The following is a 263,489-nucleotide window of genomic DNA, read 5'->3' on the forward strand; positions in this document are numbered from 1 at the left end:
TTATGAATCATAATTTATATGACTTTTAAAATATTTATTGTAAAAGTTAACAAGTTTATTATTTAGTATCACATTTTCAACATCTACATCAATAATTAATTAATGCATTACCAGACATATTAATTAAGGAGGTCTCCTACAATAAAGGTTAGTAGTTCAAGTAGTTAGATCCTATCAAACCACAAGATTAGACCAATCGTAGTCAAGTCAGGTATAAATAACTTCAAGCCTATCAGAGAAATTATTTAACAACTTAATTTGATTTCTCAGGTTTTGCCACTTAAAATAGAAAGTCTAGTACTACTTGGTGTTGAGCCTGGAGAGACTTGTAGAAAGAATACTTGGATAATTACTTAAAGAGGTAAGTCAAAGATTACTTAGGTTTGAGTTAGAAGAAGCTTGGTAAAAGAATACTTATAACTTTGTAAAAGTTACTAGAACTTAATCTAGTTTGATTGAGAACTTGATGTAGTCTCAGTGGTTGAGACGAACCGGTATAAAAATATTTGGTGCTCCATTTGACTTTTCTTCAGTGCTTCTTTTGTAAAACTTCCTCTTCATTGCACAAAAGTACGAGTTCTTTATACACACAATTCAACCTCTCCTTCTAGTGTATGTCTTTTCTCCATATAGGTCATAAAATCTTTTGTCTCATCTCAATAATGACATGTCAGCACTTCCAACACTAAGCGTGAGTTTTAACGCTTAACGTGAGATAAGGATCAACCAACACAAAGTCCCTAGGATTGTGGCGCTAAGTGAGGAACTCAAATTCTCCTCTAGAAGGCTAACGTTGAGTGAGTAACTAGGCTCAGCGTGGAACTTGAAATTTCTCAAATGATTCTCTGTCAGGCTGAGGCTAAGCACGAGACTGAGATTGAGTGTTGAGACTTAGCCAAAAGTTTCTTCTCTCTTGAATCTTCACCAATTATCACTTGTTTTTCTGAATGTTTTCCAACCTTTTTCTCAACTACAAAATAACAACAAAAAGTTTGTAAGTTACCTAGTAATGTGAGTTAAAGGCTAAAGTTAACTTTCTCTAAATTTAAGTTAAATCTTAGACAAATCAAGGTCTCAAGTCAAGAAAAATTAGATAAGTGCTTTAAAATGTACCGCAAAATAAAAGAAATTATAGCACTTATCAGTTAGCCATCATTATTAGGATGAGATCTTGTTTTGTGAGAAGAGAAAGAGAAAAACCTTATATTTTGTATAAGATTTGAAACTAATTAAGAGCTATACTCAACTTTATAGCTTGTTTCCATGAACAAGGTCATGGTAAAATTGAAGAGAATGATAAAGATAGCTTTTATAACATTCCACACTAATAAATGGTAAGGGTAGTGAAAATTTTTTGGTACTTTACCCCTAACTAAGTAAAATATGAAAAATTCATTTCTTCTTTGATTTTTTTGAATGCAGAACATTAAAATAGAAGTGTATGACTAAGCTAAAATATAACAAGTTGAAATGAAAAATTTTCAACTTCACATATACACAAAGGAGAAAAACTAATATGATATATTTGATTTATGAACTTAATTTTGTGCACGTTAAAAGTGTTACAATAAGTGTTTAAATACTAAAACTAATTAACTCCTAATTGAGTAAAATAAATAAAAAATTATGACTAAGCTAATAAGTAAAGATTTTTTACCTACAACTACATTTTGCTTTTTTTGACATAAAAAATCTTTAATCAAACTTATAAGTAAAACAAAAAACTGTAAAAACTCGAAAATATTTAATTATGATAGTGGAAAAATCTTAACTATCAATAGTTTTGACATTCCCGATGAATACTTCAAACCTCCTTGTCTCTTGTCTAGATCCAAACTGACTTGCCAAAATGAAGCCTGAAATGTAAAGGTAATCAAGTTCCTCTTGTGAAAGTTTGAATTTTGTTTCTACTGATGAAATCATTCCCTCCACTTTGATCTTAAAAGAATAAAAAGCTTTTTGTGAATTAATGATTCCCTTTCTTCCAATTCATTTTTGTTTTGAGCATTGATATCAAGATGAGAGAAAAGAGTGTACTGTAATTGAATTCACTGCCTATACAGTATACACACTACAGTCTCCCAGGCCAGAGACCATTAACTTTTTTGTTTCCTGCAACAAATATTCAAGAAAACGGTAAATCTTTTAATGTGTAGTAATAAATTATTTATAACAAGTAATAATTAAAGGCAAGAAATCATTTTTCAATTGTGTCAGCATACCTAGGTGACATGCCCAATAAGAGCTATAAACAGAAGTAGGATGGGATCATCCTGTCAATTTGAACAAGGCTCAGGGTCAAAGAAAATATTATAACAACAAAAGCAAATTCAATAATTCACATATTTTCTTTTGAATTAATGATAGTCAATTGATTGTATTCCCACTCCAAGAGTCTAGGAAGTGACATGCTCAATATTTTCCTAAAGTCAAAGAAATAGAACACATAATTAAGTTCATTAAAATCTGTTAGGATCACTCAAAAATTGTATAGCTCAAAAATAGTGGGTCGCTCGAATGTATGGATTGACAAAGCATCTCTCTAGGAAGAACATCAGAAATTTCTAAAGAGACACATTCTCGATAGTAACTCGAAAATGTAAAAAGTTATTACTAGAAGGACATAACGGCTAAAGCATACCAAGTTGGTTATTAAAAAAGTCGGGTCGAGAAAAAAGGAAAATGGGACGAGCGGTTACCAGAGGTTACATTCTAAAACCACCCATTAAGCATAGTGGATGACGGTTATCTTCCCATAACGCATACTATAACGCACCTGCATCAAATTAACCGCCTTCATTCCGGTTCTATAAATACAGAGAAATATGTACCTTTAAGAGGTCGGAAACTTCATACTTGAAACCCTTTCTCGAGCACTCTCCGCCTGCGCATATGGCTTTCGTGCAAAGAATCATTTTTGGGTATGACAATTTCTCGGCCACTTTTATTTTCTCTTTTTAGGATTAGGAGTAGTCTAGTTGTCTTTTCTTCTTTTAATCATGTAGTCAGATAGCTTTACAATTGAAATTGTAACTCTATAAAGTGATGTGAACATGATTTGTATTGCAAATATTTATATCGTTCATTCAGTTTATTTGAGAATTTATATGCATGAACATTATTGCTTGTTAATTATTGATGAATATCTAGAAACAAGTAATTATTAAATCTTTCTACTCCATCTCTTATTCTTCGTAAAATTATAATACCTAAATTGAAACGAATCACGTGCTAGTTCGAATATAAAGAACCTAAAAACGATTTTCCCCGTAAACAAATTGGCACGCCCGGTGGGACACGTTTAAATCCCAAACATAATTGGACTAGTTTTAGGTATGCATGTTGCATGAGACTTAGGAGTGGAAGAACCATGTCTACATCTAATAATCAGAGAGAAACAAACAATAATAACCACGTAGATGTAGAACAAGCAAACCTCAACCCTGATAATGTGACTAACGTGACCAGGGGGCAGCATCTTCCCCTGTGCTACTCGAAAATGTAGCTAGGCAAACTAATGTGAATCAGGAACTAGCAAATGTCACTCGAGAATATCCATGGGGTATGCCGCCAAATTGGCGAACTACCCAATCCATACATGTTGAAATGCCAGGACTGTACTTAGGACCAAATCCACAAATACACGTATCCCCACAGGGATATAATCCCGGACCAAATGGTTTGGGTTTTGTTATGCAAGACTCATATCAACACGTAGGGACAAGTTAGGAAGGCTCCCTGATTCGACAGGGTAGTTACGTACCTACTGGTATTAGTAATCAAGCCATGATGGCTCTTCGACAACAGATGGACCATAGTAATCATGACATGGTCAATTTGTTGTCAACCCAAATGCATAATATAATGACTCCTCTGTATGAATTGATAAATAAAATAGGAGATAAATTGGGTGATGGACCACCTTCGAGAGCCATGAGTGCAAATCTGAATGAGATGGAAAATCTAGGTGAGAATGGAATTTTTCATCAGAATGTAATTCGACCTAATAGGAATCCCAATGATAATTTAGATCAAATGGTAGAGAGGATATTAAACAGGCATGGATTCGATGTAGGTCAAAATGAACGTCCTTATTTTGTGTCAACCTTTCTAGATCACGTGACTCAAGTAGAATTGCCTAAGGGAACCAAAGTCCCAAAATTTTCAAAATTTGAAGGAGAGTTAAATGAGTCTACAGTCGAACATATAGCTAGGTATCTAGTCGAATGTGGGGATTTAGCGAACAATGAATATTTAAAGATGAAGTATTTTCCAAGTTCGCTGACTAAGCACGCTTTTATATGGTTCACAACCTTGCCCCCTAATTCGATAAACACTTGGGTTCAATTAGAAGGTAGTTTTCATGAACATTTCTTCAGAGAAGAAACGCAAGTTAGTATAGTTGATCTAATGAACGTTAAGAGACAAAGCCATGAAACGTTAGATGACTATTTAAATAGGTTCAGGCAATTGAAATCTCGATGTTACACTAGTATACCTGAACATGAATTGGTTAGGATTGCAGCAACAGGGTTAGATTTCTCGATACGTAAAAAATTGGTAAATGAACAATTAAGAGATATGGCTCAGTTAGCAGAAAAGGTAAGAAGGATCGAAAAAATTAAGTTAGAAAAGGAAAGATTAAGAAAGTTTGATAGGTTTGTTCGGAAAGAGAAAGTAGCCTATTTAGAAAATCCCGAGATGAGTGAGGATAGTAATTATGAAATTTCGAGTGAGGATTTTGAAGTTAACTTAGCGGAGTTGCGTCCTGGGCCTACTTATCAATGTTAAATGTTAAAACCAGGGGACAATATAGAAGGGAACTCGACTAGGAGATACAGTTTTGATGTGACGAAGGCAGATAAGATATTTGATATCTTATTAAAAGATAAACAAATTGTACTCCCAGAAAATCATAAAATTCCGCCATTTGAACAAAGAAAAGGGAAGAAATTTTGTAAATATCATAATATGTATGGTCATTGGACTAACAATTGTGTGCGTTTCAAGGATATGATCGAAAAAGCGATTACTGATGGTCGCCTTGCTTTTGAGGAAAAGGACATGAAAGTTGACACTGATCCATTTGCTGCTCACACTGGATATGTGGAAATGAGGCAAGTACATATGCCTCAGTATAATGCTCCTTTGGGGAAGATGGAAATGTATAATTCATCAAAATTCGGCAATACCTATGTGCCAAATGCAAATGTTCCTATAGGCAAATGGAATGCCCCACCAAGGCCAATGGTTGGTGGAATGGGTCAAGGCAAGCAAGTGATGAATTATGCTGGACATCCAGTGCAAGGAACTCTTGAAAAACTCTCGAATGTATCTGCAGGTCCTGGTAGACTCTCGACAGGCAGTTATGGGCGTGGTTTTCGACAACCATTTAACAATCTGACCAAAACCCAATGGCGAAGGCAACAAAGAATGAGGAAGGATACTTTCGAGGGTGTCAGAGGAAACCGCTTCTCGATCCCAGTTCCACAAAAGGGTGAATCGTCTCGGAAATTCATAGAGGACGATGAGGATATGATAACTGATTGTTTCGAGAGCGGCTTCGATGATTCTCTGGAGGATATCTGCGGGATAGTCTTAATTTTACCTTCTGAGTATGCTGGGGCTATGGAATCGGTTAATGAACAGGAGGATATTCATCGAGAGGATTTTTTCGATGATCCAAACTATGAGTCTAAGATTGTATGGGTAAACCAGATTTCGAGAGTGATTCCCAAATTTAATTCAGCTGTATTTGATTCTCCTACTAAATAGATGAAAGGTCATCTTAAGCCTTTGTTATTGACTTTGATGATTGAAGGCCATGAGGTGAATAAGGTTTTAGTTGATAGAGGTGTAGTTGTGAATATCTTTCCTAGGACAATGCTGAAGAGGTTTGGGAAGTCCATGGCTAATTTGAAGCCCCATAATATATTGATCTCGGACTATGCAGGAAAGTCTTCACACCCTGAGGGTATGATTTTGCTCGATGTTCAGATTGGAAGCGTGAAGAGAACTACTATATTTATAGTAACTCCATCCAAGGTAAATTTTAACGTATTGCTAGGTCAAGAATGGATCCATGGGGTAGGAGATGTCCCTTCCATAGTGCATCAAAAGATTTTCTTTTGGAACGATGATGAAGGGTTGGAAGTCCTCGAGGCTGATCAGAAAACATATGAGGTAGGTATGTACTTTGCTGATCAACAATTAACAGCATTTGCAAAGACCAAGCCTTTTGATGCCTATAATGCTGGAGTGATGGATGACGAAGAGGGAGTTAAAAAGACTTTTTGCTGGGATGTGAAGAAAGGTTTCGTGATTTGAGCCGAAAAAGATTCGGCTCCAATTGAAGAATGAAGGATGAAGATCCTTATTCGAGCTTCTTAGCTCGAATATCGGCCTACATGGCCGATCGAACGACCAATATGGCCGAGGAAAGTCAAGATAGGGAGGTACATTTGAATGAAGTTGAGATTGATAAAAATAGCACGGCCACTTTGGCCGAAGAAAAACAAAAAACAAAGAAAAAGGGTATAAATTTCGAGGTCGAAAAGAAAGAAGAAAAACCAAAAAGAAAGGAAAGGGACATGGACTTCGAAGTCGAAAAAATGATGAAAAAGAAAAAACAGAGGAAAGCCGAAGGGACCAGGTCGTCTCGAAAGAAAAAGAAAAGGAAAAAATAGAAATTAAAACGAACCAGGAGGTCGAAAAGTTAAAAGAAGGCAAAGAGCAAGAGCCAGAACTCAAGTTAGATTGTATTTTCGATGATTCACCGTTGGGCTTCGAAAGAGCAACCAAGGAAGAACATAAATTAGAATATCAAGATCCACTCGAAGAAATTAACTTGGGAACTGTCAAAAACAGAAAAGTAACTTATATTAGCAAGCTCTTGCAAGGAGAATTAAAGGATGAATTAATTCGAGTACTGCATAATTATAAAGATTTCTTTGCATGGGATTATGATGAAATGCCGGGATTAGATCGAGGATTGGTGGAACATAGGTTACCCATGATTCCCGGAAAGAAACCTGTCAATCAAAGCCCTCGAAGGTTCGCTCCTGAAGTAATCGAAAAAATAAAGGAAGAAATTGAGAGGTTATTGAAAGCAAAGTTCATTAGAACTTCAAGATATGCTGAGTGGATATCGAATGTCGTGCCCGTTATAAAGAAGAATGGAAAACTCAAGGTATGCATTGATTTTCGAGATCTCAACACAGCAACCCCCAAAGATGAGTATCCTATGCCCATCACTGAAACTATGATAGACGCTGCTGCAGGTAATGAAATTATGAGTTTACTCGATGGTTATTCGGGATATAACCAAATTTATATTGCAGCCAATGATGTATCGTAAACGGCTTTTTGATGTCCAGGTGCGTTAGGCGTCTATGAATGGGTGATGATGCCATTTGGATTAAAGAACATAGGTGCCACTTATCAAAGGGCAATGAATTTAATATTCCATGATTTAATTGGTAAGTTTGTACAAGTTTATATTGACGACATAATTGTTGGGTCGAAACAAAAAGAGGATCACTTATACCATTTAAAATTATCTTTCGAGAGAATGAGAAAACATGGTTTAAAAATGAATCCACTAAAATGTGCTTTTGGTGTTACAACAGGAGAGTTCCTGGGATTTGTCATACACCAGAAAGGGATCGAAGTGGATAGGAACAAGACTAAAGCTATCATGGAGACTAAACCTCCATCGAACAAAAAAGAACTTCAATCTCTCTTAGGTAAAGTAAATTTTCTGAGAAGATTTATATCGAATTTATCTGGTAAAACTAAAGTGTTTTCTCCTCTTTTACGTATGAAAAATGAACAAGAATTTCAATGGAATGAAGAACACCAGAAGGCGTTCGAGGAAATCAAAAAGTATTTGGCTCATCCTCCAGTGCTTGCACCACTCTCTAAAGGGAAGCAACTGAAGTTGTACATTTCAGCTAGCGATTCTACTATTGCGGGCATGCTGGCGCAAGATGATGATAATGACATCAAGAGAGTCATTTATTATTTAAGTCGAATGTTAGTAGGAGCAGAAACTAGATATACTCCTTTAGAGAAATTATGTTTAAGTCTTTATGTTGCTTGTACAAAGTTGAAATATTATATTAGGCCTTGTGATGTTGTAATATTTTGTCGAAGTAATGTGATTAAGTATATGTTGTGTAAACCTGTTTTACATTCTCGAGTTGGCAAATGGGCACTTGCGTTAACTGAATATTCATTAACTTTCGAACCATTAAAAGCAACTAAAGGACAAGTAATTGCAGATTTCCTTGCGGACCACTCGAAAGGAACTAAAGAAGTTACTTACTTAACCACTAAGACTTGGGAATTATTTTTCGATGGTTCGAAACATGAATTGGGTACTGGGATAGGGTTATTGATTATCTCGCCTGAAGGGATTCCTACTAAATTATCATTCCAAACAAATAGAGGATTCTCGAATAAAGAAACTGAATATCAAGCACTCATTACAGGACTCGAAATCCTTAAAGAGTTAGGCGCTAAGAATGTGGTAATTCGAGGAGATTCACAACTCGTTATTAAACAACTAACTCAGGAATATAAGTGTTTGAATGAAAAATTAGTCGAATTCAAATCTCGAGCTGTATAGTTGTTAAACGCATTCAATGAGGTTGAATTACAACATGTTTCTCGACATGCGAATACTATCACAAATGAATTGGCCTAGATGGCATCAGGGTATAAAGTGAGCAAGGAATGTCTTAAGTCTTTGATTCATATAGAAAATGAAGTGATAGGCTATCTAGAGACTCTAAGTGTTAGTTCCTCGAGTCAACAAGATTGTAGAAGCAAATTTGTCGAATACTTACAAAATCCCAATTTGAAAGTCGAAAGAAAAATTAAACTCCAAGCCCTCAATTATGTCTTGCTAAATAATGAATTATACAAAAGAGGTTTCGATGGAGTTTTGTTCAAATGTCTTGGGAGTCACGAAAGTTATATAGCTATGGCAGAAATACATGAAGGCATCTGTGGAGCACATCAAGCAGGTGAAAAGATGAAATGGGTTTTGTCGAGAAAAGGTTTTTATTGGCCAACTATGATTAAGGATTGTATCGAATTCGCAAAGAGTTGTGAGGAATGTCAAAAACATGGACCAATACAAAAGGTACCTGCAAGTGAATTACATTCAATTATTAAGTCTTGGCCATTTCGAGGTTGGGCCATTGACATTATAGGGCAAATTCATCCACCCTCCTCAAAAAATCATAAATATATATTGGTTGCTCACTACAAGAAAAATGTAAATTTCTGACGGAAAATCTCTGACGGATATGGATCCGTCAGAAATTTCTGACGAAAATATAAATCTGTTAGAAACTTTCGACAGAATATTCCATCAAAAATTTTCTGTCGAAAATTTCCGATTGAAATATAAATTCGTCAGAAATTTCTGACAGAAAGTTTTTGACGAAAAATTCTGTTAGAAATTTCTGACGGAAAAATAAATCCGTCAAAAATTTCTTACAGAATATTTTCGACAGAATATTTCGTCGAAAATTTCTGACGTATTTATATTTCTGTCAGAAATTTCCGACGGAAATATAAATCCGTCTGAAATTTCTTATTTTTATTATTTTTAATTCTTATTTTTAATTCTTATTTTAATTTCTTATTTTTAATTTATTATTTTTAATTTCTTATATATATTTGTAGTTTAAAAATTTTATATATAACTTTTAAAGGTATAAATATATATTATAATTATTTATTACAAGTTTTTTATATCTACGATTAGTATTAAAGATGAAAATAAATTAGCTCACTATATTTTATTATAATTTAGTTGGTTTGAACCTAACTTTCTTTAAAAATATATATCTTAAGTATGACTTATTTATCTATCATAGACATTTTTTAAATGTTTGGGTAGAACTACAATCATAAAGACTTATTTTATAATAATTTAACACTATTAAAAATAAAAATAAAAATGTTAAATTTTATAAAAATAAATTTTAATTTATTTATGATATAAATATGTTTTTAATATCTAATATATATTTTTAGATGATAATTTATTTTAAAATATCTTATAATAACAATTCTAAATGGAACATAAATCTTCTGATTTTTCTTATTTTGATTTTTTTAATCAATGTATACAATTTTACTATTTTGATTTTTTCAATCAACGTATACAATAAATAAAAAACACAAAAGATAAACATGCATGCTACAAATTTTATTTTATCAAAAAATTATTTATTTTAATATATTACGTTATATATGTAAATATTAAGATACACACACACACACACATATATATATATATATATATATACATATATATATATATTATAATTAAACTTTTTAAAAAAATTAATTCATTATTAAGAAATTTTTGTTATCACATGAGAATTAATTTCTTTAAAAAATTTGACAGATATCAAATAAATAAACATTTTTTCTAAATCTATATATTTATTTATTAGAATATAATTATTATTTTTAAAATATATTATTGTTTAGATAAAAAATTATTTATATGTCAAATAGTAGTGGGGGCAAGTGCCCCACTATTCCAAACGTGCATCTGTCCCTATATATATATGTATATATATATATATATATATATATATATATATATATATATAATATAGGGGGTTATAATTATATCGGTGTAACTTTTACTAAGTATTATGTTGCTCAATAACTTTATATTAAATGTGAATTTTGTAAATCCAACCGTTAAACTGAAAGTTCATATCACTTTATACGTGTATATCAAATTTTGTTAAAATTGAACAACAACTGGAAGGTAATCAAAGTGTTCATATTTTAGTGTATTTTGAAATGAATATATTACATCAATTTTGTTTTATAAAAATGAAGTATCAAATCACTTTGGATTAATATAAAGTTTTGTATATATAATCTATAAGAGATATGAACTTTCAATCTAACAGTTGGATTTACCAAATTCACATTTAATATAAAGTTATTAAACGGTGTAATACTTAGTAAAAGTCACATTTAGTATATATATATATATATTTGACAATGTTGTCTTCAAAATCTAAATCTAATTCAGAAGGATTCCTTTTTGTACACTTTAAAAAAAAAAAAGAGTTTTATAAAACCAGATTCATTGGACAGAAATTAATTTAATATTAATTTATAGTATCTTATGGAACCAAATGAGGGTAATGATACTGGATAATTATACAACATGAGTAATTTCCTTCGCTCCCTTTCTAGGCGTCTCACTGTCAAAGCCTCTTCTTCCTCTTCTTCGTCTTCCAAAAATCTGCTCACTGAGCGAAACCAATCCATGGAGGAAATTCCTCCTAAAAACAACATCTTCGAAGAAGTCTGCTTTGAAGATATCAACCAAACCATTGACAATTGGGAAATTCCCAAAATACCCCAGGATGAGTTATATATTCCTGATGAAAAACATGTTCGTAGTTCTGATTACATTATCAAGACTGCTGAAAACAATATACCATTGGACCCCCAAGCTGGTGAAGAGTTTCATCTCCTTACTAAACAATCTGTAGCAGAACATTCTAGGAAGTACAAGTACCTTCATATAGGATGTGTCCAGGTTGCTGTTAAGCCCTTAATCAGGGAAGGTCTTAATGCATCAATCCTTATGTGTCTTAGAGACATTAGACACAATGACTTCCATGATTCCCTTATAGGAACAGTCGAAACAAGTTTAGGACATGGTCTTGTTTATTTCAATTGTTTTCCAAATAAAACTATGAGTCTTTTAGACAGAAATGTTTTAGATTCATTGTTTTTAAATATCAGACTGCATGGGTTAAACATGAAAGAAGGTTCTATCCCTGCAGCCCTCCTATATAGGATCCAATACAAGGTCATGAACACTTGTAACTCAAGGGTTCTCCTTAAAACAAATGATAGGGAAACCACCTTGTTTGTCACAAACATGACAAAAGCCAATGTTGCTGTTCCCAAACTCATAAAGTGGGATGAAGTAGAACTTCCTACAGCTTGGCAATTAGAAAGAGCAACACCTACCCTGCCCAGACAAGCCCCTGAATTCCAAGAAATTAGGCAGTCTGAAGCTGGTAAGGTAGAAATTATTTTTGATAGGAGAAACTCTTTCTCCTCAAGAACCGAAGCTACTAGATCTAAATACACTTCTGCCAGAAGATCCTTCTCGGTGGCATCACAATCTAGTACAACCAATATTCCTAGGATAATTATTCCTAAAACAAATCTTCAAGGAATAGAAACCAATTCAACCATTCCAAGAGCCGTTTACCAAACAAATGATGAGGATGACCAAAAGTCCATCCAATCCCCAACCTATTCTTCCCTTAACGATCATTATGATACAATCTGAATTCCAAATTGACAAGGAGGCCCTCCGAAAAGACTTTGCCTCGGAGGAAAGTCAACCTCAAAGATCTTGGTTTTTGAGAAATTACCAAGGTCCAAAAAGATTAGAAATTCAGGAGATTTATTATAATTTCTTGAATCATGTTAAATTCAATATCCCTTTTCTTGATTGGTTTCATGCTTATACCATCAAGAAAAATATAGATTATCCTTTTAAAGATGACCTTATAGGAAACAATTCCACAAATGTCATTTGGCATCTCAAGGATGGAGAGAAGGTCCAGTCTGAACTTCCTCCTAAAACTCAATACCAACTTCCCCAAATTAGGGATGACAAGAACAACCTTGTGCTTGCTGCACCCTTCAAAACCAAGGATGTGGATGAAAATTTGACTTCTAAAGACATTAAAAGTCTTATGGAACAAGTAAATTACACAAACAAGTATCTCCAGGTTTTAGGTGACAAATTAGCTACCCCTAAATCTGAATCAAGCCAATCATTAGCTAACCAAGCCTCAAGTTCCAAGCACTTAGAAAAACCCCTGTTTCAACCATTCAAGCTTAGCCAAAGAGCTAAAAAAAATTTGCACAAAGCTAAGGCAAAATCCAATATGGATTCTGATGCTAGTGAATTATTAAGTAAAATTAATAATTTACTTAAAGCAACTACTATCCCTGAGTTCCCCCAAGGTACTGAATAAGCCTCTTCTAAACCTAAAATAAGGATGCCAGCAAGAACTATAGGTGTTTTAAACCAAGGATCAGATCACGATTTTGATTCCAGTAATCCTCAATCCATTCAGATTAATCCTATTATGACCACCTCCAGGAACCAATGGAAAGGTCTAACCAAACCCTATCCCTCTACAGCCTTAGATTTGGCCATAGAAGATAAGGACCTCAATAATAGTAGTTTTAATGCCAAAAATGTTTATGAATGGAATATTGATGGTAAATCTGAGTACAACATCATGCATATGTTACAACATATGACCATGGTGTGTACTGCTTATCAAAAAGCCCATGAGAGTTCTTGGAAGCTATAGCAAACATTATAGTTTCAGGATTTACAGGGCAACTTAAAGGTTGGTGGGATCATTATCTCACTGAGGCACAAAAGTTAGGAATTTTTTCAGCTGTTAAGATTGATGACAGTGGTGAGCCATTCTTCAATAATGGTGAGACCATTCCAGATGCTGTCAATACCTTGATTTTTACTATAGCCCAACATTTCATAGGAGATCCATCTTTATGGAAAGATAGATCTGTTGAACTATTGTCCAACCTCGAGTGTAAAACCTTAGGTGATTTTAAATGGTATAAAGATACATTCCTCACTAGGGTTTTTACCAGAGAAGATAATCAACAACCATTCTGGAAAGAAAAATTTTTAGCCGGTCTTCCAAGATCCTTAGGAGACAAGGTTAGGGATAAAATTAGGTCTTTAACACCTGATAACATTATTCCCTATGACCATCTGAGTTATTTAATCTCCTTCATACAAAAAATAGCCTTGGAAATTTGTCAAAATGATAAGCTTCAGAGGCAATTGGCAAAAGAAAAAACCCAAAATAGGAGAGAATTAGGCACTTTCTGTGAACAATTTGGTTTACCAGGGTGTTCTAAACAAAAACCCAGAAAGAGTGTTAGGCAGGATCAACCTAGCAACACCCACTACAAACAAAAACGACGTTTTAGGTATCCTAAAAGGAGAAATCAGACATTTAGGGAACCTAAAAGAGAAACTAAACCCTCACTAGGAAAGAAGAAAGCCATAATTTGTTACAATTGCAAAAAACCTGGTCATATCAGTAAATACTGTAGACTCAGAAGGAAAATTAGAAATCTTAATTTAGAACCAGAATTAGAAGAACAAATTAGCAGTCTTCTTGTCCAAACTTCAGAAGAAGAGTCTACAGAATACTATTCTGATGAAGATATTCATAACATTCAGCAAAATGATGATGTCTCATCATCTGATAGTAGTGAAAGCCCAACTATAAATGTTTTAACAAAAGAACAAGATCTTTTGTTTGAAGCAATCAATTCTATTCCTGACCCGGAAGAAAAAAGAAATTTTCTGGAAAAACTCAAGCAGACTTTAGAAACAAAACCCAGAAATTCTGTCATAACCAATAAGTATGACTTAAATCCTATCCTCAAGAAGTTAGAAAAAACTTCTACCAAACCTGTTACTATCCAAGACCTCCAAGCTGAGATTAACAATCTTAAAAGGGAAATTAGGAGTATTAAGGATCAGCAGGTCCTTCATCAAAATATTCTTTCCCAATTACAAGATGATTCTGACCAAGAAAACACTCCTTCTGGTCAAGGATTAGAGCATAATGAAGTTGATTGGAGTGATTTCTTAGGTCTTATAAACCGATTAACCATTCAGAAATTCTTCATTAATATCAAGATTATTGTTGAAGATTTTATTCTAGAAACAATAGCTCTTTTTGTTACTGGAGCAGACTCCAATTGTATCTTAGAAGGGCTCATTCCAACCAAATATTTTGAGAAAACCTCTGAAAAGCTTAGCACTGCTAATGGATCTAAATTACAGATTAGATACAAGCTTTCAAAAGCCGCCATAGAAAACCAAGGCCAACAAATTGAAACCTCCTTTTTATTGGTCAAAGACCTTAGAAATGAGGTTATTCTGGGAACTCCTTTCATTAGGGCTTTATTTCCCTTAGAGATTACTGATGAAGGTATAACCTCTCACAAAGGTGATAAATCTATTATCATTAGATTTATTAAGAAACCCATTAGTAAAACTATCAATTTGATAGAACAAAAATCCAACCAGATCAATTATCTGAAGGAAGAAATTTCCTTTAAGACTATTGAGCGACAACTTGAGCAAACTCATATCCAAGACAAGATCAAAGATCTTTTGCTCACAATCCAAAACTCTATTTGTTATGACCTTCCTCATGCTTTTTGGGATAGAAAGCAACATGTCGTTAGTCTTCCTTATGAAAAAGATTTCAAAGAAAGTCAAATCCCAACCATAGCCAGACCCATTGAAATGAATGAGCAATTACTCCAATATTGTCAACAGGAGATCAAGGACCTCTTGAACAAAAACCTCATCAGACCTAGTAAAAGCCCTTGGTCTTGTGCAGCTTTTTATGTCAATAAACAAGCTGAAATTGAACGAGGAACTCCTAGATTGGTCATAAACTACAAACCTCTCAACCAAGCGCTTCAATGGATTAGATATCCTATTCCAAACAAAAAAGATCTTCTCAACCGTCTTCATTCTGCCAAAATCTTTTCAAAATTTGATATGAAATCTGGATATTGGCATATTCAGATACAAGAAAAAGAGAGGTACAAAAATGCCTTCACAGTTCCCTTTGGTCAATATGAATGAAATGTTATCCCATTCGGATTAAAAAATGCTCCTTCAGAATTTCAAAAGATTATGAATGACATTTTTAATCCTTATACAAGCTTTGCCATTGTCTATATTGATGATGTCTTAATTTTTTCCCAATCTATTGATCAACATTTCAAACATGTAAACATCTTTGTTGGAACTATTAGGCAAAATGGCTTGGCAGTCTCAAGCTAAAAAATTAGCCTTTTCCAAACAAAGATCCGGTTTTTGGGTCACATTATCCATCAGGGAAAAATTACTCCTATCAGTAGATCCATAGAATTTGCTGATAAATTCCCTAACAAAATTACTGATAAAACTCAACTCCAAAGATTTCTAGGATGTTTGAATTATGTGGGAGATTTCATTCCCAATTTAAACAATATTATCAAACCTCTACATGATAGATTAAAGAAAAATCCCCCTCCTTGGAGTAAAGATCATACTACTTTAGTCAAACATGTCAAACATTTGGTAAAAACCTTCCTTGTCTTTCCCTACCTATTCCTCAAGCCTTTAAGGTAGTAGAAACAGATGCTTCTGACCTTGGTTATGGAGGAATTCTTAAGCAAAAATTTGGAGAAGTAGAGCATATAGTTGCCTATACCTCCAAACATTGGAATCCTGCACAGCAGAATTATTCAACCGTTAAAAAGGAAGTTTTAGCAATTGTTTTGTGTGTTTCAAAATTTCAATCTGATCTTTTAAATCAAAAGTTTTTAATTAGGGTTGATTGCAAATCAGCCAAAGAAATTTTGCAAAAAGATGTTAAAAATCTTGCATCAAAACAAATCTTTGCCAAATGGCAAGCAATTTTAAGTGTTTTTGATTTTGACATTGAGTATCTCAAAGGCACTTCTAACTCTCTACCTGACTATTTAACTCGTGAATATTTACAGAGTACAACAAATGCCTAAAAAGGCAATTTTGGCCTCAGCCAGAGGTCGAGGTAGAGGAAAGCAGACAGCCTCTCCCAGGAGGGAACAACCTATGGAACCATCATCTCCGGTTCTCAATCTTTTACAGTCACTAACTCAACCAAACCAAGTTGCCGAGTCATCTACTCAGCATACCAATCAACCAGTTCTCAAACTTTTAAAGTCACTGACTCAACCAACCCAAGTTGCCGAGTCATCTACTCATCACACCAATCAACCACAAAAACAAACTAAGCTAGACTATGCTATACCAATTTCAATCTCAACCCTCATGAGTCTTCAAAACCAAAGTCTTACCTCAATCCCAAATAAGACTTGGGCTGACATCATGTTAGAAGAAGAAGATGAAAAAGAATCAAAGGCTTTGGATCTCGTTATTGGAAAAATTCCAGAAAAACAGATCTAGTCCACCTCCCAAAATCAAATTGCAACCCAAACCAAATCTCAAAAAGCTCAATCTCATTATATTCCCAAGAATAAATTTTGGGTTATCACTCAAATGGAGCCTGAATTTTGGGATAAAAACCCAAACAAAATTTCACAAAAAAATTTTCCTGAGGGCTTTCATTTTAAACCTCTAGCCCTCAACAAAACAAGAAAGTTTTATGAGTTCATCCTGGTTGATACAGATTCTGTAGCAATCAAGCATTATAAGGATCCCAAAGATCCTTCTAACGTAACTCATACAACCTTCCAAATTTTAAAGTTTTAACACCAAGCCAGTTTGGCCAAAACCCGAGTACTACTGGGAAATTTTTAATGCTTTTTGACCCCATTGGGTATAATTACTGGGATTATATTGATGCCTGGAATAAAACATTCTGGTATCAAAATAAGACCAACCGCCATTAGTGGCTGATTTATTTCAAACGAAATGTCCAATATAAGTTCCCCAGTTGGTGGGACTTCTTTGGTCCAATTGAAGAAATCCTTCCAGCACCAGTAGATGAAGGGTTTAAGATCTTCAAATCCATGTATGATAACCAAAATACATGGATCCCAGCAGATCTTCAATTCTTTTCAAGATTCTCACTATCATGGATACATTCATGGCAGTAGAAATTTGGAAAAGCACAACATCCATTGCAACCTCATCCATTGCAAAGAAATTCTTATGTCAAATGGTGGAATTTATTTGATGCAAGTAAGGCAAACCCACTAGAAGTGAAAAAATGGTTTGTCTCTAATACAAAGTATTTAAAAATGGCTGACCCAGAAACATCATTGTTTCTCAATCAAAAGGCAATAATTACAGCGTCATTAGCGGATGCAAAAACAAAAGAAAGTTTTGCCAAAAATCTTGAAGACATTTTAACTCTTCTAAAAAATGAAGGCGAAACTTCAAAATCCTCTTTACCTAGCTCACCAGAATCTACAGCGTCTCTAGATGAGTTTTATCAAAATGAAGATGACTGCTTTGGTATCAACCTAGCAGAAATTTAACAATTATCAATTTGTTTAACTATTAATCATGATATTTTTATTTAATGGTGGGCATATTCACATTATGTTTTGTGAATACCCTGCACCGCATATCATCATAGCAATTTATCGGTATCATTCCAGCCCAGCAATGTATATCGATATCTACCCAATCTGAAGAGATCAACAGTTCCAGTCAAGATACCGGCACTGTAGCAGATAAACAGTTCTAGTCAGGATACCGACACTGTAGTAAACAGTACCAGTCAAGTTTACTTGTTCTGTAGAAACAGTGAATTTTTAGTCTTTAAAAGGAGGCCTCGACCATGTTGTGAGGTACCCTTTCATTTACAACATCTTAGAGAGAGATTAGAGAGAGAAGCTCTAAGATATTTCTTTGTAAGCTTTTCAGTTATAAAATCTTTCTTTCTTCATCTGCTTTCTTTGCTTTTAATTTATTTTCTTGCATCATTTTGTGAAAACCTGGGATTTGTAAGCCTGATTCGTCAGGTGTTCCCTTGATACCTAGTATTGTGCGAACTACCACCGTGTAAATCTGGTTCATTGTTGCATCTTTCCTCTTTCCCCTTTACCCTCCTAGATCCACTTCGGGACATCTGGTATATATATATATATATATATATATATATATATATATATATATATATATATATATATATGAGGGGGGTTATAAATACATTTTTGAATTTTATATGTTTGATTTAAGATAACTTACAAAATAACTCTTGGTAAAGTTATTCCGCTCAATAACTCATGGTGTGTGTTGAATTTCATCGATCCAATTAATTGCTAAATTAAAAGTTATTAAATTTTACTAATAATTAATATAAAAAAATTAATTAGTTTTGGAATAAATTATTTGCTAATTAACAATATAATTGAAACATTAATTATTTTAAATTATTTAACTAAAATCTTATTGACAATTTACTATATGATCTTAATATTTTTGTATAACTAATATCTGGTCCTAAATTTGATATGAGAATATTATATATAATTAGATAAGATTTTAAGTTAGTATTTTATTATTAGTTGATAATTAAAAAAAAACAAGGATAAATACATTTTTTGAATTTTATATGTTTGATTTAAGGTAAATAAATATATTAAATTAATTAATAATTTATTTAAAATATTAAAATTTAATTTATAAGTATGTAATAAATAAATATTTATAATTTTATAAATTATATTATCATTATAAATTATAAAATTAAATAATTTAAATTATAATTTTAAATAGAAATAAGTAAATGTTAATTATAAAAGTAAGTACATATAAAAAAAGAATAATTAAATATATTATTATTATTATTATTATTATTCGTAATATAAAATTATTATATATTATTATTATAGTACAAATATGAGATTGTATATTTGAGGATGACTTAAATGAATTAATTTATACAAATTATACTGACAACATACAGATACATTTCGGTAGCTTACTCATCAGAACTTCACAGTTAAGCGTGCTTGACCTGGAGTAGTACTGGGATGGGTGACCTTCTGGGAAGTATCCCAAAAATTGCACAAGTAAGGATAAAATACGCTAAACAGTTAAATATCGTGAAATAAAATCCTTAAGAGGTCAAATATGAGGGTTGTTACATTAATAAATTTATTAAAATTAAAAAAAAAATTATAATTTTTGACGAAAAATTCCGTCAGAAAACAAAAAAATCCGTCGGAAATCTGTCGGAAAACAAAAAAATCCGTCGGAAATTTACCTATTTCCGTCGGAAATCAACATTTTTCTTGTAGTGGCTATTGATTATTTCACAAAATGGGTTGAAGCTATTCCTTTGAAAGAGGTCGAGCAAAAGGACATAATTGATTTTGTCGAGGATCATATCATTACAAGGTTTGGAATTCCCCAAACAATTACTACTGATCAAGGCACAGTGTTTACAGGTCGAAAAGTTGCTCAATATGCTGAATCGCAGGGAATTAAGTTAATAACTTCAACACCATATTACGCACAAGAAAATGGACAAGTAGAAGCTGCTAACAAACTTATTATCAGTTTGATTAAGAAGCATATTTCGAGCAAGCCTCGAAATTGGCATGAAACACTTGTTCAAATTTTATGGGCGTATAGGAATTCCCCTAGAGATGCCACGAAGACTACCCCTTATAAACTGGTGTATGGGCATGACGCCGTTCTTCCTTTAGATATTAATTTACAATCAATTCACATACAAAAACAGAATGATTTGCCTACTAAGGATTATTGGAATTTAATGTATGATGAATTAATATCTTTAGACGAAGAAAGGTTAATAGCATTGCAGAATCTTGTTCAACAAAAACAAAGGGTTGAGAAAACGTATAATAAGAGAATCAAAACACGTCATTTTTGAGTTGGAGACGTGGTGTTAAAAGTGATCCTTCCCATAGATCAAAAATCTCGACATTTGGGGAAGTGGTCTTATAACTGGGAAGGCCCCTTTATAATTGAACAAGTATATTCCAAAAACATTTACGTAATTAAAGAAAGGGATTCGAATGTGATCAAGGTAATAAATAGAAAATATTTAAAATCCTTTCATAGCAGAGAATATTAAAATATTTGTTCGATACAAGCCAAAGACAAATCTAAAAGAAAAATCAGTGTCGAAAATCTAATTATTACAAAACTTGGACTTGAAGTCTTTGAAAGCCTTATAAGCGTCATCCAAGCTTTGCCTTTGAGCAACACACTGACCCTCCAGATGCTTCTTGTGCTCCAAAGTTTTGGCTAGTCTCGAAGAGATAACTTTGCCTTCTTCTTTTAAACTCTTCTGACATTGCACAACGTCTTGACTTTGAGTCTTCAAGGTGGCCTATTTCGAGCGAAGAGTATTCAACTCCTGCTGCAAAGCTTCAATGGACGCTGTGTAATCTGCTTCCTCTTGTTGTAACTTCTTTAAAACAGGAATCATCTCCTCAGTAGCTTTTCGAATGGAGATAAGATCTTCACGGAGCTTCTCGAGTTTAGCATGATCTCCCTCGCTCTCAACTTCGATCTGAGCCACTTCCTGGAAAGTGGTAGACCACTTCGATCGAAGATCTGAGACAAGAGTAAAAGACTGGGTAAACTCTTTTAGCTCGGTATGGATTGCAGGAGGAAGGTCAGAGAAGGCAAGCAGGTCTTCGACCATCTGTTCTACTTAGATTTGGAAGGCTGGGTCGAGTAGGGCTTGATCCAAGTCATCTACGTAGGCCTTCAATCTGAAAGACTCGAGCACAGGCTGGAAGGATGGGATTGTCTCAGACACTTGTTCAATTTTCTCTTTCTCTTTTCTGACCTAGATGGACCACTTGTCTAGTTGTCGAGGACATCGAAAATATTATTGATATCCTCGTCCTCTTCATTGAAGAAGCTCATCAAGTCCAAGTCAGTAGAAGGGATCAAAGAAAGTCCTTGTATAGAAGATTCGACGCCACCTTGGGTCGAAGGAGAAGTAGTGAAAGGCCTGAGAGATTCAGTCGAACCTATTATAGACAAAAACAACGTGTAAGACAGATATTTCGTTAAGACTCACGAAATAATAAAAGTTTGAAAGATAAACGAAATATACCCTTGTTTGGACTCAAGGGATGTTGCAGCTCGAAAGAAGCTTCACCTTGAGCAGACTGTTGGAGGGTCTCCACATTTGCCAAAGGTTCAGATTGGAGAACCTTGTCCTCCTCGACCTGAGGAGGGATCTCTATCGAGGCCACGACTGAAGCAATCTCAGCAACATTTAATTGAGGCGTGGCCAGCTGCGAACAAGTGATGAGATTAGAAAGATATTATAAAGAAAGACTAAAAGAAAGGTGTGAAAAAGAGCAGACCTGTTGAGATACCCCGATAATGGGAGGAATATCTCTCGACATTTCCCGAGAAGAGTCAATCTGGATGACTTCAACATCCTATGATGAGCAAATATCTTAGAAGAGTCAAAGCAATGAGAAAATTTAATCGAAATTAAAAACAAGAATACCTTGGGCACTGATTTCATGGCATCTTTAAGAAGCTTCTCAGTAGGAGGTTTCTGGGTTTTCTTGGGAAGAGAAACCACCAACTTCCCCTTCCCTTTATCAGGTTTTTTCGTGGCCGAGACCTAAAGTTGGAAGAATAATCTTTTTAGTCAAGACTCGAAATAGAGAGTAACAAGGTATATTAAGGCAAACAGTGTACTTACAGTTTTGGTGTTGCCCGAGTCCACTTTTTGTTTTTTTAGAGGTTTCAATACTCTGAAATATAAGAACCAGAAAAGATAAAGTGAAATAAACAAATCGAGAAAGATGTTTGAAAGGTTAGCTCGAAAAGAAGTGTACCTTGGTGCGTAAAGAAACCTTGTCGGAAGCGGTCTTTCTTTTTCGACCTTTAAGTGATGATACTTTCGCATCATCACCATCATCACTCTCCCAATCGGGAGTTTGTTCAATGTGTTGTGGAACATGCTGAGGTATGGCATCTGTATAACATAACATTGAAAGGAGATGAGATAAGTACAATGAAGAATTCGAGAAATTTTCTTGGTTATAGTCATTTACCAGGGGGAAGATTAGTGTTATCGACCCAACATAGTGGCCACCATCTTCTTCGAGGAAAATCGTACAGGGAACATTTCGCGTAAATAACTTGATTCTTTTCAGGGACTGCTTTACGCTCGAGGTAAAGTGGGTCAAGTGTTTTTACCCAAGGAGGGTAAGAAAAATATTTAGCTAAGCCAAAAAGAGCATTTGGAAGAGGGGGTATATTTTTAGGACAAAATTTTTTGAAATCAGTTTTTCCTCGAGGGTTAATTAGCTTTTTCGAGTGGATGTTCCTTTGTACCATTTTAGATAAAGACACAGATTCGTCGAAGATGGTTCGACCAATATTATCGGGCCGATAACAAACTTTAAAAAACTGCTCGAATTGATAAATAAGAATTCGGTTCTTAAAAGTACCTGATTATTTGGGACCCTGCGAAGAAGAAAGAGGAGAATTGATCAGCTTCTTCAAAAAATCATCGAAGGTAAGAAGTTTATCTACATAATACTGATACCACCATCGAAGACAGAATTTGGAAACTAAGAAAGAAGGAGAGAAATGACACGGGGTGAGTTTAAGTTCTTTGTCAGGTCGCAAAATAAACTTCAAAACCTCTTCATAATTCCCCGTTTCGACACAGATGTCAGCGTAAATACTCTCTTTTCGTCGAAGGGGAAGAGGCTTCATTTGACAGAGACCAAATTGGAGGGCAAACAGTTGAGGCTGGTAAGGGTAGATCCTGACATCTTTTTGTCTCATACCCGAGATGATTACATCCCAAGATAGAAATCCAAACCAGATTTCAGTCGAATCTAAAGTGATATTTCCAACTTGGTTAATTTGTCGAAGCCAGGATGGGCCTACTAAAGTGGGTCGAATGAAAGGAGCCAAATCCTCATTAAAGTTTGTAAAGCTGAGAATAGCGTCAATATATGTTGCAAAATTATCGATAGAGCGCTTTCGAGGGGTCAAGGTTGTCAAACGGGCACCCTCAAGTTCACAAGACGGAGTAAAGGTCGAAACAAGAGAAAGCTTCTTCTCGAAGATGGAATTGAGCCATAGTTGAAGTAACCATAGTGGGCCAGAAAGATTCCGAGGTCTAGATTCGCGAAATAGGCTTTCTAAAGCTTCATCGAGACAAGTATATAAAGAGGCCAACAAAAGCTTGCTTAAACAGATTTTCTTTTTTAAATGTAAGGCCTGGGCTAGAGTATAATAATATTTTGGCACTTGAAGAGAGGGGGTACAAAAAACGCAAGCAGATAACCAGTACATTAAAAAAGCAATATGTTCAGAAGTCGAAACAGGAGTCCCAGTTTGCCCCACATGAGCGGTAATGAAAGCTAGATAGGTTTTTTTGTCCCAGGTGATGGAAAGCTCCTTGATCGAAATTTCTTCCTCGAGAATATCAGGATAAAACCTATCTCCTAGAAGGGCTAAGCCGATTATTGCTGCAATATCCAACAGGGTAGGTCAAACGAATCCACAAGGGAACTCAAAGGCTCGCGTCTCTCTATTCCCAAAGAAAATTGCAGAAAGGAGCATTTGGGGGTCGAACAAATGCAAATCAAATTTTGCAAGTTGAATAAATTCAAATATACCAGTTTCGACCCAGGAAGAACTCATTGCATTCTCTACACGAAGTAACCATTGTAAATACCTATCTTTGATAGGGGAATAGCCCTAAAAATCTTAGTAGTATCTCTAAGTAAAGAAAGATCTATTTTGGACGAATGAATGAAGGGTAAGGTAGAAGAATCTTCAAGCAATAGTGTATTCCCAAATGTTTTCTTGTTTTGACCAGCAAAAGGCCCTAAGAAAGCATGCAGATTACCATTCTCAAGAGAGAAGGGAAGCAGTACCTGAGATTGGAAGATTTTTAAGCTTGCTTCTTCCATGCCCGGAATAGGAACGAAGGTGTCATTCCCATCTTTAACAGTGCATACTTGAGCATTAGCCATTAACAAGGGCGTAGTTTGAGAAGAAGTTGCAGTGGCTGCCGTAGGAGATGGTACATAAGCCATAGTTGGGGAGGATGCAGCATTCATGGTTGGAGAGGATGCAGAGGCCAAGACAGGAGAAGTTATTGACGCCATGACAGCGGAGGTGGATGCAGCAGAAGAAGCCATTGATGAATAAAAGCAAAGAACGCCGGAATGAATGAGAGATCGTCGGAAGAAAAACCAAGAACCGGAGCAAAGAAACTTGGGCGCGAAGGAAGAGAATGGTAAAAGCGGATTTCACTTTAGGGTAAAATGAGTTTTAATGGGCCTTAGGTGAAATAAGCCCATGAATTAATTCAAATTTTAAATATAGGTGATAAAAATGGCCGCCAAAAATTCTGCATTGATAAGACTTGGGAAACGCAGGCACGCGCCGTAAAGATAATTAATGTCCCATCAAACGGTCATAATATCTATCATATTAAATGAATCATCATGAGTAGGTTTTCATCGAAGGAAAATTTCAAGAAGTAAACGAGAAATACTTTCGATAGGAATTCAGCTCTCCATCTCGGTAGATCTATCGAGACTGAATTCCTAGGCGGGCATTTGTTAGGATCACTCGAAAATTGTATAGCTCGAAAATAGTGGGTCGCTCGAATGTATGGATTGACAAAGCATCTCTCTAGGAAGAACATCAGGAATTTCTAAAGAGACACATTCTCGATAGTAACTCGAAAATGTAAAAGAATCATTTTTGGGTATGACCATTTCTCGGCCACTTTTATTTTCTCTTTTTAGGATTAGGAGTAGTCTAGTTGTCTTTTCTTCTTTTAATCACGTAGTCAGATAGCTTTACAAATGAAATTGTAACTCTATAAAGTGATGTGAACATGATTTGTATTGCAAATATTTATATCGTTCATTCAGTTTATTTGAGAATTTATATGCATGAACATTATTGCTTGTTAATTATTGATGAATATCTGGAAACAAGTAATTATTAAATCTTTCTACTCCATCTCTTATTCTTCGTAAAATTCTAATACCTAAATTGAAACGAATCACGTGCTAGTTCGAATATAAAAAACCCACAAACGATTTCCCCCGTAAACAAAAGCATAAAGAATTGAAGCTTACACTCCATTGCTTGAGATACTAGGTTATAATTGTTAAATTGGTTGAAGAATCTATGGTGTCAATAGTAGAATCTAGGTCACACTAGTGGAAAATCAGTCGTTTACGTCAGCGTTTTCTCATTAGTTATAAAAATACCCAACGTAAAAAATATATGGTGGCATTTTTTAAATTAATCTAAACTTTTTTATGTCGGACCAAAGGGGGTCCGACGTAAAAACTAAAATCTATGTCGGATATGAAGTATCGTCCGACGTAGATTTCAATTTTACATCGGACCCCTTTTGGCCTGACGTAAAAAAGTTGTTTTATTCCCCTAGCACCTTCATCTTTTTCGTGCACGTAAGTGTTTTTCCATTGTTTTCCTCTAGGGTTTTTCTCTAGCGATTTCTGGCAATGGTGGTGTGATTTTTGTCAGGTCTTTGGGTGTTTTTCGCTCACGGTGAGCAGTGACAACAACGGTGAGCGGCGACGACAACAGCAGCGAAACTCATTTTTGATTCTGAACCTATCTTTCCAATTGGGTTGAATCATTTAGGCGTTTTCATGGATTGAAGTTAGTGTTTTCATGTGTGTATTGATCTTTCTGTGTAAAAATGTTGTTTTATTCCTGCACACGAGTGTCTTGACAATGCTTTCCTCTCCAGCGATTTTCGGCCACAATGGTGCGAGACCTTTGGACGTTTTTCCATTCACAATGCACGACAGCAAGACCCATTCTTTATTTTGGACCTATCTCTCCGATTGGATTGAAGCATTTGGGTATTTTTTGGACGTGTTCACAGATTGACAAGGTTATTTTGTTTTGGTCTGTCAACCATTTCTCATCGGTGATAAAAACATCCAACGTAAATTTACGTCTCCTGCATTGACGTCAGACTTTTTCTAATGTAAAAAGTCCAAAATAACAGACATAAAATGTCTCTTTTGTACTAGTGTCAATTTTATATGAATCTTATTCATAGAATAAGTAGTTGACTAGATAGTTATTACCAATTCTAGCTAGCCATAAGGCCTATATGCTCAAGGAGTTGTCGGTGCTTGCTTCAGGAAACCATGGATCAATCTTTGCTATTGTGAACACTACGACTATGAGAATGTGAAATGTGATGAAATGAGATAAGACATGAAATTCCGTTACAAGTAAAGTGATGAGTCTATGAGTTTGTGAATGCATGACATGCATCATGATTTATATGCATTTATATGACGAGGTATGATATGGCGTACATCGTTACGGAAAACCCTCCAAGTGTGAAACATCTTGGAGGAGTCCTAGGGGATAGTGTTGTTTGGAAGGCCCAGTTCTGCCCGTTTGTGTGCATGGGACGTATCTTGCGCGACTTTGCTATCCTCGATGAGACCCTAGCAGTACATCCTTCTAGTTGAGAGTGCACGATTGAGCCGGCATGTACTCATAGACTACTCTAGGTATGTTGCTTTGGTAGCATACCACGTGATATGTGATTATGAGACACGTGACTGTCGCCACATGCATGCATTTATGAGTCGAGTCTAGGACATCATTGCATGATGAATGACCGTGCATGATGAATAACCGTGCATGTGTTACTGTTGTATGTATAATTTGAATTTTGCACCTGATTAATATGTAGCTATGGATGTGCTTGTTATGATTTGTGTGTTGCCTAACTGTTATTTGTACACTTGAAACCGAATGAGATGTTTCTCAATCCCTTGTTCTTTGTATTTGTTTAAATTGTGTTGCAGGTGATCATCAACATGAGGATGTTGGTGATGAGACTTAGGTTTCAGTTGGGCATGCTCTAATAGGATACGCAACATTGGGCATAGCTAAGCTTAGTTTAGGATTTCATTATTGTTATTTTGTTTTAGAAAAAAATTCATGTTTCATTTTTCTATAAATTCCGCATTTGACCATGCTTTAAATTTACGAATGTGAATTCTCTACTCTTATGTTAATGGAACTATTGTTTTAATTCTAAAGATTTTATTTAACCCAAGAATATGTTTTTATAATTATTGTATATCGATGTTAGGATAAAAGATGTCACACGATTCGAGAAGAGAAGAAAAAAGAAGGTGTAAAAAAACGAAAAATTACACGATATAAAGGAAGATCAATTAACTTACCATTAAAAAGTTTTCTTTGAAAAATAAAAAATAAAGTTAATAGAGTGATTTTTCAAGTCTTTGAACAACTAAAAAATCATTCAGCACAATTTTATAATTAAGTTAATTTAAAATTTTATTATTTTTCTGAATTCATTCATTATTTGAAGAATATTATTGTGATTACTAAAATTAGTTTATGAAAATAAAAATATTTAATTAAACACCTGTATTTTAAAGCATAAAAAATATATCTGGATAAAACTGTTTTGCTGAAACGAAATTCAAATTTAAAAATTAAAAATTAAAAGCAAAACCCTTTATTTTAAAAAAAATAATAAAACATTTATTATTTCTTAAAAAATATTATTTTTTACGTATAAAAGAATAATTAAATAAATATACTACATTGATAGTGTGAATTAATAGATTTTATTTTGATTTTGATTTAAAAAAAATTCAATTAATATTTGTGGCGGTAATTACTAATTATTGATAGGTCGAAAAGAAATAAATTCCCGCGTTCGAATCCCTATAAACGTAAGAAGGTGAAGAAGGCAAAGTCACCACACTGTCTCTATTGTTTGCTATTGTACACGATGAAGACACTACTGAATGGCGGAAAGCAGCCCGAGTCATTGCAAAAGAGAAAGATGAGCCTCAATCTAGTCTCTATCATCGTTGATCGTTTTCTCCTCGATAACAACTTTTCCCTCACGCGTTCCACCTTTCTTAACGAGGCTTCCTCTCTTATTGCCAACCAAGAGGTATGCTACCTTCTTTTTCATTTTTTCTTATTAGAATTGCTCCAATGATTTTGTCATTCTAATTCTTATCAATCAACAAAAAAGAGCTATCAGCAATATTCAAATTTTAATTCTAATTTTACTATTTTTTAGGTGTCAAAGAGTTTGCTGAGTTTGGAAAATATGCTGGATGAGTATATATGCTTGAAGGGAGAGAAGGCGTCGCTGCATCAAGAAAGGGTTTCGCTGAATCAAGAGAAAATCAGGATTCAGATGCTGTTGGGAGACATGCAAAATGCTGTCAACACATTCAATACTTTTCGGAGGCCACCCCCACCCAATGTTGCAGACATGAATGCAAATCCTGCAATGCTTCCTCAATCCAGAGTTTCTCCTTCCGGTACATGTTTTTCCTCTTATGCTTGAAAAATCGGTCGTTGCTGCCTTTTCTGTTTTAATTTTTCGTTTCAATGTGGTAGGCAGTCTTATTTGCTGATTTTGATTATTAAAACTGCAATAGCTATTTAAAACTTTTCAAGTTGTGGTACGATTAATTCAAATTGAGTTGTGGTATTAGTTTGTGCATGCATTGTCATCATTTAAGTCGGTGATAATTGCATGAAAGGGTTTTTGCCATGTAGTTGTAGTTTCAAACAGGAATTTAAAACATTTACAAGTTTGATGAAATAAATATTTTGCCTATTTTAAGAACAAAGATTAGGTACGATGTGGGATTTTTGTTATGTGTTATTCGTAAATGATTAGTGGTGAGGTATCCTCACCTTATAAGTATTGCTAATTTAAAAAAGTAGAGAGCAATCTCCCCTTACAAGTTTTGTTATAAGTTTTGTAAGGTAAGGCTTGTTCACCTTAAATTATTTTGATTAGTTGATTTGGAATTTTCAATACTATGCGAAAAGAGTTGGATGCTTCATGTTTGAAATCTGTATAGTTAGATATAATCTATGTTTCTAGTGTTGATTTTTGGGTAGTTTCAATAAATCAGTCTTTGCCTAATATTCTGTTTTGCTAATAGAATTGAATGACTCACTTGAATGTTTGAATTTTCCCAAGAGAAGTCCTATATTTGGGAATTCTGATTGATAAAGTTAGGAGTGTAATCGTTAAATTGTGTTTCCTTAGTCACTGTTTACTGTTGTATTTTTGGATGTGTAAGCTAAGTTTATCAATTAATGGTTGAGTTAATCCTAATTTATTTAAGTCACAATTTGGAAATAAGTTTCAATTAAATTGAATGGTGTTCAACTTTTTAGGTTGTCTTAATGATGTGTTGACATTGCTTTGCTTTCTTAGGTGTTGCTCCTGTTATTACTACTCCTCTACCTCCGCAAAACATGTCTCATATACAGTCACTGCCTATGCGTATGAATACCAATGTGGAAGCAGGAAACTTGTCTGCACCCATGATTAGTGCATCTGACAGAAAGAGAAGAGATAGTCAAGCAATGGATGTTCCTACAGTTTCAAAGAAGCGTCGTGGTAGACCACCTGGTAGAAAAAATAATGTTCAAGGTATTTTTGTCCCCTAGCTGATAAATCTATCAAGTATATGCTAAGCTTTCATAATGTCATTAATTACATTTTTACTCTATCTATTCTCAGGTCAAAACATACTGCCATCGTCAAATAATACAGTCAATGACCAAGTAATTTCTACACCTTGTTCTGCAACTCAATCATCGGCTTGGAACTGTGCACTTGGTGGATCACAGGCTCAAGGATCTAATGCAGTCAATAACCAAGTAGTTATTACGCCTTGTTCTGCAACTCAATCATCGGCTGAGAACTGTGCACTTGGTGGATCACAAGTTCAAAGATCTAGTGTTGTTAAAAGCTTTTTCAATCCTCTTCCATTTCCTACTCCAACCAATTCTCCAGTTTTAAATACACCTTGCAAAACAAATCCCTCTCACAATAATACATGTGTATCCCCTCTCGAGATTTCTCCGATTACGACATGCAATGGGAAGACTGCAGAACAATTGACTTGTTTAGGGAGAAGTCAATGCATTTCTCCAATCAATGTTGATTTGGACCAGACAAGTGAGAAGGATCTCGTAAGTAGCAGGTTGGATACTTCTAATATGCATGAGAGCTTAGACAAATCATTGCCTGATGATGATGATGATGTTGCATACAACTTTGACATGGGAGACATATCTTCACACAATTCTTGGGATTTTGATATGGACAAGTTTGACAAGGAAGACTTATCTGAATGCTGTGAAATCGAATGTGGAGCCTTCATTTCATGATGACACTGTCTGAACTCTGAAATGGAAACATGGATTTTTTTTTTTTAATATTTTTTTAGCTTTGTATTCATTATTCGGTGATAAAACCCACATAGGAATTTGGAACTGATGCTGCGAGTGCAACATTGGCTATATCTTATTTGATCTTATATCACCTTATTGTTTAGTTTGGTCTAGTGAAAAACTTGGGCCTTTTGATGCTAACTTTACTGTATGTGTACATTAGAGTGTTGAAGGATGTCCTGCTTTTTATTAGAGCTGTCAAAACGGGCTACCCGGCCCGGCCCGGCCCGGCCCACCACGGGTTGGCCATTTGGTGGGCCAACTCAACCCGGCTCACTTATCAGTGAGCTCAAAAAAATCGAGTCCAGCCCGGCCCACCACGGGTTGGTGGGTTAAACGGGTTAGCTCACCTTTAAAAAAAAATAATTTTTTTTTCATTTTTTTTTATTAATATACAACTAAAGCCCAAAAATTTAAACTTATTTTTAAAAATATGAGATTCTTAATTAAGACATCCATAAATGAATCATTCATCTCAAACATTAAATGATAATTTTAAATACAATCAAATCAAATCTAAATAATCTCAAATAGATAAATATAATTCATAATCATCTTAAACTTCAAATATAATCCAAAATCATCTTAAACTTCAAATACAATCCAAAATCATAAAAATTACAAATCACAATCTAACATTAAATTATTATTGTCTCATGTTGGACTGCACCATGACCCAATAATTATTGTATTTTTTCAAAAAAAAAATTTAATCACGGGTTGGTGGGCCAGCCCGGCTCACCACGGGTTCAACCCGGGTGAGCCGGGTTGTTAGTGAGCTGGGTTCAAATTTGACCCGCATTGAAAATTTCAAATTTTTTTTAACCCAACCTGGCTCGAACCCGTGGTGAGCTGGGTTGGCTCACCGGGCCAAGCCCATTTTGACAGCTCTACTTTTTATTCTCGTGTTAAACTTACATTGGTTATTTTTTTTTAAAAAAAGATCATTCTCATATTCTTGTTCATTATTTTCTGGATTACTGAGTAGCATGTGCAGGTTAAGGATTATGAGAGTCAAGTGCAGCTCTACGTTTGTTTATTACAAGAGTATATAAGATAAAACCACTTTTTTAATGGGAGTTGGATGGAATAACTCAGTTGGTTAGAGCGTGATATCGATAATCACAATGTTGGAGGCTCAAGGCTTCCTTTTAATTTTTTATTCATAGTCGTTTAAGATTTTGTACGGGACTTTAGAAAATAATTGATATTTTATTTTTTAAAAATATTTATTACTTACTTTCCTATTCTACCATCTATTTTTTTATAGTATATTTCATTGGAAACATATTGCTCTTTTAAATGTAACATTAACTTTTCATAAGTAGTTAGAGAAAAAATAGGTAGACATTAGAAATAAATAGACACATTATTCAGTAAACATACATTAATTATCAAGGGTAAAAATGAGAAAAAAAATTAATAAGTGATTGATTTTAGTAAAATGACAATGAAAAAAAATGACAAATTCGGACAAAATGTCCATGAATAAAAAATGAATTTGGATTCTCTCTTGCAATTTTTTCTCTCCAACTGCTCTCCTGCAGCATTAATAGCCATTAGATATATCTGATGACTCAAATTTAATCATTTAAGAAATTACATTAATTATAAGATAATATTTGAGTCATTAGATATATCCCATGGCTATTAATGTTGTAGGAGAGAGGTTGGAGAGAGAAAATTGTAGGAAAGGATCCAAATTCATAAAAAACGGAGTGAGTATCTTTTTATTTTTCTATCATTATTTTTTTCTTTGTTCATTGTATTAGCGTATAAAAAGTACTATATGTCTCTGTAAAACTTTTTAAAATAACAAATAATAAAAATTATTTAATATTAAATGGTTAACAAATAATATGAATTATCATCTCAATAATGACATGTCAGCACTTCCAACACTAAGCGTGAGTTTTAACGCTTAACGTGAGATAAGGATCAACCAACACAAAGTCCCTAGGATTGTGGCGCTAAGTGAGGAACTCAAATTCTCCTCTAGAAGGCTAACGTTGAGTGAGTAACTAGGCTCAGCGTGGAACTTGAAATTTCTCAAATGATTCTCTGTCAGGCTGAGGCTAAGCACGAGACTGAGATTGAGTGTTGAGACTTAGCCAAAAGTTTCTTCTCTCTTGAATCTTCACCAATTATCACTTGTTTTTCTGAATGTTTTCCAACCTTTTTCTCAACTACAAAATAACAACAAAAAGTTTGTAAGTTACCTAGTAATGTGAGTTAAAGACTAAAGTTAACTTTCTCTAAATTTAAGTTAAATCTTAGACAAATCAAGGTCTCAAGTCAAGAAAAATTAGATAAGTGTTTTAAAATGTACTGCAAAATAAAAGAAATTATAGCACTTATCAGTTAGCCATCATTATTAGGATGAGATCTTGTTTTGTGAGAAGAGAAAGAGAAAAACCTTATATTTTGTATAAGATTTGAAACTAATTAAGATCTATACTCAACTTTATAGCTTGTTTCCATGAACAAGGTCATGGTAAAATTGAAGAGAATGATAAATGGTAAGGGTAGTGAAATTTTTTTGGTACTTTACCCCTAACTAAGTAAAATATGAAAAATTCATTTCTTCTTTGATTTTTTTGAATGCAGAACATTAAAATAGAAGTGTATGAGTAAGCTAAAATATAACAAGTTGAAATGAAAAATTTGCAACTTCACATATACACAAAGGAGAAAAACTATAATATGATATATTTGATTTATGAACTTAATTTTGTGCACGTTAAAAGTGTTACAATAAGTGTTTAAATACTAAAACTAATTAACTCCTAATTGAGTAAAATAAATAAAAAATTATGACTAAGCTAATAAGTAAAGATTTTTTACCTACAACTACATTTTTCTTTTTTTGACATAAAAAATCTTTAATCAAACTTATAAGTAAAACAAAAAACTGTAAAAACTCGAAAATATTTAATTATGATAGTGGAAAAATCTTAACTATCAATAGTTTTGACATTCCCGATGAATACTTCAAACCTCCTTGTCTCTTGTCTAGATCCAAACTGACTTTCCAAAATGAAGCCTGAAATGTAAAGGTAATCAAGTTCCTCTTGTGAAAGTTTGAATTTTGTTTCTACTGATGAAATCATTCCCTCCACTTTGATCTTAAAAGAATAAAAAGCTTTTTGTGAATTAATGATTCCCTTTCTTCCAATTCATTTTTGTTTTGAGCATTGATATCAAGATGAGAGAAAAGAGTGTACTGTAATTGAATTCACTGCCTATACAGTATACACACTACAGTCTCCCAGGCCAGAGACCATTAACTTTTTTGTTTCCTGCAACAAATATTCAAGAAAACGGTAAATCTTTTAATGTGTAGTAATAAATTATTTATAACAAGTAATAATTAAAGGCAAGAAATCATTTTTCAATTGTGTCAGCATACCTAGGTGACATGCCCAATAAGAGCTATAAACAGAAGTAGGGAAAGTCAGCCAGAAGGACTCCTAGAAGACCATAGGATGACTATCTTTAGGTTTAGAGGTCTTAGAGTAGCCAAAAATAAGAAAGTGGGAGGTTTGGAGCTCAATACAGCCTCCTTGGAGTTCAGTACGGCCGTACTGCACATTTTGAACTACAATACGGTCGCACTGAACTCAATACGGCCGTATTGAAGTTTCTGAACTTCAATACGGCTGCATTGAATTTAATACGGCTGCACTGAACTTCAATACGGCTGCATTGAATTCAATACGGTTGCACTGAACTTCAATACGGCTGCACTGAACTTCAATACGGCCGTATTGAGGTTTTTGAACTTCAATACGGCCGTATTGAATTCAATACGGCCGTATTGTAGTTCAAAACTTCAATACGGACCGTATTGACCCCCACAGACCGTATTGAGCCTCATCCCTATAAAAATGACATCAATGGGACGTCATTCTACACTTGGACACGGAGTTTTAACCCTCTTCTTGAGTATTCTGGGTTTTTTTGAGCAGTGCTCTGCCTAGAAATCACTCGGAGAGTTGATCCGACGAAGTTCTTGAGTCACGAGCCATTTGCTTGAGTCTCGAACCTAGTCGAAGGGAAATCCTCCGGATTTCCATAGTTAAAATTTTATAGGAGGGAGCGAGCGGTCTTGTAGAGGGAGGGAACGCCAAAACGCTTCCCAATTTCTGTCAAGATATATAAGAAAGCACGCTTCAAAGGTTTATATCTTTAAAGTCCCTTCTTTTACCGCTTTCTGTGTGTACATATTTAAACTGTCATCATGTAGATAGTTAATTTATAATTGCTTAGAATAAATAGGGGTAATTTAGTAATTTTGCACTATTATTTTTAAATAATCTGTCATAGGGAACCCGAAAGGGGCGCTGTGGGGTGCTAACACCTTCCCCACGCGTAACCGACTCCCTTACCCGACTCTGGTTGTCATGGCCGAAGTCGATTTTTGAATCGATTGCCTTAAACTTCTTTTTCCAATGTTTTGAGTAAAACATTGGTGGCGACTCCACGAACCCTTCCTTTTTATGAAAACCGCTAATCCATGGAGGGTCCCGCTTGGGATTAACATGGATTGGTGAGCCTTTTAATAAAATTGCTCGTTTGACAAGGTCTCAGTTTGAGAATAAGTCATTCTAGCAATCCATATTTTTAAACAAATAAAAGAGTCCAACCATCCATCGCGAATGCCGAAAGCCCGTTTCGGGCCGGTGGCGACAGATGGCGACTCCACTGGGGAAGCCTCGAGAGTCAGTCCCATTTAGTGACAGATTATTTTTAACAAATAATAGTTAAAATTACTTCATTACCCCTTGCTTGTATGATAACATATTTATCTATTTGGCTTTAATAACTGTTGTATGTTTAAATTCTCGCAATTGTTTGAAATACAAACTGCACACAAACCTTTGCACACAACAGTTCCCTCTATACCCGGGGGCATGAGTGGTAAGCTATAGGGAGTGGATGTTAGTACGGCCGGTTGTCGAATGGGTCTATAGGTGCCCGTAGACCGTTGTCGGAAAGCATCACTCAAGGTGATAACCATGAACTCGAGTCCGACAGTGCGTTGGAGCTTTCCATCGGCTTACGACGAGAGGAATTGGGTCCCTATAATGGGGGCACCTTGGGGGCCTCAGACCGGTGAGAACAGTTAGAACCACCTTGAATATGCACTTTTCTGCAGGATACCCCTACCTCGTGATTCGCTCGTGACTGTTCGTGGATGAGTGAATTGTTTGTGCATTGTTTATGTGACATTGTTTGAGCATACATTGCATTTCTTTAAACATACAACATTCCTATTCTTTTAAAAAAATAAAAATAAATAGGAATAAGAATCTTCCATTACATGGTGTTAACATCTACCTTCATCACATTCATATAGGTAGTTTCCCTTTTCACCCAAAAATACAAAAAATAATAAATACAAAATACCCAAAAGGAAAATAAAGAAAAATATTATTTATCCAAACCAAGCAATATCATGCATCATCTTAGGGACATCCTAAAAACATGATAATGCTTAGTTGAATAAACACAATGCATGCATATTCAACGTCATCATCTCATATCATGCATTCTTATCAAAGATCATGGAGGGATCTAGGTTTACATTTCATACATCCCTCCTAGTAAATCATTAATAAACATTAATAAAAAGAAAGAATTAATCGATGCGTATGTTCAAAGAATGGATCGCACGCCGTTCGTTATCAAGTGTAAGCCAACAACCATGCCAAGCGAGCGCACATCAACTCCGTTGTTGGTAATCAAGACGAGTAAAGGGGAAGGTCCAACGCCGTTAAGGATCATCGCTCCAAGGCCTTTTCCCTACGAATCAAATAAGGCTGTGCCATGGATATACGACATCCATTCTTCTGCCGACAGCGATATTTCCAACATCGCTGGACTTGGGGGCATGACTAGGAGTGGCAGGATCTACACTCCCGAAGATCTTCATAATAAAGCCCCCAAGAATAAAGAAAAAGAAGAAAAGAAAACCAAGGAAAAAGAATCCGAGGAGGAGACAGACGAGCTGTTAAAGTTTATCCGATAGAGCGAGTACTCCATCGTGGATCAACTTCATAGGACGCCAGCAAAGATTACGCTGTTGTCGTTGATCCTAAGCTCCGAACCGCATCGGCAAGCTCTGTTGAAAGTTTTGAACGAGGCATATGTGTCGCATACCATCTCCCAAGACAAGTTTGAGGGGATTGTTAGTCACATCACGGCTAATGATCACCTCACTTTCACCGATGAAGAGATCCCCGCTGAGGGACCGAACCACAACAAGCCCTTGCACATCTCTGTAAAGTGCAAGGAGTATCACATCGCTAAAGTCTTGGTAGACAATGGATCTTCCTTGAATGTGATGCCAAAAAGAACGCTCGAGCAAGTGGCAATCAAGGGAATCCAAATGCGCCCGAGCAACATGATCGTTCGAGCTTTCGACGGTTCTAAAAGAGAAGTGGTGGGAGAAGTCAATCTCCCAATCCAAATTGGACCCACCATCTTCAACGTCGAATTTCAAGTGATGGACATTACTCCCGCATACAGCTGTCTCCTCGGCCGACCTTGGATTCATGATGCGAAAGCTGTACCCTCTACGCTCCACCAGAAAGTCAAATTCATAGTGGATGACAAACTGGTGACCGTACAAGCTGAAGATGACATACTCATCAGCAAGCCATCCACCATACCTTACGTGGATGCAGCAGAGGAAGCTTTAGAAACCGCCTTCCAAGCATTGGAGATCGCCAATGTTGAAACATTTCCCCGAGAAATGAAGAAGGTAGCCCATATGCTCACCAAGAATGGATACTTGCCGGGACAAGGACTTGGCAAGGATTCCCAAGGAATTCCCGAGCTACCTATTATCAAGGATAATCCGGGGAAACAAGGGTTAGGATACAACCCCAACAAAGATCAAAGAACGAAGAGGAATCAAGATCCTTCTCGACGTTCTTTAAGCCAGATCTTTAGGAAGGCCGGTTCACAAGCGTCAAGGCCGGTCGTCGTCATCAAGTGCTCTTCTCCTTCCAATAGGGATGTGTAAACCTGATGACTATTAGAGATTACTCCTCGGGGACAGCCCGACCCCCGAGCCTCGATAGGGCACATGTTTTCCATTATGATTATAATAAAATCATTCTTTATTAATTCTTTATTGCTTCTTTTCTTGCTTGCAATAAAATTCTAGACCGCATTATTTAACCCTGTTTGAATAAACATAAATGAGGTTAAAATCGTCTTAATAAAAATAAACCCGCATCTTTTTTATGTGGAAGTGTGTGACAACTTGGAGCACCTCTCCTTGGCCTCAATAAGTACCGTCATGGATAAAAAGAAATCCATTCAGGACAAAAATCCTAAAAAACAAAAAGCTCGGCAGGAAACCCAAAAAGGGGGCTGCGCAAAAATAAGAGCAAAAGACCCGCTAGGAATCCCACGAAAGGGTGACCTAGGCAAAAGTTAGGGTTGCAAAAATAAACAAAAACAAAAGTCCACTAAAACGCCACAAAAGGGTGTTTTAGGCAAAAATAAGGACAATCAAAAAACAGAATAAATCCATGATGGTACCACCAACTGAATTCAACAAAGGGGCTCAAGAAAAGCTATCCAAGTTGTCAAATCACAAATGTTAATAACCAAGACGTGCTTAACTTCATAAGTGTTTAATCAAACAAGCCTAAACACTTAAGCCTACCATTGGCCAAGCCATTCTTACAAAATCCATTTTTCAAAAATAAATAATCCCCTCTAAAACACAAACTTTCGAAAAAAAAATATATATCCTTTCCTTCTTTTCTCTCTTGTCCCAAACGATTTTTGAATAATCTAGTGGAAACATGGAGATATAGTAGTCAATAGGAGGGTTGACACATCTTCTAAAGGAAAGGAAAATCATTTGGTTGATGACACCAAATCTCAATATAACATGCATCATTCCTCGGTTACAGAAATCGGCAGCACACAGCCCGTCTAGAGGAATGGCAAAAATCCAAACAGAGAAACGCATCGGTTAATTCTTTTGAAAAGTGAATCAAATAGAATTAGGTGCATCATACTGCATACATGCATACAGATGATAGGTGTAATGGAAGATCACTTATTCTCTGTTTATTGAAAAAAAACAAAAAAATATAAACTTCAGAAAAAACAATGCGCCCGTATCATGTTCAGTACACCCGTACTAAAAACAGGGTTATGAACAAATTTTCAACTCAGTACGGGCATACTGAAATAGATATGGCCGTATTGGCCACAAAGAAATATTCAAAGACCTCATCATGAGGCAGTCGCATAAAATAGAAAAAATAGAAAAATTGCTTGTGTATGACAGCAGCAAACAAAATGCAGAAATTCAGAAAATCAATAAAACGTACAGAATAATTGAGCCTGGAGAGGCTTGCCGAAATAATACTCTCTCAGAATAACTGAGCCTGGAGAGGCTCGCCGAAATAATACTCTCTCAGAATAACTGAGCCTGGAGAGGCTCGCCGAAATAATACTCTCTCAGAATAATTGAGCCTGGAGAGGCTCGCCGAAATAATACTCTCTCAGAATAACTGAGCCTGAAGAGGCTTGCCAAAATAATACTCCTCAGAGACATTTCTGTACAGAAAAAGCCAAAACCAACAAAAAGGCAAAAATACAGAAAAGCCAAAATCAACAAAAAATACAGAAAAAGCCGAAATCAACAAAAAAGGCAAAAACACAGAAAAAGCCAAAATCAACAAAAAAGGCAAAAACACAGAAAAAGCCAAAATCAACAAAAAGGCAAAATACAGAAAATCTAACAAATTATACAGAATAACTGAGCCTGGAGAGGCTTGCCAAAATAATACTCTCCAAAAGACGTCTCAGCTCGCATTCTCGGGCTGAACAAAAAACCAATTCATCATACAGAATAATTGAGCCTGGAGAGGCTCGCCGAAATAATACTCCCTCATCAGAATAATTGAGCCTGGAGAGGCTTGCCGAAATAATACTCCTTCAGAATAACTGAGCCTGGAGAGGCTTGCTGAAATAATACTCTCTTAGAATAATTGAGCCTGGAGAGGCTTGCCGAAACAATACTCCCTCTTAAAATAATTGAGCCTGGAGAGGCTTGCTGAAATAATACTCCCCAACTGTACAGAATAAATGAGCCTGGAGAGGCTCGCCGAAATAATACTCCCAGAGATATCTCAGCTTCCACTCACGGGCCAAATTCCCCAGTGAAAGCTATCAAACCAAGATCAGCAAAATTCCCCAAGGGAGGCTTGATCATCTAAACAGAATATCCAAGTCGAAAGGACTTAAACTTCCTCAATGGAAGGTAGCTTTCCAACTCAAGAGATGAGTGAAGCTAAGCCTGAAGAGGCTTTCTAAATAATACTCTGGGATAAATAAACTTTAAATCCCCACTCGCCTACTCAGAGGCACCCCTTCAAAAAAGAAATTATAAAGATCAATAAATCATTCCCCAAGCGGAATCTGGCACTCAGCCGAACACCGAACATCAAGATAATTCGCCTACTCAGAGGCACTTCTTCAAAAAGAGAAAATCAAAAGATCAATAATCATTCCCCAAGTGGAATCCGGCTCTTAGCCAAACATCAAGCGTCAAGATGATCTGCCTAACAGAAGAGGCTAATCACAATCAACGACAAAATCCCCCAGCGGATAACAGCCTACACAGAGGCAACAAAACCAGAAAAACAAAAAGAGTCGCCCGAATAAGGATAACCGGGATACTCCACAACGTCAAAGGACGTCAGCCAATCATAAGGCATCGCTCACATCAGAAAGAGCATCTTCGTGTCTACACCCCAAGGAAACAGAAATTCCCCATGGGTACCAACTATGCAAATGCAAGTTGGGGCACAAGAACCTATGAGTAACTGCACATCCCCTAGACGGATCCCTGCGTTATCCAGCCCTCAGCGGCACCAAAATCAAAAAACAAATCGTCAAAGCAGCATCGTGGACTGTGGAGACAAAACCATCACAGATCCCTGGAGAGGGCAAACTCACATTGCCAATGTCGTCAAGAACACGGAGGTAGACCCTGGGGAGGGCAAACCGCAGACCCTGGAGAGGGCAAACTCAACTGCCTAGGTTGTCAGAAACACCAAAGCAAAGCCTGGAGAGGCGGTACTCACAACTTCCAGCTCGGGCGTCGAGTGAAGTTGAGCCTGGAGAGGCGGTACTCACAGCTTCCAGCTTGGGCGGCAAGCGAAGCTAACCCTGGAGAGGGCAAACTCAACTGCCTAGGATGTCAGAAGCACCGAAGCAGAGCCTGGAGAGGCGGTACTCACAGTTTCCAGCTTGGGCGGCAAGCGAAGCTAACCCTGGAGAGGGCAAACTCAACTGCCTAGGATGTCAGAAGCACCGAAGCAGAGCCTGGAGAGGCGGTACTCACAGCTTCCAGCTTGGGCGGCAAGCGAAGCTAAGCCTGGAGAGGCGGTACTCACAACTTCCAGCTCGGGCGTCGAGTGAAGTTGAGCCTGGAGAGGCGGTACTCACGCTACCAGAGTGTTCAGAAGCACGGAGGTATGCAGCTTCCGGCTCGGGCGACGAGCGAAGCAAAACCTGGAGAGGCTACTCAGCAAATTTTCCACCGGAAGACACTACAAGTCGGAAGGATGGCCTTATTCCCCGGACAATTGGGTCAACTCCTTTACTTATCAACCGGTACACTAAAAGGCCGTTTGACTAAGTAAAGGGGGGGCAGCTGTAGACCCCTAAAATTGTCCGGGTCGGAAATAAGACTCGAAGACTCTCAAAGATCGAAGGAAAGTCAGCCAGAAGGACTCCTAGAAGACCATAGGATGACTATCTTTAGGTTTAGAGGTCTTAGAGTAGCCAAAAATAAGAAAGTGGGAGGTTTGGAGCTCAATACGGCCTCCTTGGAGTTCAGTACGGCCGTACTGCACATTTTGAACTACAATACGGTCGCACTGAACTCAATACGGCCGTATTGAAGTTTCTGAACTTCAATACGGCTGCATTGAATTTAATACGGCTGCACTGAACTTCAATACGGCTGCATTGAATTCAATACGGTTGCACTGAACTTCAATACGGCTGCACTGAACTTCAATACGGCCGTATTGAGGTTTTTGAACTTCAATACGGCCGTATTGAATTCAATACGGCCGTATTGTAGTTCAAAACTTCAATACGGACCGTATTGACCCCCACAGACCGTATTGAGCCTCATCCCTATAAAAATGACATCAATGGGACGTCATTCTACACTTGGACACGGAGTTTTAACCCTCTTCTTGAGTATTCTGGGTTTTTTTGAGCAGTGCTCTGCCTAGAAATCACTCGGAGAGTTGATCCGACGAAGTTCTTGAGTCACGAGCCATTTGCTTGAGTCTCGAACCTAGTCGAAGGGAAATCCTCCGGATTTCCATAGTTAAAATTTTATAGGAGGGAGCGAGCGGTCTTGTAGAGGGAGGGAACGCCAAAACGCTTCCCAATTTCTGTCAAGATATATAAGAAAGCACGCTTCAAAGGTTTATATCTTTAAAGTCCCTTCTTTTACCGCTTTCTGTGTGTACATATTTAAACTGTCATCATGTAGATAGTTAATTTATAATTGCTTAGAATAAATAGGGGTAATTTAGTAATTTTGCACTATTATTTTTAAATAATCTGTCATAGGGAACCCGAAAGGGGCGCTGTGGGGTGCTAACACCTTCCCCACGCGTAACCGACTCCCTTACCCGACTCTGGTTGTCATGGCCGAAGTCGATTTTTGAATCGATTGCCTTAAACTTCTTTTTCCAATGTTTTGAGTAAAACATTGGTGGCGACTCCACGAACCCTTCCTTTTTATGAAAACCGCTAATCCATGGAGGGTCCCGCTTGGGATTAACATGGATTGGTGAGCCTTTTAATAAAATTGCTCGTTTGACAAGGTCTCAGTTTGAGAATAAGTCATTCTAGCAATCCATATTTTTAAACAAATAAAAGAGTCCAACCATCCATCGCGAATGCCGAAAGCCCGTTTCGGGCCGGTGGCGACAGATGGCGACTCCACTGGGGAAGCCTCGAGAATCAGTCCCATTTAGTGACAGATTATTTTTAACAAATAATAGTTAAAATTACTTCATTACCCCTTGCTTGTATGATAACATATTTATCTATTTGGCTTTAATAACTGTTGTATGTTTAAATTCTCGCAATTGTTTGAAATACAAACTGCACACAAACCTTTGCACACAACAGTTCCCTCTATACCCGGGGGCATGAGTGGTAAGCTATAGGGAGTGGATGTTAGTACGGCCGGTTGTCGAATGGGTCTATAGGTGCCCGTAGACCGTTGTCGGAAAGCATCACTCAAGGTGATAACCATGAACTCGAGTCCGACAGTGCGTTGGAGCTTTCCATCGGCTTACGAAGAGAGGAATTGGGTCCCTATAATGGGGGCACCTTGGGGGCCTCAGACCGGTGAGAACAGTTAGAACCACCTTGAATATGCACTTTTCTGCAGGATACCCCTACCTCGTGATTCGCTCGTGACTGTTCGTGGATGAGTGAATTGTTTGTGCATTGTTTATGTGACATTGTTTGAGCATACATTGCATTTCTTTAAACATACAACATTCCTATTCTTTTAAAAAAATAAAAATAAATAGGAATAAGAATCTTCCATTACATGGTGTTAACATCTACCTTCATCACATTCATATAGGTAGTTTCCCTTTTCACCCAAAAATACAAAAAATAATAAATACAAAATACCCAAAAGGAAAATAAAGAAAAATATTATTTATCCAAACCAAGCAATATCATGCATCATCTTAGGGACATCCTAAAAACATGATAATGCTTAGTTGAATAAACACAATGCATGCATATTCAACGTCATCATCTCATATCATGCATTCTTATCAAAGATCATGGAGGGATCTAGGTTTACATTTCATACATCCCTCCTAGTAAATCATTAATAAACATTAATAAAAAGAAAGAATTAATCGATGCGTATGTTCAAAGAATGGATCGCACGCCGTTCGTTATCAAGTGTAAGCCAACAACCATGCCAAGCGAGCGCACATCAACTCCGTTGTTGGTAATCAAGACGAGTAAAGGGGAAGGTCCAACGCCGTTAAGGATCATCGCTCCAAGGCCTTTTCCCTACGAATCAAATAAGGCTGTGCCATGGATATACGACATCCATTCTTCTGCCGACAGCGATATTTCCAACATCGCTGGACTTGGGGGCATGACTAGGAGTGGCAGGATCTACACTCCCGAAGATCTTCATAATAAAGCCCCCAAGAATAAAGAAAAAGAAGAAAAGAAAACCAAGGAAAAAGAATCCGAGGAGGAGACAGACGAGCTGTTAAAGTTTATCCGATATAGCGAGTACTCCATCGTGGATCAACTTCATAGGACGCCAGCAAAGATTACGCTGTTGTCGTTGATCCTAAGCTCCGAACCGCATCGGCAAGCTCTGTTGAAAGTTTTGAACGAGGCATATGTGTCGCATACCATCTCCCAAGACAAGTTTGAGGGGATTGTTAGTCACATCACGGCTAATGATCACCTCACTTTCACCGATGAAGAGATCCCCGCTGAGGGACCGAACCACAACAAGCCCTTGCACATCTCTGTAAAGTGCAAGGAGTATCACATCGCTAAAGTCTTGGTAGACAATGGATCTTCCTTGAATGTGATGCCAAAAAGAACGCTCGAGCAAGTGGCAATCAAGGGAATCCAAATGCGCCCGAGCAACATGATCGTTCGAGCTTTCGACGGTTCTAAAAGAGAAGTGGTGGGAGAAGTCAATCTCCCAATCCAAATTGGACCCACCATCTTCAACGTCGAATTTCAAGTGATGGACATTACTCCCGCATACAGCTGTCTCCTCGGCCGACCTTGGATTCATGATGCGAAAGCTGTACCCTCTACGCTCCACCAGAAAGTCAAATTCATAGTGGATGACAAACTGGTGACCGTACAAGCTGAAGATGACATACTCATCAGCAAGCCATCCACCATACCTTACGTGGATGCAGCAGAGGAAGCTTTAGAAACCGCCTTCCAAGCATTGGAGATCGCCAATGTTGAAACATTTCCCCGAGAAATGAAGAAGGTAGCCCATATGCTCACCAAGAATGGATACTTGCCGGGACAAGGACTTGGCAAGGATTCCCAAGGAATTCCCGAGCTACCTATTATCAAGGATAATCCGGGGAAACAAGGGTTAGGATACAACCCCAACAAAGATCAAAGAACGAAGAGGAATCAAGATCCTTCTCGACGTTCTTTAAGCCAGATCTTTAGGAAGGCCGGTTCACAAGCGTCAAGGCCGGTCGTCGTCATCAAGTGCTCTTCTCCTTCCAATAGGGATGTGTAAACCTGATGACTATTAGAGATTACTCCTCGGGGACAGCCCGACCCCCGAGCCTCGATAGGGCACATGTTTTCCATTATGATTATAATAAAATCATTCTTTATTAATTCTTTATTGCTTCTTTTCTTGCTTGCAATAAAATTCTAGACCGCATTATTTAACCCTGTTTGAATAAACATAAATGAGGTTAAAATCGTCTTAATAAAACTAAACCCGCATCTTTTTTATGTGGAAGTGTGTGACAACTTGGAGCACCTCTCCTTGGCCTCAATAAGTACCGTCATGGATAAAAAGAAATCCATTCAGGACAAAAATCCTAAAAAACAAAAAGCTCGGCAGGAAACCCAAAAAGGGGGCTGCGCAAAAATAAGAGCAAAAGACCCGCTAGGAATCCCACGAAAGGGTGACCTAGGCAAAAGTTAGGGTTGCAAAAATAAACAAAAACAAAAGTCCACTAAAACGCCACAAAAGGGTGTTTTAGGCAAAAATAAGGACAATCAAAAAACAGAATAAATCCATGATGGTACCACCAACTGAATTCAACAAAGGGGCTCAAGAAAAGCTATCCAAGTTGTCAAATCACAAATGTTAATAACCAAGACGTGCTTAACTTCATAAGTGTTTAATCAAACAAGCCTAAACACTTAAGCCTACCATTGGCCAAGCCATTCTTACAAAATCCATTTTTCAAAAATAAATAATCCCCTCTAAAACACAAACTTTCGAAAAAAAAATATATATCCTTTCCTTCTTTTCTCTCTTGTCCCAAACGATTTTTGAATAATCTAGTGGAAACATGGAGATATAGTAGTCAATAGGAGGGTTGACACATCTTCTAAAGGAAAGGAAAATCATTTGGTTGATGACACCAAATCTCAATATAACATGCATCATTCCTCGGTTACAGAAATCGGCAGCACACAGCCCGTCTAGAGGAATGGCAAAAATCCAAACAGAGAAACGCATCGGTTAATTCTTTTGAAAAGTGAATCAAATAGAATTAGGTGCATCATACTGCATACATGCATACAGATGATAGGTGTAATGGAAGATCACTTATTCTCTGTTTATTGAAAAAAAACAAAAAAATATAAACTTCAGAAAAAACAATGCGCCCGTATCATGTTCAGTACACCCGTACTAAAAACAGGGTTATGAACAAATTTTCAACTCAGTACGGGCATACTGAAATAGATATGGCCGTATTGGCCACAAAGAAATATTCAAAGACCTCATCATGAGGCAGTCGCATAAAATAGAAAAAATAGAAAAATTGCTTGTGTATGACAGCAGCAAACAAAATGCAGAAATTCAGAAAATCAATAAAACGTACAGAATAATTGAGCCTGGAGAGGCTTGCCGAAATAATACTCTCTCAGAATAACTAAGCCTGGAGAGGCTCGCCGAAATAATACTCTCTCAGAATAACTGAGCCTGGAGAGGCTCGCCGAAAAAATACTCTCTCAGAATAATTGAGCCTGGAGAGGCTCGCCGAAATAATACTCTCTCAGAATAACTGAGCCTGAAGAGGCTTGCCAAAATAATACTCCTCAGAGACATTTCTGTACAGAAAAAGCCAAAACCAACAAAAAGGCAAAAATACAGAAAAGCCAAAATCAACAAAAAATACAGAAAAAGCCGAAATCAACAAAAAAGGCAAAAACACAGAAAAAGCCAAAATCAACAAAAAAGGCAAAAACACAGAAAAAGCCAAAATCAACAAAAAGGCAAAATACAGAAAATCTAACAAATTATACAGAATAACTGAGCCTGGAGAGGCTTGCCAAAATAATACTCTCCAAAAGACGTCTCAGCTCGCATTCTCGGGCTGAACAAAAAACCAATTCATCATACAGAATAATTGAGCCTGGAGAGGCTCGCCGAAATAATACTCCCTCATCAGAATAATTGAGCCTGGAGAGGCTTGCCGAAATAATACTCCTTCAGAATAACTGAGCCTGGAGAGGCTTGCTGAAATAATACTCTCTTAGAATAATTGAGCCTGGAGAGGCTTGCCGAAACAATACTCCCTCTTAAAATAATTGAGCCTGGAGAGGCTTGCTGAAATAATACTCCCCAACTGTACAGAATAAATGAGCCTGGAGAGGCTCGCCGAAATAATACTCCCAGAGATATCTCAGCTTCCACTCACGGGCCAAATTCCCCAGTGAAAGCTATCAAACCAAGATCAGCAAAATTCCCCAAGGGAGGCTTGATCATCTAAACAGAATATCCAAGTCGAAAGGACTTAAACTTCCTCAATGGAAGGTAGCTTTCCAACTCAAGAGATGAGTGAAGCTAAGCCTGAAGAGGCTTTCTAAATAATACTCTGGGATAAATAAACTTTAAATCCCCACTCGCCTACTCAGAGGCACCCCTTCAAAAAAGAAATTATAAAGATCAATAAATCATTCCCCAAGCGGAATCTGGCACTCAGCCGAACACCGAACATCAAGATAATTCGCCTACTCAGAGGCACTTCTTCAAAAAGAGAAAATCAAAAGATCAATAATCATTCCCCAAGTGGAATCCGGCTCTTAGCCAAACATCAAGCGTCAAGATGATCTGCCTAACAGAAGAGGCTAATCACAATCAACGACAAAATCCCCCAGCGGATAACAGCCTACACAGAGGCAACAAAACCAGAAAAACAAAAAGAGTCGCCCGAATAAGGATAACCGGGATACTCCACAACGTCAAAGGACGTCAGCCAATCATAAGGCATCGCTCACATCAGAAAGAGCATCTTCGTGTCTACACCCCAAGGAAACAGAAATTCCCCATGGGTACCAACTATGCAAATGCAAGTTGGGGCACAAGAACCTATGAGTAACTGCACATCCCCTAGACGGATCCCTGCGTTATCCAGCCCTCAGCGGCACCAAAATCAAAAAACAAATCGTCAAAGCAGCATCGTGGACTGTGGAGACAAAACCATCACAGATCCCTGGAGAGGGCAAACTCACATTGCCAATGTCGTCAAGAACACGGAGGTAGACCCTGGGGAGGGCAAACCGCAGACCCTGGAGAGGGCAAACTCAACTGCCTAGGTTGTCAGAAACACCAAAGCAAAGCCTGGAGAGGCGGTACTCACAACTTCCAGCTCGGGCGTCGAGTGAAGTTGAGCCTGGAGAGGCGGTACTCACAGCTTCCAGCTTGGGCGGCAAGCGAAGCTAACCCTGGAGAGGGCAAACTCAACTGCCTAGGATGTCAGAAGCACCGAAGCAGAGCCTGGAGAGGCGGTACTCACAGTTTCCAGCTTGGGCGGCAAGCGAAGCTAACCCTGGAGAGGGCAAACTCAACTGCCTAGGATGTCAGAAGCACCGAAGCAGAGCCTGGAGAGGCGGTACTCACAGCTTCCAGCTTGGGCGGCAAGCGAAGCTAAGCCTGGAGAGGCGGTACTCACAACTTCCAGCTCGGGCGTCGAGTGAAGTTGAGCCTGGAGAGGCGGTACTCACGCTACCAGAGTGTTCAGAAGCACGGAGGTATGCAGCTTCCGGCTCGGGCGACGAGCGAAGCAAAACCTGGAGAGGCTACTCAGCAAATTTTCCACCGGAAGACACTACAAGTCGGAAGGATGGCCTTATTCCCCGGACAATTGGGTCAACTCCTTTACTTATCAACCGGTACACTAAAAGGCCGTTTGACTAAGTAAAGGGGGGGCAGCTGTAGACCCCTAAAATTGTCCGGGTCGGAAATAAGACTCGAAGACTCTCAAAGATCGAAGGAAAGTCAGCCAGAAGGACTCCTAGAAGACCATAGGATGACTATCTTTAGGTTTAGAGGTCTTAGAGTAGCCAAAAATAAGAAAGTGGGAGGTTTGGAGCTCAATACGGCCTCCTTGGAGTTCAGTACGGCCGTACTGCACATTTTGAACTACAATACGGTCGCACTGAACTCAATACGGCCGTATTGAAGTTTCTGAACTTCAATACGGCTGCATTGAATTTAATACGGCTGCACTGAACTTCAATACGGCTGCATTGAATTCAATACGGTTGCACTGAACTTCAATACGGCTGCACTGAACTTCAATACGGCCGTATTGAGGTTTTTGAACTTCAATACGGCCGTATTGAATTCAATACGGCCGTATTGTAGTTCAAAACTTCAATACGGACCGTATTGACCCCCACAGACCGTATTGAGCCTCATCCCTATAAAAATGACATCAATGGGACGTCATTCTACACTTGGACACGGAGTTTTAACCCTCTTCTTGAGTATTCTGGGTTTTTTTGAGCAGTGCTCTGCCTAGAAATCACTCGGAGAGTTGATCCGACGAAGTTCTTGAGTCACGAGCCATTTGCTTGAGTCTCGAACCTAGTCGAAGGGAAATCCTCCGGATTTCCATAGTTAAAATTTTATAGGAGGGAGCGAGCGGTCTTGTAGAGGGAGGGAACGCCAAAACGCTTCCCAATTTCTGTCAAGATATATAAGAAAGCACGCTTCAAAGGTTTATATCTTTAAAGTCCCTTCTTTTACCGCTTTCTGTGTGTACATATTTAAACTGTCATCATGTAGATAGTTAATTTATAATTGCTTAGAATAAATAGGGGTAATTTAGTAATTTTGCACTATTATTTTTAAATAATCTGTCATAGGGAACCCGAAAGGGGCGCTGTGGGGTGCTAACACCTTCCCCACGCGTAACCGACTCCCTTACCCGACTCTGGTTGTCATGGCCGAAGTCGATTTTTGAATCGATTGCCTTAAACTTCTTTTTCCAATGTTTTGAGTAAAACATTGGTGGCGACTCCACGAACCCTTCCTTTTTATGAAAACCGCTAATCCATGGAGGGTCCCGCTTGGGATTAACATGGATTGGTGAGCCTTTTAATAAAATTGCTCGTTTGACAAGGTCTCAGTTTGAGAATAAGTCATTCTAGCAATCCATATTTTTAAACAAATAAAAGAGTCCAACCATCCATCGCGAATGCCGAAAGCCCGTTTCGGGCCGGTGGCGACAATAACGGCTAAAGCATACCAAGTTGGTTATTAAAAAAGCCGGGTTGAGAAAAAAGGAAAATGGGACGAGCGGTTACCAGAGGTTACATTCTAAAACCACCCATTAAGCATAGTGGATGACGGTTATCTTCCCATAACGCATACTATAACGCACCTGCATCAAATTAACCGCCTTCATTCCGGTTCTATAAATACAGAGAAATATGTACCTTTAAGAGGTCGGAAACTTCATACTTGAAACCCTTTCTCGAGCACTCTCCGCCTGCGCATATGGCTTTCGTGCAAAGAATCATTTTTGGGTATGACCATTTCTCGGCCACTTTTATTTTCTCTTTTTAGGATTAGGAGTAGTCTAGTTGTCTTTTCTTCTTTTAATCATGTAGTCAGATAGCTTTACAATTGAAATTGTAACTCTATAAAGTGATGTGAACATGATTTGTATTGCAAATATTTATATCGTTCATTTAGTTTATTTGAGAATTTATATGCATGAACATTATTGCTTGTTAATTATTGATGAATATCTGGAAACAAGTAATTATTAAATCTTTCTACTCCATCTCTTATTCTTCGTAAAATTATAATACCTAAATTGAAACGAATCACGTGCTAGTTCGAATATAAAGAACCTAAAAACGATTTCCCCCGGAAACAAATTGGAACGCCCGGTGGGACACGTTTAAATCCCAAACATAATTGGACTAGTTTTAGGTATGCATGTTGCATGAGACTTAGGAGTGGAAGAACCATGTCTACATCTAATAATCAGAGAGAAACAAACAATAATAACCACGTAGATGTAGAACAAGCAAACCTCAACCCTGATAATGTGACTAACGTGACCAGGGGGGCAGCATCTTCCCCTGTGCTACTCGAAAATGTAGCTAGGCAAACTAATGTGAATCAGGAACTAGCAAATGTCACTCGAGAATATCCATGGGGTATGCCGCCAAATTGGCGAACTACCCAATCCATACATGTTGAAATGCCAGGACTGTACTTAGGACCAAATCCATAAATACACGTATCCCCATAGGGATATAATCCCGGACCAAATGGTTTGGGTTTTGTTATGCAAGACCCATATCAACACGTAGGGACAAGTCAGGAAGGCTCCCTGATTCGACAGGGTAGTTACGTACCTACTGGTATTAGTAATCAAGCCATGATGGCTCTTCGACAACAGATGGACCATAGTAATCATGACATGGTCAATTTGTTGTCAACCCAAATGCATAATATAATGACTCCTCTGTATGAATTGATAAATAAAATAGGAGATAAATTGGGTGATGGACCACCTTCGAGAGCCATGAGTGCAAATCTGAATGAGATGGAAAATCTAGGTGAGAATGGAATTTTTCATCAGAATGTAATTCGACCTAATAGGAATCCCAATGATAATTTAGATCAAATGGTAGAGAGGATATTAAACAGGCATGGATTCGATGTAGGTCAAAATGAACGTATTTATTTTGTGTCAGCCTTTCTAGATCACGTGACTCAAGTAGAATTGCCTAAGGGAACCAAAGTCCCAAAATTTTCAAAATTTGAAGGAGAGTTAAATGAGTCTACAGTCGAACATATAGCTAGGTATCTAGTCGAATGTGGGGATTTAGCGAACAATGAATATTTAAAGATGAAGTATTTTCCAAGTTCGCTGACTAAGCACGCTTTTATATGGTTCACAACCTTGCCCCCTAATTCGATAAACACTTGGGTTCAATTAGAAGGTAGTTTTCATGAACATTTCTTCAGAGAAGAAACGCAAGTTAGTATAGTTGATCTAATGAACGTTAAGAGACAAAGCCATGAAACGTTAGATGACTATTTAAATAGGTTCAGGCAATTGAAATCTCGATGTTACACTAGTATACCTGAACATGAATTGGTTAGGATTGCAGCAACAGGGTTAGATTTCTCGATACGTAAAAAATTGGTAAATGAACAATTAAGAGATATGGCTCAGTTAGCAGAAAAGGTAAGAAGGATCGAACAAATTAAGTTAGAAAAGGAAAGATTAAGAAAGTTTGATAGGTTTGTTCGGAAAGAGAAAGTAGCCTATTTAGAAAATGCCGAGATGAGTGAGGATAGTAATTATGAAATTTCGAGTGAGGATTTTGAAGTTAACTTAGCGGAGTTGCGTCCTGGGCCTACTTATCAATGTTAAATGTTAAAAACAGGGGACAATATAGAAGGGAACTCGACTAGGAGATACAGTTTTGATGTGACGAAGGCAGATAAGATATTTGATATCTTATTAAAAGATAAACAAATTGTACTCCCAGAAAATCATAAAATTCCGCCATTTGAACAAAGAAAAGGGAAGAAATTTTGTAAATATCATAATATGTATGGTCATTGGACTAACAATTGTGTGCGTTTCAAGGATATGATCGAAAAAGCGATTACTGATGGTCGCCTTGCTTTTGAGGAAAAGGACATGAAAGTTGACACTGATCCATTTGCTGCTCACACTGGATATGTGGAAATGAGGCAAGTACATATGCCTCAGTATAATGCTCCTATGGGGAAGATGGAAATGTATAATTCATCAAAATTCGGCAATACCTATGTGCCAAATGCAAATGTTCCTATAGGCAAATGGAATGCCCCACCAAGGCCAATGGTTGGTGGAATGGGTCAAGGCAAGCAAGTGATGAATTATGCTGGACATCCAATGCAAGGAACTCCTGAAAAACTCTCGAATGTATCTGCAGGTCCTGGTAGACTCTCGACAGGCAGTTATGGGCGTGGTTTTCGACAACCATTTAACAATCTGACCATCCCAATGGCAAAGGCAACAAAGAATGAGGAAGGCTACTTTCGAGGGTGTCAGAGGAAACCGCTTCTCGATCCCAGTTCCACAAAAGGGTGAATCGTCTCAGAAATTCATAGAGGACGATGAGGATATGATAACTGATTGTTTCGAGAGCGGCTTCGATGATTCTCTGGAGGATATCTGCGGGATAGTCTTAATTTTACCTTCTGAGTATGCTGGGGCTATGGAATCGGTTAATGAACAGGAGGATATTCATCGAGAGGATTTTTTCGATGATCCAAACTATGAGTCTAAGATTGTATGGGTAAACCAGATTTCGAGAGTGATTCCCAAATTTAATTCAGCTGTATTTGATTCTCCTACTAAATAGATGAAAGGTCATCTTAAGCCTTTGTTATTGACTTTGATGATTGAAGGCCACGAGGTGAATAAGGTTTTAGTTGATGGAGGTGCAGCTGTGAATATCTTTCCTAGGACAATGCTGAAGAGGTTTGGGAAGTCCATGGCTAATTTGAAGCCCCATAATATATTGATCTCGGACTATGCAGGAAAGTCTTCACACCCTGAGGGTATGATTCTGCTCGATGTTCAGATTGGAAGCATGAAGAGAACTACTATATTTATAGTAACTCCATCCAAGGCAAATTTTAACGTATTGCTAGGTCAAGAATGGATCCATGGGGTAGGAGATGTCCCTTCCATAGTGCATCAAAAGATTTTCTTTTGGAACGATGATGAAGGGTTGGAAGTCCTCGAGGCTGATCAGAAAACATATGAGGTAGGTATGTACTTTGCTGATCAACAATTAACAGCATTTGCAAAGACCAAGCCTTTTGATGCCTATAATGCTGGAGTGATGGATGACGAAGAGGGAGTTAAAAAGACTTTTTGCTGGGATGTGAAGAAAGGTTTCGTGATTTGAGCCGAAAAAGATTCGGCTCCAATTGAAGAATGAAGGATGAAGATCCTTATTCGAGCTTCTTAGCTCGAATATCGGCCTACATGGCCGATCGAACGGCCAATATGGCCGAGGAAAGTCAAGATAGGGAGGTACATTTGAATGAAGTTGAGATTGATAAAAATAGCACGGCCACTTTGGCCGAAGAAAAACAAAAAACAAAGAATGAGGGTATAGATTTCGAGGTCGAAAAGAAAGAAGAAAAACCAAAAAGAAAGGAAAGGGACATGGACTTCGAAGTCGAAAAGAATGAAGAAAAAGAAAAAACAGAGGAAAGCCGAAGGGACCAGGTCGTCTCGAAAGAAATAGAAAAGGAAAAAATAGAAATTAAAACGAACCAGGAGGTCGAAAAGTTAAAAGAAGGCAAAGAGCAAGAGCCAGAACTCAAGTTAGATTGTATTTTCGATGATTCACCGTTGGGCTTCGAAAGAGCAACCAAGGAAGAACATAAATTAGAATCTCAAGATCCACTCGAAGAAATTAACTTGGGAACTGTCAAAAATAGAAAAGTAACTTATATTAGCAAGCTCTTTCAAGAAGAATTAAAGGATGAATTAATTCGAGTACTGCATAATTATAAAGATTTCTTTGCATGGGATTATGATGAAATGCCGGGATTAGATCGAGGATTGGTGGAACATAGGTTACCCATGATTCCCGGAAAGAAACCTGTCAAGCAAAGCCCTCGAAGGTTCGCTCTTGAAGTAATCGAAAAAATAAAGGAAGAAATTGAGAGGTTATTGAAAGCAAAGTTCATTAGAACTTCAAGATATGCTGAGTGGATATCGAATGTCGTGCCCGTTATAAAGAAGAATGGAAAACTCAAGGTACGCATTGATTTTCGAGATCTCAACACAGCAACCCCCAAAGATGAGTATCCTATGCCCATCGCTGAAACTATGATAGACGCTGCTGCAGGTAATGAAATTATGAGTTTACTCGATGGTTATTCGGGATATAACCAAATTTATATTGCAGCCAATGATGTATCGTAAACGGCTTTTTGATGTCCAGGTGCGTTAGGCGTCTATGAATGGGTGATGATGCCATTTGGATTAAAGAACATAGGTGCCACTTATCAAAGGGCAATGAATTTAATATTCCATGATTTAATTGGTAAGTTTGTATAAGTTTATATTGACGACATAATTGTTGGGTCGAAACAAAAGGAGGATCACTTATACCATTTAAAATTATCTTTCGAGAGAATGAGAAAACATGGTTTAAAAATGAATCCACTAAAATGTGCTTTTGGTGTTACAGCAGGAGAGTTCCTGGGATTTGTCATACACCAGAAAGGGATCGAAGTGGATAGGAACAAGACTAAAGCTATCATGGAGAGTAAACCTCCATCGAACAAAAAAGAACTTCAATCTCTCTTAGGTAAAGTAAATTTTCTGAGAAGATTTATATCGAATTTATCTGGTAAAACTAAAGTGTTTTCTCCTCTTTTACGTATGAAAAAGGAACAAGAATTTCAATGGAATGAAGAACACCAGAAGGCGTTAGAGGAAATCAAAAAGTATTTGGCTCATCCTCCAGTGCTTGCACCACTCTCTAAAGGGAAGCAACTGAAGTTGTACATTTCAGCTAGCGATTCTACTATTGCGGGCATGCTGGCGCAAGATGATGATAATGGCATCAAGAGAGTCATTTATTATTTAAGTCGAATGTTAGTAGGAGCAGAAACTAGATATACTCCTTTAGAGAAATTATGTTTAAGTCTTTATGTTGCTTGTACAAAGTTGAAATATTATATTAGGCCTTGTGATGTTGTAATATTTTGTCGAAGTAATGTGATTAAGTATATGTTGTGTAAACCTGTTTTACATTCTCGAGTTGGCAAATGGGCACTTGCGTTAACTGAATATTCATTAACTTTCGAACCATTAAAAGCAACTAAAGGACAAGTAATTGCAGATTTCCTTGCGGACCACTCGAAAGGAACTAAAGAAGTTACTTACTTAACCACTAAGACTTGGGAATTATTTTTCGATGGTTCGAAACATGAATTAGGTACTGGGATAGGGTTATTGATTATCTCGCCTGAAGGGATTCCTACTAAATTATCATTCCAAACAAATAGGGGATTCTCGAATAAAGAAACTGAATATCAAGCACTCATTACAGGACTCGAAATCCTTAAAGAGTTAGGCGCTAAGAATATGGTAATTCGAGGAGATTCACAACTCGTTATCAAACAACTAACTCAGGAATATAAGTGTTTGAATGAAAAATTAGTCGAATTCAAATCTCGAGCTGTACAGTTGTTAAACGCATTCAATGAGGTTGAATTACAACATGTTTCTCGACATGCGAATACCATCACAAATGAATTGGCCTAGATGGCATCAGGGTATAAAGTGAGCAAGGAATGTCTTAAGTCTTTGATTCATATAGAAAATGAAGTGATAGGCTATCTAGAGACTCTAAGTGTTAGTTCCTCGAGTCAACAAGATTGGAGAAGCAAATTGGTCGAATACTTACAAAATCCCAATTTGAAAGTCGAAAGAAAAATTAAACTCCAAGCCCTCAATTATGTCTTGCTAAATAATGAATTATACAAAAGAGGTTTTGATGGAGTTTTATTCAAATGTCTTGGGAGTCACGAAAGTTATATAGCTATGGCAGAAATACATGAAGGCATCTGTGGAGCACATCAAGCAGGTGAAAAGATGAAATGGGTTTTGTCGAGAAAAGGTTTTTATTGGCCAACTATGATTAAGGATTGTATCGAATTCGCAAAGAGTTGTGAGGAATGTCAAAAACATGGACCAATACAAAAGGTACCTGCAAGTGAATTACATTCGATTATTAAGCCTTGGCCATTTCGAGGTTGGGCCATTGACATTATAAGGCAAATACATCCACCCTCCTCAAAAAATCATAAATATATATTGGTTGCTCACTACAAGAAAAATGTAAATTTCTGACAGAAAATCTCTGATGGAAAATCTCTGACGGATATGGATCCGTCAAAAATTTCTGACGAAAATATAAATCTGTTAGAAATTTTCGACAGAATATTCCATCGAAAATTTTCTGTCAGAAATTTCTGATGGAAATATAAATTCGTCAGAAATTTCTGACAGAAAGTTTTTGACGGAAAATTCTGTTAGAAATTTCTGACGGAAAAATAAATCCGTCAAAAAATTCTGACAGAATATTTTTGACAGAATATTTCGTCGAAAATTTCTGACGTATTTATATTTCTGTCAGAAATTTCCGACAGAAATATAAATCCGTCTGAAATTTCTTATTTTTATTATTTTTAATTCTTATTTTTAAATCTTATTTTAATTTCTTATTTTTAATTTATTGTTTTTAATTTCTTATATATATTTGTAGTTTAAAAATTTTATATATAACTTTTAAAGGTATAAATATATATTATAATTATTTATTACAAGTTTTTTATATCTACGATTAGTATTAAAGAAGAAAATAAATTAGCTCACTATATTTTATTATAATTTAGTTGGTTTGAACCTAACTTTCTTTAAAAATATATATCTTAAGTATGACTTATTTATCTATCATAGACACTTTTTAAATGTTTGGGTAGAACTACAATCATAAAGACTTATTTTATAATAATTTAACACTATTAAAAATAAAAATAAATATGTTAAATTTTATAAAAATAAATTTTAATTTATTTATGATATAAATATGTTTTTAATATCTAATATATATTTTTAGATGATAATTTATTTTAAAATATATCTTATAATAACAATTCTAAATGGAACATAAATCTTCTGATTTTTCTTATTTTGATTTTTTTATTCAATGTATACAATTTTACTATTTTGATTTTTTCAATCAACGTATACAATAAATAAAAAACACAAAAGATAAACATGTATGCTACAAATTTTATTTTATCAAAAAATTATTTATTTTAATATATTACGTTATATATGTAAATATTAAGATACACACACACACACACACATATATATATATATACATATATATATTATAATTAAACTTTTTAAAAAAATTAATTCATTATTAAGAAATTTTTGTTATCACATGAGAATTAATTTCTTTCAAAAAATTGACAGATATCAAATAAATAAACATTTTTTCTAAATCTATATATTTATTTATTAGAATATAATTATTATTTTTTAAAATATATTATGTGCCCCACTATTCCAAACGTGCATCTGTCCCTATATATATATATATGTATATATATATATATATATATAATATAGGGGGTTATAATTATATCGGTGTAACTTTTACTAAGTATTATGTTGCTCAATAACTTTATATTAAATGTGAATTTTGTAAATCCAACCGTTAAACTGAAAGTTCATATCACTTTATATGTGTATATCAAATTTTGTTAAAATTGAACAACAACTGGAAGGTAATCAAAGTGTTCATATTTTAGTGTATTTTGAAATGAATATATTACATCAATTTTGTTTTATAAAAATGAAGTATCAAATCACTTTGGATTAATATAAAGTTTTGTATATATAATCTATAAGAGATATGAACTTTCAATCTAACAGTTGGATTTACCAAATTCACATTTAATATAAAGTTATTGAACGGTGTAATACTTAGTAAAATTCACATTTAGTATATATATATATATATATATATATTTGACAATGTTGTCTTCAAAATCTAAATCTAATTCAGAAGGATTCCTTTTTGTACACTTAAAAAAAAAAAGAGTTTTATAAAACCAGATTCATTGGACAGAAATTAATTTAATATTAATTTATAGTATCTTATGGAACCAAATGAGGGTAATGATACTGGATAATTATACAACATGAGTAATTTCCTTCGCTCCCTTTCTAGGCGTCTCACTGTCAAAGCCTCTTCTTCCTCTTCTTCGTCTTCCAAAAATCTGCTCACTGAGCAAAACCAATCCATGGAGGAAATTCCTCCTAAAAACAACATCTTCGAAGAAGTCTGCTTTGAAGATATCAACCAAGCCATTGACAATTGGGAAATTCCCAAAATACCCCAGGATGAGTTATATATTCCTGATGAAAAACATGTTCGTAGTTCTGATTACATTATCAAGACTGCTGAAAATAATATACCATTGGACCCCCAAGCTGGTGAAGAGTTTCATCTCCTTACTAAACAATCTGTAGCAGAACATTCTAGGAAGTACAAGTACCTTCATATAGGATGTGTCCAGGTTGCTGTTAAGCCCTTAATCAGGGAAGGTCTTAATGCATCAATCCTTATGTGTCTTAGAGACATTAGACACAATGACTTCCATGATTCCCTTATAGGAACAGTCGAAACAAGTTTAGGACATGGTCTTGTTTATTTCAATTGTTTTCCAAATAAAACTATGAGTCTTTTAGACAGAAATGTTTTAGATTCATTGTTTTTAAATATCAGACTGCATGGGTTAAACATGAAAGAAGGTTCTATCCCTGCAGCCCTCCTATATAAGATCCAATACAAGGTCATGAACACTTGTAACTCAAGGGTTCTCCTTAAAACAAATGATAGGGAAACCACCTTGTTTGTCACAAACATGACAAAAGCCAATGTTGCTGTTCCCAAACTCATAAAGTGGGATGAAGTAGAACTTCCTACAGCTTGGCAATTAGAAAGAGCAACACCTACCCTGCCCAGACAAGCCCCTGAATTCCAAGAAATTAGGCAGTCTGAAGCTGGTAAGGTAGAAATTATTTTTGATAGGAGAAATTCTTTCTCCTCAAGAACCGAAGCTACTAGATCTAAATACACTTCTGCCAGAAGATCCTTCTCGGTGGCATCACAATCTAGTACAACCAATATTCCTAGGATAATTATTCCTAAAACAAATCTTCAAGGAATAGAAACCAATTCAACCATTCCAAGAGCCGTTTACCAAACAAATGATGAGGATGACCAAAAGTCCATCCAATCCCCAACCTATTCTTCCCTTAACGATCATTATGATACAATCTGAATTCCAAATTGACAAGGAGGCCCTCGGAAAAGACTTTGCCTCTGAGGAAAGTCAACCTCAAAGATCTTGGTTTTTGAGAAATTACCAAGGTCCAAAAAGATTAGAAATTCAGGAGATTTATTATAATTTCTTGAATCATGTTAAATTCAATATCCCTTTTCTTGATTGGTTTCATGCTTATACCATCAAGAAAAATATAGATTATCCTTTTAAAGATGACCTTATAGGAAACAATTCCACAAATGTCATTTGGCATCTCAAGGATGGAGAGAAGGTCCAGTCTGAACTTCCTCCTAAAACTCAATACCAACTTCCCCAAATTAGGGATGACAAGAACAACCTTGTGCTTGCTGCACCCTTCAAAACCAAGGATGTGGATGAAAATTTGACTTCTAAAGACATTAAAAGTCTTATGGAACAAGTAAATTACACAAACAAGTATCTCCAGGTTTTAGGTGACAAATTAGCTACCCCTAAATCTGAATCAAGCCAATCATTAGCTAACCAAGCCTCAAGTTCCAAGCACTTAGAAAAACCCCTGTTTCAACCATTCAAGCTTAGCCAAAGAGCTAAAAAAAATTTGCACAAAGCTAAGGCAAAATCCAATATGGATTCTGATGCTAGTGAATTATTAAGTAAAATTAATAATTTACTTAAAGCAACTACTATCCCTGAGTCCCCCTAAGGTACTGAAGAAGCCTCTTCTAGACCTAAAATAAGGATGCCAGCAAGAACTATAGGTGTTTTAAACCAAGGATCAGATCACGATTTTGATTCCAGTAATCCTCAATCCATTCAGATTAATCCTATTATGACCACCTCCAGGAACCAATGGAAAGGTCTAACCAAACCCTATCCCTCTACAGCCTTAGATTTGGCCATAGAAGATAAGGACCTCAATAATAGTAGTTTTAATGCCAAAAATGTTTATGAATGGAATATTGATGGTAAATCTGAGTACAACATCATGCATATGTTACAACATATGACCATGGTGTGTACTGCTTATCAAAATGCCCATGAGAGTTCTGAGGAAGCTATAGCAAACATTATAGTTTCAGGATTTACAGGGCAACTTAAAGGTTGGTGGGATCATTATCTCATTGAGGCACAAAAGTTATAAATTTTTTCAGCTGTTAAGATTGATGACAGTGGTGAGCCATTCTTCAATAATGGTGAGACCATTCCAGATGCTGTCAATACCTTGATTTTTACTATAGCCCAACATTTCATAGGAGATCCATCTTTATGGAAAGATAGATCTGTTGAACTATTGTCCAACCTCAAGTGTAAAACCTTAGGTGATTTTAAATGGTATAAAGATACATTCCTCACTAGGGTTTTTACCAGAGAAGATAGTCAACAACCATTCTGGAAAGAAAATTTTTTAGCCGGTCTTCCAAGATCCTTAGGAGACAAGGTTAGGGATAAAATTAGGTCTTTAACACCTGATAACATTATTCCCTATGACCATCTGAGTTATGGCCAATTAATCTCCTTCATACAAAAAATAGCCTTGGAAATTTGTCAAAATGATAAGCTTCAGAGGCAATTGGCAAAAGAAAAAACCCAAAATAGGAGAGAATTAGGCACTTTCTGTGAACAATTTGGTTTACCAGGGTGTTCTAAACAAAAACCCAGAAAGAGTGTTAGGCAGGATCAACCTAGCAACACCCACTACAAACAAAAACGACGTTTTAGGTATCCTAAAAGGAGAAATCAGACATTTAGGGAACCTAAAACAGAAACTAAACCCTCACCAGGAAAAAAGAAAGCCATAATTTGTTACAATTGCAAAAAACCTGGTCATATCAGTAAATACTGTAGACTCAGAAGGAAAATTAGAAATCTTAATTTAGAACCAGAATTAGAAGAACAAATTAGCAGTCTTCTTGTCCAAACTTCAGAAGAAGAGTCTACAGAATACTATTCTGATGAAGATATTCATAACATTCAGCAAGATGATGATGTCTCATCATCTGATAGTAGTGAAAGCCCAACTATAAATGTTTTAACAAAAGAACAAGATCTTTTGTTTGAAGCAATCAATTCTATTCCTGACCCGGAAGAAAAAAGAAATTTTCTGGAAAAACTCAAGCAGACTTTAGAAACAAAACCCAGAAATTCTGTCATAACCAATAAGTATGACTTAAATCCTATCCTCAAGAAGTTAGAAAAAACTTCTACCAAACCTGTTACTATCCAAGACCTCCAAGCTGAGATTAACAATCTTAAAAGGGAAATTAGGAGTATTAAGGATCAGCAGGTCCTTCATCAAAATATTCTTTCCCAATTACAAGATGATTCTGACCAAGAAAACCCTCCTTCTGGTCAAGGATTAGAGCATAATGAAGTTGATTGGAGTGATTTCTTAGGTCTTATAAACCGATTAACCATTCAGAAATTCTTCATTAATATCAAGATTATTGTTGAAGATTTTATTCTAGAAACAATATCTCTTTTTGTTACTGGAGCAGACTCCAGTTGTATCTTAGAAGGGCTCATTCCAACCAAATATTTTGAGAAAACCTCTGAAAAGCTTAGCACTGCTAATGGATCTAAATTACAGATTAGATACAAGCTTTCAAAAGCCGCCATAGAAAACCAAGGCCAACAAATTGAAACCTTCTTTTTATTGGTCAAAGACCTTAGAAATGAGGTTATTCTAGGAACTCCTTTCATTAGGGCTTTATTTCCCTTAGAGATTACTGATGAAGGTATAACCTCTCACAAAGGTGATAAATCTATTATCTTTAGATTTATCAAGAAACCCATTAGTAAAACTATCAATTTGATAGAACAAAAATCCAACCAGATCAATTATCTGAAGGAAGAAATTTCCTTTAAGACTATTGAGCGACAACTTGAGCAAACTCATATCCAAGACAAGATCAAAGATCTTTTGCTCACAATCCAGAACTCTATTTGTTATGACCTTCCTCATGCTTTTTGGGATAGAAAGCAACATGTCGTTAGTCTTCCTTATGAAAAAGATTTCAAAGAAAGTCAAATCCCAACCAAAGCCAGACCCATTCAAATGAATGAGCAATTACTCCAATATTGTCAATAGGAGATCAAGGACCTCTTGAACAAAAACCTCATCAGACCTAGTAAAAGCCCTTGGTCTTGTGCAGCTTTTTATGTCAATAAACAAGCTGAAATTGAACGAGGAACTCCTAGATTGTTCATAAACTACAAACCTCTCAACCAAGCGCTTCAATGGATTAGATATCCTATTCCAAACAAAAAAGATCTTCTCAACCGTCTTCATTCTGCCAAAATCTTTTCAAAATTTGATATGAAATCTGGATATTGGCATATTCAGATACAAGAAAAAGAGAGGTACAAAACTGCCTTCACAGTTCCCTTTGGTCAATATGAATGAAATGTTATCCCATTCGGATTAAAAAATGCTCCTTCAGAATTTCAAAAGATTATGAATGACATTTTTAATCCTTATACAAGCTTTGCCATTGTCTATATTGATGATGTCTTAATTTTTCCCAATCTATTGATCAACATTTCAAACATGTAAACATCTTTGTTAGAACTATTAGGAAAAATGGCTTGGCAGTCTCAAGCTAAAAAATTAGCCTTTTCCAAAAAAAGATCCAGTTTTTGGGTCACATTATCCATCAGGGAAAAATTACTCCTATCAGTAGATCCATAGAATTTGCTGATAAATTCCCTAACAAAATTACTGATAAAACTCAACTCCAAAGATTTCTAGGATGTTTGAATTATGTGGGAGATTTCATTCCCAATTTAAACAATATTATCAAACCTCTGCATGATAGATTAAAGAAAAATCCCCCTCCTTGGAGTAAAGATCATACTACTTTAGTCAAACATGTCAAACAATTGGTTAAAAACCTTCCTTGTCTTTCCCTACCTATTCCTCAAGCCTTTAAGGTAGTAGAAACAGATGCTTCTGACCTTGGTTATGGAGGAATTCTTAAGCAAAAATTTGGAGAAGTAGAGCATATAGTTGCCTATACCTCCAAACATTGGAATCCTGTACAGCAGAACTATTCAACCGTTAAAAAGGAAGTTTTAGCAATTGTTTTGTGTGTTTCAAATTTTCAATCTGATCTTTTAAATCAAAAGTTTTTAATTAGGGTTGATTGCAAATCAGCCAAAGAAATTTTGCAAAAAGATGTTAAAAATCTTGCATCAAAACAAATCTTTGCCAGATGGCAAGCAATTTTAAGTGTTTTTGATTTTGACATTGAGTATCTCAAAGGCACTTCTAACTCTCTACCTGACTATTTAACTCGTGAATATTTACAGAGTACAACAAATGCCTAAAAAGGCAATTTTGGCCTCAGCCAGAGGTCGAGGTAGAGGAAAGCAGACAGCCTCTCCCAGGAGGGAACAACCTATGAAACCATCATCTCCGGTTCTCAAACTTTTAGAGTCACTAACTCAACCAAACCATGCCGAGTCATCTACTCAGCATACCAATCAACCAGTTCTCAAACTTTTAAAGTCACTGACTCAACCAACCCAAGTTGCCGAGTCATCTACTCAGCACACCAATCAACCACAATAACAAACTAAGCTAGACTATGCTATACCAATTTCAATCTCAACCCTCATGAGTCTTCAAAACCAAAGTCTTACCTCAATCCCAAATAAGACTTGGGCTGACATCATGTTAGAAGAAGAAGATGAAAAAGAATCAAAGGCTTTGGATCTCGTTATTGGAAAAATTCCAGAAAAACAGATCTAGTCCACCTCCCAAAATCAAATTGCAACCCAAACCAAATCTCAAAAAGCTCATAATCTCATTATATTCCGAAGAATAAATTTTGGGTTATCACTCAAATGGAGCCTGAATTTTGGGATAAAAACCCAAACAAAATTTCACAAAAAAATTTTCCTGAGGGCTTTCATTTTAAACCTCTAGCCCTCAACAAAACAAGAAAGTTTTATGAGTTCATCCTGGTTGATACAGATTCTGTAGCAATCAAGCATTATAAGGATCCCAAAGATCCTTCTAACGTAACTCATGCAACCTTCCAAATTTTAAAGTTTTAACACCAAGTCAGTTTGGCCAAAACCCGAGTACTACTCAGAAATTTTTAATGCTTTTTGACCCCATTGGGTATAATTACTGGGATTATATTGATGCCTGGAATAAAACATTCTGGTATCAAAATAAGACCAACCGCCATTAGTGGCTGATTTATTTCAAACGAAATGTCCAATATAAGTTCCCTAGTTGGTTTCTCCAATGGTGGGACTTCTTTGGTCCAATTGAAGAAATCCTTCCAGCACCAGTAGATGAAGGGTTTAAGATCTTCAAATCCATGTATGATAACCAAAATACATGGATCCCAGCAGATCTTCAATTCTTTTCAAGATTCTCACTATCATGGATACATTCATGGCAGTACAAATTTGGAAAAGCACAACATCCATTGCAACCTCATCCATTGCAAAGAAATTCTTATGTCAAATGGTGGAATTTATTTGATGCAAGTAAGGCAAACCCACAAGAAGTGAAAAAATGGTTTGTCTCTAATACAAAGTATTTAAAAATGGCTGACCCAGAAACATCATTGTTTCTCAATCAAAAGGCAAGAATTACAGCGTCATTAGCGGATGCAAAAACAAAAGAAAGTTTTGCCAAAAATCTTGAAGACATTTTAACTCTTCTCAAAAATGAAGGCGAAACTTCAAAATCCTCTTTACCTAGCTCATCAGAATCTACAGCGTCTCTAGATGAGTTTTATCAAAATGAAGATGACTGCTTTGGTATCAACCTAGCAGAAATTTAACAATTATCAATTTGTTTAACTATTAATCATGATATTTTTATTTAATGGTGGGCATATTCACATTATGTTTTGTGAATACCCTGCACCGCATATCATCATAGCAATTTATCGGTATCATTCCAGCCCAGCAATGTATATCGATATCTACCCAATCTGAAGAGATCAACAGTTCCAGTCAAGATACCGGCACTGTAGCAGATAAACAGTTCTAGTCAGGATACCGACACTGTAGTAAATAGTACCAGTCAAGTTTACTTGTTCTGTAGAAACAGTGAATTTTTAGTCTTTAAAAGGAGGCCTCGACCATGTTGTGAGGTACCCTTTCATTTACAACATCTTAGAGAGAGATTAGAGAGAGAAGCTCTAAGATATTTCTTTGTAAGCTTTTCAGTTATAAAATCTTTCTTTCTTCATCTGCTTTCTTTGCTTTTAATTTATTTTCTTGCATCATTTTGTGAAAACCTGGGATTTGTAAGCCTGATTCGTCAGGTGTTCCCTTGATACCTAGTATTGTGCGGACTACCACCGTGTAAATCTGGTTCATTGTTGCATCTTTCCTCTTTCCCCTTTACCCTCCTAGATCCACTTCGGGACATCTGGTATATATATATATATATATATATATATATATATATATATATATATATATATATATATATATATATATATATATATATATATATATATATGAGGGGGGTTATAAATACATTTTTGAATTTTATATGTTTGATTTTAGATAACTTACAAAATAACTCTTGGTAAAGTTATTCCACTCAATAACTCATGGTGTGTGTTGAATTTCATCGATCCAATTAATTGCTAAATTAAAAGTTATTAAATTTTACTAATAATTAATATAAAAAAATTAATTAGTTTTGGAATAAATTATTTGCTAATTAACAATATAATTGAAACATTAATTATTTTAAATTATTTAACTAAAATCTTATTGACAATTTACTATATGATCTTAATATTTTTGTATAACTAATATCTGGTCCTAAATTTGATATGAGAATATTATATATAATTAGATAAGATTTTAAGTTAGTATTTTATTATTAGTTGATAATTAAAAAAAACAAGGATAAATACATTTTTTGAATTTTATATGTTTGATTTAAGGTAAATAAATATATTAAATTAATTAATAATTTATTTAAAATATTAAAATTTAATTTATAAGTATGTAATAAATAAATATTTATAATTTTATAAATTATATTATCATTATAAATTATAAAATTAAATAATTTAAATTATAATTTTAAATAGAAATAAGTGGATGTTAATTATAAAAGTAAGTACATATAAAAAAAAAGAATAATTAAATATATTATTATTATTATTATTATTATTATTCGTAATATAAAATTATTATATATTATTATTATAGTACAAATATGAGATTGTATATTTGAGGATGACTTAAATGAATTAATTTATACAAATTATACTGACAACATACATATACATTTCGGTAGCTTACTCATCAGAACTTCACAGTTAAGCGTGCTTGACCTGGAGTAGTACTGGGATGGGTGACCTTCTGGGAAGTATCCCAGAAATTGCACAAGTAAGGATAAAATACGCTAAACAGTTAAATATCGTGAAATAAAATCCTTAAGAGGTCAAATATGAGGGTTGTTACATTAATAAATTTATTAAAATTAAAAAAAAAATTTATAATTTTTGACGGAAAATTCTGTCGGAAAACAAAAAAATCTGTCAGAAATCTGTCGGAAAACAAAAAAATCCGTTGGAAATTTACCTATTTCCGTCGGAAATCAGCATTTTTCTTGTAGTGGCTATTGATTATTTCACAAAATGGGTTGAAGCTATTCCTTTGAAAGAGGTCGAGCAAAAGGACATAATTGATTTTGTCGAGGATCATATCATTACAAGGTTTGGAATTCCCCAAACAATTACTACTGATCAAGGCACAGTGTTTACAGGTCGAAAAGTTGCTCAATATGCTGAATCGCAGGGAATTAAGTTAATAACTTCAACACCATATTACGCACAAGAAAATGGACAAGTAGAAGCTGCTAACAAACTTATTATCAGTTTGATTAAGAAGCATATTTCGAGCAAGCCTCGAAATTGGCATGAAACACTTGTTCAAATTTTATGGGCGTATAGGAATTCCCCTAGAGATGCCACGAAGACTACCCCTTATAAACTGGTGTATGGGCATGACGCCGTTCTTCCTTTAGATATTAATTTACAATCAATTCACATACAAAAACAGAATGATTTGCCTACTGAGGATTATTGGAATTTAATGTATGATGAATTAATATCTTTAGACGAAGAAAGGTTAATAGCATTGCAGAATCTTGTTCAACAAAAACAAAGGGTTGAGAAAACGTATAATAAGAGAATCAAAACACGTCATTTTCGAGTTGGAGACGTGGTGTTAAAAGTGATCCTTCCCATAGATCAAAAATCTCGACATTTGGGGAAGTGGTCTTATAACTGGGAAGGCCCCTTTATAATTGAACAAGTATATTCCAAAAACATTTACGTAATTAAAGAAAGGGATTCGAATGTGATCAAGGTAATAAATGGAAAATATTTAAAATCCTTTCATAGCAGAGAATATTAAAATATTTGTTCGATACAAGCCAAAGACAAATCTAAAAGAAAAATCAGTGTCGAAAATCTAATTATTACAAAACTTGGACTTGAAGTCTTTGAAAGCCTTATAAGCGTCATCCAAGCTTTGCCTTTGAGAAACACACTGACCCTCCAGATGCTTCTTGTGCTCCAAAGTTTTGGCTAGTCTCGAAGAGATAACTTTGCCTTCTTCTTTTAAACTCTTCTGACATTGCACAACGTCTTGACTCATGAGTCTTCAAGGTGGCCTATTTCGAGCGAAGAGTATTCAACTCCTGCTGCAAAGCTTCAATGGACGCTGTGCAATCTGCTTCCTCTTGTTGTAACTTCTTTAAAACAAGAATCATCTCCTCAGTAGCTTTTCGAATGGAGATAAGATCTTCACGGAGCTTCTCGAGTTTAGCATGATCTCCCTCGCTCTCAACTTCGATCTGAGCCACTTCCTGGAAAGTGGTAGACCACTTCGATTGAAGATCTGAGACAAGAGTAAAAGACTGGGTAAACTCTTTTAGCTCGGTATGGATTGCAGGAGGAAGGTCAGAGAAGGCAAGCAGGTCTTCGACCATCTATTCTACTTAGATTTGGAAGGCTGGTTCGAGTAGGGCTTGATCCAAGTCATCTACGTAGGCCTTCAATCTGAAAGACTCGAGCATGGGCTGGAAGGATGGGATTGTCTCAGACACTTGTTCAATTTTCTCTTTCTCTTTTCTGACCTAGATGGACCACTTGTCCAGTTGTCGAGGACATCGAAAATATTATAGATATCCTCGTCCTCTTCATTGAAGAAGCTCATCAAGTCCAAGTCAGTAGAAGGGATCGAAGAAAGTCCTTGTATAGAAGATTCGACGCCACCTTGGGTCGAAGGAGAAGTAGTGAAAGGCCTGAGAGATTCAGTCGAACCTATTATAGACAAAAACAACGTGTAAGACAGATATTTTGTTAAGACTCACGAAATAATAAAAGTTTGAAAGATAAACGAAATATACCCTTGTTTGGACTCAAGGGATGTTGCAGCTCGAAAGAAGCTTCACCTTGAGCAGACTGTTGGAGGGTCTCCACATTTGCCAAAGGTTCAGATTGGAGAACCTTGTACTCCTCGACCTAAGGAGGGATCTCTATCGAGGCCACGACTGAAGCAATCTCAGCAACATTTAATTGAGGCGTGGCCAGCTGCGAACAAGTGATGAGATTAGAAAGATATTATAAAGAAAGACTAAAAGAAAGGTGTGAAAAAGAGCAGACCTGTTGAGATACCCCGGTAATGGGAGGAATATCTCTCGACATTTCCCGAGAAGAGTCAATCTGGATGACTTCGACATCCTATGATGAGCAAATATCTTAGAAGAGTCAAAGCAATGAGAAAATTTAATCGAAATTAAAAACAAGAATACCTTGGGCACTGATTTCATGGCATCTTTAAGAAGCTTCTCAGTAGGAGGTTTCTGGGTTTTCTTGGGAAGAGAAACCACTAACTTCCCCTTCCCTTTATCAGGTTTTTTCGTGGCCGAGACCTAAAGTTGGAAGAATAATCTTTTTAGTCAAGACTCGAAATAGAGAGTAACAAGGTATATTAAGGCAAACAGTGTACTTACAGTTTTTGTGTTGCCCGAGTCCACTTTTTGTTTTTTTAGAGGTTTCAATACTCTGAAATATAAGAACCAGAAAAGATAAAGTGAAATAAACAAATCGAGAAAGATGTTTGAAAGGTTAGCTCGAAAAGAAGTGTACCTTGGTGCGTAAAGAAACCTTGTCGGAAGCGGTCTTTCTTTTTCGACCTTTAAGTGATGATACTTTCGCATCGTCACCATCATCACTCTCCCAATCGGGAGTTTGTTCAATGTGTTGTGGAACATGCTGAGGTATGGCATTTGTATAACATAACATTGAAAGGAGATGAGATAAGTACAATGAAGAATTCGAGAAATTTTCTTGGTTATAGTCATTTACCAGGGGGAAGATTAGTGTTATCGACCCAACATAGTGGCCACCATCTTCTTCGAGGAAAATCGTACAGGGAACATTTCGCGTAAATAACTCGATTCTTTTCAGGGACTGCTTTACGCTCGAGGTAAAGTGGGTCAAGTGTTTTTACCCAAGGAGGGTAAGAAAAATATTTAGCTAAGCCAAAAAGAGCATTTGGAAGAGGGGGTATATTTTTAGGACAAAATTTTTTGAAATCAGTTTTTCCTCGAGGGTTAATTACCTTTTTCGAGTGGATGTTCCTTTGTACCATTTTAGATAAAGACACAGATGCGTCGAAGATGGTTCGACCAATATTATCGGGCCGATAACAAACTTTAAAAAACTGCTCGAATTGATAAATAAGAATTCGGTTCTTAAAAGTACTTGATTATTTGGGACCCTGCGAAGAAGAAAGAGGAGAATTGATCAGCTTCTTCAAAAAATCATCGAAGGTAAGAAGTTTATCTACATAATACTGATACCACCATCGAAGACAGAATTTGGAAACTAAGAAAGAAGGAGAGAAATGACACGGGGTGAGTTTAAGTTCTTTGTCAGGTCGCAGAATAAACTTCAAAACCTCTTCATAATTCCCCGTTTCGACATAGATGTCAGCGTAAATACTCTCTTTTCGTCGAAGGGGAAGAGGCTTCATTTGATAGAGACCAAATTGGCGGGCAAATAGTTGAGGCTGGTAAGGGTAGATCCTGACATATTTTTGTCTCATACCCGAGATGATTACATCCCAAGATAGAAACCCAAACCAGATTTCAGTCGAATCTAAAGTGATATTTCCAACTTGGTTAATTTGTCGAAGCCAGGATGGGCCTACTAAAGTGGGTCGAATGAAAGGAGCCAAATCCTCATTAAAGTTTGTAAAGCTGAGAATAGCGTCAATATATGTTGCAAAATTATCGATAGAGCGCTTTCGAGGGGTCAAGGTATTCAAACGGGCACCCTCAAGTTCACAAGATGGAGTAAAGGTCGAAACAAGAGAAAGCTTCTTCTCGAAGATGGAATTGAGCCATAGTTGAAGTAACCATAGTGGGCCAGAAAGATTCCGAGGTCTAGATTCGCGAAATAGGCTTTCTAAAGCTTCATCGAGACAGGTATATAAAGAGGCCAACAAAAGCTTGCTTAAACAGATTTTCTTTTTTAAATGTAAGGCCTGGGCTAGAGTATAATAATATTTTGGCACTTGAAGAGAGGGGGTACAAAAAACGCAAGCAGATAACCAGTACATTAAAAAAGCAATATGTTCAGAAGTCGAAACAGGAGTCCCAGTTTGCCCCACATGAGCGGTAATGAAAGCTAGATAGGTTTTTTTGTCCCAGGTGATGGAAAGCTCCTTGATCGAAATTTCTTCCTCGAAAATATCAGGATAAAACCTATCTCCTAGAGGGGCTAAGCTGATTATTGCTGCAATATCCAACAGGGTAGGTCAAACGAATCCACAAGGGAACTCAAAGGCTCGCGTCTCTCTATTCCCAAAGAAAATTGCAGAAAGGAGCATTTGGGGGTCGAACAAATGCAAATCAAATTTTGCAAGTTGAATAAATTCAAATATACCAGTTTCGACCCAGGAAGAACTCATTGCATTCTCTACACGAAGTAACCATTGTAAATACCTATCTTTGATAGGGGAATAGCCCTAAAAATCTTAGTAGTATCTCTAAGTAAAGAAAGATCTATTTTGGACGAATGAATGAAGGGTAAGGTAGAAGAATCTTCAAGCAATAGTGTATTCCCAAATGTTTTCTTGTTTTGACCAGCAAAAGGCCCTAAGAAAGCATGCAGATTACCATTCTCAAGAGAGAAGGGTAGCAGTACCTGAGATTGGAAGATTTTTAAGCTTGCTTCTTCCATGCCTGGAATAGGAACGAAGGTGTCATTCCCATCTTTAACAGTGCATACTTGAGCATTAGCCATTAACAAGGGCGTAGTTTGAGAAGAAGTTGCAGTGGCTGCCGTAGGAGATGGTACATAAGCCATAGTTGGGGAGGATGCAGCAGTCATGGTTGGAGAGGATGCAGAGGCCAAGACAGGAGAAGTTATTGACGCCACGACAGCGGAGGTGGATGCAGCAGAAGAAGCCATTAATGAATAAAAGCAAAGAACGCCGGAATGAATGAGAGATCGCCGGAAGAAAAACCAAGAACCGGAGCAAAGAAACTTGGGCGCGAAGGAAGAGAATGGTAAAAGCGGATTTCACTTTAGGGTAAAATGAGTTTTAATGGGCCTTAGGTGAAATAAGCCCATGAATTAATTCAAATTTTAAATATAGGTGATAAAAATGGCCGCCAAAAATTTTGCATTGATAAGACTTGGGAAACGCAGGCACGCGCCGTAAAGTTAATTAATGTCCCATCAAACGGTCATAACATCTATCATATTAAATGAATCATCATGAGTAGGTTTTCATCGAAGGAAAATTTCAAGAAGTAAACGAGAAATACTTTCGATAGGAATTCAGCTCTCCATCTCGGTAGATCTATCGAGACTGAATTCCTAGGGGGGCATTTGTTAGGATCACTCGAAAATTGTATAGCTCGAAAATAGTGGGTCGCTCGAATGTATGGATTGACAAAGCATCTCTCTAGGAAGAACATCAGGAATTTCTAAAGAGACACATTCTCGATAGTAACTCGAAAATGTAAAAAGTTATTACTAGAAGGACATAACGGTTAAAGCATATACCAAGTTGGTTATTAAAAAAGCTGGGTCGAGAAAAAAGGAAAATAGGACGAGCGGTTACCAGAGGTTACATTCTAAAACCACCCATTAAGCATAGTGGATGACGGTTATCTTCCCATAACGCATCCTATAACGCACCTGCATCAAACTAACCGCCTTCATTCCAGTTCTATAAATACAGAAAAATATGTACCTTTAAGAGGTCGGAAACTTCATACTTGAAACCCTTTCTCGAGCACTCTCCACCTGTGCATATGGCTTTCATGCAAAGAATCATTTTTGGGTATGACCATTTCTCGGCCACTTTTATTTTCTCTTTTTAGGATTAGGAGTAGTCTAGTTGTCTTTTCTTCTTTTAATCACGTAGTCAGATAGCTTTACAAATGAAATTGTAACTCTATAAAGTGATGTGAACATGATTTGTATTGCAAATATTTATATCGTTCATTCAGTTTATTTGAGAATTTATATGCATGAACATTATTGCTTGTTAATTATTGATGAATATCTGGAAACAAGTAATTATTAAATCTTTCTACTCCATCTCTTATTCTTCGTAAAATTCTAATACCTAAATTGAAACGAATCACGTGCTAGTTCGAATATAAAAAACCCACAAACGATTTCCCCCGTAAACAAAAGCATAAAGAATTGAAGCTTACACTCCATTGCTTGAGATACTAGGTTATAATTGTTAAATTGGTTGAAGAATCTATGGTGTCAATAGTAGAATCTAGGTCACACTAGTGGAAAATCAGTCGTTTACGTCAGCGTTTTCTCATTAGTTATAAAAATACCCAACGTAAAAAATATATGGTGGCATTTTTTAAATTAATCTAAACTTTTTTATGTCGGACCAAAGGGGGTCCGACGTAAAAACTAAAATCTATGTCGGATATGAAGTATCGTCCGACGTAGATTTCAATTTTACATCGGACCCCTTTAGGCCTGAAGTAAAAAAAGTTGTTTTATTCCCCTAGCACCTTCATCTTTTTCGTGCACGTAAGTGTTTTTCCATTGTTTTCCTCTAGGGTTTTTCTCTAGCGATTTCTGGCAATGGTGGTGTGATTTTTGTCAGGTCTTTGGGTGTTTTTCGCTCACGGTGAGCAGTGACAACAACGGTGAGCGGCGACGACAACGGCAACGAAACTCATTTTTGATTCTGAACCTATCTTTCCAATTGGGTTGAATCATTTAGGCGTTTTCATGGATTGAAGTTAGTGTTTTCATGTGTGTATTGATCTTTCTGTGTAAAATTGTTGTTTTATTCCTGCACACGAGTGTCTTGACAATGCTTTCCTCTCCAGCGATTTTCGGCAACAATGGTGCGAGACCTTTGGACGTTTTTCCATTCACAATGCACGACAACAAGACCCATTCTTTATTTTGGACCTATCTCTCAGATTGGATTGAAGCATTTGGGTATTTTTTGGACGTGTTCACAGATTGACAAGGTTATTTTGTTTTGGTCTGTCAACCATTTCTCATCGGTTATAAAAACATCCAACGTAAATTTACGTCTCCTGCATTGACGTCAGACTTTTTCTAATGTAAAAAGTCCAAAATAATAGACATAAAATGTCTCTTTTGTACTAGTGTAAATTTTATATGAATCTTATTCATAGAATAAGTAGTTGACTAGATAGTTATTACCAATTCTAGCTAGCCATAAGGCCTATATGCTCAAGGAGTTGTCGGTGCTTGCTTCAGGAAACCATGGATCAATCTTTGCTATTGTGAACACTACGACTATGAGAATGTGAAATGTGATGAAATGAGATAAGACATGAAATTCCGTTACAAGTAAAGTGATGAGTCTATGAGTTTGTGAATGCATGACATGCATCATGATTTATATGCATTTATATGACGAGGTATGATATGGAGTACATCGTTACGGAAAACCCTCCAAGTGTGAAACATCTTGGAGGAGTCCTAGGGGATAGTGTGGTTTGGAAGGCCCAGTTCTACCCGTTTGTGTGCATGGGACGTATCTTGCGCGACTTTGCTATCCTCGATGAGACCCTAGCAGTACATCCTTCTAGTTGAGAGTGCACGATTGAGCCGGCATGTACTCATAGACTACTCTAGGTATGTTGCTTTGGTAGCATACCACTTGATATGTGATTATGAGACACGTGACTGTCGCCACATGCATGCATTTATGAGTCGAGTCCAGGACATCATTGCATGATGAATGACCGTGCATGATGAATGACCGTGCATGTGTTACCTTTGTATGTATAATTTGAATTTTGCACCTGATTAATATGTAGCTATGGATGTGCTTGTTATAATTTGTGTGTGTTGCCTAACTGTTATTTGTACACTTGAAACCGAATGAGATGTTTCTCAATCCCTTGTTCTTTGTATTTGTTTAAATTGTGTTGCAGGTGATCATCAACATGAAGATGTTGGTGATGAGACTTAGGCTTCAGTTGGGCATGCTCTAATAGGATACGCAACATTGGGCATAACTAAGCTTAGTTTAGGATTTCATTATTGTTATTTTGTTTTAGAAAAAAATTCATGTTTCATTTTTCTATAAATTCCGCATTTGACCATGCTTTAAGTTTACGAATGTGAATTCTCTACTCTTATGTTAATGGAACCATTGTTTTAATTCTAAAAATTTTATTTAACCCAAGAATATGTTTTTATAATTATTGTATATCGATGTTGGATAAAAGGTGTCACACGATCCCAGAAGAGAAGAAAAAAGAAGGTGTAAAAAAACGGAAAATTACACGATATAAAGGAAGATCAATTAACTTACCATTAAAAAGTTTTCTTTGAAAAATAAAAAATAAAGTTAATAGAGTGATTTTTCAAGTCTTTGAACAACTAAAAAATCATTCAGCACAATTTTATAATTAAGTTAATTTAAAATTTTATTATTTTTCTGAATTCATTCATTATTTGAAGAATATTATTGACTACACTTATAATAATTGTGATTACTAAAATTAGTTTATGAAAATAAAAATATTTAATTAAACACCTGTATTTTAAAGCATAAAAAATATATCTGGATAAAACTGTTTTGCTGAAACGAAATTCAAATTTAAAAATTAAAAATTAAAAGCAAAACCCTTTATTTTAAAAAAAATAATAAAACATTTATTATTTCTTAAAGAATATTATTTTTTACGTATAAAAGAATAATTAAATAAATATACTAAATTGATAGTGTGAATTAATAGATTTTATTTTGATTTTGATTTAAAAAAATTTCAATTAATATTTGTGGCGGTAATTACTAATTATTGATAGGTCGAAAAGAAATAAATTCCCGCGTTCGAATCCCTATAAACGTAAGAAGGTGAAGAAGGCAAAGTCATCACACTGTCTCTATTGTTTGCTATTGTACACGATGAAGACACTACTGAATGGCGGAAAGCAGCCCGAGTCATTGCAAAAGAGAAAGATGAGCCTCAATCTAGTCTCTATCATCGTTGATCGTTTTCTCCTCGATAACAACTTTTCCCTCACGCGTTCCACCTTTCTTAACGAGGCTTCCTCTCTTATTGCCAACCAAGAGGTATGCTACCTTCTTTTTCATTTTTTCTTATTAGAATTGCTCCAATGATTTTGTCATTCTAATTCTTATCAATCAACAAAAAAGAGCTATCAGCAATATTCAAATTTTAATTCTAATTTTACTATTTTTTAGGTGTCAAAGAGTTTGCTGAGTTTGGAAAATATGCTGGATGAGTATATATGCTTGAAGGGAGAGAAGGCGTCGCTGCATCAAGAAAGGGTTTCGCTGAATCAAGAGAAAATCAGGATTCAGATGCTGTTGGGAGACATGCAAAATGCTGTCAACACATTCAATACTTTTCGGAGGCCACCCCCACCCAATGTTGCAGACATGAATGCAAATCCTGCAATGCTTCCTCAATCCAGAGTTTCTCCTTCCGGTACATGTTTTTCCTCTTATGCTTGAAAAATCGGTCGTTGCTGCCTTTTCTGTTTTAATTTTTCGTTTCAATGTGGTAGGCAGTCTTATTTGCTGATTTTGATTATTAAAACTGCAATAGCTATTTAAAACTTTTCAAGTTGTGGTACGATTAATTCAAATTGAGTTGTGGTATTAGTTTGTGCATGCATTGTCATCATTTAAGTCGGTGATAATTGCATGAAAGGGTTCTTGCCATGTAGTTGTAGTTTCAAACAGGAATTTAAAACATTTACAAGTTTGATGAAATAAATATTTTGCCTATTTTAAGAACAAAGATTAGGTACGATGTGGGATTTTTGTTATGTGTTATTCGTAAATGATTAGTGGTGTGGTGAACAATCCTCACCTTATAAGTATTGCTAATTTAAAAAAGTAGAGAGCAATCTCCCCTTACAAGTTTTGTTACAAGTTTTGTAAGGTAAGGCTTGTTCACCTTAAATTATTTTGATTAGTTGATTTGGAATTTTCAATACTATGGGAAAAGAGTTGGATGCTTCATGTTTGAAATCTGTATAGTTAGATATAATCTATGTTTCTAGTGTTGATTTTTGGGTAGTTTCAATAAATCAGTCTTTGCCTAATATTCTGTTTTGCTAATAGAATTGAATGACTCACTTGAATGTTTGAATTTTCCCAAGAGAAGTCCTATATTTGGGAATTCTGATTGATAAAGTTAGGAGTGTAATCGTTAAATTGTGTTTCCTTAGTCACTGTTTACTGTTGTATTTTTGGATGTGTAAGCTAAGTTTATCAATTAATGGTTGAGTTAATCCTAATTTATTTAAGTCACAATTTGGAAATAAGTTTCAATTAAATTGAATGGTGTTCAAGTTTTTAGGTTGTCTTAATGATGTGTTGACATTGCTTTGCTTTCTTAGGTGTTGCTCCTGTTATTACTACTCCTCTACCTCCGCAAAACATGTCTCATATACAGTCACTGCCTATGCGTATGAATACCAATGTGGAAGCAGGAAACTTGTCTGCACCCATGATTAGTGCATCTGACAGAAAGAGAAGAGATAGTCAAGCAATGGATGTTCCTACAGTTTCAAAGAAGCGTCGTGGTAGACCACCTGGTAGAAAAAATAATGTTCAAGGTATTTTTGTCCCCTAGCTGATAAATCTATCAAGTATATGCTAAGCTTTCATAATGTCATTAATTACATTTTTACTCTATCTATTCTCAGGTCAAAACATACTGCCATCGTCAAATAATACAGTCAATGACCAAGTAATTTCTACACCTTGTTCTGCAACTCAATCATCGGCTTGGAACTGTGCACTTGGTGGATCACAGGCTCAAGGATCTAATGCAGTCAATAACCAAGTAGTTATTACGCCTTGTTCTGCAACTCAATCATCGGCTGAGAACTGTGCACTTGGTGGATCACAAGTTCAAAGATCTAGTGTTGTTAAAAGCTTTTTCAATCCTCTTCCATTTCCTACTCCAACCAATTCTCCAGTTTTAAATACACCTTGCAAAACAAATCCCTCTCACAATAATACATGTGTATCCCCTCTCGAGATTTCTCCGATTACGACATGCAATGGGAAGACTGCAGAACAATTGACTTGTTTAGGGAGAAGTCAATGCATTTCTCCAATCAATGTTGATTTGGACCAGACAAGTGAGAAGGATCTCGTAAGTAGCAGGTTGGATACTTCTAATATGCATGAGAGCTTAGACAAATCATTGCCTGATGATGATGATGATGTTGCATACAACTTTGACATGGGAGACATATCATCACACAATTCTTGGGATTTTGATATGGACAAGTTTGACAAGGAAGACTTATCTGAATGCTGTGAAATCGAATGTGGAGCCTTCATTTCATGATGACACTGTCTGAACTCTGAAATGGAAACATGGATTTTTTTTTTTAATATTTTTTTAGCTTTGTATTCATTATTCGGTGATAAAACCCACATAGGAATTTGGAACTGATGCTGCGAGTGCAACATTGGCTATATCTTATTTGATCTTATATCACCTTATTGTTTAGTTTGGTCTAGTGAAAAACTTGGGCCTTTTGATGCTAACTTTACTGTATGTGTACATTAGAGTGTTGAAGGATGTCCTGCTTTTTATTCTCGTGTTAAACTTACATCGGTTATTTAAAAAAAAAAAAAATCATTCTCATATTCTTGTTCATTATTTCCTGGATTACTGAGTAGCATGTGCAGGTTAAGAACTATGAGAGTCAAGTGCAGCTCTACGTTTGTTTATTACAAGAGTATATAAGATAAAACCACTTTTTTAATGAGAGTTGGATGGAATAACTCAGTTGGTTAGAGCGTGATATCGATAATCACAATGTTGGAGGTTCAAGGCTTCCTTTTAATGATTTATACTTATCTTTTTATTTTTCTATTATTATTTTTTCTTCGTTCATTGTATTAGCGTATAAAAAGTATTATATGTCTCTGTAAAACTTTTTAAAATAACAAATAATAAAAATTATTTAATATTAAATGGTTAACGAAAAATATGAATTATTATGAATTAACATTTATAAAAATAAAAAAATGGGAATTATAAAAGAGTAATTAAAAAGAAAGAATTATACTAAATTGTGTACATGAAAAATCTCTCAATCTCCTTTATTATAGTAATATATATCATAAGCTTTGACAATAATTTTTTATTTATTATTTTGATGAATTCTTTTCTTCTTACTTAGCTTATAGTGAAGTAACTTTAGTTAATAACTTATTCAAGGTTTTATCCATGTATTGCTAATATTTTTATTGGTATATCTTACATAAACTTCAACAATCAAACTAATTATGAATCATAATTTATATGACTTTTAAAATATTTATTGTAAAAGTCAACAAATTTATTATTTAGTATCACATTTTCAACATCCACATCAATAATTAATTAATGCATTACCAGACATATTAATTAAGGAGGTCTCCTGCAACAAAGGTTAGTAGTTTAAGTGGTTAGATATCCTATCAAACCACAAGATTAGACCAATCGTAGTCAAGTCAGGTATAAATAACTTCAAGCCTATCAGAGAAATTATTTAACAACTTAATTTGATTTCTCAGGTTTTGCCACTTAAAATAGAAAGTCTAGTACTACTTGGTGTTGAGCCTGAAGAGACTTGTAGAAAGAATACTTGGATAATTATTTAAAGAGATAAGTCAAAGACTACTTAGGTTTGAGTTAGAAGAAGCTTGGTAAAAGAATACTTATAACTTTGTAAAAGTTACTAGAACTTAATCTAGTTGGATTGAGAACTAGATATAGTCTCAGTGGTTGAGACGAATCGGTATAAAAATATTTGGTGCTCTATTTGACTTTTCTTCAGTGCTTCTTTTGTAAAATTTCCTCTTCATTGCACAAAAGAACGAGTTTTTTATACACACAATTCAACCTCTCCTTCTAGTGTATGTCTTTTCTCCATATAGGTCATAAAACCTTTTGTCTCATCTTAATAATGACATGTCAGCACTTCCAACACTAAGCGTGAGTTTTCACGCTTATCGTGAGATAAGGATCAACCAACACAAAGTCCCTAGGATTGAGGCGCTAAGTGAGGAACTCAAATTCTCCTCTAGAAGGCTAACGTTGAGTGAGTACCTAGGCTCAGCGTGGGACTTGAAATTTCTCAAATGATTCTCTGTCAGGCTGAGGCTAAGCACGAGACTGAGATTGAGTGTTGAGACTTAGCCAAAAGTTTCTTCTCTCTTGAATCTTCACCAATTATCACTTGTTTTTCTCAATGTTTTTCAACTTTTTTCTCAACTACAAAATAACAACAAAAAGTTTGTAAGTTACCTAGTAATGTGAGTTAAAGACTAAAGTTAACTTTCTCTAAATTTAAGTTAAATCTAAGACAAATCAAGGTCTCAAGTCAAGAAAAATTGGATAAGTGCTTTAAAATGTACCGCAAGATAAAAGAAATTATAACACTTATCAGTTAGCCATCATTATTAGGATGAGATCTCTTTTGTTGTTTTGTGAGAAGAGAAAGAGAAAAGCCTTATATTTTGTAAAAGATTTGAAACTAATTAAGAGCTATACTCAACTTTATAGCTTGTTTCCATGAACAAGGTCATGGTAAAATTGAAGAGAATGATAAAGATAGCTTATATAACTTATTCCACACTTATAAATGGTAAGGGTAGTGAAAAAATTTGGTACTTTAACCCTAACTAAGTAAAATATGAAAAATTCATTTCTTCGTTGATTTTTTTGAATGCAGAACATGAAAATAGAAGTGTATGACTAAGCTAAAATATAACAAGTTGAAATGAAAAATCTGCAACTTCACATATAAAAAAGGAGAAAAACTATAATATGATATATTTGATTTATGAACTTAATTTTGTGCACGTTAAAAGTGTTACAATAAGTGTTTAAATACTAAAATTAATTAACTCCTAATTGAGTAAAATAAATAACAAATTATGACTAAGCTAATAAGTAAAGATTTTTTACCTACAACTACATTTTGCTTTTTTTGACATAAACAATCTTTAATCAAACTTATAAGTAAAATAAAAAACTGTAAAAACCCGAAAATATTTAATTATGATAGTGGAAAAATCTTAACTATCATAGTTTTGACATTCCCGATGAATACTTCAAACCTCCTTGTCTCTTGTCTAGATCCAAACTGACTTGCCAAAATGAAGCCTGAAATGTAAAGGTAATCAAGTTCCTCTTGTGAAAGTTTGAATTTTGTTTCTACTGATGAAATCATTCCCTCCATTTTGATCTTAAAGAATAAAAAGCTTTGTGAATTGATAATTCCCTTTCTTCCAATTCATTTTTGTTTTGAGCATTGATATCAAGATGAGAGAAAACAGTGTACTGTAATTGAATTCACCACCTATACAGTATACACACTACAGTCTCCCAAGCCAGAGACCATTAACTTTTTTGTTTCCTGCAAAAAATATTCAAGAAAACGGTAAATCTTTTAATGTGTAGTAATAAATAATTTATAACAAGTAATAATTAAAGGCAAGGAATCATTTTCCAATTATGTGTCAGCATACCTAGGTGACATGCCCAGTAGGAGCTGTAAACAGAAGTAGGATGGATCATCCTGTCAATTTGAACAAGGCCCAGGGTCAAAGCAAATATTATAACAACAAAAGCAAATTCAATAATTCACATATTTTCTTTTGAATTAATGATAGTCAACTGGTTGTATTCCCACGCCAAGAGTATAGAAAGTGACATGCTCAATATTTTCCTAAAGTCAAAGAAATAGAACACATAATTAAGTTCATTAAAAGCATAAAGAATTGAAGCTTACACTCCATTGCTTGAGATACTAGGTTATAATTGTTAAATGGGTTCAAGAATCTATGGTGTTAATAGGAGAATCTAGGTCAATTTTATATGAATCTTATTCATAGATTAAGTAGCTGACTAGATAGTTATTACCAATTCTAGCTGGCCATGAGGCCTATATGCTCAGGGAGTTGTCGGTGCTTGCTCCAGGCAGCCATGGTTCAATCTTTTCATTGTTCCCCTCTCTTCTTATTCGGAACATTTTGCCATCTTCAGACCTTGCCCTCGTTCCCTCCTCCTTTTGTCCAGAAATATCAGCTTTACACATAAACACATCAACTTTCAGTGTTTTGCTCAACAAGCAGTATATTACAATTTTTTACGACACAATATTATCAGAAAAAGCAAAACCTCATACGTTGTAGCAGAAAATTTGAAATGGCAAGCAGTTAAAGGGAATGCAATATTTTTTAATTATATATATACCTCGTAAATGCATCTGAAAGATCAGTATTAAGAGGCAGTCTGAGATCATCATACTATATAGTTGGCCTTGTATATGTGTCCCTCTTATTGTATCCAGTGAAATATCTTCCGATTAAAAATTCACTTATTGAGGAAGTGTCAATGTTATGTCAATTAAAAGTTCCATTTAGCTCTTGTTGAAAGTTGAATTCTGATTCATGGGTAGGTCTAGATTCTCCAAGTCAATCTACCATATCTGAAACATGAATTTCACTCTGACCTCAATCAATTGAATATATAATAGTTCATTAAACAAAATATACCTAAACACTTTCAAATACATTGAAATAAGAAGAAAGGGACACCATGAGTAATGATACGTTGAGATAGAAAAAGTATAATGACATTGATGAGTAACATTTTTTTAGGAATTGTTTCGTTGAAGTATTTATCAATATTTTCTACTTAATAGTTAATACTTGTATTGTTATTTCTTCTTTGAAGCTAAAGGACCAGGAGCAACATCCTTACCTGAATTTGTTTTAGACAATCCCATAAGTTGCCTTTGATAGTGTGTTGATTCTCTGTAGATTCAGCAACATACATAGTACATCAATTTTCATTTTGGAACCAATTTAGATTCAGCAACATATATAGGATAATATCACCAGAAAAGTGAGCCAGGAATATTGGTATCTCAATAATCTAGGATTAATTTCATAGCTATTTTCAGTTTCAGTTATTTAACAAAGAAAAAATTAAATGCAACTTCAAGTGCTATATTATGACTATTATATTAGTATTACATTGAATAATGAAATCTTTCTTTTTTATTCTTGGATTACAACTTCTTAAAAGAAAGGACTTTCTCCAATACTTATTATTAGGCACAATTTAGGAACAAATGACAGTCCTTTTTATAAGACATTTTTACAATTTATATAAAATATTAATTTTATTTTTCATTTTTTATCTCTTATTAAAGATTTTGAGTATATTTGTTTTTTATTATTGAATAATAAGAAGAGAATTTAATAAATAAATGTTCTTTCTTTTATCTCTTAAACTCTTATTACCATTTATCAATAATTATTGGAATTAGTGCATAAACTTCGATGTGTAACAATATTTTAACCTCTTCTTTAATAATTTAATAAGTAATAAAAGTAAAATTGATCCATAATTTTTTTTATAAAACTAACAAAATCAATTTAAGTAATTACTTATAATAGTCTTTATAAATATGTTAAAAGTGTCTTACAATAATGACTGAATTGAATATAAAGCACAAATTTACACAACTAACATGTTAGCCATTGCGATTATCCTTATGTAATTTTGGTTGAGAATGGTTAGACAATTTTTTTAATGTGTTTTCGATGCAAGTCATCGTGTACTATTGATTATAAGCGGATAGACTTCTTAATTGTTTAATTAGTTCAACCACAGGCTGGTTAATAAATTAGAAAAAGAAGTTCACAATCAATGTATTTTGTTATTTGTTAAGTTGTTATAATGGAAATTACATTTTGGTTTTTCACGCGAAGTTCCGAAAAAAACCAAATATTGGACACTTGATTTCACACTCGGTCAATAAAAAATATCACCTTGTGTTATACTGTTTGACAAGAACAAGGATTGTATGCTATTAATATTTAGACAACAAAGAAAATTAATTAGTTAAGTAATTGGAATACATATTATATTCAAAGATAGAAAGTATATTGTTTTCACACATATTTGCCAAAACAGAAATTATGGTTTCTTTCAAGACAACTTTATCATAATTTTAAGAGTTTAATTTATATTGTGCAATGAGATCTATCCTAAGATATCTTTACCTGGTATTCACAATAATACTAAGCAAAATCTCGGCTCTTACTATGCAAACAAACTGCAAAATAGAAATAGACCATTAGTTATTTCTGCAATATGTTTTAATTAACGATACAAAAATATTCATTGAAAAGAAATAATATACAAATGAATTTTCTATCGTTACACTTGCAAAACGAATCATATTTCAAACTAAACAACTAACCCATGACTTGTTGAATGCAATAATTAAGTTAAACATAAAAAAGGACAAAGCAGGAGAATTTGTTGGAATATAAATTGATTTTGTATGTTGGGCTTAAAAGATAAAAGCCCAATATTAGCAAAGACCCAAATAGAATTCTAGAAAATCCTATCTAAAAGATTCTAGAATGATGTACAAAATATCTATAGATGTTTATCCATAAGATGTTTCTAGATAAGTTTAGAAAAGTTTAGAATTGTAGGAATGTTTTAGAAAGTTCTAGAGAATGAATTATAGCCCTTAGATGAATGTTGTGGTGGCAAGATCCTAACCATTGGTTAAGGAGGTGCCACTAGTATAAATAGGGGATGGTTGTATCATTTGGTAGTAAGCCAAAAATGTTTAGAAGCATTCAATACAACAAGCCTTTCTTTCTCTCAAAATCTTCCAACCTCTCCCAATCTTAAACACTTCTTTCTAGCCTTTAAAGTTTCTTCCCAACAAAGTGGTATCAAGAGCCATAAGATCTTCAGAGAAATGGAAAATACTGGAGTTCCTTTTCAAGTCCCGATGCTCACCAAGAGCAACTATGACAATTGGAGCTTAAGGATGGTAGCTCTCCTTGGTGCACATGATGTCTGGGAGGTGGTCGAGAAGGGCCACACCGAACCAGAGAATGTAGAGAGTCTTTCTCAAGCTCAAAAGGATAGCTTGAGAGACTCAAGGAAGAGACATAAGAAAGCTCTCTGTCTAATCTATCAAGGATTAGATGAAGATACTTTTGAGAAGATTTCCAGAGTCAAGACAGCCAAGGAAGCATGGGAGAAGCTCAAGATCTCTTACAAGAGAGCAGATCAAGTAAAAAAGGTACGTCTTCAAACTTTGAGAGGAGAGTTTGAAGCTTTACATATGAAGGAAGGTGAACTAGTCTCCGATTACTTTTCGAGAGTTTTAAAGTTACTAATAACCTAAAAAGAAATGGTGAGAAGTTAAATGATGTAAGAATTATGGAGAAAATTCTTAGATCATTGGATCCAAAGTTCGAACATATTGTCACCATTACCGAAGAACACAAAAGACTTGGAGGCCATGTCAATAGAGCAACTTCTTGGTTCGTTGCAAGCTTATGAAGAAAAGAAAAAGAAGAAGGAAGAGATCGTGGAGCAAGTCTTCAAGGCACATGTTGATTCAAGAAAAGAAGAAAATGCACACAACCAATCAAGGCGAAGTTATAGTCAAGAACAAGGACGAGGGCGTGCATATGGACATGGACAAGGATGAAGGCCTAACAATAATAACCAGAGAGGAGAAAGCTATAACAGAGGTCGTGGGAGAGGAAATCCGAATTCAAGGTATGGCAAGTCACGAATCAAGTGTTACAATTGTAATAAGTTTGGACATTATGCTTCTAAATGTAGAGCCCCTAATAAAAATAAAGTCGAAGAGAAAGCCAATTATGCTGAAGAAAGGTGTCAAGAAGATGGTACCTTGCTATTGGCTTACAAGGGCCAAGATAAAGGCGAGGATAATCAGTGGTACCTTGACAGTGGAGCAAGTAACCATATGTGTGGGAAAAAAAGCATGTTCGTAGAGCTTGACGAATCAGTAAAGGGAAACGTGGCTTTTGGAGATGAATCAAAGGTGGCGGTGGAAGGAAAAGGTAATGTCCTCATCCGACTAAAGAATGGAGAACATCAATTTATTTCCAACGTATATTATGTGCCAAGCATGAAGAGCAACATCTTGAGCTTAGGACAACTCTTAGAGAAAGGTTATGATATTCAACTTAAGAATAATAACCTTTCTATAAGAGATAACACAAGTAGATTCATTGCAAAGGTGCCAATGACGATAATTAGAATGTTCGTTCTCAACATTCAAAGTGATGGCCCACAATGTCTCAAGATGTGCTACAAAGACCAATCATGGCTTTGGCATCTTCGATTTGGCCATCTTAATTTTAAAGGATTAGAGTTGCTCTCCAAGAAGGCAATGGTGAAAGGGCTGCCTTGTATTACTCACCCCAACCAAGTCTGTGAAGGATGTCTACTTGGAAAACAATTTCGATTGAGTTTTCCAAAGGAGTCAGACTCAAGAGCTCAAAAGCCATTAGAACTCATACACACAGATGTGTGCGGACCAATCAAGCCAAGATCACTTGGTAAAAGTAATTATTTCCTTTTCTTCATTGATGATTTTTCAAGAAAAACATGGGTATATTTCTTAAAAGAAAAATCAGAAGTATTCGAGAACTTCAAGAAGTTTAAAGACAATGTTGAGAAGGAAAATGGCCTTCTGATCAAAGCTTTGAGATCCGATCGTGGAGGAGAGTTCACATCAAAAGAGTTTCAGAAGTATTGTGAAGACAATGGAATTAGACGACAATTAACAGTGCCAAGATCGCCTCAACAAAATGGAGTAGCTGAAAGGAAGAATAGAACAATCTTGGAGATGGCAAGAAGCATGCTTAAAAGTAAAAAACTTCCAAAGGAGTTTTGGGCTGAAGCTGTTGCATGTGCAGTCTATCTAACCAACTGCTCTCCAACAAGAAGCGTTAGTGGAAAAACACCACAAGAAGCATGGAGTGGTAGAAAACCAGGTATTTCTCATCTTAGAGTCTTTGGAAGCATAGCTCATGTGCATGTGCCAGATGAGAAACGAAGTAAACTTGATGACAAAAGTGAAAAATACATCTTCATCGGTTACGACGCCAACTCAAAAGGGTACAAACTCTACAATCCTGATTCAAGGAAAACAATCATCAGTCGGAATGTAGTGTTTGATGGAGAAGGAGAATGGGATTGGTCGACAAATTGTGAGGATCATACCTTCTTCCCGTGCGTTGAAGAAGATGATGTGGAACAACAACAACAACTGCAAGAGACACCTACTACTCCACCCACTTCACCAAATACAACCCTTCAAGATTATGAAAGCTCAAGTGAAAGAATGCCACGTTTTCGAAGTCTCCAAGAAATATATGAGGCAACCGAAAATCTAGACAATGTTACCATATTCTGTCTATTTGCAGACTATGAGCCCATGAACTTCCAAGAAGCAATTGGAAAGAAGAGTTGGAGAAATGCAATGGATGAAGAGATATCGAGGCAATAAAGAAGAATGATACTTGGGAGCTAGTCTCGCTTCCAAAAGAACACACAGCAATTGGTGTCAAGTGGGTCTACAAAGCAAAGAAGGACTCCAAAGGAGAAGTTCAGAGATACAAAGCAAGATTGGTAGCAAAGGGCTACAGTCAAAGGGCTGGCATCGACTATGACGAGGTATTTGCTCTTGTTGCTCGACTAGAAACTGTTAGACTTATTATATCATTAGCAACTCAGAATAATTGGAAGATACATCAAATGGATGTCAAATCTGCCTTCTTAAATGGAGTTCTTGAAGAAGAAGTCTACATTGAGCAACCATAAGGATATGAAGTTAAAGGAGAAGAAGATAAAGTCTTGAGATTAAAGAAAGCTCTTTATGGATTGAAACAAGCTCCGAGAGCTTGGAATGTTCGGATTGACAAGTACTTCAAAGAAGTCTTTATGAAGTTGACAAGTTTGCTTGGAGTACAAAATCAAGTTTAAGAGGGGGTGTTGGAATATAAATTGATTTTGTATGTTGGGCTTAAAAGATAAAAGCCCAATATTAGCAAAGGCCCAAATAGAATTCTAGAAAATCCTATCTAAAAGATTCTAGAATGATGTACAAAATATCTATAGATGTTTATCCATAAGATGTTTCTAGATAAGTTTAGAAAAGTTTAGAATTGTAGGAATGTTTTAGAAAGTTCTAGAGAATGAATTATAGCCCTTAGATGAATGTTGTGGTGGCAAGATCCTAACCATTGGTTAAGGAGGTGCCACTAGTATAAATAGGGGATGGTTGTATCATTTGGTAGTAAACCAAAAAAGTTTAGAAGCATTCAATACAACAAGCCTTTCTTTCTCTCAAAATCTTCCAACCTCTCCCAATCTTAAACACTTCTTTCTAGCCTTTAAAGTTTCTTCCCGACAGAATTACCTGGTGATCATCCTTGGTCAATGAATCCATCTACTGTCAACTTCAATGCTAGGGATATATGGGAAATTTTAGGCCAAATTTGACTGTGCTTCATGCCTTTTTGCAGCAAAGGACAAAAAATAATTTCTAATTTTATTAGAGAGAGAGGCAACCTTTCGCCTGTCATATTCTCCAATTTTTGACATTTATAAATTCCTAGTGTTTGGAGGGATGTGAGATGGAGAAGCCCCTTGCAGTCCAACATCTCTATACTTGAGAAGTCATGTACAGACAGAGACGTAAGGGAGAGAGGCAACAAATCCTCCTTTAGGAAGGACTTTATGCCATCACACAGACCCCAGATGATGAGATCGGTAAGCATGTCCATCGATGGCCATGCTAGGCCGCTCACTAGTTTCTCACAATTGTGAATCACAACTATTCTCAAGTTAGGTGGCATACCCCCTTCAGGAAACCACTCAATTTTCGGGCAGTTCCTTATATAAATATGTTCTAACTTTGGAAGAAGAGCACTCATCTGAGTAGGCAACGACTTCAACTTGTCGCAAAATCCAACTATCAAAGAAGTCAAATTGGGCGCAGGAAATCCTTCTCTTGGGAATGAAACAAAGTTAGGGCATTGGCGAATCTCAAAATAACTTAGATTCTTAGGTGATTCTGACACTGAAACCAAGAGAGATTCCATATTTTCACACCTATCGATTATGAGTGTTTTGAGATTTGAAAAGGTAATCAATGGAAGAGATGTGAGCGAGTCACAACTATTGTATACATTTAGTGATTCTAGCAACTCGTGTTTGTGTTGGGACGGGAATTCCAATTTCTTAATATCATCGATATAAAGAGTGTTGAGCGATGCAGGTAAACGACCACCTAGAAATGATATGACCGAGGAACTATCACTTAATGTTAAAGAATGGAGAGATGTTGGTTGGACGTTAGTGATGGCCTCGATCATGGACTCCACCATTGGGCTTCCTTTTACTTTTATAGATTCCACCGAAGGAGGAAACACATCCAGCGCTACTTTATTGCTTTCAAAAATCTCTAAATTTTGCAGGACGGGAGCCCTTGGAAGAGTAGAGACAAGCTGCTCGCAATTAGAAATCCTAAGGTATTCCAGAGCAGGAAGGTGATTTGGCAAATCTCCCCGTAGTTTAGGACAACCCCAAATATTAAGCCTCCTAAGTGAAGGAAAAGCATCTGACTCAAAGAAACTCCACACTTCCCAACAAGGCATGTTATTAATTTCTAGATATTTAAGGCAGGGAAAGGATTTCACAGAACAAGAATTTCCATTCTTGTAAAAACCTGCATCAATAGTCTTCACCGAATTCAATCTTGAAATATAGAGGTTCTCGAGAGATGGTAGTTGCCCAAGCGAAGGAAGCATACAACAATTCTTACAATTTCTTAAGATTAAATTTGTCATTTTATGGAAAAAACAATTTTCCACCCAATCCGGAAATCTAGTTCCTTGATAACCACTTATTGATAGTGATTTAAGCTCTTGGTGAGGTTGTAACTTGCAGAGTACATCTGTTTCAATTTGGAACCAGCTACTATTGTCGTTACATTTAGACCACTCCAAGGATAATCTGTCAATGTACTTCTTATCCATTATCTTAGCCTCCATTGCTTCATCACTTGAGGTAACATTCTCCAAATTTCTAATCATAAGCGAACCATGAAGGTTTGAAAGTCCTCCCAATTCTTTGATCCCATTCTCTATATTCTTCCCCACAATAAAAAAATCTAATTGTTGTAAGTGGTTTAATTTTCCCATTCCTCTAGGCATTTCTTTTAAAAGAACATCATATATATCAAGATGACGCAAGTTTACAAGATTCTGCATGCCAGTGGGCAACTTAGTCAACTTGGTGCAATTATACAACTTCAAGGTTTCTAGATTGTATAAATTACACAACGACTCCGGTAGTGTAGAAACACTTGTATGAGACAGATTTAAATAACGCAAATGGATCAATTTACCTATTGAATCAGGCAAAGCATCCAAACTTTGGAAGTCATGGAATGATAAAACTCTCAAGTACAAAAGTTTTGACATTATAATACATGGTGCCTTCTCATTATAGAATGGAGCAACTTCAAAATGGATGATAGACAAGAAAGTTCTCAAAAAATTTATTCCATCAAAGTTGTCCAAGACAGCAAGACTGAATTTGGTAAATGACAAATGACGAATCTTGACATCGATCTTGGTTTCTTTTCCCAATTCCTCTAATCTCAAATAAAATTCTTGTCCAAGGGATGTTGATAGATCATGCAGGAGGTCATGCATCACAAATTTACTGCCCCCAGATGAATGTTGAAAAAATGATGTTGAAACTAAATAATCAAAATACTCGCAACCAACTTCTTCTAATGATTTTCCTTTTTTTCCTGGCTTTAAAAGATCTTCAGCCATCCACAATAAGATTAATTCATTTTTCTGAAACTCATAATCCTTAGCATACAATGAACAGTAAACAAAACATCTTTTTAATTGTGGAGGGAGATAATGATAACTAATTCTCAGAGCTGGAATAATGTTACACTCAAGTTCCCAAATGTCACTGTTCAGTATATCATATTAATCCCTAACGTCATGCTTTCTTCTCAACATACCTCCAAGTGATTGTGCTAAAGGCAATCCCTTACACTTTTTAACAATATCTCTTCCAATTTTTTCTAGAGTCATTGAATTCTCAATAGGTTCTAGAGTAAAACATGCATGGTTTGCAAACACTAACCAGCAATCCTCATTCGACAATTGATTTAGATTATAAGCTTGAACAGTACATACTACAGTTGCTACACTTTCATTGCGGGTTGTAACAAGAATTTTACTTCCCTTAATTCCACGTTGAAGTGGTTTCTTAAGAAGACTCCAATTAACATAATCTTGAATCCAAACATCATCCAAAACAATCAAGAACTTTTTATCTTTCAGTTTGTCCATCAAATCAAGGTGAAATAAATTTAGATCATTGATTTTACAAGGTTGTGCAGTAACTACCCCATATATAATTTTTGTGATGTTTACGATATCAAATTCTTCAGAAACACAAACCCATGCTTTAAAATCAAATATCTCCTTCAAACTGTCGTCATTGTTAACGATAAAAAGGCATAAATTTGGGAACAAACAAAACTCTCTGTATTCTCATTTTTGTTGCAAATGAAATTACACTTATTTGTAGTTGAAAGAAAAATACAACGTTTACATTTTTAAATGCCTCTCATAATTCACACCATTAATATTATTAAAACAAAATAAAACTCCTAATTTAAGTTTCATAACAAATCTCCCCCTTAAACTTAAATGCTTTTCCCATCTCTCATTCCAATCAGCTTTTTGCAATTCTCCAGCAGTGTAGTTGGCAGTGGCTTGGTAAATATATATGCTGCTTGAACTCGGCTTCCGACATGCTCCAACTCAACTTTTCCTTGTCTGATCTGCTCTCGGATGAAATGAAATCGGACGTCGATGTGCTTGCTCCTTCCATGATTAACCGGGTTCTTTGCCAACTCGATTGCCGACTTGTTATCAACTCGGATCACAATCGCTTCATCTCGGATCACTCCCATATGCCTCAGTAAATTTGAAAGCCAAACTGCATGACATACACTCCAAGATGCCGCCACGTACTCGGCCTCTCAAGTTGACAGAGTTACAATAGGCTGCTTCTTTGACAGCCAAGTAAAAGCCGTATTCCCGAGTAGAAATACATAACCCGAAGTACTCTTCCGATCATCAACATCTCCACACCAATCACTGTCCGAGTAACCCACTAATCGGTAATCGTCCGATTTTGAATAGAAAAGACCAAGTGATAGGCTTCCTCGAACATATCTCAAAATTCTCTTCAAGGCCTTCCAGTGTGTGTAACTCGGATCCTCCATAAATTTGCTCGTTATCCCAACACTCAACATTAAGTCAGGTCTCATGCTTGTAAGATATCTCAGACTTCCAACTAAACTCCGATATCTCCCAGAATCAGCTCGATCTCCTCCATCAAACTTTGAAAGTTTTGTGCCTGGTTCCATTGGAGTTGAAACCGGGTTGCAATCTTCCATTTTAAACTTCTTTAGGATATCAAGTGCATACCTTTCTTGGGATATAAAAATCCCTTCATCCGATTGCTTCACTTCTAGGCCAAGAAAATATTTCATCAAGCTTAAGTCAGTCATCTCGAACTCTTTCTTCATTATCTCCTTGAACTCCTTGATCAGTTTAGCATTGTTTCCAGTGAATATGAGGTCGTCGACATAGAGAGCAACTACCATCATATCTTTTCCTGATTTCTTTATGTACAAGGCATGCTCATACGGACATTGTTCATACCCGTTTTTCTTGAAATACCCATCAATCCTTTCATTCCAAGCACGAGGAGCTTGCTTCAGCCCATAGAGAGCTTTTCTCAATCTCAGCACCTTCTTTTCATCTCCTCTCTTCATGTAACCAAGTGGTTGCTCTACATACACCTCCTCCTTAAGCACCCCATTCAGAAAGGCTGACTTCACATCCATCTGTAGAATTTTCCATTGTCTCTGAGCAGCTAATGAGATTAGAAGTCGGATTGACTCCATTCTCGTGACAGGAGCAAATACTTCATCATAGTCTACTCCTTCCCTTTGTTTATAGCCCTTCACAACAAGTCGGGCTTTATAGCGGTCAACCTCTCCCTCAGCATTCATCTTCTTTTTGTACACCCATTTTACTCCAATGGGCCGAGCTCCTTCAGGAAGGTTGGTCAATTCCCAAGTTTTATTACGTTCAATCGCCTCAAACTCCTCATCATAGCTGTTCTCCACTTCTCATCTTGGACAGCTTTCTCAAAACTCAAGTCTTCAGAGTCGGCAAGAAGACATACAGCATGGACTTCACTTGTAGTGTCGTAAATTTCCCTCAGGCTTCTCATCCTTGGCTGTTGTAGTTCGGATTCTTCATCTGAGAGCTCGGTCGCAGTTATTGTTGAAGGTACAACAATGTCCGAGCTGGTTTCTTCTTCGGCTGAGTTATTCCAACACCATTGCTTTGTTTCCTCCACGTGAACATCTCGGCTCACCACCACCTTTTTGTTATCAGGATCAAATAACTTGTATGCTTTGGATTTTTCATCATATCCAATAAATATATACTTCTTGCTTCGATCTTCTAACTTTGTCCTCTGCTGTCTTGGTACTTGCCCATAGGCCAAGCTACCGAACACCCTAAGATGAGAAACACTTGGCTTCATGCCACTCCAGATCTCCTGAGGTGTCTTCTCTCCTAGCTTTGCATGTGGACATCTATTTTTCACATAGACTGCACACTGCACTGCCTCTGCCCAAAACTTCTTCGGCATATTCTTCCCTTTCAACATAGATCGAACCATATCAAGAATAGTTCGGTTCTTCCGTTCCGCTACACCGTTTTGCTGCGGAGAATATGGGACAGTCAAGAAACGCTTGATCCCATGTTCCTCGCAGTATTTGTTAAACTCAACAGAAGTGAACTCGCCTCCTCGGTCAGATCGGACTGCTTTGACGAATGTACTCGTCTCTTTCTCCACCATCACTTTGAATTTCTTGAAGGTTTCAAATACTTCTAACTTTTCCTTCAAAAAATAAACCCACGTCTTTCTTGAGAAATCATCAATGAAAGAGAGGAAATACTTCTTACCACTGAATGATTCTGGAGTTATCGGCCCACACAGATCGGTATGGATCAGTCCGAGTTGCTGCTTTGCTCGGTACTCAGAACTCCTTGGAAAAGAAGTCCTCGCGTGCTTCCCGATCACACATTCTTCACAAAATTTCTTTTCAAATTCCATTTTAGGAAGTCCAAATACCATCTCCTTTTTCACCAGCTCGGTCAAACCCCTAAAGTGAAGATGACCAAACCTCAGATGCCACTTCATGGCCTCATCCTTCAAATCAAGTTGCATGCATTCATCTCGAACTATTTTCAGCTCAAGTTTGTACATGCGATTTTTCTTCATTTCTACTTGGGCAACTAGTCTCCCAAGTTTATCCTTCAGTTGTAGTTCTCGGTCCTTCATCAGAATCGAGTACCCTTTCTCCATTAACTGTCCCATGCACAATATGTTGCTTTTGAGATCAGGTACGTAGTATACATCTCTGATCTCTCTAATTTTCCCATTTCTCTGTTGATATCGGATCATTCCTCGGCCTTTGACAGCTACTTTTGAAGCATCTCCGAAAGAAACAGATCCGAACTCCTCCTTTGAAAGCATTTTGAACAAGTGCTCGTCACCACACATGTGATTGCTTGCGCCGGTGTCCAAGTACCAAACAGAGTTATCAGTACAACTCGGGTTGATCTCGGAAGAACAGCTCGGTTTGATCTCGGTTTCTGGAATAGTTGTCACCAACAACAATCCTTCATCTTCTTCCTCGGCAAGGAAGTTGGTTGGTTCCTCCTTTTTCTTCTCGGACCTATAATCTTTGGAAATATGACCCAGATTTCCACAATTGTAGCATTTTATCGAGTAACACTCCTTGGCCACATGTCCATACTTCCCACAGTTATAACATTCGATAATGTTATTTGTGTTTGATCGGCCACCCCAGGTCTGACCTCGGCCTCCCCGCGCTTGACCTCGGCCACCCTGAGTTTGACCTCGGCCACGCCAGTTCTGTTGGCCGACATACTCATTACCTCGTCCTCCTCTTCCTCGACCACCTAGGCCTCTACCTCTTCCTCGTCCTCTATTATTCTGAGCATAGAGCACCTTCTCCTCCTTTATTGTCGCCTTTGCCTGGAGAGCTTGTTCAAGGGACTCCCCCTTCTCCTTCTTATTCTTTTTCCTCTGCTCGTACGCCTCCAGGGACCCAGTAAGCTCTTCGACAGTGAGCGTTGACAAATCCTTAGACTCTTCGATTGCACACACTATATTCTCAAAGTCATCTGTTAATGACCTTAAAATCTTCTCCACAACTCGGCTTGAGGGAAGATTCTCTCCATACCTGTTTAGTTTGTTCGCCACAGTCTCCACCCGAGTAATGAACTCGGATACACCTTCTGACTCCTTCATCCTCATGTTTTCCAGTTCGCCCCTTAAGGGTTTGAAGCCGAACTTGCTTCACGCGTTCATCTCCCTTTTTTGCTTTCTCGAGTATGTCCCATGCTTCTTTTGAAGATTTAGCATTAGCTATCTTCTCAAAGCCCGACTCGTCAACAGCTCAGTACAGTAAATATAGTTCTGCCTTGTCCTTTGCTCGAACAACCTTCAATGCATTCATCTAGGCATTTGTATACCCCTCAGTGGTCACCGGTTCCTCGTACCCATTCTCAACCACATCCCAGTTGTCTTGGGAGCCGAGAAGGGCCTTCATCTGCAGCTTCCAGTTGTCGTAATTGACATCTTTAGTCAATTTGGGTAATGGAATGCCATTAGTTAAACCTGCCATCTCTCTTGAGTGTATACGCTCCACTCACACACCTCACAAGAATTTTTTCTCTTCTCTCGGGCTGGGTACACCAGGTCGGCTCAGGTCGGCTCACTCTCACCTCACGCACACAAGCTCTGATGCCAATTTGTTAACGATAAAAGGCATAAATTTGGGAGCAAACAAAACTCTCTGTATTCTCATTTTTGTTGCAAATGAAATTACACTTATTTGTAATTGAAAGAAAAACACAACGTTTACATCTTTAAATGCCTCTCATAATTCACACCATTAATATTATTAAAACAAAATAAAACTCCTAATTTAAGTTTCATAACAGTCATTGTACACCAATTGTGCCAAAGTAGTTTTTCCAACTCCACCCATGCCCACAATAGGGATGACAGACACTTCTTCTCCATCACTACTATTCTCCAACAACAACTTGATTATGGCCTCCTTGTCATCATCCCTACCATATATGTGAGATCCATCTTCAAGAGATGTTGATGGAACTTTCCATGGTACACTGTTCTCCATTGCAATCTCTTTCAGATCAAGACTCTCCTTAAGTCTTAAAACATTCTCTAATCTGACAACTATGTCTTCCAACTTAGTAATTATCTTACTGTTGGAAAAACGAGAAAAAAAGTTTGTTACCTTCTTTTGAGTGGCAGCTTTGGTAAAAACTTGATCGAGCAAGTCATCAGCCTGGTAGACAAGATCTTTGAGAGTAGTGAGCCAGTGGTTGACATTGGAGTCTGTGATTTGTTTCTTCTCAGCATCATCAAGCACAGCTCTAACCACTCTCAGAATGGTCTCTAACTATTGAAGCAACTTGTTGTGAAGCTTGTTTCCACGGATAAAGTGGACAACCTCAGGTGAAGCCAGCCTTTCAAAAACAACATCAAGGAAGGCAGAGAGGAACGCACCACCTACGACAGCTGCAGCCATGATCTCAATAACAAGTGATATTAAGAGTTAAATGAGAAAGGTAAGAAATTGGTTGCAATAAACTCGATTAGTTCTTTATAGATGCAATGATAGTTGACTTCACTAAACTCTCATTACTTTTACTCGCTCAACTCCAAGACAAAGTGTAGCGGTGGTTGGTATCACATCACACCCAATGCAGTATTGGATGCTTTTTCAAATACTCTTTCCTTTTGCAACACACAAATAAGATGTTTTCTTGATATTCGTATACTATTAATTTAAAGTAGGTTATATTTATCAAATGCTTTAATTAGTGTTAATATTTTGTTTACAAACTGTGCAAGGGGTAAATGGGTTTTGATATTTTCCATTAAGTTATTGACACGAAAGTGGGATATTTTTTCCCGTGTGATATACGTATCGTACTGTATAGTAAGGGAACATAATTGACTTCCGGTGCTAACACAGTTTGTGGGACAAGTTATAGTGACTACTGGTACTAACAATTATTTTCTTCAACTCAAATTATTTTCTTATCACCAATTATATTCTTCAACCCACCCAGAAACCTGTCAGCACAATATATATTTCCTCATTTACTAACAACCTTCCATCAACTTAAGGCATATCTAGAATTTCAACTATCACTTAGAACTAATAAATCTTGAATAGTTCAATTTAAAACTTCATCTCTTCACTACTAGAAAAATTGTATTCTAAGTCAGTTATTTTGTCATATCTACATCGGTTCTAAAACCGACTTAGATGAAGGCGACGTAGATGAATAAACATATTTACGTCGGTTATGTAAAAACCGACTTAGATGTATGTGTTCATCTAAGTCAGTTTTCATAAAACAGTCGTAGAAGTATGTGTTGATCTAAGTCAGTTTTCATAAAACAGTCGTAGATGTATGTGTTGATCTAAGTCAGTTTTCATAAAACAGTCTTAGATGTATGTGTTGATCTAAGTCAGTTTTTGACAAAAATCGACTTAGATGTATGTGTAAATCTAAGTCGGTTTTTGTCAAAAACTGACTTAGATTAACACATACATCTAAGTCAGTTTTGTTGTAGAGCCGTTGTAGATTATATTTTTTTAATCAGGTTAATTTTTAAAATAAAACTGAATAAATTATAAATATGTAAAAACTGATTCAATAAAACTAATCCAATTATCCAATGTGAGATAAGCCACATCAAAATCCAACATAAACCAAAAGAGACCAATATGAAATCCTTATCACTATAAGAATGACCCAATTACATCATTATCATTATATAATAAATAATACTAAAGAAGCCATATACTCAAGAATCAAGACAGACCTATCTGAGATCCAAAAAGAAGAGTATTTTTCTTACAAAGAGAAGAGAAGCTCAAAAAATTAGGTCATACTACATTAGACATGTACTTAGCCGCCTAATGCTAAAGCCACATTCACGTATTTCTAAAATTTACATGTAATACTAAACCTTTCAACATGATCTATTTCTAAATTTTTCTAAAATGAAATTTCCCCAATGAATCCAAATGTCTTCTAATTTGGTTTCCTCCAATGCTGTAGTATCTTCAAAAAGCTGCAACATAATACATCATATATTAGTTACATCATAATAAGCATTAAAAGAAATTAACAATATTTTTAAATGTACCTCACTCCAACCATTTGTTATACCCCCTTCAATTATTTCTGACATCCAATTCATGACATAGTATCCACATTCGTAATGTCCTTGTTGTTTATAACTCTAAAATGAAAACCAAATTGAGTAGTATATGTAATTTTTTTAATTAAGACAATATAAGACACTTGTTAGGAACATTGACTTTAATTACAAACCACTTACCATGGGATAAATCCATTCTAAGTTCTTTGATAATGTAGTAGATCTACCATTCATGACATTATACACAGCCATAACACTAAAGAAAATAAAATGAATGTAAGTTACATTATTAAAATTTTATAATAAAGAGCATAAAATTAAAACATGTGTAAAAATTAAAGTTTACCTTTTGACTAAATTTTTGACATGCATAGTGGGCTTATGATGCAAAGAACAAAACCATACAACAACATTACTTATAGGACAAAGAACCAACAACTGCCAATGATTTCTACATTAAGCCAAAATTAGTTAAACAATACATATATAATTTACATAAATTAAATGCAATAAGAAACATGCACTTACTGATCAATGTAAGGAGCTAAGTAAATTTGCCAGAGGCCTCTATACTGCTGTACTTTACTATTTAAAACCCCATTAAACCATTTTTTTCCTTGAGATAAATGTCTAACTTGTAGCAAAACAACAATACAGCTATAAATCCTCATAAGTGGGCAGAGATTAGCAAATCCTTAGATGTTCATCAGTCATCATTTTCTTGACACATGGTTTTCCTGGTAAACTGATTATTGTTATTTATTCTTTTTTCCTTTTTTTGTACTCAAAAGCTGCTCTTGTCATGTTTCCATTGTTTTTAATTTACTCCTAAAATGGGTAAGTTACACTAGGAAGTTGCTATTTATACCTGTTAAACCGAGAAAATCAACTTCTCTTATGAACTTGGGAATGAGAAGAGAGAAATTGATGGAAACAAACAATGTTGTTGAACAATTTTATTGAAGCATTGAGAATGGGGCAAAATTATCTCTACTCGGAGGGTTTCTCCTTTAGGATTTCTACCTTCTCAAAAACCAAATGCTCAATTTACAAATGGTGGCAGATATTAGTGAATTTGCATCCCTTAAGTTATCATATTTATTTATGTCATCGATTCCCTCACTCTAACTAACTAAAATTGTAATTGCAACTCTATTGAAACTACCCTTCCCCACATTCCTAACAACTTCTCTAATTCTCAACATAATATATCAGAGGAATTCATAAACTTTTTCGGTAGTAAGAACAATATATGAGGTAATCAAATGAGGGACAAAAAATATATGAGGTAATACTAGAACAGAATACAAAAAACAATTTCAAGATACATCAATATATAATAAACAAAAAAACAAATATATGAGGTAATACCAGAACGGAGCACAGTGATAAGCTGCCCTCCCTGGTTCGTTCCAGTAAACACCACAGATGGATGAAGAAATTTGTCTTACGCTCAAACAATTTCAAGATAACCTGAAAACAAAAAACAAAAAACAAAAAAGATATGAGTATATAATAAGCCAAAAAAACACTTTAGTATATAATAAATTAATGTCATGAAGAACATTAAACATGTCATTCAGCCAAAAACAATAAACCGAATACAGTAATCAAATGAGGGAGCAATGATGGTACAATGAAGCTACCAATGAAAAATGCATAAACAGAGACACCTGGTACATTGCCGCAAATCCATTTTGGAACCCTCTAATAGCAAAAGAATCGTGCGCATTTTGCCACACGCGAATAGAGCGATAAAAGAGTTTCAGGAAATAGGAAAAAGATTCACAGAAGAAAAAGAGAGAGAGACTGTTACTCGCCTGAATGAAAGGAATGAATGATCGACTTACGAAGCACGCAACAACTGGTGCAGCAATGCTCAACAGAAAAACGAATTTGAGGAGCGTGCGCCATGAAGAGATGCACCTTTTTGCAGTCGCAGGTTGCAATCTCCTCACAATCTGTTCGTGTTTTTGGAATGGAATGGAGAAACATGGTGTTTACGGTTTTAGGGCTATGGGTGGGAGATGAACCGAGAGAGAACAAAGTGAAGGGCGCGGATGTTGAGAGCGCGAATTTGAGGTTCATATCTAAGTCGGTTTTAGAGGAAAAACGACATAAATCACAAGAGTTATCCAATTCTACTACGGTTATAATGTGAACCGTCGTAAATTACGTTACCTTTATTTACAAAATTGCCACCACATCTTATTCTACATTGTTTTTTAGAAAACCGACTTAGATAAATCAATTTGTAGTAGTGCTTCTTTGTTTTGTCCATCCTGACCAAAGGTTTTTACATTTCATGTTACATTCACAAAATCACAAAAGAAAGGCCATATGTGTATGGAACATTTGTCCTGGCATGACTATAAGTTTAAAACAATACTATCATATATATATATATATATATATATATATATAAAATAAAAAATGATATAATAAAATAAAATAAGAACTATCATAATATTTATATTTGTTATCTGTTGATGATTGTGACAATAATAATAATGTCTTCTGATCACTAGGGTTAGTCTAGTAGTTGGGTAGGGAAGGGTTAGGGTAGTTAGAAGCACGATGACTTAGGTTCAATTGTCATTGCGACCATCTTTATAATCTTGTAATAAAAAAACATAATAATAATGTATTCTCATCTCATCCTTGGTGTACCTCTTCTCAAAAGCTATTCAACTTAACTAGTAATGTCTCAAAAACAGGAATTGATATTTATACCAATATTTTTTTGCCTTTTGATCATTATAAATTAGAAGAAAAATCAATATATTATTTTGGCATATAGGAATTACATGCGGCATTCCGAATCATACAGCATCTACAGTGTGTTTTCGTTCTGTTAGTGTTGGCAATCTTTAAATTGTACGTATCAAAAGAACCTTCACAATTGAAGGTTATAACCAATTGAGAGCTAAAAAATAACAACACTGCTGCCACTAATGTAATGTGTAAAACATTTTCAATTAAGTAATTTATTCCCAAATAAATACACTATATTCAAATACATTCATAGTGTGAATTAATAGGTTTTATTTTAATTTTGATTTTAAAAATTTTAATTGATATTTGAGACAGTAATTACTATTTATTGACTTATCTTGCTAATGATCTTCGTAGTTTGAAATGAAATAAACTCTCACGTTTCAGTCTCTATAAAAGTAAGAAACTAAAGTAAAGACAAAGTCACTACACATCATAATTCTTGTCCTTATTCACTACTAGATTTTAATCTTTTAGCAACATTTTCTTGTTTACATTTGTTAAAATGTTACTATATATTAAACAAATGTTATTTTGTAACACTTTTTGAAAAATGTTATTATAGATAGAGTAACATATTTTATTTCAATATTATTCTTTCTAATTGTTTTCAAAATCAAAGTCCCATATCAAGTAAAAAAAAAATTACATAAGTTATTTTGCAACATTTTTTTGAAAAATGTTACCATAATTGCTTCTAAATTCGAAGTCCCACATCGAGTAAAAAAAATTATTTCTCTTATATCTAATTGTAACCCATAATTAAAGTCTCACATCGAATAGATTAATGACTTATAAAGAGTATATATACCCACATAGTTATATTTATGATAAATGAAATTTGATATTCTATATATAATTAGTGGTGACTAACTAAAAATGTTTTTCCCTAAAAACTTAAGAAACTCTTAGAAGTTTAGGAGACATAAAAATATAATAATTAATAGTAATATTTAAATTAAAATTAATTATTATTTTATAAGATTAACAAAATATTGGCAACATCATTAAAATGTTACAAAAAATTATTAAAATGTTACAAAAATATTACTTTGGTAACATTTTAAAAAATGTTACCTAATTATGCAAAAATATTATTAAAAGTCTTTAGCAACATGGACTATATACAACATTTGATAATATGTTGCTAAAACAAATTAGCAACATTTATACATAATTAAGTAACATTTTTCAAATGTTGCTAAATACTATTTGTGTTGTAGTGATTCTTTGTTATTATTCACAATGAGGAGGCTACTCAATGCCAGAAAGTTTGAGTCTTTAAAGGAAGTTTTTAAGGTTTGATCTATTAAAGAAATATTCAAATACATAATTTCATTCTTAACATCATAAATTTTTTTAAGGTTTGATCTATTAAGGAAATATTAAAATACATAATTTCATTTTTAACATCATAAATGATATAGAGTAGATATTACTAGTCTATGAGACAATATGTTTCATCTGGTTTTATTACAGCTAGCGCCTTACACTTCCTCTAATAAAATAAATACATTTTCTCTTAAAAAAAACTTTTTGTTCCTAGTAAGTCCGCTGTCATCGTTAAGGTCACCACATCCAAGGTATTGTCCGTTTTGGTAATCATTAGGCTTTCACGGCTTTGTCCTTTAAAAGGCACGTCGGTAGGTTAAGGAGGGAGGGTGTTTATAAACTATCTTAGCCTTGACTCCTAAGCGATGTGAGACTTTTAGGCATACCGGAACATTTTTTATTTATTATTATTAAAATATAAAAGCTTCAACTATTCAAGATTGTCTTTTAATTTAGCAAAAGTTATAGAAATTAAAAGATATAAGGAAAACAAAATTAGAAAAGATAAAAGAAACTTCTTTTCTAAACTCATTTATTTTTTTTTAAGAATATTATTGACTATACCCATAATAATTGTGATTACCAAAATTAATTTATAATCAACATTTAGAGCTTTATAATCAACACAGCAACACCAATTGTAATCTATAGTAACTAGTCCATGATCCTTAAGCCATTGGACGACATCCTCAAGACGATCAATTGTGATTTTTCTGGTATTGTGTCTAGTCATGGCGAAAGGGTAAGCCGCACTAGTTGGTAGGATACTAATAGCTAGTCTAATGCTAAAGGAGGAATATTTTTGCTAATTCTCTACCATTTTCATTCATTTCTGCATTATTTATACAAAATGTTGTTGGCAATCCTTGGCTCAACGCAATTTAGGGAAAAGGAATCTAATAGAATGAAAATAATGCATGTGACAATTACAACCAAATAATATCATAATAGTATCTTATCCTTCCTTAGTGACTATACCAATTACACAAAGTGAGGAAGGTATGTGAGCCTCTTGATTCTCCTCTTGGGCCTAGTAACTTGGTGTGGATTGTTATCGGAATCCTACATCTATTATGTTAGATTTATTATTTCCACAATTCTAGCTTCTTGCAAGTCGGTCTTATCACCATGTCCCTATCATCCTAGGAATTAAGTTTTTTCCTTCTTCCATAATGAAATTAGAAATTTTCTTCTTAAAGTGCTTTGAGATTAGTTGTCTGTCATGGACCCTTAACTGCATAGAGCTTTTAAAATTAGTTCTCTAAAGTCATTTTTTTTATATGATGTTTCTTCATTATCCTCATAATCACTATCTTCTTTCTCTATAATTGTTTCATCCTAGTCCATTTCTTGGTTTCACATTCGCTTTTCAAGTTTTATTGGATCCAACTCTCTATTTTTCCAAATCTAAGAAGCTTATACAATAATTGTTGTTCTCCTATAAAATTTAGAGCTATTAATGACAATAAAAATATATGTGATTTATATAGAGGATAAATAGTTTGTTGTCTCCATAACAGGACAAAGGACAATGAAATATTATCACAATGTATTTGGAAAGGGAGACATATCTCACTACAAAAAATATGCAATTTAGCGACCACCAAAATCAGTCACTAAATTGCAAAAATCGGTCGCTAAATAGCTTAGCGACCGAATTTAATCAGTCGCTAAAATCCTGGTCGCTAAGCTATTTAGCGACTGAAAAATTTTCGGTCCCTATTCGACCAAATTAGTGACCGAATAAATCGGTCGCTAAATATTTATTTTTTATTTTATTAAATTTTATAGACATCGCAAATTTGGTTGCTATAAACTACTCATATTTGGCCCCTTAAGGATTTTATTTCACAATACTTAAGTTTTTAGCATGTTTTGTCCTTAATTACACAATTTTTGGAAACTTCCGAGAAGGTCACCCATCCCTATATTACTCCAAGTCAAGTACGTTTAACTGTGAAGTTCTTATAAGATAAGCTACCGAAAAGCAAATGCATGTTATTAGTATAAGTCGTACAAATTAATTCATTTAAATCATTCTCAACTATCCAATCTCATACTTATATTATTTTTGGATCCTTATCATTTTGGTTTATCCGGACCGTTATAAATATATAATAATATATATAATAATTATATTACTAATAATTAATTATATTATATTTAGTTAATCTTTATTTATATATATACTTACTTTTATAATTAACAATCTACTTATTTCTATTTAAAATTAATTTTATGATACAATTTAAATTATTTATTATAAATTTAAAAATTTAAGTAATAATTTATATATTTTAAAATGAGAAGAGTTATAATAACACTGGTATAACTTTTACTAAGTATTACACCGCTCAATAAATTTATATTAAATGTGAATTTTGTAAATTCAACCTAATAGATTGAAAGTTCTTTTCACTTTATTGTTTATATCAATTTTTGTTAAAATTAAATAACAACTTAAAAGTAATCAAAGTGCTCATATTTTATTTGAAATGTATATATTACGTCAATTTTGTTTTACAAGAATGAAGTATCAAATCATCTTGAATTCATATAAGATTCTATATATATGATCTACGAGTAAAAAACTTTTAATCTAACGGTTGAATTTATAAAATTCACATTTAATATAAAGTTATTGAGCGGTGTAATACTTAGTAAAAGTTACACTGATGTTATTATAACCCTTCTCTTTTAAAATATTATTTTTATAAATTAAATTTAACATTTTAAATAAATTATTAAGTAACTTAATATATTTATTCATCTTAAATCTAAGATATAAAATTCAAAAAATGTATTTATCCTTATTTTATTTTCTAATTATCAACCATTAATAAAATACTAATTTAAAATTTAAATATAAAAATTTATTTAAAAATAAAGTTATCATAAGTTAGAAATATATATTATAAATATGGATCAAAATAAATAAGAAATTTTAAAATTCATATACTCTAATTAAAAAACTGCCTAAAAATCCAATCGTAAAAAAAAATCTCTAAATATTTTTTCACATAAATAACTATTGGTATTAATTATGTAGGAGTGCATATAAATATTTTTTTAATATAAATTAATGTCTTGCTCTTACAAAAAAAAGAAAATGGGATTGATACTCAACAACAATATTATCATCACTTTTAAGCAATTTATAATTTTTTTAAGTTTTACTTATTGACCGAATAGAATTTCGTCACTAATTTTAACTAATATTTAGCGATCGAATAGAATTTCGTTGTTAATTTTAACTAATATTTAGCGATTGAATTTAATTTTGTCACTAAAAAAATCAACATTTCTGATTTAGAGACCGAATTTGATTCTGTCACTAATTTTAACTAATATTTAGCGACCCAATTTAATTCCGTCGCTAAAAAAATCAAAATTTCTGATTTAGCGACCGAATTAAATTCCATCGCTAAATATTAGTTATATTTAGCGACCGAATTCAATTCGGTCGCTAAATTTGACTAATATGTAGCGACCGAATTCAATTCCGTCGCTAATTTTAACTAATATTTAGTGATCGAATTCATTTCCGTCGCTAAAAAATCAAAATTTCTAATTTAGCGACCGAATTCAATTCCGTCGCTAATTTTAACTAATACTTAGCGACCGGATTTAATTTCGTCGCTAAATTTTAACTACTATTTAGTGACCAAATTCAATTTCATCCCTAATTTTAACTACTACTTAGTGACCGAACTAAATTCCGTCGCTAAAAAAATCAAATTTTATAATTTAGCGATCGAAATAGTGACCGAATTTAATTCCTTCGCTAATTTTAACTACTAAATTCGGTCGGTAAAAAAAATCAAAATTTATAATTTAACTAACAAAATAGCGACCGAATTCAATTCTGTCGCTAAATTTAACTACTATTTAGCTACCGAATTCAATTTTTTCGCTAATTTGAACTAATATTTAGCAACCGAATTAAATTGCGTCGCTAAAAAAAATAAAATTTATAATTTAGTAACCAAAATAGAGACCGAATTTAATTTCATCGCTAAAAAAATAAAAATTTATAATTTAGTGACCAAAATAGCGACTAAATTTAATTCCGTCACTAAAAAATCAAAACTTCTTATTTAGCGACCGAAATAGCGACCGATTTTCTAGCAACGACTTATTTTGGTCGCTAAATCGGTTGCTATTTTGATTTTTCATAATTGGTCGCTAAATCAGTCGCTAAATAGCGACTGATAAATTTCGGTCGCTAATTTCGGTCGCTATTTTGCAATTTTCTAGTAGTGGATCTCTAGAAAATTAGAGATAGGTGGAGAATGATATTTTAATTCAAAAAAGAGATAAAATAAATAAATAACCAATTTCTATTTGTTATCATTAAAATATGAAAGTTTGAGAGATTTAAGATTGTCTTTTAAATTTAACAAAAGTTATAGTAACTAAAAGATATAAGGCAAGAAAACTAGAGAAATAAGAGAAAAGATGAATTTGATTGATCCGAGAAGAGAAGAAAAAAAAGTATAGAAAAACGGAAGATTACACGATACAAACGAAGATCAATTCACTTGCCATTGAAAAGTTTTCTTTGAAAAATAAAAAATAAAGTTAATAGAGTGATTTTTCAAGTCTTTGAACTACTAGAAAATCATTCATCACAATTTTATAATTAAGTTATTTAAAATTTTATTCTTAATAGATAACATTTATTTTTTTGAATTCATTCATTATAAGAAGAATATTATTGACTATACTTGTAATTGTGATTACCAAAATTAGTTAATGAAAATAAAAATATTTAACTATAAACCTATATTTTAAAGCATAAAAAAATATAACTGGATAAAAATGTTTAGCTGAAACGAAATTCAAATTTAAAAATTTAAAATTATAAACAAAACCCTTTATTTTAAAAAAGTTAATAAAACAATTATTATTTCTTAAAACGGTGAGCGGTGACTTATACTGTGAATATACTGTGAATTAATAGACTTTATTTTGATTTTGATTTTATCTGTTAGAAAAACGGTGAGCGGTGACGACAACGACAGCGAAACCCATTTTTGATTTTGAACCTATCTCTCCAATTGGGTTGAATCATTTAGGCGTTTTCATGGATTGAAGTTAGTGTTTTCATGTGTGTATTGATCTTTCTATGTAAAAATGTTGTTTTATTCCTGCACACGAGTGTCTTGACATTGCTTTCCTCTGCAGCGATTTTTGGCGACAACGGTGCGAGACCTTTGGACGTCTTTCCGTTCACGATGCATGACAGCAAGACCCATTCTTTATTTTGGACCTATCTCTTCGATTGGACTGAAACATTTGGATATTTTTTGGACGTGTTCATGGATTGACAAGGTTATTTTTTTTGGTCTGTCAACCATTTCTCATTGGTTATAAAAACACCAATGTAAATTTACGTCTCCTGCATTGACGTCAGACTTTTTCTAATGTAAAAAGTCCAAAATAACAGACATAAAATGTCTCTTTTGTACTAGTGTCAATTTTATATGAATCTTATTCATAGAATAAGTAGCTGATTAGATAGTTATTACCAATTCTATAGCTGGCCATAAGGCCTATATGCTTAGGGATTTTTCGGTGCTTGCTCCAGGCAGCCATGGATCAATCTTTGCTATTGTGAACACTACGACTATGAGAATGTGAAATGTGATGAAATGAGATAAGACATGAAATTTCGTGACAAGTAAAGTGATGAGTCCATGAGTTTGTGAATGTGTGACATGCATCAAGATTTATATGCATTATATGACGAGGTATGATATGGAGTACATCGTTAGGAAAAACCCTCCAAGTGTGAAACATCTTGGAGGAGTCCTAGGGGATAGTGTGGTTTGGAAGGCCTAGTTCTGCCAGTTTGTGTGCATGGGACGTATCTTACGCGGTTTTGCTATCCCCGATGAGACCCTAGCAATACATCCTTCTAGTTAAGAGTGCACGATTGAGCTGGCATGTACTCGTAGACTACTCTAGGTATGTTGCTTTGGTAGCATACCACGTGATATGTGATTATGAGACACGTGACTGTCGCCACATGCATGCATTTATGAGTTGAGTCCATGACATCATTGCATGATGAATGAGTGTGCATGTGTTACCATTGTATGTATAATTTGAATTTTGCACTTGATTAATGTGTAGTTATGGATGTGCTTGTTATGATTTGTGTGTGTTGCCTAACTGTTATTTGTACACCTGAAACTGAGTGAGATGTTTCTCAATCCCTTGTTCTTTGTATGTGTTTAAATTGTGTTGCAGGTGATCATCAGCATGAGGATGTTGGTGATGAGGCTTAAGCTTCAGTTGGACATGCTCTAATAGGATTCGTGACATTGGGACATAGCTAAGCTTAGTTTAAGATTTCATTATTGTTATTTTGTTTTAGAAAAAAAACTCATGTTTCATTTTTCTATAAATTCCGCATTTGACCATGCTTTAAGTTTACGAATGTGAATTCTTTACTTTTATGTTAATGGAACCATTGTTTTAATTCTAAAGATTTTATTTAATCCAAGAATATGTTTTTATAATTATTGTATATCTATGTTGGGATAGAAAGTGTCACACAATCCCAGAAGAGAAGAAAAAAGAAGGTGTAGAAAAACGGAAAATTACACGATACAAAGGAAGATCAATTAACTTACCATTAACTTACCATTGAAAAGTTTTCTTTGAAAAATAAAAAATAAAGATAATAGAGTGATTTTTCAAGTCTTTGAACAACTAAAAAATCATTCATCACAATTTTATAATTAAGTTAATTTAAAATTTTATTATTTTTCTGAATTCATTCATTATTTGAAGAATATTATTGACTATACTTATAATAATTATGATTACCAAAATTAATTTATGAAAATAAAAATACTTAATTAAACACCTGTATTTTAAAACAAAAAAAATATAACTGGATGAAAATGTTTAGCTGAAACGAAATTCAAATTTAAAAATTTAAAATTAAAAACAAAACCCTTTATTTAAAAAAATAATAAAACATTTATTATTTCTAAAAAAATATTATTTTTTACGGATAAAAGAATAATTAAATAAATATACTACATTGATAGTGCGAATTAATAGATTTTATTTTGATTTTGATTTTAAAAAAAATTCAATTAATATTTGTGGCGGTAAATACTAATTATTGATAGCTCGAAAAGAAATAAATTTCCCGCATTCGAATCCCTGTAAACGTAAGAAGGTGAAGAAGGCAAAGTCACCACACTGTCTCTATTGTTTGCTATTGTACACGATGAAGACACTACTGAATGGCGGAAAGCAGCCCGAGTCATTGCAAAAGAGAAAGATGAGCCTCAATCTAGTCTCTATCATCGTTGATCGTTTTCTCCTCGATAACAACTTTTCCCTCACGCGTTCCACCTTTCTTAACGAGGCTTCCTCTCTTATTGCCAACCAAGAGGTATGCTACCTTCTTTTTCATTTTTTCTTATTAGAATTGCTTCAATGCTTTCCTCATTCTAATTCTTATCAATCAACAAAAAAGAACTATCAGCAATATTCAAATTTTAATTTTAATTTTACTATTTTTTTAGGTGTCAAAGAGTTTGCTGAGTTTGGAAAATATGCTGGATGAGTATATATGCTTGAAGGGAGAGAAGGCGTCGCTGCATCAAGAAAGGGTTTCGCTGAATCAAGAGAAAATCAGGATTCAGATGCTGTTGCGAGACATGCAAAATGCTGTCAACACATTCAATACTTTTCGGAGGCCACCCCCACCCAATGTTGCAGAGATGAACGCAAATCCTGCAATGCTTCCTCAATCCAGAGTTTCTCCTTCGGGTACATGTTTTTCCTCTTATGCTTGAAATTTTTTTTTTTTCAATGTGGTAGGCAGCCTTATTTGTTGATTTTGATTATTAAAACTGCAACAGCTATTTAAAGCTTTTCAAGTTGTGGCGCGATTAATTCAAATTGAGTTTGAGTTGTGGTATTAGATTGTGAATGCATTGTCATCATTTAAGACGGTGATAATTGCATGAAAGGGTTCCTGCCATGTAGTTGTAGTTTCAAACCGCAATTTAAAACATTTACAAGTTTGATGAAATAAATATTTTGCCTATTAATTTTAAGGACAAAGATTAGGTACGATGTGGGGTTTTTGTTATGTGTTATTCGTAAATGATTAATCCTCACCTTATAAGTATTGCTAATTTAAAAAAGTAGAGAGCAATCTCCCCTTACAAGTTTTGTAAGGTAAGGCTTGTTCACCTTAAATTATTTTGATTAGTTGATTTGGAATTTTCAATACTATGCGAAAAGAGTTGGATGCTTCATGTTTGAAATCTGTATAGTTAGATATAATCTATGTTTCTAGTGTTGATTTTTGGGTAGTTTCAATAAATCAGTCTTTGCCTAATATTCTGTTTTGCTAATAGAATTGAATGAGTCACTTGAATGTTTGAATTTTCCCAAGAGAAGTCCTATATTTGGGAATTCTGATTGATAAAGTTAGGAGTGTAATCGTTAAATTGTGTTTCCTTAGTCACTGTTTACTGTTGTATTTTTGGATGTGTAAGCTAAGTTTATCAATTAATGGTTGAGATAATCCTAATGTATTTAAGTCACAATTTGGAAATAAGTTTCAATTAAATTGAATGGTGTTCAACTTTTTAGGTTGTCTTAATGATGTGTTGACATTGCTTTGCTTTCTTAGGTGTTGCTCCTGTTATTACTACTCCTCTACCTCCGCAAAACATGTCTCATATACAGTCACTGCCTATGCGTATGAATACCAATGTGGAAGCAGGAAACTTGTCTGCACCCATGATTAGTGCATCTGACAGAAAGAGAAGAGATAGTCAAGCAATGGATGTTCCTACAGTTTCAAAGAAGCGTCGTGGTAGAGATAGTCAAGCAATTGGATGTTCCCCTAGCTGATAAATCTATCAAGTATATGCTAAGCTTTCATAATGTCATTAATTACATTTTTACTCTATCTATTCTCAGGTCTAAACATACTGCCATCGTCAAATAATACAGTCAATGACCAAGTAATTTCTACACCTTGTTCTGCAACTCAATCATCCGCTTGGAAATGTGCACTTGGTAGATCACAGGCTCAAGGATCTAATGCAGTCAATAACCCAAGTAGTTGTTACGCCTTGTTCTGCAACTCAATCATCGGCTGAGAACTGTGCACTTGGTGGATCACAAGTTCAAAGATCTAGTGTTGTTAAAAGCTTATTCAATCCTCTTTCATTTCCTACTCCAACCAATTCTCCAGTTTTAAATACACCTTGCAAAACAAATCCCTCTCACAATGATACATGTGTATCCCCTCTCGAGATTTCTCCGATAACGACATGCAATTGGAAGACTGCAGAACAATTGACTTGTTTAGGGAGAAGTCAATGCATTTCTCCAATCAATGTTGATTTGGACCAGACATGTGAGAAGGATCTCGTAAGTAGCAGGTTGGATACTTCTAATATGCATGAGAGCTTAGACAAATCATTGCCTGATGATGATGATGTTGCATACAACTTTGACATGGGAGACATATCATCACACAATTCTTGGGATTTTGATATGCTCAAGTTTGACAAGGAAGACTTATCTGAATTCTGCGAATTCGAATGTGGAGCCTTCATTTCATGATGACACTGTCTGAACTCTGAAATGGAAACATGGATTCTTCTCTTTTTTTTAGCTTTGTATTCATTATTCGGTGATAAATTCCACATAGGAATTTGGAAATGATGCTGCGAGTGCAACATTGGCTATATCTTATTTGATCTTATATCACCTTATTGTTTAGTTTGGTCTAGTGAAAAACTTGACCTTTTGAAGCTAACTTTACTGTATGTGTACATTAGAGTGTTGAAGGATGTCCTGCTTTTTATTCTCGTGTTAAACTTACATCGGTTATTTTTTTTAAAAAAAAAGATCATTCTCATATTCTTGTTCATTATTTCCTGGATTACTGAGTAGCATGTGCAGGTTAAGGATTATGAGAGTCAAGTGCAGCTCTACGTTTGTTTATTACAAGAGTATATAAGATAAAACCACTTTTTTAATGGGAGTTGAATGGAATAACTCAGTTGGTTAGAGCGTGATATCGATAATTACAATGTTGGAGGTTCAAGGCTTCTTTTTAATGATTTATACTTATGTTTTTATTTTTCTATTATTATTTTTTTCTTTGTTCATTGTATTAGAGAATTAAAAAGTACTATATGTTTCGGTAAAACTTTTTAAAATAACAAATAATAAAAATTATTTAATATTAAATGGTTAACGAAAAATATGAATTATTATGAATTGACATTTATAAAAATAAAAAATGGGAGTTATAAAAGAGTAATTAAAAAGAAAGAATTAGACTAAAAATGTGTACAAAAATCTCAATCTCCTTTATTATAGTAATATATATCATAAGCTTTGACAAGAATTTTTTATTTATTATTTTGATGAATTCTTTTCTTCTTAGTTAGCTTATAGTGAAGTAACTTTAGTTAATAACTTATTCAAAGTTTTATCCATGTATTGCTAATATTTTTATTGGTATATCTTACATAAAATTCAACAATCAAACTAATTATGAATCATAATTTATATGACTTTTAAAATATTTATTGTAAAAGTCAACAAATTTATTATTTAGTATCACATTTTCAACATCCACATCAATAATTAATTAATGCATTACCAGATATATTAATTAAGGAGGTTTCCTACAACAAAGGTTAGTATTTTAAGTGGTTAGATCCTATCAAACCACAAGATTAGACCAATCGTAGTCAAGTCAGGTATAAATAACTTCAGGCCTATCAGAGAAACTATTTAACAACTTAATTTGATTTCTCAGGTTTTGCCACTTAAAATAGAAAGTCTAGTACTACTTGGTGTTGAGCCTGGAGAGACTTGTAGAAAGAATGCTTGGATAATTACTTAAAGAGGTAAGTCAAAGACTACTTAGGTTTGAGTTAGAAGAAGCTTGGTAAAAGAATACTTATAACTTTGTAAAAGTTACTAGAACTCAATTTAGTTGGATTGAGAACTAGATGTAGTCTTAGTGGTTGAGACAAATCGGTATAAAAATATTTGGTGCTCCATTTGACTTTTCTTCAGTGTTTCGTTTGTAAAATTTCCTCTTCATTGCACAAAAGTACAAGTTTTTTATACACACAATTCAACCTCTCCTTCTAGTGTATGTCTCTTCTCCATATAGGTCATAAAACCTTTTGTCTCATCTCAATAATGACATGTCAGCACTTCCAACACTAAGCGTGAGTTTTCACATCGTGAGATAAGGATCAACCAACACAAAGTCTCTAGGATTGTGGCGCTAAGTGAGGAACTCAAATTCCCCTCTAGAAGGCTAACGTTGAGTGAGTACCTAGGCTCAACGTGGGACTTGAAATTTCTCAAATGATTCTCTATCAGGCTAAGGCTAAGCACGAGACTGAGATTAAGTGTTGAGACTTAGCCAAAAGTTTCTTCTCTCTTGAATCTTCACCAATTATCACTTGTTTTTCTCAATGTTTTCCAACCTTTTTCACAACTACAAAATAACAACAAAAAGTTTGTAAGTTACCTAGTAATGTGAGTTAAAGACTAAAGTTAACTTTCTCTTAATTTAAGTTAAATCTTAGACAAATCAAAGGGTTCAAGAATCTATGGTGTCAATAGTAGAATCTAGGTCACACTAGTGGAAAATCACTCGTTTACATCATCTTTTTCTTATCAGTTATAAAAATATCCAACGTAAAAAATACACGATGCCATTTTTTAAATTAATCTAAACTTTTTTACGTTGGACCAAAGGGGGTTTGACGTAAAAACTAAAATCTATGTCGGATATGAAGTATAGTCCGACGTAGATTTCAATTTTACATCGGACCCCTTTTGGCCTGACGTAAAAAAGTTGTTTTATTTCCCTAGCACCTTCATCTTTTTCATGCACGTAAGTGTTTTTCCACTACAAAAAAATGAGTAAATAATGGCGTTTTTTTATTGTTTATAATGGCGGTTTGAACCGCCATTATTCACATAAATGGCAGTTGCCCAAGTCGCCATAATTCTTTCCGCCACAATGTATAAAATGGCGGGTATCAATCAACCGTCAAATTAACTGCCACAATTGTATGAACTAACAATTTTTTCTCTCTATATATATTGCAATGTAAGCTAAAATCAACTAGAATCATATTTAAATATAGCCTTCAAAGTCATCATTTTTAAATAATGATATATTTTGATTCATAATTTCTCAATTAAAATGTTTAAACAAATTCAATTAATAATTAAATTTTTTTTTTGTAAAAGTAAATGTTACTTTAATTTGCAATTAAAATATATGTTCTACTTTAAAATTTAAAATGGCAAGAAATCAAAATAGTAGAATTACTTCAAACATAGTATCCTCTTACAAAATCTAAGTAGTTTATGTACTCCAAAGACTTCAAATAACAAGAAATCAAAATATAGTAACTCCAAAATCCAAAAGTGAAGCTACTCATATGCTTAACTAGGGGTATTTTGACCACTCTCTAAATCTACATTTCTTCCTCCTGATGATCTTTTCATGATACTAGGTGCTGCAGTTCCAGTTCCACTTCCAACATCTGCTGCCTAGAATAAATAAGAAACATTTATTAAATTAATAACAAAGGCCTTGTAAATTACTTAACTTATTAACCATCATTTTCAAGCAGTAAAACACAATAAAAGAAGATAATATACTAGAATCAACTATTTATATCATGATATACGTGGTGCATAGAAGCGCAAAATAAGGCAACCATGTCTTTAGGAATGTTGCCTCCTTCCTTCAATGCAATGTATGAAAGAAGTGTTTGCACTTGAGATTTAACGGTAGCAAGTTCAGTTGCCATATTCACAAACTTTTCTTCCATGTTTGATGTGCTTGCACTAGATGAACCAACATTGATACCACTTAGTCTTGTGGTGGAATTCTTAAAAGCAATTGTAGGACAAGCGCCCAATCCTAATCCTCGAACACGTCCAGGATGTTCTTTACCAAATATAACACCAATTGCATCATTTGGAGAAATTTCAGATATATTTTTTGGATTTTGACTTAGAATTTCATCAATTTTATCCTACATGAAAGTGAGATATTTATAAAATATAACACAAGTTTTGAACCAGTAATATGTATAAAATACAATGCACAAATTGTGTAAACTAAATGGAGAAAAATGCATACAAATGTATATTAGTTTCCATAGTAAGAATGATAACCAATCAATAGCCCATAAATTGCTCTATAGAAATTTAGAAGTTGAATTCGCAAACAATCTATAAGATAATAAATAGATCAATTCACAAACAATTCAGAATTTGGAAGCTAAATTTACAAACTCCACCAAATTGAATTCTCAAACAAACTAATAAATAACTCTCTAGAAATTAGGATCTTCCACTTTGTAGAAAATTTCGCACAAAATAGAATTCCCATGCAAACTATTAAATAGCTCTCTAGAAAGTAGGACCTACCACTTCGTAAAAACTCTTGCATAAAATAGAATTCCCAAGCAAACTAATAAATAGCTCTCTAAAAATTATGATTTATCTCTTTATAGTTAACCAACTTGCATATTTATTTTATATGCACATATATAGTTGTTTTACAGGTAATTAAGTTACAAAATATCCAAAACAGCAACAAACATAAAATTTATGCCAAATTTCATGTTACTATGGAAATAATTTAAAAACAATATCAATTTTATAAATATTAACAATTGTAGGAGGTATAAAGCACAAAAAATATTTTTGATTCATATAATGAGAAATGAAAGTAGAAATTTACCCCTATTTCCATAGCCTCTTCATTAACATAGCTACCATTTTTACTCTTATGAATTTTCCACATTTCCCCTCGACCAACAGTTCTACCCGTCTCAATTCTCTAAGAAATTTATGAAGATAATATAAGTAAAAAAATCAATATAAAATCATACTTCATGTAAACAATGAAACGAGAAAGGTCAATGTCAAACTACCAAATTATCCCTTCTTCTTGACAAAGCCATGGCACCACCAGTGTGAGGACTAGTTTGTTTTTTCCTAATCTATCGATTTCTATTACAAAGCTCCTACAAGTGAAAGTAGAGGCAGTTACTAATATTTAATTACAAGCTACATGTAAATATACTAATATGTATAAAATATTTACCATTGTAGAAGGTTTTAGGCGATAGTCAACAAATGAAGCCCATTGATCCATGCTAAGATCCTCTGGCACATTCTTGATAAGGTCATTTCTACTTAAAAGTGGGTCATAAAGTTCATTCCAAAGCTTAATTCTATGCTCCCTCCATTGTTTAGCAATTTTAAACATAACATCTCTTTTTGCCATTTCTTCATTTACCTTGAAACAAAATCGAGACTTCAAATAACACAATGTTAGTTCGCAAGTAAACCAGATGCCTCTCCAACAGGATGAAATCTTTCATCAAAATCCACCACAATATGCAATCCATTAGGCAAGTTATGAACATCCTTAGCCTTCACGTTAAGTTTCTTAGTTACCCCATGGTCATCTAAAAAGGATATTTTGTTAAATAACAGTTAATGATATTAAATGTAAAGGAAAACAAAATCATGAAATAACATAATGTAGGTCTATACATTATACCTATAGCATCTACAAACCAAAAATGGTTAGAGTGTCGTCCAACTTTACGTCGTGATGTTTCAGTTTCAGCTTGAGTACTTTGTTGTTGTGTAGTTTCCTCATGTGTAGTTTGTTGTTGTGCACTTTCTTGTTGTGCACTTTTGTTGTGCCCTTTCTTTGTGCAAATCCATTATCAACTGCTGGCAGCTCAATATGTTGCTGGTTAGATATCTGTAGATGTACAACTTGTTGTTGATTAGGTATTTGGGAAGATGTAGCCTATGACAATTCAATTTTAAACTATATTAGTCAAAACATTGAGACTAACATGAGAAGTAAAACAAACTAATAAATCAATGTTGAAAACTTAACATGTGTAGAATGTACTGGAGTAAAAGCTGGAACATTAGGAGTCAAATTAGGTTGAGGTGAATCATTAGGCAGTAAATGATTACCCGCTGATGTATTTGAACAAGATGACTCATGTTGGGAGGTTTCACAAACTTATTTGAGCAAGTTCCTAAATCTCTTTGGCTTAGGCATATCTACACATATAAATCATAAAATTAAATTAAATTATTTGAATTATAATAATAAAATTAAACACATCTACTATAACATTTTATTGATAGTTAAAATACACGCATATTACCAAATTATAACCTAAAGTCATACCATTAAAAAATTATTACTCAGTCATTGAGTCATTTTCTTCAACTTCATCATTAGGATTTTCCTCACTTAATAATTCATCATCTCCATCCTCCCTTAACAATTGTAGTTCATCAGAGTCCCAAAAAAATTGATCGAAGTCTTGTTGTGGACATGGTTCAACTTCACAAACTTCAGTATCTCCTTCTCCTCCCATATCATACAAGTCTCTCGGTTTCAAATGGACAACAACTGTCCAATCTTTATTCACCTCATCGTTCACATAATAGACCATTTCAGCTTTAGAAGCTTCAATGAATGGATCATGTTCTTCAGGATCACCGGTGTGAATCAATCGTGAAAAATTAATAGAAGCGAAACCCCAGGCATCCTTTTTAAACCCCCTATCTTTTGTAGTATCAGCCCATTTACATTTGAAAAGTGTAACCTTAAAATGATGACCATAATAGTTAAGCTCAATGATATCTTCTAATTTTTCATAATATGCCAAATCCGCTTCTCTCATATTTCCATCAAGACTACTAGCAACACAAGACACTACAAAAAATGTGCGATTTGTGGCGGTTAAAAACCGCCACAAATTGCATTATTGGCGTCACTAGTAACTGCTGGATCTACGGTTGCCAAAAACCGTTTGTGGCGGATATTTTGTAAACGTTGGTTTTGAGCGCCAGAAAATTCAATTACCTTGTGGCGGTTTAAAACTGCCAGAAAATGCATTTTAACGTTACTTGTTTTACAGTTTCTGGCGGTTTAAGACCGCTACAAAATTCATATAAATTTTGCTTGATTCAACATTTTTGGGGGTTTTAAACCCCCAGAATTTTTTTTTTTTACTTATTTACACTTTGACAGTTTTAAATCGTCAAAAAAATGCATTTGGGAACTATATATTGTCCCGATAAAGTACTTGACAAGACCGATCAAATTTATCACCTATTGACATTCAAAACAAGTTTTAACTTGGAACATGAGTTCAGAGTATTATACCTCTGCCATACAAATGCGTGCACCTTATAATCACTATAAAATGAAAGTTTTAGTACCTAGCATCTATTACTTCAAGCAATTTGCTTTGATACTTGTTTCCAAGAACCTACATAATGTTTGTAAAGAATCATCAAACAACTTCAGTCCATACTATAGAAGATGTCAAGTCCTAAATCTTCAGCCATAGCTACCACAGCAATTCCAAGCACTGCAGGACATGGTGAGTCTCACCTTTATCAAGATGTTGTGAACAATGATCCAAGAGATTTTGAACCTGCAAGGAAGAATATCAATAATTATAAACATAAAAAGCTGCATAATAAATAATATACATAGATGAATGTAGCAGAGGTTTCTTTAAAAAGAAGCTTCATAAATACTTTGAGAACATTTCCAGTTCCAACATAGGCACATGATAGTAGTGCCATGTCATACAATAACAACACCAAAATATGAATCACTTACCCACTGCACATATTCCATTGGTACGGAAGATTGGTACGATTTTCATGCAGAGCCTTCTGAACCTCAGGGAGGTTGAAATAAAAACTTCTTTCATAATCCATGCAGACATCTACACCTATGCTTATTTTCGTAGCCTGCATTATAGTAACCAAATTAATTAGTTTATAATTTTATTAAAAAAACATTTTAAAATATTCATAGAACAGAAATGAAAGGGGCATAGTACCATCTTTTTCAATCTTAGTTCTTGTTCAACTATGGATGGATAACAAACATCCAGAATCACATCATAGTTGTTTATATAATCGCCAACAATTTTTTCTGCTTTGTTTAATGCTTTGTTGCATGATTTAGACACATTATGTTGTGTACTTGAAAAAACATAATCATCAAAATCGCAATCATTCGTAATGGCAAGGCCAACTTCATCGGAAATCATTCCATGTGACCAGAAGTATTCATAAGTTGCTTGTGCATCACGATCAAGTTTTCAGAAGTGGGTTTCCAATCTAACAAATGAAAGCCAAGGAAAAATACCTTTCAAATTGAAATATTAGCGGTACGATAACAGAGACTAGTCTAAAAGCAACGCAAAAATAAATGAGTAAAATAATGCCAAAAAGATATCACATGAAAGGGATCTTACAGCAACTCCTTTAATATTGAATTTGAAACCAGCTGAATTAGCATTGTGGTCCAAAATAGCATTAGCTAACTGTGGTATATAATGTCCTGTACAACATTTAAATGTTAGTAATAAAAAAAAATATATTATCATTATAATTTGATAAAAACACTTTTCCAAAAGGAAAAGAAAAGTAAAGTAAACTGGGGCAATAATTTCATAGCATGTCCCTTGCTAAGAATGATGATGCAAGTTATCTGCATGTGCATAAAATAATAGAATAAAAGCTTTGATCTTAACTAAATAACGTCAGCTTATATTATATAGAATATTTTGGAACTCGAGACCAAGTTTTGGGAATTTCAATTCAACAAATAAAATCATTAAAATTGGGATAAGATCATTATTTTTTTGACCTGCATAGCTTTCTCCAGTAAGAAACAGCTCCCTTGATCTGTAGGAAGGAAACTTCTCGTACCATTTCAGCATGAATAGAAGCATATCATTGGCTGCCAAAAAGATATTTCTTTTTCCTACAGCATAACAGAAAAAAGAAATTATTGTAATATAGGCGTCATTCAAGGTTTAGGCATTATATGCAAACAGATATTCGAGGTACCCACTAAGCAAGAGTTTCAATTCCAACAAAACTCAAATATTGCTTAATAAAAAATCAAGTCCTTAGTACCATGTATTTACCGAATATCATGTGATACCAATAAATTGAGATTCCTTCAATCAAATTAACAAAGGAAAGAATGAAAGGGAAACCTTCTTGAAGTTGAATTGGTTTACAACAACAATCACAATAACCCAAAACCATTATGTGAAGTTGGAAACAGGGATCAATTGATGCCAATGTGTACATCAAAATGATACTGAAAATAGAATCCAACAAGTAGTAGTCCCTTTGGTTTTGTTTGAGTTAGTTTCTGTAACATATATGCCAATGAGCTTCTTTAATGTTTATTTTTCCAAGTAGCCTAGATACTTGGTATAGCTAGTTCTTTAATTGTTTCCATCAGCTGCTATCTTATCCAATCTATTCCTAATATATTTGATTTGACGAGCCATCTTAAAACGTAAAAGAAGAGAATTAGAGGAAGAAAAGAAGTGGCCTACATTCATTCTGGTGTTGCCTAAAGCTTTGACAACTTGCTTTCTTAAGTTTTGGCACTGAAATCCATCCAATATATCTTCAGCATCTAAGCATACGTTTTGAATCTGCCTGAGCCATTCACGCAACCCATGCTTCTGCTCCCTCTTCTCCTTAGCATCCAACAACACACCTTTCACAATTGACAAGGTGTCTTTGATCCCTTGCACATCCTCATACACATGATAGGCACGAGAAGAATATATAAAACATAAGAAAATTATTATATTTGGTACGTACTATTGTTTTAACTGCTCAACAAAAATTGTTCAATCATAAAAACAAATGATAAAACTCCATCTTCAAAATTGTTCAAGTTAAAATCCCCTGCACAAAAGGAGAAAATTGTCAAAAACTACTATATAGCTGAGAAATATAGTAGCAACTTATACTTTTGCAATAAGATTATAACAAAATATCATTTGCAAGGAGATTTGGTAATTTGATTACTACAATAAATTAAGTGTAGAGTTATACATGCTTCTAAGAATTCTAAGAATTTTCTCCAATAACGATATTATTTATATATTAGAATTTTCTCCAATAATGATATTATTTATATAGACAAAAAAGAAGGTATATAATTAAAGTCCATTTCCAGGTATAGAAGTAACTAAGTCCAGCCCACATAATCAATGCAAAGCACCTGCAAATCCAATAGGAAATGATTGAAAATGAAGTATCAATGTGTTGCACGAGATGTGGAAATATTATTGCATAAAAAAAAACTATCTAAAGCATCTGATGCCAGTATGAAAATAGTCATGAATGAATGTACTTGATACTTATAAGTGGATATTCATATAGAAGTGGATATTCTTATCCAATCTTCTTTCTTTCTTTCATGCAGCTCCAAAAGCTTCACGAACATTCAAATTTGTTCTCCGCATAACACTAAACACCTCCAAAGCATCACACAACAAATCATTCTCCGCATAAACAGAAACCAACGAGTTCCACGAAATTTCAAAAAGCAAATAACATTGTAATTTCAAATCAAAACGTTAAAAAATAAATAACGAACATTCATATTCCCTTACCTCAAATTTGTAATCTTTGAAAAATTTGTTCCACCTAGAACCTCTGAACAAAAAAATTATAATGAAATATTATACAAAGCAAAAATAGGGAATCAAAATGGATATGAATCGAAAACTCACCTTAAATGGAAGCAATCGATCGAAGAACAGCGTGGAGAAGAGAAAGCTTAAAAAGCTCTTGCGAAATCACTAACCCCAAATTGAACACTTAGTGAAATGTTTTCATCGCAAATTGGCTCACGAACGACTGTGTTGACCGTGAAATGAAGCTGAAGGTCTGATGGAAAAAGAAATTTGAGAGTGAAGCAGAAGGTTTAACGGAAGAAGAAGAAGCGGAGGTTTGACTGGCGAAGCAGAGCACGCGTTGAAGTGAAGCAGAGTACTAAGATATTTTTTTATTTTGCATTTATATTCTTTAACTCTTTTTTATTTTTATTCTATTAATTCTTTTAATGAGAATAAAAGTATATTTTAGTTAATTTGTATACGTGGTGTCAAGAGTTGAAAATGTATTTAAATATTGTGGCGGTTTAAATTCGCCAAAAATTGTGGCGGTTAAAATAACCGCTAGAATTATAACATTTTGTAGTGGTTTATTAAAACTGCCGAAAAAAAACCGCAACTAATTAACTAATTTTTTGTAATGAGATGTTGAAGAAGTTAGAAAAACTCCACTATTTTGAGTTTTCAACCCATGTTCTCGAGTTACAGTTTGAAATTTGAACCCATTAACATTAAAGGCTGAAAATCTTCTAGCATGTGGTGTTAGACCTTGAGTTAGATACTTGAGATCACTCAACACTGTATTTGAAATGTTTGGATTCATAATCTAAAATAATAGTGAACAAAAGTGTTAATTATATTTTACATCATTTTACAAACTCTGATTAAAAATTTAGCAACACAATTTTTTTTACATATTCTACCTACCCTTCGAGGAAACCAATTAATGAAGTCCCTATTAACCATCTTTTCCATCTTTGTAGTTGTAATCAGTTTTTTAAAACCCGGACCGACCTGGCCGATCGGACCGGTTGGACCGGGAACCGGCGGTCCAGCTGGTCCGAATCTGAAGTTGGATCGGTTATGCAGTCGACCCGTTTCAAACTGGATTGAACCGGTCAATTTTCTGGTTCAACCGGTGAACCGGTGGGTCAAACCGGTTCAACCACTTTTTTTTTTTTATAAATTTTTTTAAGGGACCATAAATCACAAAAATAATAATGAAAATTGAATCTCTTAATGAAAAAGCAAGGAGTCTTATTAAATATAACAATGACTACTTGTTCTAATATATTTGTTTGCAATATATACAACTTAAATAACTTTTATAGTATATTATTAATATTAAATTATATATTTAATAATTCAATATCTATGTAAATATTACATATATTATTTTGTGATATTAATTGCAAGCATATTATATATGTACATATTATTTATATTTTTAATTTGTATTAATATATTGTTTAACATGTAATTTTTTTATGTATTTTTTTACAAAATAAAAAAAAATTTTTAAATAAGATAGAAAAATTTAAATTTAAAATAAGATATGAATTTATTAAAATTTATAAGTATAAATATATTTAATATGAATATTTTTTAATAAAAATAAATAAAAATCGAGTCATGCGGTTCAACCAGTGACCCACCGGTTCAACCTTTAACCCACTGACCCAATACCTTAACCGGTTCGATGCCCGGTCCGGTTTTTAAAACTATGGTTGTAATCCTTCTCCCTCTAGATCTTCTTTTCAAGTGGTCTTTAAATTCACTATAAAATATTCAACAATAATATAATATTTTTAATTCCATATATAGTTTGCTGAAGTGTAATATCATTTATAGTTTATGTAAATACTCACTCAATGTAAGGCTTAACTTGAGGACAATTTAATAACACATATCGATGGGCTTGAAATTTCTCCATGGTTGACAACTCAAATGTTGAAAAAGCACTTGCTACTTTACCAATTGGTGGAAACAAGGTAGACAAATTTGAAGAATATCTATTATTAGGAAAATCATCAACGCGTCCAGGCCTATTGATTCGTGTCTCAACCCCTTCCATATATTGAGAGCAAAAGGTAAGAACCTCTTTAGCTAGGTAGCCTTCAGCAATAGAACCTTCTGGTTGTGCCTTATTTCTTACATAGGATTTAAAGTGACCCAAATGCCTAGCATATGGTTTCACAATTAGTAAATTTGATCAATAACACTTTTCCCTAGGATAGAAAACTATGAAATAAGACATTTACCGCTCAATAGGATACATCCAACGATAATGTACTGGGCCTCCAAGTTCTGCTTCACCAGCTAGGTGACAAGTTAGATGAACCATGATTGTAAAGAAGGAAGGGGGGAATAACATTTCCATGTGACAAAGGGTTTGAACAATGCGAGACTGAAGTTGATCAAGATCCAAAAAGCTTAAACTTTTGGCACACAATTGTTAAAAAAAGGAACATAACTCTATTAGCACTGCAGCCACATTGTCTGGTAAAACATTACGTACGGCAAGAGGTAGTAATTGCTCCATTAGAATATGACAATCATGACTTTTTAGGCCAAATATCTTTCCATTTTTTAAGTCAATACACCTTGTAATGTTACTTGAGTACCCATCTAGAACTCTAACATTTTTCAAAGTTTTCAAAATGTTTTTTTTTCTTTGCTTTTGACAGTGAGAACAAAGATGGAGGAAATCTTCCATTAGAATCTGGCCAAAGGTCTTTCCTTATACCCATTTCTTTAAGATCCTTCCGTGCTTTAAGATTATCTTTTGATTTCTTAGAGTCATTAAGCAAAGTGTACACCACATTATCACATACATTTTTTTCAATGTGCATTACATCTAGACAATGGCGCAACAAGTTGGTTTCCCAATAAGGAGGATTAAAAAAAATGCTTTTCTTCCTCCATAGTTCTGGTCCAATAGATTCAACAACTTTCTTTCCTCGAGTTCTTTTACCTATTTCATTAGACTCTAATGGTTTCCCAAATGTAACATTAATTTCTTCAACTTGTTTAAATATGTCTGACCCTGACAAAGTTATCGGTGGATCCCTTTGCTCAATTCTCCCATTAAAATGCGATCGACTCAATCTGAATTTATGCCCTATTTCTAAAAAACAACGGTGTGCCATAAAACTGATTTTTTCCATTATATAGCCAACAAGAGTCTGTGTCAAAGTTACATGTTGGGCAAGCAAGACTAGTGTGCGTGTTCCACCCAGATAAGGTACCAAGCCCTGGAAAATCACTAATTGTCCACATCAAAGTTGCTCGCATTCTAAACATTTCATTTTTTGAAGAATCAAATGTTTGCACTCCATCAAACCATAACTTTTTCAACTCTTTGATGAGTGGTTGTAAGTATACATCTATGTCATTTCCAGGCATTTGTTTTCCAGGAATGATCATAGAGAGGATTAACGAGGTTTGCTTCATACACTCCCAAGGAGGGCGATTATATGGGATAAGGACTACTGGCCAAATACTATGGCTTGTACTCATGGCTCCAAAAGGGTTGAAACCATCACTAGTTAAGCCAAGTCGTACCTTCCGAGGATCAATAGAAAATTCTGGATGAAGTAGGTCAAATGTTTTCCAAGCCTCAAATTCTCCTCTAGAAGGCTAACGTTGAGTGAGTACCTAGGCTCAGCGTGGGACTTGAAATTTCTCAAATGATTCTTTATCAGGCTGAGGCTAAGCACTAGACTAAGATTGAGTGTTGAGACTTAGCCAAAAGTTTCTTCTCTCTTGAATCTTCACCAATTATCACTTGTTTTTCTCAATGTTATCCAACCTTTTTCTCAACTACAAAATAACAACAAAAAGTTTGTAAGTTACCAAGTAATGTGAGTTAAAGACTAAAGTTAACTTTCTCTAAATTTAAGTTAAATCTTAGACAAATCAAGGTCTCAAGTCAAGAAAAATTAGATAAGTGCTTTAAAATGTATCGCAAGATATAAGAAATTATAGCACTTATCAGTTAGCCATCATTATTAGGATGAGATCTCTTTTGTTGTTTTGTGAGAAGAGAAAGAGAAAAATATTATATTTTGTATAAGATTTGAAACTAATTAAGAGCTATACTCAACTTTATAACTTGTTTCCATGAACAAGGTCATTGTAAAATTGAAGAGAATGATAAAGATAGCTTATATAACTTATGCCACACTAATAAATGCTAAGGGTAATGAAAAAATTTGGTACTGTACCCCTAACTAAGTAAAATATGAAAAATTCATTTCTTCTTTGATTTTTTTGAATGCAGAACATGAAAATAGAATTGTGTGACTAAGCTAAAATATAACAAGTTGAAATGAAAAATCTGCAACTTCACATATACAAAAAGGAAAAAAAATAATATGATATAATTGATTTATGAACTTAATTTTGTGAACGTTAAAAGTGTTACAATAAGTGTTTAAATACTAAAACTAATTAACTCCTAATTGAGTAAAATAAATAAAAAATTATGACTAAGCTAATAAGTAAAGATTTTTTACCTACAGCTACATTTTGCTTTTTTGACATAAACAATCTTTAATCAAACTTATAAGTAAAACAAAAAATTGTAAAAACTCGAAAATATTTAATTATGATAGTGAAAAAATCTTAACTATCAATAGTTTTGACATTCTCGATAAATACTTCAAAACTCCTTGTCTCTTGTCTAGATCCAAACTAACTTGCCAAAATGAAGCCTGAAATGTAAAGGTAATCAAGTTCCTCTTGTGAAAGTTTGAATTTTGTTTCTACTGATGAAATCATTCCCTCCACTTTGATCTTAAAAGAATAAAAAGCTTTGTGAATTGATGATTCCCTTTCTTCCAATTTATTTTTGTTTTGAGCATTGATATCAAGATGAGAGAAAACAGTGTACTGTAATTGAATTCACTGCCTAAACAGTATACACACTACAGTCTCCCAAGCCAGAGACCATTAACTTTTTTGTTTCTTGCAACAAATATTCAAGAAAACGGTAAATCTTTTAATGTGCAGTAATAAATTATTTATAACAAGTAATAATTAAAGGCAAGGAATCAGTTTCAATTGTGTCAGCATACCTAGGTGACATGCCCAATAAGAGCTATAAACAGAAGTAGGATGTGATCATCATGTCAATTTCAACACGGCTCGGGGTCAAAGCAAATATTATAACAACAAAAGCAAATTCAACAATTCACATATTTTCTTTTGAATTAATGATAGTCAATTGGTTGTATTCCCACGCCAAGAGTCTAGAAAGTGACATGCTCAATATTTTCCTAAAGTCAAAGAAATAGAACACATGGTTAAGTTCATTAGAAGCATAAAGAATTGAAGCTTACACTCCATTGCTTGAGATACTAGGTTATAATTGTTAAATGGGTTCAAGAATCTATGGTGTCAATAATAGAATCTGGGTCCCACTAGTGGAAAATCATTTGTTTACGTCAGCGTTTGCTCATCAGTTATAAAAATACCCAACGTAAAAAATACACAGTGACATTTTTTAAATTAATCTAAATTTTTTTACATCGGACCCCTTTTGGCTTGACGTAAAAAAGTTGTTTTATTTCCCTAGCACCTTCATCTTTTTCGTGCACGTAAGTGTTTTTCCATTGTTTTCCTCTAGGGTTTTTCTCTAGCGATTTCTGGCAATGGTGGTGCGATTTTTGTCGGGTCTTTGGGTGTTTTTCGCTCACGGTGAGCGGTGACAACAATGTGAGCAGCGACGATAACAGTAGCGAAACCCATTTTTGATTTTGAACCTATCTCTCCAATTGGGTTGAATCATTTAGGCGTTTTCATGGATTGAAGTTAGTGTTTTCATGTGTGTATTGATCTTTCTGTGTAAAAATGTTGTTTTATTCCTGCACACGAGTGTCTTGACACTGCTTTCCTCTCCAGCGATTTTCGGCGACAACTGTGCGAGACCTTTGGACGTTTTTCCATTCACGATGCACGACAGCAAGACCCATTCTTTATTTTGGACCTATCTCTCCGATTAGATTGAAGCATTTGGGTATTTTTTGGACGTGTTCATGGATTGACAAGGTTTTTTTTTTTTTTGGTTTGTCAACCATTTCTCATCGATTATAAAAACACCCAACGTAAATTTACGTCTCCTGCATTGATGTCGGACTTTTTCTAATGTTAAAAGTCCAAAATAACAGACATAAAATGTCTTTTAGTGTCAATTTTATATGAATCTTATTCATAGAATAAGTAGCTGTCTAGATAGTTATTACCAATTCTAGTTGGCCATAAGGCCTATATGCTCAGGGAGTTGTCGGTGTTGCTCTAGGCAACCATGGATCAATCTTTGCTATTGTGAACACTACGACTATGAGAATGTGAAATGTGATGAAATGAGATAAGACATGAAATTTCGTGACAAGTAAAGTGATGAGTTCATGAGTTTGTGAATGTGTGACATGCATCATGATTTATATGCATTTATATGACGAAGTATGATATGGAGTACATCGTTAGGGAAAACCCTCCAACTGTGAAACATCTTGGAGGAGTCCTAGGGGATAGTGTGGTTTGGAAGGCCCAGTTCTGCTCGTTTGTGTGCATGGGACGTATCTTGCACGGCTTTGCTATCCCCGATAAGACCCTAGTAGTACATCCTTCTAGTTGAGAGTGCACGATTGAGCCGACATGTATTCCTAGACTACTTTAGGTATGTTGCTTTGGTAGCATACCACGTGATATGTGATTATGAGACACGTGACTGTTGCTAGATGCATGCATTTATGAGTCGAGTCCATGACATCATTGCATGATGAATGACCGTGCATGTGTTATCGTTGTATGTATAATTTGAATTTTGCACCTGATTAATGTGTAGCTATGGATGTGCTTGTTATGATTTGTGTGTGTGTTGGCTAACTGTTATTTGTACACCTGAAACTGAGTGAGATATTTCTCAATCCCTTGTTCTTTGTATGTGTTTAAATTGTGTTGCAGGTGATCATCAGCATGAGGATATTGGTGATGAGGCTTAGGCTTCAGTTGGGCATGCTCTAATAGGATACGTGACATTGGGGCATAACTAAACTTAGTTTAGGATTTCATTATTGTTATTTTGTTTTAGAAAAAAACTCATGTTTCATTTTTCTATAAATTCTGCATTTGTACATGCTTTAAGTTTACGAATGTGAATTCTCTACTCTTATGTTAATGGAACCATTGTTTTAAATCAAAAGATTTTATTTAATCCAAGAATATGTTTTTATAATTATTGTATATCTATGTTGGGATAGAAGGTGTCACACGATCCCAGAAGAGAAGAAAAAAGAAGGTGTAGAAAAAGGGAAGATTACATGATACAAAGGAAGATCAATTAACTTACCATTGAAAAGTTTTCTTTGAAAAATAAAAAATAAAGTTAATAGAGTGATTTTTCAAGTCTTTGAACAACTAAAAAATCATTCATCACAATTTTATAATTAAGTTAATTTAAAATTTTATTATTTTTCTGAATTCATTCATTATTTGAAGAATATTATTGACTATACTTATAATAATTATGATTACCAAAATTAATTTATGAAAATAAAAATACTTAATTAAACACCTGTATTTTAAAAAAAAAAAAATATAACTGGATGAAAATGTTTAGCTGAAACGAAATTCAAATTTAAAAATTTAAAATTAAAAACAAAACCCTTTATTTAAAAAAATAATAAAACATTTATTATTTCTAAAAAAAATATTATTTTTTACGGATAAAAGAATAATTAAATAAATATACTACATTGATAGTGCGAATTAATAGATTTTATTTTGATTTTGATTTTAAAAAAAATTCAATTAATATTTGTGGCGGTAAATACTAATTATTGATAGCTCGAAAAGAAATAAATTTCCCGCATTCGAATCCCTGTAAACATAAGAAGGTGAAGAAGGCAAAGTCACCACACTGTCTCTATTGTTTGCTATTGTACACGATGAAGACACTACTGAATGGCGGAAAGCAGCCCGAGTCATTGCAAAAGAGAAAGATGAGCCTCAATCTAGTCTCTATCATCGTTGATCGTTTTCTCCTCGATAACAACTTTTCCCTCACGCGTTCCACCTTTCTTAACGAGGCTTCCTCTCTTATTGCCAACCAAGAGGTATGCTACCTTCTTTTTCATTTTTTCTTATTAGAATTGCTCCAATGATTTTGTCATTCTAATTCTTATCAATCAACAAAAAAGAGCTATCAGCAATATTCAAATTTTAATTCTAATTTTACTATTTTTTAGGTGTCAAAGAGTTTGCTGAGTTTGGAAAATATGCTGGATGAGTATATATGCTTGAAGGGAGAGAAGGCGTCGCTGCATCAAGAAAGGGTTTCGCTGAATCAAGAGAAAATCAGGATTCAGATGCTGTTGGGAGACATGCAAAATGCTGTCAACACATTCAATACTTTTCGGAGGCCACCCCCACCCAATGTTGCAGACATGAATGCAAATCCTGCAATGCTTCCTCAATCCAGAGTTTCTCCTTCGGGTACATGCTTTTCCTCTTATGCTTGAAAAATTGGTCGTTGCTGCCTTTTCTCTTTTAATTTTTCGTTTCAATGTGGTAGGCAGTCTTATTTGCTGATTTTGATTATTAAAACTGCAATAGCTATTTAAAACTTTTCAAGTTGTGGTACGATTAATTCAAATTGTGTTGTAGTATTAGTTTTTGCATGAATTGTCATCATTTAAGTCGGTGATAATTGCATGAAAGGGTTCTTGCCATGTAGTTGTAGTTTCAAACCGGAATTTAAAACATTTACAAGTTTGATGAAATAAATATCTTGCCTATTTTAAGAACAAAGATTAGGTACGATGTGGGGTTTTTGTTATGTGTTAGTCGTAAATGATTAGTGGTGAGGTGAACAATCTTCACCTTATAAGTATTGCTAATTTAAAAAAGTAGAGAGCAATCTCCCCTTACAAAACACCTTACAAGTTTTGTAAGGTGAGGCTTGTTCACTTTAAATTATTTTGATTAGTTGATTTGGAATTTTCAATACTAAGCGAAAAGAGTTAGATGCTTCATGTTTGAAATCTGTATAGTTAGATATAATCTATGTTTCTAGTGATCAAATAAATTATCATGAGTCAGTGATCAAATAAATTATCACATAGACTTTGTTAATCACTCATCTGCTCTTGAAAGCAAAAAGAGTTAAAAGGATGACTTAAAAATTGGGCAATTGCTTAATATGATATCAGAGTTTGGAAAATATGCTGGATGAGTATATATGCTTGAAGGGAGAGAAGGCGTCGCTGCATCAAGAAAGGGTTTCGCTGAATCAAGAGAAAATCAGGATTCAGATGCTGTTGCGAGACATGCAAAATGCTGTCAACACATTCAATACTTTTCGGAGGCCACCCCCACCCAATGTTGCAGAGATGAACGCAAATCCTGCAATGCTTCCTCAATCCAGAGTTTCTCCTTCGTGTACATGTTTTTCCTCTTATGCTTGAAATTTTTTTTTCTCAATGTGGTAGGCAGCCTTATTTGTTGATTTTGATTATTAAAACTGCAACAGCTATTTAAAGCTTTTCAAGTTGTGGCGCGATTAATTCAAATTGAGTTTGAGTTGTGGTATTAGATTGTGAATGCATTGTCATCATTTAAGACGGTGATAATTGCATGAAAGGGTTCCTGCCATGTAGTTGTAGTTTCAAACCGCAATTTAAAACATTTACAAGTTTGATGAAATAAATATTTTGCCTATTTTAAGGACAAAGATTAGGTACGATGTGGGGTTTTTGTTATGTGTTATTCGTAAATGATTAGTGGGGTTTTTGTTATGTGTTATTCGTAAATGATTAATCCTCACCTTATAAGTATTGCTAATTTAAAAAAGTAGAGAGCAATCTCCCCTTACAAGTTTTGTAAGGTAAGGCTTGTTCACCTTAAATTATTTTGATTAGTTGATTTGGAATTTTCAATACTATGCGAAAAGAGTTGGATGCTTCATGTTTGAAATCTGTATAGTTAGATATAATCTATGTTTCTAGTGTTGATTTTTGGGTAGTTTCAATAAATCAGTCTTTGCCTAATATTCTGTTTTGCTAATAGAATTGAATGACTCACTTGAATGTTTGAATTTTCCCAAGAGAAGTCCTATATTTGGGAATTCTGATTGATAAAGTTAGGAGTGTAATCGTTAAATTGTGTTTCCTTAGTCACTGTTTACTGTTGTATTTTTGGATGTGTAAGCTAAGTTTATCAATTAATGGTTGAGTTAATCCTAATGTATTTAAGTCACAATTTGGAAATAAGTTTCAATTAAATTGAATGGTGTTCAAGTTTTTAGGTTGTCTTAATGATGTGTTGACATTGCTTTGCTTTCTTAGGTGTTGCTCCTGTTATTACTACTCCTCTACCTCCGCAAAACATGTCTCATATACAGTCACTGCCTATGCGTATGAATACCAATGTGGAAGCAGGAAACTTCTCTGCACCCATGATTAGTGCATCTGACAGAAAGAGAAGAGATAGTCAAGCAATGGATGTTCCTACAGTTTCAAAGAAGCGTCGTGGTAGACCACCTGGTAGAAAAAATAATGTTCAAGGTATTTTTGTCCCCTAACTGATAAATCTATCAAGTATATGCTAAGCTTTCATAATGTCATTAATTACATTTTTACTCTATCTATTCTCAGGTCTAAACATACTGCCATCGTCAAATAATACAGTCAATGACCAAGTAATTTCTACACCTTGTTCTGCAACTCAATCATCCGCTTGGAATTGTGCACTTGGTGGATCACAGGCTCAAGGATCTAATGCAGTCAATAACCAAGTAGTTATTACGCCTTGTTCTGCAACTCAATCATCGGCTGAGAACTGTGCACTTGGTGGATCACAAGTTCAAAGATCTAGTGTTGTTAAAAGCTTATTCAATCCTCTTCCATTTCCTACTCCAACCAATTCTCCAGTTTTAAATACACCTTGCAAAACAAATCCCTCTCACAATGATACATGTGTATCCCCTCTCGAGATTTCTCCGATTACGACATGCAATGGGAAGACTGCAGAACAATTGACTTGTTTAGGGAGAAGTCAATGCATTTCTCCAATCAATGTTGATTTGGACCAGACATGTGAGAAGGATCTCGTAAGTAGCAGGTTGGATACTTCTAATATGCATGAGAGCTTAGACAAATCATTGCCTGATGATGATGATGTTGCATACAACTTTGACATGGGAGACATATCATCACACAATTCTTGGGATTTTGATATGCTCAAGTTTGACAAGGAAGACTTATCTGAATTCTGCGAATTCGAATATGAAGCCATCATTTCATGATGACACTGTCTGAACTCTGAAATGGAAACATGTATTCTTCTCTTTTTTTAGCTTTGTATTCATTATTCGGTTATAAAACCCACATAGGAATTTGGAAATGATGTGCAACATTGGCTATATCTTATTTGATCTTATATCACCTTGTTGTTTAGTTTGGTCTAGTGAAAAACTTGGGCCTTTTGAAGCTAACTTTACTGTATATGTACATTAGAGTGTTGAAGGATGTCCTGCTTTTTATTCTCGTGTTAAACTTACATCGGTTATTTTTTTTTTAAAAAAAAGATCATTCTCGTATTCTTGTTCATTATTTCCTGGATTACTGAGTAGCATGTGCAGGTTAAGTATTATGAGAGTCAAGTGCAGCTCTACGTTTGTTTATTACATGACTATATAAGATAAAACAACTTTTTTAATGGGAGTTGGATGGAATAACTCAGTTGGTTAGAGCGTGATATCGATAATTACAATGTTGGAGGTTCAAGGCTTCTTTTTAATGATTTATACTTATGTTTTTATTTTTCTATTATTATTTTTTTCTTTGTTCATTGTTTAGCATATAAAAAGTACTATATGTCTCGGTAAAACTTTTTAAAATAACAAATAATAAAAATTATTTAATATTAAATGGTTAACAAAAAATATGAATTATTATGAATTGACATTTATAAAAATAAAAAAAATGGGAGTTATAAAAGAGTAATTAAAAAGAAAGAATTAGACTAAAAATGTGTACACGAAAAATCTCAATCTCCTTTATTATAGTAATATATATCATAAGCTTTGACAAGAATTTTTTATTTATTATTTTGATGAATTCTTTTCTTCTTAGTTAGCTTATAGTGAAGTAACTTTAGTTAATAACTTATTCAAGGTTTTATCCATGTATTGCTAATATTTTTATTGGTATATCTTACATAAAATTCAACAATCAAACTAATTATGAATCATAATTTATATGACTTTTAAAATATTTAATGTAAAAGTCAACAAATTTATTATTTAGTATCACATTTTCAACATCCACATCAATAATTAATTAATGCATTACCAGACATATTAATTAAGGAGGTCTCCTACAACAAAAGTTAGTAGTTTAAGTGGTTAGATCCTATCAAACCACAAGATTAGACCAATCGTAGTCAAGTCAGGTATAAATAACTTCAGGCCTATCAGAGAAACTATTTAACAACTTAATTTGATTTCTCAGGTTTTTCCACTTAAAATAGAAAGTCTAGTACTACTTGGTGTTGAGCCTGGAGAGACTTGTAGAAAGAATGCTTGGATAATTACTTAAAGAGGTAAGTCAAAGACTACTTAGGTTTGAGTTAGAAGAAGCTTGGTAAAAGAATACTTATAACTTTGTAAAAGTTACTAGAACTCAATCTAGTTGGATTGAGAACTAGATGTAGTCTCAGTGGTTGAGACAAATCGGTATAAAAATATTTGGTGCTCCATTTGACTTTTCTTCAGTGCTTCTTTTGTAAAATTTCCTCTTCATTGCACAAAAGTACGAGTTTTTTATACACACAATTCAAGCTCTCCTTCTAGTGTATGTCTTTTCTCCATATAGGTCATAAAACCTTTTGTCTCATCTCAATAATGACATGTCAGCACTTCCAACACTAAGCGTGAGTTTTCACGCTTATCGTGAGATAAGGATCAACCAACACAAAGTCCCTAGGATTGTGGCGCTAAGTGAGGAACTCAAATTCTCCTCTAAAAGGCTAACGTTGAGTGAGTACCTAGGCTCAACGTGGGACTTGAAATTTCTCAAATGATTCTCTATCAGGCTAAGGCTAAGCACGAGACTAAGATTGAGTGTTGAGACTTAGCCAAAAGTTTCTTCTCTCTTGAATCTTCACCAATTATCACTTGTTTTCCTCAATGTTTTCCAACCTTTTTCACAACTACAAAATAACAACAAAAAGTTTGTAAGTTACCTAGTAATGTGAGTTAAAGACTAAAGTTAACTTTCTCTTAATTTAAGTTAAATCTTAGACAAATCAAAGGGTTCAAGAATCTATGGTGTCAATAGTAGAATCTAGGTCACACTAGTGGAAAATCACTCGTTTACATCATCTTTTTCTTATCAGTTATAAAAATATCCAACGTAAAAAATACACGATGGCATTTTTTAAATTAATCTAAACTTTTTTACGTTGGACCAAAGGGGGTTTGACGTAAAAACTAAAATCTATGTCGGATATGAAGTATAGTCCGACGTAGATTTCAATTTTACATCGGACCCCTTTTGGCTTGATGTAAAAAGGTTGTTTTATTTCCCTAGCACCTTCATCTTTTTCATGCACGTAAGTGTTTTTCCACTACAAAAAAATGAGTAAATAATGGCGTTTTTTTTATTGTTTATAATGGCGGTTTGAACCCCCATTATTCACATAAATGGCAGTTGTCCAAGTCGCCACAATTCTTTCCGCCACAATGTATAAAACGGCAAGTATCAGTCAACCGTCAAATTAGCCGCCATTTTATACATATTAAAAAATGGCGGTGTATCTTGATAAAATATGACAGTTAAAAGTGCCATAATTTTTATTTAAAATAATGTTATTATGTAAATAATGGCATTTATAACCGCCATTATTTTTTGTAAATAATGGCATCTTTAAACGTCACAATTTTCTAAAATAGTTGATTTTTATATTTAATATGTTGCAGTTTTAACTGCCACAATTGTATGAACGAACAATTTTCTCTCTCTATATATATTGCATTGTAAGCTAAAATCAACTAGAATCATATTTAAATATAGCCTTCAAAGTCATCATTTTTAAATAATGATATATTTTAATTCATAGTTTCTCAATTAAAATGTTTAAACAAATTCAATTAATAATTAATTTTTTTTTTGTAAAAGTAAATGTTACTTTAATTTGTAATTAAAATATATGTTCTACTTTAAAATTTAAAATGGCAAGAAATCAAAATAGTAGAATTACTTCAAACATAGTATCCTCTTACAAAATCTAAGTAGTTTAAGTACTCCAAAGACTTCAAATAACAAGAAATCAAAATATAGTAACTCCAAAATCCATAAGTGAAGCTATTCATATGCTTAACTAGGGGTATTTTGACCACTCTCTAAATCTACATTACTTCCTCCTGATGATCTTTTCATGATACTAGGTGATGCAGTTCCAGTTCCACTTCCAACATCTGCTGCCTAGAATAAATAAGAAACATTTATTAAATTAATAACAAAGGCCTTGTAAATTAGTTAACTTATTAACCATCATTTTCAAGCAGTAAAACACAATAAAAGAAGATAATATAATAGAAGCAACTATTTATATGATGATATACGTGATGCATAGAAGCGCAAAATAAGGCAACCATGTCTTCAGGAATGTTGCCTCCTTCCTTCAATGCAATGTATGAAAGAAGTGTTTGCACTTGAGATTTAACGGTAGCAAGTTCAGTTGCCATATTCACAAAATTTTCTTCCATGTTTGATGTGCTTGCACTAGATGAACCAACATTGATACCACTTAGTCTTGTGGTGGAATTCTTAAAAGCAATTGTAGGACAAGCGCCCAATCCTAATCCTCGAACACGTCCAGGATGTTCTTTACCAAATATAACACCAATTGCATCATTTGGAGAAATTTCAGATATATTTTCTGGATTTTGACTTAGAATTTCATCAATTTTCTCCTACATGAAAGTGAGATATTTATAAAATATAACACAAGTTTTGAAGCAGTAATATGTATAAAATACAATGCACAAATTGTGTAAACTAAATGGAGAAAAATGCATACAAATGTAAATTAGTTTCCATAGTAAGAATGATAACCAATCAATAGCCCATAAATTGCTCTATAGAAATTTAGAAGTTGAATTCGCAAACAATCTATAAGATAATAAATAGATCAATTCACAAACAATTCAGAATTTGGAAGCTAAATTTACAAACTCCACCAAACTGAATTCTCAAACAAACTAATAAATAACTCTCTAGAAATTAGGATCTTCCACTTTGTAAAAAATTTCGCACAAAATAGAATTCCCATGCAAACTATTAAATAGCTCTCTAGAAAGTAGGACCTACCACTTCGTAAAAACTCTTGCATAAAATAGAATTCCCAAGCAAACTAATAAATAGCTCTCTAAAAATTATGATTTATCTCTTTATAGTTAACCAACTTGCATATTTATTTTATATGCACATATATAGTTGTTCTACAGGTAATTAAGTTACAAAATATCCAAAATAGCAACAAACATAAAATTTATGCCAAATTTCATGTTACTATGGAAATAATTTAAAAACAATATCAATTTTATAAATATTAACAATTGTAGGAGGTATAAAGCACAACAAATATTTTTGATTCATATAATGAGAAATGAAAGTAGAAATTTACCCCTATTTCCATAGCCTCTTCATTAACATAGCTACCATTTTTTCTCTTATGAATTTTCCACATTTCCCCTCGACCAACAGTTCTACCCGTCTGAATTCTCTAAGAAATTTATGAAGATAATATAAGTAAAAAAATCAATATAAAATCATACTTCATGTAAACAATGAAACGAGAAAGGTCAATGTCAAACTACCAAATTATCCCTTCTTCTTGACAAAGCCATGGCACCACCAGTGTGAGGAATAGTTTGTTTTTTTCCTAATCTCTCGATTTCTATTACAAAGCTCCTACAAGTGAAAGTAGAGGCAGTTACTAATATTTAATTACAAGCTACATGTAAATATACTGATATGTATAAAATGTTTACCATTGTAGAAGGTTTTAGGCGATAGTCAACAAATGAAGCCCATTGATCCATGCTAAGACCCTCTGGCACATTCTTGATAAGGTCATTTCTACTTAAAAGTGGGTCATAAAGTTCATTCCAAAGCTTAATTCTATGCTCCCTCCATTGATTAGCAATTTTAAACATAACATCTCTTTTTGCCATTTCTTCATTTACCTTGAAACAAAATCGAGACTTCAAATAACACAATGTTAGTTCGCAAGTAAACCAGATGCCTCTCCAACAGGCTGAAATCTTTCATCAAAATCCACCACAATATGCAATCCATTAGGCAAGTTACGAACATCCTTAACCTTCACGTTAAGTTTCTTAGTTACCCCATGGTCATCTAAAAAGGATATTTTGTTAAATAACAGTCAATGATAATAAATGTAAAGGAAAACAAAATCATGAAATAACATAATGTAGGTCTATACATTATACCTATAGCATCTACAAACCAAAAATGGTTAGAGTGTCGTCCAACTTTACATCGTGATGTTTCAGTTTCAGCTTGAGTACTTTGTTGTTGTGTAGTTTCCTCATGTGTAGTTTGCTGTTCTGCACTTTTGTTGTGCCCTTTCTTGTGCAAATCCATTATCAACTGCTGGCAGCTCAATATGTTGCTGGTTAGATATCTGTAGATGTACAACTTGTTGTTGATTAGGTATTTGGGAAGATGTAGCCTATGGCAATTCAATTTTAAACTATATTAGTCAAAACATTGAGACTAACATGAGAAGTAAAACAAACTAATAAATCAATGTTGAAAACTTAACATGTGTAGAACGTACTGGAGTAAAAGCTGGAGCATTAGGAGTCAAATTAGGTTGAGGTGAATCATTAGGCAGTAAATGATTACCCACTGATGTATTTGAACAAGATGACTCATGTTGGGAGGTTTCACAAACTGATTTGAGCAAGTTCCTAAATCTCTTTGGCTTAGGCATATCTACACATATAAATCATAAAATTAAATTAAATTATTTGAATTATAATAATAAAATTAAACACATCTACTATAACATTTTATTGATAGTTAAAATACACCCATATTACCAAATTATAACCTAAAGTCATACCATTAAAAAATTATTACTCAGTCATTGAGTCATTTTTCTTCAACTTCATCATTAGGATTTTCCTCACTTAATAATTCATCATCTCCATCCTCCCTTAACAATTGTAGTTCATCAGAGTCCCTAAAAAATTGATCGAAGTCTTGTTGTGGACATGGTTCAACTTCACAAACTTCAGTATCTCCTTCTCCTCCCATATCATACAAGTCTCTTGGTTTCAAATGGACAGCAACTGTCCAATCTTTATTCACCTCATCGTTCACATAATAGACCATTTCATCTTGAGAAGCTTCAATGAATGGATCATGTTCTTCAGGATCACCGATGTGAATCAATCGTGAAAAATTAATAGAAGCGAAACCCCAGGCATCCTTTTTAAACCCCCTATCTTTTGTAGTATCAACCCATTTACATTTGAAAAGTGTAACCTTAAAATGACCATAATAGTTAAGCTCAATGATATCTTCTAATTTTCCATAATATGCCAAATCCGCTTCTCTCATATTTCCATCAAGACTACTAGCAACACAAGATGTTGAAGAAGTTAGAAAAACTCCACTATTTTGAGTTTTCAACCCATGTTCTCGAGTTACAGTTTGAAATTTGAACCTATTAACATTAAAGGCTGAAAATCTTCTAGCATGTGGTGTTGGACCTTGAGCTAGATACTTGAGATCACTCAACATTGTATTTGAAATGTCTGGATTCATAATCTAAAATAATAGTGAACAAAAGTGTTAATTTATTTTACATCATTTTACAAACTCTGATTAAAAATTTAGCAACACAATTTTTTTTACATATTCTACCTACCCTTCGAGGAAACCAATTAATGAAGTCCCTATTAACCATCTTTTCCATCTCTGTAGTTGTAATCCTTCTCCCTCTAGATCTTTTTTTCAAGTGGTCTTTAAATTCACTATAAAATATTCAACAATAATATAATATTTTTAATTCCATATATAGTTTGCTGAAGTGTAATATCATTTATAGTTTATGTAAATACTCACTCAATGTAAGGCTTAACTTGAGGAAAATTTAATAACACATATCGATGGGCTTGAAATTTCTCCATGGTTGACAACTCAAATGTTGAAAAAGCACTTGCTACTTTACCAATTGGTGGAAACAAGGTAGACAAATTTGAAGAATATCTATCATTAGGAAAATCATCAACGCGTCTTGGCCTATTGATTCGTGTCTCAACCCCTTCCATATATTGAGAGCAAAAGGTAAGAACCTCTTTAGCTAGGTAGCCTTCAGCAATAGAACCTTCTGGTTGTGCCTTATTTCTTACATAGGATTTTAAGTGACCCAAATGCCTAACATATGGTTTCACAATTTGTAAATTTGATCAATAACACTTTTCCCTAGGATAGAAAACTATGAAATAAGACATTTACCGCTCAATAGGATACATCCAACGATAATGTACTGGGCCTTCAAGTTTTGCTTCACTAGCTAGGTGACAAGTTAGATGAACCATGATTGTAAAGAAGGAAGGGGGGAATAACATTTCCATGTGACAAAGGGTTTGAACAATGCGAGACTGAAGTTGACCAAGATCCAAAAAGCTTAACATTTTGGCACACAATTGTTAAAAAAAGGAACATAACTCTATTAGCACTGCAGCCAAATTGTCTGGTAAAACATTACGTATGGCAAGAGGTAGTAATTGCCATTAGAATATGACAATCATGACTTTTTAGGCCAGATATCTTTCCATTTTTTAAGTCAATACACCTTGTAATGTTACTTGAGTACCCATCTGGAACTCTAACATTTTTCAAAGTTTGCAAAAAGATTTTTTTCTTTGCTTTTGACAGTGAGAACAAAGATGGAGGAAATCTTCCATTAGAATCTGGCCAAAGGTCTTTCCTTATACCCATTTCTTTAAGATCCTTCTGTGCTTTAAGATTATCTTTTGATTTCTTAGAGTCATTAAGCAAAGTGTACACCACATTATCACATACATTTTTTTCAATGTGCATTACATCTAGACAATGGCGCAACAAGTTGGTTTCCCAATAAGGAAGATTAAAAAAAATGTTTTTCTTCCTCCATTGTTCTGGTCCAATAGATTCAACAACTTTCTTTCCTCGAGTTCTTTTACCTATTTCATTAGACTCTAATGGTTTCCCAAATGTAATATTAATTTCTTCAATTTGTTTAAATATGTTTGACCCTGACAAAGTTATCGGTGGATCCCTTTGCTCAATTCTCCCATTAAAATGCGATCGACTCAATCTGAATTTATGCCCTATTTCTAAAAAACAACGGTGTGCCATAAAACTAATTTTTTTAGTGGCCCGGAACGGGCCATTCCAAAATTGAAATGGGTCGTTCCCAAAGTCCAGATCGGGCCGTTCTGGAATTGGAACGGGCCGTTCTGAGACTCCTAAAAGGCCTAAAAATGTTAGGTTGGAACAGGCCGTTCTAGACCAGAACGGGCCGTTCCAAACCAATCAAAGGGGGCTTAAATTTGTACTCCAGAACGGGCCATTCTGAAATCAGAATGGGCCGTTTTGGTCCCCGGAACGGGCCGTTCTGATTTCAGAACGGGCTGTTCTAGGGTGCAAATATACTGCACAACGTTCGGACAACAGTTTAGGGACCCAAAAATTTCGTCCAAAGCTCCTTAGAGCTCGAAATTTCTCTCTTTTTCTCTTTTTTTCTCTCTCTTGTATTTCTTGAGATTTTGTGAGGCATTGTAGTGTGAAAGGTTGCCACAAAGCACCTATATTTTCCATATTTGAAGATCTAACAAAGCTTGCTACGAGGTATTTCATTTAATCTTCTTCTCTTTCTTTTACTTATTTTTTGTCATCACAAACGCAATCATGTAGATATTTTAGGGTTAGTTGTATAATTTAATTTTTCAATATGTAAATAAATATTAATAAAGGGGATTTAATATTTAATTTATTAATTCTTATCATGTTAACTTCATCATAGGGTACCGATTGAGAGTGTTGTAGGGGTGCTTAATACCTTCCTTACACGTAACCGACCCCCGAACCCAATTTTGGTTATCAAGGCCATTATTGGATCTTAAAAAACCTTTTCTTTTTCCAATGTTTTGTGTAAAATATTGGTGGCGACTCCATGAACCTATTTTCAAAACCATTAATTAAGGATTAGTCTAGTATCCGGACATTCCTTAATTAATAAGACTTTTAAAAGGATGTGTAAACCATAGGTCGCGAGTTCGAAAATTTTCGGGTTGCGACAGATGGCGACTTCACTAGGGACGTTTTAAGAGGGTCAAGCCCAATAAATGATGAAGTTAGTAAAATAGGAATAATAATTTAAATATTTTTCCCCTTTATTTTGTTTGTTTTGCTTGCATATCTGTTTGCTTGTTTAAATTCTGCACCTGTTTGAATTAAATTGTACACAATCCTTTGCACACAATAGTTCCCCCTACACCCGGGGGCATGATGGTATTAAACATAGGGAGCGGTTGACGTACGACCGGCCCAAGTTTGGCCTTAGAGCCTGCGAGCCTTGTCGGAAATCACACTTAAGGTGATAACCGGTTACTCTAGCCCGAAATACTGCGACAGACCTTATAGTATGCCAGGTGACGGCGATAGAGATACTGGGTCCCTATAATGGGGGCACCTTGGGGGCCTTGAGAACCAGTGAGATTAGAACCGTCTTATACAATGCACTTTTCTTACAGAGACCACAGACCAAGGATTTGAATACGATCGTGTGTGTATATTGATTAAGCATGTGTGTGTGCATTTGTTTGTATTATTTCTTATAATAAGAGTGGATTGAAATTTTAAAATAAGCAAACAGATAATAAAAAAAATATAATAAAAAAATAATAATAATAGTAAAATTTTATACCCCTTTGTACATTCTTAGGTCATCATTCCATTTACATCATATAGATAGTTTTCTTTTAAAAAAATGAATAAAAGAAATCTCATCTTTACCATGCATCATTTCTTTTAGATAATAGAAACATGATAAAGATTAAGCAAAACAAATGACATACATTCTAGATTAGCTCATTATTTTCATTCATTTTATTTTATTAGCTAAGGAGGATTAGGTTGCAGTACGTATAGAAAGTTAAGAAAAGTGAATGCTCTAATATGCGACAGTATCTGGGCTTTAAAGAAAAGCCCAAATTAATTATAAAAAAAAACAAAATACTATGGTTGGGCTATTGCTTTGATATAAAATCTAATACAGATTCTCGCTCAATACTGTTAAAATCTATTTGAGCATTCACAAATAAACAAATCAATGAGACTGATATTTATTATTCTTAACTTTCTCTACGTGTTTGCATTACATTCATTTAGAACATACCCCTCCTTATAAAAGAATAAATGAGAATAAAAAAGGAAATTGATCTATGTGTGTTAGTCGAAAATAATGGAAAACAAGCCATATGCATAAAAAGTTTTCAAGATGCCAACTCTTACCCCAAGAGGATAAAGTTGTGTCGTGCAACCGTGAAATCCAAGCGGAATAGGAGAAATGACTAGGAATGGATGGATCCACACTCCTAACGAGTTGCAAGCTAATAAGAGAATCTGAGGAGGACGAATCCCTCAAACACTAAGGCAAAGTGAATAGAGCTTTCTCGAAAGGTGATTTCAACAAGTGAGAAACATTGCTTGTTAAGAAGTTGCTAGAATGAAAACCCGCAAAGAGCATTCTAGACAAAAAAAATTATTAAAGTAAAATAGAAAAAATAAAAAATTGAGAAGCAATGTTTGTTCGAGCTGAAAATTGAGAGACAGCTTGAAGGTTCCTCTTGAGAAGCAAGACTCCATGAAAAACTCTATCATCGCTTCTACCCATTCCTACATCTCAGGAAAGATACAGGTTGAGAACACCTTCATGAGAGAAGAATCCAAAGGCCCTCCTCCCTCTACACGAAATCTTCTGAAGCGCCACATCCAAGCAAGTGGAGGACTAGCTCTACAGTTAGATGACCTAGGCCTCTCTAAGGGGCAACCTCTTTCTTTCTCTTTGTGTACGAATCACGAACTTGGGGCATGCTCGGGCCCTCAAGCTACATTAAATGGGCACGTGTAAATTGAAAATTTATTTTAATGCCATACACTTTTCTACTTCATTTCTCTTCTCCCTTTTATCTACTCTAAGCCTCGTCAACAAACCTTAAATGAACAAGTACATTTGAAATAAGGACGTCATCAGAAACAATGGTTTAATATGCAATAAAAACACATAAAGATCAATCAAATTGGGCATGACTTGTGGATAAAAGTCCAAATAAAATCAGCACAAGGGGCATCCCCCTTAAATGAAGGAATGAAAGATGATCACAAATGCTGCAAAGACAAAAGCCTGGCAGGAAACCCACTAAGGGGGCTGCGCAAAAATTAGGGTAAGGTCCGCTAGGAGACTCACAAACAAAAAGAGTAGCTTAGGCAAAAGGGAGGATCAAAAGAAAATGTCCGCTAGGGAACACATCTCATGTAACCTAGGCAAAAGTTAGCACAAAGCAGCATCACGAGTTGAAAACCGAAAGGCGGCTCGGGAAGATCATTTAATCAATATGCAATCCCAAGTCATCGCTTAACTTTGAAGGAAATAATAAGCCAACATGGAAAATGATTTCCTCACTTTGAATGTGCTTGTTCATCAGCCTAAACCACTAGCCTACCTCGACCAGCCATTCTTCTAAAATAATTTTTGAAAAAAATAAATCCTTTCTAACAAAACTTCTGCAAAAAAAAATACATGTATATATCCTCTTCCTCTCTTTCCTCTTGACCTATATGGCATTAAGATAAATTTGAGAGATACACGGAGTATGCATAGTGAATACTCACAAGGAAAAGATGGAGGTTTCCTAGAACAGAGTCTAGGTACACCTGATCTAAGGGCTAACATATCACATCTGGTACAAGCGAGAGGGCTGAACTACACAAACCTCAAGTTCAAGAAGCAACAATGAATTCGACAGGGCTAAAGGCTAACAGTCCATGTCATTGATCAATGCACATAGATTAATTTCTTGAAAGTAAAAATAAATTTTCATTTTAAGCATTAGCATAGAAGCATCATTGCATAACATGCATATGACACAAGCGTACACAAAAGGGTATAAGTTTATTTAAAATAAAAAAAAATCCAATCCATTTCTGCTTTGCATTTTCTTTTGCATTCTTGCATTCTTTGTGTGTGTCTATCCATCACTTGTTGGAGGAATCAAGAGGTCGAAACACTCGTAAAAAAAGATCAACAGCTAGACAGTACCTTAAGAGCCAAGATCATCTCAAAAAAAAAAAAAAACCTAGCCCCAACAAGGGCATTCCATACAAGTGGTTTCATATAGCCACCAAGAAAAGAAAGACACATCAATAGCAAGATGGGATAGAACCGGAAGAGGAAGAATAATCAAGCCTATAAGCATGAAGAGGCCATCGTGCCTTATTCCTCAACTAAATGAAGGATGATCCAAAAAATGCCAAGACAAGGAATGACTTCCTAACCAAAGCCAGGAGTGGCTTCCAAAATAATACTCATCAATAAAGATTCAAAAAATAACATCACCATGTGATCCCTCCACCAATGATGACAATAAAAGATAAAAACAGAAGAAGGCAAGCTTCATACATGTTGAAAAAAACCGAAACATTTAGAAAAATAGCAGAAAAAGGCAAACTTCAAACATGAAAGAGTCGAAGCTAAACAAAAATGAATTTCAAAAAAAAAATCTATCACAAGTAGCGCTTGGAGAGGCATGACAATACTCACGTGGCAGGGGCAACACTGGAATCCCTGCCAACCATCCACTTCTCTGCCCACCAACACAAGGGCACAACAAACATCTCCTGCCCATCTACCTAGGGGCAGTCTTTCATTCCACAACCATCCATCAACAATCAAACAATCAGTCATCGAAAAATCTCAACATATGCCTTGAGAGGCATCACAATACTCACGTGGCAGGGGCAACACTGGAATTCCTACCAGCCATCAACTTCTTTGCCCACAATCATAAGGGCACCACCTACCAGCAATCCTCGTCTTCATCAGACGTCCTCCCAAAGAAAAGGGGGAATCACATCATCATCATCAATAGGTAGCCTGGAGAGGCTAGGCATAATAATACTCGACATTTACTCCTTTGCCCACAATCACAAGGGCACCACCTACTAGCAATCCTCGTCTTCATCAGACGTCTTCCCATAAAAAAGGGACAATCACATCATCACCACCAGCAGGCGACCTGGAGAGGTCAGCATAATAATACTCACCATCAGCAGGCGGCCTGGAGAGGCCGGCACAATAATACTCACCATCAGCAGATGACCTGGAGAGGTCGCCATAATAATACTCACAATATCAGCAGGCGGCCTGGAGAGGCCGGCACAACAATACTCAAAACATCAGCAGGCCGCCTGGAGAGGCTGGCACAACAATACTCAAAACATCAGCAGGCGGCTTGGAGAGGTCGGCACAACAATACTCACAATATCAGCAAGCGACCTGCAGAGGCTACGAAAATACTACGGCCTGCAGAGGCTACGAAAATACTACGGCCTGCAGAGGCTACGAAAATACTACAGCCTGCAGAGGCTACGAAAATACTACGGCCTGTAGAGGCTACGAATATACTACGGCCTGCAGAGGCTACAAAAATACTACGTCCTGTAGAGGCTACGAAAATACTACAATAACAAAGAGGGTTACCTACCTTTAGAATGGGTCGGCTGAAGCCCCAAATATCAGTCCAGCCTGGAGAGGCTGAGCTCAGAATATACTCTCTCTTCAACAAGATCCAAATTTTCACCTCACTATCACAAGAGAAACAATGGAGCTTCTACTCGAAGACTGAAGATTAGGTGTACAGTTTGTCAACCTTATTACCCAATAGAGTACGCAATCAATGCTCAACTGCTCTAAAGGGTGAGCATACGAGCAAATACACTTGTCCAAGGGAAGCAACGTAGAAACATCAACACAGAGACGAGAAGAAGACCCGGACGAAATGTCTACGTCTTTACTTGTCTTTGGAAAAGCAAAACAACTATTCCAAAGGACAAGTAAAGAGGGGCAGCTGTAGACACCAAATTTCGTCCGGGGGCATACAATCAGCAAAATAGGACATCAGAGGGCCCAAATCAATATTTTTTAGTAGCCCGGAATGGGCCGTTCCAAAATCGGAACGGGCCGTTCTAGAATTGGAACGGGCCGTTCTGAGACTCCTAAAAGGCCTAAAAATGTTAGGTTGGAACAGGCCGTTCTAGACCAGAACGGGTCGTTCCAAACCAATCAAAGCGGGCTTAAATTTGTACCCCAGAACGGGCCGTTCTGAAATCAGAACGGGCCATTCTGGTCCCCGGAACGGGCCGTTCTGATTTTAGAACGGGCCGTTCTAGGGTGCAAATATACTGCACAACGTTCGGATCCGGAACGGGCCGTTCCGAATCTAGAACGGGCCGTTCTGGCCCACATCTAATGCCTATAAATAGAAAATCTTGGCCAACAGTTTAGGGACCCAAAAATTTCGTCCAAAGCTCCTTAGAGTTCGAAATTTCTCTCTTATTGTCTTTTTTTCTCTCTCTTGTATTTCTTGAGATTTTGTGAGGCATTGTAGTGTGAAAGGTTGCCACAAAGCACCTATATTTTCCATATTTGAAGATCTAACAAAGCTTGCTACGAGGTATTTCATTTAATCTTCTTCTCTTTCTTTTACTTCTTATTTTTTGTCATCACAAACGCAATCATGTAGATATTTTAGGGTTAGTTGTATAATTTAATTTTTCAATATGTAAATAAATATTAATAAAGGGGATTTAATATTTAATTTATTAATTCTTATCATGTTAACTTCATCATAGGGTACCGATTGAGGGCGCTGTAGGGGTGCTTAATACCTTCCTTACACGTAACTGACCCCCGAACCCAATTTTAGTTATCAAGGCCATTATTGGATCTTAAAACACCTTTTCTTTTTCCAATGTTTTTAGTAAAATATTTGTGGCGACTCCATGAACCTATTTTCAAAATCATTAATTAAGGATTAGTCTGGTATCCGGACATTCCTTAATTAATGAGACTTTTAAAAGGATGTCTAAACGATAGGTCGCGAGATCGAAAATTTTCGGGTTGCGACAGATCTTTGCATGTTGCTTCTTCTTTTTATCCTTCCACTTAGAAGTCTTGCATCTTTTACATTCTTCTAAGCCCTCATTCTCGTCACCCCAATAGAACATACAATCCTCTGGGCATGCTGGTATCTTGGTATAATTAAGACCAAGTTTGTTGATGATTTTCTTGGCCTCATAGAATGAGTTAGGAAACTTAGCATTCTCAAAAGCATCTTTTAACAATTCGAGAATCATAGTCATTCCTTTGTCACTCATTTTGCACATACACTTTATGTGATACAATTTTAGTATGAAGGACAACTTTGAATACTTTGTACAACCTTCATATAGTTGTTGGTTATTATCTTTCAACAATGCATCAAACTCTACATTATTAACATCACTTGCCATATGATGTTGTTCACCATTATCCTCAAAAGATCCATCAAGATTATTGGCATCGTGCGTCATAAACCCAAATGCATCGTTGAGCATGTTATCCATTGGATTTTGAGGTTGCAAAGTTTCTTCTATTACATGTGTGTTCTTAGAGGTCGTAGACTCACTTATACTTGGTCGTTCACCATGTAAATACCACACTTTGTAATTTTCAGGGAAAGGCTGACATGTTAGGTGTTCTAGAACTATATCCCTTGTTTGCCATTTCTTGAAACCACACTTTGAACATGGACACTTAATGACATAACCATTAGCATGTTCAATAGCAAAATCCAAAAAATTGTCTAACCCATTTAGATATTCAATTGTATTTCGTGGTTTAGTAATCCAAGACTTATTGGCATGGCTACAAAACAAAATACAATATTATATTAAAGTCAATGATTGTTAAAAATTAAATTTTCATCTTAATTAAATATATTCTTATGTTGGAACCGAATCTATCAATGAGCCCTTAACTTTATGTATTTGCACTCTACAATAATTATAGTTGAACTTTGAAATCTAATTGAGCAAATACAATTAGAAGAGTCCAAATAAAAAATTAAAAGATGATTTTCTCATTCTTTTTGCTTGGTTGTCAAATAATATACTACAGTTTTTTAGTGCCTTCAATTTAAGAGAGATATAAAAACAAGACTACAAAATGAAATTAATACCTGCTAAAAATTAAATATATTTGAAGATTAATAAATATTTTAAAAAAATTTCTCTTTAAAAATACCTGCTAAAAATTTCTGTTTTTAAGTAAATAATTAACCTTTTTAAATATTTTATAACAATACACACATATATGTATATAATATCGAATAATTTTACTAATAGATTAGCAATAAATGATATAATAAAAATTTATGTATGATAATTTAAATTTAAAATATTTTTTAAAACAATAAAACTAAAGCAAATGTCTCGTTCACCTTACCATAAACACAACTTGATTATTATAGTTTACTAAAAATTGAATCAAGAAAATAATGTTGATTTAGTGTATGAATGATTAATATGTTAACAACAAAAATTGTGAAGGAACTTGACAACTTCTATTTTCCTTGTGGGTCATTTATATTTTCCCTCGAGTCTCACTATGCAGCAAAGTAGATGGAAAACTAATACTAATCTTTGAAACTAATTAAATTAGAAAGGAAGACAAATTCATTTATAATTCACTTAAAAAAATAATCTTGAATATGACAGATTTTTTAGAATTGAAGCTCACCTTCACAACAGTAAAATAGGTGATTCAAATGGTGTGTAAATCATGTAGTGGACACCTTCCTGTAATAAAAAGTCTATACATTATAACATAGTAAATCTTAGTTTTCATGATTCTATTTAATCATATTATTTTGTTCTAATCATACTATTGCCAAATCCTTATCAAAATGAATCAAAAAACACATAGCCCGCCGTTGCACATTAATAAATTAGAAAAGTCTTCAAATATAAACTTCAACTAAGTGCCCTGTGACAATAGTTATTATACATTTATTTTATGAAATAGTAAAAAAAAAAACACCAAATTTACTAAGAACTATTACAACTTCAAAACAAAACAACATCAAGTCTAAGTATTATCTATGTTGGACCTCAACGAAAGTAAACAATACTAAGCTCTAAAAGAAATTAAAAACATAAAAAAAAAAAAAAAAACACCAGAAACCTTCATAATATGCACACTCAAAGGTTAAAGGGTGGGATAAAATTGAATTAACAGGACATGAACCTAACTGTCAGATTAAGCTCCATTGAAATTTTAAAAACAAAGCCACATATCTCATCTTTATCAATTTTACATATGATTTTTGTTCAATGGAATAACCAAATGAACACTAAATAGAAATCATATTAAATTAACATCTAATATACAAATCCACATAAGCCATCTTCAATACCAAACATTTTAAGTCTCTACAACAGCTATGCATGTTCAAAAAATTGATTCAGAATAAGCCCTTGTTTATGAATTCGGTTGGCTTACATTCTAGCATTCAAATACCATATTAATTTCTCATAAATAAATTATTCCTTGAACCTCTTCATCCATCCAGGAAAAAATTATTTAATAAAGTCTCATGAAGCATGAGTGTAAAAATGCATACAAATTATTCTATTTATTTTTACAAAGACTTGTTGGCAAAGGCTTTAACACACGCCTCTGTTTCTAATGTTAACATATATCCTCTCTGTCCCCTTATGCCTAAAGCCACGCTAATTTCTTTAACCCAAAAGCAAAATCAATCTCAATAGGAAACTTGTGCTTCTACATGTTTCGTTTTTCTAAAATTATTTTTTTCCTTCAGATTTTTCTAAAATTAATTAAACGTTTAACAAAACAAACTATTAATATAACTCATTAATTTTTTACGAACACTCTTTGGTCGCACGCCAGTGGGTGGCATCACTGGCTACTCAAGCACTAGCTGCACGACCACAAATTTCCGGCGAGTGTTCATCATTGGCTACGCAAATAGCTCAAGGCATATATGCTAGTAATGAGCATAAGCACATATACGTAGCTACCCAAAGAACCTTTTTTCTTCGATTCAAAAATTAAAAAGAGAGAGCAAATAATGAATGTTAATTGAAAACTTACATGTACTCAGGTGTGTTACGTGAGAGCAAGGTAATAAAGCTTGAGACCCTATGGTGGTGAATGCGAAGGAGAACGGTGAAATGGTGAAAAAAAACTTAAGAGGGGAAATTTTCTGAAGTGAAAATGTTTTAGGGTTACAAAGTGAAAGGGGGAACTAAAATAAACAAGAGGGAGGTAAAAAAAATGTATAAATTAATATTATGAAATTATAAATAAAATGTAAATTAAAAAATGGCAGTTAAAAGTGTCACTTTAGAATTATAAGCAACTTGAAAAATGGCAATTTTAAATGTCACAATCTACATGCATATTACGACGCTGCTAAAAATGCCATAATACAAGTTAAATTATTTGTACACCTGAAATCGAGTGAGATGTTTCTCAATCCCTTGTTCTTTGTATGTGTTTAAATTATGTTGCAGGTGATCATCAACATGAGGATGTTGGTGATGAGGCTTAGACTTCAGTTGGGCATACTCTAATAGGATATGTGACATTGGGGCATAGCTAAGCTTAGTTTAGGATTTCATTATTGTTATTTTGTTTTAGAAAAAAACTCATGTTTCATTTTTCTATAAATTCCGCATTTGGCCATGTTTTAAGTTTACGAATGTGAATTCTCTACTCTTATGTTAATGGAACCATTGTTTTAATTCTAAAGATTTTATTTAACCCAAGAATATGCTTTTATAATTATTGTATATCTATGTTAGGATAAAAGGTGTCACACGATCCTAGAACAGAAGAAAAATAAGGTGTAGAAAAACAGAAAATTACACGATCCAAAGGAAGATCAATTAACTTACCATTGAAAAGTTTTCTTTGAAAAATAAAAAATAAAGTTAATAGAGTGATTTTTCAAGTCTTTGAACTACTAGAAAATCATTCATCACAATTTTATAATTAAGTTAATTTAAAATTTTATTCTTAATTGATAACATTTATTTTTCTGAATTCATTCATTAGTTGAAGAATATTATCACCATACTTATAATAATTGTGATTACTAAAATTAGTTTATGAAAATAAAAATACTTAATTAAACACCTATATTTTAAAGCATAAAAACAAAACTCTATATTTTAAAAGAATTATAAGCAGCTTGAAAAATGGCAATTTTAAATGCTACAATCTACATGCATATTACGACGCTACTAAAAATGCCATAATACAAGTTAAATAATGGCGGTTTAATTAAACCGCGACTTTAAAACTACCATTTTCTACACATTTTTTTGTAGTGCATGATGAATGACCGTGCATGTGTTTCTGTTGTATGTATAGGATACGTGACATTGGGGCATAGCTAAGCTTAGTTTAGGATTTCATTATTGTTATTTTGTTTTAGAAAAAAACTCATGTTTCATTTTTCTATAAATTCCGCATTTGGCCATGTTTTAAGTTTACGAATGTGAATTCTCTACTCTTATGTTAATGGAACCATTGTTTTAATTCTAAAGATTTTATTTAACCCAAGAATATGCTTTTATAATTATTGTATATCTATGTTAGGATAAAAGGTGTCACACGATCCTAGAACAGAAGAAAAATAAGGTGTAGAAAAACAGAAAATTACACGATCCAAAGGAAGATCAATTAACTTACCATTGAAAAGTTTTCTTTGAAAAATAAAAAATAAAGTTAATAGAGTGATTTTTCAAGTCTTTGAACTACTAGAAAATCATTCATCACAATTTTATAATTAAGTTAATTTAAAATTTTATTCTTAATTGATAACATTTATTTTTCTGAATTCATTCATTAGTTGAAGAATATTATCACCATACTTATAATAATTGTGATTACTAAAATTAGTTTATGAAAATAAAAATACTTAATTAAACACCTATATTTTAAAGCATAAAAACAAAACTCTATATTTTAAAAGAATTATAAGCAGCTTGAAAAATGGCAATTTTAAATGCTACAATCTACATGCATATTACGACGCTACTAAAAATGCCATAATACAAGTTAAATAATGGCGGTTTAATTAAACCGCGACTTTAAAACTACCATTTTCTACACATTTTTTTGTAGTGCATGATGAATGACCGTGCATGTGTTTCTGTTGTATGTATAGGATACGTGACATTGGGGCATAGCTAAGCTTAGTTTAGGATTTCATTATTGTTATTTTGTTTTAGAAAAAAACTCATGTTTCATTTTTCTATAAATTTCGCATTTGACCATGCTTTAAGTTTACGAATATGAATTCTTTACTCTTATGTTAATGGAACCATTGTTTTAATTCTAAAGATTTTATTTAATCCAAGAATATGTTTTTATAATTATTGTATATCTATGTTGGGATAGAAGGTGTCACACGATCCCAGAAGAGAAGAAAAAAGGTGTAGAAAAAGGGAAAATTACACGATACAAAGGAAGATCAATTAACTTACCATTAACTTACCATTGAAAAGTTTTCTTTGAAAAATAAAAAATAAAGTTAATAGAGTGATTTTTCAAGTCTTTGAACAACTAAAAAATCATTCATCACAATTTTATAATTAAGTTAATTTAAAAATTTATTATTTTCTGAATTCATTCATTATTTGAAGAATATTATTGACTATATACTTATAATAATTATGATTACCAAAATTAATTTATGAAAATAAAAATACTTAATTAAACACCTGTATTTTAAAACATAAAAAATATAACTGGATGAAAATGTTTATCTGAAACGAAATTCAAATTTAAAAATTTAAAATTAAAAACAAAACCCTTTATTTAAAAAAATAATAAAACATTTATTATTTCTTAAAAAAATATTATTTTTTACGGATAAAAGAATAATTAAATAAATATACTACATTGATAGTGCGAATTAATAGATTTTATTTTGATTTTGATTTTAAAATAATTCAATTAATATTTGTGGCGGTAATTACTAATTATTGATAGCTCGAAAAGAAATAAATTTCCCGCATTCGAATCCCTGTAAACGTAAGAAGGTGAAGAAGGCAAAGTCACCACACTGTCTCTATTGTTTGCTATTGTACACGATGAAGACACTACTGAATGGCGGAAAGCAGCCCGAGTCATTGCAAAAGAGAAAGATGAGCCTCAATCTAGTCTCTATCATCGTTGATCGTTTTCTCCTCGATAACAACTTTTCCCTCACGCGTTCCACCTTTCTTAACGAGGCTTCCTCTCTTATTGCCAACCAAGAGGTATGCTACCTTCTTTTTCATTTTTTCTTATTAGAATTGCTTCAATGCTTTCCTCATTCTAATTCTTATCAATCAACAAAAAAGAACTATCAGCAATATTCAAATTTTAATTTTAATTTTACTATTTTTTTAGGTGTCAAAGAGTTTGCTGAGTTTGGAAAATATGCTGGATGAGTATATATGCTTGAAGGGAGAGAAGGCGTCGCTGCATCAAGAAAGGGTTTCGCTGAATCAAGAGAAAATCAGGATTCAGATGCTGTTGCGAGACATGCAAAATGCTGTCAACACATTCAATACTTTTCGGAGGCCACCCCCACCCAATGTTGCAGAGATGAACGCAAATCCTGCAATGCTTCCTCAATCCAGAGTTTCTCCTTCGGGTACATGTTTTTCCTCTTATGCTTGAAATTTTTTTTTTTTCAATGTGGTAGGCAGCCTTATTTGTTGATTTTGATTATTAAAACTGCAACAGCTATTTAAAGCTTTTCAAGTTGTGGCGCGATTAATTCAAATTGAGTTTGAGTTGTGGTATTAGATTGTGAATGCATTGTCATCATTTAAGACGGTGATAATTGCATGAAAGGGTTCCTGCCATGTAGTTGTAGTTTCAAACCGCAATTTAAAACATTTACAAGTTTGATGAAATAAATATTTTGCCTATTAATTTTAAGGACAAAGATTAGGTACGATGTGGGGTTTTTGTTATGTGTTATTCGTAAATGATTAATCCTCACCTTATAAGTATTGCTAATTTAAAAAAGTAGAGAGCAATCTCCCCTTACAAGTTTTGTAAGGTAAGGCTTGTTCACCTTAAATTATTTTGATTAGTTGATTTGGAATTTTCAATACTATGCGAAAAGAGTTGGATGCTTCATGTTTGAAATCTGTATAGTTAGATATAATCTATGTTTCTAGTGTTGATTTTTGGGTAGTTTCAATAAATCAGTCTTTGCCTAATATTCTGTTTTGCTAATAGAATGAATGAGTCACTTGAATGTTTGAATTTTCCCAAGAGAAGTCCTATATTTGGGAATTCTGATTGATAAAGTTAGGAGTGTAATCGTTAAATTGTGTTTCCTTAGTCACTGTTTACTGTTGTATTTTTGGATGTGTAAGCTAAGTTTATCAATTAATGGTTGAGATAATCCTAATGTATTTAAGTCACAATTTGGAAATAAGTTTCAATTAAATTGAATGGTGTTCAACTTTTTAGGTTGTCTTAATGATGTGTTGACATTGCTTTGCTTTCTTAGGTGTTGCTCCTGTTATTACTACTCCTCTACCTCCGCAAAACATGTCTCATATACAGTCACTGCCTATGCGTATGAATACCAATGTGGAAGCAGGAAACTTGTCTGCACCCATGATTAGTGCATCTGACAGAAAGAGAAGAGATAGTCAAGCAATGGATGTTCCTACAGTTTCAAAGAAGCGTCGTGGTAGAGATAGTCAAGCAATTGGATGTTCCCCTAGCTGATAAATCTATCAAGTATATGCTAAGCTTTCATAATGTCATTAATTACATTTTTACTCTATCTATTCTCAGGTCTAAACATACTGCCATCGTCAAATAATACAGTCAATGACCAAGTAATTTCTACACCTTGTTCTGCAACTCAATCATCCGCTTGGAAATGTGCACTTGGTAGATCACAGGCTCAAGGATCTAATGCAGTCAATAACCCAAGTAGTTGTTACGCCTTGTTCTGCAACTCAATCATCGGCTGAGAACTGTGCACTTGGTGGATCACAAGTTCAAAGATCTAGTGTTGTTAAAAGCTTATTCAATCCTCTTCCATTTCCTACTCCAACCAATTCTCCAGTTTTAAATACACCTTGCAAAACAAATCCCTCTCACAATGATACATGTGTATCCCCTCTCGAGATTTCTCCGATAACGACATGCAATTGGAAGACTGCAGAACAATTGACTTGTTTAGGGAGAAGTCAATGCATTTCTCCAATCAATGTTGATTTGGACCAGACATGTGAGAAGGATCTCGTAAGTAGCAGGTTGGATACTTCTAATATGCATGAGAGCTTAGACAAATCATTGCCTGATGATGATGATGTTGCATACAACTTTGACATGGGAGACATATCATCACACAATTCTTGGGATTTTGATATGCTCAAGTTTGACAAGGAAGACTTATCTGAATTCTGCGAATTCGAATGTGGAGCCTTCATTTCATGATGACACTGTCTGAACTCTGAAATGGAAACATGGATTCTTCTCTTTTTTTTAGCTTTGTATTCATTATTCGGTGATAAATTCCACATAGGAATTTGGAAATGATGCTGCGAGTGCAACATTGGCTATATCTTATTTGATCTTATATCACCTTATTGTTTAGTTTGGTCTAGTGAAAAACTTGACCTTTTGAAGCTAACTTTACTGTATGTGTACATTAGAGTGTTGAAGGATGTCCTGCTTTTTATTCTCGTGTTAAACTTACATCGGTTATTTTTTTTAAAAAAAAAGATCATTCTCATATTCTTGTTCATTATTTCCTGGATTACTGAGTAGCATGTGCAGGTTAAGGATTATGAGAGTCAAGTGCAGCTCTACGTTTGTTTATTACAAGAGTATATAAGATAAAACCACTTTTTTAATGGGAGTTGAATGGAATAACTCAGTTGGTTAGAGCGTGATATCGATAATTACAATGTTGGAGGTTCAAGGCTTCTTTTTAATGATTTATACTTATGTTTTTATTTTTCTATTATTATTTTTTTCTTTGTTCATTGTATTAGAGAATTAAAAAGTACTATATGTTTCGGTAAAACTTTTTAAAATAACAAATAATAAAAATTATTTAATATTAAATGGTTAACGAAAAATATGAATTATTATGAATTGACATTTATAAAAATAAAAAATGGGAGTTATAAAAGAGTAATTAAAAAGAAAGAATTAGACTAAAAATGTGTACAAAAATCTCAATCTCCTTTATTATAGTAATATATATCATAAGCTTTGACAAGAATTTTTTATTTATTATTTTGATGAATTCTTTTCTTCTTAGTTAGCTTATAGTGAAGTAACTTTAGTTAATAACTTATTCAAAGTTTTATCCATGTATTGCTAATATTTTTATTGGTATATCTTACATAAAATTCAACAATCAAACTAATTATGAATCATAATTTATATGACTTTTAAAATATTTATTGTAAAAGTCAACAAATTTATTATTTAGTATCACATTTTCAACATCCACATCAATAATTAATTAATGCATTACCAGATATATTAATTAAGGAGGTTTCCTACAACAAAGGTTAGTATTTTAAGTGGTTAGATCCTATCAAACCACAAGATTAGACCAATCGTAGTCAAGTCAGGTATAAATAACTTCAGGCCTATCAGAGAAACTATTTAACAACTTAATTTGATTTCTCAGGTTTTGTCACTTAAAATAGAAAGTCTAGTACTACTTGGTGTTGAGCCTGGAGAGACTTGTAGAAAGAATGCTTGGATAATTACTTAAAGAGGTAAGTCAAAGACTACTTAGGTTTGAGTTAGAAGAAGCTTGGTAAAAGAATACTTATAACTTTGTAAAAGTTACTAGAACTCAATTTAGTTGGATTGAGAACTAGATGTAGTCTTAGTGGTTGAGACAAATCGGTATAAAAATATTTGGTGCTCCATTTGACTTTTCTTCAGTGTTTCGTTTGTAAAATTTCCTCTTCATTGCACAAAAGTACAAGTTTTTTATACACACAATTCAACCTCTCCTTCTAGTGTATGTCTCTTCTCCATATAGGTCATAAAACCTTTTGTCTCATCTCAATAATGACATGTCAGCACTTCCAACACTAAGCGTGAGTTTTCACATCGTGAGATAAGGATCAACCAACACAAAGTCTCTAGGATTGTGGCGCTAAGTGAGGAACTCAAATTCCCCTCTAGAAGGCTAACGTTGAGTGAGTACCTAGGCTCAACGTGGGACTTGAAATTTCTCAAATGATTCTCTATCAGGCTAAGGCTAAGCACGAGACTGAGATTAAGTGTTGAGACTTAGCCAAAAGTTTCTTCTCTCTTGAATCTTCACCAATTATCACTTGTTTTTCTCAATGTTTTCCAACCTTTTTCACAACTACAAAATAACAACAAAAAGTTTGTAAGTTACCTAGTAATGTGAGTTAAAGACTAAAGTTAACTTTCTCTTAATTTAAGTTAAATCTTAGACAAATCAAAGGGTTCAAGAATCTATGGTGTCAATAGTAGAATCTAGGTCACACTAGTGGAAAATCACTCGTTTACATCATCTTTTTCTTATCAGTTATAAAAATATCCAACGTAAAAAATACACGATGCCATTTTTTAAATTAATCTAAACTTTTTTACGTTGGACCAAAGGGGGTTTGACGTAAAAACTAAAATCTATGTCGGATATGAAGTATAGTCCGACGTAGATTTCAATTTTACATCGGACCCCTTTTGGCCTGACGTAAAAAAGTTGTTTTATTTCCCTAGCACCTTCATCTTTTTCATGCACGTAAGTGTTTTTCCACTACAAAAAAATGAGTAAATAATGGCGTTTTTTTATTGTTTATAATGGCGGTTTGAACCGCCATTATTCACATAAATGGCAGTTGCCCAAGTCGCCATAATTCTTTCCGCCACAATGTATAAAATGGCGGGTATCAATCAACCGTCAAATTAACTGCCACAATTGTATGAACTAACAATTTTTTCTCTCTATATATATTGCAATGTAAGCTAAAATCAACTAGAATCATATTTAAATATAGCCTTCAAAGTCATCATTTTTAAATAATGATATATTTTGATTCATAATTTCTCAATTAAAATGTTTAAACAAATTCAATTAATAATTAAATTTTTTTTTTGTAAAAGTAAATGTTACTTTAATTTGCAATTAAAATATATGTTCTACTTTAAAATTTAAAATGGCAAGAAATCAAAATAGTAGAATTACTTCAAACATAGTATCCTCTTACAAAATCTAAGTAGTTTATGTACTCCAAAGACTTCAAATAACAAGAAATCAAAATATAGTAACTCCAAAATCCAAAAGTGAAGCTACTCATATGCTTAACTAGGGGTATTTTGACCACTCTCTAAATCTACATTTCTTCCTCCTGATGATCTTTTCATGATACTAGGTGCTGCAGTTCCAGTTCCACTTCCAACATCTGCTGCCTAGAATAAATAAGAAACATTTATTAAATTAATAACAAAGGCCTTGTAAATTACTTAACTTATTAACCATCATTTTCAAGCAGTAAAACACAATAAAAGAAGATAATATACTAGAATCAACTATTTATATCATGATATACGTGGTGCATAGAAGCGCAAAATAAGGCAACCATGTCTTTAGGAATGTTGCCTCCTTCCTTCAATGCAATGTATGAAAGAAGTGTTTGCACTTGAGATTTAACGGTAGCAAGTTCAGTTGCCATATTCACAAACTTTTCTTCCATGTTTGATGTGCTTGCACTAGATGAACCAACATTGATACCACTTAGTCTTGTGGTGGAATTCTTAAAAGCAATTGTAGGACAAGCGCCCAATCCTAATCCTCGAACACGTCCAGGATGTTCTTTACCAAATATAACACCAATTGCATCATTTGGAGAAATTTCAGATATATTTTTTGGATTTTGACTTAGAATTTCATCAATTTTATCCTACATGAAAGTGAGATATTTATAAAATATAACACAAGTTTTGAACCAGTAATATGTATAAAATACAATGCACAAATTGTGTAAACTAAATGGAGAAAAATGCATACAAATGTATATTAGTTTCCATAGTAAGAATGATAACCAATCAATAGCCCATAAATTGCTCTATAGAAATTTAGAAGTTGAATTCGCAAACAATCTATAAGATAATAAATAGATCAATTCACAAACAATTCAGAATTTGGAAGCTAAATTTACAAACTCCACCAAATTGAATTCTCAAACAAACTAATAAATAACTCTCTAGAAATTAGGATCTTCCACTTTGTAGAAAATTTCGCACAAAATAGAATTCCCATGCAAACTATTAAATAGCTCTCTAGAAAGTAGGACCTACCACTTCGTAAAAACTCTTGCATAAAATAGAATTCCCAAGCAAACTAATAAATAGCTCTCTAAAAATTATGATTTATCTCTTTATAGTTAACCAACTTGCATATTTATTTTATATGCACATATATAGTTGTTTTACAGGTAATTAAGTTACAAAATATCCAAAACAGCAACAAACATAAAATTTATGCCAAATTTCATGTTACTATGGAAATAATTTAAAAACAATATCAATTTTATAAATATTAACAATTGTAGGAGGTATAAAGCACAAAAAATATTTTTGATTCATATAATGAGAAATGAAAGTAGAAATTTACCCCTATTTCCATAGCCTCTTCATTAACATAGCTACCATTTTTACTCTTATGAATTTTCCACATTTCCCCTCGACCAACAGTTCTACCCGTCTCAATTCTCTAAGAAATTTATGAAGATAATATAAGTAAAAAAATCAATATAAAATCATACTTCATGTAAACAATGAAACGAGAAAGGTCAATGTCAAACTACCAAATTATCCCTTCTTCTTGACAAAGCCATGGCACCACCAGTGTGAGGACTAGTTTGTTTTTTCCTAATCTATCGATTTCTATTACAAAGCTCCTACAAGTGAAAGTAGAGGCAGTTACTAATATTTAATTACAAGCTACATGTAAATATACTAATATGTATAAAATATTTACCATTGTAGAAGGTTTTAGGCGATAGTCAACAAATGAAGCCCATTGATCCATGCTAAGATCCTCTGGCACATTCTTGATAAGGTCATTTCTACTTAAAAGTGGGTCATAAAGTTCATTCCAAAGCTTAATTCTATGCTCCCTCCATTGTTTAGCAATTTTAAACATAACATCTCTTTTTGCCATTTCTTCATTTACCTTGAAACAAAATCGAGACTTCAAATAACACAATGTTAGTTCGCAAGTAAACCAGATGCCTCTCCAACAGGATGAAATCTTTCATCAAAATCCACCACAATATGCAATCCATTAGGCAAGTTATGAACATCCTTAGCCTTCACGTTAAGTTTCTTAGTTACCCCATGGTCATCTAAAAAGGATATTTTGTTAAATAACAGTCAATGATATTAAATGTAAAGGAAAACAAAATCATGAAATAACATAATGTAGGTCTATACATTATACCTATAGCATCTACAAACCAAAAATGGTTAGAGTGTCGTCCAACTTTACGTCGTGATGTTTCAGTTTCAGCTTGAGTACTTTGTTGTTGTGTAGTTTCCTCATGTGTAGTTTGTTGTTGTGCACTTTCTTGTTGTGCACTTTTGTTGTGCCCTTTCTTTGTGCAAATCCATTATCAACTGCTGGCAGCTCAATATGTTGCTGGTTAGATATCTGTAGATGTACAACTTGTTGTTGATTAGGTATTTGGGAAGATGTAGCCTATGACAATTCAATTTTAAACTATATTAGTCAAAACATTGAGACTAACATGAGAAGTAAAACAAACTAATAAATCAATGTTGAAAACTTAACATGTGTAGAATGTACTGGAGTAAAAGCTGGAACATTAGGAGTCAAATTAGGTTGAGGTGAATCATTAGGCAGTAAATGATTACCCGCTGATGTATTTGAACAAGATGACTCATGTTGGGAGGTTTCACAAACTTATTTGAGCAAGTTCCTAAATCTCTTTGGCTTAGGCATATCTACACATATAAATCATAAAATTAAATTAAATTATTTGAATTATAATAATAAAATTAAACACATCTACTATAACATTTTATTGATAGTTAAAATACACGCATATTACCAAATTATAACCTAAAGTCATACCATTAAAAAATTATTACTCAGTCATTGAGTCATTTTCTTCAACTTCATCATTAGGATTTTCCTCACTTAATAATTCATCATCTCCATCCTCCCTTAACAATTGTAGTTCATCAGAGTCCCAAAAAAATTGATCGAAGTCTTGTTGTGGACATGGTTCAACTTCACAAACTTCAGTATCTCCTTCTCCTCCCATATCATACAAGTCTCTCGGTTTCAAATGGACAACAACTGTCCAATCTTTATTCACCTCATCGTTCACATAATAGACCATTTCAGCTTTAGAAGCTTCAATGAATGGATCATGTTCTTCAGGATCACCGGTGTGAATCAATCGTGAAAAATTAATAGAAGCGAAACCCCAGGCATCCTTTTTAAACCCCCTATCTTTTGTAGTATCAGCCCATTTACATTTGAAAAGTGTAACCTTAAAATGATGACCATAATAGTTAAGCTCAATGATATCTTCTAATTTTTCATAATATGCCAAATCCGCTTCTCTCATATTTCCATCAAGACTACTAGCAACACAAGACACTACAAAAAATGTGCGATTTGTGGCGGTTAAAAACCGCCACAAATTGCATTATTGGCGTCACTAGTAACTGCTGGATCTACGGTTGCCAAAAACCGTTTGTGGCGGATATTTTGTAAACGTTGGTTTTGAGCGCCAGAAAATTCAATTACCTTGTGGCGGTTTAAAACTGCCAGAAAATGCATTTTAACGTTACTTGTTTTACAGTTTCTGGCGGTTTAAGACCGCTACAAAATTCATATAAATTTTGCTTGATTCAACATTTTTGGGGGTTTTAAACCCCCAGAATTTTTTTTTTTTACTTATTTACACTTTGACAGTTTTAAATCGTCAAAAAAATGCATTTGGGAACTATATATTGTCCCGATAAAGTACTTGACAAGACCGATCAAATTTATCACCTATTGACATTCAAAACAAGTTTTAACTTGGAACATGAGTTCAGAGTATTATACCTCTGCCATACAAATGCGTGCACCTTATAATCACTATAAAATGAAAGTTTTAGTACCTAGCATCTATTACTTCAAGCAATTTGCTTTGATACTTGTTTCCAAGAACCTACATAATGTTTGTAAAGAATCATCAAACAACTTCAGTCCATACTATAGAAGATGTCAAGTCCTAAATCTTCAGCCATAGCTACCACAGCAATTCCAAGCACTGCAGGACATGGTGAGTCTCACCTTTATCAAGATGTTGTGAACAATGATCCAAGAGATTTTGAACCTGCAAGGAAGAATATCAATAATTATAAACATAAAAAGCTGCATAATAAATAATATACATAGATGAATGTAGCAGAGGTTTCTTTAAAAAGAAGCTTCATAAATACTTTGAGAACATTTCCAGTTCCAACATAGGCACATGATAGTAGTGCCATGTCATACAATAACAACACCAAAATATGAATCACTTACCCACTGCACATATTCCATTGGTACGGAAGATTGGTACGATTTTCATGCAGAGCCTTCTGAACCTCAGGGAGGTTGAAATAAAAACTTCTTTCATAATCCATGCAGACATCTACACCTATGCTTATTTTCGTAGCCTGCATTATAGTAACCAAATTAATTAGTTTATAATTTTATTAAAAAAACATTTTAAAATATTCATAGAACAGAAATGAAAGGGGCATAGTACCATCTTTTTCAATCTTAGTTCTTGTTCAACTATGGATGGATAACAAACATCCAGAATCACATCATAGTTGTTTATATAATCGCCAACAATTTTTTCTGCTTTGTTTAATGCTTTGTTGCATGATTTAGACACATTATGTTGTGTACTTGAAAAAACATAATCATCAAAATCGCAATCATTCGTAATGGCAAGGCCAACTTCATCGGAAATCATTCCATGTGACCAGAAGTATTCATAAGTTGCTTGTGCATCACGATCAAGTTTTCAGAAGTGGGTTTCCAATCTAACAAATGAAAGCCAAGGAAAAATACCTTTCAAATTGAAATATTAGCGGTACGATAACAGAGACTAGTCTAAAAGCAACGCAAAAATAAATGAGTAAAATAATGCCAAAAAGATATCACATGAAAGGGATCTTACAGCAACTCCTTTAATATTGAATTTGAAACCAGCTGAATTAGCATTGTGGTCCAAAATAGCATTAGCTAACTGTGGTATATAATGTCCTGTACAACATTTAAATGTTAGTAATAAAAAAAAATATATTATCATTATAATTTGATAAAAACACTTTTCCAAAAGGAAAAGAAAAGTAAAGTAAACTGGGGCAATAATTTCATAGCATGTCCCTTGCTAAGAATGATGATGCAAGTTATCTGCATGTGCATAAAATAATAGAATAAAAGCTTTGATCTTAACTAAATAACGTCAGCTTATATTATATAGAATATTTTGGAACTCGAGACCAAGTTTTGGGAATTTCAATTCAACAAATAAAATCATTAAAATTGGGATAAGATCATTATTTTTTTGACCTGCATAGCTTTCTCCAGTAAGAAACAGCTCCCTTGATCTGTAGGAAGGAAACTTCTCGTACCATTTCAGCATGAATAGAAGCATATCATTGGCTGCCAAAAAGATATTTCTTTTTCCTACAGCATAACAGAAAAAAGAAATTATTGTAATATAGGCGTCATTCAAGGTTTAGGCATTATATGCAAACAGATATTCGAGGTACCCACTAAGCAAGAGTTTCAATTCCAACAAAACTCAAATATTGCTTAATAAAAAATCAAGTCCTTAGTACCATGTATTTACCGAATATCATGTGATACCAATAAATTGAGATTCCTTCAATCAAATTAACAAAGGAAAGAATGAAAGGGAAACCTTCTTGAAGTTGAATTGGTTTACAACAACAATCACAATAACCCAAAACCATTATGTGAAGTTGGAAACAGGGATCAATTGATGCCAATGTGTACATCAAAATGATACTGAAAATAGAATCCAACAAGTAGTAGTCCCTTTGGTTTTGTTTGAGTTAGTTTCTGTAACATATATGCCAATGAGCTTCTTTAATGTTTATTTTTCCAAGTAGCCTAGATACTTGGTATAGCTAGTTCTTTAATTGTTTCCATCAGCTGCTATCTTATCCAATCTATTCCTAATATATTTGATTTGACGAGCCATCTTAAAACGTAAAAGAAGAGAATTAGAGGAAGAAAAGAAGTGGCCTACATTCATTCTGGTGTTGCCTAAAGCTTTGACAACTTGCTTTCTTAAGTTTTGGCACTGAAATCCATCCAATATATCTTCAGCATCTAAGCATACGTTTTGAATCTGCCTGAGCCATTCACGCAACCCATGCTTCTGCTCCCTCTTCTCCTTAGCATCCAACAACACACCTTTCACAATTGACAAGGTGTCTTTGATCCCTTGCACATCCTCATACACATGATAGGCACGAGAAGAATATATAAAACATAAGAAAATTATTATATTTGGTACGTACTATTGTTTTAACTGCTCAACAAAAATTGTTCAATCATAAAAACAAATGATAAAACTCCATCTTCAAAATTGTTCAAGTTAAAATCCCCTGCACAAAAGGAGAAAATTGTCAAAAACTACTATATAGCTGAGAAATATAGTAGCAACTTATACTTTTGCAATAAGATTATAACAAAATATCATTTGCAAGGAGATTTGGTAATTTGATTACTACAATAAATTAAGTGTAGAGTTATACATGCTTCTAAGAATTCTAAGAATTTTCTCCAATAACGATATTATTTATATATTAGAATTTTCTCCAATAATGATATTATTTATATAGACAAAAAAGAAGGTATATAATTAAAGTCCATTTCCAGGTATAGAAGTAACTAAGTCCAGCCCACATAATCAATGCAAAGCACCTGCAAATCCAATAGGAAATGATTGAAAATGAAGTATCAATGTGTTGCACGAGATGTGGAAATATTATTGCATAAAAAAAAACTATCTAAAGCATCTGATGCCAGTATGAAAATAGTCATGAATGAATGTACTTGATACTTATAAGTGGATATTCATATAGAAGTGGATATTCTTATCCAATCTTCTTTCTTTCTTTCATGCAGCTCCAAAAGCTTCACGAACATTCAAATTTGTTCTCCGCATAACACTAAACACCTCCAAAGCATCACACAACAAATCATTCTCCGCATAAACAGAAACCAACGAGTTCCACGAAATTTCAAAAAGCAAATAACATTGTAATTTCAAATCAAAACGTTAAAAAATAAATAACGAACATTCATATTCCCTTACCTCAAATTTGTAATCTTTGAAAAATTTGTTCCACCTAGAACCTCTGAACAAAAAAATTATAATGAAATATTATACAAAGCAAAAATAGGGAATCAAAATGGATATGAATCGAAAACTCACCTTAAATGGAAGCAATCGATCGAAGAACAGCGTGGAGAAGAGAAAGCTTAAAAAGCTCTTGCGAAATCACTAACCCCAAATTGAACACTTAGTGAAATGTTTTCATCGCAAATTGGCTCACGAACGACTGTGTTGACCGTGAAATGAAGCTGAAGGTCTGATGGAAAAAGAAATTTGAGAGTGAAGCAGAAGGTTTAACGGAAGAAGAAGAAGCGGAGGTTTGACTGGCGAAGCAGAGCACGCGTTGAAGTGAAGCAGAGTACTAAGATATTTTTTTATTTTGCATTTATATTCTTTAACTCTTTTTTATTTTTATTCTATTAATTCTTTTAATGAGAATAAAAGTATATTTTAGTTAATTTGTATACGTGGTGTCAAGAGTTGAAAATGTATTTAAATATTGTGGCGGTTTAAATTCGCCAAAAATTGTGGCGGTTAAAATAACCGCTAGAATTATAACATTTTGTAGTGGTTTATTAAAACTGCCGAAAAAAAACCGCAACTAATTAACTAATTTTTTGTAATGAGATGTTGAAGAAGTTAGAAAAACTCCACTATTTTGAGTTTTCAACCCATGTTCTCGAGTTACAGTTTGAAATTTGAACCCATTAACATTAAAGGCTGAAAATCTTCTAGCATGTGGTGTTAGACCTTGAGTTAGATACTTGAGATCACTCAACACTGTATTTGAAATGTTTGGATTCATAATCTAAAATAATAGTGAACAAAAGTGTTAATTATATTTTACATCATTTTACAAACTCTGATTAAAAATTTAGCAACACAATTTTTTTTACATATTCTACCTACCCTTCGAGGAAACCAATTAATGAAGTCCCTATTAACCATCTTTTCCATCTTTGTAGTTGTAATCAGTTTTTTAAAACCCGGACCGACCTGGCCGATCGGACCGGTTGGACCGGGAACCGGCGGTCCAGCTGGTCCGAATCTGAAGTTGGATCGGTTATGCAGTCGACCCGTTTCAAACTGGATTGAACCGGTCAATTTTCTGGTTCAACCGGTGAACCGGTGGGTCAAACCGGTTCAACCACTTTTTTTTTTTTATAAATTTTTTTAAGGGACCATAAATCACAAAAATAATAATGAAAATTGAATCTCTTAATGAAAAAGCAAGGAGTCTTATTAAATATAACAATGACTACTTGTTCTAATATATTTGTTTGCAATATATACAACTTAAATAACTTTTATAGTATATTATTAATATTAAATTATATATTTAATAATTCAATATCTATGTAAATATTACATATATTATTTTGTGATATTAATTGCAAGCATATTATATATGTACATATTATTTATATTTTTAATTTGTATTAATATATTGTTTAACATGTAATTTTTTTATGTATTTTTTTACAAAATAAAAAAAAATTTTTAAATAAGATAGAAAAATTTAAATTTAAAATAAGATATGAATTTATTAAAATTTATAAGTATAAATATATTTAATATGAATATTTTTTAATAAAAATAAATAAAAATCGAGTCATGCGGTTCAACCAGTGACCCACCGGTTCAACCTTTAACCCACTGACCCAATACCTTAACCGGTTCGATGCCCGGTCCGGTTTTTAAAACTATGGTTGTAATCCTTCTCCCTCTAGATCTTCTTTTCAAGTGGTCTTTAAATTCACTATAAAATATTCAACAATAATATAATATTTTTAATTCCATATATAGTTTGCTGAAGTGTAATATCATTTATAGTTTATGTAAATACTCACTCAATGTAAGGCTTAACTTGAGGACAATTTAATAACACATATCGATGGGCTTGAAATTTCTCCATGGTTGACAACTCAAATGTTGAAAAAGCACTTGCTACTTTACCAATTGGTGGAAACAAGGTAGACAAATTTGAAGAATATCTATTATTAGGAAAATCATCAACGCGTCCAGGCCTATTGATTCGTGTCTCAACCCCTTCCATATATTGAGAGCAAAAGGTAAGAACCTCTTTAGCTAGGTAGCCTTCAGCAATAGAACCTTCTGGTTGTGCCTTATTTCTTACATAGGATTTAAAGTGACCCAAATGCCTAGCATATGGTTTCACAATTAGTAAATTTGATCAATAACACTTTTCCCTAGGATAGAAAACTATGAAATAAGACATTTACCGCTCAATAGGATACATCCAACGATAATGTACTGGGCCTCCAAGTTCTGCTTCACCAGCTAGGTGACAAGTTAGATGAACCATGATTGTAAAGAAGGAAGGGGGGAATAACATTTCCATGTGACAAAGGGTTTGAACAATGCGAGACTGAAGTTGATCAAGATCCAAAAAGCTTAAACTTTTGGCACACAATTGTTAAAAAAAGGAACATAACTCTATTAGCACTGCAGCCACATTGTCTGGTAAAACATTACGTACGGCAAGAGGTAGTAATTGCTCCATTAGAATATGACAATCATGACTTTTTAGGCCAAATATCTTTCCATTTTTTAAGTCAATACACCTTGTAATGTTACTTGAGTACCCATCTAGAACTCTAACATTTTTCAAAGTTTTCAAAATGTTTTTTTTTCTTTGCTTTTGACAGTGAGAACAAAGATGGAGGAAATCTTCCATTAGAATCTGGCCAAAGGTCTTTCCTTATACCCATTTCTTTAAGATCCTTCCGTGCTTTAAGATTATCTTTTGATTTCTTAGAGTCATTAAGCAAAGTGTACACCACATTATCACATACATTTTTTTCAATGTGCATTACATCTAGACAATGGCGCAACAAGTTGGTTTCCCAATAAGGAGGATTAAAAAAAATGCTTTTCTTCCTCCATAGTTCTGGTCCAATAGATTCAACAACTTTCTTTCCTCGAGTTCTTTTACCTATTTCATTAGACTCTAATGGTTTCCCAAATGTAACATTAATTTCTTCAACTTGTTTAAATATGTCTGACCCTGACAAAGTTATCGGTGGATCCCTTTGCTCAATTCTCCCATTAAAATGCGATCGACTCAATCTGAATTTATGCCCTATTTCTAAAAAACAACGGTGTGCCATAAAACTGATTTTTTCCATTATATAGCCAACAAGAGTCTGTGTCAAAGTTACATGTTGGGCAAGCAAGACTAGTGTGCGTGTTCCACCCAGATAAGGTACCAAGCCCTGGAAAATCACTAATTGTCCACATCAAAGTTGCTCGCATTCTAAACATTTCATTTTTTGAAGAATCAAATGTTTGCACTCCATCAAACCATAACTTTTTCAACTCTTTGATGAGTGGTTGTAAGTATACATCTATGTCATTTCCAGGCATTTGTTTTCCAGGAATGATCATAGAGAGGATTAACGAGGTTTGCTTCATACACTCCCAAGGAGGGCGATTATATGGGATAAGGACTACTGGCCAAATACTATGGCTTGTACTCATGGCTCCAAAAGGGTTGAAACCATCACTAGTTAAGCCAAGTCGTACCTTCCGAGGATCAATAGAAAATTCTGGATGAAGTAGGTCAAATGTTTTCCAAGCCTCAAATTCTCCTCTAGAAGGCTAACGTTGAGTGAGTACCTAGGCTCAGCGTGGGACTTGAAATTTCTCAAATGATTCTTTATCAGGCTGAGGCTAAGCACTAGACTAAGATTGAGTGTTGAGACTTAGCCAAAAGTTTCTTCTCTCTTGAATCTTCACCAATTATCACTTGTTTTTCTCAATGTTATCCAACCTTTTTCTCAACTACAAAATAACAACAAAAAGTTTGTAAGTTACCAAGTAATGTGAGTTAAAGACTAAAGTTAACTTTCTCTATATTTAAGTTAAATCTTAGACAAATCAAGGTCTCAAGTCAAGAAAAATTAGATAAGTGCTTTAAAATGTATCGCAAGATATAAGAAATTATAGCACTTATCAGTTAGCCATCATTATTAGGATGAGATCTCTTTTGTTGTTTTGTGAGAAGAGAAAGAGAAAAATATTATATTTTGTATAAGATTTGAAACTAATTAAGAGCTATACTCAACTTTATAACTTGTTTCCATGAACAAGGTCATTGTAAAATTGAAGAGAATGATAAAGATAGCTTATATAACTTATGCCACACTAATAAATGCTAAGGGTAATGAAAAAATTTGGTACTTTACCCCTAACTAAGTAAAATATGAAAAATTCATTTCTTCTTTGATTTTTTTGAATGCAGAACATGAAAATAGAATTGTGTGACTAAGCTAAAATATAACAAGTTGAAATGAAAAATCTGCAACTTCACATATACAAAAAGGAAAAAAAATAATATGATATAATTGATTTATGAACTTAATTTTGTGAACGTTAAAAGTGTTACAATAAGTGTTTAAATACTAAAACTAATTAACTCCTAATTGAGTAAAATAAATAAAAAATTATGACTAAGCTAATAAGTAAAGATTTTTTACCTACAGCTACATTTTGCTTTTTTTGACATAAACAATCTTTAATCAAACTTATAAGTAAAACAAAAAATTGTAAAAACTCGAAAATATTTAATTATGATAGTGAAAAAATCTTAACTATCAATAGTTTTGACATTCTCGATAAATACTTCAAAACTCCTTGTCTCTTGTCTAGATCCAAACTAACTTGCCAAAATGAAGCCTGAAATGTAAAGGTAATCAAGTTCCTCTTGTGAAAGTTTGAATTTTGTTTCTACTGATGAAATCATTCCCTCCACTTTGATCTTAAAAGAATAAAAAGCTTTGTGAATTGATGATTCCCTTTCTTCCAATTTATTTTTGTTTTGAGCATTGATATCAAGATGAGAGAAAACAGTGTACTGTAATTGAATTCACTGCCTAAACAGTATACACACTACAGTCTCCCAAGCCAGAGACCATTAACTTTTTTGTTTCTTGCAACAAATATTCAAGAAAACGGTAAATCTTTTAATGTGCAGTAATAAATTATTTATAACAAGTAATAATTAAAGGCAAGGAATCAGTTTCAATTGTGTCAGCATACCTAGGTGACATGCCCAATAAGAGCTATAAACAGAAGTAGGATGTGATCATCATGTCAATTTCAACACGGCTCGGGGTCAAAGCAAATATTATAACAACAAAAGCAAATTCAACAATTCACATATTTTCTTTTGAATTAATGATAGTCAATTGGTTGTATTCCCACGCCAAGAGTCTAGAAAGTGACATGCTCAATATTTTCCTAAAGTCAAAGAAATAGAACACATGGTTAAGTTCATTAGAAGCATAAAGAATTGAAGCTTACACTCCATTGCTTGAGATACTAGGTTATAATTGTTAAATGGGTTCAAGAATCTATGGTGTCAATAATAGAATCTGGGTCCCACTAGTGGAAAATCATTTGTTTACGTCAGCGTTTGCTCATCAGTTATAAAAATACCTAACGTAAAAAATACACAGTGACATTTTTTAAATTAATCTAAATTTTTTTACATCGGACCCCTTTTGGCTTGACGTAAAAAAGTTGTTTTATTTCCCTAGCACCTTCATCTTTTTCGTGCACGTAAGTGTTTTTCCATTGTTTTCCTCTAGGGTTTTTCTCTAGCGATTTCTGGCAATGGTGGTGCGATTTTTGTCGGGTCTTTGGGTGTTTTTCGCTCACGGTGAGCGGTGACAACAATGTGAGCAGCGACGATAACAGTAGCGAAACCCATTTTTGATTTTGAACCTATCTCTCCAATTGGGTTGAATCATTTAGGCGTTTTCATGGATTGAAGTTAGTGTTTTCATGTGTGTATTGATCTTTCTGTGTAAAAATGTTGTTTTATTCCTGCACACGAGTGTCTTGACACTGCTTTCCTCTCCAGCGATTTTCGGCGACAACTGTGCGAGACCTTTGGACGTTTTTCCATTCACGATGCACGACAGCAAGACCCATTCTTTATTTTGGACCTATCTCTCCGATTAGATTGAAGCATTTGGGTATTTTTTGGACGTGTTCATGGATTGACAAGGTTTTTTTTTTTTTTGGTTTGTCAACCATTTCTCATCGATTATAAAAACACCCAACGTAAATTTACGTCTCCTGCATTGATGTCGGACTTTTTCTAATGTTAAAAGTCCAAAATAACAGACATAAAATGTCTTTTAGTGTCAATTTTATATGAATCTTATTCATAGAATAAGTAGCTGTCTAGATAGTTATTACCAATTCTAGTTGGCCATAAGGCCTATATGCTCAGGGAGTTGTCGGTGTTGCTCTAGGCAACCATGGATCAATCTTTGCTATTGTGAACACTACGACTATGAGAATGTGAAATGTGATGAAATGAGATAAGACATGAAATTTCGTGACAAGTAAAGTGATGAGTTCATGAGTTTGTGAATGTGTGACATGCATCATGATTTATATGCATTTATATGACGAAGTATGATATGGAGTACATCGTTAGGGAAAACCCTCCAACTGTGAAACATCTTGGAGGAGTCCTAGGGGATAGTGTGGTTTGGAAGGCCCAGTTCTGCTCGTTTGTGTGCATGGGACGTATCTTGCACGGCTTTGCTATCCCCGATAAGACCCTAGTAGTACATCCTTCTAGTTGAGAGTGCACGATTGAGCCGACATGTATTCCTAGACTACTTTAGGTATGTTGCTTTGGTAGCATACCACGTGATATGTGATTATGAGACACGTGACTGTTGCTAGATGCATGCATTTATGAGTCGAGTCCATGACATCATTGCATGATGAATGACCGTGCATGTGTTATCGTTGTATGTATAATTTGAATTTTGCACCTGATTAATGTGTAGCTATGGATGTGCTTGTTATGATTTGTGTGTGTGTTGGCTAACTGTTATTTGTACACCTGAAACTGAGTGAGATATTTCTCAATCCCTTGTTCTTTGTATGTGTTTAAATTGTGTTGCAGGTGATCATCAGCATGAGGATATTGGTGATGAGGCTTAGGCTTCAGTTGGGCATGCTCTAATAGGATACGTGACATTGGGGCATAACTAAACTTAGTTTAGGATTTCATTATTGTTATTTTGTTTTAGAAAAAAACTCATGTTTCATTTTTCTATAAATTCTGCATTTGTACATGCTTTAAGTTTACGAATGTGAATTCTCTACTCTTATGTTAATGGAACCATTGTTTTAAATCTAAAGATTTTATTTAATCCAAGAATATGTTTTTATAATTATTGTATATCTATGTTGGGATAGAAGGTGTCACACGATCCCAGAAGAGAAGAAAAAAGAAGGTGTAGAAAAAGGGAAAATTACACGATACAAAGGAAGATCAATTAACTTACCATTGAAAAGTTTTCTTTGAAAAATAAAAAATAAAGTTAATAGAGTGATTTTTCAAGTCTTTGAACAACTAAAAAATCATTCATCACAATTTTATAATTAAGTTAATTTAAAATTTTATTATTTTTCTGAATTCATTCATTATTTGAAGAATATTATTGACTATACTTATAATAATTATGATTACCAAAATTAATTTATGAAAATAAAAATACTTAATTAAACACCTGTATTTTAAAAAAAAAAAATATAACTGGATGAAAATGTTTAGCTGAAACGAAATTCAAATTTAAAAATTTAAAATTAAAAACAAAACCCTTTATTTAAAAAAATAATAAAACATTTATTATTTCTAAAAAAAATATTATTTTTTACGGATAAAAGAATAATTAAATAAATATACTACATTGATAGTGCGAATTAATAGATTTTATTTTGATTTTGATTTTAAAAAAAATTCAATTAATATTTGTGGCGGTAAATACTAATTATTGATAGCTCGAAAAGAAATAAATTTCCCGCATTCGAATCCCTGTAAACATAAGAAGGTGAAGAAGGCAAAGTCACCACACTGTCTCTATTGTTTGCTATTGTACACGATGAAGACACTACTGAATGCCGGAAAGCAGCCCGAGTCATTGCAAAAGAGAAAGATGAGCCTCAATCTAGTCTCTATCATCGTTGATCGTTTTCTCCTCGATAACAACTTTTCCCTCACGCGTTCCACCTTTCTTAACGAGGCTTCCTCTCTTATTGCCAACCAAGAGGTATGCTACCTTCTTTTTCATTTTTTCTTATTAGAATTGCTTCAATGCTTTCCTCATTCTAATTCTTATCAATCAACAAAAAAGAGCTATCAGCAATATTCAAATTTTAATTTTAATTTTTCTATTTTTTTAGGTGTCAAAGAGTTTGCTGAGTTTGGAAAATATGCTGGATGAGTATATATGCTTGAAGGGAGAGAAGGCGTCGCTGCATCAAGAAAGGGTTTCGCTGAATCAAGAGAAAATCAGGATTCAGATGCTGTTGCGAGACATGCAAAATGCTGTCAACACATTCAATACTTTTCGGAGGCCACCCCCACCCAATGTTGCAGAGATGAACGCAAATCCTGCAATGCTTCCTCAATCCAGAGTTTCTCCTTCGTGTACATGTTTTTCCTCTTATGCTTGAAATTTTTTTTTCTCAATGTGGTAGGCAGCCTTATTTGTTGATTTTGATTATTAAAACTGCAACAGCTATTTAAAGCTTTTCAAGTTGTGGCGCGATTAATTCAAATTGAGTTTGAGTTGTGGTATTAGATTGTGAATGCATTGTCATCATTTAAGACGGTGATAATTGCATGAAAGGGTTCCTGCCATGTAGTTGTAGTTTCAAACCGCAATTTAAAACATTTACAAGTTTGATGAAATAAATATTTTGCCTATTTTAAGGACAAAGATTAGGTACGATGTGGGGTTTTTGTTATGTGTTATTCGTAAATGATTAGTGGGGTTTTTGTTATGTGTTATTCGTAAATGATTAATCCTCACCTTATAAGTATTGCTAATTTAAAAAAGTAGAGAGCAATCTCCCCTTACAAGTTTTGTAAGGTAAGGCTTGTTCACCTTAAATTATTTTGATTAGTTGATTTGGAATTTTCAATACTATGCGAAAAGAGTTGGATGCTTCATGTTTGAAATCTGTATAGTTAGATATAATCTATGTTTCTAGTGTTGATTTTTGGGTAGTTTCAATAAATCAGTCTTTGCCTAATATTCTGTTTTGCTAATAGAATTGAATGACTCACTTGAATGTTTGAATTTTCCCAAGAGAAGTCCTATATTTGGGAATTCTGATTGATAAAGTTAGGAGTGTAATCGTTAAATTGTGTTTCCTTAGTCACTGTTTACTGTTGTATTTTTGGATGTGTAAGCTAAGTTTATCAATTAATGGTTGAGTTAATCCTAATGTATTTAAGTCACAATTTGGAAATAAGTTTCAATTAAATTGAATGGTGTTCAAGTTTTTAGGTTGTCTTAATGATGTGTTGACATTGCTTTGCTTTCTTAGGTGTTGCTCCTGTTATTACTACTCCTCTACCTCCGCAAAACATGTCTCATATACAGTCACTGCCTATGCGTATGAATACCAATGTGGAAGCAGGAAACTTGTCTGCACCCATGATTAGTGCATCTGACAGAAAGAGAAGAGATAGTCAAGCAATGGATGTTCCTACAGTTTCAAAGAAGCGTCGTGGTAGACCACCTGGTAGAAAAAATAATGTTCAAGGTATTTTTGTCCCCTAACTGATAAATCTATCAAGTATATGCTAAGCTTTCATAATGTCATTAATTACATTTTTACTCTATCTATTCTCAGGTCTAAACATACTGCCATCGTCAAATAATACAGTCAATGACCAAGTAATTTCTACACCTTGTTCTGCAACTCAATCATCCGCTTGGAATTGTGCACTTGGTGGATCACAGGCTCAAGGATCTAATGCAGTCAATAACCAAGTAGTTGTTACGCCTTGTTCTGCAACTCAATCATCGGCTGAGAACTGTGCACTTGGTGGATCACAAGTTCAAAGATCTAGTGTTGTTAAAAGCTTATTCAATCCTCTTCCATTTCCTACTCCAACCAATTCTCCAGTTTTAAATACACCTTGCAAAACAAATCCCTCTCACAATGATACATGTGTATCCCCTCTCGAGATTTCTCCGATTACGACATGCAATGGGAAGACTGCAGAACAATTGACTTGTTTAGGGAGAAGTCAATGCATTTCTCCAATCAATGTTGATTTGGACCAGACATGTGAGAAGGATCTCGTAAGTAGCAGGTTGGATACTTCTAATATGCATGAGAGCTTAGACAAATCATTGCCTGATGATGATGATGTTGCATACAACTTTGACATGGGAGACATATCATCACACAATTCTTGGGATTTTGATATGCTCAAGTTTGACAAGGAAGACTTATCTGAATTCTGCGAATTCGAATATGAAGCCATCATTTCATGATGACACTGTCTGAACTCTGAAATGGAAACATGTATTCTTCTCTTTTTTTAGCTTTGTATTCATTATTCGGTTATAAAACCCACATAGGAATTTGGAAATGATGTGCAACATTGGCTATATCTTATTTGATCTTATATCACCTTGTTGTTTAGTTTGGTCTAGTGAAAAACTTGGGCCTTTTGAAGCTAACTTTACTGTATATGTACATTAGAGTGTTGAAGGATGTCCTGCTTTTTATTCTCGTGTTAAACTTACATCGGTTATTTTTTTTTTAAAAAAAAGATCATTCTCGTATTCTTGTTCATTATTTCCTGGATTACTGAGTAGCATGTGCAGGTTAAGTATTATGAGAGTCAAGTGCAGCTCTACGTTTGTTTATTACATGACTATATAAGATAAAACAACTTTTTTAATGGGAGTTGGATGGAATAACTCAGTTGGTTAGAGCGTGATATCGATAATTACAATGTTGGAGGTTCAAGGCTTCTTTTTAATGATTTATACTTATGTTTTTATTTTTCTATTATTATTTTTTTCTTTGTTCATTGTTTAGCATATAAAAAGTACTATATGTCTCGGTAAAACTTTTTAAAATAACAAATAATAAAAATTATTTAATATTAAATGGTTAACAAAAAATATGAATTATTATGAATTGACATTTATAAAAATAAAAAAAATGGGAGTTATAAAAGAGTAATTAAAAAGAAAGAATTAGACTAAAAATGTGTACACGAAAAATCTCAATCTCCTTTATTATAGTAATATATATCATAAGCTTTGACAAGAATTTTTTATTTATTATTTTGATGAATTCTTTTCTTCTTAGTTAGCTTATAGTGAAGTAACTTTAGTTAATAACTTATTCAAGGTTTTATCCATGTATTGCTAATATTTTTATTGGTATATCTTACATAAAATTCAACAATCAAACTAATTATGAATCATAATTTATATGACTTTTAAAATATTTAATGTAAAAGTCAACAAATTTATTATTTAGTATCACATTTTCAACATCCACATCAATAATTAATTAATGCATTACCAGACATATTAATTAAGGAGGTCTCCTACAACAAAAGTTAGTAGTTTAAGTGGTTAGATCCTATCAAACCACAAGATTAGACCAATCGTAGTCAAGTCAGGTATAAATAACTTCAGGCCTATCAGAGAAACTATTTAACAACTTAATTTGATTTCTCAGGTTTTTCCACTTAAAATAGAAAGTCTAGTACTACTTGGTGTTGAGCCTGGAGAGACTTGTAGAAAGAATGCTTGGATAATTACTTAAAGAGGTAAGTCAAAGACTACTTAGGTTTGAGTTAGAAGAAGCTTGGTAAAAGAATACTTATAACTTTGTAAAAGTTACTAGAACTCAATCTAGTTGGATTGAGAACTAGATGTAGTCTCAGTGGTTGAGACAAATCGGTATAAAAATATTTGGTGCTCCATTTGACTTTTCTTCAGTGCTTCTTTTGTAAAATTTCCTCTTCATTGCACAAAAGTACGAGTTTTTTATACACACAATTCAAGCTCTCCTTCTAGTGTATGTCTTTTCTCCATATAGGTCATAAAACCTTTTGTCTCATCTCAATAATGACATGTCAGCACTTCCAACACTAAGCGTGAGTTTTCACGCTTATCGTGAGATAAGGATCAACCAACACAAAGTCCCTAGGATTGTGGCGCTAAGTGAGGAACTCAAATTCTCCTCTAAAAGGCTAACGTTGAGTGAGTACCTAGGCTCAACGTGGGACTTGAAATTTCTCAAATGATTCTCTATCAGGCTAAGGCTAAGCACGAGACTAAGATTGAGTGTTGAGACTTAGCCAAAAGTTTCTTCTCTCTTGAATCTTCACCAATTATCACTTGTTTTCCTCAATGTTTTCCAACCTTTTTCACAACTACAAAATAACAACAAAAAGTTTGTAAGTTACCTAGTAATGTGAGTTAAAGACTAAAGTTAACTTTCTCTTAATTTAAGTTAAATCTTAGACAAATCAAAGGGTTCAAGAATCTATGGTGTCAATAGTAGAATCTAGGTCACACTAGTGGAAAATCACTCGTTTACATCATCTTTTTCTTATCAGTTATAAAAATATCCAACGTAAAAAATACACGATGGCATTTTTTAAATTAATCTAAACTTTTTTACGTTGGACCAAAGGGGGTTTGACGTAAAAACTAAAATCTATGTCGGATATGAAGTATAGTCCGACGTAGATTTCAATTTTACATCGGACCCCTTTTGGCTTGATGTAAAAAGGTTGTTTTATTTCCCTAGCACCTTCATCTTTTTCATGCACGTAAGTGTTTTTCCACTACAAAAAAATGAGTAAATAATGGCGTTTTTTTTATTGTTTATAATGGCGGTTTGAACCCCCATTATTCACATAAATGGCAGTTGTCCAAGTCGCCACAATTCTTTCCGCCACAATGTATAAAACGGCAAGTATCAGTCAACCGTCAAATTAGCCGCCATTTTATACATGTTAAAAAATGGCGGTGTATCTTGATAAAATATGACAGTTAAAAGTGCCATAATTTTTATTTAAAATAATGTTATTATGTAAATAATGGCATTTATAACCGCCATTATTTTTTGTAAATAATGGCATCTTTAAACGTCACAATTTTCTAAAATAGTTGATTTTTATATTTAATATGTTGCAGTTTTAACTGCCACAATTGTATGAACGAACAATTTTCTCTCTCTATATATATTGCATTGTAAGCTAAAATCAACTAGAATCATATTTAAATATAGCCTTCAAAGTCATCATTTTTAAATAATGATATATTTTAATTCATAGTTTCTCAATTAAAATGTTTAAACAAATTCAATTAATAATTAATTTTTTTTTTGTAAAAGTAAATGTTACTTTAATTTGTAATTAAAATATATGTTCTACTTTAAAATTTAAAATGGCAAGAAATCAAAATAGTAGAATTACTTCAAACATAGTATCCTCTTACAAAATCTAAGTAGTTTAAGTACTCCAAAGACTTCAAATAACAAGAAATCAAAATATAGTAACTCCAAAATCCATAAGTGAAGCTATTCATATGCTTAACTAGGGGTATTTTGACCACTCTCTAAATCTACATTACTTCCTCCTGATGATCTTTTCATGATACTAGGTGATGCAGTTCCAGTTCCACTTCCAACATCTGCTGCCTAGAATAAATAAGAAACATTTATTAAATTAATAACAAAGGCCTTGTAAATTAGTTAACTTATTAACCATCATTTTCAAGCAGTAAAACACAATAAAAGAAGATAATATAATAGAAGCAACTATTTATATGATGATATACGTGATGCATAGAAGCGCAAAATAAGGCAACCATGTCTTCAGGAATGTTGCCTCCTTCCTTCAATGCAATGTATGAAAGAAGTGTTTGCACTTGAGATTTAACGGTAGCAAGTTCAGTTGCCATATTCACAAAATTTTCTTCCATGTTTGATGTGCTTGCACTAGATGAACCAACATTGATACCACTTAGTCTTGTGGTGGAATTCTTAAAAGCAATTGTAGGACAAGCGCCCAATCCTAATCCTCGAACACGTCCAGGATGTTCTTTACCAAATATAACACCAATTGCATCATTTGGAGAAATTTCAGATATATTTTCTGGATTTTGACTTAGAATTTCATCAATTTTCTCCTACATGAAAGTGAGATATTTATAAAATATAACACAAGTTTTGAACCAGTAATATGTATAAAATACAATGCACAAATTGTGTAAACTAAATGGAGAAAAATGCATACAAATGTAAATTAGTTTCCATAGTAAGAATGATAACCAATCAATAGCCCATAAATTGCTCTATAGAAATTTAGAAGTTGAATTCGCAAACAATCTATAAGATAATAAATAGATCAATTCACAAACAATTCAGAATTTGGAAGCTAAATTTACAAACTCCACCAAACTGAATTCTCAAACAAACTAATAAATAACTCTCTAGAAATTAGGATCTTCCACTTTGTAAAAAATTTCGCACAAAATAGAATTCCCATGCAAACTATTAAATAGCTCTCTAGAAAGTAGGACCTACCACTTCGTAAAAACTCTTGCATAAAATAGAATTCCCAAGCAAACTAATAAATAGCTCTCTAAAAATTATGATTTATCTCTTTATAGTTAACCAACTTGCATATTTATTTTATATGCACATATATAGTTGTTCTACAGGTAATTAAGTTACAAAATATCCAAAATAGCAACAAACATAAAATTTATGCCAAATTTCATGTTACTATGGAAATAATTTAAAAACAATATCAATTTTATAAATATTAACAATTGTAGGAGGTATAAAGCACAACAAATATTTTTGATTCATATAATGAGAAATGAAAGTAGAAATTTACCCCTATTTCCATAGCCTCTTCATTAACATAGCTACCATTTTTTCTCTTATGAATTTTCCACATTTCCCCTCGACCAACAGTTCTACCCGTCTGAATTCTCTAAGAAATTTATGAAGATAATATAAGTAAAAAAATCAATATAAAATCATACTTCATGTAAACAATGAAACGAGAAAGGTCAATGTCAAACTACCAAATTATCCCTTCTTCTTGACAAAGCCATGGCACCACCAGTGTGAGGAATAGTTTGTTTTTTTCCTAATCTCTCGATTTCTATTACAAAGCTCCTACAAGTGAAAGTAGAGGCAGTTACTAATATTTAATTACAAGCTACATGTAAATATACTGATATGTATAAAATGTTTACCATTGTAGAAGGTTTTAGGCGATAGTCAACAAATGAAGCCCATTGATCCATGCTAAGACCCTCTGGCACATTCTTGATAAGGTCATTTCTACTTAAAAGTGGGTCATAAAGTTCATTCCAAAGCTTAATTCTATGCTCCCTCCATTGATTAGCAATTTTAAACATAACATCTCTTTTTGCCATTTCTTCATTTACCTTGAAACAAAATCGAGACTTCAAATAACACAATGTTAGTTCGCAAGTAAACCAGATGCCTCTCCAACAGGCTGAAATCTTTCATCAAAATCCACCACAATATGCAATCCATTAGGCAAGTTACGAACATCCTTAACCTTCACGTTAAGTTTCTTAGTTACCCCATGGTCATCTAAAAAGGATATTTTGTTAAATAACAGTCAATGATAATAAATGTAAAGGAAAACAAAATCATGAAATAACATAATGTAGGTCTATACATTATACCTATAGCATCTACAAACCAAAAATGGTTAGAGTGTCGTCCAACTTTACATCGTGATGTTTCAGTTTCAGCTTGAGTACTTTGTTGTTGTGTAGTTTCCTCATGTGTAGTTTGCTGTTCTGCACTTTTGTTGTGCCCTTTCTTGTGCAAATCCATTATCAACTGCTGGCAGCTCAATATGTTGCTGGTTAGATATCTGTAGATGTACAACTTGTTGTTGATTAGGTATTTGGGAAGATGTAGCCTATGGCAATTCAATTTTAAACTATATTAGTCAAAACATTGAGACTAACATGAGAAGTAAAACAAACTAATAAATCAATGTTGAAAACTTAACATGTGTAGAACGTACTGGAGTAAAAGCTGGAGCATTAGGAGTCAAATTAGGTTGAGGTGAATCATTAGGCAGTAAATGATTACCCACTGATGTATTTGAACAAGATGACTCATGTTGGGAGGTTTCACAAACTGATTTGAGCAAGTTCCTAAATCTCTTTGGCTTAGGCATATCTACACATATAAATCATAAAATTAAATTAAATTATTTGAATTATAATAATAAAATTAAACACATCTACTATAACATTTTATTGATAGTTAAAATACACGCATATTACCAAATTATAACCTAAAGTCGTACCATTAAAAAATTATTACTCAGTCATTGAGTCATTTTTCTTCAACTTCATCATTAGGATTTTCCTCACTTAATAATTCATCATCTCCATCCTCCCTTAACAATTGTAGTTCATCAGAGTCCCTAAAAAATTGATCGAAGTCTTGTTGTGGACATGGTTCAACTTCACAAACTTCAGTATCTCCTTCTCCTCCCATATCATACAAGTCTCTTGGTTTCAAATGGACAGCAACTGTCCAATCTTTATTCACCTCATCGTTCACATAATAGACCATTTCATCTTGAGAAGCTTCAATGAATGGATCATGTTCTTCAGGATCACCGATGTGAATCAATCGTGAAAAATTAATAGAAGCGAAACCCCAGGCATCCTTTTTAAACCCCCTATCTTTTGTAGTATCAACCCATTTACATTTGAAAAGTGTAACCTTAAAATGACCATAATAGTTAAGCTCAATGATATCTTCTAATTTTCCATAATATGCCAAATCCGCTTCTCTCATATTTCCATCAAGACTACTAGCAACACAAGATGTTGAAGAAGTTAGAAAAACTCCACTATTTTGAGTTTTCAACCCATGTTCTCGAGTTACAGTTTGAAATTTGAACCTATTAACATTAAAGGCTGAAAATCTTCTAGCATGTGGTGTTGGACCTTGAGCTAGATACTTGAGATCACTCAACATTGTATTTGAAATGTCTGGATTCATAATCTAAAATAATAGTGAACAAAAGTGTTAATTTATTTTACATCATTTTACAAACTCTGATTAAAAATTTAGCAACACAATTTTTTTTACATATTCTACCTACCCTTCGAGGAAACCAATTAATGAAGTCCCTATTAACCATCTTTTCCATCTCTGTAGTTGTAATCCTTCTCCCTCTAGATCTTTTTTTCAAGTGGTCTTTAAATTCACTATAAAATATTCAACAATAATATAATATTTTTAATTCCATATATAGTTTGCTGAAGTGTAATATCATTTATAGTTTATGTAAATACTCACTCAATGTAAGGCTTAACTTGAGGAAAATTTAATAACACATATCGATGGGCTTGAAATTTCTCCATGGTTGACAACTCAAATGTTGAAAAAGCACTTGCTACTTTACCAATTGGTGGAAACAAGGTAGACAAATTTGAAGAATATCTATCATTAGGAAAATCATCAACGCGTCTTGGCCTATTGATTCGTGTCTCAACCCCTTCCATATATTGAGAGCAAAAGGTAAGAACCTCTTTAGCTAGGTAGCCTTCAGCAATAGAACCTTCTGGTTGTGCCTTATTTCTTACATAGGATTTTAAGTGACCCAAATGCCTAACATATGGTTTCACAATTTGTAAATTTGATCAATAACACTTTTCCCTAGGATAGAAAACTATGAAATAAGACATTTACCGCTCAATAGGATACATCCAACGATAATGTACTGGGCCTTCAAGTTTTGCTTCACTAGCTAGGTGACAAGTTAGATGAACCATGATTGTAAAGAAGGAAGGGGGGAATAACATTTCCATGTGACAAAGGGTTTGAACAATGCGAGACTGAAGTTGACCAAGATCCAAAAAGCTTAACATTTTGGCACACAATTGTTAAAAAAAGGAACATAACTCTATTAGCACTGCAGCCAAATTGTCTGGTAAAACATTACGTATGGCAAGAGGTAGTAATTGCCATTAGAATATGACAATCATGACTTTTTAGGCCAGATATCTTTCCATTTTTTAAGTCAATACACCTTGTAATGTTACTTGAGTACCCATCTGGAACTCTAACATTTTTCAAAGTTTGCAAAAAGATTTTTTTCTTTGCTTTTGACAGTGAGAACAAAGATGGAGGAAATCTTCCATTAGAATCTGGCCAAAGGTCTTTCCTTATACCCATTTCTTTAAGATCCTTCTGTGCTTTAAGATTATCTTTTGATTTCTTAGAGTCATTAAGCAAAGTGTACACCACATTATCACATACATTTTTTTCAATGTGCATTACATCTAGACAATGGCGCAACAAGTTGGTTTCCCAATAAGGAAGATTAAAAAAAATGTTTTTCTTCCTCCATTGTTCTGGTCCAATAGATTCAACAACTTTCTTTCCTCGAGTTCTTTTACCTATTTCATTAGACTCTAATGGTTTCCCAAATGTAATATTAATTTCTTCAATTTGTTTAAATATGTTTGACCCTGACAAAGTTATCGGTGGATCCCTTTGCTCAATTCTCCCATTAAAATGCGATCGACTCAATCTGAATTTATGCCCTATTTCTAAAAAACAACGGTGTGCCATAAAACTAATTTTTTTAGTGGCCCGGAACGGGCCATTCCAAAATTGAAATGGGCCGTTCCCAAAGTCCAGATCGGGCCGTTCTGGAATTGGAACGGGCCGTTCTGAGACTCCTAAAAGGCCTAAAAATGTTAGGTTGGAACAGGCCGTTCTAGACCAGAACGGGCCGTTCCAAACCAATCAAAGGGGGCTTAAATTTGTACACCAGAACGGGCCATTCTGAAATCAGAATGGGCCGTTTTGGTCCCCGGAACGGGCCGTTCTGATTTCGGAACGGGCTGTTCTAGGGTGCAAATATACTGCACAACGTTCGGACAACAGTTTAGGGACCCAAAAATTTCGTCCAAAGCTCCTTAGAGCTCGAAATTTCTCTCTTTTTCTCTTTTTTTCTCTCTCTTGTATTTCTTGAGATTTTGTGAGGCATTGTAGTGTGAAAGGTTGCCACAAAGCACCTATATTTTCCATATTTGAAGATCTAACAAAGCTTGCTACGAGGTATTTCATTTAATCTTCTTCTCTTTCTTTTACTTATTTTTTGTCATCACAAACGCAATCATGTAGATATTTTAGGGTTAGTTGTATAATTTAATTTTTCAATATGTAAATAAATATTAATAAAGGGGATTTAATATTTAATTTATTAATTCTTATCATGTTAACTTCATCATAGGGTACCGATTGAGAGTGTTGTAGGGGTGCTTAATACCTTCCTTACACGTAACCGACCCCCGAACCCAATTTTGGTTATCAAGGCCATTATTGGATCTTAAAAAACCTTTTCTTTTTCCAATGTTTTGTGTAAAATATTGGTGGCGACTCCATGAACCTATTTTCAAAACCATTAATTAAGGATTAGTCTAGTATCCGGACATTCCTTAATTAATAAGACTTTTAAAAGGATGTGTAAACCATAGGTCGCGAGTTCGAAAATTTTCGGGTTGCGACAGATGGCGACTTCACTAGGGACGTTTTAAGAGGGTCAAGCCCAATAAATGATGAAGTTAGTAAAATAGGAATAATAATTTAAATATTTTTCCCCTTTATTTTGTTTGTTTTGCTTGCATATCTGTTTGCTTGTTTAAATTCTGCACCTGTTTGAATTAAATTGTACACAATCCTTTGCACACAATAGTTCCCCCTACACCCGGGGGCATGATGGTATTAAACATAGGGAGCGGTTGACGTACGACCGGCCCAAGTTTGGCCTTAGAGCCTGCGAGCCTTATCGGAAATCACACTTAAGGTGATAACCGGTTACTCTAGCCCGAAATACTGCGACAGACCTTATAGTATGCCAGGTGACGGCGATAGAGATACTGGGTCCCTATAATGGGGGCACCTTGGGGGCCTTGAGAACCAGTGAGATTAGAACCGTCTTATACAATGCACTTTTCTTACAGGGACCACAGACCAAGGATTTGAATACGATCGTGTGTGTATATTGATTAAGCATGTGTGTGTGCATTTGTTTGTATTATTTCTTATAATAAGAGTGGATTGAAATTTTAAAATAAGCAAACAGATAATAAAAAAAATATAATAAAAAAATAATAATAATAGTAAAATTTTATACCCCTTTGTACATTCTTAGGTCATCATTCCATTTACATCATATAGATAGTTTTCTTTTAAAAAAATGAATAAAAGAAATCTCATCTTTACCATGCATCATTTCTTTTAGATAATAGAAACATGATAAAGATTAAGCAAAACAAATGACATACATTCTAGATTAGCTCATTATTTTCATTCATTTTATTTTATTAGCTAAGGAGGATTAGGTTGCAGTACGTATAGAAAGTTAAGAAAAGTGAATGCTCTAATATGCGACAGTATCTGGGCTTTAAAGAAAAGCCCAAATTAATTATAAAAAAAAACAAAATACTATGGTTGGGCTATTGCTTTGATATAAAATCTAATACAGATTCTTGCTCAATACTGTTAAAATCTATTTGAGCATTCACAAATAAACAAATCAATGAGACTGATATTTATTATTCTTAACTTTCTCTACGTGTTTGCATTACATTCATTTAGAACATACCCCTCCTTATAAAAGAATAAATGAGAATAAAAAAGGAAATTGATCTATGTGTGTTAGTCGAAAATAATGGAAAACAAGCCATATGCATAAAAAGTTTTCAAGATGCCAACTCTTACCCCAAGAGGATAAAGTTGTGTCGTGCAACCGTGAAATCCAAGCGGAATAGGAGAAATGACTAGGAATGGATGGATCCACACTCCTAACGAGTTGCAAGCTAATAAGAGAATCTGAGGAGGACGAATCCCTCAAACACTAAGGCAAAGTGAATAGAGCTTTCTCGAAAGGTGATTTCAACAAGTGAGAAACATTGCTTGTTAAGAAGTTGCTAGAATGAAAACCCGCAAAGAGCATTCTAGACAAAAAAAATTATTAAAGTAAAATAGAAAAAATAAAAAATTGAGAAGCAATGTTTGTTCGAGCTGAAAATTGAGAGACAGCTTGAAGGTTCCTCTTGAGAAGCAAGACTCCATGAAAAACTCTATCATCGCTTCTACCCATTCCTACATCTCAGGAAAGATACAGGTTGAGAACACCTTCATGAGAGAAGAATCCAAAGGCCCTCCTCCCTCTACACGAAATCTTCTGAAGCGCCACATCCAAGCAAGTGGAGGACTAGCTCTACAGTTAGATGACCTAGGCCTCTCTAAGGGGCAACCTCTTTCTTTCTCTTTGTGTACGAATCACGAACTTGGGGCATGCTCGGGCCCTCAAGCTACATTAAATGGGCACGTGTAAATTGAAAATTTATTTTAATGCCATACACTTTTCTACTTCATTTCTCTTCTCCCTTTTATCTACTCTAAGCCTCGTCAACAAACCTTAAATGAACAAGTACATTTGAAATAAGGACGTCATCAGAAACAATGGTTTAATATGCAATAAAAACACATAAAGATCAATCAAATTGGGCATGACTTGTGGATAAAAGTCCAAATAAAATCAGCACAAGGGGCATCCCCCTTAAATGAAGGAATGAAAGATGATCACAAATGCTGCAAAGACAAAAGCCTGGCAGGAAACCCACTAAGGGGGCTGCGCAAAAATTAGGGTAAGGTCCGCTAGGAGACTCACAAACAAAAAGAGTAGCTTAGGCAAAAGGGAGGATCAAAAGAAAATGTCCGCTAGGGAACACATCTCATGTAACCTAGGCAAAAGTTAGCACAAAGCAGCATCACGAGTTGAAAACCGAAAGGCGGCTCGGGAAGATCATTTAATCAATATGCAATCCCAAGTCATCGCTTAACTTTGAAGGAAATAATAAGCCAACATGGAAAATGATTTCCTCACTTTGAATGTGCTTGTTCATCAGCCTAAACCACTAGCCTACCTCGACCAGCCATTCTTCTAAAATAATTTTTGAAAAAAATAAATCCTTTCTAACAAAACTTCTGCAAAAAAAAATACATGTATATATCCTCTTCCTCTCTTTCCTCTTGACCTATATGGCATTAAGATAAATTTGAGAGATACACGGAGTATGCATAGTGAATACTCACAAGGAAAAGATGGAGGTTTCCTAGAACAGAGTCTAGGTACACCTGATCTAAGGGCTAACATATCACATCTGGTACAAGCGAGAGGGCTGAACTACACAAACCTCAAGTTCAAGAAGCAACAATGAATTCGACAGGGCTAAAGGCTAACAGTCCATGTCATTGATCAATGCACATAGATTAATTTCTTGAAAGTAAAAATAAATTTTCATTTTAAGCATTAGCATAGAAGCATCATTGCATAACATGCATATGACACAAGCGTACACAAAAGGGTATAAGTTTATTTAAAATAAAAAAAAATCCAATCCATTTCTGCTTTGCATTTTCTTTTGCATTCTTGCATTCTTTGTGTGTGTCTATCCATCACTTGTTGGAGGAATCAAGAGGTCGAAACACTCGTAAAAAAAGATCAACAGCTAGACAGTACCTTAAGAGCCAAGATCATGTCAAAAAAAAAAAAAAAAACCTAGCCCCAACAAGGGCATTCCATACAAGTGGTTTCATATAGCCACCAAGAAAAGAAAGACACATCAATAGCAAGATGGGATAGAACCGGAAGAGGAAGAATAATCAAGCCTATAAGCATGAAGAGGCCATCGTGCCTTATTCCTCAACTAAATGAAGGATGATCCAAAAAATGCCAAGACAAGGAATGACTTCCTAACCAAAGCCAGGAGTGGCTTCCAAAATAATACTCATCAATAAAGATTCAAAAAATAACATCACCATGTGATCCCTCCACCAATGATGACAATAAAAGATAAAAACAGAAGAAGGCAAGCTTCATACATGTTGAAAAAAACCGAAACATTTAGAAAAATAGCAGAAAAAGGCAAACTTCAAACATGAAAGAGTCGAAGCTAAACAAAAATGAATTTCAAAAAAAAAAATCTATCACAAGTAGCGCTTGGAGAGGCATGACAATACTCACGTGGCAGGGGCAACACTGGAATCCCTGCCAACCATCCACTTCTCTGCCCACCAACACAAGGGCACAACAAACATCTCCTGCCCATCTACCTAGGGGCAGTCTTTCATTCCACAACCATCCATCAACAATCAAACAATCAGTCATCGAAAAATCTCAACATATGCCTTGAGAGGCATCACAATACTCACGTGGCAGGGGCAACACTGGAATTCCTACCAGCCATCAACTTCTTTGCCCACAATCATAAGGGCACCACCTACCAGCAATCCTCGTCTTCATCAGACGTCCTCCCAAAGAAAAGGGGGAATCACATCATCATCATCAATAGGTAGCCTGGAGAGGCTAGGCATAATAATACTCGACATTTACTCCTTTGCCCACAATCACAAGGGCACCACCTACTAGCAATCCTCGTCTTCATCAGACGTCTTCCCATAAAAAAGGGACAATCACATCATCACCACCAGCAGGCGACCTGGAGAGGTCAGCATAATAATACTCACCATCAGCAGGCGGCCTGGAGAGGCCGGCACAATAATACTCACCATCAGCAGATGACCTGGAGAGGTCGCCATAATAATACTCACAATATCAGCAGGCGGCCTGGAGAGGCCGGCACAACAATACTCAAAACATCAGCAGGCCGCCTGGAGAGGCTGGCACAACAATACTCAAAACATCAGCAGGCGGCTTGGAGAGGTCGGCACAACAATACTCACAATATCAGCAAGCGACCTGCAGAGGCTATGAAAATACTACGGCCTGCAGAGGCTACGAAAATACTACGGCCTGCAGAGGCTACGAAAATACTACAGCCTGCAGAGGCTACGAAAATACTACGGCCTGTAGAGGCTACGAATATACTACGGCCTGCAGAGGCTACAAAAATACTACGTCCTGTAGAGGCTACGAAAATACTACAATAACAAAGAGGGTTACCTACCTTTAGAATGGGTCGGCTGAAGCCCCAAATATCAGTCCAGCCTGGAGAGGCTGAGCTCAGAATATACTCTCTCTTCAACAAGATCCAAATTTTCACCTCACTATCACAAGAGAAACAATGGAGCTTCTACTCGAAGACTGAAGATTAGGTGTACAGTTTGTCAACCTTATTACCCAATAGAGTACGCAATCAATGCTCAACTGCTCTAAAGGGTGAGCATACGAGCAAATACACTTGTCCAAGGGAAGCAACGTAGAAACATCAACACAGAGACGAGAAGAAGACCCGGACGAAATGTCTACGTCTTTACTTGTCTTTGGAAAAGCAAAACAACTATTCCAAAGGACAAGTAAAGAGGGGCAGCTGTAGACACCAAATTTCGTGCGGGGGCATACAATCAGCAAAATAGGACATCAGAGGGCCCAAATCAATATTTTTTAGTAGCCCGGAATGGGCCGTTCCAAAATCGGAACGGGCCGTTCTAGAATTGGAACGGGCCGTTCTGAGACTCCTAAAAGGCCTAAAAATGTTAGGTTGGAACAGGCCGTTCTAGACCAGAACGGGTCGTTCCAAACCAATCAAAGCGGGCTTAAATTTGTACCCCAGAACGGGCCGTTCTGAAATCAGAACGGGCCATTCTGGTCCCCGGAACGGGCCGTTCTGATTTTAGAACGGGCCGTTCTAGGGTGCAAATATACTGCACAACGTTCGGATCCGGAACGGGCCGTTCCGAATCTAGAACGGGCCGTTCTGGCCCACATCTAATGCCTATAAATAGAAAATCTTGGCCAACAGTTTAGGGACCCAAAAATTTCGTCCAAAGCTCCTTAGAGTTCGAAATTTCTCTCTTATTGTCTTTTTTTCTCTCTCTTGTATTTCTTGAGATTTTGTGAGGCATTGTAGTGTGAAAGGTTGCCACAAAGCACCTATATTTTCCATATTTGAAGATCTAACAAAGCTTGCTACGAGGTATTTCATTTAATCTTCTTCTCTTTCTTTTACTTCTTATTTTTTGTCATCACAAACGCAATCATGTAGATATTTTAGGGTTAGTTGTATAATTTAATTTTTCAATATGTAAATAAATATTAATAAAGGGGATTTAATATTTAATTTATTAATTCTTATCATGTTAACTTCATCATAGGGTACCGATTGAGGGCGCTGTAGGGGTGCTTAATACCTTCCTTACACGTAACTGACCCCCGAACCCAATTTTGGTTATCAAGGCCATTATTGGATCTTAAAACACCTTTTCTTTTTCCAATGTTTTTAGTAAAATATTTGTGGCGACTCCATGAACCTATTTTCAAAATCATTAATTAAGGATTAGTCTGGTATCCGGACATTCCTTAATTAATGAGACTTTTAAAAGGATGTCTAAACGATAGGTCGCGAGATCGAAAATTTTCGGGTTGCGACAGATCTTTGCATGTTGCTTCTTCTTTTTATCCTTCCACTTAGAAGTCTTGCATCTTTTACATTCTTCTAAGCCCTCATTCTCGTCACCCCAATAGAACATACAATCCTCTGGGCATGCTGGTATCTTGGTATAATTAAGACCAAGTTTGTTGATGATTTTCTTGGCCTCATAGAATGAGTTAGGAAACTTAGCATTCTCAAAAGCATCTTTTAACAATTCGAGAATCATAGTCATTCCTTTGTCACTCATTTTGCACATACACTTTATGTGATACAATTTTAGTATGAAGGACAACTTTGAATACTTTGTACAACCTTCATATAGTTGTTGGTTATTATCTTTCAACAATGCATCAAACTCTACATTATTAACATCACTTGCCATATGATGTTGTTCACCATTATCCTCAAAAGATCCATCAAGATTATTGGCATCGTGCGTCATAAACCCAAATGCATCGTTGAGCATGTTATCCATTGGATTTTGAGGTTGCAAAGTTTCTTCTATTACATGTGTGTTCTTAGAGGTCGTAGACTCACTTATACTTGGTCGTTCACCATGTAAATACCACACTTTGTAATTTTCAGGGAAAGGCTGACATGTTAGGTGTTCTAGAACTATATCCCTTGTTTGCCATTTCTTGAAACCACACTTTGAACATGGACACTTAATGACATAACCATTAGCATGTTCAATAGCAAAATCCAAAAAATTGTCTAACCCATTTAGATATTCAATTGTATTTCGTGGTTTAGTAATCCAAGACTTATTGGCATGGCTACAAAACAAAATACAATATTATATTAAAGTCAATGATTGTTAAAAATTAAATTTTCATCTTAATTAAATATATTCTTATGTTGGAACCGAATCTATCAATGAGCCCTTAACTTTATGTATTTGCACTCTACAATAATTATAGTTGAACTTTGAAATCTAATTGAGCAAATACAATTAGAAGAGTCCAAATAAAAAATTAAAAGATGATTTTCTCATTCTTTTTGCTTGGTTGTCAAATAATATACTACAGTTTTTTAGTGCCTTCAATTTAAGAGAGATATAAAAACAAGACTACAAAATGAAATTAATACCTGCTAAAAATTAAATATATTTGAAGATTAATAAATATTTTAAAAAAATTTCTCTTTAAAAATACCTGCTAAAAATTTCTGTTTTTAAGTAAATAATTAACCTTTTTAAATATTTTATAACAATACACACATATATGTATATAATATCGAATAATTTTACTAATAGATTAGCAATAAATGATATAATAAAAATTTATGTATGATAATTTAAATTTAAAATATTTTTTAAAACAATAAAACTAAAGCAAATGTCTCGTTCACCTTACCATAAACACAACTTGATTATTATAGTTTACTAAAAATTGAATCAAGAAAATAATGTTGATTTAGTGTATGAATGATTAATATGTTAACAACAAAAATTGTGAAGGAACTTGACAACTTCTATTTTCCTTGTGGGTCATTTATATTTTCCCTCGAGTCTCACTATGCAGCAAAGTAGATGGAAAACTAATACTAATCTTTGAAACTAATTAAATTAGAAAGGAAGACAAATTCATTTATAATTCACTTAAAAAAATAATCTTGAATATGACAGATTTTTTAGAATTGAAGCTCACCTTCACAACAGTAAAATAGGTGATTCAAATGGTGTGTAAATCATGTAGTGGACACCTTCCTGTAATAAAAAGTCTATACATTATAACATAGTAAATCTTAGTTTTCATGATTCTATTTAATCATATTATTTTGTTCTAATCATACTATTGCCAAATCCTTATCAAAATGAATCAAAAAACACATAGCCCGCCGTTGCACATTAATAAATTAGAAAAGTCTTCAAATATAAACTTCAACTAAGTGCCCTGTGACAATAGTTATTATACATTTATTTTATGAAATAGTAAAAAAAAAAACACCAAATTTACTAAGAACTATTACAACTTCAAAACAAAACAACATCAAGTCTAAGTATTATCTATGTTGGACCTCAACGAAAGTAAACAATACTAAGCTCTAAAAGAAATTAAAAACATAAAAAAAAAAAAAAAAAACACCAGAAACCTTCATAATATGCACACTCAAAGGTTAAAGGGTGGGATAAAATTGAATTAACAGGACATGAACCTAACTGTCAGATTAAGCTCCATTGAAATTTTAAAAACAAAGCCACATATCTCATCTTTATCAATTTTACATATGATTTTTGTTCAATGGAATAACCAAATGAACACTAAATAGAAATCATATTAAATTAACATCTAATATACAAATCCACATAAGCCATCTTCAATACCAAACATTTTAAGTCTCTACAACAGCTATGCATGTTCAAAAAATTGATTCAGAATAAGCCCTTGTTTATGAATTCGGTTGGCTTACATTCTAGCATTCAAATACCATATTAATTTCTCATAAATAAATTATTCCTTGAACCTCTTCATCCATCCAGGAAAAAATTATTTAATAAAGTCTCATGAAGCATGAGTGTAAAAATGCATACAAATTATTCTATTTATTTTTACAAAGACTTGTTGGCAAAGGCTTTAACACACGCCTCTGTTTCTAATGTTAACATATATCCTCTCTGTCCCCTTATGCCTAAAGCCACGCTAATTTCTTTAACCCAAAAGCAAAATCAATCTCAATAGGAAACTTGTGCTTCTACATGTTTCGTTTTTCTAAAATTATTTTTTTCCTTCAGATTTTTCTAAAATTAATTAAACGTTTAACAAAACAAACTATTAATATAACTCATTAATTTTTTACGAACACTCTTTGGTCGCACGCCAGTGGGTGGCATCACTGGCTACTCAAGCACTAGCTGCACGACCACAAATTTCCGGCGAGTGTTCATCATTGGCTACGCAAATAGCCCAAGGCATATATGCTAGTAATGAGCATAAGCACATATACGTAGCTACCCAAAGAACCTTTTTTCTTCGATTCAAAAATTAAAAAGAGAGAGCAAATAATGAATGTTAATTGAAAACTTACATGTACTCAGGTGTGTTACGTGAGAGCAAGGTAATAAAGCTTGAGACCCTATGGTGGTGAATGCGAAGGAGAACGGTGAAATGGTGAAAAAAAACTTAAGAGGGGAAATTTTCTGAAGTGAAAATGTTTTAGGGTTACAAAGTGAAAGGGGGAACTAAAATAAACAAGAGGGAGGTAAAAAAAATGTATAAATTAATATTATGAAATTATAAATAAAATGTAAATTAAAAAATGGCAGTTAAAAGTGTCACTTTAGAATTATAAGCAACTTGAAAAATGGCAATTTTAAATGTCACAATCTACATGCATATTACGACGCTGCTAAAAATGCCATAATACAAGTTAAATTATTTGTACACCTGAAATCGAGTGAGATGTTTCTCAATCCCTTGTTCTTTGTATGTGTTTAAATTATGTTGCAGGTGATCATCAACATGAGGATGTTGGTGATGAGGCTTAGACTTCAGTTGGGCATGCTCTAATAGGATATGTGACATTGGGGCATAGCTAAGCTTAGTTTAGGATTTCATTATTGTTATTTTGTTTTAGAAAAAAACTCATGTTTCATTTTTCTATAAATTCCGCATTTGGCCATGTTTTAAGTTTACGAATGTGAATTCTCTACTCTTATGTTAATGGAACCATTGTTTTAATTCTAAAGATTTTATTTAACCCAAGAATATGCTTTTATAATTATTGTATATCTATGTTAGGATAAAAGGTGTCACACGATCCTAGAACAGAAGAAAAATAAGGTGTAGAAAAACAGAAAATTACACGATCCAAAGGAAGATCAATTAACTTACCATTGAAAAGTTTTCTTTGAAAAATAAAAAATAAAGTTAATAGAGTGATTTTTCAAGTCTTTGAACTACTAGAAAATCATTCATCACAATTTTATAATTAAGTTAATTTAAAATTTTATTCTTAATTGATAACATTTATTTTTCTGAATTCATTCATTAGTTGAAGAATATTATCACCATACTTATAATAATTGTGATTACTAAAATTAGTTTATGAAAATAAAAATACTTAATTAAACACCTATATTTTAAAGCATAAAAACAAAACTCTATATTTTAAAAGAATTATAAGCAGCTTGAAAAATGGCAATTTTAAATGCTACAATCTACATGCATATTACGACGCTACTAAAAATGCCATAATACAAGTTAAATAATGGCGGTTTAATTAAACCGCGACTTTAAAACTACCATTTTCTACACATTTTTTTGTAGTGCATGATGAATGACCGTGCATGTGTTTCTGTTGTATGTATAGGATACGTGACATTGGGGCATAGCTAAGCTTAGTTTAGGATTTCATTATTGTTATTTTGTTTTAGAAAAAAACTCATGTTTCATTTTTCTATAAATTCTGCATTTGGCCATGTTTTAAGTTTACGAATGTGAATTCTCTACTCTTATGTTAATGGAACCATTGTTTTAATTCTAAAGATTTTATTTAACCCAAGAATATGCTTTTATAATTATTGTATATCTATGTTAGGATAAAAGGTGTCACACGATCCTAGAACAGAAGAAAAATAAGGTGTAGAAAAACAGAAAATTACACGATCCAAAGGAAGATCAATTAACTTACCATTGAAAAGTTTTCTTTGAAAAATAAAAAATAAAGTTAATAGAGTGATTTTTCAAGTCTTTGAACTACTAGAAAATCATTCATCACAATTTTATAATTAAGTTAATTTAAAATTTTATTCTTAATTGATAACATTTATTTTTCTGAATTCATTCATTAGTTGAAGAATATTATCACCATACTTATAATAATTGTGATTACTAAAATTAGTTTATGAAAATAAAAATACTTAATTAAACACCTATATTTTAAAGCATAAAAACAAAACTCTATATTTTAAAAGAATTATAAGCAGCTTGAAAAATGGCAATTTTAAATGCTACAATCTACATGCATATTACGACGCTACTAAAAATGCCATAATACAAGTTAAATAATGGCGGTTTAATTAAACCGCGACTTTAAAACTACCATTTTCTACACATTTTTTTTGTAGTGCATGATGAATGACCGTGCATGTGTTTCTGTTGTATGTATAGGATACGTGACATTGGGGCATAGCTAAGCTTAGTTTAGGATTTCATTATTGTTATTTTGTTTTAGAAAAAAACTCATGTTTCATTTTTCTATAAATTTCGCATTTGACCATGCTTTAAGTTTACGAATATGAATTCTTTACTCTTATGTTAATGGAACCATTGTTTTAATTCTAAAGATTTTATTTAATCCAAGAATATGTTTTTATAATTATTGTATATCTATGTTGGGATAGAAGGTGTCACACGATCCCAGAAGAGAAGAAAAAAGGTGTAGAAAAAGGGAAAATTACACGATACAAAGGAAGATCAATTAACTTACCATTAACTTACCATTGAAAAGTTTTCTTTGAAAAATAAAAAATAAAGTTAATAGAGTGATTTTTCAAGTCTTTGAACAACTAAAAAATCATTCATCACAATTTTATAATTAAGTTAATTTAAAAATTTATTATTTTCTGAATTCATTCATTATTTGAAGAATATTATTGACTATATACTTATAATAATTATGATTACCAAAATTAATTTATGAAAATAAAAATACTTAATTAAACACCTGTATTTTAAAACATAAAAAATATAACTGGATGAAAATGTTTATCTGAAACGAAATTCAAATTTAAAAATTTAAAATTAAAAACAAAACCCTTTATTTAAAAAAATAATAAAACATTTATTATTTCTTAAAAAAATATTATTTTTTACGGATAAAAGAATAATTAAATAAATATACTACATTGATAGTGCGAATTAATAGATTTTATTTTGATTTTGATTTTAAAATAATTCAATTAATATTTGTGGCGGTAATTACTAATTATTGATAGCTCGAAAAGAAATAAATTTCCCGCATTCGAATCCCTGTAAACGTAAGAAGGTGAAGAAGGCAAAGTCACCACACTGTCTCTATTGTTTGCTATTGTACACGATGAAGACACTACTGAATGGCGGAAAGCAGCCCGAGTCATTGCAAAAGAGAAAGATGAGCCTCAATCTAGTCTCTATCATCGTTGATCGTTTTCTCCTCGATAACAACTTTTCCCTCACGCGTTCCACCTTTCTTAACGAGGCTTCCTCTCTTATTGCCAACCAAGAGGTATGCTACCTTCTTTTTCATTTTTTCTTATTAGAATTGCTTCAATGCTTTCCTCATTCTAATTCTTATCAATCAACAAAAAAGAACTATCAGCAATATTCAAATTTTAATTTTAATTTTACTATTTTTTTAGGTGTCAAAGAGTTTGCTGAGTTTGGAAAATATGCTGGATGAGTATATATGCTTGAAGGGAGAGAAGGCGTCGCTGCATCAAGAAAGGGTTTCGCTGAATCAAGAGAAAATCAGGATTCAGATGCTGTTGCGAGACATGCAAAATGCTGTCAACACATTCAATACTTTTCGGAGGCCACCCCCACCCAATGTTGCAGAGATGAACGCAAATCCTGCAATGCTTCCTCAATCCAGAGTTTCTCCTTCGGGTACATGTTTTTCCTCTTATGCTTGAAATTTTTTTTTTTTCAATGTGGTAGGCAGCCTTATTTGTTGATTTTGATTATTAAAACTGCAACAGCTATTTAAAGCTTTTCAAGTTGTGGCGCGATTAATTCAAATTGAGTTTGAGTTGTGGTATTAGATTGTGAATGCATTGTCATCATTTAAGACGGTGATAATTGCATGAAAGGGTTCCTGCCATGTAGTTGTAGTTTCAAACCGCAATTTAAAACATTTACAAGTTTGATGAAATAAATATTTTGCCTATTAATTTTAAGGACAAAGATTAGGTACGATGTGGGGTTTTTGTTATGTGTTATTCGTAAATGATTAATCCTCACCTTATAAGTATTGCTAATTTAAAAAAGTGGAGAGCAATCTCCCCTTACAAGTTTTGTAAGGTAAGGCTTGTTCACCTTAAATTATTTTGATTAATTGATTTGGAATTTTCAATACTATGCGAAAAGAGTTGGATGCTTCATGTTTGAAATCTGTATAGTTAGATATAATCTATGTTTCTAGTGTTGATTTTTGGGTAGTTTCAATAAATCAGTCTTTGCCTAATATTCTGTTTTGCTAATAGAATTGAATGACTCACTTGAATGTTTGAATTTTCCCAAGAGAAGTCCTATATTTGGGAATTCTGATTGATAAAGTTAGGAGTGTAATCATTAAATTGTGTTTCCTTAGTCACTGTTTACTGTTGTATTTTTGGATGTGTAAGCTAAGTTTATCAATTAATGGTTGAGTTAATCCTAATGTATTTAAGTCACAATTTGGAAATAAGTTTCAATTAAATTGAATGGTGTTCAAGTTTTTAGGTTGTCTTAATGATGTGTTGACATTGCTTTGCTTTCTTAGGTGTTGCTCCTGTTATTACTACTCCTCTACCTCCGCAAAACATGTCTCATATACAGTCACTGCCTATGCGTATGAATACCAATGTGGAAGCAGGAAACTTCTCTGCACCCATGATTAGTGCATCTGACAGAAAGAGAAGAGATAGTCAAGCAATGGATGTTCCTACAGTTTCAAAGAAGCGTCGTGGTAGACCACCTGGTAGAAAAAATAATGTTCAAGGTATTTTTGTCCCCTAGCTGATAAATCTATCAAGTATATGCTAAGCTTTCATAATGTCATTCATTACATTTTTACTCTATCTATTCTCAGGTCTAAACATACTGCCATCGTCAAATAATACAGTCAATGACCAAGTAATTTTTACACCTTGTTCTGCAACTCAATCATCCGCTTGGAATTGTGCACTTGGTGGATCACAGGCTCAAGGATCTAATGCAGTCAATAACCAAGTAGTTGTTACGCCTTGTTCTGCAACTCAATCATCGGCTGAGAACTGTGCACTTGGTGGATCACAAGTTCAAAGATCTAGTGTTGTTAAAAGCTTATTCAATCCTCTTCCATTTCCTACTCCAACCAATTCTCCAGTTTTAAATACACCTTGCAAAACAAATCCCTCTCACAATGATACATGTGTATCCCCTCTCGAGATTTCCCCGATTACGACATGCAATGGGAAGACTGCAGAACAATTGACTTGTTTAGGGAGAACTCAATGCATTTCTCCAATCAATGTTGATTTGGACCAGACATGTGAGAAGGATCTCGTAAGTAGCAGGTTGGATACTTCTAATATGCATGAGAGCTTAGACAAATCATTGCCTGATGATGATGATGTTGCATACAACTTTGACATGGGAGACATATCATCACACAATTCTTGGGATTTTGATATGCTCAAGTTTGACAAGGAAGACTTATCTGAATTCTGCGAATTCGAATGTGAAGCCTTCATTTCATGATGACACTGTCTGAACTCTGAAATGGAAACATGTATTCTTCTCTTTTTTTAGCTTTGTATTCATTATTCGGTGATAAAACCCACATAGGAATTTGGAAATGATGCTGCGAGTGCAACATTGGCTATATCTTATTTGATCTTATATCACCTTGTTGTTTAGTTTGGTCTGGTGAAAAACTTGGGCCTTTTGAAGCTAACTTTACTGTATGTGTACATTAGAGTGTTTAAGGATGTCCTGCTTTTTATTCTCGTGTTAAACTTACATCGGTTATTTTTTTTAAAAAAAAAAGATCATTCTCATATTCTTGTTCATTATTTCCTGGATTACTGAGTAGCATGTGCAGGTTAAGGATTATGAGAGTCAAGTGCAGCTCTACGTTTGTTTATTACAAGAGTATATAAGATAAAACCACTTTTTTAATGGGAGTTGGATGGAATAACTCAGTTGGTTAGAGCGTGATATCGATAATTACAATGTTGGAGGTTCAAGGCTTCTTTTTAATGATTTATACTTATGTTTTTATTTTTCTATTATTATTTTTTTCTTTGTTCATTGTATTAGCATATAAAAAGTACTATATGTCTCGGTAAAACTTTTTAAAATAACAAATAATAAAAAATATTTAATATTAAATGGTTAACGAAAAATATGAATTATTATCTATTGACATTTATAAAAAATGGGAGTTATAAAAGAGTAATTAAAAAGAAAGAATTAGACAAAAAATGTGTACACGAAAAATCTCAATCTCCTTTATTATAGTAATATATATCATAAGCTTTGACAATAATTTTTTATTTATTATTTTGATGAATTCTTTTCTTCTTAGTTAGCTTATAGTGAAGTAACTTTAGTTAATAACTTATTCAAGGTTTTATCCATGTATTGCTAATATTTTTATTGGTATATCTTACATAAAATTCAACAATCAAACTAATTATGAATCATAATTTATATGACTTTTAAAATATTTATTGTAAAAGTCAACAAATTTATTATTTAGTATCACATTTTCAACATCCACATCAATAATTAATTAATGCATTACCAGACATATTAATTAAGGAGGTCTCCTACAATAAAGGTTAGTAGTTTAAGTGGTTAGATCCTATCAAACCACAAGATTAGACCAATCGTAGTCAAGTCAGGTATAAATAACTTCAGGCCTATCAGAGAAACTATTTAACAACTTAATTTGATTTCTCAGGTTTTTCCACTTAAAATAGAAAGTCTAGTACTACTTGGTGTTGAGCCTGGAGAGACTTGTAGAAAGAATGCTTGGATAATTACTTAAAGAGGTAAGTCAAAGACTACTTAGGTTTGAGTTAGAAGAAGCTTGGTAAAAGAATACTTATAACTTTGTAAAAGTTACTAGAACTCAATCTAGTTGGATTGAGAACTAGATGTAGTCTCAGTGGTTGAGACAAATCGGTATAAAAATATTTGGTGCTCCATTTGACTTTTCTTCAGTGCTTCTTTTGTAAAATTTCCTCTTCATTGCACAAAAGTACGAGTTTTTTATACACACAATTCAACCTCTCCTTCTAGTGTATTTCTTTTCTCCATATAGGTCATAAAACCTTTTGTCTCATCTCAATAATGACATGTCAGCACTTCCAACACTAAGCGTGAGTTTTCACGCTTATCGTGAGATAAGGATCAACCAACACAAAGTCCCTAGGATTGTGGCGCTGAGTGAGGAACTCAAATTCTCCTCTAGAAGGCTAACGTTGAGTGAGTACCTAGGCTCGACGTGGGACTTGAAATTTCTCAAATGATTCTCTATCAGGCTAAGGCTAAGCACGAGACTGAGATTGAGTGTTGAGACTTAGCCAAAAGTTTCTTCTCTCTTGAATCTTCACCAATTATCACTTGTTTTTCTCAATGTTTTCCAACCTTTTTCACAACTAAAAAATAACAATAAAAAGTTTGTAAGTTACCTAGTAATGTGAGTTAAAGACTAAAGTTAACTTTCTCTTAATTTAAGTTAAATCTTAGACAAATCAAAGGGTTCAAGAATCTATGGTGTCAATAGTAGAATCTAGGTCACACTAGTGGAAAATCACTCGTTTACATCATCTTTTTCTTATCAGTTATAAAAATATCCAACGTAAAAAATACACGATGGCATTTTTTAAATTAATCCAAACTTTTTTACGTTGGACCAAAGGGGGTTTGACGTAATAACTAAAATCTATGTCGGATATGAAGTATAGTCCGACGTAGATTTCAATTTTACATCGGACCCCTTTTGCCTTGATGTAAAAAGGTTGTTTTATTTCCCTAGCACCTTCATCTTTTTCATGCACATAAGTGTTTTTCCACTACAAAAAAATGAGTAAATAATGGCATTTTTTTTATTGTTTATAATGGCGGTTTGAACCGCCATTATTCACATAAAAGGCAGTTGCCCAAGTCGCCACAATTCTTTCCACCACAATGTATAAAATGGCGGGTAACAGTCAACCGTCAAATTAGCCGCCATTTTATACATATTAAAAAATGGTGGTGTATCTTGATAAAATATGACAGTTAAAAGTGCCATAATTTTTATTTAAAATAATGTTATTATGTAAATAATGGCATTTATAACCACCATTATTTTTTGTAAATAATGGCATCTTTAAAACTTCACAATTTTCGAAAATAGTTGATTTTTATATTTAATATGTTGCAGTTTTAACTGCCACAATTGTATGAACGAACAATTTTCTCTCTCTATATATATTGCAATGTAAGCTAAAATCAACTAGAATCATATTTAAATATAGCCTTCAAAGTCATCATTTTTAAATAATGATATATTTTGATTCATAGTTTCTCAATTAAAATGTTTAAACAAATTCAATTAATAATTAATTTTTTTTTTTTTTGTAAAAGTAAATGTTACTTTAATTTGTAATTAAAATATATGTTCTACTTTAAAATTTAAAATGGCAAGAAATCAAAATAGTAGAATTACTTCAAACATAGTATCCTCTTACAAAATCTAAGTAGTTTAAGTACTCCAAAGACTTCAAATAACAAGAAATCAAAATATAGTAACTCCAAAATCCATAAGTGAAGCTATTCATATGCTTAACTAGGGGTATTTTGACCACTCTCTAAATCTACATTACTTCCTCCTGATGATCTTTTCATGATACTAGGTGATGCAGTTCCAGTTCCACTTCCAACATCTGCTGCCTAGAATAAATAAGAAACATTTATTAAATTAATAACAAAGGCCTTGTAAATTAGTTAACTTATTAACCATCATTTTCAAGCAGTAAAACACAATAAAAGAAGATAATATAATAGAAGCAACTATTTATATGATGATATACGTGAGGCAACCATGTCTTCAGGAATGTTGCCTCCTTCCTTCAATGCAATGTATGAAAGAAGTGTTTGCACTTGAGATTTAACAGTAGCAAGTTCAGTTGCCATATTCACAAAATTTTCTTCCATGTTTGATGTGCTTGCACTAGATGAACCAACATTGATACCACTTAGTCTTGTGGTGGAATTCTTAAAAGCAATTGTAGGACAAGCGCCCAATCCTAATCCTCGAACACGTCCAGGATGTTCTTTACCAAATATAACACCAATTGCATCATTTGGAGAAATTTCAGATATATTTTCTAGATTTTGACTTAGAATTTCATCAATTTTCTCCTACATGAAAGTGAGATATTTATAAAATATAACACAAGTTTTGAACCAGTAATATGTATAAAATACAATGCACAAATTGTGTAAACTAAATGGAGAAAAATGCATACAAATGTAAATTAGTTTCCATAGTAAGAATGATAACCAATCAATAGCCCATAAATTGCTCTATAGAAATTTAGAAGTTGAATTCGCAAACAATCTATAAGATAATAAATACATCAATTCACAAACAATTCAGAATTTGGAAGCTAAATTTACAAACTCCACCAAACTGAATTCTCAAACAAACTAATAAATAACTCTCTAGAAATTAGGATCTTCCACTTTGTAGAAAATTTCGCACAAAATAGAATTCCCATGCAAACTATTAAATAGCTCTCTAGAAAGTAGGACCTACCACTTCGTAAAAACTCTTGCATAAAATAGAATTCCCAAGCAAACTAATAAATAGCTCTCTAAAAATTATGATTTATCTCTTTATAGTTAACCAACTTGCATATTTATTTTATATGCACATATATAGTTGTTCTACAGGTAATTAAGTTACAAAATATCCAAAATAGCAACAAACATAAAATTTATGCCAAATTTCATGTTACTATGGAAATAATTTAAAAACAATATCAATTTTATAAATATTAACAATTGTAGGAGGCATAAAGCACAACAAATATTTTTGATTCATATAATGAGAAATGAAAGTAGAAATTTACCCCTATTTCCATAGCCTCTTCATTAACATAGCTACCATTTTTTCTCTTATGAATTTTCCACATTTCCCCTCGACCAACAGTTCTACCCGTCTCAATTCTCTAAGAAATTTATGAAGATAATATAAGTAAAAAAATCAATATAAAATCATACTTCATGTAAACAATGAAACGAGAAAGGTCAATGTCAAACTACCAAATTATCCCTTCTTCTTGACAAAGCCATGGCACCACCAGTGTGAGGAATAGTTTGTTTTTTTCCTAATCTCTCGATTTCTATTACAAAGCTCCTACAAGTGAAAGTAGAGGCAGTTACTAATATTTAATTACAAGCTACATGTAAATATACTGATATGTATAAAATGTTTACCATTGTAGAAGGTTTTAGGCGATAGTCAACAAATGAAGCCCATTAATCCATGCTAAGACCCTCTGGCACATTCTTAATAAGGTCATTTCTACTTAAAAGTGGGTCATAAAGTTCATTCCAAAGCTTAATTCTATGCTCCCTCCATTGATTAGCAATTTTAAACATAACATCTCTTTTTGCCATTTCTTCATTTACCTTGAAACAAAATCGAGACTTCAAATAACACAATGTTAGTTCGCAAGTAAACCAGATGCCTCTCCAACAGGCTGAAATCTTTCATCAAAATCCACCACAATATGCAATCCATTAGGCAAGTTACGAACATCCTTAACCTTCACGTTAAGTTTCTTAGTTACCCCATGGTCATCTAAAAAGGATATTTTGTTAAATAACAGTCAATGATAATAAATGTAAAGGAAAACAAAATCATGAAATAACATAATGTAGGTCTATACATTATACCTATAGCATCTACAAACCAAAAATGGTTAGAGTGTCGTCCAACTTTACATCGTGATGTTTCAGTTTCAGCTTGAGTACTTTGTTGTTGTGTAGTTTCCTCATGTGTAGTTTGTTGTGCCCTTTCTTGTGCAAATCCATTATCAACTGCTGGCAACTCAATATGTTGCTGGTTAGATATCTGTAGATGTACAACTTGTTGATTAGGTATTTGGGAAGATGTAGCCTATGGCAATTCAATTTTAAACTATATTAGTCAAAACATTGAGACTAACATGAGAAGTAAAATAAACTAATAAATCAATGTTGAAAACTTAACATGTGTAGAACGTACTGGAGTAAAAGCTGGAGCATTAGGAGTCAAATTAGGTTGAGGTGAATCATTAGGCAGTAAATGATTACCCACTGATGTATCTGAACAAGATGACTCATGTTGGGAGGTTTCACAAACTGATTTGAGCAAGTTCCTAAATCTCTTTGGCTTAGGCATATCTACACATATAAATCATAAAATTAAATTAAATTATTTGAATTATAATAATAAAATTAAACACATCTACTATAACATTTTATTGATAGTTAAAATACACGCATATTACCAAATTATAACCTAAAGTCATACCATTAAAAAATTATTACTCAGTCATTAAGTCATTTTCTTCAACTTCATCATTAGGATTTTCCTCACTTAATAATTCATCATCTCCATCCTCCCTTAACAATTGTAGTTCATCAGAGTCCCTAAAAAATTGATCGAAGTCTTGTTGTGGACATGGTTCAACTTCACAAACTTCAGTATCTCCTTCTCCTCCCATATCATACAAGTCTCTTGGTTTCAAATGGACAGCAACTGTCCAATCTTTATTCACCTCATCGTTCACATAATAGACCATTTCATCTTGAGAAGCTTCAATGAATGGATCATGTTCTTCAGGATCACCGATGTGAATCAATCGTGAAAAATTAATAGAAGCGAAACCCCAGGCATCCTTTTTAAACCCCCTATCTTTTGTAGTATCAGCCCATTTACATTTGAAAAGTGTAACCTTAAAATGACCATAATAGTTAAGCTCAATGATATCTTCTAATTTTCCATAATATGCCAAATCCGCTTCTCTCATATTTCCATCAAGACTACTAGCAACACAAGATGTTGAAGAAGTTAGAAAAAATCCACTATTTTGAGTTTTCACTAGTACACAAAGGGTGTTTTACGTCGTGTATTTTGACCCTTTTACGTCGGAAAAGGGTCCAACGTTAATACGGGAGTCGTAAATTTACGTCGCCACTGGAAGACGACGTAAATTTACGTCGGGAAATTTTGCAGACCGACGTAAAAAGGGGCAAAATCATAACACAAATTTACGTCGGACGTGGCCTTGTCCGACGTAAATTTACGTCGGTCATTGCAAGGCCCGACGTAAATTTACGTCGAACAACGCCATGTCTGACGTAAATTGTGGCAGTTTTTTTTTTAAAAACGTTTGTAAATTGATATACCCAACACCTGCATATAAATATAATCCAGAATACCAAATCTAAACCAGGCAGTCCAGAATAGAAATTCAAATTGTATTTCAAAATTGAATGACAAAAAGAAAATAATATATAAATCTTAAAAAACATAAATTATGACAATGTAAATCCTATTATCCTAAAAAAGCTATAAAACATGTTTGTCAATGCTATCTAAATAACTAACTATCAAACTATAAACATAATATCTAACTAACTAAACTTAGAAAAAAAGTTGCCCATTGTTCTCTTATCTTGAGCATCTCATCTTCGGGCAATGGAGATGGATCTTGAAAGACCTGAAAGGGTAATTTAAGTGTCATTAATATGCAATGTTAATTATTCTAAAGGTAAATATAGTTAAATAAATTTTGATATGAATTACCTGCGCCCAAGAATCAATAATACCCGCAGAAACTATGGCTTTCATCCAATACATGATGTAATAGCCACATTCAAACGAGTCTTGTTGCTTATTACACTAAAATGAGAAACAAATAACTATTAATTCCAAAGTCAATAAATTTAAATATTATTGACTGTATGAATTAATTTGCTAACCTTAGGGTATATGAAATGCAATGACTTTGATGATCTGGCTCTTCCACTTAATATATTAGCTCCAGACACGATTCTAATTAATTGAAATAAAAATAAATGTTAGCCAATATATATAATTAAAGTGTTAAAACATAATGAAAAAATTTAGTTACCCATGTAATTGGCTTTTAATTTCCTGGCTTGGTTTTCGATGAAGTGAACAAAACTACACCACGGTATATTCCTTAGGAATGATTACCATTAACTGCCAATGAGACCTACATTGTATGACAAACAAATTAGTTAAAAAATTACCATGATTAAAAAATCAATTAAAAAACTAACCCGTCAATGTATGGAGCCATGTATATATGTCTTCTTGAGTCACTCATCCATGTTTGCATATATTGTTGGATCTGGACCTGAGTGTTTCCTGATTTTTGGATGGATTGAGGCTCAATAAATCCATATACTTCTGCTTGTGCTTGCTCCACACTCAATTTGTCCATGTACCTAACACAAATAATTATTATAAGTTAAATGTAATTATTGTAAATTTAGACTCATAAAAGAAAATATGACTTACATGGCCCACAACTGTATGACAGATATATTTAACATGGAGTTTCCCCCAACAATCTCTAATGCATCAGGCAGAGATATGTATAGTGGAACATCAGAGCTATCAACTCCAAAAACTCTAATGTCCCACTGCAATTGAATTGGTTGCTTATTTAATCGTGGTAATTTGATTAGAAGCTTAGATATGAGATCATCCTCAGCTTCTGCGATATTAGCATCATGAACATGAGGTTCTCTCATGACCTCCTTACCACGATCGATAAAATCCTAAAGAAATAATCAAAATTAGTTAAACAATAATAGAATTATAAGAATCTAAAAGAGCAATAATATAATTACCTTTGCCCGTGCTGAAAGCGGCATGACCAAACATTTTGGCCAAGCTAAGAATGTGCCGGTTGCCTGCCCCACTAGTTGAACCTCTGTATTGGGCAAAGGCACTGGAGCAGCAGCATCTTGAACTTGGTCAACCACAACCCGTGTCCAGTCTGGCTGTAGAGGGACACCATGGATGGTTGAGCCACCCTCAAATACTCGGCCAATAGCCACTAACTGTGGGGGGTCATCCTCAACATATAACTCGCACTGGTTTGGTACATCAGTGTGAGCATGTTCCCCTGAGAAATTTGGAGCAGCACAACTCCCTTTAGTGCTGACTCGAACACCATCATGAGCAACTACAGTCTGTTGCTGAGAACGAGCCAAAAGTTCAAACTTCTCTTCAAACTGTTTTTCAATATTCTTCAGTTTCTCTTCAAACTGCATCTCCAATCTCTGCTCCAATTTCTGTATAACCTCTTGACTACAAGAGTCCACAGTTCTCCTCGATGATCGGCCACCAAAGAAATCTCAGTGGCTCCAAGAACCACCAACACCACGCACACGACCTCCGTGCTCTGGCTTTCCTATGGCCGTTGTGAGGATATCATTCCGACCATCGGAAACAAATGAGCCCTGGGTGCTCTGCTCAACTAAATCCTCCTGCAACAATAAGGAAGATTAAAAAATCTTATGAATTAAATGAGTTGAAATGAAGAGTCTTAATTTGTATATTTTTACTTACTATTTTATTAGCAACGACCCTTGCAGACTCAGAAGTCATTTGCCCATCTGGTTTTGTCCGGGCTGCTATCCACATCTCATGGCGGGGAGGTGACTCCACACGGTCAGCATCCTCAACCCCTGCTGCCTGTGCCCTAGCCTTCTTCATTTGCTTTTTTTTTCTTTCATATCCCCCTCTTGACAATAGATGGGGTGCATCATTCTTGGCTTGTCGTTCTTGGGCAGCTATTCTTTTAGCCTGCAATATTACAAAAAAAAAATGAGATAAATTAAAATATACCTTAAGTATTTGTGTCAATGTAAAAGTTATCAATAACTAACCTGCCACGAAGGGTCCAATCGAGTGGCACAAAATTGCATCCACTCCTCATCAGTGATCTGGTACTTTAGACAGGGAGTCTCATTTTGGCGCTCTCCAAATACATACTCCCGTGTCAAGAAAGTCTTGAAGTCTCTCCACCTGCTGGCAAGGGCAGATAACATCTTCCTCCTCATGCCCTCAGTGTTGGGAATGTCAAAATTTTGCTATGAAAATAACAACAAATAATAAATAATGTATTTAAGTTATATAATATTGAAAGGATGTGAAAGTATATACTTGAATATCCTGCCACATGAGGTTCTTGTCAACCTCTTGAACGTCATCCCATGATGGAATGATAATAGAAACATGTCGTCGAGCTAGGACTCCCAAATTGCTCTTAAACTTGGCAGCATTTGGGCCTGATGCCTTGCCAGAACGAGGATCCACCTCAACCGGTGTCCTCTCCTTGGCAATGCGCCCAGCTGTCAACCCAGACAATCGAGTGACAGATCTACCTTCCCTCCTTCCACTGCCAGACCCAGAATCCTCCATAATCCTGAAAAAATTAAACTGTCATTATTAAAACAATGAATTAATTGAATAGACAAATAAAGTAAAAAAGATAATAACAATATAGCAACAAAATAACTAATAAAAAAACAAATAATACATAAACAGAAACCTATTAGGTTGGAATGTTTTCCCATATTCCTTCAGCATGATCACTTCGAATAGCATGTATTTCGTCCACTTCATTGTCCGCAATAGGACCAAATGATCTGCTTGAAAAAGACGGTGTCTCATGCATATCTAGAGACTCATCTTCGTGAGTTCCATGCATGGTTCTTCCTTCGAGGACCACTGACCATTTCTCATTACATGGATCCTTTATATAAAAAATTTGTCTTGCTTGATATGCCATAATAAAAGGTTCATCCTTATAGCCGACCTTATTCAAATCAACCAAAGTAAACCCTAAATCATCTGTCCGCACACCTGTATTGCCATCAACCCATTTACACTTGAACACAGGCACTCTAAACGTAACATAATCAATTTCCCATATGTCTTCTATGACTCCGAAATAACTCATGGATGCTGTAATGGGATTTTTATCTTTTGAACTAGCAAAGTGCACAGCCTCAGCCTGAATTGTAACCCCACTATTTTGTACTCTACTTTTGTCATCTTCTGTTTTTGTATAGAAACAATATTTGTTAATGTCATACCCACCAAATGTAATGACATCATTGTTAGGCCCACGCGCGAGTCTCAAAAGTGTATCAGAAGCATTAACCTCACCATAAACCTTTTTCTTAAACCAAGCTAAAAAACTCTTGTTATGTTCATTCAATACCCATTTCTCAGTCATCCGAGGGTGTGCTATCTTGATTTCATCTATGTGTTCTGATATGTAAGGAATTACTTCATCAGTGTTGTTCAATATGTACAAATGTGCTTGGTCAACTTCTGTTCGACTCACAGTTCTAATCTTTAAACTTCGACTACCCTTACCAAATTGTTTCCCATCATGTCGAGTCTTGGGAATTCCTATTGGTTCTGATTTCGACATGTACCCTGAACAAAACTCAATGGCTTCTTCTGCAATGTACCTCTCCACAATAGAGGCTTCTGGGCGGTATTGATTCTTGACATATCCTTTTAAGATCTTCATATATCTCTCAACAGGGTACATCCATCTAAGATAAACCGGGCCACACAATCGAATCTCCCTAACCAAATGAACTATCAAATGCACCATGATATCAAAAAATGAAGGTGGAAAATACATTTCCAATTGACACAAGATTGTGATTGCTTCATTTTCTAACTCATCTAACTTTATAGGGTCAATTACTTTGTTGCAAATGGCATTGAAGAATAAACACAATCGAGTAATAGCAACTCTAACAGAAGATGGTAAAATGTTACGAATAGCCACAGGCAAAAGTTGTTGCATTAACACATGACAATCGTGAGACTTTAAACCAATCAACTTCAAATCTTGCATAGACACCAGACTCTTAACATTTGAGGAGTACCCTTGTGGAACTTTCACACTGCTTAAGCACTCACAAAAGCTTTTTTTTTCTTTCTTTGATAGAGTATGACAAGCTGGAGGCAAGTAAGTGCGTATTCCAATAGACTGAGGATGCAACTCATAACGTATACCCATGTCCACCAAATCTTGTCGTGCTTTCACTCCATCTTTAGTCTTTCCTTTGAAGTTTAGCAATGTCCCAATTACACTATCACAAACATTTTTCTCCACATGCATCACATCTATGCAGTGTCTAACATCTAACTTGCACCAGTAAGGAAGATTAAAGAATATTGATCGTTTCTTCCAGATATTTCTCTCAGTTGACTTCTTTTGCGTCTTTCCGAACACAATGTTAATGTTCTTCACCCGTTGATATACTTCTTCACCATTGCGCGGTGTCGAGGCAATTTCATCCTCTTGACTTCCATTGAATGCTTTCTTCAATCTACGGTATGGATGACTACGAACAAGAAACTTACGATGCCTAGTGTACGCAGTCTTTTGCCCATGTTTCAATTGGGTATAACTTGTGTTTTCTTCACATATAGGACATGCATAATGACCCTTCACACTATACCCACTCAGGTTACCATATGCTGGAAAATCATTTATTGTGCAAAATAACATTGCACGCATGGTAAATTTTTCTTCACGATATGCATCAAACACCTCCACTCCTGTGTCCCATAACATTTTCAAGTCATCAATCAATGGACTAAGATACACATCTATGTCATTTCCTGGTTGTCGGGGACCTGATATCATCATAGACAACATAATATATTTTCTCTTCATGCATAGCCAAGGAGGCAAATTATAAATGACCAACAAAACTGGCCATGAACTGTGTTTACTACTTAAGTTCCCATAAGGATTCATGCCATCTGTAGCTAAACCAATTCTCAAGTTTCTTGACTCTGCACCAAATTCTGGAAATGTTTCATCAATCCTCTTCCATTGCGGAGAATCAGCTGGATGTCGAAGAAAGTTGTCATATTTTCTACCATTTTCATGCCATGTGAGGTTTTTTGCATCTTCTTTAATGGCAAACAATCTTTTAAACCTAGGTATTATTGGCAAATACCATAAGACCTTAGCAGGGGGACCCTCTATTTCTTCCTCACCATTACTTCCATCAGTTTTCTTTTTGAACCGCGACAATCCACATATGGGACACACTTTCAGTGTAGCAAAATCATTTGTATATGTCGCCACCGGCCCAAACGGGCCTCGGCGGTCGCGAAGACGGTCGAGCTCGCTTTTATTTTAGTTTTGAAAATGTATTGGATTATTAGAACGACTTGTTCTCAAACTGAGGCCTTGTCGATCTTATCCAATTTATTTATTAAATGTCTCACCAATCCATGTTAATCCCAAGCGGGACCCTCCATGGATTAGTGGTTTTCATAAAAAGGAAGGGTTCGTGGAGTCGCCATCAATGTTTTACTCAAAACATTGGAAAAAGGGATAAGGCAATTGATTTTATAAATCAACTTTGGCCACTACAACCAGAGTTGGGTAAGGGAGTCGGTTACGCGTGGGGAAGGTGTTAGCACCCCACAGCGCCCCTTTCGGGTTCCCTATGACAGATTATTTCTAAAATAACAGTGTAAAATTACTAAATTACCCCTATTTATTCTAAGCAATTATAAATTAACTATCTACATGATGACAGTTTAAATATGCACACAGAAAGCAGTAAAAGGAAGGACTTTAAGAAGAAACCTTTGAAGCGTGCTTTTATATATTTCGTAAGACTGGGAAGCTTTTTGGCGTTCCCTCGCTCTACAAGCCCGCTCGCTCCCTCTTATAAAATTTTGACTTCGGAAATCCGGAGGATTTCCCTTCGACTAGGTTCGATCCTCAAGCAAAATGGCTTGGGGCTCAAGAACTTCGTCGGATCAACTCTCCGAGTGATTCTAGGGCAGAACACTGCTCAAAAACCCCAGAATACTCAAGGAGAGGGTTGAAACTATGTTCAAAAGTGTGGAATGACGTCCAATCGACGTCATATTTATAGGGAATAGGCGCAATACGGGCTACAGAATCAATACGGCCGTATTGAAATTTTTGAACTTCAATACGGCCGTATTGAGTTCAATACGGCCGTATTGAAGCTCAGAAATTTCAATACGGCCGTATTGAGTTCACTGCGGCTGTATTGAAGCTTCAATACGGCCGTATTGATTTCAGTACGGCCGTATTGAAGTTTCAGAAACTTCAATACGCCGTATTGAGTTCACTGCGGCCATATTGAAGCTTCAATACGGCCGTATTAAGTTTAGTACGGCCGTATTGGGCTTCATTCCCTCCACTTCCTTATTTTAAGCTATTCTAAGACCTCTAGACCTACAGAGAACCCTCCTAGGGCCTTCCAGGAGTCCTTCTGGCTGATCTTCCTTCAGTCTTCGAGAGTCTTCAAGCTTTATTTCCGACCCGGACAATTTTAGGGGTCTACAGCTGCCCCCCCTTTACTTAGTCAAACGGTCTTTTTGGTGTATCGATTGACAAGTAAAGGAGTTGACCCAATTGTCCGGGTAATACGCTAACCTTCTGACTTGTAGTGTCTTCCGGTGGAAAATTGTTGAGTAGCCTCTCCAGGTTGAGTATTAGTCGTCGCCTCTCCAGGCTCATGCATACCTCGGTGCTCTCGACAACTGGGCAGCTGAGTATTGCCTCTCCAGGCTTGTGCATACCTCGGTGCTTTCGACACCTGGGTAGCTGAGTATTGCCTCTCAGGCTTGTGCATACCTCGGTGCTCTCGACAACTGGGTAGCAGAGTATTGCCTCTCAGGCTTGTGTATACCTCGGTGCTCTCGACAACTGGGTATCTGAGTATTGCCTCTCAGGCTTGTGCATACCTCGGTGCTCTCGACAACTGGGTAGCTGGGTATTGCCTCTCAGGCTTGTGCATACCTCGGTGCTCTCGACAACTGGGTAGCTGAGTATTGCCTCTCCAGGCTTGTGCATACCTCGGTGCTCTCGACAACTGGGTAGCAGAGTATTGCCTCTCAGGCTTGTGTATACCTCGGTGCTCTCGACAACTGGGTATCTGAGTATTGCCTCTCAGGCTTGTGCATACCTCGGTGCTCTCGACAACTGGGTAGCTGAGTATTGCCTCTCCAGGCTTTGAGATGATTTTGTCTCCACAGTCCACGATGCTGCTTCGACGTTTTTTCTGATTTTGTGCCGCTGAGGGCTGGATAACGCAGGGATCCGTCTAGGGGATGTGCAGTCATTCATAGGTTCCTGTGCCCCAACTTGCATTGCATTGTTGGTACCCATTGAGGAATTTCTGTTTCCTTGGGGTGTAGACACAGATGCTCTTCTTGAATTGAGCGATGCCTTATGTTTGGCTGACGTCCTTTGACGTTGGTGGAGTATCCCGGTTATCTTTATTCGGGTATCTCTTTTGGGTTTTCTGATTTTTGTCGCCTCTGTGTAGGCTGTTATCCGCTGGGGATTCTGTCGTTGATTTTGATTAGCCTCTTCTGTTAGGCGTATCAGCTTGACGTTCAATGATTGGCTAAAAAGCCAAATTCCGCTTGGGGAATTGTTATTGATTTTTTTTCTTTTTTTTTGGGTCTTCCTTTTTGGAGGAGTGCCTCTTGTGTAGGCGACTGGGGATTTGAAGTTCAGTGTTCGGCTGAGTGCCAGATTCCGCTTGGGGAATACTTATTGATATTTTTGATTTTTCTCTTTTTGCAGGGATGCCTCTGAGTAGGCGATTGGGGAATGAGGGATCTTATGTATCCCAGAGTATTATTTAGGAAGCCTCTGCAGGCTTAGCCTCACTCAACACTTGAGTTGGAGAGCTATCTTCACTGAGGAAGTTTAAGTCCTTTGACTTGGATATTCTGCTTGGGAGATCGTACTTCCATTGGGAATTTTGTCGATCTTGCTTTGATAGCTCTCGCTGGGGATTTGTTCCATGAGCTTGAGTTGAGGTTTCTCTGGGGAGTATTATTTCTGCGAGCCTCTCCAGGCTCATTTATTCTGTACAGTTGGGGGAGTATTATTTCTGCAAGCCTCTCCAGGCTTAGTTATTCTGAAAGAGTATTATTTCGGCAAGCTCTCCAGGCTCAATTATTCTGTATGAGTATTGTTTCGGCAAGCCTCTCCAGGCTCAGTTATTCTGTATGATGCGGAGTTTTTGTCTTTTTTGTCGACTTTTGACTTTTTCTGTATTTTTTGCCTTTTCTGTTGACTGCTGTCATACACAAGCAATTTTCTATTTTTTTCTATTTTATGCAATTGCCTCATGATAAGGTCTTTGAATGTGCAACTAATGTGTGTGTGATGCACAAATGCAAGTTTGATTATTTTATTAACGCTTTTTAGAAAAATGAATGGCTCTCCCTATCCTCCTCTTCTTGGAGGAATTTCTGTCATCGACGTGAGGGAATATTTTTGTGAGCCTTTTATGCAGGAGATTACGGATTTTAGGAACCCCTCCAATTTTTCTTTATTTGACCGATTATTAAGAGAGTTTCGTACAATTTTTGAAACATCAATTTAGAGGCATAATCACATGGTCAAGAGAGAAAAGAAACAAATGGATATTTTATTTGATATTCAAAAATGTTTTTACAGAAAGATTTGCAAAGGGAAATTTATGAAGAATGGCTGGCCAGGGTAGGCTATATACATTGGGCTTAACAATTATATCTGTAATTGTTGCTCTTTACGTTCCCCTAATTGCTTCGGCCTGAGCCAGGAGTGTAGATGCTGCAAGACGCTTGCTTCTAGAAGATAATCACTTGAACCGCCTTTCGGTTTTCGATTCAAGAGATCGTTGCTTGCTTTGCTTTTACATCTTATTCTTTTGCCCCTAACTTTTGCCTAGGACGTATCCTAGCGGGGATGATTTTGCCTTTGTTTTGCCTAGTACCCTTGTACTGGCGGGCTTTTTATTTTGCCCTAACTTTTGCCTAGGACGCCCTTTTTTGGGTTTTCATCCTAGCGGGCCTATGCAAGCAACGTCTTCAAGCATAGTACTTCTTTACCACGTCAGTATTGACTAGGTATCAAAGTTCTTCTCCATCCATGTCTGTGAGGATTAATGCTCCTTTTGAGAAAGCTCGCTTTACCACGCACGGTCCTTCGTGATTTGGGGCCCACTTTCCGATTTTGTCCTTTCGAGTTGGTAGCAATTTCTTCATTACCGACTCTCCCTCATGGTAGACTCGAGGGTGGACTTTTCTTGTCAAAAGCCTTTTTGGTCTTCCTTTGATAGGCTTGACCATGGCATATGGCGTTCAGCCATTTTTCTTCAATGAGGTTCAACTGGTCATATCGGCTTTGAACCCTTTCTGCCTCGGAAAGTTTTGCTTCCATGATTACCCTTATATAAGGTTTTTCGACTTCGACGGGTAGAACTGCCTCCATCTCATAGATGAGGGAGAATGGAGTAGCTCCTGCAGACGTGCGTACTGAAGTCCTATAGCCATGAAGAGCGAAGGGTAACATCTCATGCCAGTCTTTAAATGAGACAACCATCTTTTGCACTATTTTCTTGATGTTCTTTTTGGTTGCCTCGACTGCCCCATTCATCTTTGGCCGATATGGGGAAGAGTTGTGGTGTTGGATCTTGAATTCTTGGCACAGTTCTTCCACCATTTTATTATTCAGATTAGATCCATTTTCAGTGATGATTTATTTCTCCATGCTTCCACTAGATTATTCTAAAATCTTTTGGGACAAGAGAGAAGAGAAAGGAAAGATATTTTGTTCTAAAGTTTGTGTTTTAGAGGGGATTTATTTTTCAAAAATAGTTTTTGTAAGAATGGATGGCCAAGGTAGGCTTATGGGTTTAGGCTTGTTTGATTAAACACTTATGAAGTTAAAAAGTCGTGTTGTGATTCGACAACTTGGATAGCTTCCCTTGAACCTTTCTTTTTGAATTCGGTTCATGGTACCATCATGGATTTATTTTGTTTTTTGATTGTCCTTATTTTTGCCTAAAACACCCTTTCGTGGTATTTTAGCGGACTTTTGTTTTTGTTCATTATTTTGTAACCCTAATTTTTGCCTAGGTCACCCCTTCGTGGGATTCCTAGCGGGTTCTTTGCTCTTATTTTTGCGCAGTCCCCTTTTTGGGTTTCCTGCCGAGCTTCTTTTATTTTGAAGGATTTATTTTTATCCATGATGGCACTTGTCAAGGCCAAGGAAAGGTGCTCCAAGTCGTCACACACACCTCCACATGAAAATGATGTGGGTTTATTATTATTAAGATGATTTTAACCTCATTCATGTTTATTCAAACAGGGTTAAAAATGATGTGGTTTAGAATTTTATTATAAGCAAGAAAAGAAGCAATGAAGAATGATTTTATTATAATCATAGCGGAAACATGTGTCCTTATTTCATCACTGGTATGGGTCCTAATGTTGACCTCTTTTATCTCTCGGCCATGCCCCAAATTCACAGTCTCCAATTTCTCTTGACGAGTTGGAGTAAGCGAGCTTCTCGTTTTAGCAGTCTTTGCAGATCCGGAGAGATGGTCTCCTCATCACTCTCCAACTCAACCCATTCACTTTTGGATCCCGGTCAGAGCGAACAATTACAGACATAATTATTTTATTGGTTCTGTTTTAGGTTTAGAATTATTAATGTTAATGAGGAAAGAGAGAAAAGAACAAAAAAGAGAGTAATGTGAAAAATGCCCCCTTTGATGGGTTTCCCATTTTCTCTTGCAAATTGTAAGAACTCTTCAACTCCATTTCTGTACTCTTGACTAATGCGACTTGCATTCATCCAACTTCGATTCATTATCTATATATTAACACAAATTAACTATTGACTCAGTTATTCATAATTTTTTTAACCTAAACTACAACCCTAAAAAATCGATGGAAAACTAAATGTCAATGCCTAAAAAAGTCTCTTCTTTAATGCATCTGGAACGGCCCGTACTGAAACTAGAACGGGACGTTCCAGATCAACAAATTACAACAAAAAAAATTACAGCAGAACGGGCCGTTCTCCATGCAGAACGACCCGTACTGCTTGCAGAACGGGCCGTTCTGCAAGGAGAACGGCCCGTTCTGCAAGGAGAACGGCCCGTTCTGCAAGGAGAACGGCCCGTTCTGCAAGGAGAACGGCCCGTTCTGCAAGGAGAACGGCCCGTTCTGCAAGGAGAACGGCCCGTTCTGCAAGGAGAACGGCCCGTTCTGCAAGGAGAACGACCCGTTCTACAAGGAGAACGGCCCGTTCTCCTTGCAGAACGGGCCGTTCCAGAGGAACAAATAGCAAAAAAAAAACAAATAAATTACGGGGACAACAAACTAACCTCAAACGACCAACGTGCTGACACTTACAAACTTGGATACGTTGAATGTAGCCGTAAACGCAGTGGGAGACTCAAGTAATTCAGAGGATTTCGTATAAACTGTGAGCGCGTGAATGAAAATGGGACTTTGGGGGCAATATAGGAGAACTATTACGTCGGATAAGGATTCGCCGACGTAAATTTACGTCGGCCTTGGTGGACTCCGACGTAAATTTACGTCGGAATAGAGGTACCCGACGTAAATTACCTAATTTACGTCGGTCTACAAGAGGTCCGACGTAAATTAGTCTCCACTTATTTACGAAACTGCCACCGCGTTTTTATAACGTCGGTGTTTGTGGTTTGCGACGTAAATTGGGTGACGTAAATACCCTTTTTTGCACTAGTGTTTCAACCCATGTTCTCGAGTTACAGTTTGAAATTTGAACCCATTAACATTAAAGGCTGAAAATCTTCTAGCATGTGGTGTTGGACCTTGAGCTAGATACTTGAGATCACTCAACATTGTATTTGAAATGTCTGGATTCATAATCTAAAATAATAGTGAACAAAAGTGTTAATTTATTTTACATCATTTTACAAACTCTGATTAAAAATTTAGCAACACAATTTTTTTTACATATTCTACCTACCCTTCGAGGAAACCAATTAATGAAGTCCCTATTAACCATCTTTTCCATCTCTGTAGTTGTAATCCTTCTCCCTCTAGATCTTCTTTTCAAGTGGTCTTTAAATTCACTATAAAATATTCAACAATAATATAATATTTTTAATTCCATATATAGTTTGCTGAAGTGTAATATCATTTATAGTTTATGTAAATACTCACTCAATGTAAGGCTTAACTTGAGGAAAATTTAATAACACATATCGATGGGCTTGAAATTTCTCCATGGTTGACAACTCAAATGTTGAAAAAGCACTTGCTACTTTACCAATTGGTGGAAACAAGGTAGACAAATTTGAAGAATATCTATCATTAGGAAAATCATCAACGCGTCTTGGCCTATTGATTCGTGTCTCAACCCCTTCCATATATTGAGAGCAAAAGGTAAGAACCTCTTTAGCTAGGTAGCCTTCAGCAATAGAACCTTCTGGTTGTGCATTATTTCTTACATAAGATTTTAAGTGACCCAAATGCCTAACATATGGTTTCACAATTTGTAAATTTGATCAATAACACTTTTCCCTAGGATAGAAAACTATGAAATAAGACATTTACCGCTCAATAGGATACATCCAACGATAATGTACTGGGCCTCCAAGTTTTACTTCACCAGCTAGGTGACAAGTTAGATGAACCATGATTGTAAAGAAGGAAGGGGGGAATAACATTTCCATGTGACAAAGGGTTTGAACAATGGGAGACTGAAGTTGATCAAGATCCAAAAAGCTTAAACTTTTGGCACACAATTGTTAAAAAAAAGAACATAACTCTATTAGCACGGCAGCCAAATTGTCTGGTAAAACATTACGTATGGCAAGAGGTAGTAATTGCTCCATTAGAATATGACAATCATGACTTTTTAGGCCAGATATCTTTCCATTTTTTAAGTCAATACACCTTGTAATGTTACTTGAGTACCCATCTGGAACTCTAACATTTTTCAAAGTTTGCAAAATGATTTTTTTCTTTGCTTTTGACAGTGAGAACAAAGATGGAGGAAATCTTCCATTAGAATCTGGCCAAAGGTCTTTCCTTATACCCATTTCTTTAAGATCCTTCTGTGCTTTAAGATTATCTTTTGATTTCTTAGAGTCATTAAGCAAAGTGTACACCACATTATCACATACATTTTTTCAATGTGCATTACATCTAGACAATGGCGCAACAAGTTGGTTTCCCAATAAGGAAGATTAAAAAAAATGTTTTTCTTCCTCCATTGTTCTGGTCCAATAGATTCAACAACTTTCTTTCCTCGAGTTCTTTTACCTATTTCATTAGACTCTAATGGTTTACCAAATGTAACATTAATTTCTTCAACTTGTTTAAATATGTCTGACCCTGACAAAGTTATCGGTGGATCCCTTTGCTCAATTCTCCCATTAAAATGCGATCGACTCAATCTGAATTTATGCCCTATTTCTAAAAAACAACGGTGTGCCATAAAACTAATTTTTTTCCATTATTTAGCCAACAAGAGTCTGTGTCAAAGTTACATGTTGGGCAAGCAAGACTAGTGTGCGTGATCCACCCATATAAGGTACCAAGCCCTGGGAAATCACTAATTGTCCACATCAAAGCTGCTCGCATTCTAAACATTTCATTTTTTGAAGAATCAAATGTTTGCACTCCATCAAACCATAACTTTTTCAACTCTTTGATGAGTGGTTGTAAGTATACATCTATGTCATTTCCAGGCATTTGTTTTCCAAGAATGATCATAGAGAGGATTAACGAGGTTTGCTTCATACACTCCCAAGGAGGGCGATTATATGGGATAAGGACTACTGGCCAAATACTATGGCTTGTACTCATGGCTCCAAAAGGGTTGAAACCATCACTAGTTAAGCCAAGTCGTACATTACGAGGATCAATAGAAAATTCTGGATGAAGTAGGTCAAATGTTTTCCAAGCCTCAGAATCTCTAGGATGTCTCATCAAGCCATCTTGGTTGCCCTTTGATGCATGCCATGTCATAGACTTGACGGTCTTAGAACACATTTGTAGTCTTGGCTTTAGTGGAAAGTAACGCAAGATCTTGTAGACACCCAATTTCGTCTGGGGGCATACAATCAGCAAAATAGGACATCAGAGGGCCCAAATCAACTTTTTTTAGTGGCCCGGAACGAGCCGTTCTAAAATTGAAATGGGTCGTTCCCAAAGTCCAGATCGGGCCGTTCTGGAATTGGAACGGGCCGTTCTGAGACTCCTAAAAGGCCTAAAAATGTTAGGTTGGAACAGGCCGTTCTAGACCAGAACGGGCCGTTCCAAACCAATCAAAGGGGGCTTAAATTTGTACTCCAGAACGGGTCGTTCTGAAATCAGAATGGGCCGTTTTGGTCCCCGGAACGGGCCGTTCTGATTTCAGAACGGGCTGTTCTAGGGTGCAAATATACTGCGCAACGTTTGGACAACAGTTTAGGGACCCAAAAATTTCGTCCAAAGCTCCTTAGAGCTCGAAATTTCTCTCTTTTTCTCTTTTTTTCTCTCTCTTGTATTTCTTGAGATTTTGTGAGGCATTGTAGTGTGAAAGGTTGCCACAAAGCACCTATATTTTCCATATTTGAAGATCTAACAAAGCTTGCTACGAGGTATTTCATTTAATCTTCTTCTCTTTCTTTTACTTCTTATTCTTTGTCATCACAAACGTAATCATGTAGATATTTTAGGGTTAGTTGTATAATTTAATTTTTCAATATGTAAATAAATATTAATAAAGGGGATTTAATATTTAATTTATTAATTCTTATCATGTTAACTTCATCATAGGGTACCGATTGAGAGTGTTGTAGGGGTGCTTAATACCTTCCTTACACGTAACCGACCCCCGAACCCAATTTTGGTTATCATGGCCATTATTGGATCTTAAAAAACCTTTTCTTTTTCCAATGTTTTGAGTAAAATATTGGTGGCGACTCCATGAACCTATTTTCAAAACCATTAATTAAGGATTAGTCTAGTATTCGGGCATTCCTTAATTAATAAGACTTTTAAAAGGATGTGTAAACCATAGGTCGCGAGATCGAAAATTTTCGGGTTACGACAGATGGCGACTCCACTAGGGACGTTTTAAGAGGGTCAAGCCCAATAAATGATGAAGTTAGTAGAATAGGAATAATAATTTAAATATTTTTCCCCTTTATTTTGTTTGTTTTGCTTGCATATCTGTTTGCTTGTTTAAATTCTGCACCTGTTTGAATTAAATTGTACACAATCCTTTGCACACAATAGTTCCCCCTACACCCGGGGGCATGATGGTATTAAACATAGGGAGCGGTTGACGTACGACCGGCCCAAGTTTGACCTTAGAGCCTGCGAGCCTTGTCGGAAATCACACTTAAGGTGATAACCGGTTACTCTAGCCCGAAATACTGCGACAGACCTTATAGTATGCCAGGTGACGGCGATAGAGATATTGGGTCCCTATAATGGGGGCACCTTGGGGGCCTTGAGAACCAGTGAGATTAGAACCGTCCTATACAATGCACTTTTCTTACAGGGACCACAGACCAAGGATTTGAATACGATCGTGGGTGTATATTGATTAAGCATGTGTGTGTGCATTTGTTTGTATTATTTCTTATAATAAGAGTGGATTGAAATTTTAAAATAAGTAAACAGATAATAAAAAAAAAATATAATAAAAAAATAATAATAATAGTAAAATTTTATACCCCTTTGTACATTCTTAGGTCATCATTCCATTTACATCATATAGATAGTTTTCTTTTAAAAAAATGAATAAAAGAAATCTCATCTTTACCATGCATCATTTCTTTTAGATAATAGAAACATGATAAAGATTAAGCAAAACAAATGACATACATTCTAGATTAGCTCATTATTTTCATTCATTTTATTTTATTAGCTAAGGAGGATTAGGTTGCAGTACGTATAGAAAGTTAAGAAAAGTGAATGCTCTAATATGCGACAGTATCTGGGCTTTAAAGAAAAGCCCAAATTAATTATAAAAAAAAAACAAAATACTATGGTTGGGCTATTGCTTTGATATAGAATCTAATACAGATTCTCGCTCAATACTGTTAAAATCTATTTGAGCATTCACAAATAAACAAATCAATGAGACTGATATTTATTATTCTTAACTTTCTCTACATGTTTGCATTACATTCATTTAGAACATACCCCTCCTTATAAAAGAATAAATGAGAATAAAAAAGGAAATTGATCTATGTGTGTTAGTCGAAAATAATGGAAAACAAGCCATATGCATAAAAAGTTTTCAAGATGCCAACTGTTACCCCAAGAGGATAAAGCTGTGTCGTGCAACCGTGAAATCCAAGCGGAATAGGAGAAATGACTAGGAATGGATGGATCCACACTCCTAACGAGTTGCAAGCTAATAAGAGAATCTGAGGAGGACGAATCCCTCAAACACTAAGGCAAAGTGAATAGAGCTTTCTCGAAAGGTGATTTCAACAAGTGAGAAAGATTGCTTGTTAAGAAGTTGCTAGAATGAAAACCCGCAAAGAGCATTCTAGACAAAAAAAAAATTATTAAAGTAAAATAGAAAAAATAAAAAATTGAGAAACAATGTTTGTTCGAGCTGAAAATTGAGAGACAGCTTGAAGGTTCCTCTTAAGAAGCAAGACTCCATGAAAAGCTCTATCATCGCTTCTACCCATTCCTACATCTCAGGAAAGATATACAGGTTGAGAACACCTTCATGAGAGAAGAAGCCAAAGGCCCTCCTCCCTCTACACGAAATCTTCTGAAGCGCCACATCCAAGCAAGTGGAGGACTAGCTCTACAGTTAGATGACCTAGGCCTCTCTAAGGGGCAACCTCTTTCTTTCTCTTTGTGTACGAATCACGAACTTGGGGCATGCTCGGGCCCTCAAGCTACATTAAATGGGCACGTGTAAATTGAAAATTTATTTTAATGCCATACACTTTTCTACTTCATTTCTCTTCTCCCTTTTATCTACTCTAAGCCTCGTCAACAAACCTTAAATGAACAAGTACATTTGAAATAAGGACGTCATCAGAAACAATGGTTTAATATGCAATAAAAACACATAAAGATCAATCAAATTGGGCATGACTTGTGGATAAAAGTCCAAATGAAATCAGCGCAAGGGGCATCCCCCTTAAATGAAGGAATAAAAGATGATCACAAATGCTGCAAAGACAAAAGCCTGGCAGGAAACCCACTAAGGGGGCTGCGCAAAAATTAGGGTAAGGTCCGCTAGGAGACTCACAAACAAAAAGAGTAGCTTAGGCAAAAGGGAGGATCAAAAGAAAATGTCCGCTAGGGAACACATCTCATGTAACCTAGGAAAAAGTTAGGACAAAGCAGCATCACGAGCTAAAAACCGAAAGGCGGCTCGGGAAGATCATTTAATCAATATGCAATCCCAAGTCATCGCTTAACTTTGAAGGAAATAATAAGCCAACGTGGAAAATGATTTCCTCACTTTGAATGTGCTTGTTCATCAGCCTAAACCACTAGCCTACCTCGACCAGCCATTCTTCTAAAATAATTTTTCAAAAAAATAAATCCTTTCTAACAAAACTTCTGCAAAAAAAAATACATGTATATATCCTCTTCCTCTCTTTCCTCTTGACCTATATGGCATTAAGATAAATTTGAGAGATACACGGAGTATGCATAGTGAATACTCATAAGGAAAAGATGGAGGTTTCCTAGAACAGAGTCTAGGTACACCTGATCTAAGGGCTAACATATCACATCTGGTACAAGCGAGAGGGCTGAACTACACAAACCTCAGGTTCAAGAAGCAACAATGAATTCGACAGGGCTAAAGGCTAACAGTCCATGTCATTGATCAATGCACATAAATTAATTTCTTGAAAGTAAAAATAAATTTTCATTTTAAGCATTAGCATAGAAGCATCATTGCATAACATGCATATGACACAAGCGTACACAAAAGGGTATAAGTTTATTTAAAATAAAAAAAATCCAATCCATTTTTGCTTTGCATTTTCTTTTGCATTCTTGCATTCTTTGTGTGTGTCTATCCATCACTTGTTGGAGGAATCAAGAGGTCGAAACACTCGTAAAAAAAGATCAACAGCTAGACAGTACCTTAAGAGCCAAGATCATGTCAAAAAAAAAAAAAAAAAAACCTAGCCCCAACAAGGGCATTCCATACAAGTGGTTTCATATAGCCACCAAGAAAAGAAAGACACATCAATAGCAAGATGGGATAGAACCGGAAGAGGAAGAATAATCAAGCCTATAAGCATGAAGAGGCCATCGTGCCTTATTCCTCAACTAAATGAAGGATGATCCAAAAAATGCCAAGACAAGGAATGACTTCCTAACCAAAGCCAGGAGTGGCTTCCAAAATAATACTCATCAATAAAGATTCAACAAATAACATCACCATGTGATCCCTCCACCAATGATGACAATAAAAGATAAAAACAGAAAAAGGCAAGCTTCATACATGTTGAAAAAAACCGAAACATTTAGAAAAATAGCAGAAAAAGGCAAACTTCAAACATGAAAGAGTCGAAGCTAAACAAAAATGAATTTCAAAAAAAAATCTATCACAAGTAGCGCTTGGAGAGGCATGACAATACTCACGTGGCAGGGGCAACACTGGAATCCCTGCCAACCATCCACTTCTCTGCCCACCAACACAAGGGCACAACAAACATCTCCTGCCCATCTACCTAGGGGCAGTCTTTCATTCCACAACCATCCATCAACAATCAAATAATCAGTCATCGACAAATCTCAACATATGCCTTGAGAGGCATCACAATACTCACGTGGCAGGGGCAACACTGGAATTCCTACCAGCCATCAACTTCTTTGCCCACAATCATAAGGGCACCACCTACCAGCAATCCTCGTCTTCATCAGACGTCCTCCCAAAGAAAAGGGGGAATCACATCATCATCATCAATAGGTAGCCTGGAGAGGCTAGGCATAATAATACTCGGCATTTACTCCTTTTCCCACAATCACAAGGGCACCACCTACTAGCAATCCTCGTCTTCATCAGACGTCTTCCCATAGAAAAGGGACAATCACATCATCACCACCAGCAGGCGGCCTGGAGAGGTCAGCATAATAATACTCACCATCAGCAGGCGGCCTGGAGAGGCCGGCACAATAATACTCACCATCAGCAGACGACCTGGAGAGGCCGCCATAATAATACTCACCATATCAGCAGGCGGCCTGGAGAGGCCGGCACAACAGTACTCAAAACATCAGCAGGCCGCCTGGAGTGGCTGGCACAACAATACTCAAAACATCAGCAGGCAGCTTGGAGAGGTCGGCACAACAATACTCACAATATCAGCAAGCGACCTACAGAGGCTACGAAAATACTACGGCCTGCAGAGGCTACGAAAATACTACGACCTGCAGAGGCTACGAAAATACTACAGGCTGCAGAGGCTACGAAAATACTACGGCCTGCAGAGGCTACGAATATACTACGGCCTGCAGAGGCTACAAAAATACTACGGTCTGTAGAGGCTACGAAAATACTACAATAACAAAGAGGGTTACCTACCTTTAGAATGGGTCGGCTGAAGCCCCAAATATCAGTCCAGCCTGGAGAGGCTGAGCTCAGAATATACTCTCTCTTCAACAAGATCCAAATTTTCACCTCACTATCACAAGAGAAACAATGGAGCTTCTACTCGAAGACTGAAGATTAGGTGTACAGTTTGTCAACCTTATTACCCAATAGAGTACGCAATCAATGCTCAACTGCTCTAAAGGGTGAGAATACGAGCAAATACACTTGTCCAAGGGAAGCAACGTAGAAGCATCAACACAGAGACGAGAAGAAGACCCGGACGAAATGTCTACGTCTTTACTTGTCTTTGGAAAAGCAAAACAACTATTCCAAAGGACAAGTAAAGAGGGGCAGCTGTAGACACCAAATTTTGTCCGGGGGCATACAATCAGCAAAATAGGACATCAGAGGGCCCAAATCAATATTTTTTAGTAGCCCGGAATGGGCCGTTCCAAAATCGGAAAGGGCCGTTCTGGAATTGGAACGGGCCGTTATGAGACTCCTAAAAGGCCTAAAAATGTTAGGTTGGAACAGGCCGTTCTAGACCAGAACGGGTCGTTCCAAACCAATCAAAGCGGGCTTAAATTTGTACCCCAGAACGGGCCGTTCTGAAATCAGAACGGGCCATTCTGGTCCCCGGAACGGGCCGTTCTGAAATCAGAACGGGCCATTCTGGTCCCCGGAACGGGCCGTTCTGATTTCAGAACGGGCCGTTCTAGGGTGCAAATATACTGCACAACGTTCGGATCCGGAACGGGCCGTTCCAAATCCGGAACTGGCCGTTCTGGCCCACATCTAATGCCTATAAATAGAAAATCTTGGCCAACAGTTTAGGGACCCAAAAATTTCGTCCAAAGCTCCTTAGAGTTCGAAATTTCTCTCTTATTGTCTTTTTTTCTCTCTCTTGTATTTCTTGAGATTTTGTGAGGCATTGTAGTGTGAAAGGTTGCCACAAAGCACCTATATTTTCCATATTTGAAGATCTAACAAAGCTTGCTACGAGGTATTTCATTTAATCTTCTTCTCTTTCTTTTACTTCTTATTTTTTGTCATCACAAACGCAATCATGTAGATATTTTAGGGTTAGTTGTATAATTTATTTTTTCAATATGTAAATAAATATTAATAAAGGGGATTTAATATTTAATTTATTAATTCTTATCATGTTAACTTCATCATAGGGTACCGATTGAGGGCGTTGTAGGGGTGCTTAATACCTTCCTTACACGTAACTGACCCCCGAACCCAATTTTGGTTATCAAGGCCATTATTAGATCTTAAAACACCTTTTCTTTTTCCAATGTTTTGAGTAAAATATTTGTGGCGACTCCATGAACCTATTTTCAAAATCATTAATTAAGGATTAGTCTGGTATCCAGACATTCCTTAATTAATGAGACTTTTAAAAGGATGTCTAAACGATAGGTCGCGAGATCGAAAATTTTCGGGTTGCGACAGATCTTTGCATGTTGCTTCTTCTTTTTATCCTTCCACTTAGAAGTCTTGCATCTTTTACATTCTTCTAAGCCCTCATTCTCGTCACCCCAATAGAACATACAATCCTCTGGGCATGCTGGTATCTTGGTATAATTAAGACCAAGTTTGTTGATGATTTTCTTGGCCTCATAGAATGAGTTAGGAAACTTAGCATTCTCAACAGCATCTTTTAACAATTCGAGAATCATAGTCATTCCTTTGTCACTCATTTTGCACATACACTTTATGTGATACAATTTTAGTATGAAGGACAACTTTGAATACTTTGTACAACCTTCATATAGTTGTTGGTTATTATTTTTCAACAATGCATCAAACTCTACATTATTAACATCACTTGCCATATGATGTTGTTCACCATTATCCTCAAAAGATCCATCAAGATTATTGGCATCGTGCGTCATAAACCCAAATGCATCGTTGAGCATGTTATCCATTGGATTTTGAGGTTGCAAAGTTTCTTCTATTACATGTGTGTTCTTAGAGGTCGTAGACTCACTTATACTTGGTCGTTCACCATGTAAATACCACACTTTGTAATTTTCAGGGAAAGGCTGACATGTTAGGTGTTCTAGAACTATATCCCTTGTTTGCCATTTCTTGAAACCACACTTTGAACATGGACACTTAATGACATAACCATTAGCATGTTCAAAAGCAAAATCCAAAAAATTGTCTAACCCATTTAGATATTCAATTGTATTTCGTGGTTTAGTAATCCAAGACTTATTGGCATGGCTACAAAACAAAATACAATATTATATTAAAGTCAATGATTGTTAAAAATTAAATTTTCATCTTAATTAAATATATTCTTATGTTGGAACAACATACACCGAATCTATCAATGAGCCCTTAACTTTATGTATTTGCACTCTACAATAATTATAGTTGAACTTTGAAATCTAATTGAGCAAATACAATTAGAAGAGTCCAAATAAAAAATTAAAAGATGATTTTCTCATTCTTTTTGCTTGGTTGTCAAATAATATACTACAGTTTTTTAGTGCCTTCAATTTAAGAGAGATATAAAAACAAGACTACAAAATGAAATTAATACCTGCTAAAAATTAAATATATTTGAAGATTAATAAATATTTTAAAAAAATTTCTCTTTAAAAATACCTGCTAAAAATTTCTGTTTTTAAGTAAATAATTAACCTTTTTAAATATTTTATAACAATACACACATATATGTATATAATATCGAATAATTTTACTAATAGATTAGCAATAAATGATATAATAAAAATTTATGTATGATAATTTAAATTTAAAATATTTTTTAAAACAATAAAACTAAAGCAAATGTCTCGTTCACCTTACCATAAACACAACTTGATTATTATAGTTTACTAAAAATTGAATCAAGAAAATAATGTTGATTTAGTGTATGAATGATTAATATGTTAACAACAAAAATTGTGAAGGAACTTGACAACTTCTATTTTCCTTGTGGGTCATTTATATTTTCCCTCGAGTCTCACTATGCAGCAAAGTAGATGGAAAACTAATACTAATCTTTGAAACTAATTAAATTAGAAAGGAAGACAAATTCATTTATAATTCACTTAAAAAAATAATCTTGAATATGACAGATTTTTTAGAATTGAAGCTCACCTTCACAACAGTAAAATAGGTGATTCAAATGGTGTGTAAATCATGTAGTGGACACCTTCCTGTAATAAAAAGTCTATACATTATAACATAGTAAATCTTAGTTTTCATGATTCTATTTAATCATATTATTTTGTTCTAATCATACTATTGCCAAATCCTTATCAAAATGAATCAAAAAACACATAGCCCGCCCGTTGCACATTAATAAATTAGAAAAGTCTTCAAATATAAACTTTAACTAAGTGCCCTGTGACAATAGTTATTATACATTTATTTTATGAAATAGTAAAAAAAAAACACCAAATTTACTAAGAACTATTACAACTTCAAAACAAAACAACATCAAGTCTAAGTATTATCTATGTTGGACCTCAACGAAAGTAAACAATACTAAGCTCTAAATGAAATTAAAAACATAAAAAAAAAAAAAAAAACACCAGAAACCTTCATAATATGCACACTCAAAGGTTAAAGGGTGGGATAAAATTGAATTAACAGGACATGAACCTAACTGTCAGATTAAGCTCCATTGAAATTTTAAAAACAAAGCCACATATCTTATCTTTATCAATCTTACATATGATTTTTGTTTAATGGAATAACCAAATGAACACTAAATAGAAATCATATTAAATTAACATCTAATATACAAATCCACATAAGCCATCTTCTATACCAAACATTTTAAGTCTCTACAACAGCTATGCATGTTCAAAAAATTGATTCAGAATAAGCCCTTGTTTATGAATTCGGTTGGCTTACATTCTAGCATTCAAATACCATATTAATTTCTCATAAATAAATTATTCCTTGAACCTCTTCATCCATCCAGGAAAAAATTATTTAATAAAGTCTCATGAAGCATGAGTGTAAAAATGCATACAAATTATTCTATTTATTTTTACAAAGACTTGTTGGCAAAGGCTTTAACACGCGCCTCTGTTTCTAATGTTAACGTATATCCTCTCTGTCCCCTTATGCCTAAAGCCACGCTAATTTCTTTAACCCAAAAGCAAAATCAATCTCAATAGGAAACTTGTGCTTCTACATGTTTCATTTTTCTAAAATTATTTTTTTCCTTCAGATTTTTCTAAAATTAATTAAACGTTTAACAAAACAAACTATTAATATAACCCATTAATTTTTTACGAACACTCTTTGGTCGCACGCCAGTGGGGGGCATCACTGGCTACTCAAGCACTAGCTGCACGACCACAAATTTCCGGAGAGTGTTCATCAGTGGCTACGCAAATAGCCCAAGGCATATATGCTAGTAATGAGCATAAGCACATATACGTAGCTACCCAAAGAACCTTTTTTCTTCGATTCAAAAATTAAAAAGAGAGAGAAAATAATGAATGTTAATTGAAAACTTACATGTACTCATGTGTGTTACGTGAGAGCAAGGTAATAAAGCTTGAGACCCTATGGTGGTGAATGCGAAGGGAGAACGGTGAAATGGTGAAAAAAAAACTTAAGAGGGGAAATTTTCTGAAGTGAAAATGTTTTAGGGTTACAAAGTGAAAGGGGGAACTAAAATAAACAAGGGGGAGGTAAAAAAAATGTATAAATTAATATTATGAAATTATAAATAAAAGGTAAATTAAAAAATGGCAGTTAAAAGTGTTACTTTAGAATTATAAGCAACTTGAAAAATGGCAATTTTAAATGTCACAATCTACATGCATATTACGACGCTGCTAAAAATGCCATAATACAAGTTAAATTATTTGTACACCTGAAATCGAGTGAGATGTTTCTCAATCCCTTGTTCTTTGTATGTGTTTAAATTATGTTGCAGGTGATCATCAACATGAGGATGTTGGTGATGAGGCTTAGACTTCAGTTGGGCATGCTCTAATAGGATATGTGACATTGAGGCATAGCTAAGCTTAGTTTAGGATTTCATTATTGTTATTTTGTTTTAGAAAAAAACTCATGTTTCATTTTTCTATAAATTCCGCATTTGGCCATGTTTTAAGTTTACGAATGTGAATTCTCTACTCTTATGTTAATGGAACCATTGTTTTAATTCTAAAGATTTTATTTAACCCAAGAATATGCTTTTATAATTATTGTATATCTATGTTAGGATAGAAGGTGTCACACGATCCTAGAACAGAAGAAAAATAAGGTGTAGAAAAATGGAAAATTACACGATCCAAAGGAAGATCAATTAACTTACCATTGAAAAGTTTTCTTTGAAAAATAAAAAATAAAGTTAATAGAGTGATTTTTCAAATCTTTGAACTACTAGAAAATCATTCATCACAATTTTATAATTAAGTTAATTTAAAATTTTATTCTTAATTGATAACATTTATTTTTCTGAATTCATTCATTAGTTGAAGAATATTATCACCATACTTATAATAATTGTGATTACTAAAATTAGTTTATGAAAATAAAAATACTTAATTAAACACCTATATTTTAAAGCATAAAAACAAAACCCTATATTTTAAAAGAATTATAAGCAGCTTGAAAAATGACAATTTTAAATGCCACAATCTACATGCATATTACGACGCTGCTAAAAATGCCATAATACAAGTTAAATAATGGCGGTTTAATTAAACCGCGACTTTAAAACTACCATTTTCTACACATTTTTTTGTAGTGCATGATGAATGACCGTGCATGTGTTTCTGTTGTATGTATAGGATACGTGACATTGGGGCATAACTAAGCTTAGTTTAGGATTTCATTATTGTTATTTTGTTTTAGAAAAAAACTCATGTTTCATTTTTCTATAAATTTCGCATTTGACCATGCTTTAAGTTTACGAATATGAATTCTTTACTCTTATGTTAATGCAACCATTGTTTTAATTCTAAAGATTTTATTTAATCCAAGAATATGTTTTTATAATTATTGTATATCTATGTTGGGATAGAAGGTGTCACACGATCCCAGAAGAGAAGAAAAAAGGTGTAGAAAAAGGGAAAATTACAAGATACAAAGGAAGATCAATTAACTTACCATTAACTTACCATTGAAAAGTTTTCTTTGAAAAATAAAAAATAAAGTTAATAGAGTGATTTTTCAAGTCTTTGAACAACGAAAAAATCATTCATCACAATTTTATAATTAAGTTAATTTAAAAATTTATTATTTTCTGAATTCATTCATTATTTGAAGAATATTATTGACTATATATTTATAATAATTATGATTACCAAAATTAATTTATGAAAATAAAAATACTTAATTAAACACCTGTATTTTAAAACATAAAAAATATAACTGGATGAAAATGTTTAGCTGAAACGAAATTCAAATTTAAAAATTTAAAATTAAAAACAAAACGCTTTATTTAAATAAATAATAAAACATTTATTATTTCTTAAAAAATATTATTTTTTACGGATAAAAGAATAATTAAATAAATATACTACATTGATAGTGCGAATTAATAGATTTTATTTTGATTTTGAATTTAAAAAAAATTCAATTAATATTTGTGGCGGTAATTACTAATTATTGATAGCTCGAAAAGAAATAAATTTCCCGCATTCTTATCCCTGTAAACGTAAGAAGGTGAAGAAGGCAAAGTCACCACACTGTCTCTATTGTTTGCTATTGTACACGATGAAGACACTACTGAATGCCGGAAAGCAGCCCGAGTCATTGCAAAAGAGAAAGATGAGCCTCAATCTAGTCTCTATCATCGTTGATCGTTTTCTCCTCGATAACAACTTTTCCCTCACGCGTTCCACCTTTCTTAACGAGGCTTCCTCTCTTATTGCCAACCAAGAGGTATGCTACCTTCTTTTTCATTTTTTCTTATTAGAATTGCTTCAATGGTTTCCTCATTCTAATTCTTATCAATCAACAAAAAAGAGCTATCAGCAATATTCAAATTTTAATTTTAATTTTTCTATTTTTTTAGGTGTCAAAGAGTTTGCTGAGTTTGGAAAATATGCTGGATGAGTATATATGCTTGAAGGGAGAGAAGGCGTCGCTGCATCAAGAAAGGGTTTCGCTGAATCAAGAGAAAATCAGGATTCAGATGCTGTTGCGAGACATGCAAAATGCTGTCAACACATTCAATACTTTCCGGAGGCCACCCCCACCCAATGTTGCAGAGATGAACGCAAATCCTGCAATGCTTCCTCAACAGGCTGAAATCTTTCATCAAAATCCACCACAATATGCAATCCATTAGGCAAGTTATGAACATCCTTAACCTTCACGTTAAGTTTCTTAGTTACCCCATGGTCATCTAAAAAGGATATTTTGTTAAATAACAGTCAATGATAATAAATGTAAAGGAAAACAAAATCATGAAATAACATAATGTAGGTCTATACATTATACCTATAGCATCTACAAACCAAAAATGGTTAGTGTCGTCCAACTTTACATCGTGATGTTTCAGTTTCAGCTTGAGTACTTTGTTGTTGTGTAGTTTCCTCATGTGTAGTTTGTTGTTGTGCACTTTTGTTGTGCCCTTTCTTGTGCAAATCCATTATCAACTGCTGGCAGCTCAATATGTTGCTGGTTAGATATCTGTAGATGTAAAACTTGTTGTTGATTAGGTATTTGGTAAGATGTAGCCTATGGTAATTCAATTTTAAACTATATTAGTCAAAACATTGAGACTAACATGAGAAGTAAAACAAACTAATAAATCAATGTTGAAAACTTAACATGTGTAGAACGTACTGGAGTAAAAGCTAGAGCATTAGGAGTCAAATTAGGTTGAGGTGAATCATTAGGCAGTAAATGATTACCCACTGATGTATCTGAACAAGATGACTCATGTTGGGAGGTTTCACAAACTGATTTGAGCAAGTTCCTAAATCTCTTTGGCTTAGGCATATCTACACATATAAATCATAAAATTAAATTAAATTATTTGAATTATAATAATAAAATTAAACACATCTACTATAACATTTTATTGATAGTTAAAATAACCGCATATTACCAAATTATAACCTAAAGTCATACCATTAAAAAATTATTACTCAGTCATTGAGTCATTTTCTTCAACTTCATCATTAGGATTTTCCTCACTTAATAATTCATCATCTCCATCCTCCCTTAACAATTGTAGTTCATCAGAGTCCCTAAAAAATTGATCGAAGTCTTGTTGTGGTCATGATTCAACTTCACAAACTTCAGTATCTCCTTCTCCTCCCATATCATACAAGTCTCTTGGTTTCAAATGGACAGCAACTGTCCAATCTTTATTCACCTCATCGTTCACATAATAGACCATTTCAGCTTGAGAAGCTTCAATGAATGGATCATGTTCTTCAGGATCACTGGTGTGAATCAATCGTGAAAAATTAATAGAAGCGAAACCCCAGGCATCCTTTTTAAACCCCCTATCTTTTGTAGTATCAACCCATTTACATTTGAAAAGTGTAACCTTAAAATGACCATAATAGTTAAGCTCAATGATATCTTCTAATTTTCCATATATAGTTTGCTGAAGTGTAATATCATTTATAGTTTATGTAAATACTCACTCAATGTAAGGCTTAACTTGAGGAAAATTTAATAACACATATCGATGGGCTTGAAATTTCTCCGTGGTTGACAACTCAAATGTTGAAAAAGCACTTGCTACTTTACCAATTGGTGGAAACAAGGTAGACAAATTTGAAGAATATCTATCATTAGGAAAATCATCAACGCGTCTTGGCCTATTGATTCGTGTCTCAACCCCTTCCATATATTGAGAGCAAAAGGTAAGAACCTCTTTAGCTAGGTAGCCTTCAGCAATAGAACCTTCTGGTTGTGCCTTATTTCTTACATAGGATTTTAAGTGACCCAAATGCCTAACATATGGTTTCACAATTAGTAAATTTGATCAATAACACTTTTCCCTAGGATAGAAAACTATGAAATAAGACATTTACCGCTCAATAGGATACATCCAACGATAATGTACTGGGCCTCCAAGTTTTGCTTCACCAGCTAGGTGACAAGTTAGATGAACCATGATTGTAAAGAAGGAAGGGGGAATAACATTTCCATGTGACAAAGGGTTTGAACAATGCGAGACTGAAGTTGATCAAGATCCAAAAAGCTTAAACTTTTGGCACACAATTGTTAAAAAAAGGAACATAACTCTATTAGCACTGCAACCAAATTGTCTGGTAAAACATTACGTATGGCAAGAGGTAGTAATTGCTCCATTAGAATATGACAATCATGACTTTTTAGGCCAGATATCTTTCCATTTTTTAAGTCAATACACCTTGTAATGTTACTTGAGTACCCATCTGGAACTCTAACATTTTTCAAAGTTTGCAAAAAGATTTTTTTCTTTGCTTTTGACAGTGAGAACAAAGATGGAGGAAATCTTCCATTAGAATCTGGGCAAAGGTCTTTCCTTATACCCATTTCTTTAAGATCCTTCTGTGCTTTAAGATTATCTTTTGATTTCTTAGAGTCAGTAAGCAAAGTGTACACCATATTATCACATACATTTTTTTCAATGTGCATTACATCTAGACAATGGCGCAACAAGTTGGTTTCCCAATAAGGAAGATTAAAAAAATGCTTTTCTTCCTCCATTGTTCTGGTCCAATAGATTCAACAACTTTCTTTCCTCGAGTTCTTTTACCTATTTCATTAGACTCTAATGGTTTCCCAAATGTAACATTAATTTCTTCAAATAATACAGTCAATGACCAAGTAATTTCTACACCTTGTTCTGCAACTCAATCATCCGCTTGGAATTGTGCACTGGGTGGATCACAGGCTCAAGGATCTAATGCAGTCAATAACCAAGTAGTTGTTACGCCTTGTTCTGCAACTCAATCATCGGCTGAGAACTGTGCACTTGGTGGATCACAAGTTCAAAGATCTAGTGTTGTTAAAAGCTTATTCAATCCTCTTCCATTTCCTACTCCAACCAATTCTCCAGTTTTAAATACACCTTGCAAAACAAATCCTTCTCACAATGATACATGTGTATCCCCTCTCGAGATTTCTCCGATTACGACATGCAATGGGAAGACTGCAGAACAATTGACTTGTTTAGGGAGAAGTCAATGCATTTCTCCAATCAATGTTGATTTGGACCAGACAAGTGAGAAGGATCTCGTAAGTAGCAGGTTGGATACTTCTAATATGCATGAGAGCTTAGACAAATCATTGCCTGATGATGATGATGTTGCATACAACTTTGACATGGAAGACATATCATCTCTTGGGATTTTGATACGGACAAGTTTGACAAGGAAGACTTATCTGAATTCTGCGAATTCGAATGTGGAGCCTTCATTTCATGATGTCTGAACTCTGAAATGGAAACATGGATTCTTTTTTTTTTTTATAATATTTTTTTAGCTTTGTATTCATTATTCGGTGATAAAACCCACATAGGAATTTGGAACTGATGCTGCGAGTGCAACATTGGCTATATCTTATTTGATCTTATATCACCTTATTGTTTAGTTTGGTCTAGTGAAAAACTTGGGCCTTTTGAAGCTAACTTTACTGTATCTGTACATTAGAGTGTTGAAGGATGTCCTGCTTTTTATTCTCGTGTTAAACTTACATCGGTTATTTAAAAAAAAAAAAAAAGATCATTCTCATATTCATGTTCATTATTTCCTGGATTACTGAGTAGCATGTGCAGGTTAAGGATTATGAGAGTCAAGTGCAGCTCTACGTTTGTTTATTACAAGAGTATATAAGATAAAACCACTTTTTTAATGGGAGTTGGATGGAATAACTCAGTTGGTTAGAGCCTGATATCGATAATCACAATGTTGGAGGTTCAAGGCTTCCTTTTAATTTTTTATTTATAGTGGTTTAAAGTTTTGTACGGGACTTTAAAAAATGATTGATATTTTAGTTTTTAAAAATATTTATTACTTACTTTCCTATTTTACCCTCCATTTTTTTATAGTATATTTCATTGGAAACATATTACTCTTTTAAATGTAACATTAATTTTTCATAAGTAGTTAGAGAAAAAATAGGTAGACATTAGAAATAAATAAACACATTGTTCAGTAAACATACATTAATTATCAAAGGTAAAAATGAGAAAAAAAAATTAATAAGTGATTGATTTTTGTAAAATGACAATGAAAAAAAATGACAAATTCTGACAAAATGTCCATGAATAAAAAACGAATTTGGATTCTCTCTTGTAATTTTTTCTCTCCAACCTCTCTCTTACAACATTAATAGCCATTAGATATATCTGATGACTCAAATTTAATCATTTAAGAAATTACATTAATTATAAGATAATATTTGAGCCATTAGATATATCTCATGGCTATTAATGTTGCAGGAGAGAGGTTGGAGAGAGAAAATTGTAGGAAAAGATCCAAATTCATAAAAAATGGAGTGAGTATCTTTTTATTTTTCTATTATTATTTTTTTCTTCGTTCATTGTATTAGCGTATAAAAAGTACTATATGTCTCTGTAAAACTTTTTAAAATAAAAAATAATAAAAATTATTTAATATTAAATGGTTAACGAAAAATATGAATTATTATGAATTGATATTTATAAAAATAAAAAAAATGGGAGTTATAAAAGAGTAATTAAAAAGAAAGAATTAGACTAAAATTGTGTACACGAAAAATCTCAATCTCCTTTATTATAGTAATATATATCCTAAGTTTTGACAAGAATTTTTTTTATTATTTTGATGAATTCTTTTTCTTCTTAATTAGTTTATAGTGAAGTAACTTTAGTTAATAACTTATTCAAGGTTTTATCCAAGTATTGCTAATATTTTTATTGGTATATCTTACATAAAATTCAACAAAGAAAAGTAATGTCATATTGATCGAGTTATATAAACTTAACATAAAATGTGTGGTTGAATTATCAAAATTCAAATTAATAAAAAAAATACTTAAAAGGATAACAATTTGAGAGAAAAATTAATATCAAGGTCGATCGAGTTATATAAGCATACATAAAATATATGGGATGACAAGCCGATATTGATTTTATTTCGTTAAAATAAACAATATATATATATATATATATATATATATATATATATATATATATTAATTTCACAAGAGATTATAATATGATTTTAATTTATAAGAGATTATAACATGGTTCAATTTCATGAAAGTTTTACACAATCAACTAATTATGAATCATAATTTATATGACTTTTAAAATATTTATTGTAAAAGTCAATAAATTTATTATTTAGTATCACATTTTCAACATCCACATCAATAATTAATTAATGCATTACTTGACATATTAATTAAGGAGGTCTCCTACAACAAAGGTTAGTAGTTTAAGTGGTTAGATACTATCAAACCACAAGATTAGACCAATCGTAGTCAAGTCAGATATAAATAACTTCAGGCCTATCAGAGAAACTATTTAACAACTTAATTTGATTTCTCAGGTTTTGCCACTTAAAATAGAAAGTCTAGTACTACTTGGTGTTGAGCCTGGAGAGACTTGTAGAAAGAATACTTGGATAATTACTTAAAGAGGTAAGTCAAAGACTACTTAGGTTTGAGTTAGAAAAAGCTTGGTAAAAGAATACTTATAACTTTGTAAAAGTTACTAGAACTCAATCTAGTTGGATTGAGAACTAGATGTAGTCTCGGTGGTTGAGACGAACCGGTATAAAAATATTTGGTGGTCCATTTGAATTTTCTTCAGTGCTTCTTTTGTAAAATTTCCTCTTCATTGCACAAAAGTGCGAGTTTTTTATACACACAATTCAACCACTCCTTCTAGTGTATGTATTTTCTCCATATAGGTCATAAAACGTTTTGTCTCATCTCAATAATGACATGTCAGCACTTCCAACACTAAGCATGAGCTTTCACGCTTATCGTGACATAAGGATCAACCAACACAAAGTCCCTAGGATTGTGGCGCTAAGTGAGGAACTCAAATTCTCCTCTAGAAGGCTAATGTTGAGTGAGTACCTAGGCTCAACGTGGGACTTGAAATTCACTAGTACAAATTATACATATCACGTCGGTCATTTTATGGGGTTTTACGTTGGAAAAAGATGCGACGTAGAAGCGGGAGACGTAAATTTACGTCGGAGATTACAAGGTCCGACGTAAAAAGTTGCAAAAAATTAAATAAATAAAAAAAAAAGAAAAACGACTGCAGGCAGAACGACCCGTTCTGGAACCCAGACTTGGCTTTTCTTCTCGGTTTTCTTCTCACTTTTCCTCCTCCTTATTTCCAGCATCTAAAATCACAAACAGAAAAATGAGAAGACGTAATAAAAACCACACCTTTTGAAGACGTAGCATCTAGATCAACTATCAAGGCACAAAAAGTAATGAAAACAAAAAAAGTAAGTCTAAAAAATTAGAAGGCAGAGGGACGAAGGGAAGCAAGAAGGAAATATGAAAGAACCCTTCACATACTGGAATCGTGGTAGCAAGAAGAAGCGTAGAAGGGAAGCGTAGAAGTAAAGAGAGGGATGAAGGGAGAAGTAGTACGAAGGAGGCCGGAAACCCTAACCACTAACCCAACGAGCTCTGGAATCATGAGTTATATGGAGAAATTCACAATTTACGTCGGCTACAAAATAGTCCGACGTAAATTGTCTAATTTACGTCGGACCCCCATATGTCCGACGTAAATTTCCCCTCTATATTTACGGAACTGCCACCGCATTTTTACAACGTCGGCTATTCCAGTTTCCGACGTAAATGAGGAGACGTAGTAGCCCTTTTTTGCACTAGTGATTTCTCAAATGATTCTCTGTCAGGCTGAGGCTAAGCACGAGACTGAGATTGAGTGTTAAGACTTAGCTTGTTTCCATGAACAAGGTCATGGTAAAATTGAAGAGAATGATAAAGATAGCTTATATAACTTATTCCACACTAATAAATGGTAAGGGTAGTGAAAAAATTTGGTACTTTACCCCTAACTAAGTAAAATATGAAAAATTCATTTCTTCTTTGATTTTTTTGAATGTAGAACACGAAAATAGAAGTGTGTGACTAAGCTAAAATATAACAAGTTGAAATGAAAAATCTGCAACTTCACATATACAAAAAGGAGAAAAACTGATATGATATATTTGACATAAACAATAAGTGTTTAAATACTAAAACTAATTAACTCCTAATTGAGTAAAATAAATAAAAAATTATGACTAAACTAATAAGTAAAGATTTTTTACCTACAGCTACATTTTGCTTTTTTTGACATAAACAATATTTAATCAAACTTATAAGTAAAACAAAAAACTGTAAAAACTCAAAAATATTTAATTATGATAGTGAAAAAATCTTAACTATCAATAGTTTTGACATTCCCGATGAATACTTCAAACCTCCTTGTCTCTTGTCTAGATCCAAACTGACTTGCCAAAATGAAGCCTGAAATGTAAAGGTAATCAAGTTCCTCTTGTGAAAGTTTGAATTTTGTTTATACTGATGAAATCATTCCCTCCACTTTGATCTTAAAGAATAAAAAGATTTGTGAATTGATGATTCCCTTTCTTCCAATTCATTTTTGTTTTGAGCATTGATATCAAAATGAGAGAAAATAGTGTACTGTAATTGAATTCACTGCCTATACAGTATACACATTACAATCTCCCAAGCCAGAGACCATTAACTTTTTGTTTCCTGCAACAAATATTCAAGAAAACGATAAATCTTTTAATGTGTAGTAATAAATTATTTATAACAAGTAATAATTAAAGGCAAGGAATCATTTTTCAATTGTGTCAGCATACCTAGGTGACATGCCCAATAAGAGCTGTAAACAGAAGTAGGATGGGATCATCCTGTCAATTTGAACAAGGCTCAAGGTCAAAGCAAATATTATAACAACAAAAGCAAATTCAATAATTCACATATTTTCTTTTGAATTAATGATAGTCAATTGGTTGTATTCCCACGCCAAGAGTCTAGAAAGTGACATGCTCAATATTTTCCTAAAGTCAAAGAAATAGAACACATAAATAAGTTCATTAGAAGCATAAAGAATTGAAGCTTATACTCCATTGCTTGAGATACTAGGTTATAATTGTTAAATGGGTTCAAGAATCTATGGTGTCAATAGTAGAATCTAGGTCCCACTAGTGGAAAATCATTTGTTTACGTCAGTGTTTTCTCATCAGTTATAAAAATACCTAACGTAAAAAATACACAGTGGCATTTTTTAAATTAATCTAAACTTTTTTACGTCGGACCAAAGGGGGTCCGACGTAAAAACTAAAATCTATGTCTGATATGATGTATAGTCCGACGTAGATTTCAATTTTACATCGGACCCCTTTTGGCTTGACGTAAAAAAGTTGTTTTATTTCCCTAGCACCTTCATCTTTTTCGTGCACGTAAGTGTTTTTCCATTGTTTTCCTCTAGGGTTTTTCTCTAGCGATTTCTGGCAATGGTGGTGCGATTTTTGTCGGGTCTTTGGGTGTTTTTCGCTCACGGTGAGCAGCGACAACAACGGTGAGCGGCAACGATAACAACAGCGAAACCCATTTTTGATTCTGAACCTATCTCTCCAATTGGGTTGAATCATTTAGGCGTTTTCATGGATTGAAGTTAGTGTTTTCATGTGTGTATTGATCTTTCTGTGTAAAAAAGTTTTTTTATTTCTGCACACGAGTGTCTTGATACTGCTTTCCTCTCCAGCGATTTCCGGCAACAACGGTGCGAGACCTTTGGACGTTTTTCCGTTCACGATGCACGACAGCAAGACCCATTCTTTATTTTGGACCTATCTCTCCGATTGGATTGAAGCATTTAGGTATTTTTTTGGACATGTTCACGGATTGACAAGGTTATTTTTTTTTGGTTTGTCAACCATTTCTCATCGGTTATAAAAACACCCAACGTAAATTTACGTCTCCTGCATTTATGTCAGACTTTTTCTAATGTAAAAAGTCCAAAATAACAGACAAAAAATGTCTTTTAGTGTCAATTTTATATGAATCTTATTCATAGAATAAGTAGCTCACTAGATAGTTATTACCAATTCTAGTTGGCCATAAGGCCTATATGCTCAGGGAGTTGTCGGTGCTTGCTCTAGGCAACCATGGATCAATCTTTGCTATTGTGAACACTACGACTATCAGAATGTCAAATGTGATGAAATGAGATAAGACATGAAATTCCGTGACAAGTAAAGTGATGAGTCCATGAGTTTGTGAATGTGTGACATGCATCATGATTTATATGCATTTATATGATGAGGTATGATATGGAGTACATCGTTAGGGAAAACCCTCCAAGTATGAAACACCTTGGAGGAGTCCTAGGGGATAGTGTGGTTTGGAAGGCCCAGTTCTGCCCGTTTGTATGAATGGGACGTATGTTGCGCGACTTTGCTATCCTCGATGAGATCCTAGTAATACATCCTTATAGTTGAGAGTGCACGATTGAGCCGACATGTACTCCTAGACTACTCCAGGTATGTTGCTTTGGTAACATACCACGTGATATGTGATTATGAGACACGTGACTGTCGCTAGATGCATGCATTTATGAGTCGAGACCATGACATCATTGCATGATGAATGATCGTGCATGTGTTACCGTTGTATGTATAATTTGAATTTTGCACTTGATTAATGTGTAGCTATGGATGTGCTTGTTATGATTTGTGTGCGTGTTGCGTAACTGTTATTTGTACACCTGAAACCGAGTGAGATGTTTCTCAATCCCTTGTTCTTTGTATGTGTTTAAATTGTGTTGCAGGTGATCATCAGCGTGAGGATGTTGGTGATGAGACTTAGGCTTCAGTTGGGCATGCTCTAATAGGATACGTGACATTGGGGCATAACTAAGCTTAGTTTAGGATTTCATAATTGTTATTTTGTTTTAGAAAAAAATGTTTCATTTTTCTATAAATTCCGCATTCGACCATGCTTTAAGTTTACGAATGTGAATTCTCTACTCTTATGTTAATGGAACCATTGTTTTAATTCTAAAGATTTTATTTAACCCAAGAATATATTTTTATAATTATTGTATATCTATGTTGGGATAGAAGGTGTCACACGATCCCAGAAGAGAATTAAAAAGAAGGTTTAGAAAAACGGATAATTACACGATACAAAGGAAGATCAATTAACTTACCATTAACTTACCATTGAAAAGTTTTCTTTGAAAAATAAAAAATAAAGTTAATAGAGTGATTTTTCAAGTCTTTGAACAACTAAAAAATCATTTGTTGGATCGAGCGCTTACCACTAGGCCAAAAGCTATATAACTAATAGTCAGGGCGCAACTCTTTCTACTTAAGAACGTAGCAGCCCAAGCGCCATGATTCGACAGTGACTTGGCCTACCTAGCCTTCGCCACGGGACAATTGATGCAACCCGCAACATCATTCATCACAATTTTATAATTAAGTTAATTTAAAATTTTATTATTTTTCTGAATTCATTCATTATTTGAAAAATATTATTGACTATACTTATAATAATTGTGATTACTAAAATTAGTTTTTGAAAATAAAAATATTTAATTAAACACCTGTATTTTAAAGCATAAAAAATATATCTGGATAAAACTGTTTTGCTGAAACGAAGTTCAAATTTAAAAATTAAAAATTAAAAACAAAACCCTTTATTTTAAAAAAATTAATAAAACATTTGTTATTTCTTAAAAAAGATTATTTTTATGGATAAAAGAATAATCTATTCCGAAATAAATATACTATATTCATAGTGTGAATTAGCAGATTATATTTTGATTTTGATTTTAAAAAGTTTAATTAATACTTGTGGCGGTAACAATGAATTAATAGATTTTAGCTGAAACGAAATTCAAATTTAAAATTTTAAAATTAAAAACAAAACCCTTTATTTTAAAAAAGTTAATAAAACATTTATTATTTCTTAAAAAAATATTGTTTTTTTACAGATAAAAGAGTAATATATTCCCAAATAAATATACTGTGAATTAATAGATTTTATTTTGATTTTGATTTAAAAAAATTTCAATTAATATTTGTGGCGGTAATTACTAATTATTGATAGCTCGAAAAGAAATAAATTCCCGCCTTTGAATCCCTATAAACGTAAGAAGGTGAAGAAGGCAAAGTCATCACACTGTCTCTATTGTTTGCTATTGTACACGATGAAGACACTACTGAATGGCGGAAAGCAGCCCGAGTCATTGCAAAAGAGAAAGATGAGCCTCAATCTAGTCTCTATCATCGTTGATCGTTTTCTCCTCGATAACAACTTTTCCCTCACGCGTTCCACCTTTCTTAACGAGGCTTCCTCTCTTATTGCCAACCAAGAGGTATGCTACCTTCTTTTTCATTTTTTCTTATTAGAATTGCTTCAATGCTTTCCTCATTCTAATTCTTATCAATCAACAAAAAAGAGCTATCAGCAATATTCAAATTTTAATTTTAATTTTACTATTTTTTTAGGTGTCAAAGAGTTTGCTGAGTTTGGAAAATATGCTGGATGAGTATATATGCTTGAAGGGAGAGAAGGCGTCGCTGCATCAAGAAAGGGTTTCGCTGAATCAAGAGAAAATCAGGATTCAGATGCTGTTGCGAGACATGCAAAATGCTGTCAACACATTCAATACTTTTCGGAGGCCACCCCCACCAAATGTTGCAGACATGAATGCAAATCCTGCAATGCTTCCTCAATCCAGAGTTTCTCCTTCCGGTACATGTTTTTCCTCTTATGCTTGAAAAATCGGTCGTTGCTGCCTTTTCTCTTTTAATTTTTCGTTTCAATGCGGTAGGCAGTCTTATTTGCTGATTTTGATTATTAAAACTGCAATAGCTATTTAAAACTTTTCAAGTTGTGGTACGATTAATTCAAATTGAGTTGTGGTATTAGTTTGTCCATGCATTGTCATCATTTAAGTCGGTGATAATTGCATGAAAGGGTTCTTGCCATGTAGTTGTAGTTTCAAACCGGAATTTAAAGCATTTACAAGTTTGATGAAATAAATATTTTGCCTATTTTAAGAACAAAGATTAGGTACGATGTGGGGTTTTTGTTATGTGTTATTCGTAAATGATTAGTGGTGAGGTGAACAATCCTCACCTTATAAGTATTGCTAATTTAAAAAAGTGGAGAGCAATCTCCCCTTACAAGTTTTGTAAGGTAAGGCTTGTTCACCTTAAATTATTTTGATTAATTGATTTGGAATTTTCAATACTATGCGAAAAGAGTTGGATGCTTCATGTTTGAAATCTGTATAGTTAGATATAATCTATGTTTCTAGTGTTGATTTTTGGGTAGTTTCAATAAATCAGTCTTTGCCTAATATTCTGTTTTGCTAATAGAATTGAATGACTCACTTGAATGTTTGAATTTTCCCAAGAGAAGTCCTATATTTGGGAATTCTGATTGATGAAGTTAGGAGTGTAATCGTTAAATTGTGTTTCCTTAGTCACTGTTTACTGTTGTATTTTTGGATGTGTAAGCTAGGTTTATCAATTAATGGTTGAGTTAATCCTAATGTATTTAAGTCACAATTTGGAAATAAGTTTCAATTAAATTGAATGGTGTTCAACTTTTTAGGTTGTCTTAATGATGTGTTGACATTGCTTTGCTTTCTTAGGTGTTGCTCCTGTTATTACTACTCCTCTACCTCCGCAAAACATGTCTCATATACAGTCACTGTCTATGCGTATGAATACCAATGTGGAAGCAGGAAACTTCTCTGCACTCATGGTTAGTGCATCTGACAGAAAGAGTAGAGATAGTCAAGCAATGGATGTTCCTACAGTTTCAAAGAAGCGTCGTGGTAGACCACCTGGTAGAAAAAATAATGTTCAAGGTATTTTTGTCCCCTAGCTGATAAATCTATCAAGTATATGCTAAGCTTTCATAATGTCATTAATTACATTTTTACTCTATCTATTCTCAGGTCAAAACATACTGCCATCGTCAAATAATACAGTCAATGACCAAGTAATTTCTACACCTTGTTCTGCAACTCAATCATCCGCTTGGAATTGTGCACTTGGTGGATCACAGGCTCAAGGATCTAATGCAGTCAATAACCAAGTAGTTATTACGCCTTGTTCTGCAACTCAATCATCGGCTGAGAACTGTGCACTTGGTGGATCACAAGTTCAAAGATCTAGTGTTGTTAAAAGCTTATTCAATCCTCTTCCATTTCCTACTCCAACCAATTCTCCAGTTTTAAATACACCTTGCAAAACAAATCCCTCTGACAATGATACATGTGTATCCCCTCTCGAGATTTCTCCGATTACGACATGCAATGGGAAGACTGCAGAACAATTGACTTGTTTAGGGAGAAGTCAATGCATTTCTCCAATCAATGTTGATTTGGACCAGACAAGTGAGAAGGATCTCGTAAGTAGCAGGTTGGATACTTCTAATATGCATGAGAGCTTAGACAAATCATTGCCTGATGATGATGATGTTGCATACAACTTTGACGTGGGAGACATATCATCACAGAATTCTTGGGATTTTGATATGGACAAGTTTGACAAGGAAGACTTATCTGAATGCTGCGAATTCGAATGTGGAGCCTTCATTTCATGATGACACTGTCTGAACTCTGAAATGGAAACATGGATTCTTTTTTTTTTTATAATATTTTTTTAGCTTTGTATTCATTAGAAAATGATTGATATTTTAGTTTTTCAAAATATTTATTACTTACTTTTCTATTCTACCCTCTATTTTTTTATAGTATATTTCATTGGAAACATATTGCTCTTTTAAATGTAACATTAACTTTTCATAAGTAGTTAGAGAAAAAATAGGTGGACATTAGAAATAAATAGACACATTGTTCAGTAAACATACATTAATTATCAAGGGTAAAAATGAGAAAAAAAAATTAATAAGTGATTGATTTTAGTAAAATGACAATGAAAAAAAATGACAAATTCTGACAAAATGTCCATGAAAAAAAAATGAATTTGGATTCTCTCTTGCAATTTTCTCTCTCCAACCTCTCTCCTGCAACATTAATAGCCATTAGATATATCTGATGACTCAAATTTAATCATTTAAGAAATTACATTAATTATAAGATAATATTTGAGCCATTAGATATATTTTATGGCTATTAATGTTGCAGGAGAGAGAGGTTGGAGAGAGAAAATTGTAGGAGAGGATCCAAATTCATAAAAAACGGAGTGAGTATATTTTTATTTTTCTATTATTATTTTTTTCTTCGTTCATTGTATTAGCGTATAAAAAGTACTATATGTCTCTGTAAAACTTTTTAAAATAACAAATAATAAAAATTATTTAATATTAAATGGTTAACGAAAAATATGAATTATTATGAATTGATATTTATAAAAATAAAAAAAATGCGAGTTATAAAAGAGTAATTAAAAAGAAAGAATTAGACTAAAATTGTGTACACGAAAAATCTCAATCTGGTTTATTATAGTAATATATATCATAAGCTTTGACAAGAATTTTTTATTTATTATTTTGATGAATTCTTTTCTTCTTAGTTAGCTTATAGTGAAGTAACTTTAGTTAATAACTTATTCAAGGTTTTATCTATGTATTGCTATTATTTTTATTGGTATATCTTACATAAACTTCAACAATCAAACTAATTATGAATCATAATTTATATGACTTTTAAAATATTTATTGTAAAAGTCAACAAGTTTATTATTTAGTATCACATTTTCAACATTTACATCAATAATTAATTAATGCATTACCAGACATATTAATTAAGGAGGTCTCCTACAACAAAGGTTAGTAGTTCAAGTAGTTAGATCCTATCAAACCACAAGATTAGACCAATCGTAGTCAAGTCAGGTATAAATAACTTCAGGCCTATAAGAGAAATTATTTAACAACTTAATTTGATTTCTCAGGTTTTGCCACTTAAAATAGAAAGTCTAGTACTACTTGGTGTTGAGCCTGGAGAGACTTGTAGAAAAAATACTTGGATAATTACTTAAAGAGGTAAGTCAAATATTACTTAGGTTTGAGTTAGAAGAAGCTTGGTAAAAGAATACTTATAACTTTGTAAAAGTTACTAGAACTTAATCTATTTTGATTGAGAAATAGATGTAGTCTCAGTGGTTGAGACGAACCGGTATAAAAATATTTGGTGCTCCATTTGACTTTTCTTCAGTGCTTCTTTTGTAAAATTTCCTCTTCATTGCACAAAAGTACGAGTTTTTTATACACACAATTCAACCTCTCCTTCTAGTGTATGTATTTTCTCCATATAGGTCATAAAATCTTTTGTCTCATCTCAATAATGACATGTCAGCACTTCCAACACTAAGCGTGAGTTTTCACGCTTATCGTGAGATAAGGATCAACCAACACAAAGTCCCTAGGATTGTGGCGCTAAGTGAGGAACTCAAATTCTCCTCTAGAAGGCTAACGTTGAGTGAGTACCTAGGCTCAGCATGGAACTTGAAATTTCTCAAATGATTCTCTGTCAGGCTGAGGCTAAGCACGAGACTGAGATTGAGTGTTGAGACTTAGCCAAAAGTTTCTTCTCTCTTGAATCTTCACCAATTATCACTTGTTTTTCTCAATGTTTTCCAACCTTTTTCTCAACTACAAAATAACAACAAAAAGTTTGTAAGTTACCTAGTAATGTGAGTTAAAGACTAAAGTTAACTTTCTCTAAATTTAAGTTAAATCTTAGATAAATCAAGGTCTCAAGTCAAGAAAAATTAGATAAGTGCTTTAAAATGTACCGCAAAATAAAAGAAATTATAGCACTTATCAGTTAGTCATCATTATTAAGATGAGATCTTGTTTTGTGAGAAGAGAAAGAGAAAAACCTTATATTTTGTATAAGATTTGAAACTAATTAAGAGCTATACTCAACTTTATAGCTTGTTTCCATGAACAAGGTCATGGTAAAATTGAAGAGAATGATAAAGATAGCTTTTATAACTTATTCCACACTAATAAATGGTAAGGGTAGTGAAAAGTTTTTGGTACTTTACCCCTAACTAAGTAAAATATGAAAAATTCATTTCTTCTTTGATTTTTTTGAATGTAGAACATTAAAATAGAAGTGTATGACTAAGCTAAAATATAACAAGTTGAAATGAAAAATCTGCAACTTCACATATACACAAAGGAGAAAAACTAATATGATATATTTGATTTATGAACTTAATTTTGTGCACGTTAAAAGTGTTACAATAAGTGTTTAAATACTAAAACTAATTAACTCCTAATTGAGTAAAATAAATAACAAATTATGACTAAGCTAATAAGTAAAGATTTTTTACCTACAACTACATTTTACTTTTTTGACATAAACAATCTTTAATCAAACTTATAAGTAAAACAAAAAACTATAAAAACTCAAAAATATTTAATTATGATAGTGGAAAAATCTTAACTATCAATAGTTTTGACATTCCCGATGAATACTTCAAACCTCCTTGTCTCTTGTCTAGATCCAAACTGACTTGCCAAAATGAAGCCTGAAATGTAAAGGTAATCAAGTTCCTCTTGTGAAAGTTTGGATTTTGTTTCTTCTGATGAAATCATTCCCTCCACTTTGATCTTAAAAGAATAAAAAGCTTTGTGAATTGATGATTCCCTTTCTTCCAATTCATTTTTGTTTTGAGCATTGATATCAAGATGAGAGAAAAGAGTGTACTGTAATTGAATTCACTGCCTATACAGTATACACACTACAGTCTCCCAAGCCAGAGACCATTAAGTTTTTTGTTTCCTGCAACAAATATTCAAGAAAACGATAAATCTTTTAATGTGTAGTAATAAATTATTTATAACAAGTAATAATTAAAGGCAAGAAATCGTTTTTCAATTATGTCAGCATACCTAGGTGACATGCCCAATAAGAGCTATAAAGAGAAGTAGGATGGGATCATCCTGTCAATTTGAACAAGGCTCAGGGTCAAAGCAAATATTATAACAACAAAAGCAAATTCAATAATTCACATATTTTCTTTTGAATTAATGATAGTCAATTGGTTGTATTCCCACTCCAAGAGTCTAGGAAGTGACATGCTCAATATTTTCCTAAAGTCAAAGAAATAGAACACATTATTAAGTTCATTAAAATCTGTTAGGATCACTCAAAAATTGTATAGCTCGAAAATAGTGGGTCGCTCGAATGTATGGATTGACAAAGCATCTCTCTAGGAAGAACATCAGAAATTTCTAAAGAGACACATTCTCGATAGTAACTCGAAAATGTAAAAAGTTATTACTAGAAGGACATAACGGTTAAAGCATACCAAGTTGGTTTTTAAAAAAGTTGGGTCGAGAAAAAAGGAAAATGGGACGAGCGGTTACCAGAGGTTACATTCTAAAACCACCCATTAAGCATAGTGGATGACGATTATCTTCCCATAACGCATCCTATAACGCACCTGCATCAAATTAACCACCTTCATTCTGGTTCTATAAATACAGAGAAATATGTACCTTTAAGAGGTCGGAAAATTCATACTTGAAACCCTTTCTCGAGCACTCTCCGCCTGCGCATATGGCTTTCGTGCAAAGAATCATTTTTGGGTATGACCATTTCTCGGCCACTTTTATTTTCTCTTTTTAGGATTAGGAGTAGTCTAGTTGTCTTTTCTTCTTTTAATCACGTAGTCAGATAGCTTTACAATTGAAATTGTAACTCTATAAAGTGATGTGAACATGATTTGTGTTGCAAATATTTATATCGTTCATTCAGTTTATTTGAGAATTTATATGCATGAACATTATTGCTTGTTAATTATTGATGAATATCTGGAAACAAGTAATTATTAAATCTTCCTACTCCATCTCTTATTCTTCATAAAATTCTAATACCTAAATTGAAACGAATCATGTGTTAGTTCGAATATAAAGAACCCACAAACGATTTCCCCCGTAAACAAATTGGCACGCCCGGTGGGACCCGTTTAAATCACAAACATAATTGGACTAGTTTTAGGCATGCATGTTGCATGAGACTTAGGAGTGGAAGAACCATGCCTACATCTAATAATCAGAGAGAAACAAACAATAATAACCATGTAGATGTAGAACAAGCAAACCTCAACCCTGATAATGTGACTAACGTGACCAGGGGGCAGCATCTTCCCCTATGCTACTCGAAAATGTAGCTAGGCAAACTAATGTGAATCAGGAACTAGCAAATGTCACTCGAGAATATCCATGGGGTATGCCGCCAAATTGGCGAACTACCCAACCCATACATGTTGAAATGCCAGGACCGTACTTAGGACCAAATCCACAAATACATGTATCCCCACAGGGATATAATCCCGGACCAAATGGTTTGGGTTTTGTTATGCAAGACCCATATCAACACGTAGGGACAAGTCAGGAAGGCTCCCTGATTCGACAGGGTAGTTACGTACCTACTGGTATTAGTAATCAAGCCATGATAGCTCTTCGACAACAGATGGACATAGTAATCATGACATGGTCAATTTGTTGTCAACCCAAATGCATAATATAATGACTCCTCTGTATGAATTGATAAATAAAATAGGAGAGTTAAATGAGTCTACAATCAAACATATAGCTAGGTATCTAGTCGAATGTGGGGATTTAGCGAACAATGAATATTTAAAGATGAAGTATTTTCCAAGTTCGCTGACTAAGCACGCTTTTACATGGTTCACAACCTTGCCCCCTAATTCGATAAACACTTGGGTTCAATTAGAAGGTAGTTTTCATGAACATTTCTTCAGAGAAGAAACGAAAGTTAGTATAGTTGATCTAATGAACGTTAAGAGACAAAGCCATGAAACGTTAGATGACTATTTAAATAGGTTCAGGCAATTGAAATCTCGATGTTACTCTCGACGGGCAGTTATGGGCGTGTTTTTCGACAACCCTTTAACAATCTGACCAAAACCCAATGGCGAAGCCAACAAAGAATGAGGAAGGCTACTTTCGAGGGTGTCAGAGGAAACCGCTTCTCGATCCCAGTTCCACAAAAGGGTGAATCGTCTCGGAAATTCATAGAGGACGATGAGGATATGATAACTGATTGTTTCGAGAGCGGCTTCGATGATTCTCTGGAGGATATCTGCGGGATAGTCTCAATTTTACCTTCTGAGTATGCTGGGGCTATGGAATCGGTTAATGAACAGGAGGATATTCATCGAGAGGATTTTTTCGATGATCCAAACTATGAGTCTAAGATTGTATGGGTAAACCAGATTTCGAGAGTGATTCCCAAATTTAATTCAGCTGTATTTGATTCTCGTACTAAAGATATGAAAGGTCATCTTAAGCCTTTGTTATTGACTTTGATGATTGAAGGCCACGAGGTGAATAAGGTTTTAGTTGATGGAGGTGCAGCTGTGAATATCTTGCCTATGACAATGCTGAAGAGGTTTGGGAAGTCCATGGCTAATTTGAAGCCCCATAATATATTGATCTCGGACTATGCAAGAAAGTCTTCACACCCTGAGGGTATGATTCTGCTCGATGTTCAGATTGGAAGCGTGAAGAGAACTACTATATTTATAGTAACTCCATCCAAGGCAAATTTTAACGTATTGCTAGGTCAAGAATGGATCCATGGGGTAGGAGATGTCCCTTCCATAGTGCATCAAAAGATTTTCTTTTGGAACGATGTTGATGGGTTGGAAGTCCTCGAGGCTGATCAAAAAACATATGAGGTAGGTATGTACTTTGCTGATCAACAATTAACAGCATTTTCAAAGACCAAGCCTTTTGATGCCTATAATGCTGGAGTGATGGATGACGAAGAGGGAGTTAAAAAGACTTTTTGCTGGGATGTGAAGAAAGGTTTCATGATTCGAGCCGAAAAAGATTCGGCTCCAATTGAAGAATGAAGGATGAAGATCCTTATTCGAGCTTCTTAGCTCGAATATCGGCCTACATGGCCGATCGAACGACCAATATGGCCGAGGAAAGTCAAGATAGGGAGGTACATTCGAATGAAGTTGAGATTGATAAAAATAGCACGGCCACTTTGGCCGAAGAAAAACAAAAAACAAAGAAAGAGGGTATAGATTTCGAGGTCGAAAAGAAAGAAGAAAAACCAAAAAGAAAGGAAAGGGACATGGACTTCGAAGTCAAAAAGAACGAAGAAAAAGAAAAAACAGAGGAAATCCGAAGGGACCAGGTCGTCTCGAAAGAAAAAGAAAAGGAAAAAATAGAAATTAAAACGAACCAGGAGGTCGAAAAGTTAAAAGAAGGCAAAGAGCAAGAGCCAGAACTCAAGTTAGATTGTATTTTCGATGATTCACCGTTGGGCTTTGAAGAGCAACCAAGGAAGAACATAAATTAGAATCTCAAGATCCACTCGAAGAAATTAACTTGGGAACTGTCAAAAACAGAAAAGTAACTTATATTAGCAAGCTCTTGCAAGGAGAATTAAAAGATGAATTAATTCGAGTACTGCACGATTATAAAGATTGCTTTGCATGGGATTATGATGAAATGCCGGGATTAGATCGAGGATTTGTGGAACATAGGTTACCCATGATTCCCGGAAAGAAACCTGTCAAGCAAAGCCCTTGAAGGTTCGCTCCTGAAGTAATCGAAAAAATCAAGGAAGAAATTGAGAGGTTATTGAAAGCAAAGTTCATTAGAACTTCAAGATATGCTGAGTGGATATCGAATGTCATGCCCGTTATAAAGAAGAATGGAAAACTCAGGGTATGCATTGATTTTCGAGATCTCAACACAGCAACCCCCAAAGATGAGTATCCTATGCCCATCGCTGAAACTATGATAGACACTGTTGCAGGTAATGAAATTATGAGTTTACTCGATGGTTATTCGGGATATAACCAAATTTATATTGCAGTCAATGATGTATCGTAAACGGCTTTTCGGTGTCCAGGTGCGTTAGGCGTCTTTGAATGGGTGATGATGCCATTTGGATTAAAGAACATAGGTGCCACTTATCAAAGGGCAATGAATTTAATATTCCATGATTTAACTGGTAAGTTTGTACAAGTTTAGAACGAAGAAAAAGAAAAAAAACAGAGGAAATCCGAAGGGACCAGGTCGTCTCGAAAGAAAAAGAAAAGGAAAAAATAGAAATTAAAACGAACCAGGAGGTCGAAAAGTTAAAAGAAGGCAAAGAGCAAGAGCCAGAACTCAAGTTAGATTGTATTTTCGATGATTCACCGTTGGGCTTTGAAGAGCAACCAAGGAAGAACATAAATTAGAATCTCAAGATCCACTCGAAGAAATTAACTTGGGAACTGTCAAAAACAGAAAAGTAACTTATATTAGCAAGCTCTTGCAAGGAGAATTAAAGGATGAATTAATTCGAGTACTGCACGATTATAAAGATTGCTTTGCATGGGATTATGATGAAATGCCGGGATTAGATCGAGGATTTGTGGAACATAGGTTACCCATGATTCCCGGAAAGAAACCTGTCAAGCAAAGCCCTTTAAGGTTCGCTCCTGAAGTAATCGAAAAAATCAAGGAAGAAATTGAGAGGTTTTTGAAAGCAAAGTTCATTAGAACTTCAAGATATGCTGAGTGGATATCGAATGTCATGCCCGTTATAAAGAAGAATGGAAAACTCAGGGTATGCATTGATTTTCGAGATCTCAACACAGCAACCCCCAAAGATGAGTATCCTATGCCCATCGCTGAAACTATGATAGACACTGTTGCACGTAATGAAATTATGAGTTTACTCGATGGTTATTCGGGATATAACCAAATTTATATTGCAGTCAATGATGTATCGTAAACGGCTTTTCGGTGTCCAGGTGCGTTAGGCGTCTATGAATGGGTGATGATGCCATTTGGATTAAAGAACATAGGTGCCACTTATCAAAGGGCAATGAATTTAATATTCCATGATTTAATTGGTAAGTTTGTACAAGTTTAGAACGAAGAAAAAGAAAAAAACAGAGGAAATCCGAAGGGACCAGGTCGTCTCGAAAGAAAAAGAAAAGGAAAAAATAGAAATTAAAACGAACCAGGAGGTCGAAAAGTTAAAAGAAGGCAAAGAGCAAGAGCCAGAACTCAAGTTAGATTGTATTTTCGATGATTCACCGTTGGGCTTTGAAGAGCAACCAAGGAAGAACATAAATTAGAATCTCAAGATCCACTCGAAGAAATTAACTTGGGAACTGTCAAAAATAGAAAAGTAACTTATATTAGCAAGCTCTTGCAAGGAGAATTAAAGGATGAATTAATTCGAGTACTGCACGATTATAAAGATTGCTTTGCATGGGATTATGATGAAATGCCGGGATTAGATCGAGGATTGGTGGAACATAGGTTACCCATGATTCCCGGAAAGAAACCTGTCAAGCAAAGCCCTTGAAGGTTCGCTCCTGAAGAGTTCCTTTAAAATTATCTTTCGAGAGAATGAGAAAACACGGTTTAAAAATGAATCCACTAAATTGTGCTTTTGGTGTTACAGCAGGAGAGTTCCTAGGATTTGTCATACACCAGAAAGGGATCGAAGTGGATAGGAACAAGACTAAAGCTATCATGGAGACTAAACCTCCATCGAACAAAAAAGAACTTCAATCTCTCTTAGGTAAAGTAAATTTTCTGAGAAGATTTATATCGAATTTATCTGGTAAAACTAAAGTGTTTTCTCCTCTTTTACGTCTGAAAAAGGAACAAGAATTGCAATGGAATGAAGAACACCAGAAGGCGTTCGAGGAAATCAAAAAGTATTTGGCTCATCCTGTGCTTGCACCACTCTCTAAAGGGAAGCAACTGAAGTTGTGCATTTCAGCTAGCGATTCGACTATTGCGGGCATGCTGGCGCAAGATGATTATAATAGCATCAAGAGAGTCATTTATTATTTAAGTCGAATGTTAGTAGGAGCAGAAACTAGATATACTCATTTAGAGAAATTATGTTTAAGTCTTTATGTTGCTTGTACAAAGTTGAAATATTATATTAGGCCTTGTGATGTTGTAATATTTTGTCGAAGTAATGTGATTAAGTATATGTTGTGTAAACCTGTTTTACATTCTCGAGTTGGCAAATGGGCACTTGCGTTAACTGAATATTCATTAACTTTCGAACCATTAAAAGCAACTAAAGGACAAGTAATTGCAGATTTCCTTGCGAACCGCTCGAAAGGAACTAAAGAAGTTACTTACTTAACCACTAAGCCTTGGGAATTATTTTTCGATGGTTCGAAACATGAATTAGGTACTGGGATAGGGTTATTGATTATCTCGCTTGAAGGGATTCCTACTAAATTATCATTCCAAACAAATAGAGGATTCTCGAATAACGAAACTGAATATCAAGCACTCATTACTGGACTCGAAATCCTTAAAGAGTTAGGCGCTAAGAATGTGGTAATTCGAGGAGATTCACAACTCGTTATCAAACAACTAACTCAGGAATATAAGTGTTTGAATGAAAAATTAGTCGAATTCAAATCTCGAGATGTACAGTTGTTAAACGCATTCAATGAGGTTGAATTACAACATGTTTCTCGACATGCGAATACCATCACAAATGAATTGGCCCAGATGGCATCAGGGTATAAAGTGAGCAAGGAATGTCTTAAGTCTTTGATTCATATAGAAAATGAAGTGATAGGCTATCTAGAGACTCTAAGTGTTAGTTCCTCGAGTCAACAAGATTGGAGAAGCAAATTGGTCGAATACTTACAAAATCCCAATTTGAAAGTCGAAAGAAAAATTAAACTCCAAGCCCTCAATTATGTCTTGCTAAATAATGAATTATACAAAAGAGGTTTCGATGGAGTTTTGTTCAAATGTCTTGGGAGTCACGAAAGTTATATAGCTATGGCAGAAATACATGAAGGCATCTATGGAGCACATCAAGCAGGTGAAAAGATGAAATGGGTTTTGTCGAGAAAAGGTTTTTATTGGCCAACTATGATTAAGGATTGTATCGAATTCTCAAAGAGTTGTGAGGAATGTCAAAAACATGGACCAATACAAAAGGTACCTGTAAGTGAATTACATTCGATTATTAAGCCTTGGCCATTTCGAGGTTGGGCCATTGACATTATAGGGCAAATACATCCACCCTCCTCAAAAAATCATAAATATATATTGGTTGCTCACTACAACAAAAATGTAAATTTTTGACGGAAAATTTCTGACGGATATGGATCCGTCAGAAATTTTCGACGGAAATATAAATCCGTCAGAAATTTCTGACGGAAACTTTTTGACGGAAAATTCTGTCAGAAATTTCTGACGGAAAAATAAATCCGTCAGAAATTTCTGACAGAATATTTTCGACGGAGTATTCCGTCGAAAATTTCTGACGGATTTGTATTTCCGTAAGAAATTTCTTATTTTTATTATTTTTAATTCTTTTTTTTAATTTCTTATTTTAATTTCTTATTTTTAATTTATTATTTTTAATTTCTTATATATATATATTTGTAGTTTAAAAATTTTATATATAACTTTTAAAGGCATAAATATATATTATAATTATTTATTACAAGTTTTTTATATCTACAATTAGTATTAAAGATGAAAATAAATTAGCTCATATTATATTTTATTATAATTTAGTTGGTTTGAACCTAACTTTCTTTAAAAATATATATCTTAAGTATGTCTTATTTATCTATCATAGACATTTTTTAAATGTTTGGGTAGAACTACAATCATAAAGACTTATTTTATAATAATTTAACACTATTAAATAAAAATAAATATGTTAAATTTTATAAAAATAAATTTTAATTTATTTATGATATAAATATGTTTTTAATATCTAATATATATTTTTAGATGATAATTTATTTTAAAATATATCTTATAATAACAATTCTAAATGGAACATAAATCTTCTGATTTTTCTTATTTTGATTTTTTTAATCAATGTATACAATTTTACTATTTTGATTTTTTCATTCAACGTATACAATAAATAAAAAACACAAAAGATAAACATGCATGCTATAAATTTTATTTTATCAAAAAATTATTTATTTTAATATATTACGTTATATATGTAAATTTTAAGATACACACACACACATATATATATACATATATATATATATATATATATATATATATATATTATAATTAAACTTTTTAAAAAAATTAATTCATTATTAAGAAATTTTTGTTATCACATGAGAATTTATTTCTTTCAAAAATTTGACAGATATCAAATAAATAAACATTTTTTCTATATCTATATATTTATTTCATTAGAATATAATTATTATTTTTAAAATATATTATTTTTTTAGATAAAAAATTATGTATATGTCAAATATTAGTGGGGGCAAGTGCCCCACTATTCCAAACGTGCATCTGTCCCTATATATATATGTATATATATATATATATATATATATATATATATATATATATATATATAATATAGGGTTATAATTATATCGGTGTAACTTTTACTAAGTATTATGTTGCTCAATAACTTTATATTAAATATGAATTTTGTAAATCCAACCGTTAAACTGAAAGTTCATATCACTTTATACGTGTATATCAAATTTTGTTAAAATTGAACAACAACTGGAAGGTAATCAAAATGTTCATATTTTAGTGTATTTTGAAATGAATATATTACATCAATTTTGTTTTATAAAAATGAAGTATCAAATCATCTTGGATCAATATAAAGTTTTGTATATATAATCTATAAGAGATATGAACTTTCAATCTAACAGTTGGATTTACCAAATTCACATTTAATATAAAGTTATTGAGCAGTGTAATACTTAGTAAAAGTCACATTTAATATATATATATATATATATATATATATATATATATATATATATATATTTGACGATGTTGTCTTCAAAATCTAAATCTAATTCAGAAGGATTCCTTTTTGTATACTTTAAAAAAAAAGTTTTATAAAACCAGATTCATTGGACAGAAATTAATTTAATATTAATTTATAGTATCTTATGGAACCAAATGAGGGTAATGATACTGGATAATTATACAACATGAGTAATTTCCTTCGCTCCCTTTCTAGGCGTCTCACTGTCAAAGCCTCTTCTTCCTCTTCTTCGTCTTCCAAAAATATGCTCACTGAGCAAAACCAATCCATGGAGGAAATTCCTCCTAAAAACAACATCTTCGAAGAAGTCTGCTTTGAAGATATCAACCAAGCCATTGACAATTGGGAAATTCCCAAAATACCCCAAGATGAGTTATATATTCCTGATGAAAAACATGTTCGTAGTTCTGATTACATTATCAAGACTGCTGAAAACAATATACCATTGGACCCCCAAGCTGGTGAAGAGTTTCATCTCCTTACTAAACAATCTGTAGCAGAACATTCTAGGAAGTACAAGTACCTTCATATAGGATGTGTCCAGGTTGCTGTTAAGCCCTTAATCAGGGAAGGTCTTAATGCATCAATCCTTATGTGTCTTAGAGACATTATACACAATGACTTCCATGATTCCCTTATAGGAACAGTCGAAACAAGTTTAGGACATGGTCCTGTTTATTTCAATTGTTTTCCAAATAAAACTATGAGTCTTTTAGACAGAAATGTTTTAGATTCATTGTTTTTAGATATCAGACTGCATGGGTTAAACATGAAAGAAGGTTCTATCCCTACAGCCCTCCTATATAGGATCCAATACAAGGTCACGAACACTTGTAACTCAAGGGTTCTACTTAAAACAAATGATAGGGAAACCACCTTATTTGTCACAGACATGACAAAAGCCAATGTTGCTGTTCCCAAACTCATAAAGTGGGATGAAGTAGAACTTCCTACAGCTTGGCAATTAGAAAGAGCAACACCTACCCTGCCCAGACAAGCCCCTGAATTCCAAGAAATTAGGCAGTCTGAAGCTGGTAAGGTAGAAATTATTTTTGATAGGAGAAATTCTTTCTCCTCAAGAACCGAAGCTACTAGATCTGAATACACTTCTGCCAGAAGATCCTTCTTGGTGGCATCACAATCTAGTACAACCAATATTCCTAGGATAATTATTCCTAAAAAAAATCTTCAAGGAATAGAAACCAATTCAACCATTCCAAGAGCCGTTTACCAAACAAATGATGAGGATGACCAAAAGTCCATCCAATCCCCAACCTATTCTTCCCTTAACGATCATTATGATACAATCTGAATTCCAAATTGATAAGGAGACCCTCCGAAAAGACTTTGCCTCGGAGGAAAATCAACCTCAAAGATCTTGGTTTTTGAGAAATTACCAAGGTCCAAAAAGATTAGAAATTCAGGAGATTTATTATAATTTCTTGAATCATGTTAAATTCAATATCCCTTTTCTTGATTGGTTTCATGCTTATACCATCAAGAAAAATATAGATTATCCTTTTAAAGATGACCTTATAGGAAACAATTCCACAAATGTTATTTGGCATCTCAAGGATGGAGAGAAGGTCCAGTCTGAACTTCCTCCTAAAACTCAATACCAACTTCCCCAAATTAGGGATGACAAGAACAACCCTGTGCTTGCTGCACCCTTCAAAACCAAGGATTTGGATGAAAATTTGACTTCTAAAGACATTAAAAGTCTTATGGAACAAGTTAATTACACAAACAAGTATCTCCAGGTTTTAGGTGACAAATTAGCTACCCCTAAATCTGAATCAAGCCAATCATTAGCTAACCAAGCCTCAAGTTCCAAGCACTTAGAAAAACCCCTATTTCAACCATTCAAGCTTAGCCAAAGAGCTAAACAAAATTTGCACAAAGCTAAGGCAAAAACCAATATGGATTCTGATGCTAGTGAATTATTAAGTAAAATTAATAATTTACTTAAAGCAACTACTATCCCTGAATCCCCCCAAGGTACTGAAGAAGCCTCTTCTAGACCTAAAATAAGGATGCCAGCAAGAACTATAGGTGTTTTAAACCAAGGATCAGATCACGATTCTGATTCCAGTAATCCTCAATCCATTCAGATTAATCCTATTATGACCACCTCCAGGAACCAATGGAAAGGTCTAACCAAACCCTATCCCTCTACAGCCTTAGATTTGGCCATAGAAGATAAGGACCTCAATAATAGTAGTTTTAATGCCAAAAATGTTTATGAATGGAATATTGATGGTAAATCTGAGTACAACATCATGCATATGTTGCAACATATGACCATGGTGTGTACTGCTTATCAAACAGCTCATGAGAGTTCTGAGGAAGCTATAGCAAAAATTATAGTTTCAGGATTTACAGGGAAACTTAAAGGTTGGTGGGGTCATTATCTCACTGAGGCACAAAAGTTAGGAATTTTTTCAGCTGTTAAGATTGATGACAGTGGTGAGCCAATCTTCAATAATGGTGAGACCATTCCAGATGCTGTCAATACCTTAATTTTTACTATAGCCCAACATTTCATAGGAGATCCATCTTTATGGAAAGATAGATCTGCTGAACTATTATCCAACCTCAAGTGTAAAACCTTAGGTGATTTTAAATGGTATAAAGATACATTCCTCACTAGGGTTTTTACCAGAGAAGATAATCAACAACCATTCTGGAAAGAAAATTTTTTAGCCGGTCTTCCAAGATCCTTAGGAGACAAGGTTAGGGATAAAATTAGGTCTTTAACACCTGATAACATTATTCCCTATGACCATCTGAGTTATGGCCAATTAATCTCCTTCATACAAAAAATAGCCTTGGAAATTTGTCAAAATGATAAACTTCAGAGGCAATTGGCAAAAGAAAAAACCTAAAATAGGAGAGAATTAGGCACTTTCTGTGAACAATTTGGTTTACCAGGGTGTTCTAAACAAAAACCCAGAAAGAGTGTTAGGCAGGATCAACCTAGCAACACCCACTACAAACAACAACAACGTTTTAGGTATCCTAAAAGGAGAAATCAGACATTTAGGGAACCTAAAACATAAACTAAACCCTCACCAGGAAAGAAGAAAGCCATAATTTGTTACAATTGCAAAAAACCTGGTCATATCAGTAAATACTGTAGACTCAGAAGGAAAATTAGAAATCTTAATTTAGAACCAGAATTAGAAGAACAAATTAGCAGTCTTCTTGTCCAAACTTCAGAAGAAGAGTCTACAGAAGACTATTCTGATGAAGATATTCATAACATTTAGCAAGATGATAATGTCTCATCATCTGATAGTAGTG

General features: G+C 34.3%; 20 protein-coding genes, 2 long non-coding RNA genes and 1 pseudogene across 45 annotated transcripts; 11 read left to right on the forward strand and 12 right to left on the reverse strand.

The window, feature by feature from the left end:
* The first annotated feature begins 17,883 nt into the window (after nt 1-17,883).
* Nucleotides 17,884-20,492, forward strand: LOC145956056 (uncharacterized). Its single transcript, XM_083071615.1, has 2 exons — nt 17,884-18,100; nt 19,927-20,492. The coding sequence occupies exons 1-2, from the start codon at nt 17,884-17,886 to the stop codon at nt 20,490-20,492; spliced, it is 783 nt and encodes a 260-aa protein (XP_082927741.1).
* Nucleotides 20,493-27,614: 7,122 nt separating this feature from the next.
* LOC145955541 (uncharacterized) lies at nt 27,615-31,256 on the forward strand. Its single transcript, XM_083070420.1, has 4 exons — nt 27,615-28,577; nt 28,710-28,956; nt 29,871-30,089; nt 30,180-31,256. The coding sequence occupies exons 1-4, from the start codon at nt 28,410-28,412 to the stop codon at nt 30,830-30,832; spliced, it is 1,287 nt and encodes a 428-aa protein (XP_082926546.1). The 5' UTR covers nt 27,615-28,409; the 3' UTR covers nt 30,833-31,256.
* A 22,723-nt stretch (nt 31,257-53,979) lies between these two features.
* Nucleotides 53,980-56,280, forward strand: LOC145956057 (uncharacterized). Its single transcript, XM_083071616.1, has 4 exons — nt 53,980-54,853; nt 54,950-55,051; nt 55,199-55,546; nt 55,775-56,280. The coding sequence occupies exons 1-4, from the start codon at nt 53,980-53,982 to the stop codon at nt 56,278-56,280; spliced, it is 1,830 nt and encodes a 609-aa protein (XP_082927742.1).
* Nucleotides 56,281-75,341: 19,061 nt separating this feature from the next.
* LOC145955542 (uncharacterized) lies at nt 75,342-80,579 on the forward strand. Its single transcript, XM_083070421.1, has 4 exons — nt 75,342-76,481; nt 76,614-76,860; nt 77,780-77,998; nt 78,089-80,579. Exons 1-4 carry the CDS (start codon nt 76,314-76,316, stop codon nt 78,739-78,741), a joined length of 1,287 nt encoding a protein of 428 aa, XP_082926547.1. The 5' UTR covers nt 75,342-76,313; the 3' UTR covers nt 78,742-80,579.
* A 577-nt stretch (nt 80,580-81,156) lies between these two features.
* On the reverse strand, nt 81,157-83,567 carry LOC145956507 (uncharacterized). Its single transcript, XR_014432769.1, has 3 exons — nt 83,158-83,567; nt 82,648-82,882; nt 81,157-82,479 (listed from the first exon to the last, which is right to left on the reverse strand). It is a non-coding gene; the product is annotated as an uncharacterized LOC145956507 (long non-coding RNA).
* Nucleotides 83,568-84,483: 916 nt separating this feature from the next.
* LOC145956058 (uncharacterized) lies at nt 84,484-97,541 on the reverse strand (annotated as a pseudogene). Its single transcript, XR_014432715.1, has 7 exons — nt 96,409-97,541; nt 95,954-96,045; nt 95,700-95,836; nt 93,468-95,647; nt 92,419-93,414; nt 88,673-91,837; nt 84,484-84,520 (listed from the first exon to the last, which is right to left on the reverse strand). The product of XR_014432715.1 is annotated as an uncharacterized LOC145956058 (transcript).
* Nucleotides 97,542-97,737: 196 nt separating this feature from the next.
* LOC114915529 (uncharacterized) lies at nt 97,738-100,154 on the reverse strand. Of its 2 annotated transcripts, none has more exons than XR_014432771.1 (4): nt 100,048-100,154; nt 98,857-98,932; nt 98,662-98,757; nt 97,738-98,586 (listed from the first exon to the last, which is right to left on the reverse strand). It is a non-coding gene; the product is annotated as an uncharacterized LOC114915529 (long non-coding RNA). The 2 variants fall into 2 exon arrangements; XR_014432770.1 differs by lacking the exon at nt 100,048-100,154 and adding an exon at nt 99,023-100,039.
* A 9,128-nt stretch (nt 100,155-109,282) lies between these two features.
* Nucleotides 109,283-113,459, forward strand: LOC145955543 (uncharacterized). Its single transcript, XM_083070422.1, has 3 exons — nt 109,283-110,200; nt 110,334-110,580; nt 111,455-113,459. Exons 1-3 carry the CDS (start codon nt 110,033-110,035, stop codon nt 111,676-111,678), a joined length of 639 nt encoding a protein of 212 aa, XP_082926548.1. The 5' UTR covers nt 109,283-110,032; the 3' UTR covers nt 111,679-113,459.
* Nucleotides 113,460-116,662: 3,203 nt separating this feature from the next.
* On the reverse strand, nt 116,663-122,724 carry LOC109793187 (serine carboxypeptidase-like 42). 11 transcript variants are annotated; one of them, XR_014432185.1, is made up of 10 exons: nt 122,454-122,719; nt 122,334-122,376; nt 122,072-122,187; nt 121,534-121,620; nt 121,260-121,426; nt 120,554-120,670; nt 120,159-120,244; nt 119,739-120,021; nt 119,513-119,646; nt 118,979-119,321 (listed from the first exon to the last, which is right to left on the reverse strand). XR_014432185.1 is itself a non-coding variant. In XM_083070424.1 (8 exons), exons 6-8 carry the CDS (start codon nt 119,949-119,951, stop codon nt 119,225-119,227), a joined length of 444 nt encoding a protein of 147 aa, XP_082926550.1. In that variant the 5' UTR covers nt 119,952-120,049; nt 120,159-120,244; nt 120,554-120,670; nt 121,260-122,187; nt 122,334-122,376; nt 122,454-122,717; the 3' UTR covers nt 118,979-119,224. The 11 variants fall into 11 exon arrangements, 2 of the variants coding, with proteins under 2 accessions (XP_082926550.1, XP_082926549.1); XR_014432177.1 differs by adding an exon at nt 116,663-116,677 and having other exon boundaries at nt 116,772-119,321; nt 121,260-122,187; nt 122,454-122,724; XR_014432178.1 differs by having other exon boundaries at nt 121,260-121,939; nt 122,454-122,720.
* Nucleotides 122,725-129,728: 7,004 nt separating this feature from the next.
* LOC145955545 (uncharacterized) lies at nt 129,729-134,438 on the forward strand. 2 transcript variants are annotated; one of them, XM_083070425.1, is made up of 4 exons: nt 129,729-130,456; nt 130,589-131,780; nt 132,686-132,904; nt 132,995-134,438. In XM_083070425.1, exons 2-4 carry the CDS (start codon nt 131,564-131,566, stop codon nt 133,642-133,644), a joined length of 1,086 nt encoding a protein of 361 aa, XP_082926551.1. In that variant the 5' UTR covers nt 129,729-130,456; nt 130,589-131,563; the 3' UTR covers nt 133,645-134,438. The 2 variants fall into 2 exon arrangements, with proteins under 2 accessions (XP_082926551.1, XP_082926552.1); XM_083070426.1 differs by lacking the exon at nt 129,729-130,456 and having other exon boundaries at nt 130,477-131,780.
* Nucleotides 134,439-136,717: 2,279 nt separating this feature from the next.
* On the reverse strand, nt 136,718-138,960 carry LOC145956059 (uncharacterized). The gene is made up of 6 exons (XM_083071617.1): nt 138,876-138,960; nt 138,651-138,763; nt 138,397-138,591; nt 138,030-138,128; nt 136,966-137,316; nt 136,718-136,825 (listed from the first exon to the last, which is right to left on the reverse strand). Exons 1-6 carry the CDS (start codon nt 138,958-138,960, stop codon nt 136,718-136,720), a joined length of 951 nt encoding a protein of 316 aa, XP_082927743.1.
* A 1,539-nt stretch (nt 138,961-140,499) lies between these two features.
* LOC145956060 (uncharacterized) lies at nt 140,500-150,793 on the reverse strand. Its single transcript, XM_083071618.1, has 5 exons — nt 150,771-150,793; nt 148,650-149,390; nt 141,258-141,740; nt 140,897-141,067; nt 140,500-140,815 (listed from the first exon to the last, which is right to left on the reverse strand). Exons 1-5 carry the CDS (start codon nt 150,791-150,793, stop codon nt 140,500-140,502), a joined length of 1,734 nt encoding a protein of 577 aa, XP_082927744.1.
* Nucleotides 150,794-152,195: 1,402 nt separating this feature from the next.
* On the forward strand, nt 152,196-158,902 carry LOC145955546 (uncharacterized). Its single transcript, XM_083070427.1, has 3 exons — nt 152,196-154,819; nt 154,953-155,199; nt 156,073-158,902. The coding sequence occupies exons 1-3, from the start codon at nt 154,652-154,654 to the stop codon at nt 156,294-156,296; spliced, it is 639 nt and encodes a 212-aa protein (XP_082926553.1). The 5' UTR covers nt 152,196-154,651; the 3' UTR covers nt 156,297-158,902.
* A 2,378-nt stretch (nt 158,903-161,280) lies between these two features.
* On the reverse strand, nt 161,281-167,342 carry LOC109790091 (serine carboxypeptidase-like 42). 11 transcript variants are annotated; one of them, XR_014432194.1, is made up of 10 exons: nt 167,072-167,337; nt 166,952-166,994; nt 166,690-166,805; nt 166,152-166,238; nt 165,878-166,044; nt 165,172-165,288; nt 164,777-164,862; nt 164,357-164,639; nt 164,131-164,264; nt 163,597-163,939 (listed from the first exon to the last, which is right to left on the reverse strand). XR_014432194.1 is itself a non-coding variant. In XM_083070429.1 (8 exons), the coding sequence occupies exons 6-8, from the start codon at nt 164,567-164,569 to the stop codon at nt 163,843-163,845; spliced, it is 444 nt and encodes a 147-aa protein (XP_082926555.1). In that variant the 5' UTR covers nt 164,570-164,667; nt 164,777-164,862; nt 165,172-165,288; nt 165,878-166,805; nt 166,952-166,994; nt 167,072-167,335; the 3' UTR covers nt 163,597-163,842. The 11 variants fall into 11 exon arrangements, 2 of the variants coding, with proteins under 2 accessions (XP_082926555.1, XP_082926554.1); XR_014432186.1 differs by adding an exon at nt 161,281-161,295 and having other exon boundaries at nt 161,390-163,939; nt 165,878-166,805; nt 167,072-167,342; XR_014432187.1 differs by having other exon boundaries at nt 165,878-166,557; nt 167,072-167,338.
* Nucleotides 167,343-174,863: 7,521 nt separating this feature from the next.
* LOC145955547 (uncharacterized) lies at nt 174,864-178,112 on the forward strand. Its single transcript, XM_083070430.1, has 4 exons — nt 174,864-175,074; nt 175,208-175,454; nt 176,360-176,578; nt 176,669-178,112. Exons 1-4 carry the CDS (start codon nt 174,907-174,909, stop codon nt 177,316-177,318), a joined length of 1,284 nt encoding a protein of 427 aa, XP_082926556.1. The 5' UTR covers nt 174,864-174,906; the 3' UTR covers nt 177,319-178,112.
* A 2,279-nt stretch (nt 178,113-180,391) lies between these two features.
* Nucleotides 180,392-182,634, reverse strand: LOC145956061 (uncharacterized). The gene is made up of 6 exons (XM_083071619.1): nt 182,550-182,634; nt 182,325-182,437; nt 182,071-182,265; nt 181,704-181,802; nt 180,640-180,990; nt 180,392-180,499 (listed from the first exon to the last, which is right to left on the reverse strand). The coding sequence occupies exons 1-6, from the start codon at nt 182,632-182,634 to the stop codon at nt 180,392-180,394; spliced, it is 951 nt and encodes a 316-aa protein (XP_082927745.1).
* A 1,539-nt stretch (nt 182,635-184,173) lies between these two features.
* LOC145956062 (uncharacterized) lies at nt 184,174-194,471 on the reverse strand. Its single transcript, XM_083071620.1, has 5 exons — nt 194,449-194,471; nt 192,327-193,067; nt 184,932-185,414; nt 184,571-184,741; nt 184,174-184,489 (listed from the first exon to the last, which is right to left on the reverse strand). The coding sequence occupies exons 1-5, from the start codon at nt 194,469-194,471 to the stop codon at nt 184,174-184,176; spliced, it is 1,734 nt and encodes a 577-aa protein (XP_082927746.1).
* A 2,929-nt stretch (nt 194,472-197,400) lies between these two features.
* LOC145955548 (uncharacterized) lies at nt 197,401-202,311 on the forward strand. Its single transcript, XM_083070431.1, has 4 exons — nt 197,401-198,498; nt 198,632-198,878; nt 199,753-199,971; nt 200,062-202,311. The coding sequence occupies exons 1-4, from the start codon at nt 198,331-198,333 to the stop codon at nt 200,709-200,711; spliced, it is 1,284 nt and encodes a 427-aa protein (XP_082926557.1). The 5' UTR covers nt 197,401-198,330; the 3' UTR covers nt 200,712-202,311.
* A 1,478-nt stretch (nt 202,312-203,789) lies between these two features.
* Nucleotides 203,790-206,397, reverse strand: LOC145956063 (uncharacterized). Its single transcript, XM_083071621.1, has 8 exons — nt 206,242-206,397; nt 205,911-206,133; nt 205,703-205,815; nt 205,508-205,643; nt 205,275-205,393; nt 205,082-205,180; nt 204,048-204,368; nt 203,790-203,897 (listed from the first exon to the last, which is right to left on the reverse strand). The coding sequence occupies exons 1-8, from the start codon at nt 206,395-206,397 to the stop codon at nt 203,790-203,792; spliced, it is 1,275 nt and encodes a 424-aa protein (XP_082927747.1).
* On the reverse strand, nt 206,361-209,309 carry LOC145956064 (uncharacterized). The gene is made up of 3 exons (XM_083071622.1): nt 208,884-209,309; nt 208,549-208,811; nt 206,361-208,475 (listed from the first exon to the last, which is right to left on the reverse strand). The coding sequence occupies exons 1-3, from the start codon at nt 209,307-209,309 to the stop codon at nt 208,295-208,297; spliced, it is 870 nt and encodes a 289-aa protein (XP_082927748.1). The 3' UTR covers nt 206,361-208,294.
* A 99-nt stretch (nt 209,310-209,408) lies between these two features.
* On the reverse strand, nt 209,409-213,133 carry LOC145955549 (uncharacterized). Its single transcript, XM_083070432.1, has 3 exons — nt 209,928-213,133; nt 209,608-209,844; nt 209,409-209,525 (listed from the first exon to the last, which is right to left on the reverse strand). The coding sequence occupies exon 1, from the start codon at nt 212,831-212,833 to the stop codon at nt 210,596-210,598; it is 2,238 nt and encodes a 745-aa protein (XP_082926558.1). The 5' UTR covers nt 212,834-213,133; the 3' UTR covers nt 209,409-209,525; nt 209,608-209,844; nt 209,928-210,595.
* Nucleotides 213,134-234,088: 20,955 nt separating this feature from the next.
* LOC145956508 (uncharacterized) lies at nt 234,089-234,737 on the forward strand. The gene is made up of 2 exons (XM_083072107.1): nt 234,089-234,313; nt 234,447-234,737. Exons 1-2 carry the CDS (start codon nt 234,146-234,148, stop codon nt 234,720-234,722), a joined length of 444 nt encoding a protein of 147 aa, XP_082928233.1. The 5' UTR covers nt 234,089-234,145; the 3' UTR covers nt 234,723-234,737.
* An 8,727-nt stretch (nt 234,738-243,464) lies between these two features.
* Nucleotides 243,465-249,156, forward strand: LOC145955550 (uncharacterized). Its single transcript, XM_083070433.1, has 4 exons — nt 243,465-245,759; nt 245,893-246,139; nt 247,047-247,265; nt 247,356-249,156. Exons 1-4 carry the CDS (start codon nt 245,592-245,594, stop codon nt 248,003-248,005), a joined length of 1,284 nt encoding a protein of 427 aa, XP_082926559.1. The 5' UTR covers nt 243,465-245,591; the 3' UTR covers nt 248,006-249,156.
* Nucleotides 249,157-263,489: the final 14,333 nt, after the last annotated feature.

This window comes from Cajanus cajan, chromosome 3 (assembly GCF_000230855.2).
Source record: "Cajanus cajan strain Asha chromosome 3, NIPB_CcT2T_4, whole genome shotgun sequence".
Classification (NCBI taxonomy): domain Eukaryota; kingdom Viridiplantae; phylum Streptophyta; class Magnoliopsida; order Fabales; family Fabaceae; genus Cajanus; species Cajanus cajan.

Excerpts from the sequence above, each read along its gene's own strand:
- LOC145956056 (XM_083071615.1), top strand. The coding sequence starts at position 17,884 with ATGGCTGACCCAGAAACATCATTGTTTCTCAATCAAAAGGCAATAATT. Across the intron at positions 18,101-19,926 it reads AAATGAAGATGACTGCTTTG|CTATTCCTTTGAAAGAGGTC; the intron begins GTATCAACCTAG and ends AATGGGTTGAAG.
- LOC145956059 (XM_083071617.1), bottom strand. The coding sequence starts at position 138,960 with ATGAGGAAACTACACAACAACAAAGTACTCAAGCTGAAACTGAAACAT. Across the intron at positions 138,764-138,875 it reads CGACACTCTAACCATTTTTG|ATGACCATGGGGTAACTAAG; the intron begins GTTTGTAGATGC and ends TATCCTTTTTAG. Across the intron at positions 138,592-138,650 it reads GATTTCAGCCTGTTGGAGAG|GTAAATGAAGAAATGGCAAA; the intron begins GCATCTGGTTTA and ends TTTTGTTTCAAG.
- LOC145955547 (XM_083070430.1), top strand. The coding sequence starts at position 174,907 with ATGAAGACACTACTGAATGCCGGAAAGCAGCCCGAGTCATTGCAAAAG. Across the intron at positions 175,455-176,359 it reads ATCCAGAGTTTCTCCTTCGT|GTGTTGCTCCTGTTATTACT; the intron begins GTACATGTTTTT and ends TTGCTTTCTTAG. Across the intron at positions 176,579-176,668 it reads TAGAAAAAATAATGTTCAAG|GTCTAAACATACTGCCATCG; the intron begins GTATTTTTGTCC and ends ATCTATTCTCAG.
- LOC145955541 (XM_083070420.1), top strand. The coding sequence starts at position 28,410 with ATGAAGACACTACTGAATGGCGGAAAGCAGCCCGAGTCATTGCAAAAG. Across the intron at positions 28,578-28,709 it reads CTCTTATTGCCAACCAAGAG|GTGTCAAAGAGTTTGCTGAG; the intron begins GTATGCTACCTT and ends ACTATTTTTTAG. Across the intron at positions 30,090-30,179 it reads TAGAAAAAATAATGTTCAAG|GTCAAAACATACTGCCATCG; the intron begins GTATTTTTGTCC and ends ATCTATTCTCAG.
- LOC145955546 (XM_083070427.1), top strand. The coding sequence starts at position 154,652 with ATGAAGACACTACTGAATGGCGGAAAGCAGCCCGAGTCATTGCAAAAG. Across the intron at positions 154,820-154,952 it reads CTCTTATTGCCAACCAAGAG|GTGTCAAAGAGTTTGCTGAG; the intron begins GTATGCTACCTT and ends CTATTTTTTTAG. Across the intron at positions 155,200-156,072 it reads ATCCAGAGTTTCTCCTTCGG|GTGTTGCTCCTGTTATTACT; the intron begins GTACATGTTTTT and ends TTGCTTTCTTAG.
- LOC109790091 (XM_083070429.1), bottom strand. The coding sequence starts at position 164,569 with ATGATTTCCGATGAAGTTGGCCTTGCCATTACGAATGATTGCGATTTT. Across the intron at positions 164,265-164,356 it reads AACTAAGATTGAAAAAGATG|GCTACGAAAATAAGCATAGG; the intron begins GTACTATGCCCC and ends ACTATAATGCAG. Across the intron at positions 163,940-164,130 it reads CAATGGAATATGTGCAGTGG|GTTCAAAATCTCTTGGATCA; the intron begins GTAAGTGATTCA and ends TCTTCCTTGCAG.
- LOC109793187 (XM_083070424.1), bottom strand. The coding sequence starts at position 119,951 with ATGATTTCCGATGAAGTTGGCCTTGCCATTACGAATGATTGCGATTTT. Across the intron at positions 119,647-119,738 it reads AACTAAGATTGAAAAAGATG|GCTACGAAAATAAGCATAGG; the intron begins GTACTATGCCCC and ends ACTATAATGCAG. Across the intron at positions 119,322-119,512 it reads CAATGGAATATGTGCAGTGG|GTTCAAAATCTCTTGGATCA; the intron begins GTAAGTGATTCA and ends TCTTCCTTGCAG.
- LOC145956060 (XM_083071618.1), bottom strand. The coding sequence starts at position 150,793 with ATGGAGCTTAATCTGACAGTTAG. Across the intron at positions 141,068-141,257 it reads AATGTTAGAGTTCCAGATGG|CTTTTTGGATCTTGGTCAAC; the intron begins GTACTCAAGTAA and ends CAAAATGTTAAG. Across the intron at positions 140,816-140,896 it reads TGGATGTATCCTATTGAGCG|GCATTTGGGTCACTTAAAAT; the intron begins GTAAATGTCTTA and ends ACCATATGTTAG.
- LOC145956057 (XM_083071616.1), top strand. The coding sequence starts at position 53,980 with ATGGCCGATCGAACGGCCAATATGGCCGAGGAAAGTCAAGATAGGGAG. Across the intron at positions 54,854-54,949 it reads TATGATAGACGCTGCTGCAG|GTGCGTTAGGCGTCTATGAA; the intron begins GTAATGAAATTA and ends TTTGATGTCCAG. Across the intron at positions 55,547-55,774 it reads TAGCGATTCTACTATTGCGG|TTGGCAAATGGGCACTTGCG; the intron begins GCATGCTGGCGC and ends TACATTCTCGAG.
- LOC145956062 (XM_083071620.1), bottom strand. The coding sequence starts at position 194,471 with ATGGAGCTTAATCTGACAGTTAG. Across the intron at positions 193,068-194,448 it reads GAGCTTAATCTGACAGTTAG|CCATGCCAATAAGTCTTGGA; the intron begins GTTCATGTCCTG and ends TTTGTTTTGTAG. Across the intron at positions 184,742-184,931 it reads AATGTTAGAGTTCCAGATGG|CTTTTTGGATCTTGGTCAAC; the intron begins GTACTCAAGTAA and ends CAAAATGTTAAG.
- LOC145956063 (XM_083071621.1), bottom strand. The coding sequence starts at position 206,397 with ATGCCTAAGCCAAAGAGATTTAGGAACTTGCTCAAATCAGTTTGTGAA. Across the intron at positions 206,134-206,241 it reads ATGCTCCAGCTTTTACTCCA|GCTACATCTTCCCAAATACC; the intron begins GTACGTTCTACA and ends GAATTGCCATAG. Across the intron at positions 205,816-205,910 it reads TTGGTTTGTAGATGCTATAG|ATGACCATGGGGTAACTAAG; the intron begins GTATAATGTATA and ends TATCCTTTTTAG.
- LOC145955549 (XM_083070432.1), bottom strand. The coding sequence starts at position 212,833 with ATGAATCCTTATGGGAACTTAAGTAGTAAACACAGTTCATGGCCAGTT.
- LOC145955542 (XM_083070421.1), top strand. The coding sequence starts at position 76,314 with ATGAAGACACTACTGAATGGCGGAAAGCAGCCCGAGTCATTGCAAAAG. Across the intron at positions 76,482-76,613 it reads CTCTTATTGCCAACCAAGAG|GTGTCAAAGAGTTTGCTGAG; the intron begins GTATGCTACCTT and ends ACTATTTTTTAG. Across the intron at positions 76,861-77,779 it reads ATCCAGAGTTTCTCCTTCCG|GTGTTGCTCCTGTTATTACT; the intron begins GTACATGTTTTT and ends TTGCTTTCTTAG.
- LOC145955550 (XM_083070433.1), top strand. The coding sequence starts at position 245,592 with ATGAAGACACTACTGAATGGCGGAAAGCAGCCCGAGTCATTGCAAAAG. Across the intron at positions 245,760-245,892 it reads CTCTTATTGCCAACCAAGAG|GTGTCAAAGAGTTTGCTGAG; the intron begins GTATGCTACCTT and ends CTATTTTTTTAG. Across the intron at positions 247,266-247,355 it reads TAGAAAAAATAATGTTCAAG|GTCAAAACATACTGCCATCG; the intron begins GTATTTTTGTCC and ends ATCTATTCTCAG.
- LOC145956508 (XM_083072107.1), top strand. The coding sequence starts at position 234,146 with ATGAAGACACTACTGAATGCCGGAAAGCAGCCCGAGTCATTGCAAAAG. Across the intron at positions 234,314-234,446 it reads CTCTTATTGCCAACCAAGAG|GTGTCAAAGAGTTTGCTGAG; the intron begins GTATGCTACCTT and ends CTATTTTTTTAG.
- LOC145956064 (XM_083071622.1), bottom strand. The coding sequence starts at position 209,309 with ATGCAGTTTGAAGAGAAACTGAAGAATATTGAAAAACAGTTTGAAGAG. Across the intron at positions 208,812-208,883 it reads CGCTTTCAGCACGGGCAAAG|GATTTTATCGATCGTGGTAA; the intron begins GTAATTATATTA and ends TTATTTCTTTAG. Across the intron at positions 208,476-208,548 it reads GTCATACAGTTGTGGGCCAT|GTACATGGACAAATTGAGTG; the intron begins GTAAGTCATATT and ends TATTTGTGTTAG.
- LOC145956061 (XM_083071619.1), bottom strand. The coding sequence starts at position 182,634 with ATGAGGAAACTACACAACAACAAAGTACTCAAGCTGAAACTGAAACAT. Across the intron at positions 181,803-182,070 it reads GCCTAAAACCTTCTACAATG|AGAATTCAGACGGGTAGAAC; the intron begins GTAAACATTTTA and ends TAAATTTCTTAG. Across the intron at positions 180,991-181,703 it reads AAGAGGCTATGGAAATAGGG|GAGAAAATTGATGAAATTCT; the intron begins GTAAATTTCTAC and ends ACTTTCATGTAG.
- LOC145955548 (XM_083070431.1), top strand. The coding sequence starts at position 198,331 with ATGAAGACACTACTGAATGGCGGAAAGCAGCCCGAGTCATTGCAAAAG. Across the intron at positions 198,499-198,631 it reads CTCTTATTGCCAACCAAGAG|GTGTCAAAGAGTTTGCTGAG; the intron begins GTATGCTACCTT and ends CTATTTTTTTAG. Across the intron at positions 199,972-200,061 it reads TAGAAAAAATAATGTTCAAG|GTCTAAACATACTGCCATCG; the intron begins GTATTTTTGTCC and ends ATCTATTCTCAG.
- LOC145955543 (XM_083070422.1), top strand. The coding sequence starts at position 110,033 with ATGAAGACACTACTGAATGGCGGAAAGCAGCCCGAGTCATTGCAAAAG. Across the intron at positions 110,201-110,333 it reads CTCTTATTGCCAACCAAGAG|GTGTCAAAGAGTTTGCTGAG; the intron begins GTATGCTACCTT and ends CTATTTTTTTAG. Across the intron at positions 110,581-111,454 it reads ATCCAGAGTTTCTCCTTCGG|GTGTTGCTCCTGTTATTACT; the intron begins GTACATGTTTTT and ends TTGCTTTCTTAG.
- LOC145955545 (XM_083070425.1), top strand. The coding sequence starts at position 131,564 with ATGCTGGATGAGTATATATGCTTGAAGGGAGAGAAGGCGTCGCTGCAT. Across the intron at positions 131,781-132,685 it reads ATCCAGAGTTTCTCCTTCGT|GTGTTGCTCCTGTTATTACT; the intron begins GTACATGTTTTT and ends TTGCTTTCTTAG. Across the intron at positions 132,905-132,994 it reads TAGAAAAAATAATGTTCAAG|GTCTAAACATACTGCCATCG; the intron begins GTATTTTTGTCC and ends ATCTATTCTCAG.